Source organism: Microcaecilia unicolor, chromosome 8 (assembly GCF_901765095.1).
Source record: "Microcaecilia unicolor chromosome 8, aMicUni1.1, whole genome shotgun sequence".
Classification (NCBI taxonomy): domain Eukaryota; kingdom Metazoa; phylum Chordata; class Amphibia; order Gymnophiona; family Siphonopidae; genus Microcaecilia; species Microcaecilia unicolor.
In genome coordinates, this window is record NC_044038.1 from 95,867,825 (window position 1) to 96,156,182 (window position 288,358).

Sequence of the window (288,358 nt, forward strand, 5' to 3'; positions counted from 1 at the left end):
GATCAATTCTCAGCGAAGGCCCTAGTACCTTCTAGTCGCGGGGACTAGAAGCGAAAACGCTTGAGCTTATCTGTATCTGAGAAATCTGAAATTGTTGGGTGGGATTTTCTGTATGGAATGTGTGATGAGTGAATGCTAAATGAGTGCGGACTTCTTATAGCTGCATTTCCAATTAACGCGAGTTCAATTGGTCAGCAACGGAAGGAAGCGATTGCTGTCTGTCTACCTAGTGTCTCGAGAGTGCGGACCCCTTACTGCACTTTCAAAAATTCCCTCCCTTTTTGTGTGTTGTAACTGTAAGCATTATGGGTGGGACATCATCTAGACAAATTGTTACCCCCCTAGACTGTATGCTTAGAAATTTCAAGAAAGGTTTTTTAATTAATGATTATGGACAGACTTTAAGCTCAGGTACTTTAAGAACCTTGTGTGAAGTTGAGTGGCCATCTATGGGAGTGGGGTGGCCCCTAGTGGCAGCTTAGATATTGAAGTAATCCGGAAGGTCTATAGCATAGTAGTAGGAGAATCAGAATATTCTGAACAACTCCCTTATATAGATTCCTGGGACAGCCTTGTGACTGACCCTCCCTCCTGGTTGAAAACTTATATGGGATCCCCAGTAAAATTCATGTTAGGCCGTGTTCAAAGAAAGATTAGAAAATCTAAACTAGAAGAGGGAAAGAGCCCCAGGAAGCTTACCACCCAATCGGTGGCTTCCGCCCCTACCCTGTCCGAGAAACCCATACTCTCTGATGACCCCTCAGACCTTGAGCCACCACCTTATGGCCCATTGTTGGGGTTCCGTGCCGCCCCTAGAGATCCACGCCGCCCAGCTCAAGCCTCTCCAGTACAGGCTTCTCCGGATAGTTCTTCCCCTCCTGTGCGAACCCCACCACACCCTAGGTTGGACTTTTCACCTGGCCTCTACCCTTCTGTTAACCTCTGTAGACCCACTTTGGGCTCCACTCCCTGACTCCTCAACTCCTGACAGCCCAGCCTCTCCCTCTAGCACCCCTACCCACTCATTAGGGGCCCGGCATCCCTTTCAATGGACTGAATCACCTGTGACCACCTCTCAGTCTATGAGTACCCCTCCCCATCCCTCAGGATTTCAACCTACCTCCACTGAATGGGTTAGACCCGCTGCAATTACCTTTGAGCATGATAGGAGGGTAGCTCCTAGCTCTACCTCAGGTTCCATCCCCACTTCCTCGAGAGTTCTGCCACTTCGTCAGGTAACTACCACTCGACCGGATCCTAATAATCAGGGTCAGGTTATACAGGCACAGGCCTACCAGTATGTACCCTTCACAACCACCGATCTCCTGAATTGGAAGACGCATTACCCCTCTTATACTGAAAAGCCTCAGGCAGTGGTGGACCTAGTGACTAGCATTATGGCCACCCATAACCCAACCTGGACTGATTGTCAACAACTTCTCCTGACCCTCTTCACAACTGAGGAGAGGCGGAAGATTTTGCAAAATGCTGAGGCCATCACGCGAGAGCGTGTTCCCGACGGGACACAGGATCCAGAGGGATGGGTTAGAGCTCGGTTTCCTCGCGCAGCTCCAGCTTGGGATCCAAATGATGGGCAGCACTATGAACTGTTGTCTGGCTATTGCCGGGACTTACTGGAAGGTATGAGGAAAGGCATAAAGAGGCCCATTAATCTGGCAAAGGTCTCTGAAATTCTCCAAGGGGCAACTGAATCCCCTGGGGCCTTTCTAGAGCGACTAATTGAAGCCTACAGAACATACACCCCATTTGACCCTGAAGCCCAAGAAAACCAGAGAATGGTGAATAGCGCATTGGTGGCCCAGAGTATGCCAGATATCCGGAAGAAGTTGCAGCGTCAGGAGGGATTCGCAGGGATGAATACCACCCAGCTAATTGAGATCGCAACCAAGGTTTTCATTAATAGAGATCAGGAGGTGCGCCGAGAGGCTGACCGGAAGATGCAGAAGAAGGCCGACCTTTTAGCGGCAGCCATTACTAATTCCACCCTTAACTGAGGTCGACCTCTAGCTAATGGGAAGCCAAAGTGGGACCCCGGACCACCAGCCAGGCCCCGAGATTCCTTCAATCAATCCCGGCCAAGGGGGGAGAATCCCAGACCAAGATTGGAGAGGGACCAGTGTGCTTATTGTAAGGAAAGAGGGCACTGGAAAGATGAATGCCCCCAGAGGCGCCAGGGACTGAGAAGGGGACCAGGAGATCGAGGAAGCCGAGGCCGAGTTCGAGAGGGAAGATATGAGCCTCCTGAATCTGACATCATCGGGATAGCCGAGATGGCAGAATGGGACGAATAGGACAGACCGGGTTCCTATAAACTGGGCTCCCAGGAACCTATGGTCAAGCTAACTATAGGGAGCCGCTCAATTCCATTCATGATTGATACAGGAGCTGAACATTCTGTTGTGACGGAGCGATTAGCGCCTGTGTCTGGAAAAACTGTCCGAGTGGTGGGAGCCACGGGGGTGCAGAACCGGAGGCCCTTCCTGACAACCCGTAGATGCCAATTAGGCTCACACATAGTCACTCATGAATTCTTGTATATGCCAGACTGTCCAATCCCTTTGTTAGGTCGAGACCTGCTGTCCAAGCTTAGGGCCCAAATTTCTTTTGACTCTGATGGCCAGACTTCAGTCTCCTTTCGGCCCCCAACATCCAGCCCTAAGGGTATACTGAGTTTCTGCTGCCCTCTTGAAGAAGAATGGCGGCTGCATCAGTCGCATGGCCAAGTTGACCTACCCCTGGCAGACAGCTTTCAGGTCAGTGGGGTATGGGCAGAAGATAATCCCCCAGGGTTGGCCCGAAATATTCCTCCTGTACATGTAGACTTACTTCCAAGTGCCCGGCCAATCCATCTTCGCCAATACCCAATTCCCAGAAAGGCTCTGGAAGGGATTCAAGCACATTTGAATCGTCTGTTATCCCATGGAATTATTCGTCCTTGCCAGTCTCCATGGAATACGCCACTATTGCCAGTTCAGAAGCCAGGGACTGAGGACTACCGGCCAGTCCAAGACTTACGAGTGGTCAACAAATCCACTATCTCATTACACCCTGTAGTGCCTAATCCATATGTCCTGCTAGGATTGATACCTTCTGGAGCTACCCATTTCACGACACTAGACCTAAAAGATGCCTTCTTTTGTATTCGGGTGGCCCCCGCCAGTCAATTGCTTTTTGCCTTTCAATGGGAAAACCCAGTAACAGGAAGGAAGCTTCAGTATACATGGACCCGCCTGCCACAGGGGTTCAAGAATTCCCCCACCATTTTTGGGACAGCCCTAGGACAAGACCTTAAGACTTTTAAATCTGAGCCTTCCAGGCGAGTTTTACTCCAGTATGTAGATGACCTCCTGATTGCAGCAGTGACCAGGAAGAGTGTTTTGAGGCTACTAGAGAATTGCTGGAGCTACTCTTGGATGCAGGCTATAAGGTCTCACGCTCAAAGGCCCAACTCTGTCAGTCAGAAGTGAAGTATTTGGGCTTCTGTATTTCCCAGGGAAGTAGGAGACTGGATGCTAGTAGGAAGCAAGCGGTAGCTGCAATTCCCCAACCCAAGTCCAGAAGAGAAGTTAGGGAATTTCTGGGAGCAGCCGGATTCTGCAGAATTTGGATTCCAAATTTTGCATTGATGGCGAAACCCCTTTACCAAGCCACAAAGGGGGGTGAAAAGGAACCATTTGAATGGGGACCTACTGCTCAACAATCCTTCATTGCCATAAAGAAAGCCCTACTCCAAGCCCCTGCGTTAGGCCTTCCTGATGTGGAGAAACCTTTCTCACTGTATGTCCACGAGCGACAGGGGGTTGCTCTGGGTGTGCTGACCCAGATGATGGGATCCTGGCAGAGGCCTGTTGCATACCTGTCTAAACAGCTGGATGGAGTGGCTAAAGGATGGCCAGCCTGCATGAGGGCCATTGCAGCAACAGCCTTACTGGTCCAGGAAGCTGATAAGTTGACCTTGGGGCAAGAACTGGTTGTTAAAGTCCCCCATGCAGTTCTCACCCTCATGGAGTATAAGGGCAACCACTGGTTTACAAATAACCGCATGGTTAAGTACCAAGCTAGCTTGTGTGAGAATCCACGGATACACCTGGAAACAGTGGCTACATTCAATCCCGCCACTCTTTTGCCAGCATCTGAGGGACCACCGGATCATGACTGTATCCAAACCATGGATGAAGTGTACTCTAGTCGACCAGATCTTAAAGATGTTCCGTGGAGGGACCCAGATGTAATTTATTTTACAGATGGAAGCAGTTATGTGGAGAACTCCAAGCGACTGGCAGGCTATGCTGTGGTGACAGAGGACAAGGTGATAGAAGCAAGAGCCCTGCCCCAAGGAACTTCAGCTCAGAAAGCAGAACTTGTGGCCCTCATACGAGCTCTGGAGCTAGCAGCAGGACTGGTGACTAACATTTATACTGATTCCAAGTATGCCTTCACAACCCTACATGCTCATGGAGCTTTGTATAAGGAAAAGGGACTCATAAATGCTGCAGGCCAACCTGTTAAGTATGGACCTGAAATACTTCAGCTGCTAGAGGCTGTGTGGGCCCCTAAGAAGGTAGCTGTCATTCATTGCAGGGGACACCAAAGAATAGATACTCCAGTGGCCCGAGGGAACCGCCATGCTGATCGGGTGGCCAAGGAAGCTGCTCGAGGACCCCCAGCAACTACTGTGACTCCCCTGTTCCAAATTCGATTGCAAGAATGGACACCTATATATACCCAAATGGAAGAGAAATGGGCTCAAGAAGAAGGTGCAGTAAGGAGACCTGATGGCTGGTTACATCTCCCTGATACCAGAGTTCTGGTGCCACGCCACCTAGCTTGGCCTGTAGTGTCTCAAGCTCATGACCTATCACACTTAGGGAAAACAGCACTAGCCCGCCTACTCAATCGAGTAGTGGTGCTGGAAGGATTGGATAGTCTGGTTGCCACTGCCTCTGCCCGATGTACTCTCTGTGCCCAGAATAATGCTCGTCAGGGACCCCGTATTCCACCAGGAGTTCAGTCTAGAGGTCTAACACCCTTTGAGTCCCTAGTTATAGACTTCACAGAAATGCCCAAGAGCGGTAGGTTCCGATACCTCTTAGTCATGGTCTGTACCTTTTCTGGGTGGGTGGAAGCATATCCTACAGTCACTGAGAAAGCCACAGAAGTAGCTCGAGCCCTCCTTAGGGATGTCATCCCCAGGTATGGACTGCCCCTTGCCATAGGTTCAGATAATGGTCCCGCCTTTGTTGAAGCTACACTTCAGGCCCTGTCCCGCGCATTGCGCATTACCTGGAAATTGCATTGTGCCTATCGTCCCCAGAGTTCAGGGCAGGTTGAGCGAGCAAACAGAACCTTGAAAAATAGCCTAGCAAAGATTTGTCAGGAAACCCAATTGAAATGGCCACAGGCATTGCCACTAGCCCTCTTTCGCCTCCGATGCACCCCAACTAAAGGAACAGCCCTCTCTCCCTTTGAAATTGTGTATGGGAAGCCCCCAGCCATTTTACAGGGAATTAAGGGAGACATAGGGATTTTAGGGTCTACCCAGGTGCAGGAGCAGGTAGCCCTCTTGGGAAAGATAATTTCTGAGCTTCAGTCTTATGTGAGAGAAATAAACCCTGTCCCCTTCCAGGCTCAGGTACATTCCTTCCTGCCAGGGGATAGAGTTTGGGTGAAAGACTGGAAGCTTCAGCCTTTGGGGCCCCGATGGAAAGGACCTTTTACTGTTTTGCTTTCTACCCCTACAGCTGTGAAGGTCGCAGGGATTACTCCATGGGTCCATTGGTCTCGAATTAAGTCTGCTGATCAGACTGAGCCCAGCACGGATCAGACGGAGCCTAGACAGTGGAGAGCAGAAAGTGATCCAGCGGAGCCATTGAAGTTGCGCTTGACCCGAACCAAAGAATCTACTAGCTGAAAAGAAGGGTCAACTGCATACTGCAGGAGCGGCTGAACTTCGGCTTCACACTGAGACTCTTTCTTGCCTGATTCTGGCTTTCTTGGAATTTGAAAGCTTGATCCTTGTCAGTTGAGGGTCTATCCCAACTGGTATAAGAACTCAAAGACTGAGAACATTATATGAGAGTAATCTGTGATTAGCACAGACTGTTGAAATATTATTGCTTAATTAGTTTGCTGTATTTGTTTTAGATTAGGAAGAAAGAAAATGTTAGTAGTTTGGATGCTTTTGTTGTTTTCTACTCCTTGCCTCCTTGTTCCTAATATCCCAACTCGCTCCAACCTTTGGTTACACTCAGTCCAGGAACTAATTAGCCAGGCAAAGATTACTTCCCCTTGTATTGTGTGTTCCCGATTTTCCCCTTATACCACAGATGTCCCAGCTGTTCCTGTTCCTGTGCAACTCCCAGCTCTTATACCTCCCTACTTTTCGAGTTCAGGTCCTTGGAGCCAGGATTATACTTGGTGGTCCTTTTATAATGCTACTTCCCCCTCTGAATCTTCTCTAAGGCCAGTTTTTACGTCCCCCTATCCAGCCTCTGGAGTGTTTTGTTTAACAAGAAGCATCTCAACTGTTCTTCCCATTCCCTGTAACTATACTAATGTTCTCCCAGAAAAAGGAGAATCTGTGTGGGTAGTTTCTCCAGGTACTCCTATGTGCCCTGCTACCATACCTGTAGATTATGACCCAGGTGATTATCTGGCTCCTAAGCGTACCACTGAGAAGACTATAGTGTCCAAGCTTATTTTCTACTTTCATAAGTCCCCGGGGTATGAAGAGTTACTAACAAATGAGCAGCCTGTCACAATTGGGGATTGGCGCCTATGGTGTGCAAAGTCTCCATTTCGTCTTCGTTCCCCCTGGGATAGGGGCTCGCATTATGGGCACCCTAAGTACCCTGTCCAGCCTGAGCCAACATTTATTGGGAACTTTCCTCACCCTCTCCTTGGTCATTACTGGCTCTGTGATAATGTCCTCCACATGATTCTTCCCTCCACATATGATTTTTGTGTATTGGTAACCTTGAATTATTTTCCTAAAGTTATTCCTCTTAAGCCGCTATCCCCGCACCGCTCTAAGCGAGAGGCTTTGTCCTTACCTTCCTCCGTTGCCACAGAGGATGAGGCGATTGAATTAGCCCTCCAGTATATTAATTCTACTTATCCTCTGACTAAAAAGAGACTTGTAGCCCTTTCTGCCACAGCCTGGATTCCAATTGGAGGCCCGGTAGCGGGTATTACTGAACTAGGTATGGCTACCCGGAGACTTCAATCTCTACTCCATGTTCTAGTTCATGAGCTGAACGTAGTAGTCAATGCATTGCAGGATCAAATTAATGAATTAAGTATAGTTTCTCGGTATAACCGTATGGGCCTTGATTATCTCTTTGCAGCCCAGGGTGGCCTCTGCACAGTGCTAAATTCTTCAGAGTGCTGTACCATTGTCATAAATAGGACGCATGTAGTTAGGCATGCTATGGATAAAGTCCTACAGTTGGCTAGCCTTAATGTGGAGGATTACCGAGGAGGGTTAGACCTTACCTCCTGGTGGTGGTCATTGACCTCCTGGATACGTCCCTTGTTCATTTCCCTAATAGTCTTAGTTTTAGCAGGGTTGTTGTTTTGTTTCCTGGCCTCATGTGCTTCGGCAGTATGCCGTCGAACCTTAACAAGTAGGGTAATGGTGATTCACAAGTCTATTCCTAGTTAGGATCACTATAATCTCCAGAGTTTGAGATGTGAGACTTATTTCTGCATAAGCTGATTTTAGTCTCAAAGGGGGGAATGAGGCAGCCATGGGCAAAGAAAGTGTTAACTCTGAGAAATAATTATATATATATAAGAAATGATATTAAAAGCTTGAAGTTTGAATTCTTTTCACTCTGCCAGCAAAGTAGTGAAGGAATGCAGGCTGGAATTAATTAGAGTCTAGTTTGGCCGAGCTAAGGTTAGGAAAGGTCAGTGAGAAATGAAACTCTGTCCCTTGTGAATTGCCAATGCTAGCTGGCACATCTGTAAATTATTAGGCTTACTGAATAGTTTTGTAAGCAGGCACGAGCCAGACATATGACATATTGTAGTTTAAGAATAGGCTGAAATACTATTTAGAAGTGCTTAATATGTAGATAGCTTAGATATAGATATATCTGATTATGCTTATTTTAGAATATGCTGTATTCTGTGTAAATTAATAAGTTTTGTGTCTATGTAGAATGTCTGTTAAATCCTGTATTACTCTTTGTCTGACATTTCAAGCAAAGACTGCTGTGAGGAGATCAACATGTGTTTTGAATTAACTATGGTCTTAGCTAGTTCTGTGTATGGAGCTGAGAGGTGAAAAAGGTCAGGACTAGTCAGCTCTCTTCTCCTTGATTAATTATAGGTAAAATGCAGAAATGGTCTTGGAAGTAATAACCTGATATGTATGCAATTAAGTAAGACTGACTTTTGACCTCTTTAATGAATGCCAGAGTTTAGTTAGCAGTTAGTATGAACCAGACTAGGAATATGAGAATAACCAATGTTAGATGGGGCCTCTTGGTCTCTAAGGGAATCCAGTCTAAGCCATAGATGAGACATCAATCATAATGAGAAATGTAAGAGTTCTGGAGACCAAATGTCTGGCTTGAGGGGCCCCAGGTCAGAGGTCAGTTTAGGATGTCTGGAACCTATGTAACTGATATTTCAAAAGTAATGATTGGTTGAGGCAAGGTAGCCAATCAATGTCTTAACCAATTGGGAGTAAAGGGGGCTGGGCTAGGCTAGGCTAGGAGGAGGGCTTAGGACCCTATTTAAGTGGGAGCAGAAGCAGTTTACGTCAGAAGGAGCTCAGAAGAAAGAGAAGGACAGAAGGAACAGACAGAAGAAGGAGAAGACAGCATAAGAAGAGAAGCAGCTGAGACAAAGACACAGAGAGCTGAGACAAAGACACAGAGAGCTGAGACAAAGACACAGAGAGCTGAGAGAGAGAAGAAGAGAGCTAGAACTGATGTCCTGCTTTGTTTGCTGGCAAATAAAGAAGATTTCTCCCTCATTCTGGTGTGTGCTGTCTGACTCCTGAAGTATCACAAATTCCTATCTCAATTCCTGCAACAGTATCCCACATTTTCCCACCTATTTGCAGGCTCAATGTGGCTTACATTATATAGCAATGATTCATTCCCTATCATTATGGTAGGGGATTTCAATTTACCTTTGGATATTTGGATGGACAGACATTCTAAAACTAAACGTTCACCTGCCAAGGCATCTACATCTCTGAAATCTCTTATTTCTCAATTTCATTTGCAAGATCCATGGAGATTACAACATCCCACAGACAAAGATTATACTTTCTTTTCAGCATCTCACAATAGTTTTTCTAAGATAGATTATTTTTTAATTTCACAATCTTTATTATCCTCATTATCTTATAAGAACATATCTCCTATTGTAGTCTCAGACCATGCGCCTGTCTCTATCTCTTTAAACTGGCAATCTCCCTCACCTCCTAGATCTCCTTTATGGTGATTGCCCTGATACTTACTTGCTGACGAGCCATAAAATCTAGAATTGAACAATTTACTCAAAATTTTTTCAATTAAATAACTCTCCTGATATTTCTTTGCTTACTACTTGGGAAGCCTACAAAGCTGCTTTGAGGGGAGAACTGATCTCCATAAGGGCTTATAAACACAAGGAAGATAATGCTCAAATTATCTTCTTGGAGAAAAATATTAAGGAGCTTGAAAATTAGTTTTTTTTTATTACTAATGATTCTTTGACATTGAACAAGATCTATATATCCAAATTATTCAGTGTTAAAGCAGGTCAAGAGTTATTTGATTATCATTGCAAACATTATTCTGAAAAAGTAGTCATTTATTAGCCTGCTATTTAAAAAGAAAGAGAACCAAAGTGCAGATACCTGCTATTCAATCACAATCTCGGATTATTCATTTTTCCCTGGCAGAGATTTCCCAAGCTTTCCATAGCTTTTACACTGCGCTCTACAAAACTGAGGCTGTTAATCCTGAAATCCCTATACTGCAATTTATGTCCTCCTTACAAGATCCTCATATTACTGTTTCAGATTCTGATTTTCTGCATAAACCCATTATTGATACTGAAATTATACAAGCAATTTAAGACATTTCCTCTGGTAAAACTCCAGGCCTCGATGGAATACCGATTGAATTTTATAAACTTTTGAAAAAATATCTGATTTTCTTCTTGGTTCCTCTTTTCAACTCACTGTCTCCGGATAATGTATTTAAGAATCAATTTTCAGAGGCTATTATCACAGTAATATCTAAGCCAGATAAAAATCCCTTAATGGTCCAAAATTATCATCCCATTTCTCTTCTCAATTTAGATTATAAAATATTTACAAAGATTCTTGCTTCTAGATTAAAGAAGGTTATATGCTCATTAATTCACCCTAATCAAGTTGGCTTTATGCCAGATTGTCTTATTACAGACAGTTCTCGTATATTTTTTCACCTTTCTCATATTGCCCAATCACAGCTCAGTCCTATCCCTGGACGTGGAAAAAGGCTTTTGACAGAGTCAAATGGATATACTTATTCTCTGTCTTAGAGTGGTTTGGCTTTCCAGCTTCCTTTATCCAGAAAATTAGAGTGCTATATGCAAAAATTTTAACAATTTACTTTCTAATTATATGTATTTGGAAAGAGGAACAAGACAGGGTTGCCCCCTTTCACCTTACCTTGTCGGTATTTAGGGATTACAAAAACATTTACCCCTGTCAATTTTTAGGGATTTCAGTAACATTCTATCGAAGTTACAAAAAAACACACTTATCTTCACTATGGCTTAATCAGCCGGGAACGCAGAAAATTGACAGGGGTAAATGTTATTGAGTCATTCCGTGTCAAGTGGACCAGGGGTCCCCACCTCACCATCTCAGATTTTGTTGAAATTTGGTACATAGTTTCTTTATGATAAAAAACTAAGCTGTGCAAAACTTTAGTTCAAAAGACTAAAAATTGGAGGTTCTAGGGGACCTCAAGTAAAGGGTTGCAAAATGTCGCCTGAGCAAAAATGACATTTTGAGCCAACTTCCAGAAGCTGTAAAACTGGAAGTTTTAGTAGTATAAGGGGGATATTTGGAGAACCTGCACTACTTTTAGGGCTTAATGAACTGGCAAAACCCCATGTTCCTAGTCCTCTTACATTTTGAATGGTTTAGGCTCAAACTTTGCCAAAGAAACGGCAAAAATCAATTTACAGCGATGTTGAGGCTGCTGTAGTTTCTAAAGTAGTTGGTCTTTCAGATTGATTTTTGGTAGGTGTACTAAATGCACGGCTGTAATGAGGCATTCCAATTTGCAGCACTTTCCTTCAAGTGGTTGAAAAATTATAAGCGTTAAAGTTGGTATAAAAAGCATTTTTGCCCATTTTGGGCTATCTTTGATGCCCTTGATCTCCAGTGGGACAGCTTCAATATTCTTTCTTTTAGCACCATTAGAAAGAGCAGATTTCCTTCTATCAGAATAAGCGAATGCTACATACCTGTAGAAGGTATTCTCCGAGGACAGCAGGCTGATTGTTCTCACTGATGGGTGACGTCCACGGCAGCCCCTCCAATCGGAATCTTCACTAGCAAAGGCCTTTGCTAGTCCTCGCGCGCCCATGCGCACCGCGCATGCGCGGCCGTCTTCCCGCCCGAAACCGGCTTGTGCCGGCCAGTCTCATATGTAGCAAGACAAAGAGAAGGGAAGACACAACTCCAAAAGGGGAGGCGGGCGGGTTTGTGAGAACAATCAGCCTGCTGTCCTCGGAGAATACCTTCTACAGGTATGTAGCATTCGCTTTCTCCGAGGACAAGCAGGCTGCTTGTTCTCACGACTGGGGTATCCCTAGCCCCCAGGCTCACTCAAAATAACAACCATGGTCAATTGGGCCTCGCAACGGCGAGGAAATAACTGAGATTGACCTAACAATTTATCCAACTAACTGAGAGTGCAGCCTGGAACAGAATAAACATGGGCCTAGGGGGGTGGAGTTGGATTCTAAACCCCGAACAGATTCTGAAGCACTGACTGCCCGAACCGACTGTCGTGTCGGGTATCCTGCTGCAGGCAGTAATGAGATGTGAATGTGTGGACAGATGACCACGTCGCAGCTTTGCAAATCTCTTCAATAGTGGCTGACTTCAAGTGGGCTACCGACGCTGCCATGGCTCTAACATTATGAGCCGTGACATGACCCTCAAGAGCCAGCCCAGCCTGGGCGTAAGTGAAGGAAATGCAATCTGCTAGCCAATTGGATATGGTGCGTTTCCCCACAGCCACTCCCCTCCTGTTGGGATCAAAAGAAACAAACAATTGGGCGGACTGTCTGTTGGGCTGTGTCCGCTCCAGATAGAAGGCCAATGCTCTTTTGCAGTCCAATGTGTGCAGCTGACGTTCAGCAGGGCAGGAATGAGGACGGGGAAAGAATGTTGGCAAGACAATTGACTGGTTCAGATGGAACTCTGACACAACCTTCGGCAAGAACTTAGGGTGAGTGCGGAGGACTACTCTGTTATGATGAAATTTGGTGTAAGGAGCCTGGGCTACCAGGGCCTGAAGCTCACTGACCCTACGAGCTGAAGTAACTGCCACCAAGAAAATGACCTTCCAAGTCAAGTACTTCAGATGGCAGGAATTCAGTGGCTCAAAAGGAGGTTTCATCAGCTGGGTGAGAACGACATTGAGATCCCATGACACTGTAGGAGGCTTGACAGGGGGCTTTGACAAAAGCAAACCTCTCATGAAGCGAACAACTAAAGGCTGTCCTGAGATCGGCTTACCTTCCACACGGTAATGGTATGCACTGATTGCACTAAGGTGAACCCTTACAGAGTTGGTCTTGAGACCAGACTCAGACAGGTGCAGAAGGTATTCAAGCAGGGTCTGTGTAGGACAAGAGCGAGGATCTAGGGCCTTGCTGTCACACCAGACGGCAAACCTCCTCCATAGAAAGAAGTAACTCCTCTTAGTGGAGTCTTTCCTGGAAGCAAGCAAGATGCGGGAGACCCCCTCTGACAGACCCAAAGAGGCAAAGTCTACGCTCTCAACATCCAGGCCGTGAGAGCCAGAGACTGGAGGTTGGGATGCAGAAGCGCCCCTTTGTCCTGTGTGATGAGGGTTGGAAAACACTCCAATCTCCACGGTTCTTCGGAGGACAACTCCAGAAGAAGAGGGAACCAGATCTGACGCGGCCAAAAAGGAGCAATCAGAATCATGGTGCCTTGGTCTTGCTTGAGTTTCAACAAAGTCTTCCCCACCAGAGGTATGGGAGGATAAGCATACAGCAGACCCTCCCCCCAGTCCAGGAGGAAGGCATCCGATGCCAGTCTGCCGTGGGCCTGAAGCCTGGAACAGAACTGAGGGACCTTGTGGTTGGCTCGAGATGCGAAGAGATCTACCAAGGGGGTGCCCCACACCTGGAAGATCTGTCGCACTACACGGGAATTGAGCGACCACTCGTGAGGTTGCATAATTCTGCTCAACCTGTCGGCCAGACTGTTGTTTACGCCTACCAGATATGTGGCTTGAAGCACCATGCCGTGACGGCGAGCCCAGAGCCACATGCTGACGGCTTCCTGACACAGGGGGCGAGATCCGGTGCCCCCCTGCTTGTTGATGTAATACATGGCAACCTGGTTGTCTGTCTGAATTTGGATAATTTGGTGGGACAGCCGATCTCTGAAAGCCTTCAGAGCGTTCCAGACCGCTCGTAACTCCAGGAGATTGATCTGCAGATCGCGTTCCTGGAGGGACCAGCTTCCTTGGATGTGAAGCCCATCGACATGAGCTCCCCACCCCAGGAGAGACGCATCCGTGGTCAGCACTTTTTGTGGCTGATGAATTTGGAAAGGACGTCCCAGAGTCAAATTGGACCAAATCATCCACCAATACAGGGATTTGAGAAAACTCGTGGACAGGTGGATCACGTCTTCTAGATCCCCAGCCGCCTGAAACCACTGGGAAGCTAGGGTCCATTGAGCAGATCTCATGCGAAGGCGGGCCATGGGAGTCACATGAACTGTGGAGGCCATGTGGCCCAGCAATCTCAACATCTGCCGAGCTGTACTCTGCTGGGACGCTCGCACCCGCGAGACGAGGGACAACAAGTTGTTGGCTCTCGTCTCTGGGAGATAGGCGCGAGCCGTCCGAGAGTTCAGCAGAGCTCCTATGAATTCGAGTTTCTGCACTGGGAGAAGGTGGGGCTTCGGATAATTTATGACAAACCCCAGTAGCTCCAGGAGGCGAATAGTCATCTGCATAGACTGTAGAGCTCCTGCCTCGGATGTGTTCTTCACCAGCCAATCGTCGAGATATGGGAACACGTGTACCCCCAATCTGCGAAGTGCCGCTGCTACTACAGCCAAGCACTTCGTGAACACTCTGGGCGCGGAGGCGAGCCCAAAGGGTAGCACACAGTACTGGAAGTGGTGTGTGCCCAGCTGAAATCGCAGATACTGTCTGTGAGCTGGCAGTATCGGGATGTGTGTGTAGGCGTCCTTCAAGTCCAGAGAGCATAGCCAATCGTTTTCTTGAATCATGGGGAGAAGGGTGCCCAGGGAAAGCATCCTGAACTTTTCTTTGACCAGATATTTGTTCAGGGCCCTTAGGTCTAGGATGGGACGCATCCCCCCTGTTTTCTTTTCCACAAGGAAGTACCTGGAATAGAATCCCAGCCCTTCCTGCCCGGATGGCACGGGCTCGACCGCATTGGCGCTGAGAAGGGCGGAGAGTTCCTCTGCAAGTACCTGCTTGTGCTGGAAGCTGTAAGACTGAGCTCCCAGTGGACAATTTGGAGGTTTTGAAGCCAAATTGAGGGTGTATCCTTGCTGGACTATTTGGAGAACCCACTGATCGGAGGTTATGAGAGGCCACCTTTGGTGAAAAACTTTCAACCTCCCTCCGACTGGCAGGTCGCCCGGCACTGACACTTGGATGTCGGCTATGCTCTGCTGGAGCCAGTCAAAAGCTCGTCCCTTGCTTTTGCTGGGGAGCCAAGGGGCCTTGCTGAGGCGCACGCTGCTGACGAGAGCGAGCGTGCTGGGGCTTAGCCTGGGCCGCAGGCTGTCGAGAAGGAGGATTGTACCTACGCTTACCAGAAGAGTAGGGAACAGTCCTCCTTCCCCAAAAAAATCGTCTACCTGTAGAGGTAGAAGCTGAAGGCTGCCGGCGGGAGAACTTGTCGAAAGCGGTATCCCGCTGGTGGAGCTGCTCTACCACCTGCTCGACTTTTTCTCCAAAAATGTTATCCGCACGGCAAGGCGAGTCCGCAATCCGCTGCTGGAGCCTATTCTCCAGGTCGGAGGCACGCAGCCATGAGAGTCTGCGCATCACCACACCTTGAGCAGCGGCCCTGGATGCAACATCAAAGGTGTCATACACCCCTCTGGCCAGGAATTTTCTGCACGCCTTCAGCTGCCTGACCACCTCCTGAAATGGCTTGGCTTGCTCAGGGGGGGAGCTTGTCCACCAAGCCCGCCAACTGCCGCACATTGTTCCGCATGTGTATGCTCGTGTAGAGCTGGTAAGACTGAATTTTGGCCACGAGCATAGAGGAATGGTAGGCCTTCCTCCCAAAGGAGTCTAAGGTTCTAGAGTCCTTGCCCGGGGGCGCCGAAGCATGCTCCCTAGAACTCTTAGCCTTCTTTAGGGCCAAATCCACAACTCCAGAGTCGTGAGGCAACTGAGTGCGCATCAGCTCTGGGTCCCCATGGATCCGGTACTGGGACTCGATCTTCTTGGGAATGTGGGGATTACTTAGTGGCTTGGTCCAGTTCGCCAGCAATGTCTTTTTTAGGACATGATGCATGGGTACTGTGGACGCTTCCTTAGGTGGAGAAGGATAGTCCAGGAGCTCAAACATTTCAGCCCTGGGCTCGTCCTCCACAACCACCGGGAAGGGGATGGCCGTAGACATCTCCCGGACAAAGGAAGAGAAAGACAGACTCTCGGGAGGAGAAAGCTGCCTTTCAGGAGAGGGAGTGGGATCAGAAGGTAGGCCATCAGACTCCTCGTCCGAGAAATATCTGATGTCCTCCTCCTCCTCCCACGAGGCCTCACCGTCGGTATCAGACACAAGTTCACGAACCTGTGTCTGAAGCCGTGCCCGGCTCGACTCCGTGGAACCACGGCCACGGTGGGAGCGTCGAGAGGTAGACTCCCTCGCCCGCACCGGCGAAGCTCCCTCCGCCGACGTTGTCGGAGAGCCTTCCTGGGAGGCTACCGCAGATGTCGGAGACCTCACCCCGGGCAAGGGGCCAGCCGGCGCCTCACTCGATGGTACCGGAGGCGCAAGCACCCCCGGTACCGGAGGGGAAGGGCGCAACAGCTCTCCCAGGATCTCTGGGAGAACGGCCCGGAGACTCTCGTGCAGAGCGGCTGTGGAGAAAGACATGGAAGCTGATGCAGGTGTCGATGTCAGAGTCTGTTCCGGGCGTGGAGGCTGTTCCGGGCTGTCCATAGTGGAGCGCATCGACACCTCTTGAACAGAGGGTGAGCGGTCCTCTCGGTGCCGATGCCTACTGGATGCCGACTCGCCCAGCGACCCAGAGCTCTCGGTGCCGACACGGGAAGGGGACCGGTGTCGATGCTTCTTTGACTTCTTGGGACGAAGCATGTCACCGGAGCTTCCTGGCACCGACGAGGAGGACGTAGAATCCAACCGCCGCTTCCTCGGGGCCGAGGCCGAAGAAGGTCGGTCTCGGGGGGGCTGTACCGCAGGAGCCCTCAGGGTAGGGGGAGACCCACCCGAAGGCTCACCGCCACCAGCAGGGGAATGGACAGCCCTCACCTGCACTCCAGACGAAGCACCACCGTCCGACGACATCAGCAGACAAGGAGGTCCCGGTACCGCCGACGCAGCCTTCCGATGTCTCAGCCCAGATGCAGAGGGTCGATGCACTCGATGCAATCGTGGCCGAGGATGAAGGTCTGGACGCTGGCGATGTCGATGCACTCGATACTCCCGGTGCCGATGCCGACGAAGAGCCCGAGAACAAAACGTTCCACTGGGCCAATCTCGCAACCTGAGTCCGCTTTTGTAAAAGAGAGCACAGACTACAGGCCTGTGGGCGGTGCCCAGCCCCCAGACACTGAAGACACGACGCGTGCCTATCAGTGAGCGAGATTACCCGGGCGCACTGGGTGCACTTCTTGAAGCCGCTGGGAGACTTCGATGTCATGGGCGGAAAAATCGCGCCGGCGAGATCAAAACTCGTAATGGCGAAGATGGCACCACAAAAAAGGGGAAGAAAAACTTCAAACCGAGGCCTCCAAGGGGCCTATCCCGACGACGAAAGAAAACTTAACGGGGCAAAAACTAGAAATATAGGAAGGGGAACAGACCGAAAAGGTCTCCTTCCGAATGTTTTATTTATTTTTTTTTCGTAGCGAAGTCCAAAAAAAGACGCGCGAGGTCGACTTTCGGGGCGCGAACGGCATAAACACGACCGTACCGAGCGCGGACAAAAGAAGACTGGCCGGCACGAGCCGGTTTCGGGCGGGAAGACGGCCGCGCATGCGCGGTGCGCATGGGCGCGCGAGGACTAGCAAAGGCCTTTGCTAGTGAAGATTCCGATTGGAGGGGCTGCCGTGGACGTCACCCATCAGTGTGAACAAGCAGCCTGCTTGTCCTCGGAGAATGTAGTTTTCATTTTGGAGTCTCTTCATATAAGGATTGCAAAAATGCCCTCAAATGTTTGCGGGCAGCAGCCTGTGATTTCTTCACTACACCCTTGATACAAGTGTAGTAAAAGTGATTCTTCTTTCAAAAAGCACCAATTTTTTAAAATAAAGAACACGTTATGTTATAAAACTGTATTCAAGAAAACTAAAAAAACAGGAATGTTTTTTAGGATGTGGAAGGATGAGGCCAGGTTTCATAACAGGTTTAAAGAAAACTGCAGTCAGTTAGGATGACCAACTTGGCCAATTATGATTGGTGGACCCTGTTGCAAGGCGTCTGAGTGTCTGTTGCTGGTGTTTCTTCACCCTTGCTACAGTTTGACCTCTTAGTGAACTGTAGGCATCAAAGTAAGCCTAGCAACAGACACTCAGGAGACAGGAGGTACCAGACGCATACAATTGGGCAATGAAACAAACAATTCTGCCTTGCAACAGGGTTCACCAATCATAATTGGCCAAGTCTAACTGGCTAAAGAAGTTTTCTTTAAACATTATGTTATAAAACTGTGTTCAAGTAAACTAAAAAACAGGGTGGAAACCATTGTATACATACTTCTTGTTGAAGAAACTCGCACCTGCACCGACAGGCTCATTTATATTGAATTAAATGCCACAAATGAAGATATTAATCACTTTAGACTGAAGTAAAATTTTACCCATTGAAAACCTGATTGCAAGAATAAATGCGTTTGTTGAACTGATGCTAATGGTCATCAATGGATCCAGAAAGATCAGATGAATTTCCACTTTGCTCAGTTGGCTGTTCAAGTACATCAGAGTGTCATTTACTGACATACAATAAAAATAAAGGTTTGAAATTAATTGAAGAGCTTCTGCCTGATCAACAGAAGTTGTTACAAGAGCGTTCTGGTCACCTTTTCGATGCTGGATCAACTACTATTTGCCTTCATCATGAATCCTTACTGTTGAAAAAGTTTGAATTTTTGCAAAGAACCTGCTGTAACCCATTTTCCAAAGGTGGTCATAATGCAAAAAGGGGCTTAAGAGTGCTGGATGACACACTAGCAGCCCAGCTAAAGGCCTTAACAAGCAAAATATTTGTGCCGGGTCAGAAACTATGTCCATCTTGTCGAAAAGACGTCAGTAACAGAGCTGCTGATTCTTTATCATCATCAACAACAGCAGATGATGAACACAGTGACATTTCTGGCAAGTTGAACACAAGTTTGACATCTCTTGGTATTTCTCCATTAAAGTTCAAAAAAGTCAGCAAGCGTGATGTACGAGGCTACACCAAGCGCAAAATCAGGCGAGTGCAAAATACTTTGAGTCATCATCTTGCAGTTGCTGGTGGCTTAGACCTAAATGAGTTTGAAACTCAACCTTCTACCAGTCAGAGATGTGACAAATGTTCTGATTATGATGACCTGCTAAACGAGTTGAAAAACAAAGTCCAAGTTTCAGCAAATCATGCAGAAAAACTGCAAATACTAACTTTAGCACCAAACAGCTGGTCTATTGAAAGAACTGCCTCAGAATTCATGGTTTCAACTAGAATGGTTAAAAAAGCAAGAAATCTGAAATCAGTTTGTGGAATTCTGGCAAAACCAGACAAGAAGGTAAAGTTTTACCAGAAGAAACAGAAAAAAAAATAATTGGCTTTTTTGAAGATGATGAATTCAGTAGACTGTGCCCAGGGAAAAAAGATTTTGTCTCTGTCAGAACTGGCACTGAAAAAATTCAAATGCAAAAGTGCTTGCTGCTTAGCAATCTAAAAGAAATGTATGTTGCATATCGTACTCGAAATGGGCCAGAAGTGGGTTTTTCCAATTTTGTGAGCTAAGGCCAAAATGGTGTGTCACTGTTGGCTCATCTGGTATGCATTCAGTGTGTGTTTGTGTCATTCATCAAAATGTGAAGCTTATGCTTGCTGGAAGCCATCTGCTGAACGAAGATTACAAAGCACTGATGGCTAAAACTGTGTGCAATTTGGAATGCAAAGAATGCATGCTTCACAGGTGTGAAATATGTCCAGGTAAAGATGTGCTTGAAAATTACCTGATAGAAGTGCTCAGTGATGCTGACCCAGGTGAAACAATCGAGTTTAAGCAGTGGGTTCATACAGATCGCACCACACTGGAGACCAAACAGATGTATGTTGATGATTTTGTATCTGAGCTTGCATTGAAAGTTTCAAACCTGTCAATTCACCATTACATTTCCAAACATCAGACACAATACTTAAAAACCGTTAAAGAAAACCTAAATCCTTGTGAAATTGTTGTTCTCTTGTCTTTATTGTCCAAGATGCTGTTCAAGGTTTCCACTGGGAAAACAGTCAAGCTACACTGCATCCATTTGTTGTGTACTTCCGTGATGCTTCAAGTGAAATTCAGTGCATAAGTGTTTGCATAATAAGTGACAGCTTGCGGCATGATGCAGTTGCTGTACATGCATTCTTGGAAAAATTAATCGCGTTCTTGAAAAGCAAAATTGGAGAAATAAAATATGTAACATACTTTAGTGATGGCTCAGCTGCACAATACAAGAACTTCAAAAACTTTGCCAACTTGTGCTATCATCAAACAGAATTTGGAATAAGTGCACAGTGGAACTTCTTTGGCACAAGCCATGGCAAGTCACCATGTGATGCCATAGGTGGTACAACAAAGCGACTAGCTGCTCAGGCTAGTTTGCAACGATCTAAAAATAGCCAAATTCTCACAGCACAAGGCTTGTTTGAATTTTGTGATCAAAAAATAAATAAAATCAAGTTCATTTTTGTTTCCAAGGATGAAATTGAATCTTCAAGATCTGCACAAGAGGAAAGATTCAGTAAAGCTTCCACAGTTGCTGGAACTCGTGAAAATCACCAGTTTATTCCCATTGACTTGAACCAAATTTCAGTCAGTAGAGTGTCAAATGATTCCTCCTCATTTGTTGTCAAACTTTGTCAGTCAGATAACCCAGTGAGTGTACCTGGCATAAATATGTCTCAACTTCAGCTTGGGCAGTATGTTGCCTGTGTTTATGACAACAAATGGTGAATTGGCAATGTCTGTGACACATCATTTGAAGAACATGGTGCCTTGGTCAACTTTATGCATCCATGCGGGCCTGCACGATCATTTCATTGGCCTAGCAGAAGATATTCTTGTTGGATTTCTGAACAGCATATTCTAGCAGTTCTTCCAGTACCAGCAACTACAGCACTTGGACGACAGTATACATTTCCAGAAACAGCAGTGAAACTTATCAGTGAAAAATTCTTGTCACTTCAGCACTGAGGTTTTACTTGGGAACCATTAAGACACCCCCATTAGGCTTGAGAAACTAGGCAAAGACAACCAAATGAGGCTTGGGAACCTCAAGTAAGATGCCCACCTTCAGGCCTGGGAACCTGTGCCAAGAGGCTGGACTTGCCTGGCTATCGGGCGTGACCTCTTGGCAGTGAGGTTGCCACTTACTATTGAATTGGTAGTGGCGTAACCACCATGGACCAACGCATGCTTAAAGCAACTGAGTGACTTATACAGCAATTAGAAACATCGATGGGCCCTATATCCGTTTCATCTATCATTCAACAATACTGGCCAAAAAACACTTTTTTTGCAATCTTTATATGGAGAGACTCCAAATTGAAAACTATATATTCTGATAGAAGGAAATCTGCTCTTTCTAATGGTGCTAAAAGAAAGAATATTGAAGCTGTCCCACTGGAGATCAAGGGCATCAAAGATAGCCCAAAATGGGCAAAAATGCTTTTTATATCAATTTTGAACGCTTATCATTTTTCAACCACTTGAAGGAAAGTGCTGCAAATTGGAATGCCTCATTACAGCCGTTCATTTAGTACACCTACCAAACATCAACCTGAAAGGCCAACTAGTTTAGAAACTACAGCAGCCTCAACATCGCTGTAAATTGATTTTTGCCGTTTTTTTGGCAAAGTTTGAGCCTAAACCATTCAAAAAGTAAGAGGACTAGGAACATGGGGTTTTGCCAGTTCATTAAGCCCTAAAAGTAGTGCAAGTTCTCCAAATATCCCCCTTGTACTACTAAAACTTCCAGTTTTACAGCTTCTGGAAGTTGGCCCAAAATGTCATTTTTGCTCAGGCGACATTTTGCAACCCTTTACTTGAGGTCCCCTAGAACCTCCAATTTTTAGTCTTTTGAACTAAAATTTTGCACAGCTTAGTTTTTTATCATAAAGAAACTATGTACCAAATTTCATCAAAATCTGAGATGGTGAGGTGGGGACGACCTTTAAAATTGGTCCACTTGACACGGAATGACTATATTGTAATCCCTAAATACCGACAAGGGTTAATTCAATTACGGAGGTTTTTGACTCATGAGGAAGCTCGCATGAAATTCACACAAAGAAAATCAATCTTCAATTGTGGATACCAAGCAGCCAGGCATTCACACCGAACACATTACTCTTACAAGTGAATGCTGAGCATCTGAAGTCTTTTCCTCCTTTAAACAATATTTACAATTTGAGAGAAATTTACTTGCTTCTTGTATGAGCTGAATGAAGTTCAGTAGCAAGTACTAGTTGTGATTTGAATAAGTCATTGCTTACCAAGGGACATCCTGCTTCAGCTCTTTATAAGTTTTGCTCTCTGCAGTGTTGCCAACTAACTCAGCTCTTCGTTCAGTATGGGAGACAAATGTTGGTCAAAAAAAATGTCAGGAAGTATTTTTTCACGGAGAGAGTAGTGGATGCTTGGAATGCCCTCCCGCGGGAGGTGGTGGAGAGGAAAACGGTAACGGAATTCAAACATGCGTGGGATAAACATAAAGGAATCCTGTTCAGAAGAAATGGATCCTCAGGAGCTTAGCCGAGATTGGGTGGCAGAGCTGGTGGTGGGAGGCGGGGCTGGTGGTTGGGAGGCGGGAATAGTGCTGGGCAAACTTATACGGTCTGTGCCAGAGCCAGTGGTGGGAGGCAGGGCTGGTGTTTAGGAGGGGCAGACTTGTACGGTCTGTGCCCTGAAAATGACAGTTACTAATCAAGGTAAGATATACACAAAAAGTAGCACATATGAGTTTGTCTTGTTGGGCAGACTGGATGGACCGTGCAGGTCTTTTTCTGCAGTCATCTACTATGTTACTATGTTTTATCTGAAAAAGCTTGGAACTCCTTTTGGTTAATTGCGATGAGGCCTTTAGCCTCAGCATCTTTACAACAATCACTCTACTTTTTATATCAGAGATCTACTTGGACTCCAAATAAACTCTGTAATGTGGGCTTATCTAAAAGCAACAAGTGTTGGCATTGTAACAGTGGCGTAGCTAGACCCACCATTTTGGGTGGGCCCAGAACTAATATGGGTGGGCACTGTGCATATGAGTAGTGTTTCTTGGGACACTACAAAATAATGCCTTAGAATACACTTGATGATGGATTTGTAAGTAGTCTGCATCAATATAAACCACATACATACATAATGGAAAAAACAACCAGTTACATTATCCCATATCTTAAACTTGACCAGACTTAAGTCTGCAATAATGGAAAACATCTCATGACAGGATACTGCAATATAACAGCAATGGCATATATCCTTCAAACATTGCTTTATAACAAACATTTAAAAATATAGAACTGAGAGCCAGTGGCGTACCTAGCGCATTTGACACCCGGGGCCGATCATTTTTTAACACCCCCTCCTCTATATGAAAATATTATTTTTACTAATAATCCATGTGTCACACAAGTATGTACCTAGGAAAGGCAACATCTTAAACATTGCAGTGAGCACTAGAACATCAACACACCCATTGTAAAACTAAACAAAACATTAGTAAAAATGATCCTGCCAACAGAAAACCATGTCTTTTTCACAAACATAGAACACAGATACATCCTCACCAAGTATAGAATAAGTAACCACAAACTAAAATAGAAATATGTAGACAAAAATTAAACTGAACTCCCAAGAGGCCAGATTCCGCATACAATGCAACACCACAGAAACAGTGATGCATGTCTCCTAGTACTGTGCAAAATATAAAGATAGCAGAAGTAAATTTGAAAAAACTGACAAATACCAATCAACACTTTACAAATTAAAAAACAAAAATAAAACAAAACATAGAAAATAAGTTAATAACATTTTATTGGACTAATAGTTTGCCAATCAGCTTTCAGAGGCCAAAACCTCCTTCCTCAGGTCAGTACAGTATACTGCTGTTACGGTCCTGTCCTGACCTAAGGATGGAGGTTTTGGTCTCTGAAAGTTGGTCAAAAATTATTAAAATTAGTCCAACAAACAAATCACCTTATTTTCATTTTCTATTTATCACCACAGCTACAATACTACTTTATTCTAAGGCAAATAAATAAATAAATAAATTTTTTCTACCTTTTCTGTCTCTGGTTTCTGCTTTCCTTGTCTTCTCTTCACTCTCTCCCTTCCATCCAGCATCTGTTCTCTTTCTCTCTCCCTTTCATCCAGCATGTCTGCTTTTTCTGCCCCTTTCATCCACTGTCTGCCCTTTCCCCCTTTGCTTATGGTGTCTGCCAGCTTTCTCAGACTCCTCCATCCACTGCCTGCCTTTTCTTTCCCTTCTATCCTGCCTGTCTCCCTCTCTCCTTTTTACATGATTCATTCCAGTATCTCCCCCCTCTCCATCTTTATTTCTCTTCTCTCTGTACTCCATCCATATCCACCTTCTGCTTATCTCCTATTTGACTTTTTTCTCTCCATGTCCACTGTCATTTCCTCTGACTCACTATCTCTCCTATCCATAACCTCCCCTCTGTGTCCCTGTCCCTATTCCCCCTGTGTTCAGCATTTGCTCTCTGTGTTCCCATCCCTGTTCCCCCCCATGTTCTGAATCTGCCCTCTGTGTCCCCTTCCCATGTTCCTCACCCTTCTTTCTCTCTCTCTCCTGCACTCCCACCCCAGGGCCAGTATCTCTCTACCTCTTCTCTCCCATGCTTCATAGTACTGCATCTCGTTCTCCCCCTCCCCATATCCAGCTTTTTCCCAGTTTCCTCTCCTTCATGCGTCCCACCTTTCTCTCTCCTCCCCATCTTGCTTCCCTTTGGTCTGGCATCACTCTCACTCCTTTCCCCACCCCCCCCCCTTTTTCCCATTCTCCTGTCATTGCTTTCCTTCCTCTCTCCACCACTCTTTTCTCTTGGGTCTGGCATCCCTCTCTCCACCCCCTCTCCCCTTAGAGCTGACATCACATCACATCCTCCTCTCTCCACCCCTTTCCCTTCGGTCTGGCTGGAATCGCTCTCCCTCTGTCCCCCCGTCCCCCGACTAGTGCAGTATTGCACTAGCCCTCCTCACTCTACGCCCGTTCCGCTTCTGCATGCCTCAATGCTTCAAGGCCCGCCAGCAGCATCTCAGCAATGAAAGTGCTGTCTTCTGCCTACCCCGGAAGCCTCCTCTATACAGCTTCCCGCATAGGCGGGATGCAGTACAGAGAATGCTTCCGGGGCTGGCCAAAGGCAGTGCTCACATTGCTGATGCTGCTGGAGGCCTTGAAGTTTAAATACCAGCAGAGTGGGGCGAGTGAGGAGGGGAAGAGCGATACCACACTAGTCGGGGGTGGGGGAGGGTGAAGCAACACCGCATCAGTTGGGGGAGGAGGGAAGACATCCATGGATGGCAGCACCCCCTAACGACCTGCACCCGGGGCGGACCGCCCCCACTGCCCCGCCCTCGGTACGCCACTGCTGACAGCTGCCTGGACTGGAACCAAGACTAATCCCGATTGGAGCATCAAGAGAAACTGGGTGGGCCTGAACTGTGATTGGGTGGGCCTGGGCCCACCCGTAGCTACGCCCCTGCATTGTAACACCACTACAGGAACTTTATTGCATATGCTATTTGAATGCCATTTTGTTCATTCCTTCTGGCCACAAGTATGGACTGTAATTCAATCTATATTTCACCTAAATAATGATATCTCCTTTTCTATTGTGGTTTTTAAATCACATTCTCCTTATGTAATCTTGTCTAATACTCATGCCAGACTCTTTGATGCTCTTCTCACTATTGCACAAACTACTATTCTAGTTAACTGGAAATCAGCTAATATGTTAAACTAGTGGATCCATGCCTGTTTCCTCAACAATGAAACGGGCCATAGGAAGGCTGTCATGTAAGCTTTTTTTTCTCTCTCCCCTGCCCTCCCCTCCATGTCCAGCGATTCTCTTCTTCCCTGCCCTCCCATCCGTATCCCACGATTCTCTCCTCTACTGTCCTCCCATCCCATCCATGTCCATCAATTCTCCCCTGCCCTCCCCTTCCTCCCTCCCCTCGATGTCCCGCGATTCTCTCCTCCCCTCGATTTGTACCTGAACGTTTTCTGGCTGGCTGGCGCTGGCTTCCGTTCCGTTCGTAACATCCCTCCTAACGTCAGCTCGCCTCCAGTGTTCCCTTCCCTCTCACTGTTACGCCCTCTGACATCATTACAACTTGACGCGAGGGCAGGACAGTGAGGGGGAATGGAACGCTGGAGGCTGGCTGACATCAGGAGATGTTACGAACCCAGGCATCCAGACATGGAACGTTGGAGATGCAAATTATTATATAGGATGTGCATTTTTGGTGGAATTCGGTATTACAATGTTACAAGAAATGATTTATCTTGGGGAAAAGAGCTTTAGAGCACTCACTACTGTTTATAATTTAAGAGCAGGTGCTGTATTTATAAGTTTTAGGATATTAATTTCTCCACCAATCACCAAAGGTGATAATTGCAATAAATTAAATAAATTAAGTATATATAAAAGATACCATATACTCAGAACACAAAGAGACCGTATTTTTAGCTTCAAAAAGGTTGATTTAATATACAATTGCACACGAGAGGTAGGTTTTTAAAGAGATCTTTACAGATAATCTGTGCTTAAGTAAGGCAAGGTAGCAGGTCTAGATCAAAAGTTATGTTACTTACAAGTCCTTGTTACATAGTATGAACAGCATGAGGCAAGCACATGTTTGCAGGACAGGAGCAGGGCTTCTGCAGTGAGTGGATCTGAGTTGCTTGCAGCTGAAGAGAGAATCTGAATCTTGGGGAAACAGCTTTCGCTTTTATATCTTGCAAGCTGCAGGAGGATATGATCACAGAGTCCCAGCACCTGCTTTGCACTGGATAACTTGCAAGGCATTATGGTTATTGTAGTCTGTTCACATGATCTGCATTATAGGTCTCTCCTTTCTGCAGATGTCCTACATAAGTACATAAGTAGTGCCATACTGGGAAAGACCAAAGGTCCATCTAGCCCAGCATCCTGTCACCGACAGTGGCCAATCCAGGTCAAGGGCACCTGGCACGCTCCCCAAACGTAAAAACATTCCAGACAAGTTATACCTAAAAATGAGGAATTTTTCCAGTCCATTTAATAGCGGTCTATGGACTTGTCCTTTAGGAATCTATCTAACCCCTTTTTAAACTCCGTCAAGCTAACCGCCCGTACCACGTTCTCCGGCAATGAATTCCAGAGTCTAATTACACGTTGGGTGAAGAAAAATTTTCTCCGATTCGTTTTAAATTTACCACACTGTAGCTTCAACTCATGCCCTCTAGTCCTAGTATTTTTGGATAGCGTGAACAGTCGCTTCACATCCACCCGATCCATTCCACTCATTATTTTATACACTTCTATCATATCTCCCCTCAGCCGTCTCTTCTCCAAGCTGAAAAGCCCTAGCCTTCTCAGCCTCTCTTCATAGGAAAGTCGTCCCATCCCCACTATCATTTTCGTCGCCCTTCGCTGTACCTTTTCCAATTCTACTATATCTTTTTTGAGATACGGAGACCAGTACTGAACACAATACTCCAGGTGCGGTCGCACCATGGAGCGATACAACGGCATTTGTCTGATAGTTGATGGGAGGGGCAGGTATACCTTTGACAAGCAAATGTCTTGTTTATGGTTTCCCCTCTGAAGTCTTTGTTATCAATAGCTGGAGTTATGCCTTTTCCAGACTATCTGTCTGCTGGTGGAGATGTCTATGTGATTCTTCAAGTATCCACCTTAGTCATGCTTTTGTTCAGTCTTTTTAGGTGGGAGGGCAGAGAAAGTTTTATTTCTCTTTGAAGCACAGTACCCTTTTGTCTTTTAAATGTTCCCCAAAGGGAGAGGGAAGAGGGCTTTTGGAATGAAAGCCAGTTCTGCTGCAGTGTCAAATATATATTTTTAAAAGCTGCACAAATATATTGGTGTATATATATGTATCTGATCCAACACAACATCATGCTACACATTTAATTCTGATGATTGGCTTATACCATAACAACAACATCAAAAACTGGAATTAGCTATTGCATAGAAATAGTTTACTTCATGCAAGGAAGAAGTTATGGTCTCTCATTGATGATTATGTACAAAGTATGACTTCTTTATCGTAGACCATTAACTAATATCTTGGGTCACTTAAATTTACTCACTTAACATTCTAGGTATTTTCCTACCTTGTTTTATCACATAGGAATGGTGCAGTATTGTCACAGTCTCAGGGTCTAAACAAACTATCTCAGACTCAGGAACGTGAGCCCTTGGGCTGCTGCCAAAGAGCGGCAGCAGCATGCAAAACCCTCCAATTAGGACTGGACTAACAGGACTAGAATAGACTAGAAGTGCAATAAACACACAGACAGAAACAGACCAGAAGTGCACAGAACACACAGGCTGCACTAAGACACCAACCAGGACTGGACTAGGTAGGGAACACAGAGACAGAACTAAGTAAAGCCAGAAGAGAGGACACTCAATCGGGCTGCAAGGCTGACCTGGAACCGATGCACACAGAGCCCTCTCATGTGGGCCACAAGGACGAACGGGAACCCAAACACAACAGCAGAAGGAAGAAGAAACTAGGCAGACCAGGCACACAACAGAACAAACAGGCAATAACCAAGGCAGAAGTGCTAACCCAGCACACAGACATACTGAAGAACTAAGACAGAAGTGCTAACCCTAGCACACAGACAAACAGATAAGAACCAAAACAGGAGGGCTAACCCTAGCACACAGACAAACCGATAAGAACCAAGGCAGAAGTGATAACCTAGCACACAAACAGAAAAGCTAAAGCAAAAGTGCTAACCCTAGCACACAGACAAACATAAGAACCAAGGCAGAAGTGCTAACCCTAGCACACAGACAAACAGAAGAACTAAAGCTGAAGTACCACATAGGCACACTAACTAGGAAACTAGACAGAAGTGCAATTCAAGCACACCAACTAGGAAACAGGGCAGAAGTGCTACACAAGCACACGGACAAACCTGGAGTCCTTTGGCTTTGCAAAGGCCCTGAATGGATGTCCTCCACTTCCTTATAAAGGCCCTCACTGATGATGTCACAACTATAGGGCAGAGGCTTGAAACACACTGAACACCAGGGAGAGACTTGGAACACACAGGAAGTGGCAGCAGAGGCAACAATGCAACGGAAACAGACTGAAGCTACCTCTGAAGCTGACCACCCGAAGACAAGGTGAGAATGAAAAGTGCAGTCACGACCACAGTTCTGACAAGTTTGTTTTGATTAGTGGCTTGTTTTTCCTCCTTTGATGGATTTGTTCTTTTATTTTTCCCTTCTGTAATGTTCTTCTACTGAAAATTTCAAAATAAAATTTCTGGAAAAAAAAGAGAATAAGTGGCGGTTTTTTTTCTAACCAATGATGGTATGGTTTGTTTAAGCCTTTTCACATTATAGGCTTGAGCAGTTGTGCTGAGGTCTTTTTTTCTCCACTTTTGTTTTAGTGTTGAAGTGAATATCTCTCATTCAGTGTGTACCCATATGTAAAGATCTTGTACATTGTTTTGAAATTTCTAAATTTGGGATACAAGGTGCTTAAGTGAACTTTAAACATTAGCGCATGGCCATGAATGAAAAATATAGAAAATCAGGGTTTTATGCCCATAGTAAAAATGGCCTTAGTGTGTGGGAATGACCCACATAAGGGCAAGCTAAAGCCTATTGTACTGCAGCTTTGTTAAAAAGACACCTTAGCACTCCATTGCCTCAGGTACAAACCAAGACGTGTAAGCCCTCCAGGAATAGTAAAATATCTACTGTACCTGAATGTATACCACTTCAATATCCATCAGGTAGTATATAAAAAACTTAATAAATTTCCATTACAATGATGGACCTGATAGCACCCTAAGGAATATTCACTCCCCCCCCCCCCCCCCCCCCAGAAGATTTTCCCTATTCTCCACTTTTGAATAACTTTCTCCAGGAGTTCTTCATGCAGCTTTCTGTTAGACCTCTGCTTCAAATTCATTTCACACAGCTTAATTCTTTATTAACAAGTGTTTGAATCAGCTCACCTACTGTGACTGGAGACAGGTGGCTCTATTTAACTTTTTATAGGCCTTCATAAGGCAATTTTTGGGACTGGACTAGTTTAGAGTTTACTATAACAAACGGCGTAAATTCACACAAATCAGAGTTTTGATTTCTTATTCTTAATTATTTTTTGAATATTTCTTTAAGTGCACTTTCATGTTGAAAGTGTTGATCATTGAAAACAAAATCTTATTTTATTTCATTCTGAATTAATTTCTAGACAGGAAAACATACACTGTATTAGAGTTCTGGACACAGAATTTTAGGGTTTGTTGTTTATATCCACACTGGTGATGCCTCTTGCTTAAACCCAAGCTAATTCACAGCAGACCACATATATAGACAGCACATAAACAACTTGGAAGTACTAGTAACCAAAATTAGCAACAGTTTGCAGCAGATTAATACAGATTATCATCTCACTGTTACAATGACACCATACTCCAGTGTTGCTATTTATTGTAGAGAATACAAAGCGCAAAAAACTACTGTAAGAATATTTTGAACTGTACAGAAGTAAAAGAGTTACAGAACAGAAATTTAAGCTTGTGTAATAAGGAAAACACCACACCATGTAAAGCAGCTTCCACCTTCATGCATTTTCTGACAAAGGTTAGTATCAGTGTACTAACTTTTTAGTCAACATGGTAACAACAATTAACATACAACAGGTATATGAACATTGGGGGAAGGGGTAGCTTACAAAGTTCTTGATGAGGGTAACCATGCTGTTCTGCCAACCTCTCTAGCAGGGCCAGCATTTGGTCCATGATGTTGCACTGGGCCTGCTGCACACCTGCATACATTGCAGCAATGTGCTGTAAGAGCTGCACTTTGTTCCTCCTGGCTGGCAGCAGGGGCTGGACCCCTGACCTGGCCAGCAATGGCTTCCTGCACTGGGGAAGGAGGGTTTTTTTCTGGTTCTTCTCCCTTCTCCTCCAATGGGGGCATGCCATCTCCATCCTCCATGTCTTGCCCCTGCTGCTGGGACTCTGGCTGCTGCTGCTGGGGCTGGCCATGAGCTGGCTGGTCTGCTAGACGAGCCGTGTGTGTGTAAAAGGTAGACAATTGAGATATGAACATTCTTCAAGGCTTGCACTGTGGTGTAGCTGCCTGTCGGTAGATAGGGACAGGGTCACCTGTGGAAGCTGCAGTTACCTGGGGGACATGTATGAGTTGTGGCACCAATGAGAAAACATAGCAGGGAACCCTGGAGGGTAGTAATGGATGTGCAGGATGTGTTGGCCCTGCACTGTTGGACCAATGGGGCCATTGTTTCAATTGTTGAATAGGGTGTGGGTGTATGTGCATGCCCATGTGTTTGTGTTCTACAACTGCCTCAGAGATGGCAGGGGATCCTGTGCTAGCAGCTAGTCTTTCTGGACACCTCTGCTGGGATACACATGTACATGCAGATTTTCATACTTGAAGGTGGGACTGATCATTTTGGGGGCACATACCTCTGAAGTAGTCCTGCTAGCAGTTTTTATTTTTTTTTGTTGGGGGGGGGGGGAGTTATAATGGGCTCACTACTGGCGGTGGGTGCACATCTGCCCATAACTCGTGACCATACTTACTACTACTACTACTATTTAGCATTTCTATAGCGCTACAAGGCATACGCGGCGCTGCACAAACATAGAAGAAAGACAGTCCCTGCTCAAAGAGCTTACAATCTAATAGACAAAAAATAAATAAAGTAAGCAAATCAAATCAATTAATGTGAACGGGAAGGAAGAGAGGAGGGTAGGTGGAGGCGAGTGGTTACAAGTGGTTACAAGTCAAAAGCAATGTTAAAGAGGTGGGCTTTCAGTCTAGATTTAAAGGTGGCCAAGGATGGGGCAAGACGTAGGGGCTCAGGAAGTTTATTCCAGGCGTAGGGTGCAGCGAGACAGAAGGCGCGAAGTCTGGAGTTGGCAGTAGTGGAGAAGGGAACAGATAAGAAGTGTCCACATAGTTGGCAGTTTCCATGGCAGTGTTTTGGTGTGGGGGGGGGGGGGGGGGGATGCACCACAATGTGTATGTGTCCAGGACCCCAAGCTTGGCCCTTGAGCGTTATGTCACAGGCAGCAAATGGCCCTTTGGAGCTGACAGTGGTGTATCCAATGAGTGTGGGTTGAGACCATGACAGGTCAGACTTTGAGGGGCCAGGGATGCTATGCAGGTCCTCTTTGGTCAGTGTACTGTCCTCCTTCATCAATTATTTGTCAGCTGCCTGTTTGGTGTAGGGGTTTGGGCTATGGTGCCAGAATGCCGGGGTTGTGGTTTCAATTCCCACTGTGGGGGTTTGTGGTAACTCTTTTATTTCCCTTGCTGTAGTGGTTGCAATATGCTCAGTTATTGAATGTACCACACCGAGGTCTCTGTATTTGGAACTGGTGGAGGGAGAACAAGGGGTGTCCCCCTTCTCCTACCTTTCCATGTCATCTCATAGGTTGGAGGTTGGGTGAAACACATGGAGGGGTATAATCAAAAGGGACGCCCAAGTTTTCCTGAGGCGGGGAAACCCGTATTATCGAACCAAGATGGATGCCCATCCTTCATTTCGATAATAAAGTCGGGGACGCCCAAATCGCGAAATTTAGGTCGACCTTAGAGATGGTCATCCTTAGGGATGGTCGTCCCCGATTTTCAGCGATAATGGAAACCGAGGACGCCCATCTCGGATACAAGCAAATCCGAGCCATTTGATCATGGGAGGAGCCAGCATTCGTAGTGCACTGGTCCCCCTGACATGCCAGGACACCAACCCCGCACCTAGGGGGCAGTGCAGTGGACTTCACAAATTGCTCCCAGGTGCATAGCTCCCTTACCTTGTGTGCTAAGCTCCCCCCCTCAAAAAAACCACCCCCCAAAAAACCCAATCCCCACAACTGTACTCCACTACCATAGCCCTTAGGGGTGAAGTGGGGGCACCTACATGTGGGTACGGTGGGTTTCTGGAGGCTTTTGAAGGGCTCACATTTACTACCACATGTGTAACAGGTAGGGGGGGTGGGCCTGGGTCCGCCTGCCTGAAGTGCACTGCACCCACTAAAACTGCTCCAGGGACCTGCATACTGCTGTCATGGAGCTGGGTATGAAATTTGAGGCTGGCATAGAGGCTGGAAATAATATTAAAAAAAAAAATTTTTTGAGGATGGGGGGGGGGGGGGTTAATGACCACTGGGGGAGTAAGGGAAGGTCATCCCTGATTCCCTCCGGTGGTCATCTGGTCATTTAGGGCACATTTTTGTGGCTTGGTCGTAAGAAAAAAAGGACCAGGTAAAGTCATCCAAGTGTTCGTCAGGGACGCCCTTCTTTTTTCAATTATTGGTCGAGGACGCCCATGTGTTAGGCACACCTCTGTCCTGCCTTCAACACGCCCCCATGAACTTTGGTCATCCCCACGACGGAAAGCAGTTGAGGACGTCCAAAATCGTCTTTCGATTATGCCGATTTGGGCGACCCTGTGAGAAGGACCCCATCTTGCGATTTGTGTCGAAAGATGGGCGCCCTTCTCTTTCGAAAATAAGCCTGCTAGTGGGTTACAGGTACAGCCTAAGGACCATAGAAGCATCCTCAGCCCTTGTTCAGAGACAGAGGTGTCACAGGGAGCTCTGTTTGTGCTACTTACGTGGGGCCTGGAGGCACTTCCACATGCAGCCTTGGTTCTCCCTCTGCAAATTTCAAGTTTATTACAAAATTTACTACCCTGCTCATCAAGGAGTTGTCTGGGCAGCTTACAGACAAAGTATTAAGAAGAGAAAGTAAAGAAAGGTGAAGGTAGGGGTGGAACTACAATTGCATATAGGAAAGTAGAGGAGGCGAAAGAAAAAGAATAAGAATGCTGAGACTGGTCAGATGGGCTTCACAGGGCCCACCTCGTGATACCCCAAAGCTGAATTAGGAGTATGTGTCCAGGAAAAGCAATGTTTTGAGATTAGTTTTATAATTCTGAAGGGATGTTTCTTGACAAACGGATTGGGGCAACTTGTTCCAATGCTCAGGAGCTTGAACTGAGAAGATGGCCTTTCTTGTGTGTTCTCTGAAGGATGGGATAATTAGCAGGTTTTGGAAGTCTGATCATAAGGTTCTTGTGTTTAAATAAGGGGTCAGCAAATGAGAAAGGTAGGCTGGTTCACCTGACTGATGGATTTTAAAAACCATGAGTAGGATTTTGTAGATAAAACTATGAGGAAGAGGGAGCCAGTCAGATGCTTTCAATAGAGGCATGACATGATCAAATTTCTTTTTGCCACTGATAAGTTTGATGGCTGTGTTCTGAGACCTATATATAGAGAATTACAGTAGTTGAGTTTGTGATAATAAAAAAATGAATAAGTTTATTTAGAGCTGAAGGGTCAAGAAAAGGGGGAAATGAATGGATTTGTCGTAGTTTGTATAAACATTGTCTGATAACGGTAGAGATATATGGTGGAAAGGAGAGTGAGGCATCTAAGGTAACACCTAAAATTTTTGTAGGTGTTGTGGGATGGGGGTGGAGCCGAGAACAATTGATTGTGATAAAGAAGCATTTGGGCTGTTTGAAAAGATGACACAATTAGATTTATTAGGGTTAAGCATTAATTTATTATCCTGAAGCCAGTTGGTGATTAGTGTTAGATTATTATTAATGTCTTGGATCATTTGATTGTCTGAGTAGTCTATGGTATATGCAATATTTGGGTGTCATCTGCATAGACAAATGCTGTAAAGCCTAAGAATTGAGCTAAAGTGAGCAGGGGTGTTAGAAAAATATTAAATAACATAGGGGACAATATAGATTCCTGTGTAACTCCTGAAGTTAAAGAAAATCGGGCTGATGTCTTGTTATGGAAGTGAATTATATTGAAACGAGCAGTAAGGTAAGATTGGAACCAAGAGAGAGCTAAGTCTCGAATACCTATGTCACTAAAGTCTATCCAGGAGTATGGTGTGATCAACTAAATCTAAGGCAGAAGAAAGGTCAAGGGATAGTAGTAGAACAGAGCTGTTACTATCTAATCTGCGAAGTATGAAGGTAGAGCGGTTTCGGTACTGTGGTGGGGCCTGAATCCAGTTTGATTGGGCTGGAGTGAATTGTTTCTTGTCAGAAAGTTTAGATGCTGAGAGTGAATTATAGTCTCTGCGATCTTATTGAGGAATGGGAGGTTGGCAATGGGGCGGTAGTTACTTTCATCTAATATGGATTTTGAAGGATCTTTAAGTTTGGGTTTCACGATGGCTAGTTTCCTGGCTGCTGGCACAATTCCCAATGAGAGGATGAAATCATATGATGAATAAAAGGACCTAGTTCTATATTAGATTGTTTAATGAAGATAGATGGGATAGGGTTGTGGGGAGCTGTAGTAGATTTCATGTTTTTAACATTAGTATGTAGGTGTTTTATCAGAATATTAAAGGAAGAGAGTGTGCTAGTTGAGGATGTGGAGATAGGGGTGAGTTCTGTTGAGCCACTGCGGAGAGTTGGTGGTTAAGAAGCAACTAGAGTAGTTTTAGAGCTACAGTACTCTGCTAAGTCTTGGGCCATGGAAAGCATGGTTAAATCAATTGGGGGTGGCAAGTGATTGTACTGTTTGATAAAGAATTGCTCTAATAGGTGCGCTGGTTATCTTAGAAGAGTAATATTTTGTAAGAATGGGCTATGTTTTTGTAAATAGCTATAGTGGGCAAGGTGTGTTAGCGTCTCAAGATGCACTCAGCCTGCCTGAGTCGCCATTTTTGTGCTTGAAGTTGTTGTGAATACCATGGTTCTTTCCAGTAAGGCACCGGAGAGACTCCAGGTCCCGAAAGACACCGAATCGCCTGCAAAACACAAATTGGTGGAGACGGGGTTCAGGTGAAAGCAATTCTTGGTTTCACAAACATTATTTTTCTGACACATTGTGCAATGCTTCTCACATAGGCTGTGACAGATGGAAATAGGCAAATGTGGGGGATGCTGTTGGGGGGGGGTATTAATTACAAGGACACAGGTGATATGTGAGGTAGGGGTGACCTTTCTGTGCAGCATTGCTTTGATGTACCAATGGGTAATGGAGTACAGCTGGTGTTCTTTTGGGCATCTGCCTGTACTTGGAGCTGCAGCAAATATTCCCATTACCATGTAGGTGGGTGATAGGATAATTGGGGTTTCAAGATAGCCACAATGAATATTCATGAGTTAGATTTGCATGCAGTTGAAGCGCTGTATTCAAATCTCCTTCATGAATTTTCATTGTGGGTATCTTGAAAACTTGAGTAGCTGGGGTGCCTCCAGGACTAGCATTCAGAACCACTGCCCTAAGGGATTAGTGATAGACTGGGTACTGAAATGCAATGGTAAAACTTCTGTGGCAGGATGGAACAATCTTAAAGAAACCCAAAATAGTGTATTCTGTTTATGCTCCTGGTTTTGCTACTGCTCACGTTAATTCTTGCTGTCCTATAAAATTATTAAAGCATGGAAATGGGAGATCTAAACGAGTCAAATTTTCTGTCCATAGCTTTACTGAAGTGACAGGTGTCTTATAATCCATTAACACCTTATCTGTGAAAACAGAGTATCCTGTTGCCTCTGCTGCAATGAAAAGCAATAAACTATTAGCCATAATGATGATTCAACCAACGGTGTAATATCTCAACTGGTCCCTAATCCTCCCTGTTCCTGTCTTTGAATATGCATTATCAAAGTTTAACCTTATCACCCACAATGATTTGATTGTTGGTGTGTGCAGTTCCCATATCATGACACTCAACCAGCTTGCAATAAAAAGCAAAATTACAACATAACATAAGAAAAAACATACTTGCACAGACTGAAAGTCCATCAAGTTTATTATCCTGTTTCCAACCGTGGCCAATCCAGGTCACAATTATCTTGCAAGATTCCAAAATTGTAAAATTGATTTTATGCTGCTTATTCTAGAAGTCAGTGGAATTTCCCAAATCCATCTTAATAATGGCTTATGTACTTTCCTGTTAGGAAATTATGCTAACCTTTTTTAAACCCAGAAAAGCTAACTGCTCTTACCATATTCCCTGGGAACAACTGTCAGAGTTTAAGTACACGTTGAGTGGAGAAATATTTTCTCCAGTTAGTTTTGAATTTACTACTTGGTGGCTTTATCACGTCCCCCCTTGTCCTAGTATTTTTTGAAAGAGTAGTTAACCAATTCACTTCTACTCAGTCCACTCTACTCATTATTTTTTATAGACCTCCATCATATCTCCCTTCATCCATCTCTCCTCAAAGCTGAAGAGCCCTAGCTCCTTTACCCTTTCCTCCTAGAAACTTTATCACATTCCTTTAATCATTTCCGTTGTCCTTTGCTGTACATTTGCTAATTCTACTGTATCTTTATTGAGATATAGTGAACAGGATTCCACACAGTATCTAGGGCGCAGTTGTACAATAGAGCGCTACAAATGCATTACAACATTCCATTTTTTAACATTTCATTCGCACCAGTTCCTATTTTTTTTTTTCTTTCTTAGCCACCGCTGCACACTGAGTAGAAGGTTGTAAATGTTCCATCATTGAGGACACCTATATTCTTTTCCTGGGCAGTGACTCCTAAGGTAGAAGTATGCATCACATTGCTATAGGTTGTGTTCCACTTTCCCTCATGCACCACTTAGCACTTGCACATATTATATGTCATCTGCCATTTGGATGCCCAGTCTCCCATTCTCATAAGGTCCTCTGTTAATTTTCACTATCCTCTTGTGATGTTATAACTTTGTATCACAATCAAAATTAATTACCTCAGTTATTTCCATTTTCTGAAGATTTATAAATATGTTAAAAAGCTGTGTTCCCAGCACAGACTCCTGGGTAAACCCATACACCAAAATAAACACTACAAATGTGATTACACAGATTTATAAATCTGAGAGTTTACACATTTGAACATGAAATGTGAGGAACAGCATCATACCCTAGTCTGGAACCTCAAAGGTCTTCACGGACATCAAATGTGAAACTGCATAGGCATACAAACCTCTAAAATGTGGATTCTATAATTTCCATGATGTTATGTTCCTCACCTGGTTCCAGGCCTGCGCGGCCGATTCGTCGGCGAGGTGCGGTACGGCTGAGATAGCTGGCTATTTTGGATGTGGTTTCTCCAGGATGGGTCTGTTTCTGTTTCCTGTTTCCAGCAGTCGTCATCTTGGTTGGATCAAGGACAGCAGCCATCTTGGCTAGCTCAGGAGGGGGCAGCCATCTTGGAGTAACAAGGTCAGGAAGGAAGCCCATATTTGGACGTAGGCACCTCTGCTGATGGGGGCAGCCATCTTGAATCAGCTGCACATGCTTGAGCCTAATTCCTCCACTACTTAAGTCCCTGCCTTCAGTCCTTCGTTGCTTCGGCCTCAATTGTGTTTGAGGTCCACGCCGGTGCTCCTTGCTTTCAGTTCCAGTGTTCCAGACCTTGGCTTGTTTCCCGGACCTCGCTTGTTTTGCTGCCTGCTTTGACCTTGGACTGTTTTTGACTACTCTTTGCCCTACGGATTTTCCTGGCTTTTGGACTGTGTCTGTTTGACTGCCTGTCTGGTCAGTGGTCGTGCAACCCCGCCTGTTCCAGAAGTCCTGGTGGCTGCCTGAACCTGGGGGCTCAACTCCAAGGGAACGGCAGTCGCTCCCCAGGTGTTGTGTGGCTGCCTGACCGAGTGCAGTGTCACTCCATCCTAGGCGTGCTCAGTCGGGGCACAAGGGCTCACATTTCTCCAGTCATAACAGTAGGCTGAAGCCATGAGTTCGCCAGACAATACTGAGCGTTCCAACCTGGCTCAGGTGCTACACCAGCAACAGGCTCAAATCACCCGCTTGTCCAGTGCATTGCAGGAGGTCTGCAATCAGATTCCAGCGCTCCAGGAGCAGGCGGTCCCGGATCCTCCGGCCCCGGGGACGTCCGCCGCCCGGCTGCGGGTTCCAGAGCCGCCTCGTTTTGATGGTACCCCCGCAGCGTGCCGGGGGTTCCTGAATCAATGTCAGATCTTGTTCGAACTACAACCGGAGGCTTTCCCATCTGACAGGATTAAAGTGATTTACCTCATCTCTCTACTGTCTGGTCCCGCGCTGGCGTGGGCATTCCCGCTGTGGGAACAGCAGAGTCCGGTCCTGGCGAACCGAGAAGAGTTTTTGCGGCAGTTCCGGATGGTGTTCGACGTGCTTGGCCGGCCTTCTTCTGCCTCGGGGGAGCTGCTGAGGATTCAGCAGGGCTCCGGATCGGTCGGGGCGTTCGCCATTCGGTTCCGCATTCTGGCCGCGGAGCTCCGGTGGAACTAGGAGGCATTGACGGCCATTTTCTGGCAGGGGTTGGACGGCCAAATAAAGGATGAATTGGCAGGTCGAGAGATTCCTGCTACTTTGGACGGCCTTATTGCACTCTGCATGAGGATCGCCATCCGGTTACAGGAACGAGCCCAGGAGAGGGCCACGCCGCGGGTGGTGCAGAGATCCAGAGGCCTGCCCCGTCATCCAGAAGCATCTGGGTCCCGTGAAGAGGGTTCGGAAGGAACCAAGGAGGAACCCATGATAATGGCCGGCCATCGCCTGTCCAAGAAGGAGAGGGTCCACCATCTCCAGAATCGGCTATGTCTGTATTGTGGGCAGGACAGCCATTTCACGCGTACCTGCCCAAACATGTCTGGGAGGTCGGGACACGCTCCGGCCAGAGCCCTATGAAGGGGGTGGCTCTGGGCCGGTTGTCCGCCCTTCCCGACCAGTTGCTCTCCATTCCTGTACTACTCCAAGGTGAAGGAGGCCAGGTTCATGCTCAGGCCTTACTGGACTCCGGGGCCAGATGAAATTTTATCGATGCTGAGTTCCAGTCCCAGATGGATGGCTCCAAGGTGCCCTGCCAACTGGAGCTCCGAGTGACCCCCATCCAGGGGGATAGTCCTCCCCGGACCATCACCCGGATCACCATGCCTCTGCGTTTGCAGGTAGGGGCACTACATCAGGAAGATATTCAGTTCCTGGTCCTCACTCGAGCCATTCATCCGGTGATTCTTGGACTGCCCTGGCTCCGTCTACACACTCCAGTGATTGACTGGGCTACCAGTGAGATCGGGCAATGGGACGCCCGGTGTGTCAAGCAATGCCTACAGCAAGTCAAGCCTCCCCTGTCGCTCTGCTCGGCTCAGCTTCAGACCCCACCGAAGGAGCTGCCCGGGCTGCCTAGGGACTATCAGAACTTTTGCGATGTATTCAGTGCCTGGGCGGCTGACATGCTGCCTCCGCATCGGTCATTCGACTGTGCCATAGACCTCCTGCCAGGAACAGATCCTCCCCGGGGGCGTCTTTACACCCTATCCCGTGAGGAGTCCCACGCCATGAGGGAGTATATCCGAGAGAATCTCCTTAAGGAGTTTATCCAAGCCTCTACGTCGCCGGCAGGAGCCGGGTTCTTCTTTGTATCTAAGAAGGACGGGTCTCTCTGTCCCTGCATTGATTACCGGGGGTTGAACAAGATCACGGTGAAGAACCGGTATCCACTTCCGCTCATCCCGGAGTTCTTTGACCATCTTCAGGGGGCCAAGGTTTTCACCAAGCTGGATTTGTGTGGAGCCTACAACCTGGTGCGGATCCGGGAGGGAGATGAGTGGAAGATGGCTTTCAACACATGAGGGACACTTTGAATACCGGGTAATGCCGTTTGGTCTCTGCAATGCCCCTGCGGTATTTCAAAATTTTGTGAACTTCATTTTTCAAGATCTACTTTACTCTTCTGTAATCGTGTATCTAGATGACATTTTGATTTTTTTCTCCCTCACTGTCCCAGCATGTGTCCCACGTCCGCACAGTACTCCAGCACCTCTGGGAGCATTGTCTATATGCCAAATTGGAGAAATGCTCGTTCCACCAGCAGAGTCTTCCGTTCCTAGGGTGTATCGTGTTTCTCCACCGGATTACAAATAGATCCTGGGAATATGACTGCAATCCGCAACTGGCCGGCTCCCCAGGGCCTGCGGGCCTTGCAGAGGTTCCTGGGGTTCGCCAACTACTACCGGCAGTTCATCAAGGACTACTCCCTCATCATGGCTCCTCTAATGGCCCTCACGAGGAAGGGCGCCAATGTCAAGAACTGGACGCCAGAGGCGGTTGCTGCATTTACCACCTTGAAGAAAGCGTTTCTTTCTGCATCAGTCCTCCGCAGTCCGGATCCTACCCAGCCCTTCCTGGTGGAAGTGGACGCCTCAGCCTTGGGAGTAGGGGCCGTGCTCTCCCAGATATCTGCTGCCGGGAAGAAGCATCACCCCCGCGGAACAAAACTATATGGTGGGAGATCGGGAGCTTCTGGCGCTCAAGTTGGCTTTTGAGGAATGACGTTACCTGCTGGAGGGAGCAGCGCATCCAGTGACGGTGATCACTGACCATAAGAACCAAAATGCTACCAGACAATCCCCGTCAGGCCCGGTGGTCTCTGTTTTTTGCACGATTCGACTTCCGCCTGATTTTCAGACCGGGGGAGAAGAACGTCCAGGCGGATGACTTGTCCCGCAGTTTCGAGGCTCCTGGGGACCAGGAGGAGCCCTATCCCATGTTGAACCCGGCCTGCATTCCTGCCATGCCTGGGGCTAGCGCCACGTGCCAGAGAGCAGTACCAGTGGGTCGCAGTAGGAAGGTGCTACGCTGGGGGCACGCGTCCGAATTCGCTGGACACTTTGGATTTCACAAGACCCTCCATCTGATCTCTCGGTCGTACTGGTGGCCACGGATGGCGCAGGATGTGCTGCAGTATGCGTCCACCTGTCCGGTGTGCACCCGAACTAAGAGTTCCCATCAGAGGCAGTGGGGCTTGATGCAGCCCATGCCGGTACCACAGCAGCCCTGGGAGGACCTGTCTATGGACTTTATCACAGATCTACCAGCCTCCCAGGGCAACACCGTTATCTGGATGGTGATAGACCGGTTTTCCAAGATGGCCCACTTTGTTCCAATGAAGACCTTGCCCACTGCTGCCAGCCTTGCCACCAGCTTCATCACCCACATCTTCAGGCTCCATGGATTACCCCAAAGGATTATAAGTGACCGTGGCTCCCAGTTCACCTCTCGTTTTTGGAGAGCGTTATGTTCAGCATTTGGGGTAACCACTCTCTTTTCCTCAGCATATCACCCACAAACTAATGGGATGGTGGAAAGGGTCAACCAGACGGTGAAGGTGTTCCTCCGGGCCTACTCGAACCAGCGCCAGGATGACTGGTCCACCCTGCTACCCTGGGCTGAGTTCGCCTACAACAACAGTCTGCATTCCGCCTCCCGGACTACACCCTTCAGTACGATCTATGGGCGTCATCCACGTCTACCTCCGCCAATTTCCCCCGCAGAGGTTCCACCTCAGGTACAGCCCACGGTCCATATGCTTCAGGAGGGTTGGAGAAAGGTTCAGGAGCAGTTGCGCTGGGCAGCGGTCAAGGCCAAGGAAATGTACGACCGCAGGAGACAGGCAGCTCCCACGTTCCAGCCAGGAGAGAAGGTATGGCTAAGCACCCGGTACCTGAGACTGCGGCTCCCATCGCTCAAGTTTGCTCCACGCTTCATCGGCCCCTTTGTGGTACGCTCCAGGATCGGTGCAGTGACCTACCAGTTGCACCTACCCAGTCAGCTCCGGGTGCATAATGCCTTCCATGTGGCTCTCTTGAAGCCTTTCCGCAGGTCCAAGTGGCATCCTGAACCCAAGAAGGTGGTTGTGCCTGAGAGTGATCCAGATTCTGAGTACGAGGTGGACCGCATCCTGGAATCAAAGCTGCGTGGAGGAAGGCTGTTCTACCTGCTGTCCTGGAAACACTTTGGACCAGAAGACAACTCCTGGTAGCCAGCAACCAACGTCCATGCTCCAGACCTGGTCCGTGAGTTCCATTCTCTCCATCCTACTCGACCCGGGCCGGGGAGAAGGGGGAGGCGTCAGGGAGGGATACTGTTACATTCCTCACCTGGTTCCAGGCCTGCGCGGCTGATTCGTCGGCGAGGTGCGGTCCGGCTGAGATAGCCGGCTATTTTGGATGTGGTTTCTCCAGGATGGATCTGTTTCTGTTTCTGGCAGCCGTCATCTTGGTTGGATCAAGGACAGCAGCCATCTTGGCTAGCTCAGGAGGGGGCAGCCATCTTGGAGTAACGAAGTCAGGAAGGAAGCCCATATTTGGACGTAGGCACCTCTGCTGATGGGGGCAGCCATCTTGAATCAGCTGCACATGCTTGAGCCTAATTCCTCCACTACTTAAGGCCCTGCCTTCAGTCCTTCAGCCTCAATTGTGTTTGAGGTCCGCGCCGGTGCTCCTTGCTTTCAGTTCCAGTGTTCCAGACCTCGGCTTGTTTCCCAGACCTCGCTTGTTTTGCTGCCTGCCTTGACCTTGGACTGTTTTTGACTACTCTTTGCCCTACGGATTTTCCTGGCTTTTGGACTGTGTCTGTTTGCCTGCCTGTCTTGTCAGTGGTCGTGCAACCCCGCCTGTTCCAGAAGTCCTGGTGGTTGCCCGAACCTGGGGGCTCAACTCCCAGGGAACGGCGGTCGCTCCCCAGGTGAAGCTAGGGGTTGTCTGGCTGCCTGACCGAGTGCAGTGTCACTCCATCCTAGCCGTGCTCAGTCGGGGCACAAGGGCTCACATTTCTCCAGTCATAAGACATGAGTCCTTAATAATAAGATCAAGCAGAACAGTGTGATGTTAATGCCTACACAACTGTTTGTTTCCAATATCCCTGAAGCAGGTTTTCCAGCGAAACACTAGCCTGTCATTGGGATCTTCTTGAATAGCTGTTCTAGATTGCTCTCAATTTGTAACATCAATTCTGAATTTACATGTGTGAAAATATAGAAGATTTTCAAGTTTTTAAACAAAATAATATTATAAATATAAAATATTACAATTAAGGCCCCCTTTTACAAAGCTGCTAAATGGGCTGTGTCAGCATTACTGCACCGACAGCCGCTAGTGTCACTTTGTAAAAGGGGGCCTGGAGCAGAGTAGCCTAGTGGCTAGTGCAGTAGTCCTTGATCCTGGAAAACTGGGATCAATTCCCACTGCAGCTCCTTGTGACTCTGGGCAAGTTACCCAACCCTCCATTGCCCCAGATACAAATAAAGTACCCGTAAATAATATGTAAACCACTTTGAATGTAGTTGCAAAAAAACACAGAAAGGCAGTATATCAAGTCCCATTCCCTTTCCCTAAATTAGTACTATTAAAAATTTATAGAGATCACATTTGGGAGGTTTCAATGTCTAGGTGGTTTCCCGTTTGTCCACGATAACCTTTGAAGTTCCGGACTAGGGTCTGATGCTTTTCCTAATATATTGATTAATAAGCACGCTGATTTATGCAATTGGCTTCCATCACAGTGTTTGTCTCAATTTTTGATATATTTTGAGTCCTATGATTTACATTTCCTTTTTATGAAAACCTCGATATCTACCCTTCTCCTTAGAAAATACTGACCATTTTACCCTATTCTCCGTTTTCTATCTTTAAATCCTTTGGCAATCCACCACTGGACATCACTGCCGATCCCATGTCCTCCAGTCTTTCATGAGTTATCTTGTCAAATGGCCTTTGAAAATACAGATATACAATATCTACCGGCTCACCTTCATCCACATATGTATTCAACCTGTCACAGTGTGTGATATGTAAATAAGTCTGATGATGCTCTCTATTTTGCAATCATTTTTTTTTCTGCTGAAAATGGCATACTCCTATTACTATGTTGCAATTGATATGTTATTATTGATAACCACATTGAGGGGCATTTTCGAAAGAAACATCTAAGTTGGAATTTGGACATCTTTGTAAAACATCCAAATTCGGAGGCGGGGAAAAGGTCATTTTTGAAAAAAGATGGACGTCCATCTTTGTGTTTGAAAATACCATGGATGTCCTTGGATTTGGACGTCTTTGATTTTCGCCCGTTTTCAAAACCAAAAACATCCAAGTCTAAAATGTCCAAATTCAAGCCATTTGGACATGGAAGGAGCCAGCATTTGTAGTACACTGGTCCCTCTTTCATGCCAGGACAGCAATCGGGCACCCTAGGGGGCACTGAAGTGGACTTCATAAAATGCTCCCAGGTACACAGCTCCCTTACCTTGTGTGTTGAGCCCCCCCAAAACCCACTATCCCCAACTGTACACCACTACCATAGCCCTTACGGGTGAAGGGGGGCACCTATATGTGGATACAAAGGGTTTCTGGTGGGTTTTCGAGGGCTTACTGTTTCCTCCACAAATATAACAGGTAGGAGGGGGAGGGTATGGGCCTGGGTCCACCTGTCTGAAGTGCACTGCACCTACTAAAAAACTACTCCATGGACATGCATGCGCTGTCATGGACCCGAGTATGACATCTGAGGCTGGCAAGTAATATTTTTAATCATGTTTTTTGAGGGTGAGGTGAAGTTAGTGACCACTGGGGGAGTAAGGGGAGGTCATCCCTGATTCCCTCTAGTGGTCATCTGGTCATTTCAGGCACTTTTTTGTGCCTTATTCGTAATAAAAACAGGTCCGGGTGAAAATGACCAAGTTTTAGTCATGGACGTCTTTGCTTTTTTCCATTATGGCTCAAAGACGTCCAAGTCTTAGGAACGCCTAAGTCCAGCCTTGACCACACCTCCGATACGCCCCCTTCAGATCTGGACGTCCTTGCGATGGACTTCTGACAAAGGCATCCAAAATCGGGTTGAGATTATACCGATTTGGACGTCTCTGTGAGGATGTCCAAGTGCCGATTTATGTCACTTTTTGGATGTCCATGTCTTTCAAAAATGAGCCTGTTAGTATCTTAATTGTGCAGTATATTGAATTTTAATAAACCTGTTACCTGATATCTGAAATGTTGTTCTTGCTGAGGAAGTTTTCCCTTGATTAAATCCATGTCTGCTATGTCTCTTAATACATGCTTATTGAATTGATTTGCACTTTTCTGACCATTTACAGGCCTATGACCCATGAACTACACAGCTTAAACTTAAAATGCCTAAGAGCTGCATTTTTCAGTGCTTTCTGCTAAACACTGTGGATTGGTGGTCATGCTGAAACAGCAAGGAATGCTCATCCCCTCCCTGACAGAATTGGTGCCATTGACTTTAGCTCAGCAAGGACACAAGGAATGTACACAGTTTGAAGGCGAAGACATGTTGAGGCTTTTTAGACAAAACAACGATAAAGACATGGGTCCAGTAGAAATTCCTGTGGCAAAATATCTTTTTTTTTTTTTAATAGTCTTAACCTTTTAGCCTTGCACCATCTTGCTTATGTCAGAGATCACCTCTGTAGCCCTTTTTTTAAACATCAGCATTACTTTGGCCACCCTTGTATTTTCCAGTACCATGCTCAATTTTAAAGATAACGTTCATATTAAAAACCATAGCTCTGAAAGTTCATTGGTCAACTCTATCGGTACTCGTGAATGCATACCATCATGTTCCTGCTATTTGCAACTCTTAAAATATTCAAATTTCCCCATTATATCGTCACTCATTTTTATCACAACACAGAATTTTATGAATGGGTCACAGCTCAAAAAGCTAAGGGCCTCTTTTACTAAACTGCACTAGCAATTTATGGCGCATCATTGTCAACAAAGCCCATTCACTTTCCATGTCATGAATCGCTTTCGAGGTTTGGTATTACAGACCCAAAGTTGGTTCATAGAGGGTTCTTTCTTATACAGGTGATCCTTGTCTTTAAGACCATAATAGCATCTTTTATTCCAAAGTTCCATGGGCATGTTCTTTTCTATTTGTGTTTCTGTGCTTTAGTGGGTTGGGGTGGGTGACGAACCACCATACCTCTAAATCAGGAAATCTAGACTGCCCCAACTTGACATTTCGTCCTTTAGATTGTAAGCTCCTTTGAGCAGGGACTGTCCTTCTTTATTATATTGTACAGCGCTGCGTAACCCTAGTAGCACTCTAGAAATGTTAAGCAGTAGTAGTAGTAGTTATTATAGTTATTGTGGGTTGGAATAGCGGAATGTAATTAATTTGTGTTTTCACCAAAGGATTTAAGACATAGTGCTCTTAAATTACTCTATTGTCATCTATATAAATAATTCTCACCTCCAACGTTCTGAAGCTCACTCTGTGGCAGGGAAACACTGAAGCCCTGTACTGTTGGTAGGCTAGGCTGTCAGTACCACTCACTTTCACTCATAGACCCGCCCTCAGCCACGCCCCATCCAGACATAATTCACAACCCCAATGTTCTAATGAAGCCTCCACAAGTCCAAACGTTCTAAATCCATGGTGGTAGATCAAAATTTGCCCATGAGTGATTGCCCCGCCCTCATGTCAAACGTGATGTCGAGGGCGGAGCAATCACAATCAACGAATCGCATCGTGCACCACCCGCCCTAACACAACAGCAAGAGTGAGCTTCACAATGTTGGAGGTGAGAATTATTTATACTGAAGTGCGGGGCCAATAGCCTGAGACACAGAGAAGAGTAGGAACTAAGCAGTATGCTACAGATGGACACAAGGAATACGCCGTTTATCTGCCGTCGCCATCACTCTCCCTCCCAACTTTTATCTCGCAACGCCCCCACCTCATCATCATCATAACTACGCCCTGTGACAGAAAGGGAAATCGGGGGGAGGGGGAATAGGTCACGCGCATGCCTGCGTGCTCTCCCATTACCTCCTCGCGTTGTTTCTCATTTCCTTGACACTGGTTGATGATGGCATGGAGTTCATTTTCTGATTCTCTCCGCAGTACCCTACGCTTCCGTTGCTTTCGTTTCTGTGGCGCAAGACGCCCGCAGCACTCAATCATGCTTCTGGGACACCTTAAGAACTGCGTACCTGAACACAAAGACATGCGCTCGCTCTCGCAGTTGGGATGCCTGAGTTGCTGTCAAGGAGGTCAACAGCTTCATTCAGGAAGGAAACGCGCTCACGTTCACTTCCTCCCCCCTCTAACCTTTGCAAAAGAATGCAAGCAGCGCGGCCACGGAGCAACCGTCGTCTTGGGGAAGAGGGGAACTAGAAGGAGGGGAGGGGTACTGTGACCACACAGAGGGAGGGGGGACGTATCTCTAGCACACACACAGTGTATCTATCACTCTCAGACACTGTCCACCACACACACTCTGTCTCACACTGTGTCACATTCACACACTCTCTCTCTCACACAATCTCACACACAAACACACACCGAGGAAAGCCTTGCTAGCGCCCGTTTCATTTGTGTCAGAAACTGGCCTTTTTTACTAGCTATCTATAAAACTATAATATCTTCCAATGTTAGACTTTTGCTGTTTAATGTTAAAGAAGGCAAGCAAAGCCAGGTGCTTTTTTTTTTTTAATTAAATATAATTTATCTACATATATGTGTTTCTCAGTATTTTACAAATCCTAGGCAGAGCACAATGTACATACAGAAAAAAAACAACAACACAATACTACAACATACTCAACAACAAATGAAACACACAGTAACAATAGCCTTGTCTACATTAAATACTATGTCTTCCTACTGTTTAGATATTGATTTTACTCCAGATTCCCACAGCAAAACCTTCTGAAATTACAGTGTGTGTTTATCAACAGCTTCCTGGAACAACATTTTCAACATTGCTTTTTACTCTTTCCAATGTCTTTGTCCATGGATTCCATTAGGGATGTGTAACTGTTACTATAGTGTAAATATCTATTCTTATATATACAACATAAATTTTGTAGTGGTTCTATTATATCATTGCTATTACTGTGATATTAGGATATATTCAGGGGCATTTTCGAAAGAGGATGCTCATCTTCCGACACAAATCGGGAGATGGGCGTCCTTCTCTCAGGGTCGCCCAAATCGGCATAATTGAAAGCTGATTTTGGGCACCCTCAACTGCAGTCCGTCGCGGGGATGACCAAAGTTCACGGGGGCGTGTCAGAGGCGTTGCGAAGGCGGGACTGGGGCGTGCTTAAGAGATGGGTGTCCTCGACCAATAATGGAAAAAAGAAGGGCGTCCCTGACGAGCATTTGGTCGACTTTACTTGGTCCATTTTTTTCACGACCAAGCCTCAAAAAGGTGTCCAAACTGACCAGATGACCACCGGGGGGAATCAGGGATGGCCTCCCCTTACTCCCCCAGTGGTCACCAACCCCCTCCCACCCTCAAAAAAAAATTTTTTTTTAATTTTTTTGCCACCCTCAAATGTCATACTCAGCTCCGTGACAGCAGTTTGCAGGTCCCTGGAGCATTTTTTAGTGGGTGCAGTGCACTTCAGGCAGGTGGACCCAGGCCCATCCGCCCACCTACCTGCTACACTTGTGGTGGTAAATGGGAGCCCTCCAACCCCCCCCCCCCAAAACCCACTGTACCCACATGTAGGTGCCCCCCTTCACCCATAAGGGCTATGGTAATGGTGTAGAGTTGTGGGGAGTGGGTTTTGGGGGGGAGGATTTGGGGGGCTCAGCACCCAAGGTAAGGGAGCTATGCACCTGGGAGCTATTTTAATGTTTTGTTTTTAAAATTTTTAGAAGTGCCCCCTAGGGTGCCCGGTTGGTGTCCTGGCATGTCAGGGGGACCAGTGCACTACAAATGCTGGCTCCTCCCACGACCAAATGCCTTGGATTTGGCCGGGTTTGAGATGGCCGGCCTTGGTTTCCATTATCGGCAAAAACTGAGGCTGGCCATTTCAAACCCAGCCATCTCTGACATTTGGCCGGCCCCAACCGTATTATCGAAACGAAAGATGGACGCCCATCTCGGTTGAAAATACGGTTGGCCCCCGCCCCTTCGCGGCGCCATCCTCGGAGATGAGCACCCATAGAGATGGCCGGCCCCGTTCAAAAATGCCCCTCCTGGTTGTAAGCACAATACTATCCTCTATGAATTGTTTTGTGGTGCTTTTCTATGCTCATCCCACATGTAAAAATACCATCATGCACATTTTACAATTTTGGAAGGGTTTTTTACTAAAGTTTAGCTCCACTTATCTACAGCAGATAATTCAAGCTAAGCATTAGTAAAAGACCCCCTTGGTGCCCAAAAAGGGTACATGCTCAGTTAAAGCTGTTATGTGCTATCTCACATGCCATCTTTTCTTCTACGAGACAGTCATACTTGTTCTGTTATGAATATTTGAACATGTTTTGAACACTTGTTACATGGATGATGATATCAGCGGGTAGGTCAAGGTATTCCACACATCAACTTCATTATTAACTACTCCTTGTGGAGCATAAATTGTTTGTTAAATAAGTAAGCCACTTTCTTGGGTCTATATATACAGGGATAATGTTATGACTTGCCTTACCCCTTTTTAATTCTAAATCCTAAGATGTTGTTATGTTTTGAGTGTACATCCTTTATCTATATAAATAATTCTCACCTCCAACGTTCTGAAGCTCACTGTGTGGCAGGGAAACACTGAAGCTCTGCACTGTTGGTAAGCTAGGCTGTAGCACCACTCACTCTCACTCATAGACCCGCCCTCAGCCACGCCCCATCCACACATAATTCACAACCCCAACATTCTAAATGCAAATTTGTAGTTGCAAGATCCCATGAGTGTCTGCCCCGCCCTCGCAGCACAATGTGATGATGTCCAGGGCCGAGCTATCACACTCAGTGAATCGCATAACAACATGAAACGTGACCTCAAAAGCATCACAAACAGTATCCCCAGGACTCCGGGAAACGTGACCTCAAAAGCATCACAAACAGTATCCCCAGGACTCCGGGATACTGCTGGCTAACAAAATCTTTCACTCTCTCCAGAAACAAGCTGGTGGAAGCCTAGCCCGGCTCTCACTCTCTTCCTCAACCATTCAATGCCCTGTGAAAGAAAAACAATGCCCTCCAGGCCTCAGCTTCTGTGCCTGCATATTGCACAACCCCCCCCCCCCCCCCCCTTCTACTACAACAATACAACAAAGCTCTGCTCTCTGTGAGGAAACAACATGTACACTTTGCAAAACCTTTCAATGACATCTTTTTCCCCTGGGACATCAACAACAGGTTTGTTTTGGTTTCTTTTCAGGTATTAATTTTCTGCCCTTCACAACCTTTTAACCTCTTTGCCGCTTTCCCTCTCAGTTTTCACAACAGGGAACTACAATAAACTGTGCTGGATTACATGTAATCCACTTACATTTCTGTGATAAACAAATCAACTTTACCAACAACAGAGCCAGCTCATACACCTACACAGTAAGCTTCAACCAAGGCAAACACACTGTTTCTGGACAATCCACACAATAGCTCAGTAAGCAGCTTCTACTACAAAAATGGGGTGATAAACACTGAGGATCCCTAAATATAAAGATGGTATTAAAACAAAACTTACCCCACCCCCTTTTTACACACTTTCCAGAACCCATGCATGCCTAATGTTAAGTCATGTCATTGCAAGGGCCATCTATCATATGTTTCCCAAAGATAGCATGGACACATGGAAATTTTTCTACATAGGGACAAAGGGACGGTCCCCACACCTGACAGCACAGGGAAAGAGGGACCACAAGGGGGGAGGGTTCTTACGACCACACAGAGGGAGGGGGGAGGTATCTCTGCCACACACACTGTCTCTATCTCACTCTCACACACTGTCCACCACACGCTCTATGCCTCTCACTGTCTCACATTCACACACACTCTCATTCTCACGCACACACTGGCACCCACACTCTCTCTCTCTCACACCCACACATTCACTCTCTCTGTCTCACACAATCACTCTCACACACACTCTCTCAAACATACACACACCGAGGAAAACCTTGCTAGCGCCCGTTTCATTGCTCTCCGAAACAGGCCTTTTTTACTTGTCTTCTATAAAAGCATGTGGTACTTGTACTGCTAAATTCATTTTTCTACTTTTACTTTATTTAATCTACATCTTGCTGTTGTGGCAAGATGTCCTTGTCCATTAATAACCCTTTCTTAGAGTTACCATATGGCTCCAGAAAAAGGAGGACACATTGATCCAGTTTGGGTTTTACTTCCATTGAAACCCAGACTGGCTCAATCTGTCCTCCTTTTTCTGGAGCCATAAGGTAACCCTACCCTTTCTTGACACTTTTTCCACTTGTGTCTGTCGATGTCCTGTATGCCCACGCAACCGTAATGATACCAGTCATAACAATCACCTTCACAAAGTACCATTTTGTCATGGAATGGACTGAGGCATTCATCTTGGGCATAGCAGCGTAACCATGTCCTAGGAAGAGCTTTCTGGCCAACTAGGAGCAGTAGGTTTTTGTGTCCTCAAAACCTGAAGGTCAAATATGTAAAACATTTAAAATTAGGGATACTTGATTTCATTAAGTTTCCCCTGAGCTTCTGGATGGGGATGTAAACATCTTCAATTTCCAAAGATCTCTGTCCATCATATAATTTTAGATCATGCACTATCCACTCTCTGACATCTCCCATGTCCTCAGTGCTGCATTCAAAGTTTTCACAGGTTGCGATAAGGTGGGCCATCACACAAACACACCACAATCATAACAGTTATTTTGTCTGAGTATATCGATGGGAACGTAGAAACTCCATTCTTCAACATCTGGAGTGTCTCTCCCAGATATATTATACACAGTGGTTATAAATGACTTTTTGTTACTCAAGGGATCCAACTCTAGATTGTGTATGGAGTCCAGTTACACAATGGTTTTGTGTTTAAAGGCCACTAGAGCCAGAACTCAGTGGTTGTGGTGGACATTGACAGGAAACAGCTAGATGTCAGGCTCCAATATTTTATTCCTTTTCAGGTCCTTTGCAATTTGTTTCTTGTTGTATGTAGAGTTACTCAGATACTCCATGATAAAAGCACTGAAAGTATATACAGATGCACTCAATTCCATTGTTTTTTTTTTTATTGCTCTTGTTGCAATGGTGTCCAGCACACTGTCATGAAGCCACCTCTCTCCTTCCAATGTCTTGAAGTCTTCATCTTCAACTTTGTATCCTGATACCTGCACTACCGTGTGAAGTGCTTGTAGTGCAGTACTGGTGTCCTGTCTCAACCAGGGCCGTGGCTAGGGTCTCTGGTGCCCCCCTGCAGACTATCAGTTGCCCCCCCCCCCCCCCCGTGGCATCTCCTTTCTCTCTTCTCGCACCCAGCGGTCTCACTCTCTCTCTGTCACAAACCCACACTCGCACATTCACTCTCTCACACACAGTCACTCTCATACATACTCTCTCAAACACACACACTCCGAGGAAAACGTTGCTAGCGCCTGTTTCATTTGTGTCAGAAACGGGCCTGTTTTACTAGTAAATAAATAAACAGCCCTACCAGGCACCCCCTTTATAGGAGATTGAGAGTAACACTAGACATCCCCTGCTTATAATAGACAATCCATGGGCTGTAAGTCTCCAGATGTTTGCACACTAACCTAGCTCTAAGGTCCCTGGGTGTGCCAAACCTTTCCAGAAGTCCCTGCCCTCTCCCCCACAGAAGAATGTTAACTTGGTGCTGACAGGTATAGCAGTCTCAACAGTGCTCTGTCCCTATGTACAGTTCCAGCCTTTTCAATGATGATGTGCCTGTACTTTTGTATCTCTACTCTACCCCGTGGCTTTCTTCAGTGGCTTTCCTGTACCCCACAGCAGGTCTTTGTTATTATTCACTATTAGAAAGCTCGGAAGGTTTCAGTATGGGGTCAGAGAGCTTTCCTTCAGTGATAAAGTCACTGTGGGCCTCAGCTCTGCAACTCCCAGCTCAGATTTGCAGCGGACAAGGATAATTTGCAGCCCATCACCGAAACCCTCAGCATAAAAAGTTATTTTGCTTTCATTTCACTTAATTTGTGTAATGTATTCCTGTTCTAATTTAAAAAAAAAAAAGCAGACTCTACAAACACTATTTGCCCTTGCCCGGGATAAATCTGAGGTGGTTCTCTCTGCAATTGGATCTCTGGCCCTACAGCTCTGTAACAGAAAGCTTCATGTTTAGATAAAGCAATTAAGTGATTGAGCTCACACACAAACAAAAAGCAACCAAATCAGTCAAGAAGAGAAACAAAATGAGAGAGGAAAAGACAACAGTTGAAATCTTCGGGAAATGTGGAGCAATTTGCAGCTAAATCTACTTTAACGAGGAGAGTTAGGGGACACCGAGAGTTAGCCCTCCTCGGGAGCCCATTGAGCACTGAAGCGGCAGCAATAGGTCTGGGCCGGCTCAGAAAAGGAAGACGGAGAAGGAGGAGTGCAGTGTGATACCTACCTTTAAAACAAATGTTGTGAAGCCGAGTTGCAGGCAGCGCCTCGGGTCTGCCCTGCTTGTAAAACAAGTAAATCTCTTCTCCTCATGATCGTCAGGTCTCACTGTGTCCCGCCCTCGCTGAAATAGGAAGTGACCTCAAAGGAGGGCGGGACACAGTGAGGCCCGACGATGACGAGAAGAAGAGATTTACTTGTTTTACAAGCAGCCGGGCAGATGCCAGGCGCTGCCTGCAACTCGGCTTCACAATATTTTTTTTAAAGGTAGGTGGGAGGCGGGGCAGCACCGCAGCGGCGCCCTTGAAGGCAGGCGCCCCCCCTGCGGTGCTTACTCCGCTTACCGTGTTGGCACGGCCCTGGTCTCAACCATGGTTTCTCATTTCTTTTTGTTATTTCTTTGTATTTAACGTTTCTTAGCTTTTTCAGGTAGAGCCTTTGTTAGTTTTTTTTTTTTTTTAATACTGAGGGTGCTGTTCTTAATTTTCTTTATTGGACTGTCAAATCCTCCTAAAGAATATGGTGTACTGTTTTCCATGACAGATTCTGTAATATCCCAAGAAGAAGTCAAATACAATATAGGTTCATTTTCGGTTGATGCTGTATTTTCATTCCTTCCATTTTCTTCAAACCATGTCCTTGAAGCATCAAGGGAATCTGATGCAGGGATCACATGTGGGAACTTCCTCCCTGACCTGGTTTTACCTTGCCGATTCCTCAAAAGGGTTGTTAGGTTTACAGTTTTTTTTGTGCTGTGTCAACTGGCACACCCACTGCTTGTCTTGTGCCGTTGTATCGCTCCATGGTGCGACCGCACCTTGAGTATTGTGTTCAATTCTGGTCGCCGCATCTCAAGAAAGATATAGTAGAATTGGAAAAGGTGCAGCGAAGGGCGACTAAAATGATAGCGGGGATGGGACGACTTCCCTATGAAGAAAGACTAAGGAGGCTAGGGCTATACAGCTTGGAGAAGAGACGGCTGAGGGGAGACATGATAGAGGTATATAAAATAATGAGTGGAGTGGAACAGGTGGATGTGAAGCTTCTGTTCACGCTTTCCAAAAATACTAGGACTAGGGGGCATGCGATGAAACTACAGTGTAGTAAATTTAAAACAAATCGGAGAAAATTTTTCTTCACCCAACGTGTAATTAAACTCTGGAATTCGTTGCCGGAGAAAGTGGTGAAGGCGGTTAGCTTAGCAGAGTTTAAAAAGGGGTTGGACGGTTTCCTAAAGGACAAGTCCATAAACCGCTACTAAACGGACTTGGAAAAATCCAAAATTCCAGGAATAACATGTATAGAATGTTTGTACGTTTGGGAAGCTTGCCAGGTGCCCTTGGCCTGGATTGGCCGCTGTCGTGGACAGGATGCTGGGCTCGATGGACCCTTGGTCTTTTCCCAGTATGGCATTACTTATGTAGGATGTGCAGGCAAGAACATGTCTCCACTGGGAATAGTTTAACAGAAACATGTCTCCACTGGGGATAGTTTAATGTTGTAGTACAATCTATTGTGTCCCTGTACCACAGAGAGAGCAAGGGAGGGCACTAGTATGATGCATTGCCTTTCTATGAGTCTCTTCCCCTCTGCTATGTTCCTCGCTGCTGGTGTGGATTTAAACTTTTTTTTTTTTAAATTAAGAGACCCTGAGTGTTCAATTATGAATTTGCCTAGCTCCTCAGGATTGCAGTACCTCTTTGAGGTCACCTTGCTAGGGTTTTCAGTGTGTGACATGTAGTCCTCTTTTAGGTTGTAATTCTCCTGATGGGACAGTCCTTGGATAACCTCACAAATGTAGTAGTTTTGAAAGTAGTATAGTGACATTAGCATGCATTCCATTGAAAGTTCCTGCTGTTTCACAACGTGTTTCAGTATGGCGTTGAAACTCTCAGATATATTGGTTAAAATCCCGCCGCTATTTTCAGTAATTCCATATTGTACTAGAATCCATGAACCTGCATGCTGAACAATTGTCCAGTGCAGGTCTCTCTCAAAATATTCACAGAAAGCCAGACTCCATTTGCACCTCTTTTCTTTTAATTTTCTTTGAACTGATCCCTCAACTCACAACTCATTAATTCCAATATTTCCACTATGTAGAAATGCTTTTCTTGGTTGTTCCCACTGTGTTTTTTGGCCCACACCTTTACATCTTGTCTGTTGTGTTTCCAACACTCCACTGTTTTTGCATTTGGAAAAATGATGTCCAAAGACCATTGGATGGATGTTTCCCAGTCTGATAGCTAGCAGTCCATTTTATAACAGACAAGGTGTGCATACAGAGCGTATGTTAGTCACAGGAAACACCAAAAACATGAACACCTTATCCATGGTTATGAAACCACGACACTTGGAAAAAGTGACCTTTTAATAGGGCAGCACTTATATGATAATTGCTAATTACACGATTAATGGCGGGGAATAGTCCATTAGGGGGGCACACATTTCCTCTACTTCCCCAACACCCCTCATAAAATAACATACTTTGGCTGGTGGGAATGCCAAAGCCTCATCAGTGGAAGGAATCCACTGCCAAAACTAACCCCTTCCTCCTTGTGCCAGCTCAGAAGCAAGGAAGTCAGCAGGGTGCCTTGTGCAGTTGATGCCGACATTCCACAAGCATGCTTGGAAGGTGCAAGCATAGGTGGCTTGAGGCGCTCCTGACGCAGTACAAGAAAGAAGGTAGTGACTCGGGCAGCAGATTTCTTCTGCTGGTGGGGTTCCAGCTACCACACTGGCCATTAAACAGGTACTGCAGCTTTTCAAGGTGCATGAGCCCTTCTCCCTCTCTCTCATATGTACCGCACCGTGCCTTCACCCATTATCTCTCCCTCTCATATATGCCCTCCCGTGCATTCTCCCAATTTCTCTCTTATTTGACTCCTGTGCCTTCACCCAATCTTTCTCTGGAATATGCCCCCTCACACCTATTGCAGTCCTCGCCCGCCCTCCCATCCGCACATTTCAGACTAGCAACTGTCTCTCCCCTCCCAGACCAAAGATGTATCACTCTCTCCTCCCATCCATCCATTCCGTGTTGGCGTTAAATTTTATTTAAGTATTTGTCATTCAGCGGTACCTGTATTGAAACAATGCATTGGCCCGCACCCGGCCCTTTACTTCTGACCCATATGGTCACCTTTTGAAAAGATGAAGCCGAGTCTGAGGTGAGCGTGACTGGTCAGAGGTAAAGGCACAGTGCAGCCCGAGGCAGCATGTCCATACGGCAGCCACTGCAGCACAGAGACATACTTAACAAACAAACAAATAGTAAAGTGAGATGGGAGGGAGGGAGGGGAGTGAAGAGAAAGATCCTAGTGGTATGGAAGAGTAGGGAGCAATGCATATAAATCAATACAAATTCTACTGACTTTGGTTTATGATTATAACTAGTACACAATGAGGGGCATTTTTGATATGACATCTAAGTCCGACTTTGGACTTTTTTGCTCAAAACATTCAGAATCTAAATAGCAAATATAGCCATTTTCTTTGGTCCCAGACCCTTGCACTTAAGCGGATTGCACTGTGTATATATACATACACACACATAAGCAGATTGCACTGTATATATGTGCAAGGGTCTGGGACCAAAGAAATGCATGCAGTTAACCAGAGCGTGTACTTAACTGTTGTGACTCAAAGAAGCTTGACATCTGATAAACATATGTACAGTACTGTTTATTATTATACGTACAGTATACAGTCTCCGTTAACTGACATTAGGCTTACTTGAAGCCATCAGTTATAGTCATCTGTACAATCTTGGGTCTGTGAGTTCCATAGACTACATCTGCCAGACGGTAAAAACTGTCATAGCACTGACATTCAGTGGCCCCCAGATAGGCCCGCACGGTATTGAGACTATCCAGTGCTCTTGCAAAAGTGACAGGAGGTTGTTGTTGAATTTCGTCAGCATGTGCCTCCCTGCTCATTTAGTCATCTGTTCCATCATCAGCCGTTGTTGCCTGCATGTAGGCGCATATCTCAACATCAGTGCTGTCTTTAGCTGTTTGTAGATTGTAATCAACAGCTATGTAGCGATGGAACTCCTCTTCAGTAAACACCGGCTGGGATGTTAATAACCTCTTCATCTGACGCGTTTGCAACAGCTGCATCTGTTTTGTCCCTCTCCACATCCAGTAGTTTCTGCACGTTTGAATGCAAGTGTTCCATCAGGAATCACTCACCAGTAGAGACCGTTTTCGTCAGCATTGAAAATGTCACGAGGTGCAAACTCGTTCAAGATGGTAGGAAGAACTGAAACAACCCAATTTTCAGCACCAAAGTCATCAGCATCTTGTTTCTCACCATGCTGTTTCTTGAATTTTATGCTGTTCCTCTCCTTCCATCTTTCCAACCATCCAACAGTGGCTTTGAATTCAGTTAGTCCAAGACTTTCAGCTAGCTGGTTAGTTTTCTCCATAAGCAGTGGACCACTGACAGGAAACTATCTGCTCCTGACTCGAGAAAACCACCAAAGAAGAGCATCTTCTACCTCTTCAGCTTTTCCCGTCCATTTTCGTTTCCATTGTGGATCTGTATTGTTTTGCCAGTCTTCCAAAAGCTGGCCTTTCTGCTTCAAGACACGTGAAATTTGACTAGGATTGACACCATATTCTTTATCAATAGATGCTTGACTTTGTTTGTTTTCTAATTTTTTAAAAACTTCTATTCGTTCAGCCAGTGTTAAAGTCTTACAGTTCTGCCGCAACGATGATGACCCCTGTGTACGCTCTAACAACATTCTTTCACTTATTCTGCCTGTGGCAGTTAAAGAGGCAGTAAATTTGAAATCTCGTTGGTTGTCACGCGCCAATCGGCTTCCATATTCCATGCACGCGCTTATGCGGAGTCTTTCCTGCAGAGGAGCGGTCTTGAACCATGCATATAAGTGAATCTTGCACTTATCAGTGGTGCGCTAAACCGAAGTTTGTCCCCATAGAAACTGATGGTGCCAAAAACGGGACCGAAGTACGGCATGCAGTTAAACAGAGCATGCGCTTATCTGAAGTGCACTTAAATGGAGTGCACTGTGTGTATGTATATATATTTCTTTTTTTTTTTTTAATGGTCACTTGCATTTGCACTTGTGTTTGTGCATTTATCATTTTGGTCCATTTTCAAATTAAAAAAAACATCCAAGTGAAAAATACACAAAAATCAAGTCATTGGGTTGTAAGAGGAGCCTGCATTCTTAGTAGACTGGCCACACAGACATCCCAGCAGAACAGTGGGGCACCCCAGGGAGCCTGCAGTGGAATTCACCTAAAAGCTCCCAGATACACATCTCACCATTGCTCCCTTATATTGTATAGTGAGCCCTCCAAAACCCACCAAAAACCTATTGTACACCACTACAATAGCCCTTATGGCTGCATGTGTCATTTATGTGTAGGTACAATGGGTTTTGGAGAGCTCACACTTTCCACCACAAGTGTAACAGTTAGAGTGGATTATGGGCTTGGGTCCCCTTCTCCACAGTGCACTGCACCGACCACTAGGATTCCAGGGATCTCCTTGCTGCTCTAACAGGGCTGACTATAACATCTGAGGCTCTCACAGAGTCTGGTATGTACCATTTCTTTTACATTTTGGGAGGTGGAAGGGGGTCAGTGACTACTGGGGGAGTAAGTGGGGTCATTCATTTAATCCTCCAGTGGTCATCTGGGTCATTTAGGACACTTTTGGGGGGGCTCAGTCGTTACTAAAACGGGTTTAGCTCAAAACGTCTTACTTTTACTCCTGGACGTTTTTGGAACAAAACAAAAACAAAAACGTCCAGATCATAAGAACACAAATATCCTGCCCTTAACACACCCCCTTGAGATTTGGGTGGCTCGTCCTATTTTAGTATTGTTTTGCTTTTCCGATTCTTTATGGCATGGCTCCACAATATATTTATTTATTGTATTTGTACCCTACATTTTCCCACCTTTTTGCAGGCTCAATGTGGCTTACAGAGTATAGATATGATAACGTCTTTACAAGAATTTTAAAAAAACAGTCGATCATAAGCAAAGGTGAAAGAGGAATTAGATGGAAAGGTGTTAGGTAAGATCGTGCGAGAGGTGTTTTTTTAGTGTACTTGGGTGGTTTAGGAATGATTTGTTTCATTGAGGGTGACTTTTGTAGGCTTTGTTGAAAAGATGTGTTTTCAAAGCTTTGCGAAAGTTGGTTAGATTGGTTATGGTTTTCAGGGTCATGGGTAGTGCGTTCCAAGACTGTGTGCTTTTGTACGCAAAGGTAGTAGCATAAGCCTGTTTGTATTTTATTCCTTTACAGCTGGGGAAGTTCAGATTGAGGAATTTGCGGGCCGATCTTTTGGCATTGGTTATTATCCAGCTTATTTTCGAAAGTGGTAGCCGGCCATCTTCCGACACAAATCGGGAGATGGCCGGCCATCTCCTAAAACTGGCCAAATCGGTATAATCGAAAGCCGATTTTTGGACACACTCGCCAGCATTCCGTTGCGGGGGCGGCTAAACTTCAAGGGGGCGTGTCGGCAGGGTAGTGAAGGCGGGATGTGGGTGTGCTTACGAGATGGCCGGCTTCAGCTGACAATGGAAAAAAGAAAAACGGCGATGACGAGCATTTGGCCGGTTTTACTTGGTTTATTTATTTTCACGACCAAGTCTCAAAAAGATGCCCAAACTGACCAGATGACCACAGAAAGGAATCGGGGATGACCTCCCCATACTCCTCCAGTGGTCACCAACCCCCTCCCTCCCAAAAAGAAACAAACTTTAAAACATTTCCTTCCTAGGAGGGGAAGCCAGTCGGCCAGCTCGTAAAAAAAAAAAAAAGGATCTTGCTGATCAGTTATGTTATGACTTACTTGTTCTGGAGTGCTGTATTTTGTGATACTGTTTTGAGAAATGTTCAAGAAATACTTCATACAAATTAAAAAAGTCCCTGCCGTTCATTTTCCCTTGATGGCCGTCCCTGACGTGCACTTCCCTTAATAGTCGTCTTTCTCTTGATGGCCGTCTTTCTCTCCGAAAGTGCACTTCTCTTAATGGCCGGCTTTCTCCCCAAAAAAGGCTGAAGATAAACCAAAACAGACCAAAAACAAGGGAGTAAGAGCGCCAGAAAAGTTTAATAGGACCCTACACGGTCCGTGTTTCGGCCAACAGGCCTTCCTCAGGGGTCCTGAATCTGACGTTTACAGGTACACCTCCAAGATATTCATGAAACAAAAAACCAAAATACTCTAGCAACGGTTGCATCTACTGCGCCCCTGGCGAGAAGGACCCCTGAGGAAGGCCTGTTGGCCGAAACACAGACCGTGTAAGCATTTATAGGCTGAATAACTCTTCTGGGCAAAGCTACCCAATGAGTAATTCTCAGGTTCCGTTTACAGGAGTCTGGCTAAACCAACTTCCTAGCTCTGTCCAGGGGTTATATATTACAAAGGAACCTGGCTGTTCTGGGCTTACACCAGAACTTTTCTTCTGTTAGAGAGAACTGGAATAAAAGTAAAGTCACTGCTGTGAAATATATTAATTTATTATATAAGTAAGAAAATAGAATGATACACCCTACACTACAGCTCAGCTGTACAATTGTAGCTCCCTTATGCTGATAAGCAACTGTAGAATGTATTGTCTAACTAAAACACTGATATCACTGGTTACTAGGTTATTACACAATCCTGATTAGTAATACTGACTAGGTCATGAAGTAATACAGTTAGCAGCACATCTTCCTGATCACAAAGTTCTGACTAACCCGCCTTTGCTGAGGTAAGAACCCACTAGCTAATCCCCGACTATAGGAAATAAATCTCTGCAATCCTCACCGAGCCGACTCTAGGTGGTCTCTCAGATGAAGTGGACACAGGTTTTCCCCTTTAGACTCCAGCTGTTTTCCACAGCGAGTCCCCATCTCAAGAAACAACACAGGTTCTGCAGCATGCAGGATTACAGTCTCTCTGGCCGGTAGAGCTGAACCAACAGGTACTTTCTTCAGATGGTCAGTTCACAAGGTTGTGGACCACTTCAGGTCTCGCTGGTCTTCTTTTCAGCTACCCTTCTTCCAGTAGAACCAGACAAATTCTCCCTTTCTTCTTTTCTTTCTTCTTCTGTCTGTCTTCTCTGTCCTTCCTTTCTGGCTACCACACTCCTCCTGTTTGGGGAGAAAGCCGGCCATTAAGGGAAGTGCACGTCAGGGACAGCCATCAAGGGAAAATGCACGGCAGGGACTTTTTTCATTTGTATGAAGTCTTTCTTGAACATTTCTCAAAACAGTATCACAAAATACAGCACTCCTGACCAAGTAAGTCATAACATAACTGATCAGCAAGATCTAAACATCCAGAAGTACCAGTGCACTACGAATGCTGGCCCCTCCCACGGCCAAATGCCTTGGATTTGGCCGGGTTTGAGATGGCCGGTTCCAGTTTCCATTATTGCTGAAAAACAAAGTCGGCCATCTCAAACCCGGCGATCTGTGGCATTTGGCCGGCCCCAACCGTATTATCGAAACAAAAGTTGGCCAGCCATCTTTTTCGATAATACGGTTCCGGCCAGCTGTTGCGGCGCTGCCAAAATAGATCGCCGGCGCCGTTTGATTATGTCCCTCTATGTGGAATAAAACTATGTTACTGAATCTAGGCATTACTTGAGGTTTTAATATCCCTCGTCTTCTAAGGTTGTGTACAAAACTGAATTCGCTCTGACATTTTCTTACCAAGTAACCAAATGGTAGAACAATGTAACCTATATATTTACGTTATGATGTTTAGAAAATTGCTTAAAACCTGGCTATTCTAAAAGTTTATTTACAATTATCCTGATTGTAGTTATTTTTTGTTTTTGTTTTATTGCTCTATATATTGCCCTATTCTTTAATTGTGGGCCAAGCTGATCTAATACTGGTATGTGCAGCATACAAGCATTGATTGTAATGTAATGTAATATGCATGAGATCCATTTGCATATAATATAGATTAGATTTTATACATATTCACTGGGGAAATCCTGAAAACCTGACTAGGTTGCGGCCCTCAAGAACTGAGGTTGCCCACCCCTGATTGAAATCATCAGTATAACTGCCTAGTATCTGCTGTCTACACTTCAACAGTAAAAAAGCACTAATCTCCTCTTCCCTGCTATAGGCCTGATTTATTACAACATGCCCATGTTGAGGAGTCCCCAAAAACACCTAATTTATCAAAGCAACATACATGCCTTTATAACATAGATTCCCAGAACTAGCTCCAATAATATGCAAATGCTGACACACAGATTTCCACCTGCTTCATAGTTGGTGTATGGGTATGTGTGTACTCTATGTACTGCATATTTTTTAAAATACCACGTACATTGCAGCTCTACTCAAACTATGTCCCAGGAACACCCATGCATCAACTTGATGGTGTACACATATATACACACATCAAAACAGTCATGGAATTTTATGAAAAGGCCTTTTCCGCATGCAAAACTAGTTATTGCTTACCTGCTTCAACTCCTCCTTCGTTCAGTCCCCACAGTTCATCTCTTTGAAGTAAACCAAGAAAGCTGCAGGGGCTGGTCCTGCATATGTCAACAGGTCTTAAGTACAGGAGGTAAACTAGGGTGCACATTAGTGGCCCTTTCTCCTTCTGGGTTCTATGCAGGAGGCAGGATTCTCTACACGTGCTATTGGTCAGTTGTGATGACAACTTGTTTTCATCACAAGAACAAGCCCCTTCAGGACAACTGAAATGAGAAGAAGGGAGAGGGAGATCCCCATGGAAGGGGAGGCATAAAATGTCAATGAGGTCCACAAATGTCCAGTTATTTGTCCCCATTTGGCATGCCTTTCCATAGATAGCCCTGCCTGGGCATAAAAGAAGGATACAATCAGCTACCAAATTATATTCAAAATTTTTATAGAGGCAACTTTGGGGGTTACCTGGACAAATCGTTTCTAAAGTTTCCCATTAAACATCCCTCCTCTGCCACTCCATTAACCCTAGTTCATAAATTTTGTTGGCTGGACAAAATTGATATAGTTATCTCAGGACAAAGCAGAGCAAAAAGCACATAAGCTGTGGTCTGAGCATACTTGAATAACACTGATATTCAGTGTTGTCTGGTTGAACTTAACTGGTGAAGCTGGGTTGCACAAACAGCTGTCCAAAAGTTATCTGGAAAACTAACTGGCCACTTTCAGTGGTAGCACCTGTCTAGTATAAACTGCATTGGCTGCCTGTAGTTGAATGAATTTACTTTCAAATTGTTGGTTTGTTATATAAATCGTTTTGCTTGAAACTTCTGGTCTATCTTTCTGACAAGTTGATGAAGTATACTTCTGAGAGAGATCTTTGCTTATCACAAAAACAGTACTACTAATCATTTCTACAGCACTACTAGCCATATGCTACATATACAGTGTTGTACACATTATATACAGGTACTTTCTTTGTCCCTAAATGGCTCACTGTTACGTCTGTGCTTTCCTCGCCCTCTGGTGGCCAGAACGGGTGGCTGCTATGGACCATCACCTGTTCCAGATTTCTGCTCAGTCTGGGCCGGATCTTCCAGGCTGCCAGGTTTGCTTGTGTTGTTTAAGCCTGCACAGCACCCGTAGCTGCCTGGTGATTGCAGCAGCTGAGCCTCAACTGCTTCTGGAATTATTAGCCATCTTGAAACATTTCTGCTTTGCCTTTGCATCGTCTAAGGCCCTGGTATGTTGGGGTGCTGGTGCACTTTTGCTGTTTCCAGTTTCTAGTTTATTCCTGCCTTGATTCTTGTCTGTTCTTGCTAGTCTGTGGATAGTTAGATTAGATTGTTGTTTGTTTGCTTGTCTCTGAATTGTAGTTCTGTGTTTAGTCCTTGTCTGTTTGTATTTTACTGGCTGCTCTGCAGCTTTTAGTTTTGTGTCTTGTTAGTCAGTATTTTGCTCCCTGTTTTAGTGGCTGTTTTCAGCTTTCAGTCCTGTCCTTTATTTTACCCATTCCTTGCCCTGCTGTCCCTGTATGTTCGTTTCCCCTCTGACCCTCAGTCTCTGTGCTGCCTAGCTGATATCCAGTCCCGGCCCTGTCCAGTAAATCCTGCCGGCCACCTGAAGCTCAACTTCTGGTGAAAAGCGGCCAGGTGCAGGTGAAGCCTAACTGTTCATTAAAACTCTGCCTTGTCATTGGTGTGGGGTGGTTTTGCCTGCCGCTGCTGCTCCTCGGCAGTGGCCCAAGGGCTCACAACCTAGGTTCCTGCTTGTATACGTGACACTCACAATTTAAGTTTTTTGTACCTGGGGCAATAGAAGGTTAAGTGACTTGCCCAAGATCACAAGGCACTGCAGTGGGAATCAAACCCAGGTTGCCAGGATCAAAGCCTGCTGCACTAACCATTAGGCTACTCCTCCACTTCTGCAGCTTCTGGGTCTTGATGTTATTAACAAATAGGAAACAAGCATTTTCATATGTGGGACCTTCCGCTGCTGTATATCTAGTTTTTTGTAAATTATTAAAAATTATTTTCACATAGTTTTAATTAATATGTTCTGATTTGCTATTTTATGGATCTGCATTGTACTCAGTGTTAATTTGTAAACCACATTGACGCTAAGCAAAAATGCAGTCTATTAAGTCATTAAATCCAATCCTTCAAATTTTCACTTTTTCCTAGCCTTGTTTCTGTATTGGTTCAGATGCATTGAATGGCATGTGGTGGGCTTTGTTTTCTAAAACTGAGTAATTTGGTTTTGCTGTGTATTTTTTCATTTGATGCCCATGAAGAAGAAAACCAAAGCACACTTGGTACAGCTGCATAAAGGGGTCCTTTTACCAAGCTGCAGTAAAAGGGGGCCTATGGTGGCATCGGCATGCAAGTTTGGTGCGTGGGTTTGCCGTACACCAAGGTCCACAGCAAGTAAAAGGTTTATTTTTTTTTTTAACAAAGGGGAAGTAAATGACCATGCGCTAGGTCAGCACATTTGGAGTGGCCATTTACTACCAGAGCCCTTACGGCTTCCCACACTAACCCAGTGCTGCCTGATTACCGCCAGGTAAGCCCCTACACTAGGAAAAAAATGTTTCTGGCACCAGAAATGGCGCACGGTTACGGTGGAAGCCAGAACCGTGCGCCATTTCTGGCATGAGCCCAGTGGTAGGGCTGATTTGCCACACACCATTGCCATTGTAGCCCTACCGCAGCTTGATAATAGGGCCCCAAATTAGTTACTGACACTTATTGTAAAATCCATGCTGTATCATATTGCTAGGCATGATATCCATGATTACAACACTTGCGCTAAGTGGCTCCCCATTGGGCATCTTGAAGAAAATGCACGGCATGATTTTTCTGTTGGGATAAGTTCATCCAAATGTGTCGACATTTGGATCAATTTGGCACTGCATTAGAGCTGGATGATGGTGATGCAGTGACCTTTAATGTATCGTTACTCTTTGTAGTCAAACACTTATAAGGCCAAAGGGAGAATATTATTCAGCTCAGGGATAGGCTACTGTGGTTACAAGCTGGTCAGGTTTCAAGATAGTCACAATTCTTTTTTTTTTTTATTAATCTTTTATTGATTTTCACTTAATTACATAAAGATGATATTACATCAAAATGCTTTGGAAATTCACAACATTCAATATAACATAGTAAAACGAAAAAGAAGGGAAAAAAATTTCAAATATATTTTTGTCCACAATAGAAGGATCCAAGAATAGGAAATAAATCCAAGTATCAAGTACATAGCAGAAATAAAAATTATATTAATAATTCAAATTGACCAGAAGGATTTTAGGATCATGCAGCCTAGACAGTACATTAACTGGAAGATACCATTTCAGGGGTATCCCTCACATTCTCTCTAGCAGTAATAAATTCTTGTAGTCTTTTGGGACAAGAAAAAAAGGTAATGAACTCCATGTAGAGAAATCATACACTTACAAGGAAATTTAACAACAAAAGTTCCCCCAAGTGAAAGAATTTTTGGTTTAAAAACCATCAATTCCCTCCTCCTGGCTTGAGTCTCTCTAGCTAGATCTGGGAAGATCTGAATATTAGCTCCCATAAAGATAGCATTCATTTTTCGGAAATAAGTACGCAATATCAAATTTTTATCCGACTCCAGTGCAAAAGTAACAAGCAATGTTGCTCGATCTGAAATTTCAGATCTTTCAAGAAAATCAGTTAAATTCACGATAGTCACAATTCATATGTATGGGATGTATGTACATGCACTACCTCTATTGTATGCAGATGTATCTCATTCATATTCATATTTATAAATGAGCTGGAAAATCAGAACAATGAGTGAGGTGATTAAATTTGAGGATGACACAAACTCAAAGTTCTCAAAACGCATGCAGAATGTGAAGAACTGCAGGAAGACCTTAGGAAACTGGAAGACTAGGCATCCAAACAGCAGATAAAATTTAATGTAGAAAGGTGCAAAATAATGCACATTGGGAAGAATAATCCAAATCATAGCTATCTGATGCTAGGGTCCACTTTAAGAATCCACACTCAAGAAAAAGAGCTAGGTGTCATTGTAGACAATACACTGAAATCTTCTGCCCAGTGTGCGACAGCGGTGGCCAAAAAAGCAAACAGGATGCTAGGTATTATTAGGAGAGGTATGCAAAATAAGACCAAAAATGTTATAATGCCTCTGTATCACTCCATAATGCAACCTCACCTTAAGTACTGTGTTCAATTCTGGTTGCCGTATCTCAAAAAAGATAAAAAATATTAGAAAAGATTCAAAGAAGAGCAGCCAAAATGATAGAGGGAATGCAACTGCTCCACTATGAGGAACAGCTAAAGAGATTAGGGCTCTTCAGCTTGGAAAAGAGAAGGCTGAGAGGGAATATGATGCAGGTCTACAAAATCCTGAGTAGAGTGGAACGGATGGAAGTGAATCGGTTTTTCTCATTCAAAAAGTACAAAGACCACGGGACACTCAATGAAATTGCATGGAAATACTTTTATTATTATTTGTTACATTTGTATCCCACATTTTCCCACCTTTTGCAGGCTCAATGTGGCTTACATATAACTGTTAATGGCATTACCGATTACGCCATTGAACAAATACAAAGTAATATTGTAGTAGCATGAGGTACATGTATGGTAGGTAGAGTTGGGGGAACTTAGAGAGGAAAAGGGAGAAGAAGAGTCAGGTAATGTTCGTTACGGTCTTTGGTTGCATTGTGTCGCAGGTGAACAGGCATTTTTATGTTGGGTTGCTGGGGTATGCTCTTCTGAACAGGTCTGTCTTTAGTTCTTTCCGAAAATTTAGGTGGTCGAGCGTAGTTTTTATTGCTTTTGGCAATGCGTTCCATAGTTGTGCGCTTAGGTAGGAAAAGCTGGTTGCATAGGTGGATTTATATTTGAGTCTTTTGCTGTTTGGGTAGTGGAGGTTTAGGTATGATCGTGTAGATTTTGTGGTGTTCCTGGTTGGCAGGTCGATGAGGTCTGTCATGTAAAACAAATAGGAGCAAATATTTTTTCACTCAGACTAGTTAAGCTCTGGAACTCGTTGCTGGAAGATGTGGTAACGGCGGTTAGTGTATCTGGATTTAAAAAAGGTTTGGACAAGTTCCTGGAGGAAAAGTCCATAGACTTTCCCACTCATGGCAGGCTCAATGCGGCTTACATGGGGCAACGGAGGGTTAAGTGACTTGCCCAGAGTCACAAGGAGCTGCCTGTGCCTGAAGTGGGAATCAAACTCAGTTCCTCAGTTCCCCAGGACCAAAGTCCACCACCCTAACCACTAGGCCACCGGGGGGGGAAGCCTCTGCTTTTCCTGGGATTGGTAGCATGGAATGGTGCTAATTGTGTTTCTGCCAGGTACTTGTGATCTGGTTTGGCCACTGCTGGAAGCAGGTTATTGGGCTAACTGATGGTCTGGCGTAGTATGGCTGTTATGTTCACTGTGAATATCCTACAAACCACAGGGGTGGGCAACCACAGTCCTTGAGGGCCACAACCCAGTTGGGTTTTCAAGATTTCCACAATGATTATTCATGAGATTGCAAAAAAAAAATGGAGGCAGTACATGAATATCAAATATATATCATGCACATTCATTGTGGAAATCTTGAAAACCCGACAGGGTTGTGGCCCTTGAGAAATGTGGTTGCCCACTCCATCCTGTAAACCCTACTGGCTTCTGAAAACCCGACTGGGTTGTGGCCCTTGAGAAATGTGGTTGCCCACTCCATCCTGTAAACCCTACTGGCTTGTGGCACACAAGGAGTGAAGGACTCCTTACAAATATACTTGCCAACAAGACTATGTATACATGTATATGTTATAAAATACTTGAGTACATTGCAACTTTGTCGAAGCGGCACCCCAGGAAACCCCTAAACAGTGCTGTCATGCATACTTATATGATTATGCATATTTCTGCGCAATTTCATAAGAGACATTTTCCTTACACAAATATTAACTTAGCTGCTATGTTTTGCACCAGCTGCAAAAGTTGCAGATTTGATTTGCTGAGTCCAACTAAAAGAGAATTGTAGTAGTCTAGCCTGCTGGTGACCAAACCATGCACTATTTTAGTCAAATTTCTGTGTGTTAATACAGGTTTCAGTTGTTGTATCATTCAAAGATAAAAGAAACAAGATTTTACAATTTTACCAATCTGAGAATTAAATTTTAATACACTATCACAACTAGTTATTTCCTGCTGTAATGGAAGAGGTTTGCCACACACTTCAGGAAAAACACGCCAAACATGTTTGTGTGATAACCACATGGCTTACAATTTCTCTGCATTTAGAACCAAATCACACTTACACAGCCAATTTGTCAGAAATTGGAGTTTCTTATTAAACTCAAAAATCATCTTAATTTTCTTTCATAAAAATAATCATCTGAATATCATCTGCAAAAAAAAAAAAAGAAAAAAATCAAGTTCCCTGCTGTCCATTAATTTTGCTAAAGGTACAAAGTATAAATTATAAAGGATAGGTGAAAGGAGTGATCCCTGAGGAACTCCTTACTCCAAAACATTTTTTGAGGAACATTCCTGATGTCAACAGACTGACCATGTACGATGATGAAAGATTCAAACCACTTCAATACCACAGATTTGATACCAAACACTTTGAGATATTGCATAAATTTTTGGTGAGATACCATGTCAAAGGCTGCTGTAAGATCCAACTGTAGACATACGGCATTATAGTGCTGGTCAGCCTTTGCCAGTATTGCATCTGCAATTTCAACCAATAGAGACATCGCTATCCTGATTAATCGATAATGAATTACTTTTTGGATGTTAATGGTCTCTTACAACTGCAAGAACCACACGTAAGAGTTTTATGAAGAAAAGAGAAGCTGAAAAAAGGAGGTTCACTGTGAAAAATCACAAATTAAAGTACAAAAACACTGCAAAATGTCATTTGACAAAATATAACCGTTTCTGGTGGTAAAAGTGAATTGAGAGGGGTACCACGCAAATGCTGTGATGTCCTGTTCATGTTCAACAGAGCACTGCAGTCAGTGCTATGACATGGGCTCTGTCTAATGATGCCACCCATATGTGAGGGCTACATATCCTGCCTGTCCTTGGAGGCAGATCATTGAACAGCAGCACCTATAAAATGCAATAAAACTGTACAGGAGCATAAAAACAATATATTACACTTGACACATTTTTCAGTTTAATTTTAAAGGCATCTCTTCTAAAAAAAAAAAAAAAAGACACTGAGCATCAATTCTTTTAAATTGAAATAGTGATGTCTGCTGCCACATTAATTCACTTGCTTTATTATAAGGTTAGACGTTCATGCTTTCAAAATAGTGAATGGCCATCCCAAAGTCAAATTCATCAATAATGGTCCATCCACTGCAATTTTTATCACATTGGATAGTCTCTCTTTTAAATAGTGACACTGATTCCTCTGCATCAACTTTTTGACTTGGTTAATCTTTTCGTAGATTACAGTGCCAAGTGGCAAAGCCAAAACTACTGCAGCAAGGACAGCAAAGTCAGGGAAAAGTTCATGCATTTCAGAATTAGTATAAACCAGCTTGATACAAAGTTCCCTGCAAGTTAGCTGACTGAGACTGAACACAATCCGCTTGAACAGTGGAAAATCATTGATAGCTCTTTCACAGACCACTACAAGAGAATAATAACGCAAGAGGAAGTGTAGCTCCTCATACCCATAACTCCCTATATCATCAAGAGATTGTGGGTAGCTCTTGGGATTAAAAATAACAGAAAGACAGTTCACCACATCCAGGGCATCATTTGGAAACCTGTCTTGCAAGTTTATACATGCTGTATCAAGGTAGCTTTCCTTGACTTGCTCAAAGATCTTCAGATGTGCCTTGGAGCACTGCGCAAGCTCAACTCCCTTGTAGCGGAACCTGTCGTCGTCTTCCTCCCCTGGGTGCTCATTCATCTCACTTAGGAATTCCTGGAAATTCTGGCCACTGTTTTTTTTCTGGGTCTGGAGTGCAGTCAGAGAAGCTATAATGATAGGTTTCACCATGGACAGGTCTAAGTCTTCAATATGGAAGAACTGGTTCAGTTCTTGGAAAATAGGTAGTGTGTCCAAAAGGAGCTTGGTCAAAGCTACAAACTGGAATGTCTTCAGCTCTTCACAGAGACCAAGTGCCACAGGGGATTTTTCTGATTCACTTTCAAGGAGCAGAACAAGTGTTGGCCAAGAAGAATCTATAGTTTCCACTGCTTTTAGAATAGATGTCCAGTGTATGGTTTTAGGGCTGTCAAGGTTTATGTTGCATGAAATAAGAACATTCTGAAGCTCTTGGAAACTGAACCTTTCCCCTTTAAAATTAGAGTAAAGTCTATAAACAGCATCTACTGTGGTTTCATATCTCTTCATGTACTCAGTCAGACTAATATTCTCTGATGGAAACAATGAGCTTCTATGGGACACACAGTGCATTTTGGTGAGAAGTGGACAGATATGCTTCAGTTTAGTTCCAACACCATTTAATCGGTCTGTCATCAATGAAGACCCATCTGAACTAAGCCAGGTAATCTTAATTGTAGGAACCCCAAAGGAATGCATCACTTCTACTGCTTTATCTGCAACGGTGTAGGATTCAGCAACAGGCAATTCAAAGATACCCAAGAAGGTCATGGAGACTTGTCCATCAGAGGGAGATACTGTTGTGGTGAACATTGTCAAGTTTCTATGTTCTGTGATGTCAACCGTCTCATCCACAACAAGTCCGACAAACGGGGATGCCCTCATCCTGTGCCTGTCTTCATTGTGAAGAACTTTAACAATTGCTGCCTACATTGATTAACAAAGGAGTATTGAAACAATTAAGAGTTGTACTCTGACACATACATAAATATATATTTAACACTGAAAGGGTACATGCATTTTCACTCAAAGTTCCAACTAATATTTTCAGGGGCCCTTTTATGAAGCAGCGGTAAGCCCAACATGGGCTTACTGCTCGCTGAAAGGGAAGTACTGCGAGGCTACCGCAGCAGCCCGGCGGTGGTTCCCTCCCGTAGTGTGTGCTATTTCCGGCGCTGCAAAAATATTTCAATTTTTGTAGCACCGGTGTGTACCCAGCAGTAATCACTGCCAGGTTAGTGCAGGAGCCCTTACTGCCCCCTCAATGGGTGGTGGTAAGTGTTCCCCACCCAAAATGGCTGTGCGGCAAGTGCTTCACATTCTACACAGCCATTTCTTGAAAAAAAAAAAAAGATCTGCCTTTTACCCGCTTAGTTAAAAGGGGACCTCAGTGCATGTCAAAAAACACACGCTAACGCTAGCACAGGCCCCCTTTTGCCGCAGCTTCGTAAAAGAACCCATCAATGAATAAAATAGCATGGAAAAATAAATTTACTGTTTTTCTATAACAGTTAGGGCTATCAGTAAGTTTGCTCATTCAGGGGTCCTTTTACTAAGCCACGGCAAAAAGTGGCCTGAGGTAGTGGTAGGCGCATGCCAGGCCAGTTTTGACCAAGTCTGGGGTAAAAGGGCTTTTTTTCAATGGGCTGGGAAAAGTGCCTGCAGTAAAAACTGAAACCAGCATGCACCTATTTACGGCACAAGCCCTTAACGCCAACCACTGATCTAGCAGTAAGGGCTCACGCACTACATGCACGATGACCAGTTGGTGTGGTGCCAACTGCTGATAAATGCAAGAAATGCCCTGCAAGGTAGGAAATAAAAAAATAATTTGTCCCAGCAGTATGGGCTCGCGCTAAATCCAAAATTAGCGCCAGGCGTGCACTAGCCTGGCAATCTCATTTTGGCGCAAGCGCATAGAGCCTACATTGCCTTTGTAAAAGGGCCCATCATTAGCCGAAGTGAGTGAGGGTTTAAAAAAAAAAAAAGAAGAATAAGTAAATATTAGTAAATAAATACTTTTTAGGAAGTCACTCTCAACAGGAAAATACAAGCTGAAAAGGTGTGCACATGCATGCTTAAAAGTAGTTGACTAGATGCTGTTTCACAGCAGTTTACAGTCAGCAACTATGATTCAACTTATCAAAAAACAAAAGTAATTTCTTTTATTCTAGTTCACATTCCCACAAACATTTGAACAGACCTTTGATGCAAGGGTAGAAAAATGCCAAGTGTCAGGGTTCCTAAAATCAGCACTCAGTACTGGGCTTTGGAGGAGTAGGAAAAGAGAGGTTGGCAGAGGAAGTTGAAAGGAAGTCTGAGGAGGGTAAAGAAGTGGAGGAAGAGAGGCTGGAGAGCAAAACAAAGAAAAAGGTCAGTTATAAGGTCAGTTATACTGAGACCTGCGCTTTCTAACATTCAGAAATGATCTAGAAAAACGATCAATGAGTGAGATGACAGTTATTACAACAGCAGAGGATTGTGAGGAACTGTAGAAGGATTCTGTGAGACTAGGAGACTGGGCAGATAAAATTTAGGGCTTCTTTTACAAAGCCGTGCTAGCGATTCCTGCACCATAAATGAAAGAAAACCCGTTCAATTCCTATGGGCTTCCTCTCATTTACCACACAGGAATTGCTAGCACGGCTTTGTAAAAGAAGCCCTTAATGTGAAAATTTCAGCCCAGTGAGCGGAGGAGAGTGGAACCTGGAAAGTGGCATTGCTTGGGAAGATGGAGTGTAATGAGACAAAAGGCTGGGCGAGACAGGCCTAAAGCAAGAAAGATCCATGCATTATAGGGGAATGAATTTTGAAAAAATAATATATGCAGTATTTTGCAGGTTTTTAAAGTATTGTGCACAGAACTTTCACAGTTTCTGGGCAGAAATCCCCCAGGAGTCTTAAGGGAAACAGGATTACTTAAACTACAATGAGATAAGAACATAAAAACATAAGCCTTGACATACTGGGACAGACAGAAGGTCTATCAAGCCTGGTATCCTGTTTCCAACAGTGGCCAATCCAGGTCACGTATTACAGGCTCACCAGTTGAGCGATATACATTACCTGTGTTATTGTACGAGACATATCCTTATAAAATAATGAATGGTTAGCACTAAGCATTTTTTGTTCCACTACCAGTGTGTTGTGTATCCTAGAAATAAGCAGTGGATTTTCCCAAGTTCACCTTACTTATGCACTTTTCTTTTAGGAAATTATCAATTTTTTAAAACCCTGTTAAGCTGACTGCTTTTACCACATTCTCTGGCAATGAATTCCAGAGTTTAATCCAGAACACATGAAATGGCTATTCCCCCCCCCCCCCCTTTGATAATAAAGTTTGAAAGAAATAGCTCAAGATCAAGGTGAATTGCAGCACAATCTGAATAAATCCATAGCACATTAAAATAGGCAATTTTGGAGCTTGTAAGCTGTTTCAAGCCCCCTCAAAGGTTTAAAAATAAGTTATTATGCTTTTGCTGAAAGTGTCAAGAGATGGGAAGTGTGTCACATAAAATCTGGTGTAGATAGCAAGCCTATGTTTCCTTTATAACCATCACTGCCTGCAAGCTGGGAAGACCATCTTTGAGAGTCGAGTTCTTAAAATCCCTCTAACTGCTCCCTATTTCTGCTTCCCTATGACCCCCAATAATAACTGCTCCCTCCACTCCCAACTGAATGTGTTGAAGGTCTGCTGTCCATAGGTTCTGTTTGCTATATAATTTCTGAGTAGTACAATTGCAGGATTTTGTGTTGCTTCACAGTATCTGGAAATGGAAGGATTTTGTGTTGCTATTACTGAGGTTACACCAGAATTTGAATATTTGTTTTGTTGTATGACAATGAGGAATCTGGGACTGATGTGTTGAATACAGCTTTTCATATGAGGGTGAGCAAATTCATACTAAACTTATAATTAAACAATACTTATGCGTGTATTGTTCAGCTGTGAATTTTAGCATTGTCTGTCAGGTGTGTCATAATAGAAGAAAGGTTGAGAACCATTAGATCCTTGTCCATTCTATTCTGGGTGCTTAATTCACCACCCAGTTTCAACCAAGATTCTGAATGGATTATAATCAAGAAGTCAGCACAATATATTGAGAATTACATCATTAAACAAATGAATATTAAATATCATAATATCTGGTGTGGGGGGGGGGGGGGGCTTAGATTTTTACAAAACAGAGCAGAGGAAAGAAATGTTATCAAATACTGTGGCAGGCCATTCCAAATGCTGGCAGCTTGAAAGGTAAAAGAGTTATTCAAAATACATTTAAAATGAATATGCTTAATTGATAACTCCAAGTTTATTTGGGGCTTCTACCCCACCCAACAAGTTATCTAGGAGCTTACATAAAGGAAGAGAGGGTCATAAATTAAGTTACCAGCCAGTGTCCAACATCCCATTTCTAAGGAAATTTATAGAACAAACAGTCTGTGTTCAATTTAATGATTGGCTAGAAGAGAGAAACTGGCTAGATCCATGTCAATCTGGATTCAGACCCCGTTATGGAACAGAAACGGTCCTTGTATCCCTACTAGATGATCTTCACAGAAACCGAGACAGGGGATTCGCTAAATTTCTCAGCAGCTTTTGACACTGTGGATCACGATATCATGCTAGCAAGACTGACAGAAACAGATATCAATGGAGAAGTACTTGCCTGGTTCATAAGTATTGCCATACTGGGAAAGACCAAAGGTCCATCAAGCCCAGCATCCTGTTTCCAACAGTGGCCAATCCAGGTCACAAATACCTGGCAAGATCCCAAAAAAGTACAAAACATTCTATACTGCTTATCCCAGAAATAGTGGATTTTCCCCAAGTCCATTTAATAAGGGTCTAAGTACTTTTTCTTTAGGAAGCCGTCAAAACCTTTTTTAAACTCCGCTAAGCTAACCGCCTTTACCAAATTCTCTGGAAACGAATTCCAGAGTTTAATTACATGTTGAGTGAAGAAAAGTTTTCTCCGATTCATTTTAAATTTACTACATTGTAACTTCATCGCATGCCCCCTTGTCCTAGTATTTTTGGAAAGCGTAAACAGACGCTTCACATCTACCTGTTCAACTCCACTCATTATTTTATAGACCTCTATCATATCTCCCCTCAGCCACCTTTTCTCCAAGCTGAAGAGCCCTAGCCGCTTTAGCCTTTCCTCATAGGGAAGTCGTCCCATCCCCTTTATCATTTTCGTCGCCCTTCTCTGCACCTTTTCTAATTCCACTATATCTTTTTTGAGATGCGGCAACCAGAATTGAACACAATATTCGAGGTGCAGTCGCACCATGGAGCGATACAAAGGCATTATAACATCCTCATTTTTGTTTTCCATTCCTTTCCTAATACCTAACATTCTATTTGCTTTCTTAGCCATAGCAGCACACTGAACACAAGGTTTCAACGTATCACCAACGACGACACCTAGATCCCTTTCTTGATCTGTGACTCCTAACGAGGAACCTTGCATGACGTAGCTATAATTCGGGTTCCTCTTTCCCACACGCATCACTTTGCAGTTGCTCACATTAAACGTCATCTGCCATTTAGACGCCCAGTCTCCCAGTCTCGTAAGGTCCTCTTGTAATTTTTCACAATCCTCACGCGATTTAACGACTTTGAATAACTGTGTTGTCAGCAAATTTAATTACCTCACTAGTTACTCCCATCTCTAGGTCATTTATAAATATGTTAAAAAGCAGCGGTCCCAGCACAAACCCCTGGGGAATCCCACTAACTACCCTTCTCCATTGTGAATACTGACCTTTTAACCCTACTCTCTGTTTTTTTTATCTTGTAACCAGTTTTTAATTCACAATAGAACACTACCTCCTATCCCATGACTTTCCAATTTCTTCTGGAGTCTTTCATGAGGTACTTTGTCAAACGCCTTCTGAAAATCCAGATACACAATATCAACCGGCTCACCTTTATCCACCCCTTCAAAGAAATGTAGTAAATTGGTGAGGCAAGATTTCCCTTCACTAAATCCATGTTGACCGTCTCATTAATCCATGCTTTTGAATATGCTCTAATTTTGTTAATAACAGTCTCTACCATTTTGCCCGGCACCAACGTCAGACTCACCGGTCTATAATTTCCCAGAGCCTATCTATATGACAGGCAACAATCTATAATGTTTAGCAGCAACTCATCACTATCATGGGCACTGACCTGCAGAGTACCATAAGGATCGATACTGTCACCTAAACTGTTCAATATCTACCTAAAGCCACTAGCTGAGTTGATTTGGTCAATGGACACTCAGTTCTACATCTATGCTGATGATGTGCAGCTACTCATACCCATTGAACCTGACTTACCTACAGCCTTGAATAAACTGATTACCTGGCTAACATCAATTCAAGAATGGGCCAAACACAACAAACTTGGCCTGAACCCAAGTAAAACCGAACTTCTCTGGGTCCCTAACACAAGTGGATACATACTTGACATCAAAATCTCTTTAGGGAAGTATGAACGCCCCCTCAAATCACAAGTCAGGAACCTTGGAATACAGTCAGATTCAACATTTACTCTGATTCCCCAAATCCAAGCAACCTTCAAAAGCTGCTTTTACTATCTGCGACAGCTACGCTGCCTCTCTCACATCGAGAAGGTAAATCTTATCCCCAAGCTCTGTCAGCTGAAAACTTCCTCCGAAGACAGCCAGAAATCCCTTTTAACAAGCTTGGCAGGCAGCAGTAGCAACAATGCCTTGAGTCACCGATGCATGCTTAGTTATCGGTGGCTCAAGGATGTTGCCGCCATCTGCCAAGCTTAGTAGAAGGGAGTTTTAGCTGCTTTTAGAGGAGGTCCTCAGCTGATGTAGGTTGGGGATCCCCATCAGCTACAGCAAGGGTCAGGACTAGTGTTAGACATGCTAGGGCCCAGACTCTCACCAAATACAGAACAAGGGATCACAAATTAGAAATAAATATATGTAGACAAAAATTGAACTCGGAACCTTGGCATGTTACAGTGGAGAAATAAAATCAGAAATGTATTTCTTTTTTTCTACTGAACACAAAATGATATCCGCTATGCACATTTCTCAAGCTAACAAATTTCAGTTAATAAATTCAAAATAAAATGTGTTTCCTACCTTTGTTGTCTGGTCATTTTATTTTTCCATTATGTTGGTTCAAGTTTCTCTTTTACACTTTCCTGTCTTTCTGTTAATTCTCCTTCAAGCAGCTGCTATTCATTTGTCTTTTCTCCACTCTCATTCCATTCCCTCACTACACTGACATATTGATGTTTGTTTCATTTTAGCTCTTTCCTATCTTTTTTTTTTCTTTCCTGCTCTCTGTCCACTCAAATTTCATCTTCTAATCCTTTTCCTTTTTACTTTTCAGATACCTGATTTCCATCTCCTTTTGTCACCCACTAGCTCTCCTATTCCCCATCTCACTCCTTCTCCAGCCTTCCATCTTCAATCTACTCCCCGTAATCACTATCATCCTCTCGTTCATTTCCTTACCACCCCCCTTGGCCTTCCAACATGGTTCCACCATCCCAGTGTCTGCCTCCTTCCAACCCTTCTAGCCCAGCATCTGCTCCCTCTTTCTCCTCTCTCCATCCTCTATCCCCTCCTAGCATCTTCCTGTCCTCTCTCTCTTTCCTCTTGCCCCTTCCCCCAGGGGCCAGCATTTCTCCCCCTCTTCCCTCCCACCCACATTCCAGCATTTCTCCCTCACTGTCTTCTACCCCTGGATCCTACATCTCCCTCCTTCTTCCCCCTCCTCCACCCTCATGTTCAACATTGTTCCCTCTTTTCCTCTTCTCTCTCACCCTTGCATCCCAAGTCTAACATCTGTTTCCCCCTTACAGCATCTCTCCCACCACCATGTAACATTTCTCCTTCATCCCTCTCTCCCCTGTGCAGTACCTTTTCTTCCCCTCCCTCCCAGGTCCAACATTTCTCCTTCTTTTGTCATTCACCCCTCCTTCCCTGCCCAACCCTACCCTACATCCAGCAATTATCCCTCTCTCTCCCCCCATATCCCAATAATGATCCCCTTTCTTCTACTCTCCCATGCATGTCTCCCTCTCCTACACCCCCCTGCATCTCTCCCTCCCCTCCCTAACAATTTCCCTCACTCCTACACCCCCTGTGTAGCACTCTCTTCTTCCCCTCCCCTCCACTCCCATGCCCAAACAGCCCAACAATTCTATCTTCTCTCCAACACCCCCTCCCCCCCACGCAGCATCAGGAGCATCACGGCACCGCAGCACGTTTCAAAGGGCTGCTGGCAGCATGTAAGAGAACTGCCGCGCTGCTGCTGGCTGACCCAGAAGCCTTCCGTCTGCTGCGTAACGTTCCTCCCAGGAAATTACATCATAGTTGGGGAGAAGACATGGCAGAGGGAAGGATTTCAGGTCAGCCAGCAGCAGTAATTCTTACACGCTGCCAGCAACCCTTTGAACAGGCGCAGCAGAAGAGAGAAGGCTGGCAGCAGCGATTTTCCACGGACACAATCTTCTAGCTTCAGTCCCTGCATTCTTTTCTACGATCGTCGCCGGCAGCGCTGCCATTCACACAGGCAGCTCCGCTCTCCTCTGCCGCGCCCATCTGGCCCTACGTAAACAGGAAGTGCAACAGAGAGGGCCAGATGGATGCGGCAGAGGGGAGCGGAGCTGCCTGTGTGAATGGCAGCGCTGCTGGCGACGATCGAAGAAAAGAATGCAGGGACCGAGGCAGCGCTGGCGGGGAGGACAAGAATTTCTGTTCGCGGCCGGAGAAAAGGCAGCAAGCGAGCGACATGAGCAGGCGGGCCTGGAGGGAAAGTGGGTGGGCCTGGGCCCATCCAGGCCCACCCGTGACTACGCCCCTGTTTTGTGCCAGCCTCAGATATCATACTCAGGTCCATGACAGCAGTATGCAGGTCCCTGGAGCAGTTTTAGTGGGTGCAGTGCACTTCAGGCAGGCGGACCCAGGCCCACCCCCCCTCACCTGTTATATTTGTGGAGGAAACAGCGAGCTCTCCAAAACCCACCAGAAACCCACTGTACCCACCTTCACCCGTAAGGGCTATGGTAGTGGTGTACAGCTGTGGGTAGTGGGTTTTTTTGGGGGGGGGGGGGAGGCTCAGCACACAAGGTAAGGGAGCTATGTACCTGGGAGCAATTTATGAAGTCCACTGCAGTGCCCCCTAGGGTGCCCGGTTGGTGTCCTGGCATGCCAGGGGGACCAGTGCACTACAAATGCTGGCTCCTCCCACGACCAAATGGCTTGTATTTGGTCGTTTCTGAGATAGATGTCCTTGGTTTCCATTATCGCCGAAAATCAGAAACAACCAAGTCTAGGGACGACCAAATTTAAGGATTTGGACGTCCCCAATGGTATTTTTGAAACGAAAGATGGATGTCCATCTTGTTTCGAAAATACGGGTTTCCCCACCCCTAGATCGGGAAGTTTTGAGAGGACGTCCTCAACAAAACATGGACGTCCCTTTCAAAAATGTCCCTCTTATGCCATACTTTGTAGAATTTGAATATTTTTACTGCTGTAATTGCCTATTGCTCATGTTTGATCTATTCTTACTGTACACAACCTTTAGTGAATTCCTTCAAAATAAGTCCAAATAAATAAATAAAATTGGAAAGAGAGGGAAAAGAGGTTGAAACAGAATTATCAACAACAAAGTAGGGGGGGGGGGGGGGGAGATACATAAGGATGTGCAGTTCAGGTTCACAGCTGGTGTACCCACAGGACAGTTATTGGCCATAGACGGTAGACCTCAGACAAAGGAAAGGTCTTGAGTTCAGTGGTAAATTGCTGGAGGGAGGAAGGGAAAATTAGGTTCTTACCTTGGTAATTTTCTTTCCTTTAGTCATAGCAGATGAATCCATTACGAATGGGTTGTGTCCATCAACCAGCAGCGGGAGATAGAGAGCACTGAAAACTCATAGTGCCTCATGGCCAGCTAGCTCCATCTGCCTCTTCCAAAGTAGTGTTACACCGCAAAGTAGCATAACATGAACTTTCCTCACAGTGGATGAACGCCCCAGAATACAAGCAATAACACAAAGGAGAGACGAACTCAAACTCCTATAACAGAACAGAAATCCTGAAGACTGTTTTCCAACTTCTCCCACTGAGGGAACATATCTACAGGAAAAACTGAACATAAAACAACATCAATCACACAATGAATCACTGAGGGAGGGCTCATGGATTCATCTGCTATGACTAAAGGAAAGAAAATTACCAAGGTAAGAACCTAATTTTCCCTTCCTTGTCATCAAGCAGATGAATCCATTACGAATGGGATGTATCAAAGCAATCCCTAGATAGGGTGGGAACAAGCCACACCACGCGCCAGCACTTGTGCTCCAAAATGCGCGTCTCTCCTGGCAGCCACATCCAGCCTGTAATGTTGGGCAAATGAGAGCTTAGAAGCCCATGTCACTGCACTGCATATCTCTTGAAGAGAGAGTGCTCCAGTTTCAGCCCAAGAAGAGGAAACCGCTCTTGTGGAATGTGCCTTGAAGGCTTCAGGCGGAGGCCGGCCAGACAGCAGATAGGCTGAAAAAATAGCTTCCTTGAGCCAACGGGCTATAGTGGCTTTAGACGCTGGAGACCCTCTGCGCGGACCTGATAACAGGCCAAAAAGATGATCAGAGTTCCTAAAAGCATTTGACATGCGCAGATACTGCAACAGAGCCCTTCGCACATCTAGGAGGTGCAATTGCCCAAAGGCTTCCGGAAACTCCTCTCTGGAAAAGGAAGGCAGGAAAATAGGCTGGTTTAGGTGAAACGCTGAAACCACCTTAGGCAGGAAGGAAGGCACCTTACGTACCATAACTCCGGACTCTGAGAATTGTAGAAAAGGGTCTCGACAGGACAGCGCCTGGAGCTCAGACACCCGTCTTGCCGAAGTAATGGCCTCCAAAAAGACCATCTTTAAGGTCACATCCTTCTCTGAAGCTCGCCTTACCGGCTCGAAGGGCGAACACTGAAGGGCCTTTAAAACTAACCCCAGGTTCCAGGCCGGACACGGAGCCCGCATGGGAGGACGGAGCCGAAGCACCCCTCTAAGAAACCGTGCCACATCCGGATAAGCAGCCAGGGAGAGGCCAGCAACCTTCCCTCGAAAACATGCTAAGGCTGCCACTTGAACACGCAGGGAATTATAGGCAAGGCCTTTTTGTAAACCATCCTGCAAAAAGTCAAGTATCGGCGAGACAGAAGCCCGCATAGGTGTAATCGCTTTAGCAGCACACCAAGCCTCAAATTGGCGCCAAATCCTGACATAAGCCACGGAAGTGGAACGCTTGCGGGCCTGAAGGAGAGTGGAAATGACTTTACTGGAATAACCCTTGTCTCTCAATTGCGCCCTCTCAATAGCCATGCTGTAAGACCAAAGCGGCAGACGTCCTCCATGGTCACCGGTACCTGTGACAACAGATTCGGTACCAGAGGGGAGCGTCTACCAACATCCACCGGAGGTCCGCATACCACGGCCTCCTGGGCCAATCCGGGGCAATGAGAACCACCTCTCCTTGATGTAGCCGAATCTGCAGGAGTACTCGCCCTAACAAGGGCCACGGAAGGAACACATACAGGAGGCCCTGAGGCCAGGGTTGAGCCAAGGCATCCAACCCCGCCGAGCGAGGATCTCTCCGTCTGCTTTAAAAGCACGGGACTTTGGCATTTGCGCTTGAGGCCATAAGATCCGCTAAGGGCGTCCCCCACTTGGCACAGATCTGAAGAAACACTTTGTCTGCCAGTTCCCACTCCACTGGGTCGATTTGATGCCTGCTTAGATAATCGGCTTGCACGTTGCTCTGACCTGCAATGTGAGCTGCTGACAGAAACTGCAGATGTAGCTCAGCCCAGTGGCAAATCTGCGCAGCCTGTGCTCTGCACTGAGTGCCACCTTGTCGATTTATGTAGGTCACTGCTGTTGTGTTGTCCGACAGAACTCTGACAGCCAATCCTTCCAGGGTCGAGAGAAAGGCCAGAAGAGCCTGAAAAATCGCTTTGAACTCCAAGCGATTGATGGACCACTCCAACTCCTCGGGTGTCCAGAGATCCTGGGCATGCCTTCCCCGGCAATGTGCACCCCAGCCCTTCAGGCTGGCATCTGTTAAAACCAGGCACCAATCGGGGAGCGCTAGCGGCATTCCTCGCCGCAGCATGCTGTCTGCGAGCCACCACTCCATACTGAGCCGGGCCGCAGGGAGCCACGTGAGTCTGATAATCCTGAGAAATTGGAGACCATCGTTGAAGCAGGGATCACTGCAGAGGTCTCAGGTGCGCTCTTGCCCAGGGCACCACTTCCAAGGTGGCCGTCATCGACCCTAACAGCTGGACAATGTCCCAAGCGTGGGGGCGAGGCATCCTCCGGAGCAGACGGACCTGGTTCTGAAGCTTGCACCGCCTTTGCTTGGGAAGAAAAACAAACCCCGAAGCTGTGTCGAACCAGACCCCCAAATATTCTAGAGATTGAGAGGGGATCAGGTGACTTTTGGCCGTATTGACGACCCAGCCTAGAGATTGAAGTACTGAGACCACTCTGGCTGTTACTTGATGACTCTCCTCTGTCGAGTCCACTCTGATGAGCCAGTCATCTAGGTACGGGTGAACCCGAATACCCTCTCGCCTGAGAAAAGCAGCTACTACCACCATTACCTTGGAAAAGGTTCGGGGAGCTGTGGCGAGGCCAAAAGGCAAGGTCCAAAACTGGAAATGTTTTCCCATCACCACAAACCGAAGAAACCTTTGGTGCGGGGGCCAAATAGGAATGTGCAAGTAAGATTGTTTCAGGTCCAGAGATGTGAGAAACTCTCCTGGCTGTACCGCCGCAATGACGGAGTGCAGGCTTTCCATGTGAAAATGCCACACTCTTAGAGACTTGTCGACTTCTTTTAAGTCGAGGATGGGCCGAAAAGACACGTCTTTTCGCGGCACCTCAAAGTAAATGGAGTAACGGCCGGAGCCGTGTTTGGCGGGAGGCACCGGGTTCACTGCCCCTAGGTGAATCAAGCCTTGCAAGGACTCCTCTACTGCCGCCCGTTTGACGGCAGAACCGCATCGGGACTCCACAAACATCTCTCACCGGGGTATTGAATTCTATTCTGTAGCAATCTCTGATCAGGTCCAAAACCCACTGATCTGAGGAAATCTTGACCCACTCCTCGAGAAAGAGGGAAAGCTGTCCTCCTATTGCAGGAATCGAGGAGAGGGCCAGCGCACCATCGAGAGGGTTGCCCTTGAACTCCAGGCCTTGAGCCGGTCGCTGAGGAAAGCTTGTCCGAACGAAAGGAGTTCCTCTGCTGAAAGCGGGCACGAGAAGTGAACCCAGCAGAACGCCCCGGGCGGTACCTTCTAGCTTCACGGAAGCGAGGTCTGTAAGAGGAGGGAACCGCCTGATCCCTGGAGAGAGGCTTCGGCCTATCCTCGGGTAAGCGCTGGGGTTTAGCATCCCCCAGGCCTTTAACAATTTTCTCCAACTCCTCACTAAATAGGAGAAGGCCTTGGAAGGGCAACTTCACCAACCTTTGCTTAGAGGCCATGTCAGCCGCCCAATGCCGTAGCCATAGAAGGTGGCGAGCCACCACCGCCATCTGTTTAGCTGACGCTCTGACCAGATCATAAAGGGCGTCAGCCAAGAAAGACAAGGCCGACTCCATCCGCAGTGCCACCTCAGTAAGGGGCTCCGCTCCATCCCCGGGCTGTTCCACTGCCTGTTGGAACCAAGCGAGGCAGGCTCGGGCAGCATAGCAGCTGCATGCAGATGACCGTAAGGATAGGCCTGAAATTTCAAAGGACCGTTTCAGAGCTGATTCCAGGCGTTGGTCCTGCATGTCCTTCAGGGCGACTCCTCCTTCAACTGGGAGGGTAGTCCTCTGTCACAGCAGTGACTAGGGCATCCATTTTAGGCACTGCTAGGCACGCCAAATGCTCCTCACTTAGAGGGTATAATTGCGACTTTCAAAGGCCCCTCGGGGTCAGCCCATTGAGCCGAAATAAGCTCTTGGATGGAGTCATGCAACGGAAAGGCTCGAGCAAGCTTCTTAGTACTTGCCATTCTCGGATTACCAGAGGAGGCTTCGCCACTCCCAGGATCTTCAATAGAGAGGACCTGCAAGGCATCAGAAATAAGCGCTAGCAGCTCGTCGCGGTGGAAAATCCTCACGCGGAAGGATCATCTGGATCCGGTGGCAATCCTGCACCTTCCTCTGGCTCTTCAGACCACGAGGGCCTGCCAGACTCCTCAGAATCCTCACATTCCGACCACGGGGGGGGGGGGGGGGGGGGGGGAGAAGGGGGGCGCACCACTCTCTGAAGGGGAATTAACCCTTTTGCGCTTGTCTCACGGTCAGCTGTCAAGGGAAAATGCGCCTGACGGCAATCCGAGGCCGGGCTCTACTGGAGGGGGAACAGTTTGCAGAGCAGAATGAGACCCCTGCAGGAGAGCTCTTTTTAACATGAATGCTTTATGCAGCAGCAACACAAACTCAGAGGAGAAGGGCTCACCCTGGCCTCCCGGTTCCAGTCAGGGGATAGAAGCTCCTCTGTTAGCCTCCACACGAGGCTCGCCTCCAGTTTCAAACCCCTCCGCTTCTGTGCCCATCCAAAATGGCGCCCGCTGCCAGCTCCACTGAGCGGGAAGAAACATCGCTCGCCATGCTCAAGCCGGCCCTGACGTCTGAAGAGCACGATTTACAGAGCCTTGCTGCGGATCTGCGCTTGCCACAATGGGAACAGCGCTTAACAACCTCCGCAGCCATCGCCGAAAACGGCAGAAAATTCAAAATGGCGAATTCGCGCCAAAAACGTCCCAATCGCGGGCCCTCCCCGGAGGAGCTACAAAATGCTCTTACCTCACCAGACCAAGTCCCAGAGCTCCGGTCACGCTGCACAATCAGAAGAAAACCTATTTTCTGGAATCGCAGCGCCAAAGCGTGACGCAACTTTTATTATTTTTTTTTTTAACGCTGTGAGGAAAGTTAGAGGCAACAGCAATAGAGGCAAATTTCCAACTCCGGAGGATCAGTAGAGTGGGAAAGGCAGGGAAAGGACAAACCAATGTGCCTGCATCCACAACGGAGAGTGTGGGAAAAGACAGGGACAGGGCGAACCTATGTGCTTTTAAAGTGGAGCTGCAATAGCCCCCAACATCCCTGCTACCACTGGCCAAAGCAGAGGAGCCACCCCAGGCAGATTTTTTGAAGGAGCTGAATAAGCTGCGTCTACCCTGCTGGGGAGATAGATAATACTGAAGAGGCAGATGGCGCTAGCTGGCCATGAGGCACTATGGTTTTTCAGTGCTCTCTATCTCCCCCTGTTGGTTGATGGACACAACCCATTCGTAATGGATTCATCTGCTTGATGACAAGGAACATAGTAGTCTTAGATGAAGAGGTAATTTGTTCCAAAGTTCAGTACCTTGCACAGAAAAAAATGGAGCTCCTAATGTGGCATTGGTGAGTACTCAAATGGAGGGAGTTTGAAGTAAACATTGTAATTCAAACAAGATTGAAAATATGATTGATTTCTTGTAACTGGATAGGAAATAATATGTGTAAGGTAATATGGACCCAAACCACACAAAACCTTAGAAATAATACAAGCAATTTTAAACTCAACCTGAGCTTGAAATGGCAACCAATGAAGCTAGATTATCAATGTTGTAACCTTAGCAAATTTACTAGATCTGAAAATTAATTATAGTTGTTTTCTGTAATAGAAAAATTCTAATTTTGCTATCGCGCACAAATCCCTGTATATAGTGAATTACAATAATCAAGCTGAGGTAAAATAATAGCCTGAACCAAAACTGTAAAATGTTTTGATCGAATAATGACCTTATAAAATGTAATTGATGTAATAAAAAAAAATCCCTTTTAGCCAAACTGTTTTCTTAAGTTTCTATGGATAATGTTGTATCAAGATGTACTCCTAGAACTGGTAGATGATCCTGCCGAATTAATTTCGCCTGAAGATGGAGTAAAACTTGAAGTAACAGTAACCAGAACATTACTAAACCACAACATTTTTTTTTTGACTATTAAGTTTCAACAGGTGCCCTGGGCCCATTGATCAACTAGATCTATACATTCTTTCACTCTTTCCTGGGGCTGAGAAAACATATCTAATACCGGTAATAGTATAAACATGTCACAACAAATCTGCATGTTTAGACCAGATAAATAAGAACCTAGTGGATTCGTATAAACATTATGATGGACACCACAGGTGGAATGCCAAGTAAATGATTTGGTGCCTGATTTTTAACACAAAATACTTTCTATTATCAAGAAAACCGGTAAACCAGATCATAAATTATCTGACATAACCAATTTATCCAATCTTTGTAACAATAAACTATGATCAACAGTACTGAATCCTGCTGAGATGTCAAATTGTAAAAAGATTACAACAGAGAGGGTCAACATACACAGGAAAGCAATCCAGAAAAAGAAGCACAAAGTGCTCTCAAGAAAAGGTACAAGTGTGCTTTTATTTATTTGGCATAAAACAACACCTGCCTCAGGGGTCAATTCAACACGAGAGCACAACTAATATAAGCTGTTGCTTAAAAGGTCACAAATAAAGTACACTTGTACCTTTTCTTGAGAGCCCTTTGTGCTTCTTTTCTGGAAACTAAACAGTTGGCATGACGACCACAACTTAAATATTGTTTAATGTTCAAAAATATAAGAGTACACAGGGACTCAACACTATGCAAAGGCCTCAGTCCAAATTGTGCCATATGGAAACAATCAAACGAATCAAGATAGTTTGCAAACTGCACAGTCACTAAGACTTCCAAAATCTTAGCTAGCCAGGGTATACTAACAATGGGTCTACATTTACAGTGGTTAAATAAACTCCTTTAGACTTAATGCTATGCTGCCCAATGAGGCAGGATAAGCATCTGACCCCAAAACAGTGTTTACAAAAAAAAAGTCAGCCAAGCTACTACTTGATAGTATATGCCATTTAACAAAAATGAAGAACAAGCGTCAAGCAAAATAACATGAAAACTTACGGATAACAGAATGAAATGTGGAAGGTGTAAAGTGACAAGGTATTCCAGACTATCCACTGGAATACCTGTCAAAGGTGTAACACGGATTAGTTTAGAATTCTCAAGGGTACTTCCCCTATCAATGGATGTCTAACCTGCTTAATTTTATCTATAAAGTATTGGACCAACTTATTAGCAGTTGCCTGCATAGTAGTAGAAGGAGAAGTAACAAGTCAATGTAGAACTAAGAGACTGAAATAATCTAACAAGAACTTTCAGACCATGTGAATCTACTCCAATTAATTGAGAACTAATTAATTTTTGGTTCAGCAATTGCTAACTTACATAGATTATTGACTTCCAAGCTGATTTAATCTAGATATCTACCAAAAGATACAAAGGTCAGAAAACTTTGTGCTCTAGATACAGCATAGTACATAAGCACCTCCATACTGGGAAAAGACCAAGAGTCCATCAAGCCCAGCATCTTGTCTCCGACAGTAGCCAATCCAGGCCTCAAGAACCCGGCAAAACCCCAAAAACAAAACAAAAATTTAAATTAATAATGTTCAATGGACTTTTCCTTCAGGAATCTGTCCAAACCCCCTTTAAACTCAGCAAGGCCAACTGCTGTCACTACATTCTCCGGCAACGAGTTCCAGAGTCTAACTACACGCTGAGTAAAGAAAAACTTTCTCCTATTTGTTTTAAATCTACCACATTCTAGCTTCATCTTATGTCCCCTGGTTCTATTATTGTTAAAGTGTAAACAAACGCTTCACATCTGTCCACTCCATTCCACTCATTATCTTGTAGACTTCTATCATATCACCCCTCAGCCACCTCTCCTCCAAGCTGAAGAGCCCTAACCGTCTTAGCCTTTCCTCATAGGGAAGTCCTCCCATCCCTTTTACCATTTTCGTCGCCCATCTCTGCACCTTCTCCCATTCCTTTATATCTTTTTTTGAGGTGCGGTGAGCAGAACTGAACACAATACTCGAGGTGCGGTCTCACCATGGAGCGATACAATGGCATTATAACATCCTCGTGTTTGTTTTCCATCCCTTTCCTAATACTCAACATTCCGTGCACCTTCTTAGATGCCACAGCACACTAAACAGAAGTTTAACGTCTTATCCACGATGACTCCCAGATCCCTTTCTAGGTCTGTAACTCCTAACACGGAATCTTGCATGACATAGCTGTAATTCGGGTTCCTCTTTCCCACATGCATCACTTTGCACTTGTCAACATTGAACTTCATCTGCCATCTGGACGCCCAATCTCCTAGTCTTGCAAGGGCCTCCTGTAATTTTTCACACTCCTCCTGCGACTTGACAACCCTGAATAACTTTGTGTCATCTGCAAATTTAATTACCTCACTAGTTACTCCCATCTCTAGGTCATTTATAAATATATTAAAAAGCAGCGGTCCCAGCACAGACCCCTGAGGGACCCCACTAACTACCCTTCTGCATTGAGAATACTGACCATTCAACCCTACTCTCTGTTTCCTATCTTTCAACCAGCTCTTAATCCACAATAATACCCTACCTCCGAGCCCATGACTCTCCAATTTCCTCTGGAGTCCAACAGCAAATAATATCAATCAAATTTCACTCAATTATACATAAAGGTGGTACTAAGGATCAGACTCAACATGGCTGTTTTTCGCGGTGATGCTTGTGTCTGGAGTCATAATCTGTTGATCCAGACTTTCTCTCGTCCTGGGGGGGGGGGGGGGGGGATGTTTCCCAACTGCTTCTTGTCCTGTTCCCAGTGCCACTTGTTTGGGAGCTGATGCTGCTTCTACTGAGTTGTAAGAGGCATGTTTCCTGGAAACGCGCATCTTACAACTCAGCAACTTCCAAACAAGTGGCTCTAGGAACGGGATGAGAAACAGCATTGGTGGCGGCTCCCATTACTATGAATCTTTTGGAGACATGGGTTTCTGAGGATCTGAAGGCGATGAAACAATGTGACAAGGCGGTGGCCGTAGCTAGAAGGTTACTAGGCTGTATAGAGAGAGGTGTGACCAGCAGAAGAAAAGAGGTGTTGATGCCCCTGTACAAGTCATTGGTGAGGCCCCACCTGGAGTATTGTGTTCAGTTTTGGAGGCCGTATCTTCCTAAGGATGTAAAAAGAATTGAAGCGGTGCAAAGAAAAGCTACGAGGATGGTATGGGATTTGCGTTACAAGACGTATGAGGAGAGACTTGCGGACCTGAACATGTATACCCTGGAGGAAAGGAGGAACAGGGGTGATATGATACAGACGTTCAAATATTTGAAAGGTATTAATCCGCAAACAAACCTTTTCCGGAGATGGGAAGGCGGTAGAACGAGAGGGCATGAAATGAGATTGAAGGGGGGCAGACTCAAGAAGACTATCAGGAAGTATTTTTTCACGGAGAGGGTGGTGGATGCTTGGAATGCCCTCCCGCGGGTGGTGGTGGAGATGAAAACGGTAACGGAATTCAAACATGCGTGGGATAAACATAAAGGAATCCTGTGCAGAAGAAAGGGATCCTCAGGAGCTTAGCCTAGAATGGGTGGCAGAGCTGGTGGTTGGGAGGCGGGGCTAGTGTGGGCAGACATACGGTCTGTGCTGGGGCTGGTGGTTGGGAGGCGGGGATAGTGCTGGGCAAACTTATACGGTCTGTGCCAGAGCTGGTGGTTGGGAGGCGGGGTTGGTGGTTGGGAGGTGGGGATAGGGCTGGCCAGACTTATACGGTCTGTGCACTGAAGAGGACAGTACAAATAAAAAAGTAGCACATATGAATTTATCTTCTTGGGCAGACTGGATGGACCGTGCAGGTCTTTTTCTGCCGTCATCTACTATGTACTATAGCTTTTGTTATTATAATTGTAGTTAATGAGATGAGTGGCAATGGGATAAAGTTAAATATTGCCAATACAGAGCTTCTGGTGATTATATTTCATCCACACTTCAAGTGGGTTATGAGTTCTACTTTAGTTTTCTACAAAGTAAATTATTTGGGCGTATCAATAGATGCAGGTTTGATGTTTGACATTTCATTTGCAGATTGAATGATTATTAAGCAGTTAAAGCTGTGAATGTTTCAGCAGTTTTGTCCATACCTTGCATTTAGTTTTATCACCACTGGATTATTGCAACATTATTTAGGGCTTCCTGCATCTAGAATTAGGGTCCTGCAAAAATGATTCAGAACCCTGCTGCATGTTAGTTCATGGAGTTGGTATTTGTGAACTTATATCTCCAATTCTTTATTTGCTGCATTGCTTGCTGGTTGAATTGCACACCAAATGATGTTCTTTAAAATTGTATGTGCTGGTATTTTATTTCTTTTGGCAGTTGAGTTGGCATTTTCTCAGCCGAAAGCAGAAACTTCATTCACATTGGCGTCTCAATATCATTGATGCTGGGGCCAACTCTGTTCAACATATTTATGAGCGACACTGCCGAAGGGTTAGAAAGTAAGGACTGTCTTTTTGCGGATGAGACCAAGATTTGTAACAGAGTGGACAACCCAGAGAAAGTGAAAACATGAAAAAGGATCTGCAAAAATGGACTAATGTTTGGCAGTTAGAATTCAATGCAAAGAAGTGCACAGTGATGCACTTAGGGGGCAGAAATCTAAGGGAGCCATATGTTTTAGGAGGTGAGAGACCCAGATGCACAGACAGGGAGAGGGACCTTGGAGTGATAGTATCTGAGGATCTGAAGGTGATGAAACAGTGTGACAAGGCGGTGGCCATAGCCAGAAGGATGCTAAGCTGCATAGAGAGAGGCATAACCAGCAGAAGAATGGAGGTGTTGATGCCCCTGCCCAAGTCATTGGTAAGGCCCCACTTGGAGTACTGTGTTTAGTTTTGGAGGCCATATCTTGCCAAGGATGTAAAAAGACTTGAAGTGGTCCAGAGGAAGGCGACAAAGATGGTATGGGACTTGCACCAAAAGACGTATGAGAAGAGACTGGAAGACCTGAATATGTATACCCTAGAGGAGAGGAGGGAGAGAGGAGATATGATACAGACGTTTAAATACTTGAAAGGCAATATAGAAACAAATATTTTCCAGAGAAAGGAAAAAAAGGTGTCAGAATTCAAAAAGGCATGGGGATGAACCCAGAGGATCTCTAATTAGAAAATGAATGGTATAAAAAAACAAAACTTAAAAGGTTGCATGTGTGTTTACATTTCGAGTGGTGCTTAGATGGCAACTCTGGCTGTGAAGAAATCAAGCTTCTACGGTCTGGGTCCTGTATATGGCAAACTGGTTTAGGATGGACTGGAGGGGGCTTTGATGGAAACTCCAGTAATTTGGAATGTGAGGACAGGGCCGGGCAGATTTTACAGTGTGTGTCCCGCAAATGACAAGATGGATTTGGATAGGCTGGAGTGGATTTCGATGGCAACTTCAGTAGTTGGAACCTAAGGACAGGGTTGGGCAGACTTCTATGGTCTATGTCCCAGAAATGCCAACGAGACAATCAAGTATTTTATATCACGGTCACTGTTGGTATAATCATGACTTGATAATGAGTGTGACTGTTGGGCAGACTGGATGGACCGTTCAGATCTTTATCTGCTGCCAATTACTATGTTACAAGATGGTAGCTTATTAAAATTGCCATCATTGCAAATTTCACCTCAAGTTGGTACACACAGACACATGCTTTCAACTGCACTGCCTGAAGGTTGGATTGTCTTACTCTGATCCTTAAGAACAGAGCTGGATTTGTGTACATTTTGTAAAAGATTGAAGGCTTTGTAGAGGAGTAGCCTAGTAGTTACTGAGTGGCCTGAGAACCCAGAAACCGAGTTCAATTCCCACAGTAGCTCTTAGTGACTCTGGGCAAGCCAATTAACCCTACATTGCCCCAGGTACAAAATAACTACCTATACATAATATGTAAAATGCTTTGATTGTAACTGCAGAAAGGCAGTATGTCTAATCCCACCCTTTCCCTTTGTAGATTTTAATGGTAGATTATAATGAACAGTATTTTAATATTATAGTATAAATGATATTTATGTGATCTGTAGATTTTATTTTTTCATATGAAGAATGGTTTAGAAGTTGGCAACTAAGAGTGCCAAAAAAAAAATACAGGATGATGCATTTGGGCTGCAAAAGCCCAAGGCAGCATGCAGTATAGGGGGTCTAGTACTTCAGTGCATAAAAGAAGAACGTGACCAATCAGAAACCAGAATGCTTGGGTGCAAAAGAGGAATGGCCAACAGGAAAAGGGAAGTAATATTTTATAGGTCTCTGGTGAGAACTCATTTGGAATACTGTGTACAATTTTGGACACTGCACATTCAATAAAGATATAAAAATAGGATGGTCCAGAGGGAGGCTAGTAAAATAATCATTGGTTTTCATCATAAAGAAATGCTTTAAGCTAAAACAGCTGAGGACAATTCGTTCTTACTTTTATGAAAATAAGTTTGTAGTCTTAGTGCAAGATTTGATTATTTCCCAATTGGATTAGACTAATGCATTATATTCAGGAATTTCTGATACTTTGATGAAAAAATAAAAATTTTTTTGCAGAATACTGCAATAGTCTGGTTTTTAGGAAGACTCAGTTCGAGCATGTTACTCCACTGCTAATTATGGTTTATTGGCTCCCAGTTAAAGCACACATAATGTTTGAACTGGCTTGTTTGTTGTTTAAAATGTCATATGGTTTAGCTCTTGAAAGCCTAATTGACCTAAAGGGCCTTAGGGGCCTTTTTACAAAGTAGGGATACTACGCATGTAGTGAATAACAAATCTACAGTACTGTCCAGATTGCAAGCCCACCCGGTGGTAATGTCAAAGTTGGCGCTTGCTGTTTCCTGCAATAGAAAATATTTTTCTACTTTCTACCATGAAGTTCCCGGCGGTAATCGGCAGTGTGGCCACATTGGTCAGGTGGTGCGATAAGGGCTCAGGCAGTAAATAGTCGCATGCTACCTTTAATTCTAGTGCACAGTCATTTACTGCCCCCATTCCCAACCGTGGTAAAAAAATGGCCCAGCATGCAACAAAACCATGCACCCACACTACTGCAGGCCACCTATTACCACAGCTTAGTAAAAAGACCCCTTAGAGAAGAATCTAGGTTGAAAACTAGTCTTATGATCTTGCCTTCCCTTAGGGCTGTAAGGTACAAAAAGCATCATCATTTTCCTATGAGGTAGTTGAAATATGGAACAATCTTTCACTTGACATAAGACTGCTGCTTTCTTATCATACTTTTTGTAAGAGTCTTAAAACTGAATTATTAAAAAAGTTCCTGACAATGTCAGTTGTTTCTTTTAGTTGTTTAAATAATTTTTATTGTGCAACTCTACAGTTTTTACATTTTGTAAACTGCACCGGACTCTCTTAGTGATATGGGAGTATAAAAAAAGTTATTAGATTAGATTAGGGCCAGACAAAGGCAAGACAGGAGAGATATGATAGAGCCATTTAAATACCTTCATGGCATAAATGCACAGGAAGAAGGCCTCTTTCAGTTCAAAGAAAGCTCTGGAATGAGGAGGCACAGACTCAGAAGTAATCTAAGGAAATATTTCTTTATGGAAAAAGTAATGGATGCATGGAACAGCTTTTGAGCAGAGGTAGTGAAGGCAAGGACTATATCTGAATTCAAGAAAGCATGGGACAAGCACAAAGGATCTCTAAAGGAGAGGGGGGATTATATAGCTTGATTGATGGCATGGAGGGGCAGACTTGATAAGCCATTTGGTCTTTATTTGGAATCATTTTCTACATGTTTATTATTGTTCACACAGAACTTGAGTGATGGCGGTTTTAAAATATTTTTAAATAAGGGCCTCTTTTACTAAACCGCACTAACGATTCCCAGTGCGGCAAATTAGAGGAAGCCCATACAAATTAAATGGGCTTCCTCTCATTTGCTGTGCAGTTTAGTAAAAGAGGCCTTAAATTGCAGGTGATAAGTCTTCAATCCTTTGTACCCCTTTTGCACATTCTGCTAAAAAATATAATTCAAAGTGCATTAAAGTTTTTTCATTGGTGTACATAACATACTACAATTTCAACACTGAGGAACAATTATAGAAATATTTTAGAAAGTAATTAAGAAACCCAAAATCTGGTCTATATATGTCTTCATACACTTTGTCATTAAAAAAAAAAAAAAAAACTCAACAAAGCTCTAGTTCCAAAAAAATGGCCTTAAGATGGCCCATAAGTTAAAAGGAGCCCACCTGTCTCCAATCATAGTAGTTGAACTGATTTGAATACTTCTGGATGAAAAATCAAGATTTTTCTGTTATATGAAGTGTATCTGAAGCAAAGGTCTATATATGCCGAATACGGAGCTGCTGAAACAACACAAGTAAACAGTAGAGTTGACAAATAAACACACCGGCCACTGGTGTCTACCAAAACTTTAATGAAATCTTCTCTGTACAATATTTTCTAAAGGACTTGACACGGGCCGTGTTTCGGCTGAACAGCCTGCATCAGGATTCTGAGATTGTTCAAATAATACAATTCATGTGACATATAATATCCTCAATAAGGAAATCTGGCAGATATGTGTCAATGTGTTGTAGATAAACTGTGTACCATGACATGCAAACAAATTTGGTGCCTCATTTGGCTTGTAATGCAGTAGAGGTAGTGTTGTACATGTAGGCTGCATGTCTATAGTACAGTTTCTCTACAACACTTTGAAGCAGCTCTGCCGGATTTGATATTGGAAGATTTCATTAAAGTTTTGGTGGACACTATTGGTTAGTGCAGTGATTCCCAAACCTGGTCCTGGAGGCATCCCAGCCAGTCAGGTTTTCATGATACTCCTTTAAACAAAAACAAAAAAACTGTAGCGTATAATATGTAATGCTGAGGAATCTATTTACAATATAAAAATCACATAAAGGGAGGAAAAGACCCCAAAGTACCCGGGTGCTCAAGCAAACCTTGCTGCTTCCATCTTCACAGCACTCACACGGCCAGTAAATCATCATCAGTCAAAAAACCTTCTTGCATGTATTTTTATAAATTTTTCTTCTTCAAATGTTCTAGTGCTCAAACACCCTGTTCACCACAATCCATAAACAAACGTGCAAAATCTTATATTCAGCTACTTAGCTTTTACCGATTCAACTTGCTGCATAGCTCCAACTCCAAGTTCAATCAGTAAAAGCGTAGCTCAATATAACCCAGCAGTAATTGGGCATTGCCTCACACTGCCCAGATACTTTTGGGTTACCGTGGAAGCCCTTACCACCACTTCAATAGGTGATGGTAAGTGCTCCCCTCACATGGCCATGCGATGAGTAATCTTACTGAATGGCCATTTTTTTAGGGGCTTTTTAGCCACTGCAGTAAAAAGGGCCCTGGTGTGCAGGAAAAATGGCCCCCGCCACTACCACAGGACCCTTTTTCCGCAGCTTAGTAAAAGAACCCCTTAATAAAGGAACAGGGACATATTCAAAGCTACTGCATTGGTAAAGAGAGACCGACTGGTTCCAAAAGTACATACATAAGTACTGCCATACTGGGACAGACCAAAGGTCCATCAAGCCCAGCATCCTGTTTCCAACAGTAGCCAATCCAGGTCACAAATACCTAGCAAGATCCCAAAAGTACAAAACATTTTTTACTACTTATCCCAGAAATATTGGATTTTCCCCAAGTCCATTTAATAATGGTCTATGCACTTTTACTTTAGGAAGCCGTCAAAACCATGTTTTTAAACTCCGCTATGCTACCCGCCTTTACCACATTCTCTGACAATGAATTCTAGAGTTTAATTACACGCTGAGTGAAGAAATATTTTCTCAGATTCGTTTTAAATTTACTACATTGTAGCTTCATCGTATGCCCCCAAGTCCTAGTATTTTTGGAAAGTGTAAACAGATGCTTCACATCTACCCGTTCAACTTCACTCATTTTTTTTTATAGACCTCCATCATATCTTCCCTCAGCCGCCTTTTCTCCAAGCTGAAGAGCCCTAGCCACTTTAGCCTTTCCTTATAGGGAAGTCGTCCCATCCCCCTTATCATTTTCGTCGCCCTTCTCTGCACCTTTTCTAATTCCACTATATCTTTTTTGAGATGCGGTGACCAGAATTGAACACAATATTTGAGGTGCAGTCGTACCATGGAGCGATACAAAGGCATTATAACATCCTCATTTTTGTTTTCCTTTCCTAATACCTATTTGCTTTCTTAGCCGCAGCAGCACACTGAGCAGAAGGTTTCAACGTATCAACGACAACACCTAAATCCCTTTCTTGGTCTGTGACTCCTAACGTGGAACCTTGCATGACATAGCAATAATTCGGGTTCCTCTTTCCCACATGCATCACTTTGCACATGCTCACATTAAACGTTATCTGCCATTTAGACACCCAGTCTCGTAAGGTCCTCTTCTAATTTTTCACAATCCTCTTGCGATTTAACGACTTTGAATAACTTTGTGTCATCATCAAATTTAATTACCTCACTAGTTGCTCCCACAGACCCCTGGGGAACCCCTCTAACTACCCTTCTCCATTAAGAATACTGACCATTTAACCCTATTCTCTGTTTTCTATCTTTTAATCAGTTTTTAATCCACAATAGAACACTCCCTCCTATCCCATGACTCTTCAATTTCCTCTGGAGTCTTTCATGAGGTACTTTGTCAAATGCCTTCTGAAAATCCAGATACACAATATCAACCAGCTCACCTTTATCCACATGTTTGTTCACCCCTTCAAAGAAACATAGTAGATTGTTGAGGCAAGATTTTTCCTTCACTAAATCCATGTTGACTTTGTCTCATTAATCCATGCTTTTGAATATGCTCTGTAATTTTGTTCTTTATAATAGTCTCTACCATTTTGCCCGGCACTGATGTCAGACTCACCGGTCTATAATTTCCCAGATCTCCTCTGGAACCTTTTTGAAAAATCGGTGTTACATTGGCCACCCTCCTGTTTAGAAGTTGTTTAGTAGGTTTGCTTATTGAACACCTTTCATCCAGAAGCGTAGCTAGGGGGGGGCGCAGGGGGAGTAGTTGCTCCCTCAAACAGATTTTCAAAGAAACTGGCGCCTATGTGCTGCAGTGTGCAGGCTCTGGTTGTTACCTTTTCCAAAATAATTTGCGAGCAGGCTTTTAAGTTCAGGCAGCAGAGAGCCTTGTCTGATTGCAGCGATTGCAACAGGCCCTCTCTATCCAGACCCGGGTCCTTCCCTCTCTGTTGCAGTCAGTTTCTTGTTGCGGCATGGGAAGGGCTCAGCAGAGGGAAGAATCTGGAGCTGCTAGAGGGAGTGGGGCGTGATGTGTAAGTAAAGCAAAGTTTCTTACCTGAAGCAGGTATTCTCCGAGGACAGCAGGCTGCATATTCTCACAGGTGGGTGATGTCACGTCAGCCCGGAGGATTTTCTAGCAAAATCTTTAAAAAGTCTCTTCATGAGACGATCCAATTGCGCATGCGCGTGCACGTTTTCCCACTCGCCATGCGGACACGCTCCTCAGTTGAATCCAAAAGATGAAAGAAAAGCAACTCCAAAGGGGAGGTGGGAGGGTTTGTGAGAATATGCAGCCTGCTGTCCTCGGAGAATACCTGCTTCAGGTAAGAAACTTCGCTTTCTCCGAGGACAAGCAGGCTGATATTCTCACATGTGGAGTATCCCTAGCCCCCAGGCTCATTCAACACAACAAACAATGGTCAATTGGACTTCGCAACGGCAAGGGCATAACAAGGATTGACCTGAAACAAGAAACATCTAACAGAGTGCAGCCTGGAACAGAATAAAAATGGGCCTAGGAGGGTTGGAGTTGGATTCTAAATCCCAAACAGATTCTGCAGCACCAACTGCCCAAACTGACTGTCGCGTCGACTGTCCTGCTGAAGGCAGTAGTGAGATGTGAATGTGTGGACTGATGACCACGTCGCAGCCTTGCAGATCTCTTCAATAGTGGCTGACCTGAGATGAGCCACTGACGCAGCCATGGCTCTAACATTATGAGCCGTGACATGGCCCTCTAAAGTCAGCCCAGCCTGGGTGTAAGTGAAGGAAATGCAATCTGCTAGCCAAGTAGATATGGTGCGTTTCCCGACAGCAACTCCCCTTTTGCTGGGATTAAAAGAAATAAACAACTGGGCGGATTGCCTGTGGGGGCTTGTCCGCTCCATGTAAAAGGCCAATGCTCTTTTGCAGTCCAAAGTGTGCAGCTTGCTTTCACCAGGACTTGTACGAGGATGGGGAAAAAATGTTGGCAAGACAATTGACTGGTTCAGAAGGAACTCAGACACCACCTTTGGCAAGAACTTAGGGTGTGTGCGGAGGACTACTCTGTTTTGATGAAATCTAGGGCCTGAAGCTCACTGACTCTACGAGCTGAAGTAACAGCCACCAAGAAATGACCTTCCAGGTCAAGTACTTCAGATGGCAGGAATTCAGTGGCTCGAAAGGGGGTTTCATCAGCTGGGTGAGAACGACATTGAGATCCCATGACACTGGAGGAGGTCTGACAGGGGGCTTTGACAAAAGCAAACCTCTTATGAAGCGAACAACTAAAGGCTGTCCAGAGATAGGCTGACCTTCTACACGTTGATAGTAAGCACTAATCGCAGTAAGGTGAACTCTTACGGAGTTGGTCTTGAGACCAGACTCTGATAAATGTAGAAGGTACTCAAGCAAGGTCTGTGTAGGACATGAAAAGGGATCTAGGGCCCTTTTCATACCAGACGGCAAACCTCCTCCATTTAAAAGAGTAACATATTTTAGTGGAATCTTTCCTGGAAGCAAGCAAGACTCGGGAGACACCCTCAGAAAGGCCCAAGGAGGCAAATTCTAAGCTCCAGGCCGTGAGAGCCAGAGACTAGAGGTTGGGATGTAGAAGCGCCCCTTGTTCTGAGTGATGAGGGTTGGAAAACACTCCAATCTCCACAGTTCTTCGGAGGACAACTCCAGAAGAAGAGGGAACCAGATCTGACGCAGCCAGAAGGGCGCAATCAGAATCATGGTTCCGCAGTCTTGCTTGAGTTTCAGCAAAGTCTTCCCCACCAGAGGTATGGGAGGATACGCGTGCAGAAGGCCTGTCCCCCAATGAAGGAGAAAGGCATCCGACGCTAGCCTGCTGTGGGCCTGAAGTCTGGAACAGAACTGAGGAACCTTGTGATTGAATTAAGTGGCAAAAAGATCCACCGAGGGGGTGCCCCACGCTCGGAAGATCTTCCTGGCGACAACCATGTTCAGTGACCACTCGTGAGGTTGCATTATCCTGCTCAATCTGTTGGCCAGACTGTTGTTTACGCCGGCCAGATAAATGGCTTGGAGACACATGCTGACGAGCCCAAAGCCACAGCTGCACGGCCTCCTGACACAAAGGGCGAGATCCGGTGCCCCCTTGCTTTTTTGTGTAGTACATTGCAACCTGATTGTCTGTCTGAATCAGAATAATTTGGTTGGATAACCAATCTCTGAAAGCCTTTAGAACGTTCCAGATCGCTCGCAACTCCAGGAGGTTGATCTGAAGATGCTTTTCCTGAAGGGACCAAGCTCCTTGAGTGTGAAGCCCATCTACATGCGCTCCCCACCAGAGGAGGGATGCATCCGTCGTCAGCACCTTTTGTGGCTGAGGAACTTGGAATGGGCGCCCCGAAACCAGATTGGATCGAATTGTCCACCACTGAAGTGAATTCCGAAAGTCGATTGACAGCTGGATCACATCTTCTAGATTCCCTGCAGCTTGAAACCACTGGGAAGCTAGGGTCCACTGAGCCGATCTCATGTGAAGACGTGCCATGGGAGTTACATGAACTGTGGAAGCCATGTGCCCCAGAAGTCTCAACATCTGCCACTCCGTAATCTGCTGAGACGCTTGAACCCTGGAGGCTAGAGACAGAAGGTTGTCCGCTCTTGGCTCGGGAAGGTAGACACAAGCTGCCTTCATACACAACAGAGCCCCAATGAATTTCAATTTTTGAACTGGGTTGAGATGGGACTTTGGGTAATTGATGACAAACCCTAGAAGTTCCAGCACTTGAATAGTCATCTGCATGGACTGTAAAGCTCCTGCCTAGGAGGTGTTCTTCACCAGCCAATCGTCCAGATAAGGGAACACATGCACTCCCAGTCTGTGTAGAGACGCTGCAATGACTGCCAGGCACTTGGTAAATACCCTGGGTGCAGACACCAAGCCAAAGGGCAGCACACAGTACTGAAATTGCTGCATTCCCAGCTGAAACCGCAGATACTTCCTGTGAGCTGGAAATATCGAAATGTGAGTGTAAGAATCCTTTAAGTCCAGAGAGCATAGCCAATCGTTTTCCTGAATCATGGGGAGAAGGGTGCCCAGGGAAAGCATCCTGAACTTTTCTCGAACCAGATATTTGTTCAGGCCCCTTAGGTCTAGGATGGGACGCATCCCCCCTGTTTTCTTTTCCACAAGGAAGTACCTGGAATACAATCCCAGCCCTTCTTGCCCTGGTGGAACGGGCTTGACCGCATTTGCGCTGAGAAGGGTGGAGAGTTCCTCTGAAGTACCTGGTTGTGTTAGGAGCCGAAGGACTGATCTCCCGGTGGGCAATTTGGAGGTTTGGTTTCCAGATTGAGGGTGTATCCTAACCGGACTGTTTGAAGAACCCACCGATCGGAGGTTATCAGAGGCCACCTTTGGTGAAAAAATTTTAACCTCCCCCCAACAGGCAGATCGTCCGGCATGGACACATTTATGGTGGTTATGCTCAACTGGAGCCAGTCAAAAACCCGTCCCTGGTTTTTGCTGGGGAGCTGCAGGGGCCTGTTTAGGCGCACGCTGTTGACGAGAACAAGCGTGCTGTGGCAGAGCCTGAACCGGCTGTCGAGAAGTAGGAGTGTACTTACGGCCCCTAGAGGCGTAAGGCGCACTTCTCTTCCCTTTAAAAAACTTCCTAGAAGAGGAAGCGGATGCAGAAGGTGCCCGGCAGGAGAGAGAGTCCATAGCGTTATCACGCTGATAGAGATGATCAATCAACTCTTCGACCTTCTCACCGAAAAGATGATCCCCCCGGCAAGGGATATCCACAATATTCTGCTGAGTTCTCTCCTCCAGGTTAGAGGCATGCAGCCATGAGAGTCTGCGCATCACTATACCCATAGCAGAAAATCTGGATGTCACATTGCAAGTGTCGTAAATGCCCCTGGACAGGAACTTGCGACACGCCTTCTGCTGCCTGACAACTTGGCGAAAAGGTTCGGCCTGCTCCGGTGGGAGTGCATCAACCAAATTCTCAAGCTGCCGCACAGTTCCGCAAATTAATGCTCGTAAAGAGCTGGTAGGACTGAATTTTGGAAGCGAGCATGCCAGCCTGATACGCCTTCCTCCCAAAAGAATCTAAGGTTCTATGTTCTCGCCCCGGGGGCGCCGAGGCAAAGTTCCTAGAACTCTTAGCTCTTCTGAGAGCGGAATCCACCACTGCAGTCATGAGGCAACTGAGGCCGGACGAAACTGGGTTCCCCGTGGATCCGATACTGGGATTCAGCCTTTTTGGGGATAGTTGGACAAGAAAGAGGCTTCTCCCAGTTCCTCATCAGCACTTCCCTGAGTGTATCGTAAAAAGGAGCTGTGGTAGAAGACTTAGGTGGAGATGGATAATCCAGGACCTCGAGCATCTTGGCCCTGGGCTCAATCACAGTCTCCACAGGGAAGGGAATGGCCTCAGACATTTCCCGCACAAAAGATGAAAAAGACAAGCTCTCTGGTGGAGAGAGCCGTCTCTGAGGTGAGGGGGTCGAATCAGACGGAAGACCTAGAGAATCCTCGGCAGAGAAAACTCCATGACCCCCATCTTCATCAGATGAGCCTGGATCCGAGCCCGTCTCGACATAGAGGTGCAGTGACCTCGATGACGGTGTTGAGAACGACTCCCCAGGAGACTCCGGTGAAGCTTCCTCCACCGAAGGCAATGGAGAGTCGACCCGGGAGGCAGCCGGCTCCGATACCGGAAGCGGTACCGGATAAGGCGACCTCACCACCGGCAAGAGGCACGGTGCCGCAGGAGCATCCGGCACCGTCGGTACCGGTACCTTCGGTGCCGGGCGCAAATGTTGCAACACTGCTTCCATGAAATCTGGAAAAATAGCCTTGATGCGCTCATCTACAGAAGCTGTCGGGGAAGGCTGCGGTGCCGGTGTGGGCATCAGAGGCAGAATCTGCAGAGGCTGGGGAGCTGGTACCGGGCTACCAGAAGACCTGCGCGTCGATACCTCCATAACAGAGGGAGAGCGATCCTCTCGGCACCGACACTTCTCAGGTACCGAATGCCTCGATGACCCGGAGCTCACGGTACTGTGTCGAGAAGGAGAACGATGACGGTGCTTCTTGGCCTTCACCTGACGCCCGTCATCAAGACTCCTCGGTACCGGTGAGGAAGACGTGGAATCCACATGCTTCCTCGGGGCCGGGTCCGATAGAGGTCGGTCCCGGGAGGGGGGGGGGGGGGCTGCAAAGCAGGAGGCGCCGAGGCAGGTGGAGACCACTCGATGCATCACTGCTCCCAGCGTGCATCGGTCTCTTGGCAGCCTGTACCCGGTCTCCCGATGCCAACGCTGCTCTCGACGTCAACGGTACCGATGTCGACGCCAACGTTGAGGTACCGGACCCAAAAAGCTTTTCTCTTTGGGCCTCTCGAGAAAGTTGAGTGCGCTTTTTCATTTTAAGGCACAACTTACAACTTTCCTGAAGATGGTCGGGCCCAAGGCACTGAAGGCATCATGAGTGCGATCAGTGCCAGAGATGGTCCGGTTGCAGTGGGCGCGTGGCTTGAAGCCGCTGGGCGTCTTTGATGACATCGCGGGAAAAATCGCCTCCGCAAAATCAAAGGACGCGATTGTGTCAGAAAAAAGACACACAAAAAAAGGGGAAAAATACCCGGTTGAGCGACCTAAGAACGGTCGCACAAAAAAAGAAAGGAAACTTAGAAAAATGAAAAAACTACGAAAGTAAAGGTTTGTTTTTTTTAAACAACACCCGAAAGGGTAAAACGAACTCGTTTGAAGAGAACTTCAACTCAGAAGACCTGGGAAAAACACGAAGCGCTTCTCAGAACTCCGTGTCTCCTCAGACGCTGAAAAGAAAGAACTGAGGAGCTTGTCTGCGCGGCGAGCGGGAAAATGTGCGCACACATGCGCGATTGGATCGTCTCGTGCAACCGAACACTCTAGAAGAGACTTTTAAGATTTTGCTAGAAAATCCTCCAGGCAGACGTGACGTCACCCACATGTAAGAATATCAGCCTGCTTGTCCTCGGAGAATTATCTTTCCACCACTTCCCCCCAAACATTCATTGTAACTCAGCTTAAGTTAGAAGTAGTAATCCTGCTGTTATCTCCTGCTCACCACACCCACAGTCAGACTAGAGCAGACAGAACTGTGAAAGGCTAGGGGAAAGCTAGGAGAAAAGAGATGAAAATATTGTAAGAGAAGCCTGAGGTAACACAAAACAAAGACTTCTTTTCTGGGTACTATTTCTGTTTAAGGCCCCCCACCCCCTCCCCAAGATACAGAATGGGGACAAAGCCTCAATACATCAGGTCCTAGCCTTGTGTTAAAAAAAAAAAAAGTGATTAGAGGGCTGGAGAAAAGCTGGCAGGAATTTCTGCTCAATTCCCAGTTTTGAGGAAGCTTTCTGCCAGCTTTCATATATTTCCATTCTATTACTCTGTATTAGAATTTCCCCAAACACGCCCCAGAGATGCCACAGCAAATCCACTCCTTCCCTAGCTGAGATAATATTTCACCATCTCTTTGACCTCATGGGCAACTTTCTTTAAATTATTCACCTTACTTTCTAACTCCTCTTACCTATCTATATATTCCATCTTTGCTAAACCCTTCACTATCAATTTAAATGTTCTATTACATATTGTGTTGACAGTATACAGCCATACTTTGTATTGTTATTTGAATATTTTGACTGCTGTAATTGCATGTTGCTCATGCTTGATCTATTCTTACTGTACACCACCTTGGGTGAATTCCTTCAGAAAGGCAGCAGTAAATAAATCCAAATAAATAAATTGGGTATCTAGAATGAATATGCATGAGGTAAATTTCCATATACAAGGTTTCTGAGTTGTGCAAATTTGATCTTGTGCATATCCTGAAATTCTGACTGGCCGTGGGGACCCTAGGATGTGTTTGGAAATATTTTAGGATGTACAGTTCCTTATAGTGTTTCAAAGAACTGCAAACTGGGAACTGCTTGTTCCTAGCCTGATAAGAGCAGTGCACCTGAATTAATTTTCGCTAAATTTGTCTAAATAAGATAGCTGACCAGAGGGACATCTGCTGAAGTATTAAAATGATTCTTTATTTCCTACTTAAATCTTTTTTTTCATTTATAAAATTTTTATTGATCAAACAGGTTTACAACATTCCAGAACCTCAGGTTCCTTCAACAATTCAACTTATAAATATACGAACATTTTTCCACAAGCCTCTTTTTCCCCCCCCCTTACCCCCTCCCCCCTCCCCTCCCCCCTCCCCTTCCCCCCCCCCCACCCCCCTTCTCTTATTTCTTTGGTTTATCCCACCCTCCTCATTAAATTTCCCTTCAACCAGAAAGAAAAAACTTTTCCAAATGTACCCATTCCTCTGCATTAGGATTATAGCGCCCCTTGCGTCTATCTGTCAACTTTTCCATAGCAGCCACCAATCTAAGTTTCTCTACCCACTCTGTCTTTGTGGGTCCCCTAGTTTGTTTCCATTTTAGTGCCACCATTGTTTTTGCAGCGGCCAGACCCATACGCAATATTCTGTTTTGCCACTTCTTCCTCCCTCTGTTTCCCCAACCTAGAAGACACCATTTTGGATCGCGGGGGAACACTATACCCACCATCTTAGTTAATGAATTTATCACTACTTTCCAGAACACCTGTAAAACTGGGCATCCCCACCAAATATGAAAATAGGTGCCCTTCTCCTTCTCACATCTCCAAAATGTGTCTGAGGCATTGGGAAACATTGCCTTTATTTTATCTGGCGTGTAATACCATCTACTCAATATTTTGTAGGCATTTTCTTTTATAAGAACACAAATGGATGCTCTCTTAACTTCCATACATATTTTCTGCCATTCTGCTTCTGTAAATTCGGTCTCGAGATCTCACTCCCATGCATACATAAATGGCAATTTTACAAAATCCCTTCCCCTGATATATTCGTAAAGTTTAGTGATCCCTTTCCCTCTCAGGTCTATATCCCCCCACAAATTTTCAAACTTTTCACTTTTAATTGGGCCCTCTTTCATCCCCTTCTCTTTTATAATATAATCTTTCACTTGAAGGTATGCATACATGTCCGTCTCAGGCAAGTCATATTCCCTTCTAAGGTCCGTAAAATTTTTAATTGAACCATTGTCTAGGAAATCCCGGAATCTAATCAAGCCCTTTTGGAACCATGTGGAAAATATCCTACCATCCCTCCCTCCTGGAAATCCAGGTTCCTGGGTAATCCAAGCATAAGTAGATCTGTGCTGGGCTCCCCGTAACCTTTTCTTGAGCATTCCCCACAGCGTAAGTAGATGTGAAACAAAAGGGTTTAATGCCATCTTCCTATAATTAACTTCTGGGGTAGAACCCCATAGAAGGGCATCAAGCCGCCCCCCCTGAACAAAAATCTGTTCCAGCCTTGTGATAGGCGACAGATCCACTTTGCTCCAAACACCAATTTGTTTCAGTTGAGCTGCCCAGTAATACCAAAAAATATTTGGCATACCTCTCCCTCCTTGCTCCACCGCCCTCCATAGGGTCCTCCGGGAAAGTCTAGCTTGCTGCCCTCCCCACACAAACCCACCCAACTCTGTTTGTATCTTCTGAAGCTCCCCCTTTGGGACTGGGATTGGTAGGGTTTGGAACAAGAACAGCAATCTATGTAAAATATTCATCTTTATGGCTGCTATCCTGCCCCACCATGACAGCCAGCTCATCTTCCATCTATTTAGGTCCTTTCGTATTTCTCTGATTAGGGGAACTTAGTTCAACACAAATAAGCTGTCTAAGTCACATGGAATCCAGATACCCAAGTATTTAAAACTAGTGGTTACTACCCGGAATGCAAAATGTCTTCCCATTTGCTCTTTTTCATGTTCTGATGTTGTTATTCCCATTATTTCAGATTTGTCGAAATTTACTTTGAATCCCGACAAAGCTCTAAATGCATCTAATTCCCTCACAATTATAGGTAATGTCAGCAATGGTGCTCCCACATAGAATAAAATGTCATCTGCAAATAATGCTATTTTGTGATCCCTCCCCCCCACCCTAACCCCTTTAACATCCCTTAATTCTCTAATTCTTTGGGCCAGCGGCTCTATCGAGATCGCAAATAGTAGTGGGGACAAGGGGCACCCCTGCCTAGTTCCCCTTTGAATAGCAAATTGACTTGACCAGCCCCCGTTTACTTTAATCTTCGCCACCGGAGTGGAGTATAGGCCTTTTACCCATCCCACGAAAACACTTCCCAATCCCATCTCCAGCATTACTTCCCATAAATACTCCCATTCGACCTGATCAAACGCCTTCTCAGCATCGACCGTGAGGAGTGCGAGGGAGTCGCCCCTTTTCTGTGCCCCCCAGGTGAGATTTAGGGTGCGTCTAATGTTGTCTGCTACCTGTCGTCGTGCTATGAAGCCTGATTGGTCCTCATGTATCAGGGTGGGAAGTATCTCCTTCAACCTCTCAGCCATAATTTTAGCTAGGATCTTAACATCTATATTAATAAGGGAGATTGGTCTGTAGGATCCGCACACTGTTGGGTCTCGGCCAGGTTTTAACAATACTGAGATCCCTGCTTCTCGCATACTAAGTGGCGGATTGCCCTCTACAAAGCAAGCGTTCCCAATCCTCACCAATAACGGCCCTAACTCCTGCTGGAAAACCTTATAAAATTTTGCCGTGTACCCATCTAAACCAGGTGATTTCCCTCCCTTTAGGCCTTTTATGACAGACAGTACTTCTTGTAAGTCAATCGGGGCTTCCAGTGCCTCCCTTTGCTCTGGTGTAATCCTCTGCAATTCTAAATCCTGCAAGTACTCTTGTAGTACCTCTTTCTGGTGCTCTTTTCCTTTAGTATCCACCAACAACCAGATGAAGTCCGCGTACCATGGACGTCGAGGTCAATCTGGAGCCACAAGAATCACTAAACCTTGGTAAGTGCTGGCCCTGCGCTGAACTCTGCCAATAAGAGGTCAAGAAGGGAACACAGAGAAGGCTTGATTGCAGCCATGGCTGAAGAAACACGTTATCTGCGGAGCCAACCTCCCTGCGCCAGCTGAAGAACCTCGCCACCTTGGCATTCCAACGTGACACCATGAGATCGACCTCTGGCAAGCCCCAGCGACAGCATATCTGTCAAAATGCTCTGTCCGACAGCTCCCATTCCGCTGCATCCAGCAGATTCCGACTGAGGAAATCCACTTGAACATTGTTTTGGCCTGCAATGTGCACTGCCAACAGAAGCTGAATATGACTCTCCTCCCACCTCAGGATCCTGCTTGCTTGCCCTGTCGATTGATGTAGGCTATTGCCACAGTGTTGTCTGAGAACACTCTCACCGGAGACCCTCAAGATCTTTTGAAATGCCAGCAGGGCATTCATCACTGTTCTCAACTCTAACCGATTGATGGGCCAAGCCGCTTCCTCCGTCGACCAGCGCCCCTGCGCCACATGAGAGAGACAGTGAGCTCCCCATCTGGACAGTCTGGCGTCCATCACCACCACTACCCACTGTGGGGACGCCAAGGGCATTCCCCTTCTCAAGTTGGTGGGTAGGAGCCACCAGGCCATACTGCCTCGAGCTGTCGATAACCAAGGGAGACACCTCGAGTAATCCTGAGACACGGGAGACCAAAGGCTCAACAGAGCCAGCTGTAACGGTTGCATGCTACGAAATTAGTAAGTGGTCTTGAATGCAAAAATTATAGGGACAGGCTTATGAACCTCAACATGTATATGCTGGAAGAGAGAAGGGAGAGAGGAGACATGATAGAAATGTTTAAATATCTCAAGGGCATTTATGTACAGGAAGAGAGCCTTTTTCAAATGAAGGAGAGCTCTGGAATGAGGGGGCATATGACAAAGTTAAGAGGGAATAGGCTTAGGGGTAACCCAAGGAAGTATTATTTCACAGAATGGGTGGTGGAGGTGTGGAATGGCCTCCCGGTGGAGGTAGTGGAGTCGAGGACTGTTCCAGAATTTAAAAAGGCATGGGATAAGCATGTGTGATCGCTTAGGAACAGGAAGAATCAGGGGTTACAGAGGATGGGCAGACTGGATGGGTCATGTGGCCTTTATCTGCCGTCATGTTTCTATGTTAGTCCTGGCCCATGGCACCACCTCGAGCATGGCTACCATCAACCCGAGGACTTGAACATAGTCCTACACCCAAGGACAGAGGAGCCTCAAGAGACTCCTCACCTGAGCGACAAACTTGAGTCTCCTGCCCTCCAGCAGAAAGGCTAACCCTTGGGCCGTATCGAATTGTACCCCCAGGTATGCCAGTGACTGAGACAGGAGCAAATGACTCTTAGAGAAGTTGATTATCCAGCTCAGGGATTGAAGAACCTCTACTACCCTCTGAGTAGCTAGGTGGCTTTCCGACTCTGACAACGCCCGAATGAGCCAGTCGTCCAGATAGGGATGTACCCGAATTCTTTCCTTGCGCAGATAAGCTGCCATCACTACCATCACTTTGGAAAAGGTGCGAGGTGCCGTGGCCAGCCAGAAGGGCAGCGCCTGAAATTGAAAATGCTGGAACACCACTGCGAACTGCAAGAATCTTTGCTGTGGAGGCCAAATCGGAATATGCAGATAAGCCTCCTTGAGGTCCAGCGTAGTTAGAAACTCCTGAGGCTGCACCGCCGCGATCACTGCCCGTAGAGTTTCCATGCGGAATTGTCGCACCTTGAGAAACTGGTTCACTTTCGGGAGGTCAAGAATGGGTCTCAAGGAACCTCCTTTCTTCGGGACCACGAAAAAAAAAAATGGAATAGTGACCTGAGCGAGATTCTGGAGATGGCACCTGTACAACAGCTCCAATGCCCACTAGATCTCTTAAAGCTGTTAGAACTGCTTCTCGCTTGGCAGAAGTAGCGTACCAGGACTCCAAGAAAGCATCTGCGACTGGAACCACAAACTCTATTTTGTAACCGTCCTTGATAACCTTGAGAACCCACTGGTCTGAGGTGACCATGGCCCACTCCTGGTAATTGGTCAGCCGACCCCCTATTTTGAATTCCAAAGAGTGGGCCGGTGGGAAGGGTTAGCGGCTGCTCCTGGCAGGAAGCAGTCCCAGAACCTCTTTTGTCTCAACGAAAGGAAGAGCGCTGTTGAAATCGAGGACATTGAAAGGATGAAGGTCTGCCCGGTCGATAGCATCTGGCCTCTCGAAACCGAGGTCTCGCTGGGCCGGCCCGAGTTGAAGATTTGGGCCTGTCTTCTGGCAGCCGCAGAGATTTGGACTCTCCAAGTCCTTAACAATTTTCTCCAAAATCTTCTCCAAATAAAAAAAGTTTACCCCGAAAGGGCAACTTGGTAATATGTTGCTTAGATGCCATAGCCACAGCCCAATGTCGAAGCCACAGCAATCTCCGAGAAGTGACCGCCAAGGTCATTAACTTTGCCGAAGCCCGTAACAAATCGTACAATGCATCCGCCAGGTCCGCCAGAGCCGGCTCCACCTGAGGGGCAGCCGGCACTAGACAGGAAGCCGCCTCCTGTTCTTGATCCATAGACTGTTGGAGCCAATCCAGAGACGCCCAGATCGCATAAGAGCTGCAAATGGAAGCTTTAAGGGCCAAAGCTGAAACCTCAAAAGCGTGCTTCAGCGTGGCTTCCAGACGTCTATCTTGCATGTCCTTTAAAGCAAACCCCCCTTCTACTGGAAGGGAGGTTTTCTTGGTGACCGCCGTCACCAAAGAGACCTTAGAAGGCCTCCTCATGCTCGCCATGCGTACATTTACTGCCACAGCAGCTTGAGCCTCAGGTTCCTCAATGTGTAAAATTTCCAGGGCAGAAGAAATAAGGGAGGTCAGCTCTTCCCTGTGAAAAATTCGTACTGCTGAATGATCATCTGGTTCCTACTTGCAGCGCTCTCCCTCTTCCAAGTCCTCTGTGCCCGTGGTCCTCAACAAACCCCCAGAACACCCAGGAAGAGAAGGGGCCAAAGACAGCAGCCCAACGGAACCTGCATCGGATCCAGAATTCATGCACCTGCATTTGTGAGTCTGAGCCACAGTCACTGACAACAGACTGCTACCTGCACCCTGTGGGGCGGCCCCTGGATCACTCAACTCCCCCGGCAGAGAAGGGGAGGGGAGGGTGCGCTTCATCAGATAAGCCCAATGAAGAAGCAAAATGAACTATGGGGAGAAACCTTCTCCTGCCTTAGCAGGGCCCGCCCCCGGAATAGAAGTGAAGGAAGCCAAATCCCCTAACCCCCTAGAGGCCTCAGGGGTGTCCTAAGCTGCCAAAACTCGCCGTTTTGAGGCTGCGGGGGAAGGAGCCAGGAGCCCGATGGCGAGTCTGCGGCAAAATCCAAAATGGTGCCCACATTCGCAATTCCCACGCAGGAAACCACCGCGCCCGAAAAAGACCCCAAATCCTCCCCTCCTGAATCGGCACAGCCAGTGCTACACACCTCCGTTCTGACCTGCGCTTCCCACAACAGGAACAGCACTCCACAGATTCAGTCGCCATTACACACAACGTACCCTGAAATGAATGGAGGGGAAATAAAAAACACTTCACTCACCAGCGCTGAACAGAGAAAACTCTCTGCCTTATGCAGAAACGGACTCCCCAGTCCAGAAACTGCCAACACCCTTCTCAGAGGGGAACTCCCATCCTAAATAGGCTTGCCTGACACAGGAACAGCCCGGCTGAACTCCTTTTTTTTTTTTTTTTTTTTTTTAATTTTCTGTGAGGACCTTAGCAGGAAAAAAAAAGCTTCAAAGGGTCAGGGAGAAAGAGCTGTCGCAGGGTGAAGAAGGGACAGACAAAGCAGTATGCTTCCAAAGAGGGTCAGAGACAACACACACCCCTAGCCTCAACTGGCCAACAGTCCAGGAGACTCCAAAGGCCCTGTGAATCCAGGAACTGGGACAGATCCGTCCACCACCTGCTGGAGACAGAGATATACTAAATGGATTAGGGGTTGGTCGGCTAGTATGGCTCCCTTCAATTTAGTTCTCCATCTGCTGCTGACGCTATGGAAAGGGCTATTTTTGCCCACAGTTTATATGTTTTTTTATGTCAGAGGTACAATTCTTTACACTTTATATAGTAGGAGTAATTTGGCAAGGATTGTCTTATATATTGGTGTTTTTGTTGTTCTTTGAAGTATTCATATGAGCACAAGTAATTTGTAAGAATAATGTAGTATGTTCATGCTACCTCTTAAGTTTTCCCCACACACTTTTTTTTTAACTTTGATTTTTTTATTATTCTTTAGTTATTCTTTGATATGTGTTTGTGATTTCTTTTTTATTTACTTTAGAGACCTTATGGATCCTGCCTCTACTGCATTCTGAAGAAAATCTTATAGTGAATAAAATAAGATTTTCTTCAGATCTGCTTCTTTCCTTTTGCTAATGTACATTTTATGCCTCGGGGGAGAAAGGGGGTCTTAAGTTTTAGTTTTGTAATTCCTTTTCTTTTGATTTATTTTTGTTTCCTTTTTGTTTTGTTTTTTCTCTTCTCACCTACCTTTAGGGTTCACCTGCTCCGATTGTGACTTGATATCTTGATTTTATCATTTAGGGGTCCTTTTACTATGCCACAGTAGGGCTACTGCGCAGGTAGCGTGCGGCAAAAACAGAACAACTGCAGTAATTTTGTATTTGCCATGTGACATGTCCCACACCAGAAAATATTTTTCTATTTTCTAGCGCAGTGTAGGCATGCCGAGCGATAACTGGCCATCACTGCACACTCTGATTATCGCTGGGTTAGCGCTTGGGCCCTTACTGCCTGCTAAATAGGTGGCGATAAGGGCTCAAGCAGCAAATTGCTATGTGCCAATATTTTTATTAGCACATAGTCATTTACAACTGCCATTTAAAACAGTGGAAATTCCGGCTGCCGTAAAAAGTGACCTCAGCGCACAGCAATTTCACTCAACCACACTACTGCAGGCCAATTTTACTGCAGCTTAGTAAAAGGACCCCTTAAGAATCTCACTATATCTGAAGCAGGCACCTTGCTAAACATGTGATTCAATACTGACACAGATTATCAACAGGGCCAGTCTTAGGCAGGGGCGACAGGTGCGGTCACACAGGGCCTCGCGCCTCCAGGGGCCCCGCGGCGCTTCCTCTCACTCCCTGCCATTTGATCATCAGCTTTCATTCCAGATGCCCTGCATTTAAAAAGTTGAAGCGGCAGCAAAAAAGCAGGCTTGCCTCTAGCCTTTATGCTTTCCCTTCTCTCTCAGCGAGCACTGTGCCGCCTTTCTCTGATGCAATTTCCTGTTTCCGTTTTCCGCGAAGGCAACACAGTGCACACAGAGAGAGAAGGGAAGGCTTAAAGGCTAGAGGCAAGCCTGCTTTTTCGCTGCCACTGCCGTGGCTTTTTAAACGCAGGGCGGCTGGAAGGAAAGGAGGACTGTGGAAAACTGAGGGCACAGGTGGGGCTGGGGGACAGGGCGGGTGAGTCACTGGACATGGAGGGGAGGGCAGAGGAGAAAAATCGCTGGACATGGATGGGATGGGAGGGCAGGGGACAGAGGAGAATCACTGGATGTGGATGAGAGGGGAGGACAGGGGGCGGGAGGCAAGAGAGGAGAAATGCTGGGCATGGATGGAGGAGAGGGAAGAGAGAGGAAGGAGATGCATACTGATGGAGATGAGGGAAAGGGAAAAAAAAAAAAAAAAAAAAAAAAAAGAGGAGAAAAACTGCACATGGATGGAAAAACCAAATATGAAAGTGCAAAACCCCTAAGAGAGAAACTTCACTGGCTCCCACTCAAGGAACGAGTTGCGTTCAAGCACAATTGTACACAAAATCATTCACGCAGATGCCCCAATCTACATGCTAAACCTTGTGGACTTGCCTCCCAGAAACGCCATAAGATCATCCCGCAAATTTCTCAATCTGCACTTCCCCAGCTGTAAAGGATTAAAATACAAGCTGATACACGCCACCACCTTCTCTTACATGAGCACGCAATTGTGGAATGCAATACCTACAGCCCTGAAAGCTATTGATGAAATAACTAACTTCTGCAAATCTCTGAAGGCACATCTATTCAACAAGGCCTAAAAGAGAACCCCTAGCCAATTATTACAGTCCACCTTATATCTTGCCTAACACCTTCCTTCTCTCCTCCCTCACCTAATCTTTGTATATTACTAATTGTATCTGATATCATGGAATGATTATGTCATAACCAAACTCTGTAAGCCACATTGAGCCTGCAAATAGGGATGAAAGTGTGGGATACAAATGCAATAAAATATAAAAATATATAAAAAATATTTTAAAAAATAGGCAAAAGCTGGATCCACTCTACATCTCCTCCAGTCAAGTCTATGGAGGACCCAGCTTTTATCTATGGATGTAGGGCAAGAAATGAAGAAGAAAGGAGGAAAGTAAAGAAATAAATGGAAAGGAAGCCCTGGAAGTGGAGTTAAGGGAGCAGATAGAGAGCAGCAGAATCAGAAACTGGGACCAACATGATCAGAAAAACAAAGTCACAAGACAACAAAGGTAGAAAAAAATCATTTTAATTTTCATTTTAGTGTTTGGAATATGTCCAATTTGAGAATTTACATCCGCTGTTTTATTTAGCAATGTATAGCAATGTTCTGTTTTTCTGGTATTGTGCTGCATGCAGTCTGTATGCTAATTTGGTTTGGGCCATTTTGGGTATACTGGAGCTGTAACAGCTTACAGAAATTATTTATAATGAAAAAAAAACAACAACTTATTTTTCTTCTCCTGTACTGGTGTAATGTTTTCAATGATTACTGTTTATATGCGACATGGCTGGTAAAAGGGTGTGGCTAAATGTGCCAACATTGTCCAGTTCAGCACACTATTAGCAGCCAAGTTCATACAAAGTTAACCGTGTTCAGTGAAAAATAAATCTATTGGTTCAGGCTGCTTGCAATCTGAATATTCAATCACTGTTTCATTATTGCTACCAAGTATTACATATTAAGGGGATTTGTTTTAATTCATTTATCTAGTCCTTACATGCACATGGTTTTGCTTTTTAAACCCAAAGGTTTCCTTGTATAGCATTTTTCATGTTTGAATTAGTTTTTGTATACAAGTTTTGCTTGATTTGTCTTTATTTGAAATAAAAGAAAATGTTTAACACATATCTTGTCAACAAGGGGCGGGGCAGCAAACTGGTCTGCACAGGGCCCTGCAGTTGCTAAGATCAGCCCTGATTATCAACGAGCATTTGTCACACGTTAGACATACTTATATGAACTTACAGCAATCCACCAACTGGTATTTGGTTTGCGATCTGTGTATTTATTAAAGTACATATTTTTATTTTAAAATACTGTCCTCTGACCGTTTGATTATAATATGGTTAAATGAAAAGTAATGCCTCCACCTCCATAACTTTTGTTTAAATGAAGACATTGTAATGAATAAAAAATAAAAATACTGCTTGAAACTTGTTCTTTTATTATATCTATTTAGATTGTCAGAAATGTGTGGCAAATGGTGGTGACTATGATGGACAAGTTTTTGGAAGGCGTCATGAAAGAACTGCACATCTTGTCTCTTCAACCAGTAGCTCACAGTCCTTTCCACATAGTCGAGTTGAACAGATGCCCCCGAAGGTATTCCTTCAATTTTGGAAAAAAATGGCATATGATCTCAATCTCAAATTTACTGCTAACACTGGTATAATGCCAAAGAGCTTCCCTCTGGAATTTTCTGGTGGGTGCTACTTCTTGGTCTACTTTCCAGCTCCAGTCCCCTTACTCTCTTTCAGTGGTACTCTCCAACACAAACCCTACATACTGTGAACTTGATCCATTTCTTTCTTCATGGATTAAACAGTTACATTCTCTACTTCTTCCTCAAATATTATCTCAGATTAACACCAGCCTCTTGGGTTGGTGCCACTTAATTGGAAAAAGGCAATTGTCAAGCCCATCTCCTCAAGAAACTCTCTCTAGATCCACTCATACCAGCACATTATTGTCCAGTTTCCAACTTATGTTTTCTCTCCAAGGTCTTAGAGAAAATTGTTTCCATTCAACTGTTCTCCTTTGTATAAAGACCCTCATCCTGCACCCCAGACAATCTGGTTTTAGATCCCATTCCAGTACCAAGACAGTACTAACTTCAGTACTAAATGAGATTCATACACACTGGGACAAACATAACATAGTTCTTGGGGTTTCTCTTGATCTCTATGCAGCATTTGACCTTGTTGATCACTCTTTGCTTCTGTCCTGTCTGAGATCACTTGCTATTATAGGCTTAGTACTTTCTTGGTTTACATCATTCCTCTCTTATCGTACCTATACTGTTATCACACACACATCCAGAGTTGCTCCACGGTCTCTGACACTGTGGTGTTCCGCAAGGTTCTGTGCTCTTTCCTCTTCTATTTAACATATTCCACAGGTATTTCTTTTCACTTCTATGCAAATGATATCCTCCTATTATACCCTATTGATCCCTACAACCCTTCCTTAGGGCACTTACAGGATTGTGTGCAACTCATCTCAGATTGGCTTTCTAACCACAGACTGGTTCTCAATAAAGACAAGACTATAGCATACTGGTTCTCAGGGGGTCTTACAGCCCCCACCACTCCGCTTCAGCTTTTTGGATCTAGGATTCATCCGGATGACTCATTTAAGTAACTTGGGGTCATACTTGATTCACATCTATCACTTTCACCTCAAATTTCCAATGTTTATAATTTATGGTTCTTTGTACTCCGACAGTGCTGTGCTATTTGTTGTTACGTCAGCACCAATATTTTTCACTCCCTTATTCTTTGTTGACTACGAGACTGGACTACTGCTATATCATATAACTCGATTGAACACAAACATCCATTAAAAGGCTCAGTCTCTCCAAAATACAGCCATTCTATTGCTCTGCCACACCCACTGTTATGACCACACATCACTATTACTTCAAAAATATCACTGGTTTCCAATTCATTAGCGCATTCCCTTTAAACTACTGGTCCTTATATACAAATTCTATAGACTCATCTGCCCGACTACTTGTTTTCCTTCACCATTACTTATTCCCTGGCTCATGTCCTCTGTTCATTTAATGGTCATTGTTTGATATTACTCAGTCCAAAATCTGCCCGGTTAGAGTCTAGTGGTCATCATGCTTTCTTTTTTGCAGCTCCCTATCACTGGAATTCCCTTCCGCCAGACATTTGTGCTGAGACGTCTTCTAAATTGTTAAAGCTTTTGATGTAGTATGATGTTTTGACAAACTGTTCTTTTATTTCTGTTTGTTCTCTATTGCTATTTCTCTTTTCCTTCTATGATTTCTGTTCTATCCACTGTCCTATTGAATTTTGTAGTTCCTTTTATTTTCCTTGAAATTTTTAATTGTACTATTGTAAACCACCGAGAACTGCCAGTCAGTAAAGGCAGTTTAGTAAATCTCAACAAACCATAAACCATTTTACCACCATGTCTGGTTTTCTTGCAGCCAGCTTTTTATCTGTCAGGATGGAGATGCCCCAAGTGATCATAACTTAATTTTCCATAATTCTTATGAGTCATGATCCCAACGCTTTTCCAGCACAGTGAGATTGTAATGTTTACAGAGTGTCCAATGAATGAGATGTGACACCTTGTTTTTGAACAAATAAGCACTTTCTAGTCCACAATCTTTACATTTTTCGGACCAGCAACATATAGTACTCACATCAATATAGTCATCACCGTAAACAACCTGCATGCGGTGGTGAATTTCAATTGGAGGGACTCCTTTGACAATCAGAAATTCTATCACTGCTCGTTGCTTAAATTGCACTGCGTGCTCACTGCAGGCTTCCAGTTCAATAGTAAAACAGCATCTTCACACAGAGGCTTTTTGCCAACCGAGGTGAAGGAAAATATTTCAAAGAACAAGTAAACACGTGCAGTACCATCAGAGCTGCTATCTTTTGATGAATTATGAGGGCACTACTTCTCATATAACTCTTGTATACCCAATTGCCTGAATCCCTTAAATGGTATACAGTCATACTGGGCTATAATCTCTTTAGGGTGAGATAAAGATGAAAAGTGTATTAGTAGCAGCAATGTATATGAGAAACAATATCAAAGTAGCTGCAACACAGGGAACTTGGGGAAAGGAGAAAGCAATATGGATCATCTTAGAAAGAAGATGAAACTTCCACCACCCAGATGTCATATACAGACCTCCAGCTCAAACAGAGAAACTGAACAGTGATCTGGACATGGATATCCAAAGTTGAGAATAAAAGGGGAGGAGTTATTGATAGATTTCAACCTGCCAGATGCGGCTTGGCAATGTCCCATCTGCAGAATCAGAAAGAAGAGCAATCGTGGATGTTTTTCAATATTCTCTGCTCATACAAATGGCGATGGAACCCATGAGGTAAGAGATGACACTCAATTTAGTACTCACAAATAGAGAAAGTATGTCTAATGTCCAGATGGCCATCTTTGATAGCCTACTGAAGCACAGTTCAATTGATGTGTGTTTTAAATGGTCTGTATACCCTGATCCAGCTTCCTTAAGTGAAAAGCTGGCCTCCGTTGGCGAGACCATTTGTGTTTATCAAAGGATAAGTAACTTTTTCTATAAAAGGTGCTGCTTTATTGAAATTTTGATTTGCACCATGGGGAGGTTTTAATGCCCTATGATATTATTGTCTTATTTAAATCACTGATCTGAATTGAATTTTGTTGACTGGGACTCCTCTGAGGTCATCACATACACTGAATAATTATGTGGGAATTGAATTGTTTAGTTTTGGTTTTGAATTTTTGACATTATACAAAAAAAAAAAAAAAATCCTACACCAAACAATAAATAGAGAGCATCCCTATATAGCAAGAGAATAGAATCAAAGCTAAATTTAAATAACCTTCACACTTCAAACAAGGCATAGGGAGGAGTAACCTGCATGAAGAGGCAGGTACAACTATAGTCACCTTAATGGGAATATTGGATGGACTATACAGGTTTCTATCTGCCGTCATTTACTATGTTGCTGTCTTGTTTTAACTACCATGCCATCTCACAACAACCCTCTGCCCAAGTCCTCTCAATATATTATGAATTTTTACCTTACCCCTTCAGCCTCCAGTCCCTTTCAGTCTATTTTCCCATCCAGCACATTATGCTGAATCCATTCAATGCTATCCTCTTGACAGGCTCATGCCCTATTCTCTCACTAGCTTCTCTGCTATTCTTATCCTATTTGGAATTCTACATTTTGTTAGGATGTCAGGTGAATACATTTCATCAGATTTTCTTTTTATGCATATTCTCTTTTTCATTTGTCTCTGCATATTTATATCACTCCATTGCCCTTCAGCTCTCTCCTGTGTCCTGCTTAATTTTGTTCCTTCCTCCCTTTGATGGCCTGGCATGCAGATTCAGCTGAACATTGCCAACTCACTTCAACCAGTACCAGGATAACAGTACAGGATTGCTAACTCTATACAGCTCAAACTTACTCCGCTGAGGCAGTCACACAGCACAACGAAAGACAGCCAGGGGCAGGATGAATTAGGTGGTGGCAGTAATAGGCTAAGGCCAACTCCAATTCAATTCATTTTCCACTTGTCTTTCAGCCAAGGAAAGTCTTGCTTCACCAATTTGCCTCATTTCTTTGAAGGCGTGAATAAACATGTGGATAAAGGTGAGCCAATTGATATAGTGTATCTAGATTTTCAGAAAACTTTTGATAAAGTTCCTCATGAGAGACTTCTGAGAAAATGAAAGAGTCATGGGACAAGAGGCAATGTTCTGGTGTAGATTAGGAATCGGTTATTGGACAGAGATTTGGTTATTGGACAGAAAACAGAGGGTAGATTTAAATGGTCATTTCTCTCAATGGAGGAGGGTGAACAGTGGAGTGCCGCAGGGATCAGTACTGGGACCAGTGATATTTAACATATTTATAAATGATATGGAAATCGGAATGACGAATGAGGTGATTAAATTTGCAGATGGCACAAAACTATTCAAGGTTATTAAAACATATGCGGACTGAAATATTGCAGGAAGACCTTAGGAAATTGGAAGACTAGGCATCCAAATGGCAGATTAAATTTAATGTGGACAAATGCAAAGTGATGCACATTGGGAAGAATAATCCGAGTCAGTCAGTTACCGGAAAGAATAATCTGAATCAGTTACCGGATGCTAGGGTTCACCTTGGGGGTCAGCAACCAAGAAAAAGATCTAGCTGTTATTGTAGATAATACGTTGAAATCTTCTGCTCAATGTGCAGTGGCAGCCAAAAAAATCAAACAGGATGCTAGGAATTATTAGGAAAAGGATCTAGGTGTTATTGTAGATAATACGTTGAAATCTTCTGCTCAATGTGTAGTGGCAGCCAAAAAATCAAACAGAATGCTAGGAATTATTAGGAAAGGGATGGTGAATAAGACCAAAAATACTATAAGGGAAAATTAGGTTCTTACCTTGGTAATTTTCTTTCCTTTAGTCATAGCAGATGAAGCCATTTCGTATGGGTTGTGTCCATCAACCAGCAGGGGGAAAAAGAGAGCACTCAACTTTTCACAGTGCCTCATGGCCAGCCAGCTACACTGCCTCTTCAGTATTTGAAGCTTCCAAAGCAGTATGGCAAACCGCAATGGGAATAAACATGAACTTTCCTCACAGCGAACGATGGCCCCTTAACGAGGGCATGAACTCAAAAGGAGGGAATGAACACATCCTCCTGGAAGGAATAAACTCGTCCTCCTTATTGTATAACTGGAGGGGATACACGCAACTTCCTGGAGGGAATAAACTCATCCTCCAAAACATAGGAGGATGAGTCCATTCCCTCCAGTTTATAAGTGAACATGAATCCTGAAGACTGTTTTCCTACTTTCTCCCAAGGAAGGAACTTCAGGAAACAAGAACAGAACCTGAAACAGATTCACAGCATACAGACAATCATACAGGGAGGGCTCATGGCTTCATCTGCTATGACTAAAGGAGAGAAAATTACCAAGGTAAGAACCTAATTTTCCCTTCCTTGTCATCAAGCAGATGAAGCCATTACGTATGGGATGTAACAAAGCAATCCCTATAGAGGGTGGGAACAGGTCACACCACGCGCTAGCACTTGTGCTCCAAAACACGCATCCCTCCTAGCAGCCACATCCAGCCTGTAATGTCGGGCAAAAGAGAGCATAGAAGCCCATGTTGCTGCACTGCATATCTCTTGATGAGAGAGTGCTCCAGTTTCAGCCGAAGAGGAAGAAATCGCTCTGGTAGAATGCGCCTTAAAGGCTACAGGCGGAGACCGGCCGGCAAGCAGATAAGCTGAAAAGATAATTTCTTTGAGCCAGCGGGCAATAGTGGCTTTAGACACTGGAGACCCTCTGCGAGGACCTGATAGCAAAACAAACAGATGATCATAGATCCTGAAAGAGATAGTAACTCGCAGGTACTGCAGCAGAGTCCTGCGCACATCCAACAGGTGCAACTGCCCAAAAGATTCTGGAAACTCCTCCTTATCAAAGGAGGGCAAGAAAATAGGCTGGTTTAGGTGAAACGCTGAAACCACCTTAGGCATGAAGGAAGGCACGGTCCAAACCGTGACCCCGGACTCTGAGAATTGCAGAAATGGGTCTCTACAGGACAGCGCCTGGAGCTCTGACACCCGTCTCGCCGAAGTAATGGCCACAAGAAAAACGGCCTTTAGTGTCAAATCTTTCTCCAATGCTCGCCGAAGCGGCTCAAAAGGAGAAACCTGCAGGGCCTTCAAAACTAGCACCCAGGTTCCAAGCTGGACAGGGTGCTCGCACGGAAGGCCGGAGCCGAAGCACCCCACTAAGAAACCGTGCCACATCTGGATGAGCAGCTAAAGACACGCCTTCAACCTTACCAAGAAGGGAGGCCAACGCTGCCACTTGCACCCGCAGGGAATTATAGGCCAAGCCTATTTGTACACCATCCTGCAAAAAGTCCAGAATCGGCGAGACAGGAGCCCGCATGGGTGTGATCGCTTTTGAAGCACACCAACACTCAAACTGGCGCCAAATCCTGGCATAAGCCACGGAAGTGGAACGCTTGCGGGTCTGCAGGAGAGTGGAAAGGACTGTGTTTGAATAGCCTTTGTCCCTCAATTGCGCCCTCTCAATCGCCATGCCATAAGACCAAAGCAGCAGGCGTCCTCCATGGTTACCGGGCCCTGTAACAACAGGTTCGGTACCAGAGGTAAAGAAAGGGGAGCCTCCACTAGCATCTGTCGGAGGTCCGCATACCAAGGCCTCCTGGGCCAATCCAGGGCGATGAGGACCACTTCTCCTGGGTGCAGCCGAATCTGCAGGAGCACGCGCCCTATCAAGGGCCACGGAGGGAACACATATAGTAGGCCCGGAGGCCAGGGCTGAGTCAAGGCATCCAACCCTGCCGAGCGAGGATCTCTCCATCTGCTGAAGAAGCACGGGACTTTGGCATTTGAACTTGTCGCCATAAGATCCATCACGGGCTTGCCCCATTTGGCACATATCTGCAGGAATACTTCGTCTGCTAGTTCCCATTCTGCTGGATCGATCTGATGCCTGCTTAGATAATCGGCTTGCACGTTGCTCTGACCTGCAATGTGAGCTACCGACAGAAACTGAAGATGCAGCTCGGCCCAGTGGCAAATCTGTTCGGCCAGTGCTCTGCACTGAGTGCCGCTTGTCGATTTATGTAGGCCACTGCTGTCGTGTTATCCGACATCACTCCTTCCAGGGTCACTTGAAAGGCCAGAAGCACCTGAAACACCACTTTCAACTCCAGGTGGTTGATGGACCACTCCGACTCCTCGGGTGTCCATAGACCCTGGGCATGCTTCCCCTTGCAATGTGCGCCCCAGCCCTTCAGGCTGGCATCTGTCACTACTAGACACCAATCGGGGAGCGCCAGCAGCATTCCTCGCCGCAGCATGCTGTCTGAGAGCCACCACTCCATGCTGAGTCGGGCTGCAGGGAGCCAAGAAAGTCTGCATTGATAATCCTGAGAAACTGGAGACCATCTTTGAAGTAGGGAATACTGTAGAGGTCTCAGGTGCGCTCTCGCCCAGGGCACCACTTCTAATGTGGCTGTCATTGATCCAAGCAGCTGGACAATGACCCAAGCTCACGGGCGGGGCATCCTCAGGAGCAGACGGACCCGATTCTGAGGCTTGCACCGCCTTAGCTCGGGTAGGTATACATAGCCCGAGTCTGTGTCAAACCTGGCCCCCAAATATTCTAGAGATTGCGAGGGGGTCAGGTGACTTTTGGCCATATTGACGACCCAGCCTAGAGATTGAAGTACTGAGACCACTCTGGCTGTAGCTTGATAGCTCTCTGTTACAAAGTCTGCTCTGATGAGCCAATCGTCTAGGTACGGGTGAACCCTGATACCTTCTCGCCTGAGCAAAGCAGCTACTACCACCATTACCTTCGAAAAGGTTCGGGGAGCTGTGGCGAGGCCAAAAGGCAAGGCTCAGAACTGGAAATGTTTTCCCAACACCACAAACCTCAGAAACTTCTGGTGCGGGGGCCAAATTGGTATGTGCAAGTAAGCTTCTTTCAGGTCTAGAGACGTGAGAAACTCTCCTGGCTGTACCGCAGCAATGATGGAGTGCAGGGTTTCCATGTGGAAATGCCGCACTCTCAGGGACTTGTTTAATTCTTTTAAGTCCAGAATAGGGTGAAAAGACCCACCTTTTCGCGGCACCACAAAGTAGATGGAGTATCGGCCTTAGGCGGGAGGTACTGGGGACACGGCCCCTAACTGAATCAGACCTTGCAAAGTGTCCTCTACCGCCGCCCGTTTGGCGGCAGAACCACATCGGGACTCCACAAACACGTCTCTTACTGGGGAGTTGAATTCTATTCTGTAGCCATCTCTGATCAGGTCCAGAACCCACTGATCTGAGGAAATATTGGCCCGCTCCTCGGCAAAGAGAGAAAGACGTCCTCCGATGACAGGAAGCGAGGAGGGGGCCGGCGCACCATCATTGAGAGGGTCGCCCCTGAACTCCAGGCCTAGAGCCTGGAGCAAAAGGAGTTCCTCTGCTGAAAAACAGGCACGAGAAGTGAACCCAGTAGAACGCCCCGGGCGGTACCTTCTAGCTTCACGGAAGCGAGGTCTATAAGAGGAGTGGACCGCCTGGCCCTTGGAGGAAGGCCTCGGCCTATCTTCAGGCAAGCGCTGGGGTTTAGGATCTCCCAGGCCTTTAACAATTTTTTTTTCCAACTCCTCACCAAATAGGAGAAGGCCTTGAAAGGGCAACTTCACCAACCTTTGTTTAGAGGCCATGTCCGCTGCCCAATGTCGTAGCCAAATAAGACGGCGAGCCGCCACTGCTACTGCCATTTGTTTAGCCGAAGCTCTGACAATATCATAAAGGGCATCAGCCAAAAAGGACAAGGCCGACTCCAGCCGCGGAGCCACATCCGAGGAGGGCTCCGCTCCATCTCTGGGCTGTTCCACTGCCTGTTGCAACCACGCCAGGCAGGCTCTAGCAGCATAACAACTGCATGCAGTCACCCGAACAGTAAGACCTGCAATTTCAAAGGACCGTTTAAGTGCTGCTTCCAGCCTACAGTCTTGTATATCCTTCAGGGCAACTCCTCCTTCCACAGGGAGGGTAGTTCTCTTTGTCACCGCAGTGACTAGGGCATCCACTTTAGGCACTGCAAAGCGAGCCAAATGCTCCTCACGCAGAGGGTATAATTGCCCCTTAGCCCTGGAAACTTTCAAAGGTCCCTCGGGGTCAGCCCACTGAGCGGAAATAAGCTCTTGGATGGAGTCATGCAAAGGAAAGGCTCGAGCAGGCTTTTTGGTATTAGCCATCCTAGGATTCACAGAAGAGGCCGTGCCACTGTCAGGCTCTTCAATAGAAAGGACCTGTAGGGCATCTGAAATAAGCGCTGGCAGCTCATCACGGTGGAAAATCCTCACCGCGGAGTGATCATCCAGATCCTGTGGTAATTCTGTACCCGACTCTGGCTCCTCAGACCACGAAGGCCTGCCAGAACTCTCCGAATCCTCACAGCCCGACCACGGGGTGGAAAAAGGAGGTGCACCACAATCTGAAGGAGAATTAGCCCTTCTACGCTTTTCTTTATGCCAATTATCAGGGAAAATAGCCTCAGGGGGCAGTCCCAGGCCAGCATCCACCGGGGGGGGGGGGGGGGGGGGGGGAGACAATAGAAGGGGCCTCAGACGACCCTTGAGGGAGAGCTCTTTTCAGCATGTATGCTTTATGCAATAACAAGTGGAGTGGAGGAGTGGCCTAGTGGTTAGGGTGGTGGACTTTGGTCCTGGGGAACTGAGGAACTGAGTTCGATTCCCACTTCAGGCACAGGCAGCTCCTTGCGACTCTGGGCAAGTCACTTAACCCTCCATTGCCCCATGTAAGCCGCATTGAGCCTGCCATGAGTGGGAAAGCGCGGGGTACAAATGTAACAAAAAAAAAAAAAAAATCAGGGGAGAAAAAAAAACTCGCCCTGGGCACCCTGAATAGCCTCAATTCGAGGTCCCGTCCTCCCCCCCGGGCTCAGGGCTCCCCGTCTGTACGGAGGCCGCGCTATGCGGAGAATTCAAAATGCCGTCCGCTGCCAGCTCTGAGCGGGAAGAATCATCGCTCGCCATGCTCGGGCCGGCTCTTACACCTGTACAGCACGATTTACAGAGCCCCGCTGCTGATTTGCGCTTGCCACACCGGGAACAGTGCTTTACATTCTCTGCAGTCATCGCCGAAAACGGCGGAAAAATTCAAAATGGCGGTTTCGCGCCAAAAACGCCCCGATCGCGGGCCCACCCCGGAGGAGTTAGAAAACACTCTTACCTCACCGGACCGAGTATCACAGCTCCGGTCCCATAGAAGAATCAAAGGAAAACCTCTGTTTCATTTTTTTTTTTTTTTTAACGCTGTGAGGAAAAGCAGAGGTAATAAGAACTCCGGAGGCTCATATGAGTGGGAAAGGCAGGGAAAGACGAACCAATGTGCCTGCATCCACTGAATGGGAAAGGACAGGGAAAAGCAAGCTAATATGTCAACATCCACGGGGGCATGGGTAAGGCAGGGAAAGGGCTAACCTATGTGCCTTCAAAGTGAAGCTGCTATAGCCTCTAACACCCCGGCTAACAACTGGCAAGCCAGGAGCCACCCCCAGGCAGATTTTTGATGAAACTCGAAGAAGCTGCAGCCACCCTGCTTGGGGAGATAGAGAATACTGAAGAGGCAGTGGAGCTGGCTGGCCATGAGGCACTGTGAAAAGTTGAGTGCTCTCTATCTCCCCCTGCTGGTTGATGGACACAACCCATACGTAATGGCTTCATCTGCTTGATGACAAGGAATGCCTCTTTATCGCTCCATGGTGTGACCTCACCTTGAGTAATGCATTCAGTTCTAATCGCCATATCTCAAAAAAGATATAGCGGAATTAGAAAAAGGTTCAAAGAAGAGTGACCAACATGATAAAGGGGATGGAACGCCTCTCATAAGAGAAAAGGCTAAAGGGGTTAGTTAGGGCTCTTCAGCTTGGAAAAGAGATGGATGAAGGGAGACATAATTGAGGTATACAAAATCCTGAGTTAAGCTCTGGACCTCTTTGCCAGAGGATGTAGTAACAGTGGTCAGCGTATCTGGGTTTAAAAAAAGGTTTAGACAAATTCCTGGAGGAAAAATCCATAGTCTGCTACTGAGACAGACATGGGGAAGCAACTACTTGCCCTGGGACTGGTAGCATGGAGTGTTGCCATGATTTGGGTTTCTGCCAGGTACTTGTGACCTGGCTTGCCTACTGTTGGAAACAGAATACTACGCTAGACAGACCATTGGTCCTACCCAGTATGGCTACTCTTTTGTTCTATAAGAAACAAGCAGAACCAGGAGTCTAGTTTTGGATTGAGCTTTCCAAAGCTTGCCCAGCAATAATGGAAACCACTTGGATTACCAAAATCATATTTCTTTCAAAAGGTAAATAGGAAATACAGAGCTACAAACCCTAACCAGTATAAAATTAATGCCGAAGTAAAAAGTCCTAATGACTTAGAGCTATCTTACCAGTAGGAAGAAAAATTAGAAAAACTGTTTCCAGGTTTTCTAACAGCCCAGTCTTGAGAGAAAAGAAAAATATTTAAACAAATTGGTGTAATTTTGTTGGGGCATCTAAACATTCTTATGTTCTTTCAATGAAGCTCTGTATGAGGATAAGATTGTGACAAACACCAGCCAAGTCAATTCCTTCACCATTTTGCTCATTAAACGCTTGCAGTTCTCTGAAGGCAGCTGAGGTAGATCAATAATTTTGCTTTTTCAAGCCTTAAACTAACATTTTATCATAATGTGAAGGGATCTAACTGGTACTGATATCAGGGAAAGGGCAATGGCTTAAATAGTGTAAAATGCCATCATCTAAAGATGATCAGTCACATTGTAATGGTTGCACATTCCCTACAGGGTGGCTCAGTCATGGGTATGCAATGCTAGTTTTTAATTCATTATAGCTAAAACTAGATTCTGGAAAAAATGTTATTACCACCATGACTACTCCAAGAAATTTTGTTGTGAGTTACAACAAAGGGCAGTTCTTAAATTTTGTACCCACTATCTATATATATAAAAGGCACCTCCAACGTTCCAATGAAGCCTCAAGCCGGATGAGGCGCCCGAGATATCCGGTTTGGCCTGCAGTCACTGTAGCTCCGCCCTCGCGTCAAAACACGATGACGTCGAGGGCGGGGCGGCGAAGGCACAACACCCGAGTCTGACATTCACTTACAGCAGTGGGGAGAGCGCAGCGAACATTCATCGCAAACTCGCAACTGGAGTGAGGGAGGGAGGAAGAGGGGGGGTGTGGAACTCGGAAGGAACGGACGGAGGGGGGGTCTGGAACTCAGGAGGGAGGATGGTGGGGGGGGATTACCTTGCTAACTCCCGTTTCATTTTTTCCCGAAACGGGCATTTCTTACTAGTGTTCAATAAAATATTTAAAACCGACATGGATGTACAATAATGTGCTATCTATAACTCTTCCCACCCATGCCCCTCCCAGTGCCACATCCCCTATAGTTGCACACTATAGAGGACCACCACCAGAGACCTCTACAGTCTGTGCCCCGAAAATGGTAAGAATAGATCAAGTACACATATGTTATATTGCATCATACAATACACTATGAGTTTATCTTGTTGGGCAGACTAGATGGACTGTGCAGGTCTTTATCTGCCATCATCTACTATGTTACTATGTCCACTACTGAAAAGAAAGTTCTCTTTGTAGCTCTTTGGGCAGTTCTACTTTAATTCCTGTATATCATTGGAAACAGTCATAGTAAAACAGTCACACACTATTCAATTGGCTACAAACTGTACCACAGACAGCAACACAAAGCTATGAGATACCAATGTCTGTAGCACACTTCATCAGTCTTGTTTCCAAGAGATTCAATGGAGGCAGCTTTACAGAGTAAAATACGCTAATACAGAGCAACTTTTTCATAAGTGTAATATAGACTTTTAAAACATTCAGAACAAGAGTTGCTTTTGAAACTGGATTGATGTCACAGGAAATAATCTCATCCACACGATCAAAACAAGGAATGCACACAAAAACAAACCAAGCAATGCTTCCCTCTAATACCCATAAAAAAAGGGGAAAATAGGAGGAGTTCAAAACATACACACCTGTATTTCCTTCACACTGCTTGGGTGATAATACTCATGAAGCTCTGAAGTAAACAGAGCCTGGCAGAGATTGAACTTCTGAAGTCCCAGCAGAGATTGGTACTTCTCATCCGGGATCTCTTCCTTAGCCATCCAGTAGACAGAAGTCAATAAGGCAACCTTGGAAGGGCTCACTTCCACTTTAATAACTGATTTTGGCTCCTGGAGGATATGCATGCGTGATTCGGAGGCCATCTGCTCTTTGTTGACTGCTAAGGCTTGTCGGTGAGCTCCAGAAGTGACATGGCGAAGGAGAGCATGACGCTGGAAGTTATCTGTGCCCACAGTAAATGCGTTCTCTGCTTTCCCATGCTTGTTTTTCATCAATGCTTGACGACACTCTACACAAAACATCAGCTTCCTCTCATAGTCAAATTCCAGCCAGGTGAACTCTTCTTTCCAGTGCTCATTGAAATAACGTTTACACTTTTTGTTGGAGTTTGATGTCTCACCTGCTGGCTTTTTCCCAGGAGGCATCATATTGCTGTTGCAGAGAGAAAATCAAACACTATGGATGAACTTGAGTTTTCATAAAGGAAAAGCCTCTGTATCTATCTTAGTAAAGACATTTATCATGTCATGGTTAAGACTAGAGATGAAAGGAACAAGGGGAAAAGGATTGGCGGAGGGGGCCTTACAAACCTTGTTCTTTTTTTCCTACAGGATTATTCATATTTACCAGGAGTTTCTGAGAATGCTATTTCACAGCAGCAAAGCAAATATAAAGACAGAAATCCTGTCTCCCCCCCCCCCCCCAATACAAATGACAGTGTTTCAATATAAATTATTTTGTAATTCATGATAAGCATTTTAAGACCTCTTTCAACTGACCCTCACAATGAGGTCAGCTTGAGAGGTATACTTTAACCAAGGTTACAAAATTCTTCAAAACCAAGGAATATTGACAAGTTGACTATGACATGACTGTGACCTTGGGACTGTCTTAATTAACCAGCTCAATTAATAACTTTTTGCCATTACTACACCTTGTGAAGATTCAAAACACTTTCACAGCCACAATATCTGGATTTTACCCAAATTAAACTGAAAAGTACTAATCATGTAAGAAAAAAAAGTCACTAACACACAATAGGCATAAACATGACCATATATAGCAAATCCCATGGTTTTGGTTTTTAATGGCACAAGGTGATGACAAGGTGACAAGGTGGAGGTCAGTCCAGCCATGGGGCTTTCTATAGCTATGGGGAATGTGAGATTTTGCAGTACATGTGAATATTGTACTGACCATTCAAATGCTGAGCAAATATTATGTCCAACAGGGGCTTATTCTTTACATAAAAGCTTGCTAAATGTTAGATATAAGGATCCAGCAGAACAAGAAAACAATGGAAAGTTGTGCACAATTTTAAAATTTAAACAGTTTTTGACATTTTGTGCAAGTTTCAAAAGAGAAAAACAATTTTACCAGCAAATCTCTCTATAAAAGGGACAGCAGGATATTATTCTAAGCATGCTATATTTAAAGACAAAACAACAGTATTTTCTGCATAAGCATTTGCTTGCACAGTATTCTGCAGATATTTTCACTCTCAAAGTGGTAGGAAACAAAAGGCTGTGAAGTAAAATTGATGTGCAAAATCTTTTTACAAATGTCATCCTTAAAGCTGAACGCAAGAGGACATGGTCTATTGTCCTACAAGACCAGTCCAGACAAATGGGTATTGTGTCCATCAACCAGCACATGAAGACAGAGAATCAAAGTAGTTCTTCATCCCTACAGGGGAATGTGCAGCCACAGAATGCTCAGTATTTCGAATAGCCAAGCAATGGTGCTCATCTATAGTGTTGATCAGTAATGACTAGTTAAGGCAAAACTCCACACTCTACTGACATGCCGTACTTCCATTGAGTCAGGAGATGCATCATAGCGAATGATACATACCTGTAGCAGGTGTTCACCGAGGACAGCAGGCTGATTGTTCTCACGACTGGGTTGACGTCCACGGCAGCCCCCACCAACTGGAAGAAAACATCGTGGGCGGTCCCGCATGCAGGGCACGCCCACCGCGCATGCGCGGCCGTCTTCCCGCCCGTGCGCGACCATTCCCGCTCAGTTGAATGACAAGCAAAAGAATGAGTAAAATGCAACTGCAAAGGGGAGGAGGGAGGGTAGGTGAGAACAATCAGCCTGCTGTCCTCGGAGAACACCTGCTACAGGTATGTATCATTCGCTTTCTCCGAGGACAAGCAGGCTGCTTGTTCTCACAACTGGGGTATCCCTAGCTCTCAGGCTCACTCAAAACAAGAACCCAGGTCAATTGAACCTCGCAACGGCGAGGGCAGAACAGAAATTGACCTACGAAGAACAACTAACAGAGTGCAGCCTGAACAGAATAAATCGGGTCCTGGAGGGTGGAGTTGGATTCAAACCCCAAACAGATTCTGCAGCACCAACTGCCCGAACAGACTGTCGCGTCGGGTATCCTGCTGGAGGCAGTAATGTGATGTGAATGTGTGGGCCGATGACCATGTCGCAGCCTTGCAAATCTCTTCCATGGTGGCTGACTTCAAGTGGGCCACCGACGCTGCCATGGCTCGAACACTATGAGCCATGACATGACCCTCAAGAGCCAGCCCAGCCTGGGCGTAAGTGAAGGAAATGCAATCTGCTAGCCAATTGGATAAGGTGCGTTTCCCAACAGCGAACCCCTTCCTATTGGGGTCAAAAGAAACAATTGGGCGGCCTGTCTGTGGGGCTGTATCCGCTCCAGATAGAAGGCCAACGCTCGCTTGCAGTCCAATGTGTGCAACTGACGTTCAGCAGGGCGGGTATGCGGTCTGGGAAAGAATGTTGGCAAGACAATTGACTGGTTAAGATGGAACTCCGACACCACCTTTGGCAGGAACTTAGGGTGAGTGCGGAGTACTACTCTGTTGTGATGAAATTTGGTATAAGGAGCATGAGCTACCAGGGCCTGCAGCTCACTGACTCTACGAGCTGAAGTAACTGCCACCAAGAAAATGACCTTCCAGGTCAAGTACTTCAGATGGCAAGAATTCAGTGGCTCAAAAGGAGGTTTCATCAGCTGGGTGAGGACGACGTTGAGATCCCATGACACTGCAGGAGGCTTGACAGGGGGCCTTGACTAAAGCAAGCCTCTCATGAATCGAACGACTAAAGGCTCTCCAGAAATGGCTTTACCCTCTACACGATAATGGTAAGCACTAATTGCGCTAAGGTGATTCCTTACTGAGTTGGTCTTGAGACCAGACTCCGATAAGTGCAGAAGGTATTCAAGCAGGTTCTGTGCAGGATAAGAACGAGGTTCTATGGCCTTGCTCTCACACCAAACGACAAACCTCCTCCACTTGAAAAAGTAACTCTTTTTAGTGGAATCCTTTCTAGAGGCAAGCAAGACACGGGAGACACCCTCAGACAAACCCAACGAAGCAAAATCTACGCCCTCAACATCCAGGCCGTGAGAGCCAGAGACTGAAGGTTGGGGTGCAGAAGCGCTCCGTCGTTCTGCGAAATGAGAGTCGGAAAACACTCCAATCTCCACGGTTCTTCGGAGGACAACTCCAGAAGTAGAGGGAACCAGATCTGACGGGGCCAAAAAGGCGCTATCATGGTGCCGTGGTCTTGCTTGAGCTTCAGCAAGGTCTTCCCCACCAAAGGTATGGGAGGATAAGCATATAGGAGGCCAGTCCCCCAATGGAGGAGAAAGGCATCCGACGCCAGTCTGCCGTGCGCCTGTAGTCTGGAACAGAACAGAGGCAGCTTGTGGTTGGTCTGAGAGGCGAAAAGGTCCACCGAGGGGGTGCCCCACTCTCGGAAGATCTTGCGTAGCACTCTGGAATGGAGCGACCACTCGTGCGGTTGCATGAGTCTGCTCAGCCTGTCGGCCAGATTGTTGTTTACGCCTGCCAGGTATGTGGCTTGGAGAAGCATACCAAACTGGCGAGCCCAACGCCACATCCTGACGGCTTCCTGACACAGGGGGCGAGATCTGGTGCCCCCCTGCTTGTTGATGTAATACATTGCAACCTGGTTGTCTGTTCGAATTTGGATGATTTGGTAGGACAGCTGATCCCTGAAGGCCTTCAGTGCGTTCCAGAACGCTCGGAGCTCCAGGAGGTTGATCTGAAGATCTTGTTCCTGGAGGGACCACACTCCCTGGGTGTGGAGCCCATCGACATGAGCTCCCCACCCCAGGCGAGATGCATCCGTCGTCAGCACCTTCGTGGGCTGCGGAATTTGGAATGGACGTCCCAGGGTCAAATTGGTCCGAATCGTCCACCAGTGCAGCGAATTGCGGCAACTGACGGACAGGCGGATGACATCTTCTAGATTCCCGGTGGCTTGACACCACTGGGAAGCTAGGGTCCATTGAGCAGATCTCATGTGAAGACGAGACATGGGAGTCACATGAACCGTAGAGGCCATATGGCCCAGGAGTGTCAACATCTGCTGAGCTGTGACCTGCTGAGACGCTCTGGTCTGGGAGGCGAGGGACAGGAGATTCTGCGCCCTCGCTTCGGGAAGAAAGGCCTGAGCCATCAGAATTCAGCAGAGCTCCTATGAATTCCAGAGATTTGACTGGCTGGAGATGGGACTTCGGGTATTTTATCACAAACCCCAGCAGCTCCAAAAGATGAATAGTGCACTGCATGGACCGAAGAGCTCCTGCCTCTGAGGTGCTCTTGACCAGCCAATCGTCGAGATACGGGAACAGGTGCAACCCCAGCTTGCGTAGATACGCCGCAACTACCACGAGACACTTCGTGAACACCCGTGGTGCAGAGGCGAGCCCAAAGGACAGCACACAATACTGAAAGTGCCGTGTCCCCAGACGGAATCGGAGATACTGTCTGTGAGCTGGCAGTATCGGGATGTGAGTGTACGCGTCCTTTAAATCCAGGGAACATAGCCAATCGTCTTTCTGAATCATGGGTAGAAGGGTGCCCAAGGAAAGCATCCTGAACTTTTCTCGGACCAGATATTTGTTCAGGCCTCTCAGGTCTAAGATGGGGCGCATCCCCCGTTTTCTTTTCCACAAGGAAGTACCTGGAATAGAATCCCTGCCCTTCCTGCCCGGGTGGCACGGGCTCGACCGCATTGGCGCTGAGAAGGGCGGAGAGCTCCTCTGCAAGTACCTGCTTGTGATGGGAGCTGAAGGATTTGGCTCCCGGTGGGCAATTTGGCGGAGTGGAGGTCAAATTCAGGGTGTATCCACACCGCACTATTTGGAGAACCCACTGGTCGGAGGTTATGAGAGGCCACCTTTGGTGAAAAACTTTCAACCTTCCCCCGACTGGCAGGTCGTCCGGTATGGATACTTTGATGGCGGCTATATTCCCATGGATCCAGTCAAAAGCCCGTCCCCTGCTTTTGCTGTGGAGGCACAGGGGGCCGCTTAGGCGCACACTGTTGACGGGAACGAGCGTGCTGGGACTGTCCCTGTGCCTGAGGAGGCCTTCGGGCCGGCTGGGTGTACCTACGCTTGCTGTAGGCGTAGGGTGCAGCCTGCCGGGCCCAGAAAAAACAGGGGTGCGATGCTGCAGGGGTGGATGCTGAAGGCGTCCGGTGGGAGAGCTTGTCGAGAGCGGTTTCCCACTGGTGTAGTTGGGTCCACCAACTGCTCGACCTTCTCGCTGAAAATGTTATCCCCCAGCAAGGGACATCCACCAGCCGCTGCTGGGTGCGGTTGTCCAGGTCAGAGGCACGCAGCCATGAGAGTCTGCTCAAGATGCCACATCACAGGTGTCATAGATACCCCTGGACAGGAACTTTCTGCACGCCTTCAGCTACCTGACCACCTCCTGAAAAGGCCTGGACTGCTCCGGAGGGAGCTTGTCGACCAGGTCCGCCAGTTGCCTCACACTGTTCAGCATGTGGATGCTCGTGTAGAGCTGGTATGATTGGATGCGGGTCACGAGCATGGAAGATTGGTAGGCCTTCCTCCCAAACAAGTCCAGAGTGCGAGACTCCTGCCCAAGGGGCGCCGAGGCGGTATCCCTCGAACTCCGTGCTCTCTCAAGAGCAGAGTCCACGACCGCCGAGTCATGAAGCAATTGAGGCCGCATCAACTCTGGGTCTGAGTGGATCCTGTATTGGGACTCCGCTTTCTTGGGGATGGTGGGATTAGATAGTGGCTTCAACCAGTTCCGAAGCAGCGTCTCCTTAAGGACACTGTGCAACGGTACCGTGGAAGACTCTCTAGGTGGTGATGGATAGTCGAGGACTTCGAGAATCTCCGTCCTCGGCTCATCCACAGTAACCACGGGAAAGGGAATGCAGATGGACATATCCCTGACAAAAGAGGCAAAGGAGAGGCTCTCAGGAGGCGAGAGCTTCCTCTCCGGTGAAGGAGTAGGGTCAGAGGGAAGGCCCACAGACTCCTCTGAGGAGAAATATCTGGGGTCTTCCTCCTCCCACCACGAGGCCTCCTCCTCGGTGTCGGACATGAGCTCTCTCAGCTCAATCCTCAACCGGGCCCGTCTCGACTGCGAGGAACCACTTCCTCGATGATGGCGTCGAGCGGTAGACTCCTGCGCCGGCGGGGACGAAGCTCCCTCCATCGACGGGGACTCCACCTGCGTGGCGGTCAACATCGGTGCCGCAAGCGGCGTCGGAGGCCTCAGCATCGGGCCAGAGCCCACCGGCGCCTCCATTAATGGCGCCGGGGGCGCAAGCACCCCCGGTGCCGGCAGAGCCTGGCGCATCAGCCCTTCCCGGATCCCGGGAACGATGGCTCAGAGGCACTCGTCCAGGCCCGCTGTCGGGAAAGGCAGAGGGGCCGGTGTGGATGCCGATGCCAGAAGCTGCTCGGGTCCAGGAGACGGTACCGAAGTACCCGTGGACTGACGCAGCGACACCTCTTCGACTGAGGGGGAACGCTCCTCCTGGCACTGCCGCTTCCTGGGCATCGAGTCGTCCCTCGAAGTACCGGAGCTGGCAGTCCCGTGCGCCGTGGGCGACCGATGACGGTGCTTCTTTGCTTTCTTCCGATGCCCGTCATTGGCGCTCGGCGGAAGAGACGAGGAGGAGGTGGAGCCCCCCCGGCCTCGAGGAATCGGATCCGACAGGGTTCGGTCCCGATGGCCCTGGGCAGAGGGAGTGGCCGGGGAAGACTGCCCGCGCAGGCCGGCGGGCCAAAGGTACCTGTACTCCTGGGGTCGGTGCCATAGTCGGCGCCGACTTCGTCGACATCGGTACTGAAGACCCGGCCGTCGACACCGATGCCGTAGAGGTCGACGTTGAAGGGCCAGCGCAAGTTCCAAAAAGACGGTCCCGCAGAACTTGCCTTGCCACCTGTGTCCGCTTCCTTAAGCCGAGACACAAGGTGCACGTCTTGGAATTATGCTCCGGGCCGAGGCACTGGAGACACCAAGCGTGGGTATCGGTCTGCGAGATCTGTCGGCTGCACCGACCACACTTTTTGAATCCGCTCGGGACCTTCGAAGACATCAACGGAAAAATCGCGTCGGCAAAGTCAAAATCGTCGATGGTGGCGGTGAAAAGCACACCCGAAAAAGATGAAACGACTGCGCGGCCACAAGGCCGCGACGAAGCGCCCTCGCGGCTAAAAACGACGAGGACAACTCTTTTTTCTTTTCTTTTTGAAAAAGAAATTGACACGCGAACACGTACGTTAAAGAAAGAAAAACCGCGGCTAGACCGCAATCCGGTTTCCGTGGCTGACTAAAAGAGAGACGGGAACACGTCTCTCTCCAGCGCGGAATAGAAAAAACTGAGCAGGAACGGTCGCGCACGGGCGGGAAGACGGCCGCGCATGCGCGGTGGGCGTGCCCTGCGTGCCGGACCGCCCACGAAGTTTTCTTCCGGTTGGTGGGGGCTGCCTTGGACGTCAACCCAGTCGTGAGAACAAGCAGACTGCTTGTCCTCGGAGAAACATAAATACATCATGATCCATGAGAAACAACGACATCCACAGAATGGACTAAAAGGAAACGACAAAAAGAAATCAATTACCATAAGGGAGGGTTTCTGAACTGGTCTGGTAGGACTAAAGGAAAGAAAACAATCAGGTAACACATACTTTTTCCTTCCTTATCGTCCATACCAGACCAGTCCAGACCAGTGGGATGTAGCAAAGTAGTCCTCAGTAGGGTGGGAGTAGAAGATAAGGGCCAAACAGTTGGGAGTGGAAAGAACAAAAGTGGTGATACAGCAGCCAACATGTTGGAGCCCAAGATGGATTTGAGAAGACTTTCAGAGCCTTTATCTCCAAAAGGAAGTATTAACCCCCTGAGGAAGAAATGTTGAAAAACAGCTGCAATTAGGCAAGCTGCAATTTATGCAACAATGATCTGATCCAGTGGCAGGCCATGAGACTTGACCGAAATACCAAATAAAAAGAGAAAGATACAAGGAAGGCAAGACCAGAGTTGGCCAGCTAGGAAAGAATTAACTACAGACATTGAAACCTGTTGGTAGTCCACTAGCAGAAAAAGTGTTGCCAGTTGCAGCATAACATGAATATGAGTGGAAGGATGGAAGAGAATCAACCTATGAAATTGGAGAGGGCGTCAAGCTGGGAAAGGCCAAAGAACCTAAGTGAAACTAAAACAATGAGTATGTTGAAAGACAGGACTCCTTTGTTCCCCAATTCAAGAATCAGTAGGTGTGGATACGAGAGTAGAGAAAACAATGCTGTAGAAGATCATCATTGAAGGAGAATATGGTAGCTATAAGGAAAGTGTCATGGCCACTGCCTTGATTTAATCCGACTCACCTCTACCAGAGAGGGGGAGCCGGGTTTGGGCCTTGCGGCCCTCACAGTCGTGCCTGTCACACTGCCACTGCCTGTCCTAGGCATGCATTGTGGCCTACAGTTTAAAGGGCCTGCAGTGGGAAAACGCTAGAGAGTGATGTCGGGCCTGGGCGGGGCCTTGGTGTACTTAAGGAAGGCCCAGGTGTCCCCTCCAGTGCCTTCGCAATAGGTCCCTTGAATCTACCTAGCCTAGTCTCAAGCTTGTTTGCTTTGCCTTTCCTATCCAGATCTGCTTCGTCTACTGCTTTAGCCCTGCTCTGCCTTGTCCCCGGCCCAGCCTTGCCTGCTGCCAGCCAGGGTCCGGCCAACCTCCAGGTTGCGCAGTTAGAGCCAAGATGGCTGTGGCCCAAGGAGTTCACTTTTCCCGAGTTGTGATAGGTTGCTAAGCTCCAACAAGTCGCCCCCACCCACCTTGCAGTTGCTTCAGCAACTGAGTCTTCAGGTCCAGCAGCTCACTGGTTCAGTTTAGGACCTGTCTGCCTGGATGGACCACTTCCAAGTGCTTGTGGTACAAGAGGCTCCAGCTTCTCCAAGCCCTGACCCAGCCCCCGGTAATTCCAGGTATCCGGCTTGTGGCTCCACTGAGGTATGACAGGTACCCCAAAGACTACAGAGGATTTATTAACCAGTGTCAGATAATTTTTGAACTCCAAACTAGATATTTATCCTCTGACAGGGCCCAGGTGGCTTACATTATTTCCTTGCTGTCTGGCCAAGCCTTGGGCCTCTCCACTCTGGGAGTGGAACAACCCAGTGCTCACTGACCTTCAGTTTCTTTGGACAGGTCAAGAGGGTCTCTGAAGAACCTGGGAAAGTCATGTGAACAGCATCTGAGCTTCTTAGATTGAAGCAAGGGACACAGACCCTGGGCAATTATACTATACAGTTCTACTGTATACTCTAGCTTCTAAACTAAGTTGGAATGAGAGCCTTGTCTCAAACTTTTGGCAGGGGCTAGAACCCAAGATCAAGGATGAGTTGGTGGGATGGAATCTTCCCACTGTGCTGAATGATCTGATCGGGCTCTGTAACCTGGTGGATATTCTGTTCCAAGAGTGAGCCTGGGAGCAACTGTTATTGGTGAGGTTGGCCCACTGGGCACCTAATCCTCAGCAAAATTCATGTATGCCTAGCCAGGGGGCCCCATCTCTAGATCTTGAGGAACCCATGCAAGTGGACTGTTTCCCCCACCCTTTCTGTGCAAAAGAAGCAGAAGTATTGGACCCTGAATTTATTTCTTTATTGTGCTCTTAACTGCTCTAACAAGTTTGGATCTTCGAACCAAGTTCTATCCAGGGGTACAGCACTGGACCTGCCCTCCCGAGAACTCTAGAACCCAATTTCTAGTTCTGGCAGTGCTGCATTTAGATCGAGGAGAGGAAAGCACCAAGGTTTTCCTGGATTCTGGCGCAGGAAGAAACTTCATAGATGAAGCTCTTGTTTGGCATTTTAGAATTTCTACCCAGGATTTGCCTAAGACCATTCCAGTCTCTTCAGTTTATGGGAATATTCAAGGACACCTTAGAACCTAGATGGTCCCGCTATGCCTGTGCATGGGTGACTGCAGGGATGGCATTGCTCTGTTTGTCCTCCATTCTCCATGAAGTCTAGCGTCTTAGGGTTTCCATGCCTCCAAAACACAACCCGACTAGAACATGAGTGAGAGGAGATATTACTGCTTGGAGTGACGCCTGTGATCAACTTTGTTTGGATTCCGAGACATCTTTCACCCTTTGAAGAGGGGATACTGTCACAGCCGCTGCTGTGACTTGACTCAACTCATCTCTCTTATCCCAAGGAGGGGGCGCCAGGTTCGGGCTTTGCGGCCCCTGCAGTCCTGCCCATCATGCCGCCGCCACCCGATGTAGGCACGCATGCTGTGGCCCATGATTTAAAGGGCTTGCAGTGGGAAAATGCTGCAGAGTGATGTCAGACCTGGGTGGGGCCTGGGTGTAATTAATGAAGGCCCAGGTTTCCCTCTGGTGCCTTCATAACAGGTCCCTTGAGCCTGTCTAGCCTAGTCTCAAGTTTGTTTGCCTTGCTTCCTGTCCAGATCTCTCTTGTCTCCTGCTCCAGTCCTGCCTCACCTCTTGCTCCAGCCTTGCTTGTCTGTCTCCAGTTCAAACCCACCTTACCTAGTCTAGGTGATGTGTCTGCTGCCAGCCAGGGCCCGGTCAACTTTTGGGTTGACCGGGTAACGCCAACATGGCTGCGGCCCAAGGAGCTCACCTTCCCTCAGTTGTGACAGAACGGGTGGAAGGACATAGTAGTGGCACCCTTTACAGGACCCTAAAAGAGGCTCAAAGCCCAAAAACTATAGATATGGAGTAAGTGCATTATGAATTACCTGAGCCCATAAGCCAGGCCCCCTCCCTGCCCATCTTTCAAAGCCTTGCTCAAAACCCACCTCTTCAATGTCGCCTTCGGCACCTAACCATCATACCTCTATTCAGGAAACCTGGACTGCCCCTACTTGACATTTTGCCCTTTAGATTGTAAGCTCCTTAGAGCAGGGACTGTCCTTTTTTGTCAATTTATGTTAATCTGTACAGCGCTGCGTAACCCTAGTAGCGCTCTAGAAATGTTAAGTAGTAGTAGTAGTAGTAAGTGCAAGAATTTCTGACAAACTTATTAGTAACCTGCTCCTGGAAGACATAAAATGCCCAAACGACAGAAAGAGAATTGCACAGAAAGGAATATGGTAAAGAGAATAGAGTACAAAGAATAGATACATGGTAATATGCATGATAGGAAGCTAGATAGGAAAGCCAGACACCATCTGTCCATATACAGAAGGAGCGACTCTGCAGGCAATGTATAGCTAGAACAGAAAGATAGTCTAGTCAGTCAGAAAAGGGAACCTTAGACACTACTACTACTACTACTATTTAGCATTTCTATAGCGCTACAAGGCATACGCAGCGCTGCACAAACATAGAAGAAAGACAGTCCCTGCTCAAAGAGCTTACAATCTAATAGACACCAGCCAGGACAGAAAAGAGTCCAGAATAGAGTGCAAGAAAAAAAGCAAGTCCTCCAAAATCAAGATGCTAACAATCTCCATGATACTGGAATGAAAAGGTCGTAGCCAAAAATGTTGCAGCTGCAAAAAAACATCAGGTTGATATAGCTGTACCATACTGCCAGTGATGCAGCTCAGTGAAACGGCTGGGAGAGGCAACCATGCAGACCATCAAGAGCAGTGCAACCCATCCGGCAGAGAAGGTGAATAATAGAACTAGCTGGTGCAGATACACCTGACAGCTGGCAGGCACTTTTGGGCAAAAGCTCCTTATTTCTGGCTGGTACCACAGAGTAATATGACCAGCTGGAGCAGCTGTGTGACATTACCTATCTAGAGCAACAGATCAAGATAGATGGCTGATGGAGGTGTATAAACTAGCTGACGTAGCCTAATGCTGGAGCTGACTGGAATAGCTGTGCATTAGACCTAGCGAAGAGAATCTGTGCACCGAAACTAGCCAAAGAAGCAGAGCACCACAGCTAGCTGGAGAAGCTGTGCATATGAGCTAGCTGGTGTAGCTATGTACTAGAGGTGGCTGATGTAACCTAGACCAGGAAACACCAGAATTATCTGATGGAGCTGTGCCCTAGAGTCAGCTAGTATACCAGAACTAGCCAGGAGCTGAATGGTTCATTTACCATCCACTTTGAGACAGAGAAATACTGAGCATTCTGTAGCTGAACAATCCGCTTTAGGGGCGAAGCACATGCAACTACTTTCTTTATCCGTCTCCATTCACCGGTCAATGGACACAACACCCACTTGTCTTGTATGGGCGATAAGAAAGTCACTTTATCTTCTACTGTCTCAAGTACCCATTTAGAGGGGCATAACTGAACGTTGCCGGCGATCTATTTTGGCGGTGGCGCAACAGCTGGCCTGAACCGTATTATCGAAAAAGATGGCCAGCCATCTTTTTTTCGATAATACGGTTTAGCCCGGTCAAATACCACAGTTCGCCGGGTTTGAGATCACCGGTTTTGTTTTTCAGCGATAATGGAAAAAAATGCCAGCCATCTCAAACCCGGCAAAATCCAAGGCATTTGGTCATGGGAGGAGCCAGCAATTGTAGTGCACTGGTCCCCCTGACATGCCAGGACACCAACCGGGCGGGCACCCTAGGGGGGCACTTCTAAAAATGTTTTAAAAAATACACAAATAGCTCCCAGGTACATAACTCCCTTACCTTGGGTGCTGAGCCCCCCAAATCCCCCCCAAACCCACTCCCCACAACTCTACACCATTACCATAGCCCTTATGGGTTTTGGGGGGGTTTGGAGGGCTCAACACTTAGCACCACAAGTGTAACAGGTAGGGGGGGGGGGGGAAAATGGACCTGGGTCTGCCTGGATGAAGTGCACTGCACCCATTAAAAACTGCTTCAGGGACTTTGCATACTGCTGTCCGGGAGCTGGGTATGACATTTGAGGCTGGCATACAGGCTGGTAAAAAAAGGTTTTTATTTTTATTTTTTTTAGTGTGGGAGGGGGTTGGGGACCACGGGGAGGTTATCCCCCATTCCCTCCAGTGATCATCTGGTCAGTTGGGGCACCTTTTTGAGGCTTGGTCGTGAAAATAAAAGGACCAAGTAAACACCGCTTTTTTTTCCATTATCCGCGAAAGCCGGCCATCTGGTAGCCACGCCCATGCCCCGCCTTCGCTATGCCGCCAACACGCCCCCTCGAACTTTCGCCAGCGCATCGACAGGAAAATGGCGATGGTGTCAAAAAAGCCGCTTTCGATTATACCGATTTTGCCGCTTTTGAGAGATCGCCGGCCATCTCCTGATTTATGTCGGAAGATCGCCGGCAATCACTTTCAAAATTAAGCCTGTTAGACTGTAAACTCTTTGGGACAGGGACATATAGCTGAATATTTATCACTGTACAGCACTGTGTATATCTGATAATATTTAACAATTTTATTACACTAAGTCGTATTTTAAGTATCAAATTTATGATTTGGCTCTAACGTGTCCAAAAAAACACCCAGAAGGAATCCAAGGAGCGGGGGCGGCCCTACCATTAGACCACCTGAGGAAGGACCTTAGGCGGCACACTCCGGGAGATGCACTCTTCCCTTCCCTCATCAATCTTTTACCTTAGGTTTTTTTCCCAAAAGGCGGCAATGACAGTGATTCCTATAGGCTGCCCTGCTGTGGTGCCGCCAGCACCGGCCTGTTTTCCCACTGCCACCTGCTCTTGATGTAACTTCCTGTTACCTCAGAGGCAGGATGCAATAGCAAAGAGGCTCGTGCCAGCGGAACCACGGCATTGCAGCCTATAGGAATCACTGTCACTACCGTGTTTTTGGAAAAAAAAAAAAAAGGTAAAGAGTTGAAGAAGGAAGGGGCCGGGGGAGATGCTAGACCAGGCTGGGGGGGGTGGAGGGGTGCGGGGGTGGCATTTTATCTCTGCCTTGGGCCGCCCCTGCTAAGGAGCCACAGTAATGAGCTGCGTTATGTACAGGGGTTTTATGATGTAGCCTAGTCTTCAAGCAGAGAATAATCAATCATTCTGCCACTGGATTCTAACCGGCCAAATATCCCCATTGGCCTTGGTTTACACAGTTCAAGTATACGTTCTCTTCAACACTCTTTTCTTTCTTTTCTGGTTATCAATAGAAATCAAACAAAATAAAACATGGAAAAGAAAATAAGATGATACCTTTTTTATTGGACATAACTTAATACATTTCTTGATTAGCGTCTATTCCACCCACTGCCACTCAGTTGCAGTCATTTACCGCCCCCCGATAAATCCCTCCCTTCCTTCCTTACCGACTTCGATGCCTGGCTCACCGTTTTTCTCAAGCCCTCATCCCCATCCCTCATTCTTGGTGACTTCAACATTCACACTGATAACCCATCCGACTCATATGTTTCTCAGTTCCTCACTCTTACCTCCTCCTTCAACCTCTAACTTAGCCCCACCACCCCTACTCATAAATCTGGCCACTGTCTTGATCTCGTCCGCTCTTCCACTTGCTCTCCCTCCAATTTCTGCGTTTCAGCTCTTCCTCTCTCTGACCATCACCTAATCACATTCACACTTCAGCACCCTCCCCCTCAATCTCGCCCCATACCAACTACTACGTCCAGAAATCTCCAGGCTGTTGACGCCCCCCCCCCCCCCCCACCTTATCCTCTTGTATCTCTGATCTCCTCCCTTCCATCTTGTCCTCCAAATCTGTTGACAAAGCTGTCTCCACTTACAATGCCACTCTCTCCTCTGCTCTTGACACCCTTGCACCGTCCATCTCCCATCCCACAAGGCGTACCAATCCCCAGCCCTGGCTGACCCCTTGCACCCGATACCTTCGCTCCTGCGCCCGTTCGGCTGAACGCCTCTGGAGGAAATCTCGCGCCCATACTGACTTCATTCACTTCAAATTCATGCTATCCTCCTTCCAATCCTCTCTATTCCTCGCTAAACAGGACTATTACACCCAATTGACTAATTCCCTCCGCTCTAACCGTCGTCGTCTCTTCGCCACCCTCAACTCCCTCCTCAAAGTGCCCTCCGCTCCCACTCCCCCCTCACTCTCTCCGCAATCTCTGGCCGACTACTTCCGTGACAAGGTCCAGAAGATCAACCTTGAATTCACCAATAAACCTTCTCCTCCTCTTCATCCTATAACCCACTCTCTCAACCAACCTACCCAGGCCTCCTTCTCCTCTTTTCCTGCTATCACCGAAGAGGAAACCGCCCATCTCCTCTCCTCCTCGAAATCCACCACCTGTTCCTCAGACCCCATCCCCACCAACTTACTTAACACCATCACTCCTACTATCACCCCCACCATCTGTCATATCCTCAACCTCTCTCTCTCCACTGCAACTGTCCCAGACACCTTCAAGCATGCCGTGGTCACACCACTCCTCAAAAAACCATCATTTGACCCTACCTGTCCCTCCAACTACCGCCCCATTTCCCTCCTACCCTTTCTCTCCAAGATACTTGAACACGCCATTCACAGCTGCTGCATTGATTTCCTCTCCTCTCATGCAATCCTCGATCCGCTTCAATCCGGCTTTCGCCCCCTACACTCGACAGAAACAGCACTATTTAAAGTCTGCAATGACCTGTTTCTCGCCAAATCTAAAGGTCACTATTCAATCCTCATCCTCCTCGACCTATCCGCCGCTTTTGACACTGTCAATCACAACCTACTTCTTGACACACTGTCCTCCTTTGGGTTCCAGGGCTCTGTCCTCTCCTGGTTCTCCTCATCTCTCCCATCGTACCTTCAGAGTACACTCTCATGGTTCATCCTCCTCCCCTATCCCGCTCTCTGTTGGCGTTCCCCAAGGATCTGTCCTTGGGCCCCTTCTTTTTTCAATCTACACCTCTTCCTTAGGCTCCCTAATCTCTTCTCATGGTTTCCACTATCATCTTTATGCTGATGACACCCAGCTTTATCTCTCCACACCAGAAATCACTGCGGAAACCCAGGCCGAAGTACTGGCCTGCTTATCCGACATTGCTGCCTGGATGTCCAACCGTCACCTGAAACTAAACATGGCCAAGACGGAACTTATTGTGTTCCCACCCAAACCCACTTCTCCTCTCCCTTCACTCTCTATCTCAACTGATAACACCCTCATCGTCCCCGTCTCATCTGCCCGCAACCTTGGTGTCATCTTCGACTCCTCCCTCTCCTTCTCTGCGCATATCCAGCAGATAGCCAAGACCTGTCGCTTCTTCCTCTATAACATTAGCAAAATTCGCCCCCTCCTCTCCGAGCACACCACTCGAACTCTCATCCACTCTCTCATTACCTCTCGCCTTGACTACTGCAACCTACTCCTCACCGGCCTCCTACTTAGCCATCTATCCCCCCTTCAGTCCATCCAGAACTCGGCAGCACGTCTTATCTTCCGCCTCAACCGATATATCACCCCTCTCCTCAAGTCACTTCACTGGCTTCTGATCAGATACCGCATACAGTTCAAGCTTCTCCTACTCACCTACAAATGCACTCGATCTGCAGCCCCTCCTTACCTCTCTACTCTCATCTCCCCTTATGTCCCCACCCGTAACCTCCGCTCTCTAAACAAATCCCTCCTTTCAATACCCTTCTCCACCACCGCCAACTCTAGGCTTCGCCCTTTCTGCCTCGCTTCACCCCATGCTTGGAACAAACTCCCTGAGCCCATACGCCGGGCCCCCTCCCTACCCATCTTCAAATCATTGCTCAAAGCCCACCTCTTCAATGTCGCCTTCGGCACCTAATCACTACACCTCTTCTCAGGAAATCTTAACTACCCCAACTTGACATTTTGTCCTTTAGATTGTAAGCTCTTCTGAGCAGGGACTGTCCTTATTTGTTAATTTGTACAGCGCTGCGTAACCCTAGTAGCGCTCTAGAAATGTTAAGTAGTAGTAGTAGCTTTCGAAGGTTGCCCTTCGTCAGATCGGAAATAAGCAAATGTGGAAGTACAAGCACTAAATGATGGTCTAGTGCCCCAGGGAATGAGATACCAGAGGGGGCCCTGCTTCTTCCCAAGAGGTAACACAGCAGACAGGAACTTGTCATGCTGCTGTGTCTGCTGTGGGGAAAACACAGAGGCTCATTTTCAAAGCACGTATACTTACAAACCATAGGTTACATTTTCAAAGCATTTAAGTTACTTGCGGGCTCATTTTCGAAAGAGAAGGATGCCCATCTTTCGACAAATCAGAAGTACATAAGTACATAAGTATTGCCATACTGGGAAAGACCAAAGGTCCATCAAGCCCAGCATCCTGTTTCCAACAGTGGCCAATCCAGGTCACAAATACCCAGCAAGATCCAAAAAAAGTACAAAACATTCTATACTGCTTATCCCAGAAATAGTGGATTCCCCAAGTCCATTTAATAACGGTCTATGGACGTTTCCTTTAGGAAGCCGTCCAAACCTTTTTAAAACCCGTTAAGCCAACCGCCTTCACCACATTCTCTGGCAATAAATTCCAGAGTTTAATTACACGTTGAGTGAAGAAAAATTCTCCGATTCGTTTTAAATTTACTATATTGTAGCTTCATCACATGCCCCCTAGTCCTAGTATTTTTGGAAAGCGTAAACCGATGCTTCACATCTACCCATTCAACTCCACTCATTATTTTATAGACTTCTATCATATCTCCCCTCAGCCACCTTTTCTCCAAGCTGAAGAGCCCTAGCCGCTTTAGCCTTTCCTCATAGAGAAGTCATCCCATCCCCTTTATCATTTTCATCGCCCTTCTCTGCACCTTTTCTAATTCCACTAGGACGTCCTTCTCACAGGGTTGTCTAAATCGGTATAATCGAAAGCCGATTTTGGACGTCCCCAACTGCTTTCCGTCGCAAGGACGGCCAAAGTTCAAGTGGGTGTATCGGCGGGACTTGGGCGTGCCTAACACTAGGACGTCCTCGACCCATATTGGAAAGAAAAAGGAAGTCCCTGACGAGCACTTGGATGACTTTACCTGGTCGTGTTTTTCTCACAATCAAGGCACAGAAAGGTGCCCGAAATGACCAGATGACCACTGGAGAGAATTGGGGATGACCTGCCCTTACTCCCCCAGTGGTCAGTAACCCCCTCCCACTCTCAAAACATATCTTTCAAAATATTTTGTGCCAGCCTCTATGCCAGCCTCAGATGTCATACTCAGGTCCATGACAGCAGTATGCAGGTCCCTGGAGCAGTTTTAGTGGGTACAGTGCACTTCAGGCAGGCGGACCCAAGTCCATACCCCCTCCTACCTGTTACGTTTGTGGAGGAAACAGCGAGCCCTCCAAAACCCAAATCTATGTGCCCCTTCACCCGTAAGGGCTATGGTAGCGGTGTACAGTTGTGGGTTTTGGGGGGTCAGCACATAAGGTAAGGGAGCTATGTACCTGGGAGCAATTTATGAAGTCCACTGCAGTGCCCCCTAGGGTGCCCGGTTGGTGTCCTGGCATGTCAGGGGGACCAGTGCACTACAAATGCTGGCTCCTCCCACGACTAAAGGACTTGCATTTGGTCGTTTCTGAGATGGACGTCCTTGGCTTCCATTATCGCTGAAAATCAGAAACGACCAAGTCTAGGGACGACCATCTCTAAGGACGACCAAAATTTCAAGATTTGGACGTTCCTGAATGTATTATCGAAATGAAAGATGGATGTCCATCTTGTTTTGATAATATGGGTTTCCCCACCCTGCATCGGGACGTTTTGCGAGGATGTCCCTTTCGATTATGCCCCTCCACGTAACCTGCTGAACTTTATAAGTCTAAGTGCTTAGAAAATGCAGTTACACATAACTTTGTAAGTCTAAGTGCTTGGAAAATGAGCACCAGAGTAGCATAAACAGCTTTGGTTCTGCTATTCAGTGGGGATGCATTATTCGGTGAACCCACATTGTCTTAAGAACCAATTTTTTGACCATGAATTCACAGGCTCTTTCTTACCATTGTCTTCCGAGTCTGCTTGCAGACATATAAGTGCACATAGACTCCTGTTGTCCATACTTGCTACTCTCTCTCCCCTTCATGTATGTCCCTTCTAGAGGTCTGCACGGGAACGGGTCAGTGGGATTCCCGTGGGGATGGAGGATGTTCTGGCGGGATTCCCGTGGGTATGCGCGCACATACCTTTGTTTTAGTGGGCAGAGACCAAGCTCTCCTCCAGTACGAAAAAGATGCCCTCAACTGCCCCGTAACAGGGACAGCCAAATTTTAAGGGGGGTGTCGGGCAGAGCAAAGGCGTGGATGTGCTCTGAGAAATGTCCAGTTTGGGCATCCTTAACTGCTCCATCGCAGGGACAGCCAAATTTCAAGGGTGTGTTAGAGGCATAGCGAAGGTGGGACTTGAGCACCTAACACTTAGACATCCTTCATCCATAATCTAAATAAAAAAAAGAAAGTCCCTGACGAGCACTCGCACGTTTTCACCTGGGTCTCAACTCAAGTTCAACACGTACAGGAGATTTGCTCAAGTTGTATGTATGAGTCTTCCAGGCACTGCCAGACCTCAGTATCCACAAAAGAGAACTGCACAGAGGTGAACTCAGCTGACTACTTTTATTTTTTATATATGTATAGGCAGTTTATTTCTCTCATGGTGGGAACTGGCTGTTTGTGAGCTGTTTTACTGCAGCTACAGCATTAGCATACCCACTTGTTTCTTTTGTTGAGGGCATTGTGCTATTTGGGTGACCAATAATTCTATTTGAGTGTGGAAAAAACTTCAGTTTGTTTTATGTATTTACTATTGAAAACGGCCCGTTTCTGACATAAATGAAACGGGCGCTAGTAAGGAGTGTGTATGTTTGAGAGAGTGTGTGTGAGATTGACTGTGTGAGAGAGAGTGAATGTGTGAGTGTGTGTGTGTGACAGAGAGAAAGTGAGACTGGGTGCGAGTGTGTCCGTGAGAGGGAGAGTGTGTGTGTGAGAATCAGAGTGTGTGCCAAGGGCCCCTCCCTCCTCCCTCCCAGTTCCAGGGTCCCCCCTCCATCCCTCCCTCCGTGTTCCAGGGTCATCCCAGCTCCCTCCGAGTTCCAGGGTCCCTTCCAGTTTCAAGGTCCCCCTCACAGTTTGAGGGTTCCTACCCTCCCAGTTCCAGGGTCACCTTCCCTCCCTCCCTCCCAGTTCCATAGTCCCCCTCTCAGTTCCAGGGTCCCCCTACCAGTTCAAGGGTCCCTCCCCCTCCCTCCCAGTTCAACGGTCCTGTCCCCTCCCTTCCTCCGAGGTGCTTAGGGGGGGGGGGGAGGTTGCTATTTGCTGTCAACCTAAGGAGAGACTGCTTCTGGCGTCCAGCAGCTAAGTCCTGTTGTGACCCACAGGCAGCTGGAGCTCCCTCATACTCTGACACACATTGACAGGCAACGGCGGGGCCGACGCAGCCACGGGCACTTACCTGGATAAAGTTTGTATTGTTGACAAATGATCTGACAATATAGAGTTTAAAATTGCTGTTTCTACCAGGTAGAATATTTTTTAAAGCTGTTTTAGTGATATTTAATTTAGATTTCATGATATTCATATATACAGATGGGTAGCTTTCAAATAAATTAAAAAGGTGTGCAGTAAGAAAACAAAAACAAAAACCTTTGGTCCTTTACCTTTTAAGGCGCAGTTTATCCAGTAGAAACAGCTTTAGATGTGTTTCAGATGGAAGAAGAAGAAGAAAAAGACAATGTGGATCAGCAGCTCCTAGGTGTGCTTGGTTTTGAGTGTATGGGAATGACAGCTGTGTTGGGAATTGGAAAAAGAGATTAACCAATGGGCTTCCTTGCTTACAGTGTAGTTGATTGGGTCACTTTCACTCGTGTGTAGTAATCGTCCTGCTGCATGGCCAGAGTCGGAGAGGAGAGGGGATGCGGTGGAACGGTGAGCGAGCGGCTGCGCACCTTAGTAAAGGTCAATGTTGACAAAAGAACAACTCCAAGAGATCAAACAGAATACCAGGATAAGATGCTCCAAAACACAAACTTTATTCAGACACTACACGGTCCGTGTTTCGGCTTTTAAAAAAGCCTTCCTCAGGGGTCTAAAAAAATAACATATATATAATAATTTAATACATAAAAAATTGGTACATAAAAATTAAAATCGGACACAATGTGTGTAAAAACATATATAGAACACACAATCATTATATTAGATTAATAGGATAGGTGTAATTCAAAATTGTTATAACTATATTATAATAATAATTCTATTAATACATCAGACAAATATCGTAGATAATAAAGAATGGTAAAAAATGACTATAAGAACATACCTCAAAAAAATAATAAAATGTACATCAATGGCATAAATATATCATATTAATCCATTATGGTATTAAATAAAATATAGTGATATAATGTGCAACAAAATGTAAATATTTAATTATAAAAAGTTAATATAATGGACTGATTCATAGAAGAGATAAAATAAAAAGGAAAAATATAACATTCAGAAATATGTATTGTAATCAACAATAAAATGAGAAACAAATCATATAAACTACATTGAAAAATAACCAAAGATGGCAAGCATATGAAAAATGAACATACCGATCAGTGAGTGCACAGTAGTATACTGATTGAAAGAGGAGCACATAAATTGATGTCTCTGTAAAGAAACGTCAGAAATATTAATAAGAATAATGAAGAAACATAAAAATAAAATAGGGAAAGGAAAATAGGAAAAAAGTTATTGAAAAAAATAATGAAAAAATTAAAAAGGGTTGAACCACAAAAAAGGCGAACCATATCAAATCATATATTGACCAGTAACATGAGCCAAAAAATAAAATAGATATCAGAGAAAGAATGGATTTCCAGACACAAAGGATATATATGTATCATCCTATAACAGCTCAATTTACTAGGTGGCTAGCAATGGTTCCCACTCTATAAATTGTTTTGTTTTCATTGAATTGTATTGAATTATTTTGTAGGGCAGACCGTCGTTTTTGTATTATAGGTCTAGTGGATTGGCTTTCTATTTGATTTATTATATATTTTTTTGGTTAGGCTAGATCGCTCAATTGGTCTTTTAAACCTTCGGTCGTTTAATTAGTTGAGGTACTTAGATATATCCCTTTCATTAATAAATTTGAAGACCGTTTCAGTTCAAACATTGATTATACCATCATGTTTGCAAATTAAAACTTCAGGAGTAGGTAGTTATTTAATTTGATTCATTTAGTCCATTTACTTCCTTTTTCATTACATTGGGTGGACTGCTGATTGATTTGTCATAATCTATGATGATATAGCGTTCTATCAGTTGATTTTGATGACACATCCATATGCCACTTAAGTTCTATTAGTTAGTATACTTGTCTATCTTGTCTTGAAATTTGTGCATCCTATCCCATTTGTCCACATCTTTGCATGACGTTATTTATCTCGTAATGTTTTGGCACCAATTTTTAATTCGGACCTGTTGGTGCGGGACAATATATCTTTCTGTATTTCGGTAAGGCATCATCTTTATGTTGCGTCTCTCTATCATGTCATGTTTTACCAACATTCGTTAGTTGATCCAATACGATAGGTATTATTTACGTTCTCTTTTACTTCGGTTCTACATATGTCCGCTTTTTAGCATTTTTCAGTATTAGTTTTGCATCTTACGGTCCACCTAATGTCTTTTACGTTACTTTTTGTGCTACGGTTTGGATGCATCTATATGCTCTTGGATTATTGATAAGGTCATCTATATTATTTTTTCACCTTTTACCTCAGGGTATTCTGTTTCATTTTTCTTGTCTTGCTACGTTGAGCTGTTATAAGATGATATGGTCGTTAATCTTTTACTTTTTTACCTTAGGACACTCTGTTTTCTGTTTGATGTTTATTATCATTTTTTCCCTTTTTCTTTACCTTGTCACGTTGAGCTATTATAGGATGATACATATATATCCTTTAGGCTTTACAGATATCCGTGTTTTCAGCCTTTTCAGTATTTTCTGTATTACACCGCTCATTTACTCACGCTTTTGTATACTTTTAGTGTGATGGATGTATCTATATGCACTGGGATTATTGACATGATCGCTGTTATGTTGTCCTCTGCTTTTTATTTTTCCCATTTTTATTTAACTTTTTGTGTCTGGAAATCCGTTCTCTCTCTGAAATCTATTTTATTTTTTGGCTCATGTTACTGGTCAATATATGATTTGATATGGTTCGCCTTTTTTGTGGTTCAACCCTTTTTAATTTTTCATTATTTTTGTCAATAACTTTTTTCCTATTTTCCTTTCCCTATTTTATTTTTATTTTTCTTCATTACTTATTAATATTTCTGACGTTTCTTTACAGAGACATCAATTTATGTGCTCCTCTTTCAATCAGTATACTATTGTGCACTCATTGATCAGTATGTTCATTTTTCATATGCTTGCCATCTTTGGTTATTTTTCCATGTAGTTTATATGATTTGTTTCTCATATAAATGTATTAATATTAGCATTTTTATTGTTGATTACAATACATATTTCTGAATGTTATATTTTTCCTTTTTATTTTATCTCTTTACTTCCATGAATCAGTCCATTATATTAACTTTTTATAATTAAATATTTACATTTTGTTGCACATTATATCACTATATTTTATTTAATACCATAATGGATTAATATGATATATTTATGCCATTGATGTACATTTTATTATTTTTTTTGAGGTATATTTTTTGAGGTATGTTCTTATAGTCATTTTTTACCATTCTTTATTATCTACGATATTTGTCTGATGATGTATTAATAGAATTATTATTATAATATAGTTATAACAATTTTGAATTACACCTATCCTATTAATCTAATATAATGATTGTGTGTTCTATATATGTTTTTACACACATTGTGTCCGATTTTAATTTTTATGTACCAATTTTTTATGTATTAAATTATTATATGTTATTTTTTTAGACCCCTGATGAAGGCTTTTTTAAAAGCCGAAACTCGGGCCGTGTAGGGTCTGAATAAAGTTTGTGTTTTGGAGCATCTTATCCTGGTATTCTGTTTGATCTCTTGGAGTTTTTCTTTTTTCCACCCCTTTTCGTTTCGTTGGACTTTTGTGGAAATTGTGAACCCCATTTTGTTTTGCGGTCATTGTTGACAACCATGACTTAAGAATCATATCTGTCATAGTTACAAAGGTCCTTCATTCTCAGACAAATTTGCTTGGTGCAAACTTTCTTTGACAAGCCTTCTCTGTCTTCTTGTGCACTCTCTTGTAATCTCTGTCTGGATTATTGCAACTCTCTTTTCCACGATCTCCCTCAATATTAACTATGTTGCCTACAAATTGTTCAAAATACTGCTATCAAGCTAATACAAAGAGCCAGAGAATTTGACAGTGTCACCCCATTACTGCAAACTAAACACTGACTGCCTACACAGTATTGAACTCGCATTAAAATACTTACTCTCACTTTTCAAATTCTCCACTCTGGTAATCCTCTGTTCCTTTTCCGACATCTCATACCTTACACTCATGTATTCTTTACGATCTTCAGATTAACACCTCCTAGTCATTCCAACGAACCTCCAAATCAATTCACATCTTGTTAGAACCACCTCTTGTTCAAATTGTTTCCCCCACCTTTTCAAATAATATCCCACTCCCCCTGTATACCAAAATGTCCCTCCTACAGTTTAAAGCCATACTTAAGACCCATTTTTTTCTTACAAATATTTCCTCCGAGCCAACATGTACAATTTCCTCCTTACCCCACTCTTGATGTTAATATCCCAGGAAAATCGCCCTACACAGCCCCACTGCAGCAAATTACCCTCCTCACTGTTGTCATTTTTTCACTACATCGTCTCCTATTGTAGCAGACTTTAATGTAATTTCATTTACTTTAGATGCCCTTTACTAAGGTGCGTAGGTGCCTACCCGCATGAAATGCGCATCAAATTGGCACTACCGCCTAGCTACCGCATGCTCCAGGTGGTAATTCCACTTAGCCGTTGGTAATCCCTGGCTCCTACCCTGCTAGTTCACCCTGTTAGATGCTTCTCCCCCTGCATACTCCTTGTATATTCTTGTAAGTTTTCCTATTCTGTATTTTATTTAATGTTTGTAAGCCACATTGTGCCTGCATGAGTGGGAAAATGTGGAATATAAGTGAACAATAAATAAAATAATCAGCAGTTGACACATGTTGAATGCTTACCGCACGGTTAGAACATGAGACCTTACCACTAAGTCAATGGGTAAGGTCTCGGGCATGCAGCAAAAGTAAACCAGCACACGTTCCTTTTCGGCCTATTTTCCGGCTCAAAAAAAAAGGCCCTTTTTTCCAGGTACACTGAGGAAATGGACAAGTGCGCATCCAAAACACGTGTCTACACCAACGCAGGTCACTTTTAGGCGTGCCTTAGTAAAAGGGCCCCTAAATGCTTCATATTTACTCTTATTTATTGTTATAGTAATCTAGGCACTCGTGTTTTCTTCTCTTTTTCCTTTCTTTGACCATATTTAAATTGTAAACTACTTAGATAAGAATTTTATTTGCAGTTTATTAAATAAACTTGAACTGTGAACTTTTATCCCAATATAGGGGTTTCTCAACCCAGTCCTCTAGACCTACTCAGTCAGGTTTTTCAGGATACCAAAATGAATACGCAAGACAAAAATTTCTAAACAGTAGAGACAGTGCATGGAAATTTATCTCATGAATATTCATTGTGAACACTAACACCTATGTTTACTAAGGTGTACTATAGATGTGTTAGCGTTTTTAACACACGTAAATGGTTTACGCGCGTTAAACGCTAACGTACCCATAGAAATGTATAGACACGTTAGCGTTTAGCGCACCTTAACTTTACAGGTGCATTAGAAATGCTAACACACCTTACTAAACATACCCCTAACTGGGCTATAAGTCTCAAAAATATCAACAATTGTTCAATATATCCACCTTTAGGGCCCTGTTTACTAAGCAGCGTTATAGGCACGTTAATGTTTTTAACGCGCATTAACAATGTACACGTGTTAACCATGTATGTGCCTACAATATCCCTATAGGCGCCTACATGGTTAGCACACGCATTAAGTGTAGGCACGCTAAAAACACTAACACACCTTAGTAAACAGGGCCCTTAATTTGTTGATTCTCAAATTAAATGCAATATGTAAATGATTATACTAAATTAAACCTACAAAATCTATTTCTTAAAAATACAATTTTGTTTTAAATGTATGAAGGTGCCAAGTACATACCCAAAACCTCAAACTGGGATATCATGGACTAATGATGAAAATCATTGCACCCACAATGCCGGAATCTTAAACTTCAAAACTCTAGAATTGTGTATGTGATATCATAAAACCATTTATCTTTGTTATGTGTTGTAGGAGCCTTCCTCTTCCACACAGATACTACAAAAAGTATATTCAAAACCAAAACTTTACCCTTGTTATAAGTTTCTCAACAGAATATTCAAGTAAGACTTGAATTTTGACATCCACTTGAAAATTTCCAAAAGGACTGTGCTCCGGAGCAAATCTATATAAATAATTCTCACCTCCAACGTTCAGTGAAGCACTGAATCTACTGTTCCTAGGGTAGGCTGTCAGGACCAGTCACCCTCCTAGGCTGTCACCACCACTCAACCATAGATATGCCCTCAGCCACGCCCCTTCCGGACATAATTCACAACCCCAACGTTCTAATGAAGCAACATTTTTCATCTCCAACTTCCGTCATGGTGTAGATCGCAGTGGAACCATGACTGTCTGCCCCACCCTCGCATACGTCATGACGTCTAGGGCGGAGCCACGAAGGTCCAAACAGCACCAACAATGCTAGGCAACCGAACAACACGGACCGATACATTACACGCACGACCGTGGGAGGGAGGCAGGCAGGCAGCCTGAACATAGGAGGGAGGGACCCAGCCAGCCAGCCTGAACGTCACAGGGAAGGAGGAGGGAGGGAGGGAGCCAGCCTCAACGTTAAAGTTTGTCGCTTTGCCTTATCGCGCTGTGTTTTTAATTTTATCTCCGTTCCTTGGCTGCAGCTATCAGCTCATTTTCCGCTCGATGCACTGCTAATAGGAGTTTTGTTTATGCTGAACAGTGAGAGACTAAGAGGCAGATACAGCAACCAAACGTAAAAAAATCTAAATCGTTAAAGTCCCTAACGATTTTAAAATAACGAAACATGCACCAAAAAAAAAAGTCACACATGCTGAGATCGGTAGTGAAACGTACAATGTATCAAAGAATCACAATACACATCGTTAATCGGCCCCCAAATCATGCGCAGAGCAGCCAAGCGTTATGTTAGCTGCTCTGCGCATGCCACAAACAGTCAAAACACAGTCAAATCGCAAGCACATGGCTCCCAAATAAAAACAAAAATAAAAAAAAAAGGGTCGGGAGGGGGCAAGGGCGCTCGTCGGGAGGGGGCAAGGGCGCTCATCAGGAGCGTCCTGTACAGACGGCCTTGCCCCCCCCCCCGCTGCTCCCCACTTTCCGCCGCTCCCCCCACCCCGAAAAAGCAAAATTCTAGCAGCCCCTGCCCCCTCCCCACACCCCGAAAAAGCAAACTTCTAGAAGCCCCTGCCCCCTCCCTTCCTCACTACTCTGTCACCTCAGCTCCGCCTCCCGACATCCTCCGTCCGCGCCCCGCCCCCTTTTGGGGTCGTCGCCGCCATTCCCCTCCTCCATCGGGCCCCCCTTCCTCTTACCGGGCCCGTGCAGCGCCTCTCTCCTCTGTCCGAAGGCGCTGCACGGGCAAGAAGAACGCTGAATCAGCTGATGCCTGCCTTCGCCTAGCTTCGATAGAGCGTCTTTCTCCTCCTGGGCCCGCCCCTGTCTGACGTCAGTAACCTACGTAGGTTACTGACGTCAGACAGGGGCGGGCCCAGGAGGAGAAAGACGCCCATCGCGAAGGCAGGCATCAGCTGATTCAGCGTTCTTCTTGCCCGTGCAGCGCCTTCGGACAGAGGAGAGAGGCGCTGCACGGGCCCGGTAAGAGGAAGGGGGGCCCGATGGAGGAGGGGAATGGCGGCGACGACCCCAAAAGGGGGCGGGGCGCGGACGGAGGATGTCGGGAGGCGGAGCTGAGGTGACAGAGTAGTGAGGAAGGGAGGGGGGCAGGGGCTTCTAGAAGTTTGCTTTTTCGGGGTGGGGGGAGCGGCGGAAAGTGTGGGGGGGGGGGGGGGCAAGGCCGTCCGTACAGGACGCTCCTGATGAGCGCCCTTGCCCCCTCCCGATCCTTTTTTTATTTTTATTTTTTTATGTGTTTTCTGAGGTCCTTTGGACCAATCACAGCGCTTTTAGCTCTGCTAATGCGCTGGGATTGGCTCAAAGTTTGTTTATTTTTTCACTTAACACTTTTTCCTGCCACGGAGCTGTCCTAACGAGAGGTCCAGACCTCTCGTTAGTTTTCCTGCCTTTTTCCTGCGTAAAGGCAATCGGAAAAGGTTAGTGCATGTCGTTTCAATGGGGTTTTCACACTAATTGCTCATCTCCATTCCGTTTTCGTTAGCTGCTACTGTCGTCGGAAAATAGGCTTAAGTGCATGGAAAGGATAGGAAATTCTTCCCTGAGGGCTCATTTAACGATGAAAAACGTTTAGTGCATCTACCTCTAACAGTGCTTCTCTGCTGGAGGAAGGAGAAGGTGACAGATCCTTAAAATTCCTCCTATATGTAATCCTTCTACAGCCTACAAGGCTCCTTTTCACTTCCTACTCTAATGTGAATGGCTGACACCTGCTGTGCAGCAACTAAGCAGCATGTTTTCAGTGCAAATTTCATTGCCTTCCCCACTGGGTGCATTTAGCTGGTGAGGCAAAGAGTGCATAGTATAAGAATCTTGCAAAAGTCTTCTCATCCTCAATTTGTGGTGTGCTTCCACCTAATTCTCTGTGACGACAATCACTGGGTGCCTGGAGAGGGGAGGGGGGCAGAGGACAGAGCACAATTGCTGGGTGCCTGGAGAGGGGGGACAGAGGAGAGAACCCTGCAACTCTAAGGGAGAATCAGTGTGTGCCTGCAGGGGGGAGGGGGGGACAGATGATAATCGCCGCGTGGCTGCAGAGCGAGGGCACGGGAAAGACAAGAACCTTGCTAGCGCCTGTTTCATTTCTCTCAGAAACGGGCCTACTTTCCTAGTCAAAAATAATTCTTAAAACTTGAAATTAAAAGTACAAAAACTTGAGTTCCTCAAAAACGCCACACCCAGTAAGCCAGCTATTTAAAACCTCTTCCTCTACATTCCATTCTCCATGATGATTTCAGTATCTTGCCTTGGAAGAGTTGTTACACAGCGCATGTGTTGGTGTCTTTTTTTCAACTAGGCACCATTCCAAGAGGAGTGTGGATTCTCTTCTGAAGGATGTCAATAAACAAACTAAAAAAGTGTTTTGAAAAATTGTGTGAATTGATTAGTAATGCAGTTATATTATAATTTTTTTTTTTTATTTGGTCTCCTGATGACGCAAGGTTACAAAACATGGTCAGGCAAGATACTGAAATAATCATGGAGAATAAAATGTTGAAGAAGAGTATGGTTTTAAATAGCCGACTTATCAGCTGTGGCGTTTGAGGAGCATCAATAAGTTTTGTACATGTGCAAGAAAATTTTTTATTATTTTCAAGTGGATATCAAAATACAATTTTACTTGAAGATTCTATTGAGATAATTTTAATAAACAGAAATTTTCAAGGTCAGGGTAATTCAGGAACTCTGCGCCACAGATAATTCCAGCAATCACGAGGGTGAAGTTTTGGTTTAGAATATACTTTTTGGGATATGTGTGTGAAAGATGAAGACATCTGCAGTGCAATATTAACAAACCCCCCCTGTTTACTAAGCTGCGCAAGCACCGATACAGCCTATTAAATTGAATGGGCTGTGTCATACACAATTGTAGAGTTCTGAAGTTTAAAAGAGTGGCATTGTGGGTGCAATGATTTTCATCATTAGTCCACGATATCCCAGTTTGAGGTTATGAGGATGTACTCAGCACCTTGATATATTTCAAAACTTTTTTTTATTTTTAAGATATAGATTTTGTAGATTTAATTTAGTACAATCATTTACGTATTGAATATCATTTGAGAAATCAACAAATTAAAAGGTGGATGAATATTAATTGAGGATGTCATGGAAACCTGATTGGCTAGGTGTGTCCCGAGGACTGGGTTGAGAACCCCTGCCTTAATATATACATCCTTGTTCTGTTTTACATTACAAGAAATTGCCAAATGTCACATCCTATATAATAAAATGCACCTCCAACATTCTGAAGCTGACTGCATGGCTGAGGCATTCCTGCTCTCTGTATCCATCTCCTGAATTGACATCACGTACTTCCGGGTTTGTCACAAGCAGAAGTGACTAACCACACGAGGTTTCTCGGCTTCAGAATGTTGGAGGTGCATTCTATTAAATAGGATTGGTCAGTTCCTTGAAGCACAGCCAGAGCTCAGCATCCTGCACAGTAACACTCAGACACCAGAGAGAGAGGGGGGGCGGTATCTCTGTCACACACATATACTCTCTCTCACAGTCAGTCTTTCTCTCTCTCACTCACACACTGTATGTCTCACACTGTATCACATTCACTCTCTATGTGTCACACAGAGGGGAATAATCTAAAGGCGCCGGCGAAATACATGGCCGGCGATGTATTTTGGCGGCGCCGCAAACAGCTGGCCAGACCCGTATTTTCGAAAAAGATGGCCAGCCATCTTTTGTTTCGATAATACGGTTCCGGCCAGCCAAATGCCTTGGATTTGGCCGAGGTTTGAGATGGCTGCCTTTGTTTTTTAGCGATAATGGAAAGTTATGTTGGCCATCTCAAACCCCAGCCAAATTCAAGGCATTTGGCCGTGGGAGGATTCAGCATTTTTAGTGCACTGGCCCCCCTGACATGCCAGGACACCAACCGAGCTCTCTAGGGGTCACTGCGGTGGACTTCAGAAAAGCTCCCACGTGCATAGCTCCCTTACTTCGGGAGCTGAGCCCCCCAACCCCCCCCCCCCAAAAAACCCACTACCCACAAATGTACTGCACCCACTAAAACTGCTCCAGGGACCTGCATACAGCCTCTAGGACTTATTGCTGCTGTATAACTTTGGCACACCAGTTCACACCTGAAGACTAATCTCTTTGAAAAAGTCCTTTATTTGAATAAGCACGTTTACTCACAGTTAACTGCAGATCAGAGGTTGTGCCCCACTGGCAAAGAGTCCCCTGGTACTAAGATGAGCAGTAGGTCAGAGCTGGCACAATGGTGTACAATGCCCTCTTTCAGCACCATTCAAGGTAAGAACTACATTCTCTAATGTGGGTAACAAAGGAAAGGGAACTACAACTGGCTTACAAAAATGGCCACTACCGCATGGACTACAACAGGAAACAAAACAGGGCACACTCTGACCCAGTAAGCTGGGGGAAAGCACCAGGGGAGTAGAGCCTACCAACTACCAATACCTACACCCACCACAATGCATTGCTGATGTGACTCTGCAGTGCAAATAACAGAAAAGGTGTCACACTCACCCCAGAGCCACATCACAAGCAGGAAAAGGCTGTCGGAGGACAGAACACATTCTGCTGTCATGGAGGTGGGTACGGCATTTGAGGCTGGCATATAGGCTGGGAAAAAAGTGTTTAAAGTGGGGTTTTTTTGGTGGGAGGGGGTTAGTGACCACTGGGGGAGTATGGGAAGGTCATCTCCGCTTCCTTCCGGTGGTCATGTGGTCAGTTTGGGCACCTTTTTGAGGCTTGGTCGTGAAAATAAAAGGACCAAGTAAACCCGGCAAAATACTGCTTAAAGCCGTTTTTTTTTCCATTATCGGCGAAAGCCGGCTATCTGGTAGCCACGCCCATACGCACCTTTGCTTCGCCGCCGACACGCCCCTTTGAACTTTCGCCGGCGAGGCGATGGGAAAGCAGCGATGCTGTCAAAAAAAGCAGCTTTCGATTATACTGATTTCGCCGCTTTTCCGAGATCGCCGGCCATCTCCCGATTTGTGTCAGGAAATGGCCGGCGATCACTTTCAATTATGAGCTGGATAGTCACTCACATACTCTCTTGGTCTCATACACTCAGTCTCACAGAGAATCTGTGTCTCACACACACTCTCTCTCTCGCACACACTGTATCTGTGTGAAACACACTCTCTCTCACACTGTGTCTCACATACGCTCTTGCACACACACACTCTCTCTCTCACAGACACACTTGCACCCAGACTCACTCTCTCTCTCACACACACACTCGCACATTCACTCTCTCTCTCACACACAGTCACTCTCACATACTCTCTCAAACATACACACTCCGAGGAAAACCTTGCTAGCGCCTGTTTCAGAAATGGGCCTTTTTTACTAGTCTTTAAATAAAAGCAAAAGGATTGAGGCCCTAATTTACTAAAGCTTGTTTCTCATTCTGAGTTTACTGAAAAACCTGGATGAACTGGGCCATAAAAAGACTTGAATGGATGTAATGTCAGAACAGGACCAAGAGTAATGGTCCTTGCAGGATCAGTAGGAGACAAAAAAAAACAGCAAAAGTGGTACAGAAAGAAGAAGCAATGGATGACATAGTTAGATACTTTTATTGAAGAAAGACCCAACTTGGCCAAGTTTTGACACAAAAGCCTTGAGTGGAGGAGCAGCCTAATAGTTGGTGCAATGGCTTGAGAACCTGGGGAACTGGATGCGATTCCCACTGCAGCTCCTTGTGACTCTGAGCAAGTCACATAGGGCCCTGTTTATTAAGACACGTTAGCAATTTTGCTAGAGACACCCATATATTCCTATGGGTGTCTCTAGTGTTAGCACGCTAAAAACGTTAGCGCGCCTACAGCGCAGCTTAGTAAACAGGGCCTTTAACCCTTCATTGCCCCAGGTACCTGTATATAATATGTAAACTACTTTGAAACCATAGAAAGGTAGTATATAAAATCCCCTCGCCCTTTAATAGGTTTTCATCATGGGTCATCAGATTCTTCAAAGATAAATATAATGGTCATGCGACAAAGCATCTGCGAGTGAAATAACGCTGGTCACACTGGACAACTTTCAGAAGCCAACCAGTACTGAGAAAGCTGGAGAGGAGGTGAAAAACTGGAGTGATACGAGTTGACATCTTGTCCATTTGCTTTGGGGAAGAGGATATCAGGGGAAGATTCTGTAATGTTACTGGATATATGAAGCTGTAGAGTGGTGATTAGTGTTCCTGCCCAGAGAGCTTACAGTCTAAGTGAATACCTGAGGAAATGGGAGATAAAGCGATAGCTACATACCTGTAGAGGGTATTCTCCGAGGACAACAGGCTGACTGTTCTCACGTGGGTGACGTCCAACGGCAGCCCCAGGACCGGAGAATCTCCCTAGCAGCAAATGTTTGCTAGCCTCGCGCTCCCGTGCGCACTGCGCGACCATCTTCCCGCCCACAGCACGAGAGTGCTCCTCAGTCCAGTAAAAAGCAAAAAAAGGGAAGACAACTCCGAAGGGGAGGATGCCGGGTTTGTGAGAACAATCATCCTGCTGTCCTCGGAGAATACCCTCTACAGGTATGTAGCTATCGCTTTCTCTGAGGGCAAGCAGGCTGCTTGTTCTCACATGTGGGGTATCCCTAGCCCCCAGGCTCACTCAAAACAATAAACATGGTCAATTGGGCCTCGCAACGGCGAGGACATAACTGAGATTGGCCTAACAACTTAACCAACTAACTGAGAGTGCAGCCTGGAACAGAATAAAAATGGGCCTAGAGGGGAGGAGTTGGATCCTAAACCCCAAACAGATTCTGCAGCACCGACTGCCCAAACCGACTGTCGCTTCGGGTATCCTGCTGTAGGCAGTAATGAGATGTGAATGTGTGGACGGAAGACCACGTCGCAGCCTTGCAAATCTCTTCAATAGTGGCTGACTTCAAGTAGGCCACTGTCGCTGCCATGGCTCTAACAGAATGAGCTGTGACATGACCCTCAAGAGTCAGCCCAGTCTGGGCATAAGTGAAGGAAATGCAATCTGCTAGCCAATTGGATAAGGTGCGTTTCCCAACAGCCACACCCCTCTTGCTGGGATCAAAAGAAACAAACAATTGGGCGGACTGTCTGTGGGGGCTTGTCTGCTCCAGATAGAAGGCCAATGCTCGCTTGCAGTCCAATGTGTGCAGTTGACGTTCAGCAGGCGGGTATGAGGACAGGGAAAGAATGTTCGCAAGACAATTGACTGGTTCAGATGGACCTCCGACACCACCTTTGGCAAGAACTTAGGGTGAGTGCGGAGGACTACTCTGTTATGATGAAATTTGGTATATGGAGCATGGGCTACCAAGGCTTGGAGCTCACTGACTCTACGAGCTGAAGTAACTGCTACCAAGAAAATGAACTTCCAGGTCAAGTACTTCAGATGGCATGAATTCAGTGGCTCAAAAGGAGGTTTCATCAGCTGGGTGAGAATGACATTGAGATCCCAAGACACTGTAGGAGGTTTGATGGGGGGCTTTGACAAAAGCAAACCTCTTATGACGCAAACAACTAAAGGCTGTCCTGAGATCGGCTTACCCTCTACACGGTAATGATAAGCACTAATTGCACTAAGATGAACCCTTACAGAGTTGGTCTTGAGACCAGACTCAGACAACTGTAAAAGGTATTCAAGCAGGGTCTGTGTAGGACAAGAGCAAGGATCTAGGGCCTTGCTGTCACACCAGACGGTAAACCTCCTCCATAAAAAGAAGTAACTCCTCTTAGTGGAATCTTTCCTGGAAGCAAGATACGGGAGACACCCTCTGACAGACCCAAGGAGGTAAAGTCTACGCTCTCAACATCCAGGCCGTGAGAGCCAGAGACTGGAGGATGGGATGGAGAAGCGCCCCTTCGTTCTGAGTGATGAGGGTTGGAAAACACTCCAATCTCCACGGAGTGGAGAAGAGGGAACCAGATCTGACGGGGCCAAAAGGGCACAATCAGAATCATGGTTCCGTGATCTTGCTTGAGTTTCCGTAAAGTCTTCCCCACCAAGGGTATGGGAGGATACGCATACAGGAGGCCCTCCCCCCAATGAAGGAGAAAGGCATCCGACGCTAGCCTGTCGTGGGCCTGAAGTCTGGAACAGAACTGAGGGACCTTGTTGTTGACTCGAGTAGCAAAGAGATCCACCAAGGGGGTGCCCCACACTTGGAAAATCTGGCGCACCACTCTGGAATTGTGACCACTCGTGGGGTTGCATTATCCTGCTCAGTCTGTCGGCCAGACTGTTTACGCCTGCCAGATAAGTGGCCTGAAGAAACATGCCATTCCGATGAGCCCAAAGCCACATTCTGACAGCCTCCTGACACAGGGGGCAAGATCCTGTGCCCCCCCTGCTTGTTGATGTAATACATGGCAACCTGATTGTCTGTCTGAACATGGATAATTTGATGGGATCCCTGAAAGCCCGCAACTCCAGAAGATTGATTTGTAATCGTTGCTCTTGGAGGGACCAACTCCCTTGGATGTGAAGCCCATCAACATGAGCTCCCCACCCCAGGAGAGACGCATCCATAGTCAGCACTTTTTGTGCCTGAGGAATTTTGAAGGGACGTCCCAGGGTCAAATTGGATCGAATTGTCCACCAATGTAGGGATTTGAGAAAACTCGTGGACAGTCGGATTGCGTCTTCTAGATCCCCCGCAGCTTGGTACGACTGGGAAGCTAGGGTCCATTGAGCTGATCTCATATGAAGACGGGCCATGGGAGTCACATGAACTGTGGAGTCCATGTGGCTGAGCAATCTCAACATCTGCTGAGCTGTGATCTGCTGAGAAGCCCGTACTCAAGAGACGAGAGCCAGGAGATTGTCGGCCCTCAGCTCGGGAAGGTAGGCACGAGCCGTCCGGGAGTCCAGCAGAGCTCCTATGAATTCTAGTCTTTGTACTGGAAGAAGGCGGGACTTTGGATAATTTATCGCAAACCCTAGTAGCTCCAGGAGTCGAATAGTCATCTGCATTGACTGTAGAGCTCCTGCCTCTGAGGTGTTCTTCACCAGCCAATCGTCAAGATAAGGGAACACATGCACTTCCAGTCTGCATAGAAATGCCGCTACTACAGCCAGGCATTTTGTGAACACTCTGGGCGCAGACACTAGACCAAAGAGAAGCACACAATACTGAAAATGCCGTGTTCCCAGACGGAATCGCAGATACTTCCTGTGAGCTGGCAGTATCGGAATGTGAATGTAAGCATCCTTTAAGTCCAGAGAGCATAGCCAATCGTTTTCCTGAATCATGGGAAGAAGGGTGCCCAGGGAAAGCATCCTGAACTTTTCTCGGACCAGATATTTGTTCAGGCCCCTTGGGTCTAGGATGGGACGCATCCCCTCTGTTTTCTTTTGCACAAGGAATAGAATCCCTGCCCTTCTTGCCCCGGTGGCACGGGCTCAACCGCATTCGCGCTGAGAAGGGCGGAGAGTTCCTCTGCAAGTACCTGCTTGTGGTGAGAGCTGAAGGACTGAGCTCCCGGTGGGCAATTTGGCGGTTTTGATATCAAATTGAGGGAGTATCCTAACCGGACTATTTGAAGAACCCACTGATCGGAGGTTATGTGAGGCCACCTTTGGTGAAAAAATTTTAGCCTCCCTCCAACCGGCAGATCGTCCAGCACAGACACTGATCTCGGCTATGCTGCACTGGAGCCAGTCAAAAGTCCGTCCCTTGCTTTTGCTGGGGAGCTGCAGGGGCCTGTTGAGGTGCACGCTGTTGACGAGAACAAGCGCACTGGGGCTTAGCCTGAGCAGACTGTCGGGAAGGTGGATTGTACCTACGCTTAATCAAAGCGTAGGGAGCATTCCTCCTTCCCCCATAAAGATGTCTACCAGTTGAGGTAGATGCTGAAGGCGCCCGGTGGGAGAGTTTGTCAAAAGCAGTGTCCCGCTGGTGGAGCTCTTCTACCACCTGTTCAACTTTCTCGCCAAAAATGTTATCCCCCCGGCAAGGGGCATCTGCCACACGCATCTAGACTCTACTGTCCAGGTCAGTGGCACGCAGCCATGAGAGTCTGCGCATCACTATACCTTGAGCAGCGGCCCTGGATGCAACATCAAAAGTATCATAAGCACCCCTGGACAGGAATTTACAACACGCCTTCAGCTGCCTGACCACCTCCTGAAACGGCTTGGCCTGCTCCGACGGAAGCTTATCAACCAAGTCCGCCAACTGCCGCACATTGTTCCGCAAGTGGATGCTCGTGTAGAGCTGGTAAGACTGAATTTTGGACACGAGCATAGCAGAATGATAGGCCTTCCGCCCAAAAGAATCCATAGTTCTAGACTCACGTCCAGAGGGCGCCGAGGCGTAATCCCTAGAACTCTTGGCCTTCTTAAGGGCCAAATCCACCACACCAGAGTCATGAGGCAATTGGGTTTTCATCAACTCTGGATCTCCGTGGATTCGGTACTGGGACTCAATCTTCTTGGGAATGTGGGGAGTAGTTAATGGTTTCGCCCAGTTCGTCATCAATGTCTGTTTGAGGACATTATGAAGAGGAACAGTGGACGATTCCTTAGGAGGTGATGGATAGTCCAGGACCTCGAACATTTCAGCCCTGGGCTCATCCACAGTCTCCACAGGGAAGGGAATAGCCATAGACATTTCCCGGATAAATGAGAAGGAAAGACTCTCTGGGGGAAAAAGCTTCCTCTCAGGTGAGGGAGTAGGATCGGAGGGAAGACCACAGGACTCCTCGTCCGAGAAATACCTGGTGTCTGCCTCTGCTTCCCACGAGTCCTCCCCCTCGGTATCAGACATGAGTTCATGAACTTCAGTCCGAAGCCGTGCCCGCCTCGACATGGAGGAATGATGTCCTTTGTGATGTTGTCGAGAGGAAGACTCCCGTGCCACAGGCGACGAAGCTTCCCCCAACGACGTCGGCAGGGAGTCAACCTGGGTGGCAGCCGACACCGGCACCACAAGCGGTACCGGCGTCGGGAGACCTCACCACGGGCGAGGAGCCCACCGCTGCCTCTCTCAACGGTACCAACGGCGCAAACACCGGCGGTACTGAAACAGACGGTACCGACAGCGAAAGCACCGAGGGTACCGGAGATGGTCGCAACAGCTCTCCCAGGATCTCTGGTAGAATGGCTGTGGAGAAAGGCAAGGGAGCCGGTACAGGCGACGATGTCAGAACCTGCCTGGAGCGCAGAGGCGGTACCGGACTGTCTGGAGCAGAGCGCACCGACACCTCCTGAATGGAGGGCGAGCGATCCTCCCGGCGTCGGAGCTTCTCGGGTGCCGAATCCTTTGGCGTCCCGGAGCTCTCCGTACCATGACGGGAAGATGACCGATGACGATGCTTCTTAGCCTTTGCTCGAAGCATGCCTGCGGTACCCTCCGGTACCGAAGAGGAGGACGTGGAATCCACACGTCTCCTCGGGGCCGGGTCCAAAGAAGGTCGAGCCCGAGGGGCCTGCAGAACAGGATCCCTCGAGACAGGTGGAGACCCGCTCGATGGTTCACTGCTACTAGCGTGGGACTCCTGAACAGCTCTCACTGCGCTCCGGACGTCGATGCACCCTCAGATACCGACATCGATGCCTGCGATGACCTCGGTACCGCTGGCTCCGCCGATACCGAAAAACCGGACCTGGCTCCGAACAAAGAGTTCCACTGAGCCAATCTCGCCGCCCGAGTCCTCTTCTTTAACTGGAGGCATAGCGTACAGGCGTTTGGGACGTTGATCAGCTCCCAAACACTGAAGACATGAAGCGTGTCTGTCAGTGAGTGAAATGGTCCGGCCGCACCGCGTGCACCTCTTGAAGCCGCTGGCAGGCTTCGCGGACATGGGCGGAAAAATCACGCCGGCGAGGTCGAACGTGATGGTGCCTGAGAAAGAAGCACCAAAAATGAAAAGATTCGCGCGGGCGGCCCAAAATGGCCGCTAACGAAAAAGAAAAGAAAACTTAGCAGGAGCAAAAGTCCTACGGAAAAATAAAGGAACTTTTTTTTTTTTTTTTTAAGAAGAGGGAAAAACGAGAAAACTCGAACAAAGTCGAAATATGGCGAAAAACTTTCGCGAAAGACTTGTAGAACTGCAGCGAGGAGGTCTCTGGGGCAGAGAACAGCAGCAAAGCAGCGCTCCAAGCCGCGGAAAAAAACAAGACTAAGGAGCACGCTCGCGCTAAGGGCGGGCAGACGGTCGCGCATGCGCAGTGCGCACGGGAGCACGAGGCTAGCAAACTTTTGTTGCTAGGGAGATTCTCCGGTCCTGGGGCTGCCGTTGGACGTCACCCACATGTGAGAACAAGCAGCCTGCTTGTTCTCGGAGAAGATGACTTACCCAAGTTCACAAAGAGTGTAGATGTGGGAACCCTGGCTTTCCTGATTTTCAACCCATTGCTCTAGCCACTACTTCCTTTCCTCCAGGGGATGCTAGGGGAAAGAAGCTAATGTTAAATTAACGTAACAGCACAAGAAATAAAGTTCTGTGCCTTGCTTCACAGTCTGAATTAGGTCCACATGCTTCTAGTCTGTTCTGATTAGAAGTAAAAGGTATGCATTTTTATCTACAATCATAATCTCTATTGTTTTAAATATTGAGCCTACCTGCCTTGCAGAGGGCCATAGATTTGATTCCCAATTTTTACTAAGGAGGATGGTGGGGAGATACCCATGCTAGAAATAGCATTTAATGGTGATGATTCAGAGGAACTGAAGCAAATCACAGTGAACATGAAAGATGTAAGAGGGCACTCTGGAATGCACTCCCTGAAAGGCTTTGCTTAATACAAGAGTATCTCTACTTCAGGAAGCAGGTGAAAGCTTGGCTTTTCAACCAGGCCTTTAACAGAAAAAGCTACTAACTTGCTAATCACACACAAGGAGTGACACCAGCTGCACATACTATAGCAAGACACGTTTATCCATTCCTACCCTAGCTGAGATTATATTCCTGCATCTTTCTGACTTTGCGTGCAACTTTATTTAAAATTAGTCCCCTTATTTTCTAATTCCTATTACCAGTGCTTTTTTCTGTAGGATAAACGGTACCGGTACTCATTATGGGCAGGGTCACCATCTATGGCTCCGCCCCTGTTAGCTACACCCCTTATACTAGCCATGGCGCATATAAACAGGTATCACTGAAAATACTATATTAGTATAGGAAAAAAAAAAAGCAGCCTGTGATTTTTTTTTCATTATAAATAATTTCTGTAAGCTATTACAGCTCCAGTATACCCAGTGCAAAATAAGATAGCAGATGTAAATCTCAAATTGGACATATTCCAGGCCACTATTTTTCTGATCATTTTGGTCCCAGTCTCTGATTCTGCTGCTCTCTATCTGTTCCCTTAACTCCGTTTCCAGGGCTTCCTTTCCATTTATTTCTTTACTTTCCTCCTTTCTTCTTCATTTCTTGCCCTACATCCATAGGTAAAAGCTGGGTCCTCCACAGACTTGACTGGAGGAGGTGTAGAGTGGATCCAGCTTTTACCTATTTTCTCCATCCATGTGCAGTTTTTCTCCTCTTTTCCCTTTCCCTCATCTCCATCAGTATGCATCTCCTTCCTCTTTCTTCCCTCCCCTCTATCCATATGCATCTCCTTCCTCTCTCTTCCCTCTCATCCATCCATGTCCAGCTTTTATTCCTCTCCCCCCCTCCATCCATGTTCATCATTTCACCTCTCTCCTCCCCTCCATCCATGTTCATCTCACTTACTATCTCTTCCCTCCCCTCCATCCATGTCCAGCATTTCAACTCTTCCCTCCATCCACGTGCATCTCCTTCCTTTGTCTTCCCTCCCCACCATCTGTGTTCAGAATTTCTACTCTCCCCCCTAAATCCTTGTGCATCTCTTCCTCTGTTTTTCCTCCCCTCCATTCATGTCCAGCATTTCTACTACCTCTGTCTTCCCTCTCCCTCCATCCATGTCCAGCATTTCTCTTCTCTCCCTTCCCCTCCATCCGTGTACATCTCCTTCCTCTGTCTTTCCTTTCCTCCAACATTTCTCCTTTTCCCTGCCTTCCATTCCATCCATGTCCAGCATTTCTCCTCTCCCCCCTCCCCTCCATGTGCATCTCCTCCCTGTCTTTCCTCTCTTCCATCCATGTCCAGCATTTCTCCTGCCCTCCCCTCCATCCATGTCCAGCAACTCTCCTCTCTCCCTTGTCCTCCCCTCCCATCCATGTCCAGCAACTCTCCTCTCTCCCTTGTCCTCCCCTCCTATCCATGTCCAGCGATTCTCTTCTCTCCCCTGCCCTCTTCTCCCATCCATGTCCAGCAATTCTCCTCTGCCCTCCCCTAACCATCCATGTTCAGCAATTTCTCCTCTCTCCCCTGCCCTCCCCTCCCATCCATATGCAGCGATTCTCCTCTGCCCTCCCTTCTCATCCATGTCCAGTGACTCGCCCCAGCCTCCATCTGCCTCCCTTTTCAGCCTCCGCGTTCCAGTTCCAACCCCAGCCCCTCCTGCTCGCCCTCAGCTCTCCAACAGCCCTCCTTTCCATTCCTGCTGCTGCCCTGCGTTTAAATCTTTTATTTTATCTCAAGTCACAGCGGCGGCGGTGAAAGCAGCAGGCTTACCTCCACCCTTCCCTCTCAGTGTCCCGCCCTCACGGAAACAGGAAATACATCAGAAGGCGGGACACAGAGGGAAGGGAAGGCTGGAGGTGAGCCTGCTGCTTTCACTGCCACTGCGACTTGAAGTAAAATAAAAGATTTAAACACAGGGCGGTGGCAGGAACATAAAGGAGAGGTTTCATTGCATAGCACTATCTTTTCCTGATGCAAAAGACACTGCAGCTGTATTACGAGTTTCATAATTATACAATGAATACAAGAATTGATATATCTGATCGTGAAGGACTCCTGATGCAGGCCCTGTAGGCCGAAACACAGCTGTGTCGAGTCTTGATCAGCGATCAACATTATTTTTTTATCTGGATTTTTTATCTGAAGCATCGTCCTTTCAGTATTTTTTCAGTCATCTTTGTTTGTTTGTTTTTTTATCATATTTGTTGCCAAGACTTGTTTCTTCTGTTTTTGCATTATTAGGTCATAACAGTAGCCCACATTGATAAACTTTCACCTTAAAATACTCAATTTTCTTAATAGAGAGAAGGTCAATAATGGACTGCAGAAGAATTTTTTTTTTTTTTAGTCCTCTTGGACTAGAACTTAAAATCACTTTGACTTTTAATACTTATGTAAATGAAGTACAAGTATATTTGAATTCACGAGTTTTGGTTTCCAGAGAATCTCAAACTGGATGTTGAAGGCCGCAGGACTTGTCACAATAAGTGTGGACTGCTCTTGAATTATGAGGAGTGATGGGATGTCTTGTGAGACCTTGCTTCTAGGCCAACAGGCAGAAATAATAAAGAATGCAAGGAAAGCTGGCTTACTTTCCCAAACTCAGACCCACAACTTCACCCTTAAGGATCTGGATTGATCTTCAGAGGCTCAAAAGAGATTGCTGGAGCCAGAGAGCCCACTACTTTGCTGTTTAAAAATCTATAGCCATTGACAACCCGGAAATTTGCATAAAGGTATCCACAACATCCAATATGTACATATATTAATCCCATTGTAGCCAGACGTTTATGCAAATAATAGTGACTGCATGGCTACATTTCCTCAGAATACAGGACTAGATTCTATATATCACACCTTAAAAAAAAAAAAAATCAGTGCCAATGTATTCTATAAAGTGCCCCTTAATTTAGGCATACTTTACAGAATAAGTAAATTTCCACGTGGTATATAGAATACGGTGAATGCCAGTTTGCATGACTAAATTAAATTGCGGGCAGTTACGCCAAGTAAAACTTGGTGTAAATGCCAATGCCTAAATTAGACACCGGCCGGGTGTATTCTAATAACAATGTGCATAGATTTTAGAAACACCTACGACCTGCCCATTCCATGCTCATGGCCACACCCACTTTTCAACTATGCAACTTAGAATTTATGCACAGCAGTTATAGAATACGTGTACATTCTAATTAATGTCAATAATTGCTTGTCAATTGGCAATCAGCGCTGACTGGCTTGTTAACTAATTAAGGTGCATGTGCAAATACAAGCTACACCTGTATTTGTGCACACAATGTAAGCTGTGCTATATAGAATCCAAGGGATAATGTATGAAACAGGAAACTGTGCATACCACATGCAGAGTGCCTGGAGCCTAAACATTGGGTGCATCTGACAATTAATGTATCTTTAACACCTATTATATGTATATTGATGATGCCACATGGGGCTCTTTCAAAGCCCTCCTCAGTGGCGTACCTAGGGTATTTGACATCCGGGGCTGATCATTTTTTTTAACACAACCCTCTCCAAAATCCAGTATTATACACAAATGTCATTCAGGACCTACAGAGCAATTCTACCATATCTTAAGCAGTAACTTCTGTGAGTCACACGAAAGTGTACCTAGGAAAAGGCAGCATCCTAAACATTGCAGTGAGCAGTAGAACATCAAACATCTATTGTAAAACTAAACCAGCCAGAATAGTACAGATCGATCGATCCTGCATAGTCAATGCCAACAGAAAACCATGTCTTTTTCACAAACACAGATACACTCTAATCCACTATAGAGTAAGTAACCACAAACTGGTTTTAATCATTGTGAACGCTGAGACCTGCTAGTGAGCATTAGCAGTATAGCAAATTTTAAATAAAATATAAACAGAAATATTTAGACAAAAATTAAACTGACCCCCCCCCCCCGGAAGCCAGAGTCTGCATACAATGCAGCACCACAGAAACAGTGATAGTGATGTATATCCCCTTGTACTGTGCAAAATATAAAGATAGCAGATGTAAATTTGAAAAAAACTAGCAAATACCAATCCCCACTTTACAAATTAACAAATAGAAATAAAACAAATAAGGAAAAGACAATACCATTTTATTGGACTAATACATTTAGCTTTCAGAGGCCAAAACCTCCTTCCGCAGGTCAATATAGTATACTGTCACTACAGTATCCTGTCCTGACCTTAGTCAAAATGTATTACAATTAGTCCAATAAAATATTACCTTATTTCCATTTTATATTTATAAACATGTATTAACACAGCTACAATAGTACTTTAACCTAAAGCAGAAAAAATAAAAAAATATTTTATCTACCTTTGCTGTCACTGGTTTCTGCTTTCCTCATCTCATCTTCTCTTCACTCTCCCTTCTATCCACCATCTGCCCCTTCCATCCAGTGTCTGCCTTCTCTCTCTCCCTGCCCCTGCAATCCAGTGTCCGCCCTCTCTCTTTCTGCCCCCCTCCATCCAGGGTCTGCCCCCTTTCCCTTCCATCCAGAGTCTGTCCCTTCCAACCACTATCTGCCGCCTCTTTTCCTTCCATCCAGTGTCTGCTCTCTCTGTCTCTGCCCATTCCATCCACCATATGCCCCTGTCTGTCCTCTCTCTCCCCTTCCAACCATTGTATGCTCTCTCTCTCGCGTCCATCCTGGATCTGCCCTCTTTGTCTCTGCCCTTCCATCCTCTGCCATTTCTCTCTCTGCCCAATCCATCCACTATCTGCCCTTTCTCTCTCTCATCCATCCATGATCTGCCATCCCGCCCTCTCCCTTCCATCCAGGATCTGTCCTCTCTCTGTCTCTGCCCCTTCCATCCACCATCTGCCCTTCCTCTCCCTTCCATCCAGGGTCTGCTCTCCCTCTTTCTCCCTTCCATCCAAGATATGTCCTCTCTCTCTCTCTGCCCCTTCCATCCACCATCTGTCCTTTCTCTCCCATCCAGGGTCTTCCCTCTCTACCTCTTCCATCCACCATCTGCCCTTTCTCTCCCTTCCATCCAGGGTCTGCTCTCCCTCTCACCCCCTCTATCTCTGCCCTTTCTTGAATCCACTGTCTGCAGTCTCTATCCTTTTTACCGGATCCATTGCCCCCCCACCCCCCCCCCCCCCCAATGCTGCTGCTTCTCCTCCCGCTTCAAACTATCAGAAGAAAAAATAATAATAAACCAAATTGCGGGGCCTTACTTACTCGTGGCTGCCGACTCTGCTCCAGAACAGGAAGTGACGTCAAAGGGGCGGGATCGGCAGCCACGGGTATCTTAGAGACCCTGCAATCTTCCTGCTTTTGCTTACCGCTACTAGTCTGGTGGATGAGAAGCAGCAGCTAGCGGTGGTGACAGCTTGACAGGGCTGGAGAAAGGTGCGGGACCGTCCGGCCAGAGGAGAGGCAATAGCAGCGGCAGTGTGGCAGAGGTGGAGCAAAAGGAAGGCACGGAACCAGCCAGTAGAGAGGCAGGGACGACGGCCCAAACGAAGGGACTGGAGCAGCGGGAGCGGAGCACCCCCCGCTGATTTGCACCTGGGGCGGAACGCCCCCACCGCCCCGCCCTTGGTACGCCACTGGCCCTCCTAAGTGGGATCCGTAAAATGAAGATCAGCAGTTCTCTCTGAGAAAATGAAAATAAAGCTACTCTCTCCTTGGAGTATGTCTCAGTAAGATATCATGGGAATGGGATTATATGCAAATCTTAAAAAAAAATTTTTTTAAGTTTCCAAAATACAGATGGTGTTAACCGACGCTTCTGTCCCCAGTTTCTCTTTCTAACGTATGCCTGCTTTCCAGCTACTCTTACAGAAATGAGATGGTAACACAGAAAAAGTAATAAAATCAGTGGCTAGGTTAGCCTGGTTCAAAATCTGCTGCTGCTTGTGATCCTGGACAAGTTACATAAGCCTCCATTGCCTCATGTACAAACTTTGTAAGCCTTCCAAGGACAGGTAAATACCTTGTGAATTTGAATGTAGATCACCTTGAGCTACTAATGAAAAAGGTGAGAGTTAAATAAAAAGATAATATTAGTATCTAACTAAATGATGGCTACATTATTTTGATCAAAAGATAACATTTGTTAAAATAAGAGACTACTGTATTTGGTTTAACAAGCTTCTGCAGTTATCACCTTTATGTAAAGTAGCCTCAAGAAAATGAGGACAAACATAAAATGATTTACCCTTCTGGAAAGGAGGAAGTGACGTCAGCGTCGGGGATGGACGCATGATTCCGGAGCTCCGCTAGAGCGACGGCGAAAACGGCGAATAAACCCCGAAAATTCGACCTCCAGATAAAAAACACAGCGGCCAACACAAGCCTATGGCGACCCGGAAAAAATTAGATAAATTTAAATTCACGGCGGAGAAGCGCGACGGAGCAGCGAACTCCGGCAGCATATCGCACATGACACGCGCCAAAATGGCGGCCGCAGATTCCGAATCGGAGGCGGAAGGCCTCATGGAACAACATGATAGCGATACAGAGATCACCAAAAAAGAAGTCGCTCGATGGTTTAAAGCCTTGAAAGCAGAAATGTCATCTGTTCGCAAGACGATTAAGGAGGCAGTCACAGATTTACAGAAAGACATGCGGGAAATCGGGCATAGAATGGAGCAGGCAGAGGGTGAACTGGAGCACGTGGGAAGCGAAGTGCACCAGTTAAAGTCAGAACTTCAATCCCTGAAAGAGGATAAGGCTAAAATGGAATTAGACCTGGAGGACTTGGAAAATCGCTCACGGCGAAGTAACCTCAGATTTAAAGGCATACCAGATACTGATCAAAATATGGATTGTGCTAAAATCATTAGAGAAATATGTGCTCTTATTCTGGGAGAGACTGCAGAGATCCAGCAGGAACAAGGAGATCCTGCAATCCAATTTGACAGAGTACATAGAAGCCTGGGACCCAGGAGGTCCTCTCAACCTCGAGATATAATCGTCTGTTTTTCAAGTTATACAGTCAAAGACATGATCTGGAGAAAAGCAAGAGCTAAGGGTGATGTCCTCTGGGAAAACCAGAAAATTACGATATTTCAAGATCTGGCATTAGGCACCCTACAACGTAGAAGATCATTTAAAGATCTTACTCAATATCTTCAACACTCCAACATTAGATATAGATGGACATTTCCCTTTGGATTACAATTTACAGTTGGAGGTCAATCCCGGAGGGTGTCATGGCTAGGAGAGGCGTGGACTATATTGAAAGATCTGGGCTGTAGGGATTTGCCACCAGAAGCTTCTGGATCAACCTCTACAAATGCGAATCAGTCACGCATGGCATCCACATGGCAGAGAGTGGGATCCAGAAAGGAAACAAGTCCTCGAGGATCTCCAAAGAAGAGTGGGACCTGAACACACGATAGTGAGAACTGGATGCATACCATACAGTGTTAATTATATAATCAGTTGGTTGAACATGTTTATTTTAGGTGACAGTTTCATGTCGCTCCTGAAATGTTGTTAATACATATGTTTTATGTTGGCTAGCAATAATATTAAGACAAGATTAGAGAGAGGGATAAGGATTGAAACAGTGTATTGCAATTGGGGGTTTTTCATACGAAGCTTAATAATAGTCTGCTCTGGCGAGGAGTTACTTCCTCAGAACCACCTGCTGGCAGGTTTTCTACCAGCTACTTCAGGGGGGGGGGGGGGGGGGGGAGGGGGGGGGGGGGGGGGGTCAGGGGTTAAAAGTGGGTACATGGAATGTCAATGGGTTGAACTCCCCATCAAAGCGCAGTCTTGTATTTCGGGAGGTGCAACGGCTTCATTGGGATATAGTAATGCTACAGGAAACACATATTAGGAGTGGTGATGCTCATTTGCTCAAGCACAAATCTTTTGCTGATTGTATAGCTCATTTTGATAAAAGAGGAGGAAAAGTGGGAGGGCTTGTAATCTATGTTCGGAAAGGTATACCATTTATAATTGATGATATTTATAAAGATGTCCTAGGCAGATGTTTGGCGGTAAAGGGACTTATATATGGCAAACCTGTGACTATTGTGAATGTATATGCTCCGAATGTGGGGCAGGGGGACTTTTTCGATAAAATGACAGAGGAACTTTCCCAATTCCAACAAGGTCATATGATTTTAGGAGGTGATTTTAACACATATATGTCACCAATGGACCATTCTAGAGGAGGAGGCAGCATAAATGTGACCCACAGTAAAAAACTAAAACAATTGACTTCACAGTTAGATTTAGTTGAAGTTTGGAGGCTCAGACACCCAGGCCAAAAGACATATACATTTTTTTCTCATTCACAAACTACATATACTAGAATAGATATGATTTGGTGCAGTCGCACACTCTGGGATAGTGTGTTAGATTCTGAGATTGGCCCCATTAGTATTTCAGACCATGCTCCAGTAGAACTTGAACTGAAGGGGTGGAGGGAGGAAGATCGGCTCCTCTTCTGGAGATTAAACGAGTCATTACTGGGAGACCACAAAATTTGTGCAGATATTCGTAAAGTGATCCAGTCTTACTGCATAAGCAATGACACGGGGGAGGTTTCAGATGGGACGCTCTGGGATGCATTGAAGGTGGTGGTTAGAGGGCATCTCAAAGTGGGGGGCTCGTAAATAGCGCGCCAGAGAAGCAGCGGAACTCAATTTGAGATCCAGACTGGTTCATCTGGAAAGACACCACCAGGCGGGGGGTTTGGCAAAAGACTTGCAAGAGCTCAAGAGGTGCCGGATGGAACTAGAAAAGCTACAAATAGTGCGGGTGGAATTTATGAGGAAGCTCCTCCAACATAAATTTTATGAATATAGTAATAAGTCAGGGAAAATGCTGGCCAATTGCCTTAAGGCTAGGCAGAAAAATCATACCATTACAAAAATTAAAGGCCCAGGGGATCAGCTATATTACAGGGATGACGAAATTAGAACTCAATTTTTAACTTTTTATAAAGAGCTCTACAAAAGAGAAATAGGGTTGGAAGCTGCTGAGGTGCGGCAGAGTTTTGAGGGACTTGGGCTGTCCAAACTGACTAGCGAGGAGAGCCGTAAGCTGGAAGCTCCATTTCGTCTTGATGAAATCACAGGAGTCATTAAGAATCTTAAGGGAGGAAAGGCCCCGGGAATGGATGGCTACTCCGCCAGATTTTACAAACTTTTTGCGGGGGAAGTGGGACCTTTGTTGATGAGAGTGGGTAATGCCTGTTTTGAGGGTCAGTCATTGCCCATTAGTATGCATGAGGCGGGAATATCTCTGCTTTTAAAGCCAGGAAGGGACCCAGCTATATGTGGGTCCTATAGACCAATCTCGCTGATCAATCTAGATATAAAAATATTATCAAAAGTGTTGGCAGACCGGCTAGGTGCAATCCTACCAAAATTAGTACATACTGACCAATCTGGGTTTGTTAAGGGCCGGCAGGTAGCAGATAATGTACGTCGTACACTGCATGTTATATGGGAGGCTAAGAGACAAGATATGCCGGTCACTTTGCTAAGTACAGATGCAGAAAAGGCATTTGATAGGGTGGAGTGGCCCTATCTATGGGAAGTTATGGAACATATGGGAGTTGGGACTGGTCTACTGGGATGGCTCCATAGGTTATATGAAAGGCCAATAGCTCGATTAAAAATCAATGGTGGGTACACGTCGACATTTCAGATAGAACGTGGAACTCGCCAGGGCTGCCCATTGTCTCCGCTGCTCTTCGCGCTCTATATAGAGCCGTTAGCGCAGAAGATTCGAGAATCTGCGGATGTAAAAGGGATAGTAATTGGGACTATAGAACACAAATTAGCATTATTTGCGGACGACGTGTTATTTTTTGTGGGAAGTCCTGCATTGACCCTTCCGAACCTGATGGTAGCTTTAGCAGAGTATGGACGCATGTCGGGCTTTAAGATCAATTATGACAAATCGGAGTTGTTGGGGGTTTCCATTACACAGGCTTGGATGCAAGAGCTCATGAGAACATACCCATTCCGTGTAAGGCACGATAAGATTAAATATCTGGGGGTCAGGATACCTATAGAGATCTCACAATTATTTAATCTGAACTATATACCACTTTTTCAACAGGTACGAGCAGATATGGAAGCATGGACGGGGAAATGGCTGTCATGGTGGGGGCGTATAGCAGTTGTCCGAATGAATATTTTACCTCGAGTGCTATTCTTCTTTCAGACATTACCAATATTGGTGCCTAAGGGAGAGTTGGAGAAATTGCAGAGAGCTCTTTTGAGATTTATCTGGGAGGGCAAAGCGCCTAGGCAAAGCAGAAAGTTGTTATGGAAGTCAGTTGATTTGGGGGGACGAGGGGTTCCAAACCTCAAATGGTATTACTGGGCTGCTCAATTAAAGTTCATCTCCGCATGGAGCCAAGATAGGCTTTCAGTGGTGGCCCAACTTGATCAATCTATGGTGCCGAATCAATGTCTAAAATCAGTACTTTGGGCCTCCTATCCACGTAGGATGTACACAACATTGACTTCCAATCCTTTCGTGCAACACCTCTTAATATTGTGGGCAGTGGTTAGAAGCAAACTGTGGCAGTCCAGGCTCACTTCATCCTACGCATACATTGGGGGGGAACCAGGGTTTCAGATAGGGATGGGTCATCCGGTGGCAAGGAGATGGGCAGAGAAGGGGATAATTTGTTTTAGAGATCTAATGGATGATGGACAAATGGTTCCCTTTGCAGAGCTTAAAGAGCAAAATGGGATTTTAGATACTGAACAATTCTTCTACATACAAGTTAAACATTATATACAAACACAAGGGTGGTTGAAGGCGGACCCGGAGGAGTTTGAGGGCCTAGAGAACATGTGGAGCTCCTTGGGGAAAATGAAAGGTACTATCTCTATATTGTATAAATTTTTAAGGGGAAGGACCTTTGAGAAATGTCCTTATATGCTTCAGTGGGAACGGGATTTGCATAAGGAATTTACAGCACACGAGTGGAAGGCAATTTTGGCTGAGGTTACTAAAGCCTCAACCTGTGTGCTGATAAAGGAAAATGCTTTCAAAATCCTGTCACGATGGTATTATACCCCACACAGATTGCATGTTATGTTTCCAGGGACATCACAATGGTGTTGGAGATGTGGAGATGAGGAGGGGACCTATCTACACATTTGGTGGTCCTGTGCCAAAATACAGGTCTTCTGGGGAAATGTTGCTACAAAGATAGCAGCCCACACGGGGAAGCCTTTCCCATGTGAACCTCAATGGTGTTTGCTTGGATTGGGTAATAGACGAGGAGCTAAATGGCAGAGCCGGTTTAAAAGAATGTGTTTGGCAGCAGCAAAAACTGTCATAGCTAGGCATTGGAAACAATTAGAGGCACCCTCAGAAGAGGACTGGCTCTTGAAGCTATCTTTGATTGGTGAAATGGAGAAATTTACGGACAAAAGATTGGGACGTTATAATGAATCTTCAGAATTATGGACTCAATATCGGAGCTTAACCCACATGACATGTAACTTAAATGTATAATCGGCTGGGGAGGGAGGGGTGGGGAGAGGGAGGGGGACGGGAATATTTTGGATTGTATCAGTGAATGACTGTTCGATAAGCAACATGTTTGTTATTATACAAAACCAATAAATAAATACAAATTAAAAAAAAAAAAATGATTTACCCTTCTGATGCATCCTGTCAGTACTGATAGTTAAGAGCTTAGGGTGTCTTTTACTAAACCGCGGTATAGCTTGCGGTAAACGCCAAGATGCCCATAGGAATAAAATGGGTGTCTCGGAGTTTACTGCCAGCTGATTTCTACCGTGGCTTAGTAAAAGACCCCATTAGTGATTGGAAGAGCTACTTTTTATAAAACAAGTACATGTTGAGAGGAGGAAGTGACGTTACCATCTAAAATGGAGGCTTAAACAAGAGGCTCCATTGGGGCTATGTGGTATCCAGCGATTCCCCAGGCACTGACAGGCTATTAGGTGTGGCTTGAAGGGTGAGAAGGTGTGAGATTGTACAGCTGAGGATAAATGAGCTGTGAAGAAGGGACAGAGAGCGGAGAGAGCAGCAGATGAAAGTTCCTTCTCTCCTACGTGGTGGGGGTCGGACAGGCTCTGCTTGAGGAGAAGGTGGGAAGCAGCGTGAGCTAACACTGAGCCAGGACATCTGTGTTACGAGGGATTCCTGGGCTGCTGAGAGACAGGGGGCTCTTGTGAAGATTTCAGCACATTTGGAGAATATCGTGGAGGACACAGAGAGCTGCAGCTGCCTGTCGGGAGCCCAGTACAGTATTTGCCCAGGAGTCTCTTATGTGAAGGGCTGCATTTCTCGCTATCTAAGGAGCCCTGTGATCTGTGAGTTTCATACATTGTCTCTCCCTTCTTTGCTATGAAGTGACTGTGTGGAGGAGGGTTGACTGACAGGGTCTTTTGCACCGGGCTGTAACAGGCAGACTTGGAGAATAAAAGCAGTTTATGTACTGGGATTGAGCTCACGCTGTGATAATTAACTGCTAGCCTGCAGCATATGACACATCTTTAAGGACTAACACGGCTACCACACTCCTCATCTTTAAGGAAGAAAGTGAGTTGCCGGAGTGGTGACATGTGACATTGGAAGCTAACTCCTGACCCGGTATCTGCAGGATAATTTTGTTTGGATTAAAAAACGGATTGCTGGGAGGAAATGATGTCACGATCCAAGGTGGCGGTCTGAACGAGGAGCTCCGCCGGGGCTGATAGTTGTTGGCACTACAAACTTGCTCATACAGTGAGAGACAGATTGAGAACGACAGAGAGTACGCCTCCAGGCTATGCCACCAAAAACATCCCTTGAGCGATTCCGATATACACTGGAGCATCGCGAAAAAGTGAACGAAGGGAGAGTGGGGCCGGAGCTGCGAGGATCCAAGATGGCGACTGCACACGCCCCACAGGAACACACGGTACGGAGCGAGGAACCCACAGAGGCTGCAAGTATGTTGCAATCGGACGTAGCAGGGCTGCTTCAAGACTTAAAATCTGACTTCACGGGGATCAGATTAGATGTTCAAAACGCCCTCAAAGACATCAGAGCGGAGATGCATGAATTGGGGTCCTGAGTGGGCGAAGTAGAAGGGGGAATGGTGACCCTTCAATCGGAGGTGGACTCTATGCGGAGGAAGGCAACTGAGGAACAGGAGGAGTTGGGCCGGCTCAAGGAGCAAATTGAAGACCTAGAGAATAGGTCTCGGCGGAACAATTTAAGATTTAAAGGGATGTTGGATTAGTGCCATTGCGATTCCAAGATGGCGCTGTGAATAGACGTACCTGTGTTTGCTCCTGGAGGCTGCTGTGTTTGTGAGTTTCTTTCGGTGCCTCTGTAGCCTCGTCAACGATGGGGAAGCGGAGGGGGAAGGTAAAGGAATTTCCCTCAGTTCCTGTGACCTCCTCAACGATGAAACAAACAACCCTGCAATTTCCCAGGCAGCAACCGGGTCCTGAGGAAACTTCGACCCCCACTGCAGCTCTCGGCCCTTCGGAGTCGATTGAGAGTGGAAACGGGGCTTCCTTGAGCCCTGTGGAGCGAATTGCACCTCCCCAGCCTGGAAGAGAGTTGCTGGCTGTTCAAACAGAGACAGACGCCGAAGTGGCTCAGCTGGTCCTATCTGAGGGTGTGACTGCACAACGGAGATAGATTCTCAACTTCGGGAAACATTACTACAACAGGCTTTAAAGGTATTGCCTCAAGCTATTGTTTCCAAATTAGCTCGTGCTGATAGTCTATCTCAATCTCCTCCTGTGGCTAGTGGAGTGATTAGACCAGCAATTGGGACGCTGGAGTCACTATAGGACATGGTTTACAATATCCAAACCTCTATGCAAATTACTTTAAAGCAGAATTCTTCTGATATTGAAGTTCTTTCTGAGGCTGCCCTGCTTCAAGCACAAGTGACTGCACAGCAAACCCAGAAAATGGAACATGTGGATATCAAAATTCAAGAAATGGGATCTATAGAAACAGCTTTGGTTAAAGACAATAATTTCCTACATAAACAACTTGAATACCTCGAAAATCAGACTAAAAGACTTAACCTTAGGTTTCTTAATTTTCCCAAATCGCCGTTAATTTCTCCTTTGGAGATGGTTAAAAAATATTTGGTGGACATCCTGGGAATGGACAAGGACTCACTCCCTCCCATTACACGGGCTTATTACATCGGGAGTACTGGAGTGGAGGTAGGAAACCCCCCCCCCCCCCCCCCCCCCCCCCCCCCCCGTAATAGAGGAGGGAATGAATCTTACCTCATTCCTAGAAAGCTCATTAGAAATAGTTACTCAGAGGTTAACTCTGCTTGCCACTTTTGCGTTGGAGCCTGATAGGAATGCCGTACTACGGCTTTCGTTGAGACACTTAGAAAATCTGTTTTTGGGCTCAAAGGTCCGTATCTTTCCAGATCTCTCACGGCCTACACAGATGAGACGAAGGACCTTTTTGGAACTTCGCCCCAGGGTGGTGGCATTGGGAGCAAATTTTGTTTTGCGATTTCTTTGTTTTTGTAATGTGATGCTTGAGGGTAAACATTTTCAGTTTGTAGATCCAAAACAGTTGAAAGTTTATTGATGCAAGAGTTGATGTGAATATACTAAACCTTCCCTAATTAGCAGGCTGGGGTCTGAACCAGAGGAAGCATCTATTGATTATTAATTTTTGTATTTTTTTTCTTTTTTCATTTCCTTAATCTTGGAATCAAATTTCTTTAACTTGTGGACAAATGGGCTGTAAAGATATATACTTATTTTTGCTTCCTAATGTTAAATAATGCCGATTGCATATTCACTTTATGTGGTGATATATTGGAAAATTTAAATAAATAAATATACAAAAAAAAAATAAAAAAAAAGATTTAAAGGTATCCCTGAGCTAGATATTTTTTCCAACTGTGAGGCTGTTATAAAAGAACTATGCCAGCATATTTTGGCCTCGGGGTCGGACACCCACCCCCCGGAGATACGCATTCAACGTGCGCATCGAGCACAGGGACCCCGCAGAGATTCAAACCCGAGGGATATGGTTGTCTGCTTTCTAGACTTCCCCATAAAAGAATTAATCCTGAAACAGGCCTGGTTGAGCAAAGAAATTATCTGGAAGAATTACAAAATAGGGGTCTTTCAGGATTTGGCACGCACAACGCTGATGAAGTGTGGATCATTCAGAGAAGTTACTGGATTTATAGACACAGAAATGATAAAAGAAATCAGAGACGCGAACAAAATGGGCAATGTGATAATAATGGGTGACTTCAATTATCCAAATATAGACTGGGTAAACGTAACATCGGGACACGCTACAGAGATACAATTCCTTGATGAAATCAAGGACAGCTTTATGGAGCAACTGGTGCAGGAGCCGACGAGAGAAGGAAAAATTCTAGACTTGGTCCTTAGTGGAGCGCATGATCTGGTGAGGGACGTTATGGTACTGGGGCCGCTTGATAACAGTGACCATAATATGATCAGTTTTGACATCAACCTTGAAGTAACTGTACACAGAAAGTCAAATACGTTAGCGTTTAACTTTAAAAAAAGGAGACTATGATAAAATGAGAAGAACGGTAAAAAAAAACTTAGGGGGGCAACTGAGAGAGTAAAAACTGTACAACAGGCCTGGACGCTGTTTAAAAATACCATCCTGGAGGCCCAGGCCATACATATTCCGCGAATTAGAAAAGAAAGACGGAACTCCAAAAGACACCCGGCCTGGTTGAAAAGTGAGGTGAAGGAAGCTATTAGGGCTAAAAGAAACGCCTTCAGAAAATGGAATAAGGAACCGTCTGAAAATAACAAGAAACAGCATAAGGAGTGTCAAAGCAAATGCAAGGCGCAGATTAAGAAGGCCAAGAGGGAGTATGAAAAAAAGATAGCATTAGAGGCAAAAAAACATAGTAAAAAAATTTTTCGGTATATTAAAAGCAGGAAGCCGGCAAAAGAATCGTTTGGGCCGCTGGATGACCGAGGGGTAAAAGGGGCGATCAAGGAAGACAAAGACGTAGCGGAGAGACTGAATGAATTCTTTGCTTCGGTTTTCACCGAGGAAGATTTGGGTGGGATACCGGTGTCGGAAATGGTATTTCAAGCGGACGAGTCGGAGAAACTTACTGACTTCACGGTAAACCTGGAGGACGTAATGGGGCAGTTCGGCAAACTGAAGAGTAGCAAATCTCCTGGACCGGATGGTATTCATCCTAGAGTACTGATAGAACTGAAAAACGAGCTTGCGGAGCTACTGCTAGTGATATGCAACTTAGCCTTAAAATCGAGCATGGTACCAGAAGATTGGAGGGTGGCCAATGTAACGCCCATTTTTTAAAAAGGCTCCAGGGGAGATCCGGGAAATTATAGACCGGTGAGTCTGACGTCGGTGCCGGGAAAATGGTAGAGGCTATTATCAAAAACAAAATTACAGAGCACATCCGAGGACATGGATTACTGAGACCAAGTCAGCATGGCTTTTGTGTGGGGAAATCTTGCCTGACCAATTTACTTCAATTCTTTGAAGGAGTGAACAAACATGTGGACAAAGGGGAGTCGGTTGATATTGTGTATCTGGATTTTCAAAAGGCGTTTGACAAGGTACCTCATGAAAGGCTACAGAGGAAATTGGAGGGTCATGGGATAGGAGGAAATGTCCTATTGTGGATTAAAAACTGGTTGAAGGATAGGAAACAGAGAGTGGGGTTAAATGAGCAGTATTCACAATGGAGAAGGGTAGTTAGTGGGGTTCCTCAGGGGTCCGTGCTAGGACCGCTGCTTTTTAATATATTTATAAATGATTTAGAGATGGGAGTAACTAGCGAGGTAATTAAATTTGCTGATGACACAAAGTTATTCAAAGTCGTTAAATCGCGACAGGATTGTGAAAAATTACAAGAGGACCTTACGAGACTGGGAGACTGGGCGGCTAAATGGCAGATGATGTTTAATGTGAGCAAGTGCAAGGTGATGCATGTGGGAAAAAAGAACCCGAATTATAGCTACGTCATGCAAGGTTCCACGTTAGGAGTTACGGACCAAGAAAGGGATCTGGGTGTCGTCGTTGATAACACACTGAAACCTTCTGCTCAGTGTGCTGCTGCGGCTAAGAAAGCGAATTGAATGTTGGGTATTATCAGGAAAGGTATGGAAAACAGGTGTGAGGATGTTATAATGCCGTTGTATCGCTCCATGGTACGACCGCACCTTGAGTATTGTGTTCAATTCTGGTCGCCGCATCTCAAGAAAGATATAGTAGAATTGGAAAAGGTGCAGCGAAGGGCGACTAAAATTATAGCGGGGATGGGACGACTTCCCTATGAAGAAAGACTAAGGAGGCTAGGGCTATACAGCTTGGAGAAGAGACGGCTGAGGGGAGACATGATAGAGGTATATAAAATAATGAGTGGAGTGGAACAGGTGGATGTGAAGCGTCTGTTCACACTTTCCAAAATACTAGGACTAGGGGGCATGCGATGAAACTACAGTGTAGTAAATTTAAAACAAATCAGAGAAAATTTTTCTTCACCCAACGTGTAATTAAACTCTGGAATTCGTTGCCGGAGAAAGTGGTGAAGGCAGTTAGCTTAGCAGAGTTTAGAAAGGGGTTGGACGGTTTCCTAAAGGACAAGTCCATAAACCGCTACTAAACGGACTTGGAAAACTCCAAAATTCCAGGAATAACATGTATAGAATGTTTGTACGTTTGGGAAGCTTGCCAGGTGCCCTTGGCCTGGATTGGCCGCTGTCGTGGACAGGATGCTGGGCTCGATGGACCCTTGGTCTTTTCCCAGTATGGCATTACTTATGTACTTATATGCGTACTAAGGGGATCAGATACAGATGGTTGTTCCCCTTTGCAGTTTGGATTACAGTAGACAGGAAATCCCGCAAGGTTACAATGCTGGAGGAAGCGTGGTCGGCGTTGCGGGCCATGGGATGTCAAGATGTACCGATGCAGAATCAGGAATCACGAACTCAAGCGGCTCCTAGGAGAGATTCAGCGTGGCAAGTGGTGGTGGAGCGAGGAAAGAAGAAGGACAAGCAGGCTTCCTAAAGTGGGGGCTGCTGAGACATTACGGACACATGGGTTGTTACCGCTTTGCTACACTGGACAATAGAGCAAACCTGGACTCGAAAGGACAGCTGGTTAGCATGCTTGATGTGGAGTTTGGGGCAAGTCACTTGGTTGCTTCGAGAGTAATCGCTTTAAGAGGTTGAACTGTGCTACCCAAATTGGAGTACGTCACGAGCGGCTGTTATACCTAATAGTGGTGTTGACTTCAAGCTGAATTGCTGAGGCTGGAGAGGAAGAGAGTGGAAGATCTGGTTTGCCAGAACGATGGGATGTTTCTGGGAGAGGAAGACATCCGGACTGTATGAATGGCTCAGAAAGCACACATAGGACTTGTGCTGGCGCAGTTTTATGTTAGACAAGAGAGTTTTTGGGGGGAGGAAATAGAGGGTTAGAGTTGGGTAAGGAACAGACACAGGTAGGGGGGGGGATAGCCTGTGTTTAAGGGTTATAAGAGGAGTGGGGAGGGGGGTTTGTCTAATGATATATATGATCAAAGCCTCTGGAAACATACGTTACTTTTCCTACTATGGCTGATCTTCTGGACCAGAGATCGGCAAAGGGAGGGGGGGGAGGAGAGAAAGGGAAAAGGGGAGGTGTGAAGATGAGGGAAGGCGGGGAGAGGCGGGAGGGATCTGGGGAAACACTAACAGTAGGGTCCTGGAATGTGAATAGGCTTCACCATCAGGGGAAGCGGGGCCGAGTGTTTAAGGAATTGAATAGGTTAAAATGGGATGCGACAATGATGCAAGAGACACATCTGAGACCGAGAGACACACATTTATTGCGGCGCCAGCCCTTTAGAGAAGTACTGGTACATCAGGGACGGGAGGCCAGAAAGGTTGGGGGGGGGGGGGTAGCTATAATGGTGCGGCACACCTGTGGGCTAAGCATGCAAGAAGAATTTCGGGACTTGAGTGGCCGATGTTTGGGGATTAGGGGACTTCTACAAGGTAAGGAGATCACATTTATTAATATTTATGCACCTAATGAAGGTCAGAAGCAATTTTTTGATTCTCTGAAGGAGGAAATCCAAGGTTTTATTAAAGGCCAAGTGATCATAGGGGGGGATTTCAATATTGCCCCAGACACGGATTTGGATCATTCCATGGGAAGGAGGGGGGTTGGAAGCGCCGGTCGTAAGGCGTTGTTGAACTTTTTGAAGGAATGTGAGGTAGTGGATTGCTGGAGATTATTACATGGAACACAGAGAAATTACACCCATTATTCACATGCAGCACAGTCTTATGCGAGGTTAGACAGTTTGTGGGTACACCGCAACAGTTGGCATATGATAGAAGCAGCAGAAATAGAGACTTGTCAGGTCTCTAATCACGCTCCTATATGGATTAGGTTTAAGGGGCTGGGGGGTAGGCAGAGGGGGGGCCTATGGAGGTTCAACGAGACTCTATTGGGAGATGAAACAGTGAGGGAGGACATCAGGAGGGCGATACAGGAATTTTATCAACTTAATGATAATGGTGAGGTTAATGATGGATCCTTATGGGACGCTATGAAAGCAGTGGTTAGAGGAGTTTTTATTAAATGGGGTGCACGGAAAAAAAGAGAAAGAGGTAAGAAATCCTTGGAGTTACGAGCTCACCTAGTGCAACTGGAAAAACAACATAAGAGGCAACCCACAAAAAAGTTGGGGGAGGAGCTTACAGCAGTAAGGAGAGCATTGGCACAATTGCAAATGATAGAGATTGAATATATGCAAACCAAGCTGAAACAGCAGATCTTTGAGTTTGCTAATAAATCAAGCGCTTTTCTGGCACGTCGGTTGCGGGCGAGGTGAGTGAAGACACTTATTCAAAGGCTGAGAGATAGTAAGGGGGGTTGGCATTATGCAGATGTGGATATATCTAGAAGCTTTGGGACATACTATGAAGAATTGCATAAGAAGGGGGAGGATATGAGTAGAGGGGAAATGGGACAATTTTTAGATCAGCTACAGCTCCCGTGTCTTAGTGAAGCTGAGCGAGTACGATTGGGAGAACCGATAAGATGGGGGGAAGTATATGGGGTAATTAAGAACCTCCCGAATGGGAAGGCCCCGGGATTGGATGGTTACACCGCTCGGTATTTTAAGTGTTATGCAGAGGAGTTGGGGCTCCAGCTTATCAGGCTAGGGAATGGAGTATTGGAGGGAAGGGGGATCTCGAATTCAATGATGGAAGCAGGGATCTCTTTGTTGCTTAAGCCAGGAAAGGATCCCACTGTATGTGGCTCCTATAGACCCATTTCACTTTTAAATGTTGACGTAAAGATACTGGCCAAGGTGTGGGCCAACAGGTGGGTGACAACATTCGCCGTACCCTCCACTTGCAATGGGAAGCACAGAAGAGACTCCCAGGGGCAATACTGTTAACACTAGACGCCGAAAAAGCGTTTGACAGGGTTGACTGGATGTTTCTGAAAGAGGTTATGCAGCGTATGGGTCTTGGGGATAATTTCTGCAGGTGGATAGCAGCCTTGTATGCGGCGCCGAAGGCCTGTATACAGATCAATGGCCAGTATACCTCCTTTTTTGCTATTGAACGTGGAACCAGGCAGGGCTGCCCCCTGTCGCCCTTATTGTTTGCTATATATATAGAGCCCTTGGCAGAGAGGTTACGTGGCCATCCGGAGTTTCGGGGTTTCACAGTGGGGAAGAGGGAACATCGCATGGCACTGTATGCAGATGATCTGTTGCTTTATGTGACAGATCCAGGGAAAACGTTGGAGGTGGTGGTGGATGTCCTGGGGGAATTTGAACAGTATGCAGGGTTGCAGATTAATATGGAGAAATGCGAAATATTAGGCATTTCGGTCTCCCAGGAAGAAGAAAACTGTTTGAAGCAGAGGTTTGCTTTTATGTGGGCCGGAAGTCATATTAGGTATCTGGGGGTTTGTATTCCTAGAGATCTGAGTAGAGTCTATGGACTTAATTATGGCAAAATAGTGGAGTGCATTAGAATTGAATTATCACGGTGGAAAGGGCTGTGGCTGTCGTGGTGGGGGAGGATGGCGGTAATAAGGATGAACGTCTTGCCTAGGCTGTTTCTGTTTCAGTGTTTGCCGGTGGCGGTCCCCAAGCGGGAGATGCAGCAATTACAACGCCAGATATTGCAATTTGTATGGGACGGCAAACATCCCCGGTTAGCGGGAAGGGTGATATGGGGAGAGATTAAAAGAGGGGATAGAGCAATGCCTCGGCTTGAGTGGTATTATCAGGCTGCTCAGGTCAAGATGGTGCTGGAGTGGGAAGGGGCAGGCTTAAGCCAACAGGTCAAATGGAACAATTGTACTTCCCACATAGGGGTTTAAAATCGTTACTATGGACCACTGAGGGATTGGGAGGGGGGGGGGGTGTTGGCGGGCGTGGATAACCCATATCTTAGGCACATTTTGACTGTATGGGAGGAGTTTCGGAGTAAGTGGGGACAGGGAGATGGGGTCTCCACTAGGGCGAGGATAAGATGGGAGCCGAAGTTCGGGACCGGGAAGGATAATCGGGTTTTTGTGCGATGGGATCACTTGGGCCTTTCGAGTTTTCGAGATGTGCTCCAAGGGGTCCAGATTAAGAGCTTTGAGGAATTGAGGTTACAATATGGACTCCCTGAAGGAGATCGTTTTTCTTACTTACAGATTAAATATTTTATGGGAGTGATGGGATGGAGGGGGGGCAGCCCTCAGGATAAGGAGAGCTTGGAGAATTTATGGGGTATATTACAGAGGGTGCCTAGATCCATCTCGGTGCTATACAAATTTATGAGAGGCAGTGACCCTGCCCCCTTTCGCTTCAAGGGAGCGTGGGAATCAGACTTAAATTGCTGCTTCAATGATCAGGAATGGGAGAGGATATGTGGGGAGGTTCAAAAGGCCTCCACGTGCGCTCTAGTGCAAGAGAATGCATACAAGGTGCTATCGAGGTGGTATTACACTCCTGAGAGAATTAGGGGTATGTACCCTAATGCTTCTGACCGGTGCTGGAGATGTGGTAAAGACAAGGGCTCATTTCTGCACATTTGGTGGTCCTGCCCCCGGTTGATACCGTTTTGGGAGGCAGTGATGAAAGCATTGGTAAGAATGTTTGGAGATTCCATGGTGTGCAGTCCACAGGTATGCTTGCTGGGGATGTATAATGACAGTGACTCATGGGAACGGAGCAAAATGTTACGTTGGGGTCTGGCGGCAGCAAAATGCCTGATAGCTCGGAAGTGGCGAGTTACTGGCCCTCCTTCCTTGGGGGATTGGAAAGCAAAATTAGAACAACTCATAGCTATAGAACGCTTAACGGCATACTGTAGAGATGGGGAGCTACGGCGCAAGAGAGGATGGTCTCAACTGCAAGAATGGGTGGGGACAATCAAACTTTGATAGGAACGGGTGATAGTTGGGGAGGGGGGAGGAAGGAAGGAACGGAAGAGGAAGGCTAGAGGGGGAAGTGAGGCAATTATATGCTTGAACAAATTTAAGGGGGTAGGACAGAGCTGAGGGTGTAGACCCTTGTTTATAGTGATTGGGAGTTGATAGTTCAGTTTTCACCATAAGGGTGACTGGGTTGTTGTTTTGTTCTTTTCTGTTATATTATATGGATGTCCAATATTTTAGGTCAACTTGGCATTATCTGTACTGTCTTGAATGTTGCAAGTTGCTTCATTAATAAAATAGTTAAAGTGAAAAAAAAACAAGTATATGTTTTCAAAATCTTAAGCAAATAAATAAATAAATAAAATGAAAAAGCAGAATTCCCCTGCTACTTCTGCTCCTCCCAAGTAGGATTTTTCTGCTCCAAAGCTGTAAATCTTCCTATCAAGAAAGCCAATTTTGATACCACTTTTTATCCAAAGAGGGTACAAATGAGTTTTAGAAATGCAAAATTTGAGAAACACATGAGAGGCTATACTGCCTGGCAGTGCTTTTTATTTGATAGCAGAGCAGGTGGACATGTATCATTATGATTTTTATTCAATCATAGCTGAATGACATGGGGGGGGGGGGGGGGGGGTCAAGAAACTTAAGACACTTACTAAACCTCCCAAGGCAGCGACAGGCAGTGGGATTGGAACCCAGATGCTGCAGGGCTTCTCCCTAGTAGCTCCATGTTCTAGTCATCTTTCATAGGTCCATCAATGAGAACATAAACGTTTTACAATCTGAGTGCTTGGAAAATTGTCAGAGCTGAAAAAAAAAATCCCATTTTTAAAACCATTTTATTAAATGCACTCATTAAGAATATGTAATGTAATTAATAACTATGGAAGTGTGATGGGGAGAGAGTGGAGAAAAACATGATCTACTGATGTTACCCAAATAGGAATATTGTGAAAACAATGCTACTTCCCTCTATCACCTCCACCTATCAACTGAAGAAGGAACCATATCTAGACACAGGATCAACAGCAACGTGAAAGACAACTGGCACCAGCCTTGCTCACTCCAGAGTCCAGAACCACAAAACAAAAACAAACAATAATGACAACAGAGTTGGCTGAAAAGTAATTTTCCTTTATACCCCCTTCGGACCTTAGGTGGAACGATGTTCCCCAAGGAAAAACTGAAACCAAGTCTGAAAATTGGACAGAAAGAAAGTTAAATTACATTTTAAAAACAAAAGTGCAGCTTGATGACCCTATAACACAGTGAAGTAACTAGGTGGGGCACCAGGGGAGCGACCACTCCCCCAAACGGACTTCAGACGGTGCCTATTTTTCAGCCAGTCTGTCGCATTTAAGCTGTGCGCATGCTTACCTCTCTGCTCCCCCTGGCGTCACAGGCTGGCTACGCTCCCCCCCCCCCACCCAAAAAAATAAACATTCCAAGCTACACACAGCTTACATGAAGGCAAAAATGAAGCCCAATTACTGGGGGGGGGGGGGGGGGGGGTCACCAAGTGTTAAATAAATCCCTGAGAAAGCTCAGATAGACTGCGCTTTACCCTCACCTCCATCCGCTCTTTATCTGCTGCCACCAAACATACCATTGACCCCCTGCCACAGGCACAACAGCACAACTTTAAGCACTGATCATTTGCGAAGGTCATTGCCCTCCTAACAGCGTCCTCGTCGCACATTTTCCCCTCTCCTTTGCTAAAAAACAATGGCCCCGGGGAACAAATAGCCACCATGGACAACTGCACAGACCCCAAGCAGCCATGAGAGACGTCATCTTGCGGGAGAGAATCTGTAGCCACTCGGCTCCCAACAAATGCAACAGAGACCCCTAGTGGAAGCCCAGGGGGAGAAAGTAAGGTTTTTACGTGGCTGTCTGTACTATCTATTTCTCTTTTCTATCATAGATGGAGTTTGTTTCTGATTTTATATTATATGTATGTATGTATGTATGTATGTATGTAAACTGCTTGGAAGGTACCGCCAACCTAGCGTTATATCAAGTTTACCTAAGAATAGCCACACTGTGTCACTGCTGGAGCAGTGGCCACCCTTCCAACCACCAAGAAACTGAATTGCATTATTATAGTCTGGAATATATGAAGGATGAGATAGAATGAAATGCACATTTGGAAATGAGGCAAGTTCTGGATACTACTAGATTTAATAACAAAGCTGCCACCTTACCAAGTTCCAGGACGGAGACTGCTTAGCCAATCCTGGTTTTGAACCTACACCCCAAAGCAGCATAGGATTCTACCTATTGAAAATCGATGCTTCTGGTTCCATAATGTTCCATTAAATCTCTCCACAAATCCATTAGTTTCAGAGTGATATGGAATTATCATAGTGGAATTGGAAAAGGTGCAGAGAAGGGCGACAAAGATGATACAGGGGATGGGACAGCTTCCCTATCAGGATAGGCTGAAGAGGCTGGGGTTTTTCAGCTTGGAGAAAAGGCGGCTGAGGGGAGATACGATAGAGGTCTATAAGATAATGAGTGGAATGGAACGGGCCGATGTGGAGCGTCTGTTTACGCTTTCCAAAAATACTAGGACAAGGGAGCATGCGATGAGGATGCAGTGTGGTAAATTTAAAATGAATCGAAGGAAACTTTTCTTCGCTCAACGCGTAGGAAACTCTGGAATTCGCTGCCGGAAAAGGTGGTTAAGGCGGTTAACTTAGTGGACTTCAAAAAAGGGTTGGACAGCTTCCTGGAGGAAAAAGCCATAGAATGTTATTGAATGGACGAGGGAATAATACAGTATTTCAAGGATGGGCGTGACAAATTGCTTGTTCTTTTGGCCGCTGTCGGTGACGGTGCTGGGCTCAATGGACCCTTGGTCTGTCCCAGCATGGCGATGCTTATGTACTTATGGGGTGGTACGTACAGATTTCACTCCACAGAGTGCCCACAGATTCTGGATCAACTCAGAAATAAATTGTGTCCCTTGGTTTGAGAGTATCTCTCATGGATATCATACCCCAGGAAAATATTTCTAGCAGGGCAGTGGCAATTTTCTCTGATTCTACAGAGGATAAGTCTACCACTTCAGGATATCTGGTAGCAAAGTCCACCACTGTCAATATATATCTTTTCCCAGTCTGGCTAGGGACAGCTAGAGGTCCCATTATATCCACAGCTATTCTCTCAAAGGGCTCACTAATAATAGGTAAAGGTTTCAGGGGAGATCCGGGGTTATCTTGGGTCTTACCCACTCTTTGACATGCACCACAGGTGCGACAGTAGTTAGCTATGGCTCGAGATACTCCCGGCCAATAGAAGTTCTGTATCAGCCTACTGCATGTACGCTTCACCCCCTGGTGTCTTGCTAGTGGAATGTCGTGTGCAATCTGTAGAAGGGCAGGGCAAACAGAGAAGTAGTTCTCTGTATGCCCTGGGCATTATAAGCCGCTTGCCTGCTGTCCAGGGCCTATTAGGATCAACAGGATCTGTTCAACAAGACCCCCCTTCCATAGGATATGATCTTTACCAGTCTCATTGGCTGGCTGACCAGCCCTCTGCCTGAGGGCTTCCAGGTCAGGGTTAGAACGCTGTGCTTCCTGAAAAGTATATCAATGTTCTATATCAGTATCCATATCTGGAAGGGTCTCTGCTGGTGACTCTGACAAATCAGGGTCATCAGTCTGATCAATATGTGTTTTAGTTAAGACAGGCTGTTCCATATTCACGGTCCCAGTCACCTCAGGAACTGGTGCTGCTGGAAACACTGGAACGTCTCCTCCTGTCACTTTGTCAACTGGTCCCACCTGGACTGGCTCAGGATCTGGAACTTGAGAGACGATCTCTGCTGTTTCTGCTTGTTGGGCCACCCTGGCCTGACTGCTGGTCACCATAGTGGAAATGCTGCCGCTGCTATCAAGGGTAATGCTCATTGGACCCATCCCATACAGCACTGGTACCGACATGTTTTCATTATGCCTGCTTCTCTGTATCCATGCTTGGTACCCCTGTCCAGGAATACTCGAGCAATGGGTACAGTCTCTCTGGATCCATTGGCTAGCGCTACCTCTGCAGTGCACCCTGGTACAATAGCATCTTCCGAGCCAGTATCCACAAGCCTAGGCATCTGGGTCTGGTTCACAGTTACTGGGGTGCTGTAGTGTTGTGGAAGCCCATCTGCTTCTTTGCTTGATGAATGACCGGTAACGTTTTGTGCTGCGGCAACTGTGCGGGTTTCCTTTGTGAGACTGGAGCCACCCACGAAAGCCACCACTTCAGCTCCACTGAGCCACCGCTGATGTTGGTATCTTAGCTGAATCACAAACTCGCTGTATTCAACATGATGATGATTCCACTGGCACAGTCCTTATCCAATCGAGGCCTCAACCCGTTCATTTACGCAGATGATGTTACAATCTACATCCCCTTCAGACATGACTTGACAGAAATAACCAATAAAATCAATGATGGCCTGAACATCATGGATTCCTGGGCAAACTCATTCGAACTGAAACTGAACACTGAAAAAAACATACTGCCTCATCCTCTCTTCTCAAAACAACAAGTACAAACCCACAACGATAAATACCCCAGGACACACCCTCCCTATCTCAGACAGCTTGAAAATACTCGGCGTCACACTTGACCATAACCTTACTCTGGAGAGCCAAGTAAACTCTGTTATAAAGAAAATGTTCTATTCAATGTGGAAGCTCAAACGATTAAAACCTTTCATCCTAAGGGAAACCTTTCAAAACCTAATTCAATCAATGGTCCTAAGTCATGCAAATTATTGCAACGGAATCTATGCGGGATGCAAAATACAGCAGCCAGGTTGATATTCAGCAAAACACGCTTCGAAAGTGCCAAACCCCTTCGAGAAAAGCTGCATTGGCTCCCAATCAAAGAACGGATCATCTTCAAAATCTGCACTTTAGTCCACAAACTTATATATGGCGTAGTCCCAGGATACATGATAGACCTCATAGATCTACCAATAAGAAAGAGGTCGTCAAGATCATACCTACACCTACACTACCCAAATTGCAAAGGACTGAAATACAAAACAACCTATGCATCCGGCTTCTCCTACATAAGTGCACAACTATGGAATGGCCTCCCAAAAGCTGTGAAAACAATACAAGACCACCTGAACTTCAGGAAATCACTAAAATCCAACCTCTTCAAAAAGGCCTACCCCAACGATCCTATGTAAACCTCTTCACTCAGAAACACAGCATGCCTAATGATCGTACTGGACCACACACAATCTTTATCCCTTCCGACCCTCCACATATACCTCATTCGATCACTATACAACCTTGTATTTGCTATCAACCGACTGGGTAAACGCCTTGACGGTACTATGTAAGCCACATTGAGCCTGCAAACAGGTGGGAAAATGTGGGATACAAATGCAACAAATAAATAAATAAATAATGCAATAGTTTGGTGTCAGTTAAGTACTGGGGTTGCTAACTTTGGATTTTAAATAAGTGTGAAAAATTGTTTATTATAAAATTAGAAGGTTTATTACAGCGTAGGAGGCAGATGATTAGTATGTATAAAGTGCTGCAGATCTGGAATAACTTTATGCTATAGATCACATAGCCGATCTAACTGCTCTATGATGCCTCCAAGCTGTATTTACTTTAGAAAGTTTTGTTGGATAACTTTGTTTGCATAGTTCTATAAGTACGTAAGTGTTGCCATACTGTTGCTTTGTTTGGACACTCCTCTTCATTTTTCTAATTTTCCATTTATTAGGAGTGACATTTTTTCCCTTGTTTTTCCTGTGGACAGAAACCCAAATAGTAGCAACAATGTTCCATGCTATTGATCTCAGGGCAAGCACTGGCTTCCCCATATCTATCTAAATAGCAGACTATAGAATTTCCTCCAGGAACATGTCCAAATTTTTTTTAAACCCAGATACATAACATCCTCTGGCACCACTCAGGAATTTGTAGACCTCAACTATATCTCCATTCAGCTATCTCTTTTCCAAACTGAAGAGTCCTAACCTCTAGCTTTTTCTCATATGATTTTTCTTGGGCGCTGACCCCCCCCCCCCCCCCAAGGTAGACTGTAGCATCAGGTAACTATGATTCAGATTATTCTTCCCAATGTACATCACTTTGCATTTGTCCACATTAAATTTCATCTGCCATTTGGATGCTTAGTCTTCCAATTTCCTAAGGTCTTCCTGCAGTTTTTCACAGTTCGTATGTGTTTTAACAACTTTGAATAGTTTTGTGTCATCTGCAAATTTAATCACCTCACTTGTCATTCTGATTTAAAATAGCACCAGTCCACTATTCACCCTCCTCCACTGAAAAATAAAATGGTCATTTAACCCTACCCTCTGTCTAACTCCTATCCCATGACTTATTTTCTCAGGAGATTCTCATGAGGATTGGTGAGGCAAGACTTCTTCCCTTGGCTGAATTCATGCTGACTCTGTCCAATTAAACCATGTTTATTTATATGTTCCGTAAGTTTATTCTTTATAATAGTTTCCACGATTTTGCCCAGCACTGACATCAGGTATACTGGTCTGTAAATTTCCCAGATCACCCCTGGAACCCTTTTTAAAAATTAGCCTTACATTGGCCACCCTCCAATCTTCAGGTACTATGGATGATTTTAACAAGAAGTCACGATAGATGTAGAATCACTATACAGCAACATTCCCCATGCGGATGGCATAGCTGCATGTGGGAGGCTCCTAAAAACATCCACACTGGACCATCAATACTCACCAGAAACTATTACAAAATTAATCAAATTTACTTTAACTCACAACTACTTCCACTTTAACAATGATATCTATCTACAAATAATGGGCACTGCGATGGGCACCAGGACACCACCCCAATATGCCAACCTTTTTATGGCTGAGCTGGAAGAGACATTTCTGAATACATACAAGACCAAACCCCTAAAATACTACCGGTACATCGATGACATTTTTATGATTTGGACTGAGGGGGAAGAAACTCAAACAATTTTACAATTCCTTCAATACATACCATCCTACAATCAGATTCAAAATTGACTACTCCCCAGAAAAAGTCAATTTTTTGGACACCACGGTCTCAATCAGCGATGGCTATATACAAACATCTATACACAAGAAACCCACAGACAGATGCAGCTACCTCAACAACTCAAGCGTCCACCCTTCATATACAAAGAGATCCATTATCTACAGCCAAGCCACAAGATACCACCGTATCTGCTCTGACCCAAGGGACAGAGACAGACACCTTGAAATCCTGACTGCATCCTTTGAACAGAAAGGCTACAACCCCAAAATAATCTCCAAGAATATTGCCTCCTCCCTCAAAATCCCAGGGAAAATCTGCTACAGTACAAAGAAAAAAAAAAGCCACAGACAGAATCTCCCTTATAGTGACATACAACCCAGAGCTGGAAAAATTAAGAAAAATCATAAAAAGATCTTCAGCCTCTACTCCAGGAAGATGAATTACTGAAAGAGATTCCCATCCCCACCAGTGCTGGCTTTCCGACAGCCATCCAACTTAAAACACAAGCTAATCAGAAGTAAGCTCCCAACACAGACTCAAAAAGAAGAGAATGGCACACATCCTTGCAATATATGCAGCTGCAAACTATGCCAAAACATTTCACAGGACCCCACAGTCATTCACAAAGGAAAAATATTCAACATAAAGGAATCCTTTACATGCTCATCTTCCAATGTGGTATACATCATTCAGTGTAAAAAATGTGACGAAGGATGCTATATTGGCGAAACAAGCCAGATGCTAAAGACAAGATTTAATTTACATAGACATCACATGAAAAATGCCAGTGCCAGCCAGGATTCCACTCCTGTGGGCCAGGGGCATAGCCAGACTTCGGCGGGAGGGGGGTCCAGAGCCCAAGGTGAGGGGGCACATTTTAGCCCCCCCCCCCCCGGCGCCGCTGACCCCCCCCCCCCACCAACTTTGACCTCCCCCTGCTGACGACTCTTTCGACCCCCCCTCCCCCGCCAGCCGAGGTCCTCTTCTTCCTTCGTTCTGTTTCCGAGTCTGACATCCTGCACGTTGTATGTGCAGGACGTCAGACTCACAGAAACAGAACGAAGCCTTGCAATCTGCAGGGCTTCATTCTGTTTCTGTGAGTCTGATGCCCTGCACGTTGTATCCTTTGCTGGCGGGGGTTGGGGTCCTTCGCCAGCAAAGGTAGCTTACGGCGACAGCGGGTTGGCGGTGGGGGGGGGGGGGTTGAGGGCCAAATCTACAGGGGCCCAGGCCCCCGTGGCCCCACGTAGCTACGCCCCTGCTGTGGGGCAGCACTTTACAAAACCAGAACACTGTACCAGTGATTTCATAGTAAGAATCCTGAAAGGGAACTTTAAACAATACAGGAACATAAGAGCTTTGAAGTCAGAATGATTAAATATTTTGACACCCACCAGACAGGACTTAACAAGGATCTGGGTTTTCTAGCCCATTATCCTATCCTATATAATAAAAAGCACCTCCAACATTCTGAAGCTGACTCTGTGGCACTGTGGCAGTGTAGGGTTCGTAAGTCTGTAGTTCAGCGTTTCATTGGCTCTCACGTCGAGGAAATGGAATGCTGCATAGTTGCCAAACAAACGAGACGTCACAGGAACGAAGAACCAATCAGACAGAACGGAACTTGGAGGAGGGAAGTGGAGTGGATTGAATTTCTAACAAACAATCATATACAGGGAGGTATGAACATCAGTGGAGGCAAGTGCACAGAACGGAAGGGAAGACAAACATTTAATCACTTTGTCACTCAAACACATACATCACACACACACACACACACACAATCACTCTTATACTGTCTGTAAAACACACTGTCACTCTCAGTCTCACACATGGGCAACTGTATGTTGCATTCTCACGAGTAAGGAGCTCTTCTGATGTGATTGTTAAACTGACTGAAGGGCCTGAACACGGAAAACTTTTACCACATTGTAACAGTTTACACAAAAAATATTGTATATAAAGAAATCTTACACATGTAACCAACAATTATATTCAGAATACAACTGTGGAAACATTAATGGCAGGAACTCATTTCATTGCGTTAAGAAACGGGCCTTTTTTACTAGTAAACCATAAAGTTGTATTGCTCTGTTTGTCACCCACACCTATCCAACCCCATCCTGTTAGACTGTCACTCAAAATGCTTTGATGTTCCCATGGATATCTCCTGGTCTCTCACCTATCCAGCCCCACCCTGTTAGACTGTCACTGAAATGCTTTGATGTTTCACTTATATATACTGTCATTTACCAACACTTGCTTATTTCCGATCTGACGAAGAAGGGCAAGCTTCGAAAGCTAATCAAGAAATGCATTATGTCCAATAAAAAAGGTATCATTTTCTTTTCCATGTTTTATTTGTATTGATTAACAACAAGTTACAGATCACTAACAGCAGATCAGGAATTTCATGTTTGAGTTCTTTCAGTACCCTTGGGTTCATGCCATCCAGTCCAGGTGATTTTAATTTTTCGATTTGACTCAGTACATCTGAGATTTCTTTCAGTTCCTCCTATCATCACCCCTAAAAACTATTTCTGGTAAAGGTAGATCTCTTAGATCTTCTTTCGTAAAGACCAAAGCAAACAATTAATTCAGTCTCTCCGCTATGGCCTTGTCCTCCCTGAATGCCCCTTTGCTCCTTCATGATGTAATGGTCCCACGGATTCCCTTGCAGGGTTTCTGCTTCTGATGTACCTGAAAAAGTTGTTACAGTGAGTTTTTGCCACTGTGGCAACAGCAAGTTTCTGTTCATATTCCCTTTTAGCCTTCTTTATCAAAGCTTTGCATCTAACTTGCCAGTGATTATGTTGCTTCTTATTTTCTTTATTCATGTCATTTTTCCATTCTTTGAAAGATGCTCTTTTGGCTCTAATAGCCTCTTTCACTTCATCTTTTAACCATGCTGGCTGTCATTTGCTCTTACGTGGAGGGGCATAATCGAACGGGGGTGCCCATCTATAAGGGTGCCTATCTCTAATGATGGCCCCATAAAGCGGCGTACCTGACCGTATTATCAAAACAACACAGCTGGCCATCTTTCGTTTCGATAATATGGTTGGGGCCGGCCAAATCTCAACATTTGGGCCGCTCTTAGAGATGGCCGACATTGGTTCTCGACGATAATGGAAACTAATGGCGGCCATCTCAAAACCAGCAAAATCCAAGCCATTTGGTCGTGGGAGGAGCCAGCATTTGTAGTGTACTGGTCCCCCTCACATGCAGGACTCCCAACTGGGCACCCTAGGAGGCACTGCAGAGGACTTCACAAATTGATCCCAGGTGCATAGCTCCCTTACCTTGGGTACTGAGCCCCCCAAAACCCACTACCCACAACTGTACAACACTACCATAGCCCTTAAAGGGAAATGGGGGGCACCTAGATGTGGGTACAGTGGGTTTCGGGTGGATTTTGGAGGGCTCCCATTTACCACCACAAGTGTAGCAGGTGGGGGGGATGGGCCTGGGTCCACCTGCCTGAAGTGAACTGCAGTACCCACTAAAAACTGCTCCAGGGACCTGCATAGTGCTGTGTTGGAGCTGGGTATGACATTTGAGGCTGGCAAAAAATATATATTTTTTTTTTGGGTGGGAGGGGGTTGGTGACCACTGGGGGAGTAAGGGGAGGTGATCCCCGATTCCCTCCGGTGGTCATCTGGTCAGTTCGGGCACCTTTTCAAGGCTTGGTCGTGAACAAAAAGGGACCAAGTAAAGTCGGCCAAATGCTCATCAGGGCCGGCCTTCTTTTTTCCATTATCGGCAGATGACGGCCATCTCTTAACCACACCCCCGTCCCGCCTTCGGTACACTGCCGACATGCCCCCTTGAACTTTGGCTGGCCCTGCGATGGAAAGCAGTTGAAGCCGGCCAAAATCGGCTTTTGATTATACCGATTTGGCCGGCCATCTCCCGATTTGTGTTGGAAGATGGCCGCCTTTCTCCTTCGAAAATAAGCTGGATAGTAAAACAGTAGATGGCATCAGATAAAGACCAGTATGGTCCACGAAGTCTGCCCAACAAGATAAATTCAATACATATGGTATGAAGTTCATCATATGTATACCTGAACTTAATTTATCCTTGCCTTTTTTAGGGTATAGACTGAAAAAGTCTGTCCAGCACTGGCTTTGTTCTAAACTGAAAAGCTCCACTGCAGCCCATCCAAGTCTATTCAGCCTCAATCAGGGCACAAACCGCAGAAGTCTGCCCAGCACTGGCTTTCCTACCTAATCACGCCTATGCTTCTTTGGATCTAATCCTTCTAAACTATTCATGATGTATTTTAAGCCACATTGAGCCTGCAAAGAGGTGGGAAAATGTGGGATACAAATGCAATAAATAAATAAATAAATAAACAAACAGGATTCCTTTATGTTTATCCCATGCATCTTTGAATTCAGTTAGTTTTCATCTCTACCATCTCCCGTGGGAGGGCATTCCAAGTATCTACCTCCCTCTCGGTGAAAAAAATACTTCCTGACATTATTCTTGAGTCGGCCCCCTTTCAATTTCAATTCATGCCCTCTAGTTCTATCACCTTCCCGTCTTTGGAAATGGTTGTTTGTGAATTAATACCTTTCAAATATTTGAACGTCTGTATCATATCACCTCTGTTTCTCCTTTCCTCCAGGTTTGCTACGTAAACCCCCTCTTCTTTCCACTTTTGTAAATACGTGGAATGCATCTGGTCTGGTCTTCCAAGATGGTATTTTTAAACAACATCCATGCCTGATTTAAAATCCTAACCTATGCAGCCAATCCTTTTACCTTCTTTGTAACCATTTCCCTCATGTTATCATAGTTGCCCTTTCGAAAATTAAATGCTGGTAGATTTCCTTTGTGGATTCACTCTACATATTAGCTCAAACTTGATCATGTTACAATCACTGTTAGAGGAACCCACACTGTTACCTCTCAAACTATGCCTTGTAGGCCACTAAGGACTAGATCTTAAATAGCTCCCCCTGTTGGTTCCTGGACCAGTTATTCCAAGAAGCAGTCATTTATTACATCTAGGAATTTTACCTCCCAAGCACTCCCTGATGTAACATTTATCCAGTCAATATTGGGGTATTGAAATCACCAATTATTATACTATTGCCCAATTTGCCAGCTTTCCTAAATTTCTGTAAATACAAAGGTTGGTGGCTCAGCTGTTTGGGGAGGCTAAAGTGGTCTGGGTCCAGGGCAAGACTATCTATTAATTGACTGACACTAGAAAGAAAGGTCAGCAAAATAGTTGTACCTTATATTAAACTAGTAAAAAAGGCCCGTTTCTGACACAAATGAAACGGGCGCTAGCAAGGTTGTCCTCGGAGTGTGTATGTTTGGGAGAGTGTATGTGAGAGTGACTGTGTGTTAGAGAGAGAGTGAAAGTGTAAGTGTGTGTGAGAGAGTGAGTCTGGGTGTGAGTGTGAGAATGAGAGTGTGTGCAAGTGCATATGTGAAACACAGTGTGAGAGAGAGTGTGTGTGCGACACAGATTCTCTGTGAGAGTGAGTGACTGTGTGACACATAGAGAGTGAATGTGATACAGTGTGAGAGTGTGTGAGAGTGAGAGTCAGAAAGACATTGTATGTGAGAGAGAGAATGTGTGTGTGACAGAGATAACTCCCTTCCTCTCTCTCTTTCTCTGGTGTCAGCTCCCCCCCCCCCCCCTCTGTTGTCTGAGATTCCCGCCACTGCACCCAAGCAATTGGTGTGCTGGAGGGGAGAGAGAGAGAGAGAGAGAGAGAGAGAGAGAGAGAGAGAGAGAGAGAGAGAGAGAGAGAGAGAGAGAGAGAGAGAGAGAGAGAGAGAGAGAGAGTGTTGGGGGGCAGTTCAGTTTGGAAGAAGAGGGGTGCGGGGGGTTCATGAAGCGCTACCAGATGTGAGTGAGTGAGTGAGTGTGTGGGGGGGGGTTCAGGAAGCGCTGCCAGTTGAGAGAGAGAGTGAGTGAGTGTGTGTGTGTATGGGGTTTCAGGAAGTGCTGCCAGATGAGAGAGAGGGTGTGTGTGTTGTGTGGGTATGTTGGGGGGGTTCAGCTTGGAAGAAGAGGGGTGTGGGGGTTCTGGAAGTGCTGCCAGATGAGTGAGTGTGAGTGGGGGGGGGGGGCGGTTTATTAAGCATTGCCAGATGAGAGTGTGTGTGTTTGGGGCGTGGGTTCAGGAACGGCTGCCAGATTAGTGAGTGAGTGAGTGTGTGTGTGTGGGGTGGGGGGGCAGGGGTTTCAGGAAGCGCTGGCAGATGAGAGAGAGTGAGTGTCTGTGTGTGTGTGTACGGGGTTTCAGGAAGCGCTGGCAGATGAGAAAGAGAGAGTGTGTGTGGGGGGGAGGGGGTTCAGGAAGCGCTGCCAGATGAGAGTGAGAGAGAGAGTGTGTATGTGTGTGTTGGAGGGGTGTGTGGGGGGGGGGGTGTGTGTGTTGGGGGTTTCAGCTTGGAAGAAGAGGGGTGTGCGGTGCTGCCAGATGAGTGAGTGTGTGTGTGGGGGGGGGGGGGGGGTTCAGGAAGGGCTGCCAGATGAGAGAGAGTGTGTGTGTGGGGGGGGTTCAGGAAGCGCTGCCATATGAGAGACTGAGTGAGTGAGTGAGTGTGTGTGTGTGTGGTGGTGGGGGGGGGTTGCCAGATGAGTGAGTGTGTGTTTGGGGGGCAGGGATTTCAGGAAGCGCTACCAGAATAGAGTGTGTGTTTTGTTTTGGTTTTTTTTGGGGGGGGGGCGTTGAGGAAGTGTGGCCAAATGAGAGTGTGTGTGTGTGTGGGGGGGGGGGGGTTCAGTAACCACTGCCAGATGAGTGAGTGTGGGGGGGGGGGGCAGGGGTTTCAGGAAGCGCTGGCAGATGTGAGAGTGTGTGTGTGTTGGGGGGGGGGGGACGTTGAGGAAGTGTGGCCAAATGAGAGTGAGTAAGTGTGTGTGTGTGGGGGGGGGGGGGTTCAGGAAGCGCTGCCAGATGAGAGTGTGTGTGTGTGTGTTGTATAGTTCAGTTTTGTGGGGGGGGATCCTGCTTTAAAGAAGAAGGAAGGAAGCGCCTCCTCAGCGCGATGCCCCCCCCCCCGCCACCATCCCACCCACCGCGATGCACCCGCCCGCTGCCATCCCACCCACCATCGCCATCGCACCCACCGCCGCATAGTTTTGCTGACGGGTGACCCAAAAGGCCACCAGCAGAAGTCCTGTGTTGTCTGCTGAGTCTCACTCCAGCGATCTTCGGCGTTGCTTGTTAGCCTGTGCAGGGCGGGGTTCTGTGCGTCTGACGTCCTGGACGTGCAGGACGTCAGACGCACAGAAGCCCTGCCTGCACAGGCTAACAAGCAACGCCGAAGATCGCTGGAGTGAGACTCAGCAGACAACACAGGACTTCTGCTGGTGGGGTTTCGGGTCCCCCGCCGGCAAAGCAACGCGACGGTGGGTGGCTTGGGGGGGGGGGGGGGGGTTCAGGAAGACACTCGTGAGAGGACTTTTTGTTGGATCCACTGTTTGTTTTACCCTATTGGTTTTCCTGTGGAGAGCTCACCTTCTGTGGGTGTTTGCTTCATATATGTAAAAAACAGATTTCATGTACAAAAAAGTCATTAAAAAACACAATGCATATATACTCAATAGAAGAACTATTCTAAAAAGCAACCATTTTTCCAAAGAGATATGGTTTATAGTATACATTTACAGCTACAAACAAAAGTACAAAATAAAAATAAATGCATATATAAAATGATGAGCAAATAAGCTCCAGGACAAAAGCAAATATAAAAGGCATATAAACCATGAATAAAGATACACCATGTCCAACCAAATAGATATCTTGGTAAACAAAGATAAAGGAGCAAAATATAAAAAATGAATGCACATAAGAACATACCTATAAGAACAGCAATATGTGGTAATCAATCACTGATTCAAATGGTAAAAAGAAACAAGCAAGCCATAGTCCACCATATCAAAGGCAGAGGCAAGGTCAACAGAAACTAAAAAATCCAAATTGCCACCATCCAAAATGCATTGCATCTCATTAACAGATTTACTAGAGTCTTCTCGGTACTATAACCCAAACAAAAAGACATTTGCATCGGGTGTAACAAAGCATTATCAAACTCTACCAGTTGGCTCAGAACCAGCTGCTAAATCAGCTTAGCTAAAAAAAACAAATTAGAAATCGGCCTGTAGTGCTCTGGTTTCAAAGAGTCTAACATGCAATGGAATTCTACCCAAACTCAAACTTTGACTCACCATTAAAAAATACTAAAAGGTAGGAGGCCATGAACTGGTAAGAGCAACCAAGTGGGGGGAGCCGGATGTGAAGACATACTTTTCTTTAATTGCCACACAACCTTCTCAATAGTAGTGAGATTTACTTCCTGGAATTCTTCCCAACTAATACCACTCACCAAATGAGATGAATCAACAAAAATGACATGACCCAGGTGCAGGAACAACATCAATTACTATCTGGTGCAGTTTATCTTCTCCACAAGAAACCATGCTACTACTCAACAGACGGCACCAAAGGCTTGCCCAGATGTAGAACTCCCACACAACCGTGTTACCACTTCCCTCAGTTTCCAGGCTGGACAATCATCCCGCTCAATCGAGGTCTTAAAATATGTCTACTTTGTCTTTTTGATCTCCAATATATAACATTTCCGCAATGCCCTGCATTGCTGATTGAGCAAATTTAGTGAAGCTTCGACAAATGCCCTCCAAGTGTCTCACATACCTCTTCAACCAGTATAGGCCAGCATAATACCAGCACTCATGGGAATCTGTGCATACCTCTATCCGATACAATGGGGCTACTTGATCCAAAGCTCCTTGCAGAGTTTTGTTCCACACAAAGAACGGGATTCAAAATCACCAGGAAAACATTGAAATAAAGGGGACAGAGTCGATGGAGCCACCCCTCCCAAATATCTAGAGTAGACTTCCATAGTACCACCCTGCCTCTCCTGAATGGAGAAGGCAATAGCCCTATAGTCCATCCAAGAAGTAAAGGTTAACAACCGAAAATTCTGAATACAGGTTAGAAAAAATTAAATCCTAAATATGGCCCTCTGAATACATAGGCAAGTACACTGCGCCATTTCCAAATTCTGCAACAATGAATAAAAAGTCCTAGAACGTGGTAAGGTTAGATCATTCATAGGGGCATTAAAGTCACTCAAAAATATAATATGGAGAAAAGCAATGGTGAACTCAGCAATTGTTTGTATTATTGCATCCCAATCAGTCATAGAAAGATTAGGTGGGCAGTAAAAAAAGAGCACCATAAAAGTGCAGGACAAATGCACCACAAGAAGCTCTTACATCAGAGCTTATCAACTGGCAACTCCACAAATGGACAATTGCATAGTCCTAATCCACTACCTTTTCACGCAGAACATGTGCTTGCAACAAACGCATACCCCGAAAGTACACAATGTGCCAGCCAAAACTCTTCCCCAGGGTGCAACCAGGTCTCTGTCAAGCAAACCACTGCAGTTTCAAGCTCTCCACTTAAATCAAAGTTCCATCTTATTTTTAACTGATCTGCAATCCTTGAGGCGAGACCTGATTAATCAACCCACAAGAATACAAAGGAATTTTTTTTTTTAATTGCTCATTCTACGGCCTTGCAATGGCAGGGACAACAACCTATTACCCCACCAGACTGGGATTTGGAGGCCAGTAGTTGGTTGCCCCAGCACCTGTCTGGGAGCCATATCAATCAAGCTCCCATGGAGAACAAAATGCCAGAACAGTAAAACAAAAAACACTCTTTTACCTATTTGACCTCCCAGTTGCTTGCCCCTGTCGCTCGTCCCAAGGAGGAAGCCCAAGGAGCACAACCTGCTCTTTGGGTGCGCTCCTTCAGCGTGGACGATGCAGACGTCTTCACTTTTAAAAAGCCTAGGCTTACTTTCCGGTGGTCATGTGATCACTGCCACAGCGTTATGCTGGCCCCACTCCCAAATAGATCAGCAGCAATAGAACCCAGGAATTTTCCAGTGGTCAAACAAGCAAAAAAAAAAAAAATTTTTCACTAGCATTCAAAGGCAATACCTTCTTTACGCCAGAAATGAGCAAAAAAAATGGCAACATCTGAATATAAAAGTGAAACATAAAAGCATTCCAATGGGAAAGAGGTGGAGAGGGAGTAGGTAAGAAACAGGCAAATATGGATAGGGAGGGAAAGGGAAATGGGACTTGATATACTGCCTTTCTGTGGTATTTTGCAACTACATTCAAAGCGGTTTACAAATATACAGGTACTTATTTTGTACCTGGGGCAATGGAGGTTTAAGTGCCTTGCCCACAGTCACAAGGAGCTGCAGCGGAAATCGAACCCAGTTTCCCAGGATCAAAGTCTGCTGCACTAACCACTAAGCTACTCCTCCACTCATAGGTGATCAGAAGGTGACAAAGCAGAATAAATTTTCCAGTATAAATTCATGGGCTATAATGTGATAGGTCTTAACAGAGATCTGTGTTTCCAGTTTGGTTGGTGTCAAAATATTACATCATCTTAACTTCAAGAGCCTTGCGTTCCCATCTAGGAATAACTAAATATATATTCTCTCTCTTTTTTTTTTTTTTAAGATTTCTATTTATTACCTTTAAAGTGAATAAACACGGCAACCACTATTTTCTGCAATTAGCAAATCCATCTCCCCTGTGACAAAGGTTCCCTTTCTGAGAAAGGCTTGAAAGATAATGCTGCTTACAGAGGTACAATGAGAGCAGTTCTTGTGAGCCATATTGGGGTTTCTTTATCTACAATGAAGAGCTCTTGACTGTGTAGGGGTGGGGAGAAAACAGGGTAGAATTATCCACAATGATTAGGTGCTTCTAGAGATGAACAACAGGGTAAAAGTTATGGGGTTGATATTCAGCTAGGGAAATATTTTTTTTTAGCTGCTGGCAGCGTTATTCTTGTATTCAATGCCTGGTCTTTTCCAGGCACCAGCATTAAATACCTGGTTTATGCGATATTCAGCATTTAACCACATAAGCAACACCGCATAACGACAGGTCTGACTTATGTGGTCCAATTTGACTGCTAAATTTAGACAGTTAAGTGCATTTAACCTCAAGTGCCAACTCTGCTCATGAACTGCTCACACAATAGCCAGCAGTCTGTGGTGATACAGTGGCACTATCCCCTAGGTTCTATACATAGCGCCCAAAATTGGATGCTAATATTTGGGTGCTGATCCAAGGTGTGCGCCAACTAATACAATCAATGGTACTAAGCCATTTAGACTACTGCAATGGAATTTATGCGGGATGCAAAGAACAAACATTAAAGAAACTTCAGACTGCTCAAAACACAGCAGCTAGACTTCTTTGGAAAAACGTGATTTGAAAGTGCAAAACTACACTGGCTCCCAATCAACGAACGCATTGCTTTCAAAATCTGCACTCTGGTTCATAAAATTATCTACGGTGAAGCCCCAGGATACATGACAGACCTGATCGACCTACCAACTAGAAACACATCCGAATCAACACGAACGTACCTAAATCTGCACTACCCAAGCTGCAAAGGACTGAAATACAAATCAACTTACACATCCAGTTTCTCCTACATAAGCACACAACTGTGGAACGCATTTCCAAAAGCCTTGAAAACTATGTACGACCACCTAAACTTCCGGAAAAAAACTAAAAACTAACCTGCTTAAAAAGGCATACCCTACCAATCCAACATAAATGCCTGATCTCTGCAACACAACAAAACTAAAGTACGTAATGGACATAACACAACTCTTCCACTGTACGACTCCCTAATGTGGCTGTGCCACATGAACTTTATCTTAGCACAATATCACTTTGTATTTGTTTACACCGGAGTCTGTAAACGCCTCTCCGGTACTATGTAAGCCACATTGAGCCTACAAATAGATGGGAAAATGTGGGATACAAATGTAACAAATAAATAAATAAATTGGCTAACAAGCTAATAACTGGATCGGCACCAATTTGAATTTGTTTGCACATCTTGCTACGCGCTGTTCTATAACAATGTACTCCCAAATCCCATAGCACGCAACCCAAAAAGGGGCTTGGCCATGGGAGGTGCATAGGCGGGTCATTCTTAAAATTTGTGTGCAGTGTTATAGAATATCAGGGATGTGAACTCAAATTGGGCGCCAGAAATTACACCTGGTTTCAGCAAGCATAAGTCTTGGTGCCCAAATTTAGGTGCTGAAATCAGCATGCAATGCTGTTCTATAATGGGCGCCCATCTTTGAGTGCCCATTATGGAATTAGCATTAAGTGCCAATTTGGCTCTGATTTTTGAGCACTATGTAGTCAATCTAGCCCCATCAGTTAAGTGTCACTAAATATCAGCAGATAGCCCTCAACAAGCAATTTAACTGGCCAGGAGCCGTTTCATTTTGATTAAATCGCATTGAATATTGCCTCATTTCTTCAACTATGGCATGAGAGTTAGGAGAGTTGTGAGACTTCAGTGAAACTGAAAGAGTTGGGCCACTTGCAGTATTCAACCTATAAGGGAAAAGATTTGTTTATATTTAGCTCACGTCAACTTTTTTTTCCAGTAGTATCTCATGGGGAGTTACATTCAGGTACGCTAGGTATTTCCCTGTCCCTTGAGGGCTCACAATCTAATTTTGTATCTTGGGCAATGGAGGGTTTACTGACTTGTCCAAGCTCACAAGGAGCAACAGTGGGGTTTCAAGTAGTTTTCTCACCACTAGTTTGCTCCTCCACTCCACAATTATATGACTCTTGCAGACAGCTGAACTGCCTGTCAGCATCAAGGAGGTTTAATTAATAGGAGATAGCAGGAGCGTGCTTGGCCCATTATCTGGCCCAAAGCCAGTAGGCGGAACTTGCCACCATACATCATAATGTATTTTGAGTGTATCAAGATGGCAGCGCTGGATAGGGAAGCAACTTTGGTGCAGATGACGTCATCCTTGTCACATGATGCCATCTCCTCTCGGTCAAACCTCCTCGGTCAGCATAATACAAAATGCAAGCTTAACTGTGTAGAAGGGGCACCTCCTACCATTAGCCTAATAGTGGAGAACTGTCCCTATGCGAGAAAGTTCCTGTTTTAGACAATATCAGCACCTCTACCTGGTGGAATCACTACATGTAAACGGTTCACTGTTTGTTCATCCTCTTATAAAATATTTGTCTACTTTTACGTCACTCAACTTAGGTGTTGTTTTTGGCATTCTGTTGAGCTTACTTTCATAAAACTACCCACATGGGGGGTCATTTTATTAAAAAAAAAAAAAGTTTGCATGCAAACTTTTTTGTGTGTGTATATAAAGTCTCTTATAAAATCTTCCCATGGGGGTACATGCATAAAAGCATGGTGACAAGAAGACACATACTTTTACTGATTCGCCAGTAGACATGGTTGGAGGCACAGCTTGGAAAGAATACAGGTAGAATCATGAAATACATGCATAGTTTATTAAATACCCATCTATGCAGCTGCCAAGGAAATTTTAAGGCACACCCCCCCCCCCCTCCCAGTCCACCCCCTGGCTCACCAAAATTCTATGGCTATGACGCCAACAAGCCACCTCCTCCTCTAGCAGCAGGAGACACCTTTAATAAAACATCTCCTGCTGCCCCGGGACCATTCTCTTGATAAGAGCTCTGAGATTTTGCAGCTCTTATTGCAAGAATGGTCCCGCAGCTGCAGGAGATAATGTCTTATTAATGCATCTCCTGCTACCAGTGCCCATGATTTTATAGAACAGCAACAAACTAGGTGCCTACATGGCCTCTCAACCTAGGCAACCTACTATAAAAATCAACTAGTACATGTATGTTTGTGTGTTTCCATTATCTATGAAATTGTATGATATCCAATTTTGAATTTTACAGGACTGTTTGCTGGACTGTAATCATGATTAGTGAGTTTAATTATCAAAATCTTTAGGGTGAGAAACACTGGTCCCTCTAAGCTGAGCAGAAGTACTCCAAATGCATTGCTGCCGGGGGGGGGGGGGGGGGGGGGAGAAGGTCTTCAATATTGTTTTTTCAATCGCTAGGGACAGGCAGTTTCCCTGGAGTCCTACCTATCTTGCCTGTTCCTCACTATTAATGATAGTGAAACAGCACCCCCCCACACACTTGCAGGACTGTAGGTAGAGGACTCGGGGGGTGGAGACACTAAGCTAAAGATTTACCTAAGGCACCTTATACCCTTGCATTGGCTTTGCAGGCCATCCATCGGTGAGTTGAAGCTGAGCCACACCTGAGTCATGCAGCAAGTCAACCTAAAGAAATTTAATAAAAACATAAAATTATATATACATACATATGAACTTAAAATGAATATTTGACTCGATGCAGTACTGCATTTTGGCACAGTCAGCGCCTGCCTCAGGAGTCAAAACTGTACATAAATAACAAAATAAAATACAATAAATTAATATAAATATAAATGCATAAATAAATCATCATTTGATAAGATACTAACCACATTATATCATATACACAAGTTAATATAAATTGATAAAAGAATCATATGTAAAAAACAGATTTCATGTACAAAATGTCAAAGAAAGTCATAAAAAACAGAATCCATATATATTCCATAGAAGAAATATTGTAAAAGGCAACACTTTTTCCAAACAGAAATGACTTATAGTATACATTTACAACTACAAACATACCTATAAGAACAGCAGCATATAAATAAAACAGACAACTGATTGTGTATGAACATATACATAGAGATACGTGCATAAAGAATGAGATCATAAGAAATGGAAACCTTTAAGTTGAAAATGCATTAAATGTGCTGGCACCCAAAGGCAAAAAAGCAAAAGGAAAGTGAACCAGAAAAAACAGGCATCAAAAATTACAAAAAGACACAATGCATGTAAAATCAATAATAAATGCAAACCAATACTGTGTAAGTGAACTGAAGGGCGCTGATGTACTATAGTAAAATCACAGAGGAAACAAAAGGAAATGTCTGAAGCAACCTTGTGACAGCAAGGAACTAAGGGCTCCTTTTATCAAGTGGCAGTAAAAGGGGCCCTGCAGTGGCATCATTATCAGTGCACGGGTTTGCTGCATGCTGAAACCCCATTTTACCGCCACCCAGGAAAAGGAAATTTACGGGCGGGGAAGAAAATGGCCATGCGGTAAGTTTGATGTGCGGCCATTTCCCGTGGGGAGCCCTAACGGACTCTTATTTAGGAAGCGGTAAAGGCTCTGCCGGGCATGCCCCCACTGCTTGATCAAAAAACATTTTGGCCAGGAAATGGCACATGGTGGGGTCCAGATCTACCATCGGGCTCCCCCAGGAGTCCGGTGGTAGAGCCTGTTCGCCACGCAGCAAGCCTGTGGTAGCTCTACTGCACCTTGATAAAAGGGCTGCCTAAGCCTTCAAAAGGTGCAAAAAAGCTTCGTGCTTGGAAAATTAATAACAAGTGCAGACTATTAATATACAAGTGAAAAAAAAAAACACATACTTGCAAAGTCACAGAGAAAACGTAAGGAAAAGTGTGAGGCAACCTAATGATCACAAGTAAAACAGCACAGAACTGAGCCGTAAAAAGGGCAATGCTGTGGTGAACAAAATGAGGTGACTGTGAAACAAAGAAATAATGAATATGTAGTTATGAAAAATAATGTGATATACAAGAGCAAACCAATGCTACTAATCATAATATAAACAAACCAAACGTAGATATGCAATGTGAAAAGTAAAGACAAACTGAGTGAATAGAAAATAAGCATGCGAGTGTCAAGTATCACAATGATGCAGGCGCAAAAAGTATGCAAAAAGAAGCTGAATAGCAGATTATAAAATCAAACATACAGATAGTCCCCCAAACTACAGCACAGATGTGCAGCTTAACTAGGTGAAAACGTCTAGTACTGCACAGTAATGAAGAAAAAAAAGAGAGAAGAACCAGTAAATTAAAAAGTACAATTTTGAGCTATAAACTGACCTTTGAGGTAAACGAACAATACATACCAATATGTCAGCGTTGGAAAAACAGCACTAAACAAACAGTGAGAAGCAAGTGATGTGAAGCTTAAATAGGAACAGTAACCATAAGTGTTCTACAAATCAAGCCTCATTGTGATACAAAGGCTAGGAAACCAAGCCAAGCCTCCTACTGAAATGTTCTTCAAATCAAGCCTCATTGTGATACAAAGGCTAGGAAACCAAGCCAAGCCTCAAACTGAAATGTTTTGCAAATCAAGCCTCGTTGTGGTGTGTAGGCTGAGCTGAACCAAAGAGGTTTAATAGACAGAAGACCAAGTGACGTCAAAAGCACTTGGTTAGTCTTCCGCAACCGTCATCGCCGTACTCTCAAAACAAAGCATGCTAACCTATCTATGAGCTGCTGCATCTTCGTTGTCGCGCTTTATTGATGGCAGCATTTGTATTTAATCTCACTTATATTTTCAAATATGCCGACTTGTGCAGTATACGAATTTTACATAAGTATAATAACGGAATAACTTTTCATAGGTAGAGTAGTAATTTGTTATAAATCATGATCAGCATGGGTTATATAGGGACACTAAATATATTTCCATATCATCAAGCTGATCAATCCATAGACTGGTGGGTTGTGTCCATCTACCAGCAGGTGGAGATAGAGAGCAAACTTTTGCCTCCCTATATGTGGTCATGTGCTGCCGGAAACTCCTCAGTATGTTCTCTATCTCAGCAGGTGGTGGTCACACACAGCAGCAGCTCTGGCTAGGCCTCCAAGCCTAATTTTTAGGTTTTGTTGAGTGCCTGGGGTTGAGGGCTCTTTTGAGCAAGTGCAAACCTGGTGGTGCCAGGTCCCTCCTTTTCTCCCCCCTCCCGCTGGCTCCGTTAAAAAAAAAAAAAAAATTTTGAACGTCCTTAAAGGCGTTTATTTCGACGTTTATTTAAACGTTCATTGCAGCTACTCACTGGGACACCAGGTCGTTACAGCTCGGAGCGGAAAGCAGGTAATTTTTACCTTTTTATAGCGGGCAGGGGGTTCCCCGATTTATCTCCACGTGGCATATGGCGTCGGAGGGCGAGGGCGTAAAGAGTCGCTCCCCGGATCGCTTGGGCGCTTCTAGAGGGGATGCGGGGGTCTTAAAGTCTGATTCGCCCTTGTTGGGTGACAGTTTTGTGACCGATGAGTGTCCCGGTCCTTCCTCCGGTGTGGCGGTTTTCCCGCCATAAACGCCCATCCCCCGCTCCTCGCCTCCGCCATCTTGGCCGGCCACGCGGCTCGGACGGCTTCTTCTTGGGCCGCCCTTGAGGTAGGAGACATTAATGCCATGAACGCCCTTAATTTGGGCGACGGCACAAAGGCGGCTAAAATTAAGCGCCGTTTTTCCCATGCGGCTCCTTCGCGGAGTGTCGCGCCGGACGCCATCTTGGATGCGCAGCATGTCTCTCCCCCGCTCTTGCGAGCGCCGGTTGAGGGTGCGTCTAGGGCTGTTGCCCAGGCTGCGGAAGTGCACAGTCTGGGGGGTTTCTCCCCCGAGTTTATTTTGCTGCTGCATCAGGCCTTCCTTATGCAGAACGCTGCCCCTGCTCCCTCGTCAGGTAAAGAGGTTGAGGCCCCCGGAGGTAAACGCCCTCGGGTTGATTCCCAGGCCTTGGAGGACTTTGTCTCCTCCGATGTAGATGAGGGCAGCGTATCTGAGTTCTCCCAACGGTCCTTTGCGGATTCCTTGGAGGAGACGGATCCCCGCTCGAATGGAGCGGATGACCCCTCTGCAGCGCGACTTTTTAGCTCAGAGGATTTGCCCAACCTGTTTGTGCAGGCCATGGGCATTTTGAAGATTTCCTCTCCGGAGGACGTCTCTCCCTCAGCCCCTGTTGGCTCTGCCATTATGCTGGGGACGAAACGCTTGCCTAGAACCTTCCACGTGCATGATGCCATGCACACCTTAATTTCGGCTCAATGGGATGTCCCGGAAGCGAGCCTTAAAGTGGCTAGGGCTATGTCCCGCCTCTATCCTTTGCCTGTAAGTGAACGTGAGGCCTTTCTGTGGCCTACCGTGGATTCTTTAATCACTGCGGTGACTAAGAAAACGGCGTTGCCGGTGGAAGGTGGCACGGCCCTAAAGGACGCCCAAGACAGAAGATTGGAGGCGGCCTTAAGGTCGTCCTTTGAGGCGGCTGCTTTAAGTTTGCAGGCCTCAGTTTGCGGCTCCTATGTGGCCAGGGCGTGCCTGACTATGGTGCAGCGGGCTTCCCCCTCGGATCATTCCTTGAGGGCTGATTGGCCGGCCCTGGAATCGGGCTTAGCCTATTTGGCAGACTTGCTGTATGATGTCTTGAGAGCCTCAGCTAAAGGCATGGCTCAGACAATCTCTGCGCGGCGGTGGCTTTGGCTGAAGCATTGGTCTGCTGACCATGCCTCTAAATCCCGCCTGGCTAGATTGCCTTTTAAAGGCAAGCTGCTCTTTGGGGTCGAGCTGGACAAAATCGTGACCGATCTCGGCACGTCTAAGGGCAAGAAGTTACCAGAGGTCAGGGCTCGGGCTAGTACTCGCCCTGGTATCTCCAGAGGACGGTTTCAGGAAACCCGTCGGTACCGCCCGGGCAGGTCGGGCTCCTCTGCCCCCTCTTCCTTCAAGAGGAACTTCTCCCCCAAGCAGCATTCCTTTCGCAGAGACCGCCGTCCCGGAGGTGCTCCCTCCGGTTCTCCCCCAGGGTCTCGTACCCAATGACGGGGCCTTGGTCCACGCCTCAGTGCAGATTGGAAGACGGCTGTCCTCGTTTATGGGCGAGTGGACCACAATAACTTCAGACGCTTGGGTGCTGGAAGTCATCAGAGACGGCTACAAGCTAGAGTTCTGCCGACCCTTAAAAGACGGGTTTGTACTCTCTCCCTGCAAGTCTCCGGTCAAGCTGTGGCAGTGCAGCAGACCTTGGACAATCTGATCCGCCTGGAGGCGGTCGTTCCGGTGCCAGAAAATCAGCTTGGCAAGGGATGTTACTCCTTTTTCTTTGTGATACCAAAGAAAGGAGGTTCTGTACGGCCTATCCTCGACCTCAAAGGGGTCAATCGGGCCTTGAAAGTTCGGTGCTTTCGCATGGAGACCCTCCGCTCTGTTATAGCGGCAGTGAAGGCAGGAGAGTTCCTGGCATCCTTGGACATCAAGGAAGCGTACTTGCATATTCCCATCTGGCCTCCTCATCAACGCTTTCTGCGTTTTGCAGTCCTGGGCCGACACTTCCAGTTCAGAGCCCTCCCGTTCGGGTTGGCTACTGCTCCGCGGACCTTCTCCAAAGTAATGGTGGTCATCGCGGCCTTCCTGAGGAAGGAAGGAGTTCAAGTCCATCCTTATCTGGACGACTGGTTGATCCAAGCCCCCTCTTATGCAGAGTGCGGCAAAGCTGTGAACCGGGTGGTTGCTCTTTTGAGCTCCCTGGGGTGGATCATCAACTGGGAGTAAAGCCAGCTGCGCCCGACTCAGTCCCTGGAGTATCTGGGAGTTCGATTCGACACCCAAGTGGGCAGAGTGTTCCTGCCAGACAATCGGATTGTCAAGCTTCAGGCTCAGGTGGACTAGTTCCTAGTAGCCTCTCCTATTCGGGCTTGGGACTACGTGCAGCTGTTGGGCTCTATGACGGCCACGATGGAAGTAGTGCCCTGGGCCAGGGCTCATATGAGACCACTACAACAATCTCTGCTGCTGCGCTGGACTCCGATGTCGGAGGATTATGCTGTGCGCCTTCCCGTGGACCCAGCAGTGCGCAAGGCGCTGAGCTGGTGGACGCAGACAGACAAGTTGTCTGCAGGAATGCCTCTGGTGACCCCGGAGTGGATTGTCGTCACGACAGACGCCTCTTTGATGGGCTGGGGAGCCCACTGCTTGGGAAGGACAGCGCAGGGGCTCTGGTCTCCTGCAGAGGCAAGTGGTCTATCAACCTCCTGGAACTCAGAGCCATTCGGTTGGTGTTGTTGGAGTTCATCCCGGTACTGGTGTTGAAGCCTGTACGGGTCCTGTCGGACAATGCCACGGCTGTGGCCTATGTCAACCGCCAGGGAGGTACCAAGAGCGCCCCTCTAGCCAAGGAGGCTATGAATCTATGCCAGTGGGCGGAAGCGAACCTGGAGCAGCTTTCAGCGGCCCACATTGCCGGAGTCATGAATGTCAAGGCGGACTTTCTCAGTCGCCATACCTTGGAGCCCGGAGAGTGGCAGCTATCTGCTCAGGCGTTCTTGGACATCACGAAGCGCTGGGGCCAGCCGAGCCTAGATCTGATGGCGTCATCGGCCAATTGCCAAGTGCCGCGCTTTTTCAGCAGAGGACGGGACCCTCGATCCCTGGGAGTAGATGCTCTTCTCCAACAGTGGCCGACACAAGAGCTCCTCTATGTGTTCCCGCCCTGGCCCATGTTGGGCAGGGTGCTAAACCGGGTGGCAAAGCAGGGCATCCCGGCAGGGTAATCCTGGTGGGTCCGGATTGGCCCAGACGTCCCTGGTATGCGGACTTGATCAGGCTCTCAGTCGGCGATCCTCTGCGGCTGCCAGTGGAGCAGGGCCTGTTACATCAGGGTCCCGTGGTGATGGAGGATCCCTCCCCCTTTGGTCTTACGGCCTGGCTATTGAGCGGCAGCGTCTGAGAAAGAAGGGCTTCTCAGACAAGGTCATCGCCACTATGCTGAGAGCGAGGAAGCGCTCTACTTCTACTGCTTACGCCAGGGTTTGGCGTATCTTTGCAGCGTGGTGTGAAGCAGGCTCACTGTCTCCCTTCACTGCTCCAATTTCTTCAGTGTTGGCGTTCCTGCAAGAAGGTCTGGACAAAGGCCTGTCGCTCAGTTCCCTGAAAGTTCAGGTAGCGGCTCTGGCTTGCTTCAGGGGCCGCCTGAAGGGTGCTTCCCTGGCTTCGCAGCCAGATGTGGTGCGCTTTCTCAAGGGAGTTAATCACCTGCGCCCTCCTCTGCACTCAGTGGTGCCTGCGTGGAATCTCAACCTGGTGCTAAGAGCATTGCAGAAGCCGCCTTTTGAACCCTTGTCGAGGGCATCTCTGAAAGACCTGACGTTGAAAGCAGTCTTTTTGGTGGCTATCACTTCAGCCAGAAGAGTTTCCGAGCTCCAGGCACTCTCATGTCGAGAGCTTTTTCTGCAGTTCACTGAGGCAGGAGTGACTATTCGCACAGTGCCTTTCTTCCTGCCCAAGATTGTTTTTCGCTTCCATGTGATTCAGCAGCTCTGTCTCCCTTCCTTTCGTAGGGAGGTCTACCCAGAGGAATACTCTGCTCTCAATTTCTGGATGTGAGACGAGTCATCATCAGATACTTGGAAGTGACCAATGATTTCCGGAAATCAGATCATCTGTTTGTCCTGTTTACAGGTCCTCGTAAGGGTCTGCAGGCTTCTAAGCCTACAGTGGCAAGATGGGCAAGGAAGCCATTGCAGCGGCTTAGGGTCGGTCTCCTTGGAAGAGATTTGCAAGGCGGCAACTTGGGCTTCGGCCCATACCTTTGCCAGGCATTACCGCTTGACTGTGGCTGCTCGGGCGGAGGCCCGGTTTGGAGCTTCAGTGTTGCGGTCAGGGATTTCTATGTCCCGCCCTGGGTGAGTACTGCTTCGGTACATCCCACCAGTCTATGGATTGATCAGCTTGATGATATGGAAGGTAAAATTATGTATCATACCTGATAATTTTCTTTCCATTAATCATAGCTGATCAATCCATAGCCCCTCCCAGATTTCTGTACTGTTTATATTCTGGTTGAATTTTAGGTTCAAGTTTAGCCTTCAGTTACTTCAGGAGGACTTCGTGTTCAAGTTCTTCTTTCACTTGGATTCTTCAAGAGTTGAGACGAGTTTGTGTTACAGTGAGCTGCTGCATTCCTCTCCCCTCCGTTTTACGGGGCTGGATTGAGATTTAAATTCTGCCGGCACTCCCTCCCGCTTCGTGCGGCTGTAGGGCAGCTTTGTACCCCTCCCGCTTCGGCGGTGTTAGGGTCAGTCAGCTCCTCCCGCGGTTGCGGTTGCAGGATAAGCCAGATCCCCCCGCATCGGCGGGTGTGGTGTCCCTCCCCCGCTCCGCGGGGATGAGCTGGACGGATTCCCCTCCCCCACTTGTGTGGGGATGAGCTGGGTTAATTCCCCTCCCCCGTTTCGGCGGTGGTGAGCTGGGCAGAGTGTCCCTTCGTGGGTGTAATTCTCTAAGTGCTGAGTCCTGCGGATGGAGCTTTGATATCGACATACTGAGGAGTTTCCGGCAGCACATGACCACATATAGGGAGGCAAAAGTTTGCTCTCTATCTCCACCTGCTGGTAGATGGACACAACCCACCAGTCTATGGATTGATCAGCTATGATTAATGGAAAGAAAATTATCAGGTATGATACATAATTTTACCTTATGTTTATTCGTGCAGATAATTTTTTTTCCTGGTAAAGGGCTCCAAAAACAGACATCATCTTAACAGAATCAGGTGCAGAACGTTCAGAGTTTCCATTTATTTACATTAAACATGAATTAGGCTAAAACCTGGGAGCATTTTAAATCTTTTTTTTCCTATGCCTACATCAAAAGAAAAACATGTGAGAACTTACTCCTTTTGTTTTGTGATTGCAGAGGTATATTATACTTAACAATATTGTTGGCTCTTGCCCATATACTACTATTTAAACAAATCAGATCTATTAGAGGCAAAGTATCTTTCCACTACCACGATACTTATCCTCTCATTGGAGGCAAGAGTACATGTACTGAGCGAAAATGGAGTGAGGATTGTGGAAAATGAATCATTTTTAAGCATGCTTTTGGACACATAATGGTGTCCCCAAACCAAGGGATACAGGAGTAATGCAACTTTGTACAGGTTCTTTGAACTACCTGATATTATTTGTTCCACATGCGGGAAAGCATCAAGAAAAATAATTTATAAGGAAAACTGCATAACCTTGTGGATTGAATCCTTTGTTTTCTGGATAGTGAGAAGGAGTAATGTCTGTGCAGTCAAGCAGTGAGGCCCTTTGGGAAAGTTGCCCCCCCCCCTCCAAAAAAAAATGTTTACCAGGACTCCCATCTTTTCTCCCAACTAACCTGTGCCACGTTGGACCAAAACAGTCCACTCACAAAACTAGGGTTGTATAATATTAATATCAGCAATTCAGGAAAAGCAGCATGAACTTGGTGCCATGTGCCAGAGGTTTCTCAGAAGTCACATGCAGTTGGGCCCCTTCTCCAGCTCACACGTGTAAGGGGCCAGATATCATGCTTTGGCTTCTTGCTGCCTCCTTTCCCTCATGCGTGTCCAGCATCTCTTTTTCCCCTCCCCTCTGACTCCAGCGGCATCTCTTCCTCCCTCTCCTCCCACCACTGTCCTTGCCCAGCAGCTAATCGTGGGCAGCGCTAGACACACTGCTTCCAGCTGCCCCGGTGCTTCTCTCTGCATGGTCCCACCTTTTTTGGTGCAACTTCTGTGCGTGAGACCATGCAGAGAGAACTGAGGCAGTTGGAAGCAGTGCATCTTTGGTACTGACTTTCAATTTCCTGGTGGTCAAGGGGCAGGGGGGGGGGGCGAACAGATAGCCTTACAGCACTAGCATGCCAGTGTTAAGGACAAGGCCTAGCTCTATGTAAAGCACATGAGCTGCTCAGTCAGGTCACCCTAAAACTACTTAATCACAGCTAAGAAACATTTCTGCAGTGTGACTTGATCTTATAAAGCTGAGGCAGTTTATTGTTCATCCCAGCAATTCTTTCTTCTTTTTTTTTTGTTTTTTAATCATGCTAAGGTAAATTTAAAGAGGTCAATATTCAACAGCAAAGCTGCCACCTAATTTCAAACGAATATATAATTTGTTTATAATTATAAAATTTGCAGCAAAACCATCAGGAGAGGGGAAGAGGGAGATCTGCTAGACCCGTAGGACTGGGGTGGGGGAGGTAAAAGGAAGTGATGTTAGACCCATTGTTGGGGGGGGGGGGGGAAGGAGAAATGAAATCCATTGGGGGGGGGGGGGAGAGATACCAGGAGGTGAGAGGGAAGAAAGAGGGAGAGATGCTAGACTTTGGGGGGGGGGGTAGTGGAGAGAAGAGACACTGGAATGTGGAGAGAGAGAGAGATCCCAGAACCATGGTGGGGAAAGTGGAGGTAAAAAGGAGACCAAAGGAGAGACGTTGGAACAATGGAGGGAGGGGAATAACAAGAAAGATGCAATTGTTGGCAGGGAAGAGAGAGGGAGAAATGTTGGCCCCGGGGTGGAGGTAACATAGAAACATAGTATATTATGATGGCAGATAAAGACCTGTACAGTTCATCCAGTTTGCCCAACAAGATAAACTCATTATACATGGTATGTGATACTTGTTTTGTGGAAGGGTAAGAAAGAGGGGATACGCTGGACAAGGGACAGGACAGGGACACAGAGAAAAGATACTGGTCATGGAGGGAGCCTAGGGACAGGGACACTGAGAAGGCAGATGAGGAACATAGGAGGAGGATAGAGAGAGGGACATAGATGAGAGATGCTGGATAAGGGATGTAGAGAGAAGATGGATGGAGGACATGGAGAGAAAAAGATAAGGAAATTCTGGGAAGATGGTTAAGACAAGACAGAGGATATCAGAAAACAGAGACTGGGACCAACACCATTAGAAAAATAAAGTGACCAGACGACAATTGTAGAATTATTTTTCTATTTATTGATTAGAACGTATCAGGTTTTTGAAATTCTGCCACTCACTCACTCGTTGGCCTTCAGTCTCTTGCATAGCAGTGGTTAATCTTCAGCTTTGGGATGGGCCACCCTTGGCATCTCTGTTTCTGATTCTTTCTTGCTGTTCTGTGCTGAGATTGACACAAATGCACACAGCGCTTCCCAGTGCAATTTATGACTCTGCTGTGATCAATGATCTGTTTCCATATGCAATTATAGTCTCAAATGTTCAGGAATACACAGTATCTTTCCATTAAGAGAGAGTAATTCTTATTTAGATATTACATAAAATGTTTCCTACAACAAACTAATGCATTTTTTTCTAGCTTTGGATTCAAGTGATTGCTTCAATTGCTTTATATTTTTGAGCAAGTGGGAAAAGCATGCAGAATATGATTTATAGAATTCTTTCCAACACAAAAGGAGGAGATGTACTTTTTTGGGTTGAGCTCATGAGGCAATAGTAGGGAGAGTTTTGGGGATGGGGCAGTTAAGGAGGTGATGAGAGCTGTTGTGGTAGTTTTGGGGATGAGAGCAATTTGAAGGTGGTGGAGCAACTACAGAGAGTAGTTTTGGGGGATGGGTAGCTTGAGGGATGGTGGGGCAGTTTGAGGACATAGCAATTGCAAGGGGTAGTGTTTTTGATGGTGGGGCACTCCTGACACAGGCACAGTGGCACCGATACATGGGTCCGTGTTGGGTCCCTTGATCATCTGTTACTATAGAATCCTGATACAGTTGATATCGCCAGTAAAGACATTTTTTATTCTCCTTTAAGTGTGTCCCTTGTATTCTACTGGAAGACCAATTGTGCATCCCTACTTTTTTCTGCCTGGATTGTTTTTGTAGGGTAGGGGTGCCCTCTGATTTGTGTTGTAAAGATAATATTAAACTTGCACAATTGCAGGACCTTCGAGGTAAGAAAGAGGTACTGTGGGTCAGTCTGGAAAGGGGGAATGGCAAATGTATTTTCATTGGTGTGATACACAGGCTTCCTTCACAGACAGAAGTGGACAGAGATTTAATTGAAAACATTCAAAATATAGGTGTGAAAGGGGAAATACTACTAATAGGTGATTTTAATATGCCAGATGTTGATTGGGGTATCCCTATTGTGGAGGCAGGGAGATCTTTGATTCTATACATGGGGAACTATTCCAGCAGTTGGTAATGGAACCCACGCGAGATTGGGTCATACTGGAAATGCTTACTAATGGGGAGAGTGTTTCTGTTGTTATAGTAGGTCATCATCTGGAATCCAGTGATCACCAGATGGTATGGTTTAATATTAAGATAGGTGTGGAGAGGGTTCATGCAAAAGTAAAGGCTCTAGACTTCAAAAAAACTAACTTTATTCAGATGGGAGATTACCTCAATGAATTGTCTGGATGGGAATATCTAGAAGAAGCTGGAAAACAGTGAGCAAAAATGAAAGTACCTATTGTAAGGACAACAAACCTTTTTGTAAAGAAAGTAAAAGTATGAGGAAAAGGAGGCCACTTTGCTTCTCAAAAGTAGTAGCTGAAAAGGTAAGGAACAAGAGGTTAGCCTTTATAAACTACAAGAGATCACAGAAAGAGGAAGTCAGGCAACAATATCTGGAAAAGTGAAGAAAAACTGGTAGAGCAGTCAGGAAAGTAAAGATGCAAATGGAAGAAAAATAGCCAATATGGTAAAATTGGGGGGGGGGGGGGGGGGGGGGGACAAGACATTTTTTTTTAGATATGTTAGTGGTAGGAAGAAGTGCAAAAGTGGCGTTGTGAGACTCAAAGGTGAAGAGGAGGAATATGCAGAAGCTGATAAGAATAAGGCAGAATTACTTAACAAATATTTGTTCTGTGTTCGCAGCTGAAGGGCCCAGGACCAGGACTACAGAAAACAAGCACAAATAGGAATGGAGAGGTAGTAGACCCTGAATGATTTTCAGAGCACTGTGAGCTGTCTAATCTAAAGGTGGACAAAGCGATGGGACTGGATGGCATACATCTGAGGCTACTGAAGGAACTTAGGGAAATTCTAGCTGCTCTGCTGGCTGGCCTTTTCCAATGATTCTCTAGAGTCAGGAGTGGTCCCAAAGGACTGTAGAAGAGCAAATGTGACCTCTCTCCATAAAAGCAGAAGTAAAGAAGAGGTTAGAAACTACAGACTGGTAAGATTAACTTCTGTGGTAAGTAAATTAATGGAAATGCTTTTAAAACACGATAGTACATTTTTGGAATCTGATGGATTACAGAACTTGAGGAAAATATGATTAATTTCTTTGACTGGGTGACCAGACAGGTAGATTGACGGAGATCGCTAGATGTGGTGTATTTAGATTTGAGCAAAGCCTCTGAGATGGTTCTATATAAACAAGTAATAAATAGGCGGTCACGTGACGTTATGGTGGAGAGAAGACGTGTGTGAGCTTTTCTCCGTGGCCTGACTGCTCTTATCAGACTCAGTAATAGTTTCGGAGCCCGGAACGGAATGTTCCCCGAGTCAACATTTGGCAGTGAATAAGTTATTACAAGTTTGTAACTTTAAAATAACAGGATGGCAGCGAAATCTGCACAAAAAGATAAACTCCGAGGAAAGGTAACTGAATACAAAATGGCGGCCTCTCCTCCAGAGGCAGGATCGTCGGTGTCGTCCGCGTGGATAAGCGAAATTACAACGGAGATGACGGTGGTGATGGAGGAATTACTGGAACGACGCCTCGCCCGATAAAAAATTAGACAACAAACTGGAACAACTAAGTTTGAAACTGGAAGAGCTGACCAAAGAATGCGGAGCATACCAAACTAGAACCAGCGAAGTGGAGGAAAAAATGACTGTAATAGAAAGCCGTCAAGCAGATTTAACAAACCAGTGCAAGGTAATGGAAGCTAAGTTAGAAGACTTGGAAAACCGCTCCAGGCGGAACAATATTCGTCTGGTAGGATTACCGGAAGCTCTTGGGGGCCGCTCGTTGGAGCGAGTACTAGAGCAATGGCTTACAAAAACAATTGATTTTCCCGCTGAATTGGGTCCCTTACGCATAGAGAGAGCCCATAGACTAGGAGTGCGACAAGAGGAGAGAAATAAACCAAGAGTGGTGATATGCAGAATTTTAAACTTTGCACATAAGCAACTGATTCTACAGGCAGCGCGATCTGATAAAGCTCTGTTCTTTGAAGAATCAAAGATCCTGTGTTTCCAGGATTACTCGGCCGCCATAGTGACAAAGAGGCGCGCTTTTTCGGCAGTGTGCTCCCAGCTGTTTAACATGAAGATACGATTCTCACTTCAATATCCTGCTACTCTGAAAATTATATATAAAAGGTACGACAAGATCATTTGTATCCGATAAAGAAGCGAGAAAATACGTGGAACAACTGACGAAAACGGAGAGACGAGCAACGGCAGATAGCGAGCAAACTTGAGAAAGTATAAAAATGCACTTCTAAAGGATTATAAAGCAAAATGGCATAAGCAACAAGGATTTGGTGCCGAGTTTAAAGCTGGAGATCTTTTTGAATAGCTGTGTGGCAGTTGTTTTGTGTCCTAAGTAAAGTTGAAACTTAATTGTTAGATGTTATAGTGTCAACGTTCTTCAACCAGCAGCACTTGCCACCCTACTGGATACAGACTCAGAAGGAACCCACGGAAGATATCTTGGTGGATATAAGGGCAAATTGCGAGACCTTTTGATTGAGATGGTCCACACTTGGGGTCTTAACTTTTGTGAACATGTCAGACCTCTATAATCGGAGAATAAACCCAATGTGTATGCTTTAAGCCCTGAACCCTCATATGGAAAGAGGAGAATAAGCGGCAAGTATTGAACTTAATGCTGGAACTAGGATATAGATCTGCTGTAAGGATCTTCTTTTAATCTAAGGAGCAATAACTCTGGTGTACAGGGAGAAAGAGGCTTTCGTTGAAGCAATGTTTTAAGGGACCATAGTTAAAGATAACCAAGAACGTTAAATTGAAGGTTGCAACAGGTTCAAAATGGTTGATCATTGTATTACTACAAGAAGAATATGTAAGGAATAAGCTGACCCTATTAGGGTATTGTTGGGGGAGGGGAGGCAATGTTGTTATAAATGTGAGTCTTTTACTGGAATGAAGATGGGGAGTAGAAGTAACGCTTATCAAAGGGTTAAGAGAGGGATTAAGGGGAATATGGTGTTAGGGACTAGGAAGGGCATAGAGTTGTGGGGTAAACGTTAAACGTGACGGCTTCCTTTAGGGAAGCACAGAAGGAGGGGAAATTTGGGATTGGGATGGAAGGGGGGGGGGGAAGGGGGGGATCTTAAAGAGATGGAAGAACAGAAGGATAACAGTCATTTCACTGGAGGAATTACAAGAGTGGTTGGAAAGACAGAACATATTTGGTGTATGATGTGGTTGGATGATTGGATTGAAAAATTAGAGCCAGAACAACAAAAGTATTATAAGACGGAGGGGAGCTATAGGCTGGGATGGCTCCACTCGATCACTACAAATGAGCATCAGACATTAAGCAATGAGCTAGGAGATGGGGGGGATTAAAGTAGTGTCTTGGAATGTAGGGGGCATTCACTCACCTATTAAAAGGTCAAAAATTCTACAATACCTTCAAAGAATTAAGGCAGACGTGGCCCTTTTACAAGAAACACACCTAACAGACCTAGAACATGCAAAGTTGGCCAAATGGTGGGTAGGAGATTGCATAGCTTCTGCAGCAGCGGGGCGGAAAGGGGGGGTAGCCATTTTATTTAGAAAAGGGATTGCCTCACAGATTCACCAGTTGCATAAAGATCCGGAGGGACGGTTTGTTTTTTGTAACGTAACCATTGCGAGAAGAAAACTTAGATTAGGAAACATCTATGCGCCAAACACATTAGATATGAAATTCTACAAGAAATTGACTATGATTCTTAGTGCGAATAGTTCACTGCCTATGATGTTAGGTGGCGACTTTAATGTGGCCTGGGACCCGCAGATGGATAGATCACACCCCTCGTCGGCAGGAGGTCGTAACAGAACAAGGGGGTTACCAGACATGTGCGACACTTTAGATCTGATAGACGTATGGCGCACACTACAAGGGCACATAATACACATTCTAGGACTGATTATCTGTTAGTATCGAGAACATTTTTTACCCATATTAAAGAAGCTGTCATAGGCCCTTGTGTAATCTCTGACCATGCAGCAGTATGGATGACTTGGCAGATAGAAAACTCAGATAATGATACAAGGGGGTGGTCGTTTCCCAGTTATCTTTATGGCAATGAAAAATTCAGTGAATTCTTAGGTAAAAAGTGGGAGGAATACAAGCTCTTTAATGAAGGAACAGTACAAAGTGCCTCAATTTACTGGGAAGCAGCTAAAGCGGTACTGAGAGGGCACATAATTAGCTTTGCTAGCCATTATAAAAAGTCTCGAGATAGGGAGATATTACGATTAGAGAAACGATTGGCTAAATTAAGGCAACAATTTGGGAGAGCCCCAGATGTAGGAGTGCGGAAAGAATTGGAGGCTGATCAAATAGCTTTGAACTCATTACTCCACGAACGAGCAGTAAAATCCCAAACATACTATAAATATCAGTTATACAAACATGGGGATAAAGGGGGCAAACTATTGGCAAGATTAGTGGCACCGCAGTATACATCCAAGCATATCCTAGGTATCAAAGATAGGGAAGGTAGAGTGGTACGCACTGATAAAAAAATTCAAGAGGTCTTTCACGGCTTCTTTCAGAATCTTTACAAAGCAGGAGATTCGCAGGGCCTACAGGGAGAGGTGTATTTGCAAAATGTGGTGACTCCTATATTAACACAGAGAGAACGTATAAAATTGAACACTCCTATTAGTAGAGATGAAGTTCATTGGGCCATTGGCCAAAGCAAGTTGGGGAAGACCCCTGGACCTGACGGATTTAAGGCCGAATTTTATAAAATACTAGGGGAGCATATAACTTCCGCTCTAACTGGGGCTTTTAATGAATGGGTGGAGGAAGGGCGCTTGCCTGATCGTTTAAATCTGGCTCAAATTATAATACTGCCCAAACCTAATCGAGACCCACTGTTAGCATCTTCCTACAGGCCTATTTCGTTGTTAAATAATGAAGTGAAGCTGTTCGCAAAGATATTAGCTAACCGTTTAAATAAAGTATTGCCAAGGTTAGCTAACGAAGCGCAAGTAGGTTTTGTCCAAGACCGGTCTGTTACCAAGAACTTACGGTGTATATTAACGGCCTTGGAGAAGCTTAAGCAAGATCCGGAACCAGCCATTTTGATTAGTTTTGATGCCGAAAAGGCCTTTGACCGGGTGGAGTGGGCATTTTTGTTCGATGTCTTAGATAATTATGGTTTCCAGGGTTGGTTTGTACAAGCGATTAAGGCGCTATACTCTTCACCTAGAGCCAGAATAATGGTGAATGGAGGGAGATCTGAGGACTTTGAGATTAATAGGGGGACTAGGCAAGGTTGCCCTTTGTCTCCGTTGCTGTTTGCTCTTTATTTAGACCCCATGATCAGAGATATTCAAGACTGTCAGGCTATTAAAGGTGTGCAGATAGGCCGGCAGGAATTCAAAATTGCGGCATTCGCCGATGACCTATTGGTCATAATAACAAAACCGAAATCATCCTTGGAAAATTTACTAGAGCTTATTCATGAATTTGGGGATTATTCAGGCTTTAAACTGAATCTGGATAAATCAGAAGCTTTAGCAGTAACATCAGATGCTCGTAGTCTGTGGGCTGAGGGATTCCCTTTGACATGGGCGGAAAAAGCATTCAGATATCTGGGGATCCTCCTGGCAGCTAACACTGCAGAGATATACAAACTAAATATTAATAGACTCTTAGAGCAGACAGAAAGACAATTAGACGCTTGGAAAGTAGTGATGATGTCTTTGGGAGGTCGCATTAGTCTCATCCGGATGGTGATACTGCCTAGGTGGCTATATGTATTGCAAATATTACCATTGCGACTCCTTAAAAAGGACATTAGGCAATTTTATAAAGTGGTGATGAGATTTTGCTGGGCAAAAAAGAAGGCAAAACTTAAGTTACAATTTTTGATGGGTAATTGGAGTCAAGGAGGATTTGGCTTACCCCATCTAAGGTATTATAATATGGCCTGCCTGCTGAGATCATTGAGAGATTGGCTGTTTGGGTCTAGTATACATGTGCCGCGTGAGTTGGAGGGCCTTTTTTCAGCCCTTTGATTTAATTGCTTTATTGCATACCAGAAAACAGATGATACCAAAAGCTTTTAGACATAGTATTTTATTATCGCCCCTCTGGGATGCATGGCAGTTTCTAGGAAGAAGTTTAGGGGGCGACCCGAAGATATCGGAATTAATCACGATCAAAGGGAACCCAGAATTCTTACCAGGACTGGAAAACTCGGTTTTTCAGCAATGGACAATCAGAGGATATTGTAACTTAAATAATATTCTGGATGCCTCTGGGGAAATCAAACCCTTAGGCCAATTACTTCCACATAATGAACAGAGATGGGGGGATACATTTGCATATAATCAGGTCCGACATTATGTTCAATCCCTGGGTAAGGAGAACCTTGCGGTCAGGCTGGGAGAAAAGGTACAGGCCTTTTACGATGAAATCTCGCCTGAGACTCCATCTATTTCGGGAATACATAGAAAATTGTGGGTCTTGATTCCGAGAGAAGGGCTGGAGCATCTCCGGCAGCGATGGGAAACAGATCTCAATCTAGATTTAACCAATTGGGATATTGACAGACACATTAAGAGGATACCTAAATTAGTTACGGGGTGCCCGGTATAGGGAATGCGCTTTTAGGACTCTCCATAGGGCATACTTTACACAAACACAATTGTTCCGTTCAGGAGGGATTCACTCTCCAGTGTGATTGAAATGTGGCCAACATGAGAACACATTTTATCATGCCTTTTGGGAATGTGTTAAAACACAGAGATTTTGGAAGGGAGTAGTGAAATTTTTATCTGATATTCTATCAACACAGATAACAGGTACCCCATGTCAGTTAATTTTAGACTGTTTGGGGTCATTTGGGGATTTGACCGCGGCTAAGATATTACTGTGCCGTAAATTGAGTTTAGTAGCTAGGAAATGTATATTACAGGTCTGGGTATCAGAAAACCCACCAGAATATTGGCACTGGCGTAATCAAGCACATCAACTGATGGCTTGGGAAGCGCGGGAAGCAAGAGGATCCTGCAAACGTAAAAAGCGCTTCCTTAGCATTTGGGGCCCCCTTTTGTGGACTCTAACTCAGAAAGGTAGAAGCCATATTCTTAATTCAATGTGAAACTGTTAGGTTCTTGCACATGAAATGAGGGAATATTCTGTGAATTACAACCACACTCACATAAAACTATACAGTTGATTTCCAGGATAGGTCAGATAGGATAAATTAAAGGGATGGGGAGGGGAGAAAAAGGAAGGGAGGGGGGGGGGATAAGTATGTTCAATGGTAACTGACAGCATAAAAGCATATGTTCAAGGGAGGGGATGGGGAATGGATTAAGGAGGGTCACAAAGGTGTGGGGAATTACATGTTTGGGATAGCTCCAAAATCAATGATTGCATATATCATAAAAATGAAAGTATGGGGCTATCTCTAATTATGAGGCATGATGGCTTCTTCTATAAGACACGGTTGGAGATAGGTTCAGTTTGATTTTTGTATAGTTAATTATGAAGATATGAAAAGTTGTGTGGTCACCATTGGAACTGTAGATAGAGTACATCTAATGGAACAAGGGGGGGGGGGAAATAAAATGTTAAAAACTTAGAGATGGAATATACTTGAGGAACTCTATTACAGAAAACCAAATGCTTTAGAGAATTATAGATGACCCTTGGTGCAGTTATACTAAGAATGTTGTCATTAATAAAATTGGTTGGGGGGGAGGGGGGGGAGGAAAAATAAATAACAACAACACAGTGGTGGGAGGGGGGGGGGTAAAAAAATGTAAAAATTTTGATGACAGTAAGTAGAGGTGTTTATTTGTTATGTAACTACCGTGCATGTTGCAATATTGTATTGAGATTACTGTATTGAGGTAGATTTGTCTTTCTTGACTTGTCATCAATAAAAACCGTTGAAATATAAAACAAGTAATAAATAAACTGAGTAGACTCAGTATGAGCCCTACAGTGACTGACTGGGTTAGGAACTGGTTGAGTGGAAGACGACAAGAGAGTAGCAGTAAATGGAGCTTATTCTGAGGAAAAGGATGTTACATAAGTACTTAAGTATTGTCATACTGGGACAGATCGAAGGTCCATCAAGCCCAGCATCCTGTTTCCAACAGTGGCCAATCCAGGTCACAAGTACTTGGCAAGATCCCAAAAAAAGTATAATACATTTTATGCTGCTTATCCTAGAAATAAGCAGTGGATTTTCCCCAAGTCCATTTTAATAATGGTTTATGGACTTTTCCTTTAGGAAGCTAGCCAAACCTTTTTTAAATCCCGCTAAGCTAACTGCTTTTACTACTTTCTCTGGCAATGAATTCCAGAGTTTAATTACAAGTTAAGTGAAGAAACATTTTCTCTGATTTGTTTTAAATTTACTACTTTGTAGCTTCATTGCATCCCCCTAGTCCTGGTATTTTTGGAAAGAGTAAACAATCGATTCACATCTACCCATTCCACTTCACTCATTATTTTATAGACCTCTATCATATCTCCCCTCAGCCATCTTTTCTTCAAGCTGAAGAGCCCTAGCCACTTTAGCCTTTCCTGATAGGGAAGTCGTCCCATCCCCTTTATCATTTTCGTCACCCTTCTCTGTACAGGTGGTGTGTCGCAAGGTTTGGTTCTTGGGCTAGTTTTTAAAAACATTTTTGTAAGCAATATTGCTGAAGGGCTGTTTGGTAAGGTTTGCCTCTCTGCAGATGATACCAAAATCTGCAATAGGGTAGACACCCCTGATGGTGTGGATAACACAAAGAAGAACTTAGTGAAGCTAGAAGAATAGTCTGGAATTTGGCAACTTAGATTTAATGCTAAAAAAATGCAGTCATGCACTTGGGCTGCAAAAACCCAAGGGAATGGTTCAGTTTAGGGGGTGATTTATTTATTTATTTATTTCAGTACATTTATACCCCACCTTTTGCCATAGCGTTACAGCCCCAAAGTGGCTTACAATGAACTAATCAAAATAAATACATTACAGTTACAATTTAGAAACTAGGGTGGGAGAGCAGGAAAGGAAGGGAAAGGAAAGGGAAAAAAAGACAGAGATGACCGACGAAAGTTCTGGTGGGCCAAGAAGAGAGACGAAAAACCAAGCTGACGCAGAGAAGACCAGCAAGATGATTCCCAATTCGTGACAGCAGCAGGGCCCAGATGGAACAAATGAAGCTGGAGACAAATTTCCACAGCGACGCAGCCATCCGAGCAGGGAACAAGATGGCGGACCAACGGTCATCTTCTGCTTCCTCAACCGCCGGGGCACTCCTCCAGCCAGGGACCTCCATCACAGCAACTCCGAGGAACAGAGATGGGCTCCTCCTCCACCACGCTGAAGTGGAAACCGAAAGCTGCAGCGCCGAAAACGCTCACAGGCACGGAGGCATGCAGGGACAGACCAGGTGGAGACCAGTGGCCCCGGAAAGGAAGCGTGGTACACAAGCAAGGGGAAGTACATTGTGCGGGCGATGTCCTGAAGCAGCCCGAATCCGCTGTCAACACGATGTCCGCCCAAGCCCGATCACAGGCTAGATCCACCCCAGTGCACAGACAAGGTAAGCGCGACGGCAGCGCGACGTGCAATCGGTGACCAGGCCTGACCCACTGGCAGCTCAATATCTTTGCAACAACGGCCCCCTGTCAGCCCAAAATCAGCCCTACTGAAGCCAGCTGACTGCGCAGTGTACAGGATGCGCCGGTATGGCTCAATTTAAGCCCGATGTTAAGACCGGTAAAACTAGGACACCCAGAGCTAGCCGACAGCGTGATGTTTAGTCGGCGGCCATCTTTCAGAGACTTTTATGTACGAAAGAGGAGTGGGACTTGGGTGTAATTGTATGTGATGATTTTACGGTGGCCAAATAGGTAGAAAAGACAAAAGCTAGAAGGATGCTTGGATGCATAGGGAGAGGAATGGCCAGTAGGAAAAAAAAGAGGTGATGGTGCCCCTGTATAAGACTCTGGTGAGACCTCATTTAGAATACTGTGTACAATTCTGGAGATCGCACTTTCAAAAAGATATAAACAGAATGGGGTCAGTCCATATTGAGGCTACTAAAATGGTCAGTAGTCTTCATCATAAAGTGTTTGGGGAGAGACTTAAAGATCTTAATATATACCTTTGAAGAAAGGCGGGAGAAGGAAGATATGATAGAGACATTTAAATGCCTACGTGGCATAAATGCACAGGAGGAGAGTCTCAGTCAATTGAAAGGAAGCTCTGGAATGAGGGGGCATAGGATGAAGGTGAAAAGGGATAGACTCAGAAGTAATCTGAGGAAATATTTCTTCACAGAAAGGGTGATGAGTTTGTGGAATGATCTCCCGGTGGAAGTAGAGGAGATAAAAACAGTATCATGGGCATAGTTTGACTGTTTCATTTTGGGGGGCAAAGGATGAGGCAGGCATATTAGCATATTTCATTTGTGTGTGTGTGTATATATATATATATATATACAGTGCTTTTTTTGTAGAAAAAAAGGTGCCGGTACTCATTATGGGCGGGGTCACCACACATGGCTCCACCCCTATCATAGCCACACCCACATTAACCACACCCCCTATACCAGCCATGGCGCATATAAACAGACATCATTGAAAATATTATAGTACTATAGGAGAAAAAAATAAAGTGATTTTTTTCATTATAAATAATCTCTGTAAGCTCTTACAGCTCCAGTATACCCAGTGCAAAATAAGACAGCCAATGTAAATTCTCAAATTGGACATAATTACAAACACTAAAATGAAAATAAAATGATTTTTTTCTACCTTTGTTGTCTGGTGACTGTTTTTCTTTCCATATTGGTCCCAGTCTGTGATTCTGCTTTCTTTTCTTTTCGCTTAACTCTTCTGTGCCATTTGTCATTTTTGTCTCCTTTTTCTTTGCTTTCTTCAATATTTTTCAGGCTCTCTCTCTGTCCAGATTTAATTCATTCTTACTATCCATTCTTTAATTTCCTTCATCTACCTGTGGCTTTTCATCTTTTCCTCACCCTTGTTCTCCCCATGCCCCTTCCTCTTATTCTCCAGTCTTTCTCTATTCCCCTTTTCCATCCAGCAGCTCTGCTTTCTCTCCCCATCCTTCCAGTGTCTCCCCTATTTCTTTCTGCATTCTTCCATCCAGCATCTTCCCTCTCTCTCTCCCCATCCTTCCATCTGTTTTCCCCCTCTCTCTCCCCATCCTTCCATCTGTTTTCCCTCTCTCTTTCCCCAATCCTTCCATCTGTTTTTCCCTCTCTCCCCAATCCTTCCATCTGTATTTCCCTCTCTCCCCATCCTTCCATCTGTATTTCCCTCTCTCCCCAATCCTTCCCTCTGTTGTTTTCCCTTTCTCTCTCTCCCCAATCCTTCCCTGTTTTCCCTCTCTCCCCATCCTTCCATCTGTTTTCCCCTCTCTCCCCAATCCTTCCGTTTTCCCTCTCTCTCTATCCCCATCCTTCCATCTGTTTTCCCCTCTCTCCCCAATCCTTCCATCTGTTTTTCCCTCTCTCTCCCCATCCTTCCATCTGTTTTTCCCTCTCTCCCCAATCCTTCCATCTGTATTTCCCTCTCTCCCCATCCTTCCATCTGTATTTCCCTCTCTCCCCATCCTTCCATCTGTTGTTTTCCCTCTCTCCCCAATCCTTCCCTCTGTTGTTTTCCCTTTCTCTCTCTCCCCAATCCTTCCCTGTTTTCCCTCTCTCTCTATCCCCATCCTTCCATCTGTTTTCCCCTCTCTCCCCAATCCTTCCGTTTTCCCTCTCTCTCTATCCCCATCCTTCCATCTGTTTTCCCCTCTCTTTCCATCTGTTTTTCCCTCTCTCTCCCCATCCTTCCATCTGTTTTTTCCCTCTCTCTCCCCATCCTTCCCTCTGTTGTTTTCCCTCTTTCTCTCTCCCCAATCCTTCCCTCTGTTGTTTTCCCTCTTTCTCTCTCTCCCCAATCCTTCCCTCTGTTGGATTCCCTCTCCCTGCCAAGTTTGGCGCGAACGGCGCGAAGACGCAACGCACGCGGCACCAGCCCCTATTTCCGGCCGCTGCTGCTTCTCCTGTTGTTGAGCAGCAGCGGCCGCTACACAAAGAAAAAGAAGATTAAAAAAAAATTGAAACCTGGCTGAAACGCGGCACCCCGGCACTGTAGACAGCCATTAGGCATTGGCTGTTGCCCCGCAACCGCTCCTCCTCTTGCCTTACGTCACTGCCCCTGGAGGAAGACCCCGGAGGAGCGCAGTGACGTAGAGGCAAGAGGAGGAGCGGCTGCGGGGCAACAGCCAATGCCTAATGGCTGTCTACAGTGCCAGGGTGCCGCGTTTCAGCCAGGTTTGAATTTTTTTAAAAATCTTTTTCTTTGTGTAGCGGCCGCTGCTGCTCAACAGGAGAAGCAGCAGCGGCCGGAAATGGGGGCTGGCACTGCGTGCGGGACATGGACTCACGGGGCGGGGGGAGCAAAAAAAAAAGGTGCCGGTACGCACAAAAAAAGCACTGTATATATATATATATATATATATATATATATTGTGACAAGGCTACAGCCCAGAGGTACAAAAGGAAACAACAAAACCCTGAACTACGTCTCCCAGAATGCATTGCCCGTCCCAGCCAGGGGAGCCCCAGGGATAGGCAAGCTGGCTATATACCAACTCTGACCACAAGAGGGAGGGAGAATGGGGAAGCCCAGTTCCCCTGGCTCCGTAATCAGTACATCATGCCTCCCACCAGTAAGAGGGAAGGGTGGGGGTGAGAAGCAGGAGGAGGATTGGATGGAGGAGGGGGTTAAGGAGGCTGAGCAAGAGGCAGAAAGCAGGATGGAATGGGAGCTGGAGAGCCCTGAGGAAGGTAGCAATCTATGTGTTTAAAAGTTGTTTTGATTTAAAACCTGCTGTAAGGAAGAAGCCTGTTTTGATTAGAACTGTTTGCTGTGGGGAGGACAACCCTTGGCTGTGGGGAGGGCAGAGGGCTGGAGGAGTTACAAGCTTGATTCCCCCAGCTGCTCCTGATTGTTGTGTAAGGACTGTGTTGGAGCTGGAAACCCGGGTTGGACAGGAGGGAAAAATCCTGCTCAGAGGCAAGCACTGCTTGTGAAACGGACTTTGAAAAGGGGATATTTTCAAAGGGGACTATTGCAGCCCTTCAAGAAAGGGCAGAGACTTTGGATTGCTGGGGGAGAGGCAGCACAGCCCTGCCTGGGGCAGCCCTAACCCAGGGCTGGACTGAAGCTTTTGTCTGTAACTTGGAAACAAAAATAAAAAGAAAAGAATATTTGAAAGTATCTGCTGGTGGCAATTTGTGGAGCTCGGATTAATCCAGGGGAGGAGACTTCCTTCCTCACCCTACTGGCGCAGCAGCCCTGTTTACAATATATATATATATATATATATACACACACAAATGAATATACTAATATGGAGGAGGGAAGGAAGGGAGAAAGAACTGGCTTTTTTGGGAATAACCATAATGAATATATATGAGATATCTCATACATATTGTAACCAGGTACCTTTCTTGTGCAGCCAAGGATAGAACAATCTCCTCCAGCCACAGGCTCCTGCTACAATGAAGAAATAGATGTCCACCAGTAACAGTAATCTTAAGGACTTTTATTCCATGCAGGTTTCTAGTACACAGTTCCAACAGCAGCATTCACCTTCAATCTTAAGCACATATAAGCCACCTGAAAGTGTATGGCAAATAGTCCGCTTTAAGCAGCAGGCTATCAGCACATACCAGGATCAACCAGTTCTTTCAGTTCAGTCACCAAGCAGCAGTGTCTACCGTCTATCCGCTTTACCTTCAGGAGAGTTCAATACTTTAGGGACTCCTCATACCCAAGGGATTTCACCCTGCCTCAGCTTCACTGGTAAAGTCAATACTTTAGGGACCTCCCTTACCCAAGGATTTCCAGCCTGCAAATACTTTTGGGACTTCCTCACACCCAAGGAATTTCAGCCTGCTTCAGTACTTTAGGGACCTCCCTGCCCAAGGGTTTTCAGCCTGCAACTACTTCTCTCCTTCTGCTTCTCTCTCCTGAACTGAACTGCTGAGACTCCTTCCCACCTGCCTAATCAATCCCTGGCTTCAGTTACCACAATCAATCATTCTCCTTCCCTTAGCTTCCCCACACCCATACCAGCTGAGTTAAGCATTAGACTAATGATGAGCTTCTGCACACAGGGTTTCCTAACTCTCTTTCCGCCTAGTGGCAGCCACTCTACACAACCTGCCTGATTACACCCATGTCTTCCCCCGATTGCAGCTAGGAGTCCAGTCCGGGTTCTTCATCTCACCCTCTGACTCCTTGCCTGCAACGCCTTCTGGGACTTGTATTTCAGGCTGAAACAGCCTTAACCCAACTATCCTGGATGTGACTTTATCACAATATACATTATGGTTATTCCCAAAAAAGCCAGCTCTTTCCTCCTTCCTTCCTTCCTTCCTACCCAGCACTCCCTCTTCCTTTCCAGTAGTATTTCCACCCCCCCCCCCTTTCCCATACCATGCCAGTGTAGACCTTAGAAATGCATAAGCTCTATATGTAGATCCTTCAAGAGATAGTGTATCATGATTTAGGCTCTACACCCTTTCTGATGTTTTGGTGCCACCTCAGTAAGGCCAACACACAATCTCTCCACTGCAAAACACTATACACAAACTTGTGCAAAACCCCACTCAACCTTACCAAACCATAGCAGCACTAATTCCAAGGATAGGACGAGCTACAACCTTATGCGTGGAAAGGCAGCACTGTAATTACACCGGGCTCTAAAACACCAGTACACTACCTAATGGAAAAAAAAACAAAAAGGGCTGCAAATACTACACACTAGCAGAATACTGCACCTTTATCACACATGAAAAACACATGAAACAGATATGACACAAGGAACTAGAAATAAAAAAATATGAAGGCAAAATACTGAACTGGAAAGTTACCTCAAGAAGTTAGACTCGGCAAGCAGCAATACTAGAAAAATTGAAACTTACATGCAAAATATCACAGATGCAAATTTCCAAAAGCTGACATATTCCAATTAATATATTCTGAATAAAATACTTTTTTCTACCTTTCTTGTCTGAGCATTTAGCTTTTCTATTTGCTTTGGTCCCAGTGTCTTCTGTTTTATGCAGTGTCTTCTTTCCATTTGATATTTTTTCACTCACCGTGTCCACCATCCTCCTGTGTCCTTATTTATTTATTAGATTTGTATCCCACATTTTCCCACCTTTTTGCAGGCTCAATGTGGCTTACATTTTACCGTTAGCGACCTTAGTCAATTCCGGTCTGAACAAATACATGGTATGAATGAATACAGAGTGATATTATGTAGGTCATGCAAATCAATGATGTCGGAATGTGTCGTTTAAATAAGCTTATGTAAGTATAAAATGCGTATGAAATGAGATTTGAATAATGTATGAAGAAAGCATTAAAATATATATATAAAAAGGCTCTGATCCAAACTTATTCTATAAAATAATGTAGTAACTGTATAGGAATGGAAAATGATATGATAAAATATGATAAAGCTGTTGTCTACAATTGCTAATTACATACGTTGTAAAGTGCGCATTTTCTTGTTGCACTTAATATTGAAAAGCATATGGAGGAAAATAGTAACATTTGCCATAACGATGCTATCTGTTTTAAGTGTGCCATATGAAATGAAAAATCTTTAAATATGAAAGGAATATAAAGACATGGATCACAGCAAATATGCTAATTTTTAGGTATTTTAAACTATTCGTGTGTACATATAGCTAACGTAGGTGTCCTTTTACTAAGGTGCGCTGAAAAACGGCCTGTGGTAGTGTAGGAACAGATTTTGGGTGTGCGTAGGTCCATTTTTCAGTGCACCTGTAAGAAAAGCCTTTTAAAATTTTTGCCGAAAATGGACGTGCGACAAAATCAAAATTGGAGTGCGTCCATTGTGGGTCTGAGACCTTGCCACCAGCCATTGACCTAGCGGTAAAGTCTCACGTGGTAACCGTGTGGTAATGACCTATACACGTCAAATGCCATAAGTACATAAGTATTGCCATACTGGGAAAGACCAAAGGTCCATCGAGCCCAGCATCCTGTTTCCAACAGTAGCCAATCCAGGTCACAAATACCCGGCAAGATCCCAAAAATGTACAAAACATGTTATACTGCTTATCCCAGAAATAGTAGATTTTCCCAAGTCCATTTAATAATGGTCTATGGACTTTTCCTTTAGGAAGTCATCCAAACCTTTTTAAACTCCGCTAAGCTAACCGCCTTTACCACATTCTCTGGCAATGAATTCCAGAGTTTAATTACACGTTGAGTGAAGAAACATTTTCACCAATTCATTTTAAATTTACTACATTGTAGCTTCATCGCATGCCCCCTAGTCCTAGTATTTTTGGAAAGCGTGAACAGACGCTTCACATCTACCCGTTCAACTCTACTCATTATTTTATAGACCTCTATCATATCTCCCCTCAGCCGCCTTTTCTCCAAGCTGAAGAGCCGTAGCCGCTTTAGCCTTTCCTCATAGGGAAGTCATCCCCTCCCCTTTATCATTTTCATCGCCCTTCTCTGCACCTTTTCTAATTCCACTATATATTTTTTGAGATGCGGCGACCAGAATTGAACACAATATTCGAGGTACGGTCGTACCATGGAGAGATACAAAGGCATTATAACATCCTCATTTTTGTTTTCATTCCTTTCCTAATACTACCTAACATTCTATTTGCTTTTTTAGCCGCAGCAGCACACTGAGCAGAAGGTTTCAACGTATCATCAACGACGACACCTAGATTCCTTTCTTGGTCCGTGACTCCTAACGTGGAACCTTGCATGACGTAGCTATAATTCGGGTTCCTCTTTCCCACATGCATCACTTTGCACTTGCTCACATTAAATGTCATCTGCCACTTAGACGCCCAGTCTCGTAAGGTCCTCTTGTAATTTTTCACAATCCTCCCGCAATTTAACGACTTTGAATAACTTTGTGTCATCAGCAAATTTAATTACCTCACTAGTTACTTCCATCTCTAGGTCATTTATAAATATGTTAAAAAGCAGCGGTCCGAGCACAGAACCCTGGGGAACCCCACTAACTACCCTTCTCCATTGAGAATACTGACCATTTAACCCTACTCTCTGTTTTCTATCTTTTAACCAGTTTTTAATCCACAATAGAACACTACCTCCTATCCCGTGACTCTCCAATTTCCTCTGGAGTCTTTCATGAGGTACTTTGTCAAACGCCTTCTGAAAATCCAGATACACAAGATCAACCGGCTCCCCTTTATCCACATGTTTGGTCACCCCTTCAAAGAAATGTAGTAGATTGGTGAGGCAAGATTTCCCTTCACTAAATCCATGTTGACTTTGTCTCATTAATCCATGCTTTTGAATATGCTCTATAATTTTGTTCTTAATAATAGTCTCTACCATTTTGCCTGGCACCGATGTTCAGGGCCGCTGAGAGACTAGGCTGGGCCCGGGGCAAGGCCCTGCCGCCCCACCGCCCCCAAGGTTGCCGCCGCTGCTCCCCCCTCCACCCCCCTGAGGTTGCCACCGCCCCCCCCCTCCACCCCCCCTGAAGTCGCCGCAGCCACTGCTCCCCCCTCAACCCCCCCCCCCCAAGGTCACCGCCGCCGCACCCCCCCTCCGTCCACCAACGGGCCAGGACCCCTGCATTGAAATCGCAGTCTCTCATCCGTGAAAGCAGCGCTGCAGGCAGCAGAACGCCTCCCTTCGGCCCTCCTTCCCTTCTTGTGTTCCGCCCTCGCGGAAGTTACATCAGACGAGGGCGGAACACAGGGAGGGAAGGAGGGCCGAAGGGAGGCGTTCTGCTGCCTGCAGCGCTGCTTTCATGGAGGTGAGACTGCAATTTCAATGCAGGGGGCAGACGGTCGACGATGGAGGGCGGGTGGGACTGCGGCGCTGGGCTCCCCTTGGAAGCTCGGACCCGGGGAATTTTGTCCCCCCTGCCTTCCCCCCCTCGGCAGCTATGCTGACGTCAGACTCACCGTTCTATAATTTTCCGGATCTCCTCTGGAACCTTTTTAAAAAATTCGTGTTACACTGGCCACCCTCCAATCTTCCGGTACCATGCTCGATTTTAAGGATAAATTGCATATTTCTAACATTAGCTCCGCAAGCTCATTTTTCAATTCTATCAGTACTCTGGGATGAATACCATCCAGTCCAAGAGATTTGCTACTCTTCAGTTTGTAGAACTGCACCATTACATCCTCCAGGTTTACAGAGAATTCATTAAGTTTCTCCGACTCGTCAGCTTCGAATACCATTTCCGGCACCGGTATCCCACCCAAATCTTCCTCGGTGAAGACTGAAGCAAAGAATTCATTTAATCTCTCCGCTACAGCTTTGTCTTCCCTGATCGCCCCTTTTACTCCTCGGTCATCTAGTGGTCCAACCGATTCTTTTGCTAGCTTCCTGCTTTTAATATACCTAAATATTTTTTACTATGTATTTTTGCCTCCAATGCAATCTTTTTTTCTAAGTCCCTTTTAGCCTTCCTTATCAGCGCTTTGCATTTGACTTGACATTCCTTATGCTGTTTCTTATTATTTTCAGTCGGTTCCTTCTTCCATTTTCTGAAGGATTTTCTTTTAGCTCTAATAGCTTCCTTCACCTCACTTTTTAACCACTCCGGCTGTCGTTTGGTCTTATGTCCTCCTTTTTATACGCGGAATATATTTGGCCTGGGCTTCCAGGATGGTGTTTTTGAACAGTGTCCACACCTGATAAAAATGTTTGACTCTCGCAGTCGCTCCTCTAAGTTTTTTTTCACCGTTCTTCTAATTTTATCATAGTGTCCTTTTTTAAAGTTAAACGCTAACGTATTTGATTTTCTATCCAGCTTATAATCGAAAGAGAAAAACGCCTATATTACGACCCAAATCAGGAGATGGGCGTCTTTCTTCCGTGGGCGCCCAAATCGGTATAATCGAAAGCCGATTTTGGGTGTTTCCAACTGCAATCTGTCGCGGAAACGGGTAAAGTTGATGGGGGCGTTTTGGAGGCGTGGTGAAGGTGGAACTGGGCCGTGGTTATCGGCCGAGGAGAGATGGGCGTCTTTAGCTGATAACACTGGTAAACGGCATTTTTGTTACAAAGAATGTGAATGGTGTTCTTAGCTAAGTCATGGGTGCTGAATTTGAAAATGAAATCAGTTTTTGCCTATCAGGCTCAGTTTTCTTGTGACACGCTACCCTTTTTATAAAAATCCTTGAAAACGCTGCATTTTGGTGCCCTGCTGTGCAGGGCCGCTGAGAGGGGGGGGCGGGGGACAAAATCCCCAGGGCCAGGGCCTTCAAGGGGGGCCCAGTGCCAGTCCCACCCGCCCTCTGACCGTCTGCCACCGGGCCGGCCCCCTGTATTTAAATCACTGCGCAGTGCGACTCTCCCTCTCACCTCCCTGTGAGGCGGAACTCCTCCGTTCGGGTCTCCTTCCCTCCCTGTATCCCGGCCTCGGGGGAGCAGCAGCAGCAACGGCGACCTCGGAGGGGGGAGGGAAGCGGCGACCTCGGGGGCGGGGCTGCGGCTGGGGCGAGGCGGCCTTGTCCCGGGCCCGGCCAAGTTTCTCGGCGGCCCTGCTGCTGTGGATTAATTTAATTCAGCAGTTGTAATTGTTGGAAAAACAATTGAAATATACTAGGAATTATAATACAAAACCCTTAGTTTAGAAAGCCACCACCAGGAAATAAGGGAGGTTTGGCAACATTGCCCATGAGTCATGTTCAAACACGTTCTGTTGCGTCAGTTGCCACCTGTATCTCAGCATTGAGAGTTCAGTCAACAATTGCTGTTGGAAGAGACTGCTTGTAGTTCTACGATTGTGAAGGTTTGTGTTTTGTGTCATTTCAGAAGAAATGCCTCGTACCTGTGCAAATAGCCCAAATTCTTTTTGTTATATCTGTGGAGAGTTTACTCTGAAATCGCAAAAACTTAATCCTCTTGTAAAAAAGTGCTACGAACTATATTTCGGGTGTAAGGTTGGTGAATAGCACCGCAAATGGGCTCCCCACATTTGCTGTTTGATGTGTGTTACACTCCTGACAGGCTGGTTAAAAGGAAGACGTCGCATATTTCTGTCTGACAAAAATAGCAGAAATCACCTCGAAAACAAGGAAAACTGTGCAATGTCCTAACTTACCATCTGCTATAAGACCTGTATGTCACAGTGAAGAATTGCCAGTACCAGTGCCTCCTGAGAATTTGATAGTGAGTGAAGATGAATACAGTGACGAACATGCAGAAGACAGAGAAGGGGATATGCATACCGACCCATCATTTCAGGACCTCTGTGAACCAAATGTGCCCCACTTTTTGACACAAGGGGATCTCAACGATCTTGTTCGTGATTTAAATTTGTTGAAGCAACAGGCGAGCTTTTAGGTTCGAGATTAAAAGGATGGAATCTTCTTTCTTGCGATACGAAAGTGAGTGTTTTTCGTGACTGACATGCTATTTTGTCTGAATATTTCTCCAAGGAAGGTGACATGGTCTTTTGTAATGACCTTTTACTGGTCTTTTACTCTTATGTTGCTTATATCTTTGATTTCTTTGTGAACTGACACAGTTTTTTTGGAACTCTTGTAGCAGAAGCGTGTCATTTTGCCAGATACATATAATAGCTACATACGCCGACACAAGCAGTTACAAAAACCATTATCACATGAAAACTGAGGCTGATACAGAAATTCTGAAATGAGATCTGGATTCAGGGAAGAATTATTTTCCAGAAAATGTATGTTTTGTTCTTGTTACAGAAAAAAAGTTTTTTTTTGTAGACCAATGTAATCGGAAAAAAAGGCGTTTTTACCACGATTTTGGGTCACTTTTTTTGGACCCTTTTTTTCATGAACAGGTCCCAAAAAAGTGCCCCAACTGACCGGATGACCACTGGAGGGAATCGGGGATGACCTCCCCGGACTCCCCCAGTGGTCACTAACCCCCTCCCACCAAAAAAAACCCCACTTTAAAAACTTTTTTTCCAGCCTCTATGCCAGCCTCAAATGCCATACCCACCTCTATGACAGCAGAATGTGTTCTATCCTCTGACAGCCTTTCCCTGGTTCTGATGTGGCTCTCGGGTGAGTGTGACACCTTTTCTGTTATGCGCACTGCAGAGTCACATCAGCAATGCATTGTGCTGGGTGTAGCAGGGGCGTATCTGAACTGCGGCGGTAGGGGGGGGCCAGGGCCAGAGTGAGGGGGCACATTATAGCCCCCCCCCCCGCCGCTGCCATTGCCGATCCCCCTCCCCCCAGCCGCTGCCAATCTCCCCCCGCCGTTGCTGTCACCTACCTTCGCTGGCGGGGGACCCCAATCCCCGCCAGCCGAGGTCCGCGTCCTCCTGCCACTGCCGGCTGCCTGTAAAAGAATTCCGTCAGCTGGCGGGGGACCCCAAATCCCCGCCAGCCAAGCCGAGGTCCTTTCATTTCTTCCATTAAAGCTGGCGCCGAAAGTTTCTTCTGAGTCTGACGTCGCTGCACGTTGTACGTGCAGGACGTCAGACTCAGAAACAGAATGATGCCTATTATATCTAATTTTTCATTTAGTGCAATATATTCTCTCACATCTTATTGTTACCCTCCTACCTTGCTATTCCTGGCAGCGGCCATCTTGAGAGGTTCATCTGTATCTGTTCCTGAGAGGCAGCCATCTTGAGAAGCTTATCCTTATGGGCGTGCCCAATGAGAGTCCTCGCCTGGCAGCTGTGGCAGGGATCCTCTGATGGGAGGCCTATTTAAGGGCAGAACACTGTCAGCATTTTGCTTCGGCTTCAACTTCTGTGGAGTTCGTGGTGTTTCCTGTTTTCCTGTGTCTGGTGAATTGACCATTGCCTGTATCCTGACCATCTCTGTGTTTGCTGCCTGCCTTGACTATTGCCTGTATCCTGACCATGTTTGCTGCCTGCCTTGACCATTGCCTGATTCCTGACCATCTCTGTGTTTGCTGCCTGCCTTGACTATTGCCTGTATCCTGACCATGTTTGCTGCCTGCCTTGACCATTGCCTGATTCCTGACCATCTCTGTGTTTGCTGCCTGCCTTGACCATTGCCTGAATCCTGACCATCTCTGTGTTTGCTGCCTGCCTGGATCTCTGCCTGACTTCCGACCATGCTCTTGGTGTGCCTCTTCTCTCGGCTGATGTCTCGAAGTCCTGTCAACCCTGGGGCCTGGGGGCTCAACCCCCGGAGGAAGGGGTCGCTCCAGGTGAAGTCTCAGAATTGTTCGGCCGCCTTGTGGAGCTCAGGTCCGCGTTGTCTCATCTGTGCTTTGCTGGGCATAAGAGCTCACAAGCGCAACAGTAAGCCAAAGCCATGAGCTCACCGGATAAGACAGACATGGCAGACCTGGCCCAGGTACTGCAGCAACAGCAGGCCCAGATGAACCGAATTTCCAGTGTGTTACAAGATGTTTGCTCTCAGCTGTCCACCCTGCAGAATTCACGAGCCGCCGCTGCTCCGGCTCCTAGACCAGTGCTCCCGGTGCCCGGCTTGCGGCTCCCAGAGCCTCCTTGCTTCGATGGAACTCCTTCGGTGTGCCAGGGGTTTCTGAATCAGTGCCAGATGCTGTTTGAAATGCAGCCAGGGTCCTTTTCATCGGAAAACATGAAAATCACCTATATCATTTCCCTTCTGACAGGACCAGCTTTGGCTTGGGCCTCTCCTCTTTGGAAGCAACGTGATCCCATTCTTTCTGAACTGGGGGAGTTCCTGCGGCGGTTCCGCATGGTCTTCGATGTTCCAAGTCGGCCAACTTCGGCTGCTACCGAGCTGCTGCGTATCCAGCAGGCCCCCGGATCTGTGGGGACCTATGCCATCTGTTTCCGAACACTTGCGGCTGAGCTACACTGGAATCAGGAGGCCCTGACGGCTATATTATGGCAGGGGTTGAGCTGCAGGGTGAAGGATGAGCTAGCAGGTAGGGAACTGCCCTCGACTCTGGATGCCCTCATCACCCTATGCACTTATATAGATATTCGATTCCAGGAGCGAGAGCAAGAGCGGAGCAATCAGCGGTCCACACAGAGGGTTTCTCATCGATCACCAGGTCCGAGGTCACCTGGAGTTACCAGTGAGGGTGGGTGGGCAGCAGGGGCGTAGCCAGACAACAGATTTTGGGTGGTCCTAGGCAAGAAGTGGGTGGGCACCAAGTGTTCTCTCCCCCCCCCCCCCCACCAAAAATATATCTCGGCTGGCGGGAAAATGCTTCTTTCCACCATGGCAGTCTGCAGCAGGCATGCGCTGAAAACTGAGCATGCACAGGTGCCGGTATCATGAAGAGTAGCGTTTTCATTACCATCAGAGGGAAGTCTTCAGCTGGCAGAGCTTGGAATCTCCACCAGCTACCGCTAAATGTGTGCTACTGTTGGGCGGGCCTGAGCTCTAAGTGGGTGGGCCCCGGCCCACCCAGGCCCACCTGTGGCTACGCCACTGTTGGGCAGACTAAACTAGATCCTGCAGTGCCTGCTAGATTCTGTATGTTAATGCTGTGGTACAAAGTTTTTAAAACTAAGTTGAAAAGACTATGGAGATTAGTTGATAAAATTGCTTTTTATATTTTTATTTTGCCTAACACTAACCTACAATTCCTCCTTTAAACCCCAATCTTTAAGTTCCCAAAGCACAAAGCAAAATAGCGTTCACTTACCAGAAAAATGTCCTCTTCTCTCGGAACTTCTTAATTAACACTTAGTTGAGGTCGCTGGATGAGCTACCTCTCCAGCAGCCAAGGAACAGAAAATAACAGAGAAATGTCCTCTTTTCTTGGAACTTCTCAGAAAAAAAGTTCAGTGGGACCTTTCCTCTTTATATAGTTTTGAATCTAAGGGGCCTTTTTTAAACAGGCTCTTTGAAGCTGACTCAGCAACCTATGCAAGTATTCTACTTCCCCACACCTTAATTAACACTTAATTGAGGTCGCTGGATGAGCTACCTCTCCAGCAGCCAAGGAACAGAAAATAACTGCCTTTTAGAACAAGACTTTTTGGCTGTTTAGTTTCTACCTCTAGAAAAGATTTCAGTTTAAAACTATGGGAAAAATGCCTATTTCTAGAGAAAATTTCAGTTTAAAACTACGGGGAAAGGGTTTGTACACTATGAGGGGCATAATCGAACGTCGCCGGCGAAATAGGTCACCGGCGATCTATTTTGGCAGCAGCGCAACAGCTGGCCGGAACTGTATTTTCGAAAAACATGGCTGGCCATCTTTTTTTTTCGATAATACAGTTTAGCCCGGCCAAATGCCAGAGTTCGCCGGGTTTGAGATCGCCGGTTTTGTTTTTCAGCGATAATGGAAAAAAATGCCGGCCATCTCAAACCCAGCGAAATCCAAGGCATTTGTTCATGGAAGGAGCCAGCATTTGTAGTGCACTGGTCCCCCTGACATGCCAGGACACCAACCGGGCACCCTAAGGGTCACTTCTAAAAATGTGAAAAAAATACACAAATAGCTCCCAGGTGCATAGCTCCCTTACCTTGGGTTCTGAGCCCCCCAAACCCACTCCCCACAACTCTACACCATTACCATAGCCATTATGGGTGAAGGGGGGCACCTACATGTGGGTACAGTGGGTTTTGGGGGGGTTGGGAGGGCTCAACACTTAGCACCACAAGTGTAACAGGTAGGGGGGGATGGACCTGGGTCTGCCTGCCTGGAGTGCACTGCACCCATTAAAAACTGCTCCAGGGACCTGCATACTGCTGTCAGGGAGCTGGGTATGACATTTGAGGTTGGCACAGAGGCTGGCAAAAATGTGTTTTATTTTTATTTTTTTAGTGTGGGAGGGGGTTGGTGACCACTGGGGGAGTATGGGGAGGTCATCCCCCATTCCCTCCGGTGGTCATCTGGTCAATTGGGGCACCTTTTTGAGGCTTGGTCGTGAAAATTAAAGGACCAAGTAAACCCGTCGAAATACTGATTAACGCTGCTTTTTTTTCCATTATCCGCGAAAGCCGGCCATCTGGTAGCCACACCCATGCCTACCCATGTCCCGCCTTCGCCTCGCCGCCAACACGCCCCCTTGAACTTTCACCAGCGCGGTGATAGGAACGCGACGATGGTGTCAAAAACGCCGCTTTCGATTATACCGATTTCGCCGCTTTTGCGAAATCGCTGGCCATCTCCCGATTTATGTCGGAAGATGGCTGGCGATCACTTTCGAAAATAAGCCTTATGGAAACTAGTTAATAATGCTTGCTTTTCTCTCTCTCTCTTTATCCCCCCCTTAATAGCGTTCACTTACCAGAGAAATGTCCTCTTCTCTCGGAACTTCTCAGAAAAAGTGGATGGGGAGGTATGAAAGTGTAGTGATGACTGATAGTAACATAGTAGATAATGGCAGACAAAGACCTGTACGGTCCATCCAGTCTGCCCAACAAGATAAACTCATATGCGCTACTTTATATGTATACCTGACCTTGATTTGTAGCTACCATTTTCAGGGCAGAGACCTCCCAACCACCGGTGCTGCCACCCAATCTCCGCTAAGCTTCTGAGGATGCATTCCTTCTGAACAGGATTCCTTTATGTTTATCCCAAGCATTTTTAAATTCCATTCCCATTTTCATCTGCACCACCTCCCGTGGGAGGGCATTCCAAGTATCCACCACTCTCTCTGTGAAAAAATACTTTCTGACATTTTTCTTGGATCTGCCCCCCTTCAACCTCATTTCATGTCCTCTAGTTCTACCGCCTTCCCATCTCCGGAAAAGGTTCGTTTACGGATTAATACCTTTCAAATATTTGAACGTCTGTATCATATCACCCCTGTTTCTCCTTTCCTCCAGGGTATACATGTTCAGGTCAGCAAGTCTCTTCTCATACGTTTTGTAACGCAAATCCCATACCATTTTTGTAGCTTTTCTTCGCACCGCTTCAATTTTTTTTACATCCTTAGCAAGATACGGCCTCCAAAACTGAACACAATACTCCAGGTGGGGCCTCACCAACAACTTGTACAGGGGCATCAACACCTCCTTTCTTCTGCTGGTCACACCTCTGTCTATACAGCCTAGCAACCTTCTGGCTACAGCCACCGCCTTGTCACACTGTTTCATCGCCTTCAGATCCTCAGATACTATCACCCCAAAATCCCTCTCCCCGTCTGTACATATCAGACTCTCACCGCCTAACACATACGTCTCCTGTGAATTTCTTCTCCCTAAGTGCACTTTGCATTTCTTTGCATTGAATTTTAATTGCCAAACCTTAGACCATTCTTCTAGCTTCTGCAGATCTTTTTTCATGTTTTCCACTCCCTCCGGGGTGTCCACTCTGTTACAAATCTTGGTGTCATCCGCAAAAAGGCAAACTTTACTTTCTAACCCTTCGGCAATGTCACTCACAAATATATTGAACAGAATCGGCCCCAGCACCGATCTCTGAGGCTCTACACTACTCACCTTTCCCTCATCCGAGTGAATTCCATTTACCACCACACTCTGGCATCTGCTCGTCAACCAGTTCCTAATCCATTTCACCATGTCGGGTCCTATCTTCAGCCTGTCAAGTTTATTCAAGAGCCTCCTGTGGGGAACCGTGTCAAAAGCTTTGCTGAAATCTAAGTAGATTACATCTATAGCACGTTCCTGATTCAATTCTCTGGTCACCCAGTCAAAGAATTCAATGAGATTCGCTTGACACAATTTACCTTTGGTAAAATCATGTTGTCTTGGATCTTGCAACTTATTGGCTTCCAGGAAATTCACTATCCTTTCCTTCAGCATCACTTCCATTACTTTTCCAATAACTGAAGTGAGGCTTACCGACCTGTAGTTTCCAGCTTCTTCCCTATCACCACTTTTGTGAAGAGGGACCACATCCGCTGTTCTCCAACCCCAGGGAACCTCTCCCGTCTCCAAGGATTTATTAAATCTTTAAGAGGACCCGCCAGAACCTCTCTGAGCTCCTTCAATATCCTGGGGTGGATCCCGTCCAGTCCCACGGCTTTGTCCACCTTTAGATTTTCAAGTTGTTCATACACGTTCGCTTCCATGAACTGATGAGGTGAAGGTTAATGGTGGAGGGGAAGAGTGTGTGGTTGGGTGAGAGGAGGGATGGTGAGCAAGTACCAATGGAAGTAGTTGTATTTTGGAAATAAATTGACACACTATCTTTCATTGAAAATGTGTTTGTATGAGTTTATGCCTGATAGTTATGCCTATCTGGTGAGGGTTTGTAGCAAAATGGGTTGATTTGCTGGTTCATCTTCAGGGTCTTCTTGATCCTGCAGTTCTAGGCCCAGTAGTGGCTGCCTTCATCATTTAGCATAGTTGTGAAGCATGCAACATGCAACAAAGATTTTGCAAACCTTTTCTGGGCTAAACAGTAGCTCCCCCCCCCCCCCCCCCCACATTGTGATTCAAACATCTGAAATGGCTTTTAAATGTACCAAAGGTTCTCTCTACGATGGATCATGTGCTTTTATGTGCACGATTGTACCACTCCTCTACCTCACTTTGTGGGGCCACTATAGGGGTTATGAGCCATCTCCTTTGAGGTAGCCCCTGTCACCTGTGTGGGAGGGAGGAATACAACATTAGGATAAGGGTGGACATAGACAGTTGTGTGGCATGATTTCTGTGTCTGAGTGCATGGGTGAATGTCATGCTTTGCCTGTTTCTCCCCTACAGAGACTCGTGTATGTTTGTGTACATGTCTTACCTAATAGCCAGCCACCGGTGAACTCCCCTGCTCATATATCTTTCATAGATGCCGGAATGTTGGATACGAGTCATGGCATGACCCTGGGAAATGGACACATACATTCATGATCTTTCCTGGGCATTGCACACCATCCGCATGTTAACTAAGTGGAATAATTTTCTATTATGATATGTGGCCTTCCTATTTCTGGGTGGCTGTAGGGCCACATGGGTGCAATAAATGACACCCATTACAGATGGGAAGTAGTCAATCATGTAAAACTCTGCCATAGTGTGCTGTAGCTCTGGTACTGTGCTTGGGAATGTTATGTACTGTGCAGAAAGTATTAGAAAGGCATCAGGAAACTGGGAAAGGCAGTGTGAAACTGATGGTTGGCTATTTCCAGCTATGATAGCCAGTAGTGACTGAAAACTTCCAGTGGCTAGGAAAGCTAGGGAGGAGGTGACTTTTACATGGACTGGCACTGACTGATCTCTGTGAGTTGGGGTCTGTAAGAGGGGTTCCAGCTCCTGACACAAATGGTGTACATCTGCCCTATCAAATCTAAATCTGGTTAGACATTCTTCATCTATGAGATGAAGGAACTGGGCACTGTACGTGTATATCCATGTAGCAACAACACTTCATTCCTACCAAACCAAATTATAGTGGTTCCCAAACCTGGTCCTGGAGGCACCCCAGCCAGTCAAGTTTTCAGTATATCCACAATGAATATTTATGAGATAGATTTGCATGCAGTGGAGGCAGGGCATGCAAATCTCTATCATGAATATTCATTGTGGGTATCCTGAAATCCTGACTGGCTGGTTGCCTCCAGGACCAGGATTGGGAACCACTAAACTAATAGATGCACCCTCCACCAACACCAGTGTGTGTGTCCCACTCCACAAAACAACACAGATACACCTTCCACCAATACCAGTGCACTTCCACATACTAGGGCCCTGATGGCGAACCTATGACACGCGTGTCAGCCCTGACACACGTAGCCATTTTTGATGACATGCTGCGCCGCCGCAGTGTGGTCCGCCCTCCCTCCTCGCTCCCGGAAACTAACTTTAAAGCCTCCTTTCACGTCGCAGCAAACAGCAGCAGGGCAGGCCACTCCTTCCTTCCGTGTCCCGCCCTCGCCTGACGTAATGTCCGCGAGGGCGGAGCACAGAAGGAAGGAGGAGAGGTCTGCCCTGCTGCTGCTTGCTGCGACGTGAAAGGAGGCTTTAAGGTTAGTTCCGGGCCCGGTAGCGGGTGGAGGGGGGCCCCAGCGACCTCGGGTGGGCAGCGATCTCAGGTAGGGGGGGCCCGGGGCGGTCCTAGTAGCAGTGATTTTTCTCGAAGTGACACACCACCCGAGTTATGCTCGGTTTTTTGGCGAATTTTGACACACCAAGCTCAAAAGGTTGCCCATCACTGTACTAGGGGGTGCCTCTCTACACTTTCACACACTCTGTCACACTCTGCTCTTACTCACCACCACTGTCATACATTGCTAGCACACAGGAGCACTCAGACATTCCACCTGCACTCACACATTCTCATAGCAACACACTCAGTTTCACAGACAGTCAATTAATACAGGTACAGGGGCAAGACACATAGGGGAATGGGAGGGAATGGGTGGGGGTGTGTATGCCAAGAGGTGGGTTAGAGGGGCTAAATAGGTGTGGGGTCTGACTTAGAAAGGGTGTTGGCATAAAATAGGATACAAATTAGAGCTTAAGGGGCACAGACTGTGACACAACCACTCTTCCAGCACGCTTGCTCGCTACTATCCTTCAGTCAGCACAAACACTGGTATTATTTTAGATCGTACACCGCCCTGTCCTGTTTATTTAGTAAAAGCAGTATTGTAAATCTTAATAACTAATTAAACTATAAACTATTAGGGCAGGTCGCCATGGCATTTGTATGGTTCTTATAGCTGGCCTAAATGCAGACGTCTTCACTTTCGGTAGGCAACATCACCGTGCTATGTGTTATCACCTGAGAATGTCCAAGTCTGTGGTTCACCTTGTTGCACCCCAGGAACCCCTCTTTCGAGACTGTCCATTTTTGAACAGTCATGAGACTTGGACAACCGAATTCACACTGTTCTGTTATGTGACTTTGGATGGCTTTGTGTTTTGGACATCCATCAGTCAAAATGTGGCTGTCCATTTTACAAATAGTGCTTTTAAAATAACCACCATAATATCTCATTTCTAGATATGAACCTAAAATCGCAGAATGATGAGGCTGCAAGGCCAAATTCTTAAGGATTTAGACCCTGGTTCAACAATATGCTGACAATGGGAATTTAAAATTGTATTACTTTGGAATAATGTGGAGTGTATTATCTTATATGCTTAATTTTTAAGTCACAGTCGTTTCTTGAAGAGGACTTAATATGGGAGGAGAACACGTTGCTTATGGCAATTCCACTGTGCATTCGCTACCCTCCTGAATTGTTGATGGAACACACTATTTTGTTTATTTCTTGTATGAAACGTCACTTAAAATATTAAAGGACTAAAAAAAAAGAAAAAGAAAGTGAGTCTCCTCTTTTAATGTTGAACTGATTGAACTTGAAGTTTGGTAGAGCATTGGGATTTGCATTATAAGAAGAATACCTTATACTCACCCTCATTTTCAATGTTTATAGCAGAGGCAGACTGATCATACGGCAACTGGGTAGTGCCTGAGGGCCCAGGGCAGTGTGTGGGGGGGGGGGGGGGCTAGTACTTCCCTCTCACGTGCCTGACATCCCTTTCTCCCCTTCGTCCCCAGGACTGGGGTGTTCCTGTCTCAAAACCCCTCCTTTCCTTCAGACAGATGGAGGCACCAGGAGATACATTGGCCATCTGTTGCTGATGCCAGAACTTCTCTTTGTCGCAGCATACTCCCCTTCAGACATAACTTCCTACTTCCACAAGGGCGAGTTGCGGCAGAGGGAAGTTCTGGCGTCAGTGGTTGGTCTAAAGAAAGGTCACTGGCACTGAAGACAGGGGGAGAGGGAGCAGGAACGAGAGGGAGGGGCAATGATCCTCATTGCCCAGGGGCCCAGATCACTGTCAGTCTGCCCATGGTTCATGGCATTTATAATTGCAATTGTTTCTCTTGTAGCAGCATGAACAAAGCCTCTCTATTTAAGCAATTTCTCGTGGATGATCATAATTAATTTAACCCCCTAATTGTACAATTATTCAATTTCTCAGTTCCATTATAATTGTTATTATACATGGATGACTATACATTGTTACCTTTTTGCATCTAGCCATTCATTTACATATTACATATTGTAATTACTCAATCCTCATTTACTTTGTTATACTACTTAATGTATACTATCCCACATCAGTTTTTGTACTATTAATCACAATAAGTTGTTAGCCACATTGAACCTGATCTTTTGGGATAATGGGCATGGGCATAGTTGGGGGGGGGGGGGGGGAAGGGGGGCAGTGCCCCCCCCCAAACAGCTTGCCACCGCCTACATTGCCGATCGCCGATTCCGTCCAACCCCTCTCTTCCTCCCTTCCTCCGGCGCTGCAGTCTTCAATCTTTCTGGGTTCCCGCCAGCATTAGCGATGTATACACGCTGCCTTCGCACTGCCCCAGAAGCCTTTTCTCTGCAGCGTCCCTTGGTCCCACCTATGAGGGAACAGGAAGTTGAAGAGAAGGCTTCCAGGGCAGACCGAAGGCAGCATGTATACATTGCTAACGCTGCTGGGAGCACAGAAAGATTGAAGACTGCTGCGCCTGAGGATGGGGAGGGGATAACGATCCCAGTCCTTGAAGTGTACTTGCGTGGGCGGGCGGGGGGCACAGCCCGGACTTGGAGAGGTGGGGCACAGCAGAGGGAAGGACCAGGAGATGGATGGGACTGGGAGGGGTGGTGTCGTGTGAGCAGAGGGAAGGAGCAGAAGATGGATGGGACTGGGAAGGGTGGTGAGCAGAGGGAAGGAGCAGAAGATGGATGGGACTGGGAGGGGTGAGGCACAGCAGAGGGAAGGAGCAGGAAATGGATGGAACTTGGAGGGGTGGTGAGCAGAAGATGGATGGGACTGGGAGAGGTGGGGCACAGCAGAGGGAAGGAGCAGGAGATGGATGGGACTGGGAGAGGTGGTGAGCAGAAGGAAGGAGCAGAAGATGGATGGGACTGGCTGGGAAGAGTGGTGAGCAGAGGGAAGGAGCAGAAGATGGATGAGACTGGCTGGGAAAAGTGGTCAGCAGAGGGAAGGAGCAGAAGATGGATCAGGCGACCCTCAGGGGAAGGAATGCTGGCTTCGGCCTAACCCCTGGTAAGCCTTTGCTCAGCTGAGAGGTGCCCAGCTCTACCACCGGCTGCCTTTCAGGTGCTGTGGAGGACTTGCAGCTCATCTGCATATCCTTACAGCCTTCTCTGGGGTGACACCCAGGTCCACTCCGATCCACTCAGGGCCTCTAGGTGCTGCATGGCGGGGCATTTTTCTCTTTACATCTAATCTTCTTCCCAGTTGCTAAAGTACCTCAGTCATTTATGGCCCCTGTTCACATTCTCTTCCTAGCCCTGTCCATTCCTAATCTTTTCCCTCACCCCCTACCTCTCTCCGCTACAGGAACTCACTACCCATCCATCGACTTCATCACCTCACCTTCTCCCCTACCCTCTTCCTCCCTCTTGGCTTTTAATCTCCGCCTCTTTCTTCCCTACATTTTGCCTTCCCCATTCCACCTAAATACCTCTCGTCTTCGATGCCTTCGTGGCCACACCTCTCCTACTCTCCTCCGCTCTCTTTTACTCCTTCTCTTACTCTCAGCCGGTGACATCAATCCCAATCCTGGCCCCCCTCACCAACTATTATCCCAACTCTACAGATCTCACCGCGACCTCTCTAACCTCATCTCTATTTCTCTACTCCCCTCCTCTTCTCTGCCCTTCTCTTGCGCCCTATGGAATGCCCGCTCTATCTGTAACAAACTCGCCTATATCCAGGACCTCTTTATCTCGCGTCACCTACATCTGCTCGCTATAACAGAAACCTGACTCTGCCCTGATGACTCTGCTTCAGTCGCAGCCCTGTGCCATGGCGGTTATCTATTTTCACATACTCCTCGCCCTGCTGGCCGTGGGGGCGGTGTTGGACTACTTCTCTCTCCCTCCTCCAGATTTCAACCCCTTCTTCCACCTCAATCTCACTGTTTTTCCTCCTTTGAAGTCCACTCTATCCACCTTTTCTCTCCTCTGCCTCTTCGAATAGCGGTCATTTATCGTCCCCCTGATAAGTCCCTTTCATCCTTTCTCAGTGACTTTGACGCCTGGCTTGCCTTCTTCCATGATCCTTCCTCCCCCTCTCTCATCCTTGGTGACTTTAATATTCCTGCTAATGATCCTTCCAACTCTTTTATTTCCAAGTTATTCGCTTTAACGTCCTCCTTTAATCTCCAACTATGCTCCACCTCCCCCACTCATCAAAATGGTCACTGTCTTGATCTCATCTTCTCCTCCAACTGTTCACCCTCTAGTTTCCTTGCCTCTGATCTTCCCTCCTCTGATCACCATCTTATAACTTTCACACTTAAATCTCCTCCCTCCCAGTCCCGTCCTATCTTATCTAATTTATCTAGGAATCTTCACGATATTGACCCTTCATCTCTATCCTCCCATGTTTCAAACCTCCTCTCTACTGTGGCACCATCCACGTCTGTCAACGAGGCTGTTTCTTCTTACAACAATACTCTATCCTCTGCCTTAGACACTCTTGCACCTTTGATGACCCGCCCTGTAAGGTGTACAAAACCCCAACCTTGGCTGACTTCTAATATCCGCTACCTACGTTCCTGTACCCGCTCCGCCGAACGCCTCTGGCGGAAATCTTGGGCCCTTGCTGATTTCTTACACTTTAAGTTCATGCTGACCCTCCTTCCAATCTGCTCTTTTACGTGCCAAACAGGATTATTATATCCAACTGACCAACTCTCTTGGCTCTAATCCTCGACTTCTCTTCACCACATTGAACTCTCTCCTCAAGGTGCCCCCTCCCCCAACTCCCCCTTCATTATCTCCTCAGACCCTTGCTGAATTCTTTCACAACAAGGTTCAAAAGATAAACCTTGCTTTCTCTACCTCATCACCTCTCCCTCCACTAGTCCGTTCCCCTCTCTCCCCTTCCCCTCATTCCCTTTCCTCCTTTCCTGAAGTTACTATTGAGGAAACTACACTTCTCCTTTCTTCCTCAAAATGTACCACCTGTTCCTCTGATCCCATTCCCACCCACCTTCTTAATGCCATCTCTCCTGCTCTTATTCCTTTTATCTGTCACATTCTCAACCTCTCACTCTCCACTGTGACTGTCCCTGCTGCCTTTAAACATGCTGTGGTCACTCCTCTCCTTAAGAAGCCTTCACTCGACCCTACTTGTCCCTCTAATTACCGACCCATCTCCCTCCTTCCTTTTATCTCCAAATTACTTGAGCGTGCTGTTCACCGCCGCTGCCTTGATTTTCTCTCCTCACATGCTATTCTTGACCCACTACAATCTGGTTTTCGCCCTCTCCACTCAACCGAAACTGCGCTTACTAAAGTCTCCAATGACCTATTACTGGCTAAATCCAGAGGTCAATATTCCATCCTCATTCTTCTTGATCTTTCTGCTGTTTTTGACACTGTCAATCACAGCATACTTCTCGATACCCTGTCCTCACTTGGATTCCAGGGCTCTGTCCTTTCCTGGTTCTCTTCCTACCTCTCCCTCCGCACCTTTAGTGTTCACTCTGGTGGATCCTCTTCTACTGCTATCCCTCTGCCTGTCGGTGTACCTCCGGGTTCTGTTCTTGGTCCCCTCCTCTTTTCTATCTACACTTCTTCCCTTGGTTCATTAATCTCATCCCATGGCTTTTCCTACCATCTCTATGCTGATGACTCCCAAATCTACCTTTCTACCCCTGATATCTCACCTTGCATCCAAACCAAAGTTTCAGCCTGCTTGTCTGACATTGCTGTCTGGATGTCTCAACGCCACCTGAAATTAAATATGACCAAAACCAAGCTTCTCATTTTCCCCCCCAAACCCATCTCCCCGCTCCCCCCGTTTTCTATTTCTGTTGATGGCTCTCTCATTCTCCGTGTCTCCTCAGCTCGAAACCTTGGGGTCATCTTTGACTCTTCTCTCTCCTTCTCTGCTCATATCCAGCAGATTGCCAAGACCTGTCGTTTCTTTCTTTACAACATCCGTAAAATCCACCCCTTTCTTTCCGAGCACTCTACCAAAACCCTCATCCACACCCTTGTCACCTTTCGTTTAGACTACTGCAATCTGCTTCTTCCTGGCCTCCCACTTAGTCACCTCTCCCCTCTCCAGTCGGTTCAAAACTCTGCTGCCCGTCTCATCTTCCGCCAGGGTCGCTTTACTCATACTACCCCTCTCCTCAAGACCCTTCACTGGCTCCCTATCCGTTTTCGCATCGTGTTCAAACGTCTTCTACTAACCTATAAGTGTACTCACTCTGCTGCTCCCCAGTATCTCTCCACACTCGTCCTTCCCTACACCCCTTCCCGTGCACTCCGCTCCATGGATAAATCCTTCTTATCTGTTCCCTTCTCCACTACTGCCAACTCCAGACTTCGCGCCTTCTGTCTCGCTGCACCCTACGCCTGGAATAAACTTCCTGAGCCCCTACGTCTTGCCCCATCCTTGGCCACCTTTAAATCTAGACTGAAAGCCCACCTCTTTAACATTGCTTTTGACTCGTAACCACTTGTAACCACTCACCTCCACCTACTCTTCTCTCTTCCTTCCCGTTCATTAATTGATTTGATTTGCTTACTTTATTTATTTTTTGTCTATTAGATTGTAAGCTCTTTGAGCAGGGACTGTCTTTCTTCTATGTTTGTGCAGCGCTGCGTATGCCTTGTAGCGCTATAGAAATGCTAAATAGTAGTAGTAGTAGTAAGATGGATGGGACTGGTGGGGCACAGCTGAGGGAAGGAGCAGGAGATGGATGAGACTGGGAGGGATGATGAGGAGAGGGAAGGAGCAGAAGATGGATGGGACTGGGAGAGGTGGGGCACAACAGAGGGAAGGAGCAGGAGATGGATGAGACTGGGAGGGATGGTGAGCAGAGGGAAGGAGCAGAAGATGGATGTTACCGGGAGAGGTGGGACACAGCAAAGGGAAGGAGCAGGAGATGGATGGGACTGGGAAGGGTGGTGAGCAGAGGGAAGGAGCAGGAGATGGATGGGACTGGGAGAGGTGGGGTACAGCAGAGGGAAGGAGTAGGAGATGGATGGGACTGGGTGGTGGGAGAGGGGAAGAAGCAGGATGTGAAAGAGGGATATGAGAAAAAGGGCAAGAAAAAGGGATGATGTGGGAAAAGGTTGAGACATAATGTGAATGACCTGGAAGACTGGAGAGAGGATGAGACATTGAAAAGGGATTGGGGTACTTGTGAGGGGTATAGGAGAAGGGGATAAGTCTCTGAAGGGGGTTGAATTAGGGTAGAAAGGGGTTAAAAAGTTGGTGAAAGATAAGTTATTGGGTATGGGGTATAAGGTAGCAGGCAGAAGATTGGTCTTGGCGACAAGGGAAGGAAGGAGAGACATGGATGGAGCTGGGACTGATAGGGTGATGAGATGCAGTGGAGGGTAGATGAGGGCAAAGGGAGTGAATACAGAGTATGGGAATGGGGGACTAATGAAGTGGGTGAAAGATGGGGGAGGTATTTAGGAGACTGGGTAAGGGAGAGACAGAGTGGGGAATGGGAGTGCTGGAGAGGGAATGAGAGGGAGATGATCAAAGCCAGTAGGTAGATGGATACTAAGAACTAAAGAGTGAAAGAAAAGTGTGTGTGTGTGGGGAGGGGGGGACGTAAAGTGAAAGATCAGTGCCAGACAGATGCAGAGAAGGACAGGAAGACAAGAGAAGAGCAAAGAAATGGAAAGTCAACCTTCAAAAGAATTTAGGAGAAGACTGATACATGGAAAGTGGAGACTGGGACCAGAGCAACTAGAAAAATAGAATGCTCAGACAACAAAGGTAGAAAAGAAAACATTCTTTTTATTTAATGCTTTTTAAGGACTAAGATGTGCCTCCTTTGTGAAATGTACATTTTTTTCTATTGTTGTATTTTTTAGAGTACAGGAGCAAATGCATTTCTGTTTCTCTTTTACTAGTATTTGCAGTGCTTTCAGAGTCTGGCTTTCTTGAAGAGATCTATACTTCAGTTTTTGTGGGCATGTTTTTTGTAGTTCCCTATTTTGTATCACATGAGGATCTGTCCATGTTCTGCATATGTGACTGACGTGACGGATTCTGCTAGCATGTAGTGTTTGTGTAGGAATGTGTATCAGTCCAGCTTGTTACATTTTTCCAGTAGCAGGTATATTGGTGCTCATTGTAACATTTATAGCACTGTCTTTTCATAGGTGGGTTAAGACTGTTGTGTGTTAAGTTTTCTGTAAAGGTTTTGAGTGTCTTTTTGTAGGGTTTTGTGTTGTTTCATAAAGTGTCTGGCCCTATTGTTTTTTATATGCTTGCTTCATATTCAAAATTTTAGTCTGGTGCGTGTGTGTTTTTGTTGTTTTTATTAATAGCCATCATGAATATGTATGAGATGTATATATGCAAATGAATATGCAAATGTGCCAAGCCACACCCTTTGCACCCCCAAATGAAACAGTCAAACTACGCCCATGATAATGGGGAATATAAATGAAATAAATAAATAAATTCATTTCATAGGTGGACACTTGGAGAAGATTTGCAGGTTTACAGGGCTCTATAAAATGTATGAAGGCCTTAAATATTATAATGACTTTGGTCATTTAAAAATGGATGCTGCTTTATTAGGGCCCGTCCACTGAAGAACTAAAACAGCATGAAATGACACCGGAAAGATCCTAGTAAATTCTATTTTTTTCCTGTAGGTAACTGTTAGTGCTTTTATTATTTCAGTAAAAGAATTAGCTTATACTGGAGCAAATACAAGTAGATACTTCATTTGACCATACCAGGATTTAGAGCAGCAGAGCATAGGGACATCCAGTATCCATTAACCTGTGCAAGAAGCAGTGTTCCATCCTGTGTCAGTACTCAGTCTGAAAATATGAAAAAGCACACCATGCAGGAAGCATTCAGAAAAGATGAACTTATTTTCATTTGCTAAATGACTGGAGTGGAGGAGAAGTCTAGTGGTTAGCATGGTGGACTTTGGTCCTGGGGAACTGGGTACGATTCCCACTGCAGGCACAGGCAGCTCCTTGTGACTCTGGGCAAGTCACTTAACCCTCCATTGCCCCAGGTACAAATAAGTACCTAAGCCGCATTGAGCCTGCCATGAGTGGGAAAGCGCGGGGTACAAATAAAAAAAAACAAAACAATGATGTTGCTCTTTCAAAAGAATCAAGTTGAAAGGCTGCCAAAGAATAAACTAAGGGGCATACGAAAGCTGATTTGATACAGGTCACTGATGCAGGTATAAAAGTAGGACTGAATGTTTCCAGTCAAACTAAGGGAGGGTTCTTCTGATTCTGTAGTAGTTTCAGCTCATCTACAGCTTTATTCTTACTCTGAAGAAAAGAAGATGAACACATTGGCTTTGTTGGGGTTCCTTATTCTTTGGAAGTGGGTAAGTTATTGGACAATGAGGCTCTAAATGTATTTAGTCAAAACTGCATTGGACTCGCTGTCCCAAAATGTGTGATGCGGCCCATCAGGTTAGGCAGGTCAGTAGTGCCTCCAGATGTTTCATGCTGGTTTCATGGGCCGATGATCAGAAGCAAACACAGGTGCTAGAGACTGTTAGCACCATACTAGCGCCTGCATTTACTACTGCCCCATGATCAGGGTCCCCGATGGCATGAAACAACATGGCATGAGGGTCCCTGAGGGCATGAACCTCTAGTTCGTGGCCTCTGAACACAACTAGCATGCAAAACAGAGCTCTTAGTGCAAGTAGCATGCAAATGCATGCTAAACCTTTTCCTCCCCAATGATCAGCGGCTAGCGAGCTAAACATTAGCTTGCTGGCCGCAGCAAACCCTACGCCAGCTCTGAGTTTATTTATTTATTTATTTATTGTTTGCATTTGTATCCCACATTTTCCCACCTCTTTGCGGGCTCAGTGTGGCTTACAATAAGATATGAATAATGAGAATACAGTTGTTACAAATTGGTTATGGGTTACATTGTACAAGTTATGCGAGATAATTGAATTATCATTAGGAATATCACAATGGGACATCAACAGGGAGACTTTGGGAGGAGACAATGGGAAGCTTAAGGGCAGTGTTAAGACACAGAGGCACATGGTGTACATATTTCTGTAAGTATATGTATGAGTAATGTGGAATTAGGGGGGATGAGAGATCATAAGTGGATGTGTGATGCATTGATGTAAGTGAGTGTGGACTCTATGTGTTTTGGTTTTTTCCATAAATTGTCTCAAACAGATGGGTCTTCAGTAATCTGCGGAAGGATGCTTGTTCATGGATCGCTCTTAAGTTGCATGGCAGTGTGTTCCAAAGCTGCGTGCTCGTGTGAGAGAAGGTTGTCGCGTGTAGCGTCTTGTATTTCACGCCCTTGAAAGTAGGGAAATGGAGGTTGAGGTATGTTCGGGAAGATCTCCTAGCATTTCTGGGTGGTAGGTCAATCAACTCGGACATGTAGGCTGGGGCTTCACCGTGAATGATCTTGTGGACTAGTGTGCATACCTTAAAGGTGATGCGTTCCTTCAGCGGAAGCCAGTGTAGTTTCTCTCGTAGTGGTGTTGCCCTTTCATATTTTGGTTTTCCGAAGATGAGTCTGGCTGCTGTGTTCTGGGCTGTTTGAAGTTTCCTCAGTGTTTGCTCTTTGCAGCCTGCGTATAATGAGTTGCAGTAATCCAGATGGCTGAGGACGAGGGATTGCACTAGGTTACGAAAGACGAATCTTGGGAAGAATGGTCTTATCCTTTTCAGTTTCCACATGCAGTAGAACATCTTCTTAATTGTGTTGTTTGCGTGGGTTTCAAGTGTTATGTGGCAGTCGATAGTGACTCCAAGGATTTTTAGCGTTTCTGAGATTGGAAGGTTTAGGTGTATTTATCGCGTTGAATTCGTTAGTGTTGTATTGGGAGGTGAGTACCAGGCATTGAGTTTTTTCTGCATTTAATTTCAGACGGAATGTGTCTGCCCATGTGTTCATGATGTGTAGGCTTTGATTGATTTCATTGGAGATTTCTTTGATGTCTTGTTTGAAAGGGATATATATTGTCACATCATCAGCGTATATATGTGGATTGAGGTTATGGTTTGATAGGAGTTTTGCTAGAGGGATCATCATTAGGTTGAAAATAGTTGGTGAGAGAGGTGATCCTTGTGGAACTCCACATTCAGGTATCCATGCCTTGGACGTGGTTGAGTGTGATGTGACTTGATACGAGCGCAGGGTTAGGAACCCCTTGAATCAGCTTAGGACATTTCCTCCAATGCCGAAGTATTCAAGTATGTGTAGTAGGATTTTGTGGTCGACCATGTCGAAGGCGCTTGACATATCAAATTGTAGAAGGAGTATATTGTTCCTGGTTGCTATTATTTGTTTAAATTTGGTCATAAGGGTGACTAGTACTGTTTCTGTGCTATGGTTCGACCGGAATCCGGATTGGGCATCATGCAGTATTGAGTGTTTGTTTAGATAGTTTGTGAGTTGTTTGGTTACCATCCCTTCGGTTAACTTGGTTATTAGTGGTATGGATGCTACTGGTCTGTAGATGGTAATTTCGCTCAAGTTTTTCTTTGTATCTTTAGGAATTGGGGTGAGTAAGATTTTTCCTTTTTCTTTTGGGAAGAGTCCATTTTGTAGCATGTAGTTTACATGGTTCGTTAGGTCAATTATGAATTGTTGAGGGGCTGATTTCATGAGGCTGTTTGGGCATGCGTCTAGTTTGCAGTTGGATTTGGCATATTTTTTGAGAGTTTTAGAGATGAGGTCTTCTGATAGTGGTTCGAACTCGGTCCAGGTTCTGTCTGCTGGGTGTGCTCCTTCTTCTGGGTCCAGACAGTCTAGAAGAGTGGCGTATTCTATGGGACTGGCGGGTATTTTGTGTCATAATAGTATAATTTTCTCCTTGAAGTACTTCGCAAGGCTGTCGACATCTGGTATGTTTTTACCATTATTTGTAACTGGTGTGGTATCTAGCAGTTTGTTCATGAGGCTGAAGAGTTTATGTGTGTCTTTGTAATTTGGTCCTATTATTGTTTTGTAGTGTTGTCTTTTTGTCTGTTTTATGGTGTATTTGTATTTTCTCCGAAGTAATTTCCAGTCGTTTAGTGTTTGTTCGTCTTTCTTTTTGTTCCAAGCTCGTTCTAGTTTCCTGACTTGTGTTTTAAGTTTTTTCAGCTCTTCGGTGAACCATGGGTTTGCTTTTTTCCTGTGTGATGTTCTGGTTTGGGTTGGGGTGACTTTGTCTAATGTTGTTGTACATAGCTCATCCCATTCTTGGAGGAATTGGATGGTGTCAGCGTTTGTTGTCCATTCGTACTGGTAGATCTGTTGCCAGAATGTTGTGGAGTCTATTTTTCCTCTCGTTGTGTATGTTGTTCGCTCAGGTTTATTGGTCGTGTTTAAGTGTGTTTTTCGCCAGCAGAGAGTGACATTTGCTTTATGGTGGTCTGACCATAGTGTAGGTGTCCAACTTGTATCCGTGATCATGATAGTTGAATCCGATTCGAATTTGTTCGTTATGATATCTAGTGTGTGTCCTTTTTCGTGAGTCGGTTGCGTGTAAGGTGCTTGCAGATCCCAAAGTTTTAGGAATTCTTTGAACTCTCGTGTGCTTGGTGAGGTGTCATCTTCTAGGTGTAAGTTGATGTCTCCTAGTATGAGGATGTTTGAGGAAGATACGCAGGAGTTCGAGATGAAATCCATGAGTTGTGTTTGGGAGTCTTGCCATTTCCCTGGAGGTCTGTAGAATAGGATTGTGTTGAGGTGGCCTGTTAGATTTGGATGGTTGATTCTTGTCGATGCAATTTCGAGTTGTGGGGAGGTAGATTCGCCCGTGATTGTGATGGTGAATTCGGGTTTGTAAATTATAGCTATTCCGCCTCCTCTTTTTATTCCATTCCTTGTCCAGTGGGTGATTTTGTATTCTGGTGGGCATATTTCTAAGATGGCTGGGTCTGTAGGACTATGGAGCCAGGTTTCTGTGATAAATAGGAGGTCTAGTTTATCTGCGATGATCCAGTCTAGTATGTCTACTGAGTTCCTTACTGCTGATCTTGCATTGATGTATCCTAGATGAATTGAGCGATATGGTTCCAAGGGAGGGTTTGACGTGTTTATTTTTATTAGTTGTCTGTTCCTTCGGTGGTTGAATTTGTTGTTGTTGTTATTGTTTTCCTCATTTTGTCGATTGTGTTCTTTTCCGGAGGCTATTCCTCTTGATTGGTTATTGTGTCTTTGGTTTGGTGGGTTGTCAAAAGGTTGTGCATATGATTGGTGGGTTGGTGGTGAGTTATTATGGGTGCTGTTTGGGGTGTTTATTGTGTCTGTGTGAGTGTTGTATGATTTGTAAGTAATGGGGTTGTTGTTGTCTATGTTGTAGGTTGTGTTTGCGCGTATGAGTATGGTGAGACAATGGATGATTAGGAGTGTAATGCTGGTGTTCATATCTATATTTAAGGCGATTTGGCAAATGTTCAGTTGGTGTGTATTCAAGCGAATCAAGTTTACATGTGTATTTAGGCTTGGCGTTTCGACGCTAGGCAGAGTTTACATTTGCATTTGTGCTTTGCTACAATTCAGGCTAGGTAATGCTTACATTTGCATTTAAGCTTGTTCACAATTTAATTTAAAGCTTGGCAACAGTGCAATGCTAGGCTAGCGAGGTAATGCTTACAATTGCCTTTTAACTTGGCAGCAATTTAATTTAATTTAAAGCTTGTCAACAGTTCAGTGCTAGGCAAGTCTATGTTTAATAATTGGCAACAGTTCAGTTCAATGCTAGGCATGCGAGTTAATGCTTATATTTGTATTTAAGCTTGGCAGCCATTTTAACTTAATTTAATTTAATTTAAAGCTTGGCAACAGATCAATGCTGGGCATGTCCACATTTGCATTTACAATTAAAGTAGCAGAGCAAAGCGAGCAAGCAAAGTGGAGAATTTAGGTTAGCTGAAAGCAGTGCATGCATGCAGATAAGTTAAGCAAGCATTATTTATTTATTTATTTATTTATTTTGTTTAGTTACGGTAGTGTTGTTCCTGTTGTTCTGTCTGTTCTCCATCCAGCGGTCGGCTCAGTCGGCCTGACCGGCAATGGTTTATACTGTTTGCTCTCAGCCCAGGCTCTCTTCCGTTTCGTCCGATCAGGACCCGTCGTGGCCACGCGGTAGGCCGATGGCCGCGGTCTATTTCGGGTCGCTTGCTGGTTCGCGCTGGGGCTGAGCGCTGGGGGTCACGCTGGAGCTCGGTAAGGTCCTTCCGGTCCTTATTGTTTCCGTTGGCTCCCTGCTTCTTCACGTGGGGCTCCGACGGCTGGAACAGCTCCGCGAGCTCAGTGGAGGGGTGTCAGCTGTGCGTTAGCCTTCTTTCGCTCCTTGCCTCCCGTCTGATTCGCAGGGACTCTGGCTCAGCTCATGCAGGACTGGCGGGCAAGTCGTCTCCGCTCTGGTGTCCCTCGGCGCCTCTCGGCTACTCTCGATCCGCACTGGGATGGTCGGATCGGTTGGATGTGAGGTTGTTCCGCTCACATCAATCCTTTCACGATCTCCCAGGTATCGGTCGCCGCCTGGCCAAGCTCGCTGCTAGTCGCGTGGTCGGTTCGGGCCGTCACAACTCATGGTCTCCGAACCTTCCGTAAACTGCTGACACGGCTCTCCTTTTCCTCCAGACGCACGAGTCGCTCTCCGGAGGGTCGCCCTCTAGGACACGGTACCCGTAGTCAGAACAGCTCGGAAGCAGTCCTGGCACGGGAGCTCAGCGCCTCTGTCCCTCGGCCTGATCTCCGTGAGCCTGGGCTCCCAGTGCGAGAGTCCCCAGACGTGGAAGCTTGGCCCCCGGGATATCTTGCGCTCCCAGCGTGGGAAGATCTCGTGTCCTGGGCTCTCCCGTGGTTCAGCTGCGGCAGCAAGGCGGTGGGAAGCACTGGGAAACCGATCTTTGGTCTGATTCTCCAGCGGAGCTCCCAACAGTGTGTGGCTTATCAGTCGGCCATTTTCAACCAGTTGGTGTTAGGGTTTGCAGACCATTGGGGAGGAATGGTGAGCCTGGTCCAGCATGCATTTGCATGCTAGCAGGCCCTCCATTCCCCCCAATGCAGCAGCCCCCCTCTGCAGGAACCCTGACTTGACCCCCGACCTGACCCCCCAGCAAAACGGGGACTGGAGGTCCAGTGGACCTCCGGTCCCCTCGACCCCCCCAACACAGGTTTGGGGGGCTGGAGATCAAGTGGGGGTTTTCCAGCCCCCCTACCATTCCCTCAAATGTCCCTAGTGGCCCAGTGGGCCGCGAATCAATCCCTTCCACACCCCACCTGGGCCCTTTCCCACCCCCTATCTTGGTTGGAGGAGGGAGGTGGCCTCCCTCCTTTTCCATCAGCGCCCTCTAAAATGGTGGCACCCAGCCCTGCCCAGTACATCCTGGGATGAGCTGGGCGGGGCTTCACACCATATAAGGAAGAAACTCCCTTATATGGTGTGAAGCCCCACCCAGCACATCCCAGGATGCACTGGGCGGATCTGGGCACCACCATTTTCGATGCACTGCTGATGGAAGAGGAGGGAGACCACCACCCTCCTCCAACCAAGGTAGGGGGGTGAGACAGGGCCACTAGACCAGCAGGTGGAGTGTGGGAGGGGAGGATTGACTTACAGCCCACTGGACTACCAGGGACATTTGAGGGGATGCTAGGGGGGTAGGGAGGGCTGGAGACCCACCAGATCTCCAGCCCCCCCAAAATTGTTTTGGGGGGGAGTCGAGTCAGGGGGACCGGAGGTCCACCAGACCTCCAGCCCCCGTTTTGCTTGGCTCGGGGTGCGGGTACTTGGGGTCTGGTGGTCCCATGGACCTCCAGCCCCTGTGTTTGACAGGTCTGGGCTTTTGATAGCCCAGACCTATCAAACAAGTGCGGGAGGAATCCTTCCGCACTTTACCCTATGATCAGAGATAATAACGTGCATAAATTTGCATGTTTTTATCTCTGATCATAGGTGCGGTAAAGCCCCGCGCAGTTCATCTGCCCGTCGGAGATTCAGGGTTCATTACAATACACACCAAGCATTAAGCCATCAAGGGTTCATTGCAATACCCACCATGTGTTAAGCTCTCACTTTTTTCACTGGCTGTAATGAGGGAGGCTGGAATATATACAATATCATGAACCTCTTTCTCACTGGCTATTCTTTCTGGCTTTAGCATATTGATACAGGAATTAGTTTGGTTAATTTTGATTTTTGCAGTGACTGGCCTCATGTGCAAGTCTTGTCAGAAGCAAGTAGAGATTTCCCCATGTGAAGCTGGTTCTCAACAAGTACAATGTCATAATGACCAGTCGTGTGCCACCATTACATATTTTAAAAGAAAGTTTTCAGTTTCTTTGATTACCTACATTTACATATTCAGAGATTCAATAGGGTGAAATCTTAAATAAACAGAAATTCTCCTTTCACAGTACAAAAAGTATTTTCTTGTTTATACTGAGCTTTCAATGAATCTTGTGCTAAACAGCACATCAGATCTTTGCATTCTGTGTTACTTTTCCCAATTCCTTAGCCCTCACAGGGAGGGGAAACACCAAAAATAATAAGAAAGAGAACTTAGACTCCGTTAGGCGCACCCAAAAATTACCTTTATTGGTATCTCACAGAGCCAAATACAAATAATAGTTCTCTCCCTGGAGCAGGTTATCAGTCAGCAGCGCGCATCCTGAATAACAAAAGACTGCTCAGCTAACACTGTCTCGGACATTACATATATACTGTCATAAGTTTCGCTTTCCCAGAAATCATATGATTTCTCCCAAACTAGAATCAGAAAGTAGCCTCTGCCATATATGGGTAAATCAATCTCTCCTGACGTTGTGTGCACATGCACATTTGGTGGCCATTGGCTAATTACTTATGAGTTCTGCGTGCACAACCAGAACAATATCCTTGTGTCCTCTCTCTATTTCCCCAAATGAAACATTCTGGGCATGTTAGACTCACAGTGTCCTCAGCCTGTCAGCAGCTGCCAAGGTCATCTTATATGAAAGGCATGAAAGGCATGATCTCAGCTCCTGAGAAAAGCACTGTATGTTGCAAAGATGCTAACTTGTTAGGCCAAGTTGTGAGAACCAAACTGAGCAAAGTACAGGCCTGAAGCCTTAGTAACAACAGGCCTAGCATAGGAAGGAATGTACAATACCTAAAAATTTTATTCTCCACTCCATTAGTACCTCAGCACTTGGAACTAGTTGTCTTTTTAAAAGGACAGATAACTAACAGGCAGATGATCAAAAGCCCCGCGTTGTTCCAAACAGTGCTCTAAAAATAGCGCTGGAACAGTGCGGGGCATTATTAGACCTATGATCAGAGATAATGATATGCAAATTTAAGCACGCAATTATCTCTGATCAGCACAATCCTCCTGTACTTGTTTGATAGAGCAGACGCGAGGCACCACGCCGCCGCTTCAGAGATTATTTTTAAAGGCTGGGTCAGGTGCCGGGTGGCAGGAGAAGAGAGTTGTCTGGCGACAGAGCTGGTAGGCAGGTGGGGACTGGGTCGGGGAGCGGGGCTCAGATGGGAGAAGGGGACTGAGTCAGGGAGGGGGGACTCAGATGGGAGAAGGGGCTGGAACTGGGGTCTGAGAAGGGGGCAGGAGGGAGAATGGGGCTATGCCTGGGACAGGTGGGAGAATGGGTCTGGGGCTGAAAAGGGGGGCCCTAATGCAAAGCATGTGGATGAAGGGGATTGGAACTGGGGGTTGTAAAGGAGGGTAGGTGGGATAAGGGGGCCAGTACTGGAACTGAGGGCTGAAAAGGGGCTGGGGCTGAAACTGTGGGGATGTTATGGTATAAGCCAATTGTCAGAATTATTTTATCAATATAAAAATTTATTGTAAAAGATGTATTGAAACTGCATTTCAATACCTTCTTTCCCCTTTTCCTTGGGAATTTCTGGTAGCAGGACTAGTCAATTACAAACACTTAACAAAGACAAAAGAGAGATATATAGCTTCCTCTGCCCTCCCACCTAACAAAAGCTTGACTAAGGTGGGTACCTGAATACCCCATTGAAAACAAAGAACTCAGAGGAAAAGCATAAACAGAACATTTGCCTGTCATCAGAGGTATACCTGCCCCTCCCATCAACTATCAGACAAATGGACACCAGGACATCTGCAGATCATGTGAACAGACTACAATAACCATAATGCCTTGCAAGTTATCCAGTGCAAACCAGGAAGCAGGTGCTGGGACTCTGTGATCATATCCTCCTGCAGCTTGCAAGATATAAAAGCAAAAGCTGTTTCCCCAAGATTCTCTCTTCAGCTGCAAGCAACTCAGATCCACTCACTGCAGAAGTCCTACTCCTGTCCTGAACATGTGCTCATCAATCAGCTGGACCACAGCATGCTTGTAACAAGGACTTGTAAGTTAACCTACCTGCTACTTTGTTCTATTTTATGCACAAATTCTCTGTTCTAAGATCCTTTTAAAAACCTACCTCTCGTGTGCAATTGTATATTAAATCAACCTTTTTGAAGCTAAAAATATGGTCTCTTTGTGTTCTGAGTATATGGTATCTTTTATATATACTTAATTTATTTAATTTATTGCAATTATCACCTTTGGTGATTGGTGGAGAAATTAATATCCTAAAACTTATAAATACAGCGCCTGCTCTTAAATTATAAACAGTAGCGAGTGCTCTAGAGCTTGTTATGATTCTGCCGGTTTGGCTGAGGGGGAGGGGGGGACGTCTCTTCTGATTGGCTGCCAGGGGTTGTGCTGACGTCAGGGGATAGTACTTTAGCCTGCAGCTGAAGAGTTTCTCTGCTTTTGCGTTACTTACTTAGTGGTAACAGGAAAGCCTGATAGTTTTCTTTCAGAATGTGCTCTAGGTTCTGACAGGGATCTGTGTTGTATTAGAGTATTCTTTTCCTTCCCTCTGGGTTAGCTGCTGCTGTGTGTGTGTGTGCGTAGCTCTGTAATCAGGGTCAGCTGCTCGTTTGTTTAGTGGGGGCTGGGCGTTGCTCAGCCTCCGGGGGCTCTGGGCTGAGTAAGAGCATTCTCCTTTGTTTGTTTGTTTGTTTTAAGGATTTCTCTTCCCAGTGTCCTGGCCTGCTGGCTCAGTGAGTTTAACCCTTTGTGTACTGTGTGTATTGTATTCCTGCCTCTGCCAGTGTGTTTGTTGGATGGGCCCCGCTCCCTCTCGGGAGGGGAAGCGTTCTCTCTGATTGTTGATTTATGGCACTCTCTCTCTGCTGGCTCTACAAGCTTAACCCTTTGTGTTCTGTGTGCCTCTGTCTACAGTGGGTTTGAGGCAAAGGCTTTCTGCCTTCCTTTTGTGTCTGGTTCTTCTGGCTTCTGCCTGGGGCTCCTACCCTGGTGGGGGGGGGGGGGGTTGCTGTGTTAGTTCCCCTGTCCTGCGCTAATCCCCTGGGTGGGCGTGGCCGTTCTGGTCCTTGTTTCCCCCTCTGCCCTATTGCTGGTGTTCAGCGCGTGTCTGGCATCTTGGGGCCCTCTGGGTTCTTTCACCCCTCCCTGTGTGTGATTGGGTTCCAGTTCAGCCGTGAGGCTCGCACGATTGGCTCTGTGTGCGTGGGTTCCGGTTCGGCCGCGAGGCCCGCCTGTATGCCTATTTCCCTTCTTCCTGAGGGACTGTGGGGAGGGGTAGCTTAGGGGGTATTGTGTAGCTGGGGTGTGCGGTGGTGGGTTGGTCTCCCCTTGGCCTGGGTTGGCGCCCTGCTGGCCTTGGCCAGAGCCCAAGGGCTCACAACCAACCCAATGGATTACAGAACGCAAAAGCCATGAGCTCGACCGATCCATCCCCCATGCAGCTGCTCCAGCAATTGCATGCTCAGCTACAACAGGTATCGGGAGTCGTGAACGCACTGTCTCAACGAGTAGACATGCTGACTATCACGGGGGCTGCAGAGGGCCCGCCAGCTTCTACTCCGCCGGGTTCCCACGCATGCGGACGAGGGATTCGGGTGGCTACGCCCCCGAGGTACGAGGGCGACAGTAAGACCTGCCGGGGGTTCCGCAATCAATTCCAAATTGTCTTCGAGTTGCAGGCCCGGGATTTTCCTTCGGATCGGGCGAAGGTGGCTTATATTATCTCTGTACTGGCAGGCCCCGCTCTGGCCTGGGCCTCGCCCTTATGGGAGAAGAAGGATCCCCTCCTGGATAATTTGGCAGAGTTCTTGAAACAATTTCGGCTCATCTTTGAGGAACCCGGGAAGCCCTCTTCTGCGGCGACTCAGCTGTTGAACCTCCATCAGGGGCGACTCTCTCTGGGTGAGTACGCCATCCAGTTTGGACCTTGGCCGCGGAGCTAGGTTGGGATAACCCAAGCCTGACTGCGGTATTCTGGCATGGGGTCTCGGCCAACATTAAGGACGAACTCACAGGCCGGGAGCTGCCCTCAGATCTGAACAACCTCATCCGTCTCTGCACCCAGGTGGACATCCGGTTCAGGGAGCGGGCCTGTGAACATCGCGCTGGTCAGCAGGTTGCAGGGGCTAACTCGAGGAGCTCGCACAAGAGCCCTGCTTCCCCGTTGCTGGGTGTGCCCGATGGGTCTGAACCTATGCAGGTTGACCGGGCGGCCCAGGAGAGACAGCGGAGATGCTCTAAGGGGCTGTGCCTGCATTGTGGAGTGAAGGGGCACTTTGTCCGTGAGTGCCCGAAGAGAAAGAAGTCGGGAAACCAGCAGCCCTGATACCAGCTAGGGAGACCGGGTCAGGGCTAAAGTCCGTCTCCCCTTGGATGCAGGTTTTGGTGCCAGTTCTACTGGCGATTAAGGATACCCCTTGTTTTGAGGCGCTAGTTGACTTGGGGGCGGGAGGCAACTTTATCAGCGCGGACCTGGTGCGGGTTCATCAAATTCCTACAATGGAGTTACCTCAGTCCATCACTGTCTCAGCGGCTTGGGGACTGGTTCGGGGAGTCCTCCGCTCCAGGACCATGCCTATGACCATACGGGTAGGAGTCTTACACAAAGAAGTTATCTCTTTCTACGTCCTTCCGTCGGCCACGGAGGCCATAATCCTGGGATTACCCTGGCTTCGCCTGCATAACCCTTGCATTGATTGGGCCCGGGGTGAATTGACGGCGTGGGGCCCGAGCTGCCAGAGGGTCTGTTTGAATAAGGTCTCGCCACAGCCCCAGTGACGCTTCCTTTGGATCGAGCCAATGTTATGCTACCGGGGCCCTACAGATCCTTTGGAGATGTTTTTTCCAAACAGCAAGCAGAGATTCTGCCTCCTCATCGCTCCTATGACTGTGCCATAGAGCTACTACCTGGCACTGAACCTCCCCGTGGCCCCGTATACCCCCTATCCCGGCCAGAGACGGAAGCCATGTCCCAGTATATTCGAGAGAACCTAGCTTGAGGCTTCATCCGGCCCTCTAAATCGCCCGCGGGGGCTGGATTCTTCTTCGTGGAGAAGAAGGATGGGGGGTTGCGCCCCTATATTGACTACAGGGGACTCAATGCCATCATGCGGAAGGACAACTACCCCCTTCCCTTGATTTCTGAGATGTTTGACTGCCTCCAGGGGGCCCACATCTTCTCCAAGCTCGATCTCAGGGGGGCCTACAACCTTGTGCGGATCAAGGAGGGGGATGAGTGGAAGACGGCGTTTAACACCCGCGATGGGCATTACGAATATATGGTAATGCCGTTTGGACTTGCTAATGCTCCAGCCGTCTTCCAAGCCTTCATGAATGACATCTTCAGGGATCTCCTGTATAAGTTTCTGATGGTCTACTTGGACGACATTTTGATTTTTTCAAGGGCTGAGGAAGAGCACCAGGAGCACGTGAAGACTGTATTGCAGCGGTTGAGGGAGAACCACCTCTATGTGAAATTGGAAAAATGTGAATTCCATCGCTCCGAACTGCTCTTCCTGGGGTACATCATTTCTAACCACGGGCTGCGTATGGACCCCAGTAAGCTGACAGCCATCCTGCACTGGCAGCAACCTACGGGGCGTAAGGCTCTACAGCGCTTCTTAGGTTTTGCAAACTACTATAGGCAGTTTATTTGGAATTACTCGTCCCTGACTGCCCCTCTTACTGCCTTGACTAAGAAGAACGCTGATGCTCGCAACTGGTCGCCTGAGGCTTGTCAGGCCTTTGAGAATCTGAAACAGGCATTTGTTGGAGCTCCAGTGTTGCGCCATCCCAACCCAACAAATAAATTTTTCGTGGAAGTGGACGCATCATCGGTTGGCGTAGGAGCAGTGCTGTCCCAGGCCCACCCCAGTGGGAAACTTCTCCCATGTGCATTCTTCTCTAAGAAGTATACCCCTGCCGAGAAGAATTATGCCATCGGGGATCAGGAGCTATTAGCCATTAAATTGGCCCTGGAAGAATGGCGTCATCTGCTGGAAGGGGCGCAGGAGCCCTTCACGGTGTTCACGGACCATAAAAACCTGACTTATTTACGAGAAGCGAGAAGGCTGAATCCTCGCCAGGCCCGGTGGGCACTATTCTTCTCCCGCTTTGATTTCATTCTGACTTATCGTCCAGCGGAGAAGAACATCAAGGCAGATGCCCTCTCCAGGTCCATGGAGGCTGACCTGGAGGAAGAACCCCTGCAGTATGTAATTAAACCCGATGTCATTGTGCCCGCGATGACGCAAGCAGTACCTGCAGGTATGACCTTCGTGCCACCCCGGCTGAGAGAAAAGACACTCCAATGGGGGCATGCCTCTCGAATGGCAGGACATCCCGGGATCCTGGGAACCAAGCGGTTCATCTCCCAGCAGTATTGGTGGCCTTCACTTGATCGGGATGTGCAGGAGTTCGTGGCTGCATGTCCTGAGTGCGCCCAGCATAAAGCTGACCGTCGGAGACCCCAGGGGTTGCTGATGCCTTTACCGGTACCTGAGAGACCGTGGACCCACATTGCCATGGACTTTGTTACAGATCTGCCCAACTCTGAAGGGCACACAGTTGTCTTGGTAATGGTGGACCGGTTTTCTTAAATGGCCCATTTCATACCCATGCCTACCCTTCCTTCGGCGGTGAAGCTGGCACAGTATTTCATCAGCGCTATTTTTCGTCTCCATGGTCTGCCAGAATCTATTACCTCTGATCGAGGAGTACAGTTTGTCTCAAAGTTCTGGAGAGCCCTGAATCGGGCCCTTGAAATAAAGCTGAACTTTTCGTCGGGATATCACCCACAATCCAATGGCCAACAGAACGAGTGAACCAATGCTTGAAGCAGTTCCTGCGGATGTATGTCAATGAGCACCACAATGACTGGAGTCAGCTGCTGCCTTGGGCAGAATTCGCTCATAACAACCGAGTGAGCTCGGCCACGGGCGCTTCGCCCTTTTACATCGTATATGGACGACATCCGCGGATACCAGCCCCCTTGAAAACCAACTCGGATGTCCCGGCAGTGGCCGATGCGGTGACCTCACTCCAAGCAATTTGGTCGTCAGTTCAGAAAGTGCTGCGAGTGACCTCCGCTCGTATGAAACGCCAAGCGGATCGGTCTCGCAGAGTGGAACCGCGCTTCCAGCCTGGCGACTTGATGTGGTTGTCCACGCGTAATCTTCGTCTGAAGAGTCCCTCCTCCGCTTTGCACCTCGATTTGTGGGCCCGTATCCCATTGTGAGGCAAGTGAATCGGGTCTGTTATCAGCTAAAGTTACCACTTACATTACGGGTACATAACACCTTTCGTGTGTCCTTGCTGAAGCCTGTGATTCTGAGAAAAGGGGCTTTGCCCGCGTTGCCTGCTAGTCCAGCCATCTCAGCCTCCCAGGGGGAATACGAAGTCCAGGATGTCTTGGATGCAAGGCGCTTCCGGGGACATCTCCAGTATTGTTGCAGGAATTACCACTATTGTTAGCAGAATGTGTGGTACTTCAAGAGTCAAACACCACACACCAGAATGAGAGAGAAATCTTCTTTATTTGCCAGCAAACAAAGTAGGACATCAGCTCTAGGTCTCTCTAGCTCCTCCTCAGCTCTCTGGATTCTGCGTCTCCTGTCTGTCCTCTCTCGTCTCAGCTCCTTCTCTTCTTCTCCTGAGCTCTCTCTTCTAACGTAAGCTGCTTCTGCTCTCAGTTATATAGGGTCCTACACCTCTCTAGCCCCCCTTTCTCACCAGATGGTAAAGAATAGATTGATTACCCTGTCTTGAACTAATTATCTCTATACATTTACTCCAAAATATCAGTTACATAGGTTTGAGATATTTCCTAAACTGATCTATGACCTGGGGCCTCTCAAACTAGACAATGTGGCACCTATCTCTTGCATTTTATTATTATTAAATTCCCAATCAACTTCATAACTTAAGTTCATTGAGAGGCTAAGTCTTACTTAATGGCACACATACATGATTTATTATTACTTTCAGAAAACCAGTCCTTCATTTAGCTATTCATCAAGGAGAAGACTTTTCCTGACCTCTTTCACCTAGCTTCCTACACAGAACTCGCTAGGACTGTGGATAATTCAAACCAGATGATGACCTCTTAAACTGCAGACTTGAAAAGTCAGGCAAAGATGTAACACTGAATTGAAAAGATATTCTACATAGAAATAGAACTTATTAATTACACAGAATAAAACATATTCTAAAATAAGCAGAAATCAGAATTCCTTATAAGACAAAATCTAAATCATCTAGAATTATTTAAATCTAAACTATCTTCTTCTAACCAGCATTAGCCTATTCCTTTAATCTGCCTGCAAAACTGTCCAGTATGCCTTGCTTATAATGGTATCCAGATGTGGTAAATAATACCCATGAACAGTCCATCACTCAAAAAGGGACAAAGAAAGTTTCATTTCTCTCTGACCTTTCTAACCTCTAGTCTAGCAAAAGCTAGACTTCTGAGTAAATTAAACCCAGATGGCATTCCTCCACTTTACAGGACTGAACCAAATTTAAACAGAATTAACAAATATAATTTCTCTGCCCAGGCTGCCTCATTCCCCCCTTTGAGACTAAAATCAGCTTATGCAGAGATAAGTCTCACAACTCAAACTCTGGGGATTATAGTGATCCCAACTCCATACCTCCTCCTGGGGCATAACGTCTAGGAATAGGCTTGTGAATCACCATTACCCTACTCATTAAGGTCCGACGGCATACTGCCGAAGTACATGAGGCCAAGAAACAAAACAACAATCCTGCTAAAACTAAGACTATTAGGGAAATGAACAAGGGACGTATCCATGAGGTCAATGACCACCACCAGGAGGTAAGGTCTAATCCTCCTCGGTAATCCTCCACATTAAGACTGGCCAACTGTAGGACTTTATCCATGGCATGCCTAACTACATGCGTCCTATTTATGACAATAGTACAGCACTCTGAAGAATTGAGCACTGTGCAGAGGCCACCCTGGGCTGCAAAGAGGTAGTCAAGGCCCATACGGTTATACCGAGAAACTACACTTAATTCATTAATTTGATCCTGCAATGCATTGACTACCACGTTCAGCTCATGGACTAAAACATGGAGTAGGGACTGAAGTCGCCGGGTAGCCATGCCTAGTTCAGTGATACCCGCTACCGGGCCCCCAATTGGAATCCAGGCCGCGGCAGAAAGGGCCACAAGTCTCTTTTTAGTCAGAGGATAAGTAGAGTTGATGTACTGGAGGGCTAATTCAATCGCCTCATCCTCTGTGGCAACGGAGGAGGGTAAGGACAAGGCCTCTCGCTTAGAGCGGTGCGGGGATGGTGGCCTGAGAAGAGGAATAACTTTAGGAAAATAATTCAAGGTTACCAATACACAAAAATCATATGTGGGGGGAAGAATCATGTGGAGGACATTATCACAGAGCCAGTAATGTCCAAGGAGAGGGTGAGGGACAAGGTGAGGCTGGACAAGGTACTTAGGATGCCCATAATGCGAGCCCCTATCCCAGGGGGAACGAAGACGATATGGAGACTTTGCACACCATAGGTGCCAATCCCCAATTGTGACAGGCTGCTCACCTGTTATAAACTCTTCATACCCCGGGGACTTATGAAAGTAGAAAATAAGCCGGGACACTATAGTCCTCTCAGTGGTACGCTTAGGAGCCAGATAATCACCTGGGTCATAATCTACAGGTAAGGTAGTAGGGCACATAGGAGTACCTGGAGAGACTACCCACATAGATTCCCCCTTCTCTGGGAGAACATTGGTATAGTTACAGGAAATGGGAAGAACAGTTGAAATGTTTCTTGTTAAACAAAATACTCCAGAAGCTGGATAGGGAGACGTAAAGACTGGCCGTAGAGAAGATTCAGAGGGAGAAGTAGCATTATAAAAGGACCACCAAGTATAATACTGGCTCCAAGGGCCCGAACTCGAAAAGTAGGGAGGTATAAGAGCTGTAAGCAGCACAGGGACAGGAACAGCTGGGACATCTGTGGTATAAGGAGAAAATCGGGAACACACAATACAAGGGGAAGTAATCTTTGCCTGGCTAATTAGTTCCTGGACAGAGTGTAGCCAAAGGTTGGAGCGAGTTAGGGTATTAGGAACAAGGAGGCAAGGAGTAGAAAACAACAAAAGCACCCAAACTACTAACATTTCCTTTCTTCCTAATCTAAAACAAATACAGCAAACTAGTTAAGCAATAATATTCCAACAGTCTGTGCTAGTCACAGATTACTCTAATATAATGTTTTCAGTCTTTGAGTTCTTATACCAGTTGGGATAGAACCTCAACTGACAAGGATCAAGCTCTCAAATTCCAGGAAAGCCAGAATCAGGCAAGAAAGAGTCTCAGTATGAAGCCGAAGTCCAGCAGCTCCTGCGGTATGCAGTTGACCCTTCTTTTCAGCTAGTAGATTCTCTGGTTCAGGTCAAGCGCAACTTCAATGGCTCCGCTGGATCACTTTCTGCTCTCCACTGTTTAGGCTCCGTCTGATCCGTGCTGGGCTCAGTCTGGTCAGCAGACTTGATTCGAGACCAATGGACCCATGGAGTTATCCCTGCGACCTTCACAGCTGTAGGGGTAGAAAGCAAAACAGTAAAAGGTCCTTTCCACCGGGGCCCCAAGGGCTGGAGCCTCCAGTCTTTCACCCAAACTCTATCCCCTGGCAGGAAGGAATGTACCTGAGCCTGGAAGGGGACAGGGTTTATTTCTCTCACAAGACTGAAGCTCAGAAATTATCCGGCCCAAGAGGGCTACCTGCTCCTGCACCTGGGCAGACCCTAAAGTCCCTATGTCTCCCTTAATTCCCTGCAAAATGGCTGGGGGCTTCCCATACACAATTTCAAAGGGAGAGAGGGCTGTGCCTTTAGTTGGGGTGCATCGGAGGCGGAAGAGGGCTAGTGGCAGTGCCTGTGGCCATTTCAGTTGAGTTTCCTGACAAATCTTTGCTAGGCTATTTTTCAAGGTTCTGTTTGCCCGCTCAACCTGCCCTGAACTCTGGGGACGGTAGGCACAATGCAATTTCCAGGTAATGCGCAATGCACGGGACAGGGCCTGAAGTGTGGCTTCAACAAAGGCGGGACCATTATCTGAGCCTATGGCAAGGGGCAGTACATACCTGGGGATGACATCCCTAAGGAGGGCTCGAGCTACTTCTGTGGCTTTCTCAGTGACTGTAGGATATGCTTCCACCCACTCAGAGAAAGTGCAGACCATGACCAAGAGGTATCGGAGCCTACCGCTCCTGGGCATTTCTGTGAAGTCTATGACTAGGGACTCAAAGGGTGTTAGTCCTCTAGACTGAACTCCTGGTGGAATACGGGGTCCCTGACGAGCATTATTCTGGGCACAGAGAGTACATCGGGCAGAGGCAGTGGCAACCAGACTATCCAATCCTTCCAGGACCACTACTCGACTGAGTAGGCTGGCTAGTGCTGTTTTCCCTAAGTGTGACAGGTCATGAGCTTGAGACACTACAGGCCAAGCTAGGTGGCGTGGCACCAGAACTCTGGTATCAGAGAGATGTAACCAACCATCAGGTCTCCTTACTGCACCTTCTTCTTGAGCCCATTTCTCTTCCATTTGGGTGTACATAGGCGTCCATTCTTGCAGTCGAATCTGGAACAGGGGGGTCACAGTACTTGCTGGGGGTCCTCGAGCAGCTTCCTTGGCCACCCGATCAGCATGGCGGTTCCCTCGGGCCACTGGAGTATCTGTCCTTTGGTGTCCCCGGCAGTGAATGACAGCTACCTTCTTAGGGGCCCAAACGGCCTCTAGCAACTGAAGTATTTCAGGTCCATACTTAACAGGTTGGCCTGCGGCATTTATGAGTCCCTTTTCCTTATACAAAGCTCCATGAGCGTGTAGAGTTGTGAAGGCATACTTGGAATCAGTATAAATGTTGGTCACCAGTCCTGCTGCTAGCTCCAGAGCTCGTATGAGGGCCACAAGTTCTGCTTTCTGGGCTGAAGTTCCTTGGGGCAGGGCCCTTGCTTCTATCACCTTGTCCTCTGTCACCACAGCATAGCCTGCCAATCGCTTGGAGTTCTCCACGTAACTGCTTCCATCTGTGAAATAAATTACATCTGGGTCCCTCCAAGGAACATCTTTAAGATCTGGTCGACTGGAGTACACTTCATCCATGGTTTGGATACAGTCATGATCCGGTGGTCCCTCAGATGCTGGCAAAAGAGTGGCGGGATTGAATGTAGCCACTGTTTCCAGGTGTATCCGTGGATTCTCACACAAGCTGGCTTGGTACTTAACCATGCGGCTATTTGTAAACCAGTGGTTGCCCTTGTACTCCATGAGGGTGAGAACTGCGTGGGGGACTTTAACAACCAGTTCTTGCCCCAAGGTCAACTTGTCAGCTTCCTGGACCAGTAAGGCTGTTGCTGCAATGGCCCTCAGGCAGGCTGGCCATCCTTTAGCCACTCCATCCAGCTGTTTAGACAGGTATGCAACAGGCCTCTGCCAGGATCCCATCATCTGGGTCAGCACACCCAGAGCAACCCCCTGTTGCTCGTGGACATACAGTGAGAAAGGTTTCTCCACATCAGGAAGGCCTAACGCAGGGGCTTGGAGTAGGGCTTTCTTTATGGCAATGAAGGATTGTTGAGCAATAGGTCCCCATTCAAATGGTTCCTTTTCACCCCCCTTTGTGGCCTGGTAAAGGGGTTTCGCCATCAGTGCAAAATTTGGAATCCAAATTCTGCAGAATCCGGCTGCTCCCAGAAATTCCCTAACTTCCCTTCTGGACGGGTTGGGGAATTGCAGCAACCGCTTGCTTCCTACTGACATCCAGTCTCCGACTTCCCTGGGAAATGCAGAAGCCCAGATACTTCACTTCTGACTGACAGAGTTGGGCCTTCGAGCGTGAGACCTTATAGCCTGCATCCAAGAGTAACTCCAGCAATTCTCTGGTAGCCTCGAAACACTCTTCCTGGGTCACTGCTGCAATCAGGAGGTCATCTACATACTGGAGTAAAACTCGCCTGGAAGGCTCAGATTTAAAAGTCTTAAGGTCTTGTCCTAGGGCAGTCCCAAAAATGGTGGGGGAGTTCTTGAACCCCTGTGGCAGGCGGGTCCATGTATACTGAAGCTTCCGTCCTGTTACTGGGTTTTCCCATTGAAAGGCGAAAAGCAGTTGACTGGCGGGGGCCACCCGAATACAAAAGAAGGCATCTTTTAGGTCCAGTGTTGTGAAATGGGTAGCTCCAGAAGGTATCAATCCAAGCAGGACATATGGATTGGGCACTACAGGGTGTAATGAAATAGTGGATTTGTTGACCACTCGTAAGTCTTGGACTGGCCGGTAGTCCTCAGTCCCTGGCTTCTGAACTGGCAACAGCGGCGTATTCCATGGAGACTGGCAAGGTCGAATAATTCCATGGGATAACAGACGATTCAGATGTGCTTGAATCCCTTCCAGAGCCTTTCGGGGAATTGGGTATTGGCGAAGATGGATTGGCCAGGCACTTGGAAGTAAGTCTACATGGACAGGGGGAATATTTCGGGCCAACCCTGGGGGATTATCTTCTGCCCATACCCCATTGACCTGGAAGCTGTCGGCCAGGGGTAGGTCAACTTGTCCATGCAACTGATGCAGCCGCCATTCTTCTTCAAGGGGGCAGCAGAAACTCAATATGCCCTTAGGGCTGGATGTCGGGGGCCGAAAGGAGACTGAAGTCTGGCCATCTGAGTCAAAGGAAATTTGGGCCCTAAGCTTGGACAGCAGGTCCCGGCCTAACAAAGGGATTGGACAGTCTGGCATATACAGGAATTCATGAGTGACTGTGTGTGAGCCTAATTGGCATCTACGGGTCGTCAGGAAGGGCCTCCGGTTCTGCACCCCCGTGGCTCCCACCACTCGGACAGTTTTTCCAGACACAGGCGCTAATCGCTCCGTCACAACAGAGTGTTCAGCTCCTGTATCAATCATGAATGGAATTGAGCGGCTCCCTATGGTTAGCTTGACCATGGGTTCCTGGGAGCCCAGTTTGTAGGAACCCGGTCTGTCCTATTCATCCCATTCTGCCTTCTCGGCTATCCCAATGATGTCAGATTCAGAAGGCTCATACCTTCCCTCTCGAACTCGGCCTCGGCTTCCTCGATCTCCTGGTCCCCTTCTCAGTCCCTGGCGCCTCTGGGGGCATTCATCTTTCCAGTGCCCTCTTTCCTTGCAGTAGGCGCACTGATCCCTCTCCAATCGTGGTCTGGGATTCTCCCCTCGTGGCCGGGATTGATTGAAGGAATCTCAAGGCCTGGCTGGCGGTCCGGGGTCCCACTTTGGCTTCCCATTGGCTAGAGGTCGACCTCGGTTAAGGGTGGAATTAGTAATGGCTGCCGCCAAAAGGTCGGCCTTCTTCTGCATCTTCCGGTCAGCCTCTCGGCGCATCTCCTGATCCCTATTAACGAAAACCTTTGTTGCGATCTCAATTAGCTGGGTGGTATTCATCCCTGCGAATCCCTCCTGACGCTGCAGCTTCTTCCGGATATCTGGCATACTCTGGGCCACCAATGCACTATTCACCATTCTCTGGTTTTCTAGTGCCTCAGGGTCAAATGGGGTGTATGTTCTGTAGGCTTCAATTAGTCGCTCTAAAAAGGCCCCAGGGGATTCAGTTGCCCCTTGGAGAATTTCAGAGACCTTTGCCAGATTAATGGGCCTCTTTATGCCTTTCTTCATACCTTCCAGCTAGTCCCGGCAATAGCCAGACAACAAGTCATAGTGCTGCCCATTATTTGGATCCCAAACTGGAGCTGCGCGAGGGAACCGAGTTCTAACCCATTCCTCTAGGTCCTGTGTCCCCTCAGGGGCACGTGCTCGCGTGATGGCCTCAGCATTTTGTAAAATCTTCCGCCTCTCCTCAGTTGTGAAGAGGGTCAGGAGAAGTTGTTGACAATCAGTCCAGGTTGGGTTATGGGTGGCCATAATGCTAGCCACTAGGTCCACCACTGCCTGAGGCTTTTCAGTATAAGAGGGGTAATGCGTCTTCCAATTCAGGAGATCGGTGGTTGTGAAGGGTACATACTGGTAGGCCTGTATAACCTGACCCTGATTATTAGGATCCGGTCGAGTGGTGGTTACTTGGCGGAGGGGCAGAGCTCTCGAGGAGGTGGGAATGGAACCTGAGGTAGAGCTAGGAGCTACCCCCTTATCATGCTCAAAGGTGATTGCAACAGGTCTAACCCATTCAGGGGAGGCGTGTTGAACCCCTGAGGGATGGGGAGGGGTACTCATAGACTGAGAGGTGATCACAGGTGATTCAGTCCATTGAAAGGGATGCTGAGCCCCTGATGAGTGGGTAGGGGTACTAGAGGGAAAGGCTGGGCTGTCGGGAGTTGAGGAGTCAGGGAGTGGAGCCCAAAGCGGGTCTTGGGAGGTTAACAGGGAAGGATGTGGCAGAGGAGGATAGATGCTGGCTGAAAAGTCCAACCTAGGATGTGGCGGGGTTTGCACAGAAGGGGAGGCACTATCCGGAGAAGCCTGTACTGGAGAGGCTTGGGCTGGACGCCGTGGATCTCTGGGGGTGGAACGGAACCCCAACAATGGACCATAAGGTGGTGGCTCAAGATCTGAGGGGTCATCAGAGAGTATGGGTTTCTCGGACAGAGTAGGGGCGGAAGCCACCGATTGGGTGGTAGGCTTCCTGGGGCTCTTTCCCTCCTCCAGTTTAGATTTTCTAATAATCTTTCTTTGAACGCTGCCCAACATGAACTTCACCGGGGATCCCATATAAGTTTTTAACCAAGAGGGAGGGTCAGTAACAAGGCTATCCCAAGAATCTATATAGGGGAGTTGTTCAGAATATTCTGGTTCTCCTACAACTATGCTGTAGACCTTCCGGATTACTTCAATATCTAAGCTGCCACCAGGGGGCCACCCCACTCCCATAGATGGCCACTCAACTTCACACAAAGATCTTAGAGTACTTAAGCTTAAAGTCTGTCCATAATCATTAACTAAAAATCCTTTCTTAAAATTCTTAAGCATACAATCTAGGGGAGTAGTAGTTTGTCTAGATGATGTCCCCCCCATAATGCTTACAGTTACAACACACAGAAAGGAAGGGAATTTTTGGAAGTGTGGTATGGGGTCCACACTCCCGAGACAAAAGGTAAACAAACAACAATCGCTTCCTTCCGTCGCTGGCCAGTTGAACTCGCGTTAACTGGAACCGCAGCTATAAGAAGTCCACACTCATTTAATCATTCATGCATCACACACATACTGTACAAAAAATCCCACCCAACAATTTCAGATTTCTCAGATACAGGTAAGCTCTGGCGGTTTCCCTGCTAGTCCCCCACTAGACTAGAAGGTACTAAGGCCTTCGCTGAGAGTTGATCAGACTCCTCTTCCCTCAGCTTTTGAGGGGCTGGTTTACAGTTTCCTAGCTAGGATTACAATACAGAATACATACCCGGCCAATGTTCCTCAGTCAGTTGGGTGCCAGAAATTGATGCAGGGTTCAGGATCCCACTTCTGACACCAAGAATTGTTGCAGGAATTACCACTATTGTTAGCAGAATCTGTGGTACTTCAAGAGTCAAACACCACACACCAGAATGAGAGAGAAATCTTCTTTATTTGCCAGCAAACAAAGTAGGACATCAGCTCTAGGTCTCTCTAGCTCCTCCTCAGCTCTCTGGATCCTGCGTCTCCTGTCTGTCCTCTCTCGTCTCAGCTCCTTCTCTTCTTCTCCTGAGCTCTCTCTTCTAACGTAAGCTGCTTCTGCTCTCAGTTATATAGGGTCCTACACCTCTCTAGCCCCCCTTTCTCACCAGATGGTAAAGAATAGATTGATTACCCTGTCTTGAACTAATTATCTCTATACATTTACTCCAAAATATCAGTTACATAGGTTTGAGATATTTCCTAAACTGATCTATGACCTGGGGCCTCTCAAACTAGACAATGTGGCATCTATCTCTTGCATTTTATTATTATTAAATTCCCAATCAACTTCATAACTTAAGTTCATTGAGAGGCTAAGTCTTACTTAATGGCACACATACATGATTTATTATTACTTTCAGAAAACCAGTCCTTCATTTAGCTATTCATCAAGACTTTTCCTGACCTCTTTCACCTAGCTTCCTACACAGAACTCGCTAGGACTGTGGATAATTCAAACCAGATGATGACCTCTTAAACTGCAGACTTGAAAAGTCAGGCAAAGATGTAACACTGAATTGAAAAGATATTCTACATAGAAATAGAACTTATTAATTACACAGAATAAAACATATTCTAAAATAAGCAGAAATCAGAATTCCTTATAAGACAAAATCTAAATCATCTAGAATTATTTAAATCTAAACTATCTTCTTCTAACCAGCATTAGCCTATTCCTTTAATCTGCCTGCAAAACTGTCCAGTATGCCTTGCTTATAATGGTATCCAGATGTGGTAAATAATACCCATGAACAGTCCATCACTCAAAAAGGGACAAAGAAAGTTTCATTTCTCTCTGACCTTTCTAACCTCTAGTCTAGCAAAAGCTAGACTTCTGAGTAAATTAAACCCAGATGGCATTCCTCCACTTTACAGGACTGAACCAAATTTAAACAGAATTAACAAATATAATTTCTCTGCCCAGGCTGCCTCAGTATCTCATTGCGTGGAAGGGATATGGACCGGCAGACAACTCCTGGGAGGACGCTACTCATGTCCACGCGCCAGTCCTAGTCAGACGGTTCCATCGGCCTTTTCCCTCACAAACCTAAACCTCGTGGATGGGGTGGGGGGGGGGTGATGTTATGATTCTGCCGGTTTGGCTGAGGGGGAGGGGGGGACGTCTCTTCTGATTGGCTGCCAGGGGTTGTGCTGACGTCAGGGGATAGTACTTTAGCCTGCAGCTGAAGAGTTTCTCTGCTTTTGCGTTACTTACTTAGTGGTAACAGGAAAGCCTGATAGTTTTCTCTCAGAACGTGCTCTAGGTTCTGACAGGGATCTGTGTTGTATTAGAGTATTCTTTTCCTTCCCTCTGGGTTAGCTGCTGCTGTGTGTGTGTGTGCGTAGCTCTGTAATCAGGGTCAGCTGCTCGTTTGTTTAGTGGGGGCTGGGCGTTGCTCAGCCTCCGGGGAGGCTCTGGGCTGAGTGAGAGCATTCTCCTTTGTTTGTTTTAAGGATTTCTCTTCCCAGTGTCCTGGCCTGCTGGCTCAGTGAGTTTAACCCTTTGTGTACTGTGTGTATTGTATTCCTGCCTCTGCCAGTGTGTTTGTTGGATGGGCCCCGCTCCCTCTCGGGAGGGGAAGCGTTCTCTCTGATTGTTGATTTATGGCACTCTCTCTCTGCTGGCTCTACAAGCTTAACCCTTTGTGTTCTGTGTGCCTCTGTCTACAGTGGGTTTGAGGCAAAGGCTTTCTGCCTTCCTTTTGTGTCTGGTTCTTCTGGCTTCTGCCTGGGGCTCCTACCCTGGTGGGGGGGGGGGGGTTGCTGTGTTAGTTCCCCTGTCCTGCGCTAATCCCCTGGGTGGGCGTGGCCGCTCTGGTCCTTGATTCCCCCTCTGCCCTACTGCTGGTGTTCAGCGCGTGTCTGGCATCTTGGGGCCCTCTGGGTTCTTTCACCCCTCCCTGTGTGTGATTGGGTTCCAGTTCAGCCGTGAGGCTCGCACGAGTGGCTCAGTGTGCGTGGGTTCCGGTTCGGCCGCGAGGCCCGCCTGTATGCCTATTTCCCTTCTTCCTGAGGGACTGTGGGGAGGGGTAGCTTAGGGGGTATTGTGTAG

The 288,358-nt window shown here is 46.0% G+C and overlaps 1 protein-coding gene across 1 annotated transcript; it reads right to left on the minus strand.

Annotated features, from left to right (window-relative positions):
* Nucleotides 1-70,762: 70,762 nt before the first annotated feature.
* C8H17orf113 (chromosome 8 C17orf113 homolog) lies at nt 70,763-212,882 on the minus strand. Its single transcript, XM_030213355.1, is given in 5 exon segments — nt 70,763-70,884; nt 70,887-72,321; nt 129,208-129,730; nt 192,293-192,443; nt 212,798-212,882. Coding segments are annotated over 4 exon segments (2,091 nt in total). The 5' UTR covers nt 192,367-192,443; nt 212,798-212,882; the 3' UTR covers nt 70,763-70,825.
* Between the last annotated feature and the right edge of the window lie 75,476 nt (nt 212,883-288,358).